Source organism: Symphalangus syndactylus, chromosome X (genome assembly GCF_028878055.3).
Source record: "Symphalangus syndactylus isolate Jambi chromosome X, NHGRI_mSymSyn1-v2.1_pri, whole genome shotgun sequence".
Taxonomy (NCBI): domain Eukaryota; kingdom Metazoa; phylum Chordata; class Mammalia; order Primates; family Hylobatidae; genus Symphalangus; species Symphalangus syndactylus.
The window spans coordinates 15,679,544-15,967,901 of NC_072447.2; the positions used below are offsets into that span (position 1 = coordinate 15,679,544).

Consider the following 288,358-nt stretch of genomic DNA (forward strand, 5'->3'; position numbering starts at 1 on the left):
TACATTATAAATGATCATTTCAGAATTACATTATATATTGTCATTTATTTGATAATTACACTATAGATTATCATTTATTATTTCATAATTACATTATAAATGATCATTTCAGAATTACATTATATATTGTCATTTATTTGATAATTACACTATAGATTATCATTTATTATTTCACAATTACATTATAAATTATTTTATGATTATATTATACAATAGCATTTATTTCATAATTACATTAGATTATCATTTATTTTTAAATTAGATTATATTTATGTCATAATTACATTATAAATTATCTTATAATTAGAAATTATCATTTATTTCATAATTGCAACATAAATTATTAATTTCATATCATTGTAAGTTATCATTTATTATTTCATAATTACATTATGCAATGGTACACATTAATAATTATTAATATAAAATTAATAATGAATATTAATAAATAATAATTAACAATAAATTAATTAATAATAAATATTAAATTACGTAATGGTGCGCATTAATAATTATCAATATACAATTAATAATAAATATTAATTAATAATAAATTAATTAATAATAATTATTAATATACAATTAATAATTATTAACAATTCAATTAATAGTTAATTAACTAGCAATGTGTATAATTCGATAATTATGTCATAGAATATGATATCTAATTTATACATAGATTATCTTATTCAAGTATATTACCCATAATTTGCAAGTATAGTATAGAATCTTATAGGATCCTATTACATTTTAGAATTTTATTATATATATTTGACTCTACAATTGGAATTTAGACCCCACACCGGCCCCCCTCCAGACCCTGGCCGAAGCACGTCCCCTGGTTACCCGCAGGCAGGTGGCACCATGGGGGCAGGGCGGACTCGCGCACGCGCAGTGCAAAAGGCCGGGCTCCCGGAAGTCCCGCCTCCCAGGGGCGGAGCCAGGGCAAGAAGGAGAAACCGGGTGCTGCCGCGCGGCCTCTTCCGCGAGCCCGCGCGCCGGAAGTGGAAATACGTCATAGAGGGCGGGCGGGCGACGGCTGTGGCGGCGTCGGAGGCGCCTCCAGGGGACGGTGGCGGCGCCCGGCGGTGAGGCCGCGCCTGTCCGGGGATCGTCGGGGGACGGCGGGAGCTTGGGCCAGCGGCGGCGGCGGCCTGGGACGCAGGCGGAGCCCCGCGCAGGTGAGTGCCGCCCCCCGTGCCGCCCGGGCCCGGCTGCAACCGGCGAACGCTTCGCTCCTCGGGCCGGGGCTTGGGAGGCGGGGCCTAGGGGTCTCGGAGGTGACGGGGCTGGGGTTGGGGTGCGTGGGGTGCCACCGGGGAGGCCGGGAGCGCCTGGGGCTGTACGGGGGAGCCGGAGGCTGGGGCGGTCTGCGGTCGGGGGTCCAGGGGTCCCTGGAAGCGGGGGTAGGGGCCGGAGCGGTTCCTGGGACTCCACCGAAGGAGCTGAGGCCTGGAGCGGGGTCGGGGGGCTGGGAGCTCGGGGGGATCGGATGGGCGGGAGACTGGGAGGCCTGGGACTCGGGGACGTGGCGCTGCGGTCGCTCCTAGGTCTAGAGTGGGAAGCAAGGGGCTGGCTGCCCGGGGTTTTCGGAGGCTGGGGCAGTGCTGTGTAGGTTGGGGTATTGAGGCTCATCCAGGAGTGCGGTGGACGGGGGGGGAAACTGAGGAGCTGGGGGTACCGAGTGGCCAAGGGCCTGAGAAGGTGTGGGGTCCTGCCAGGGGTGCCAGGGGCAGCCTGAGGCTATACTGGGGGGGCTGTCGTAGGTGGGAATACCAGGGGCTCGGAGGTGGGAATACCAGGGGCTCGGAGGTGGGAATACTAGGGGCTCCGAGGTGGGAATACCAGGGGCAATGCAGCGTATTGGGGATTGGGCAGCCAAGTGTACCCGGGTGGTCGGAGGGCGCTGGACGCCAGACTGGGGAGAGTTCCTCGGTGGAGAAGTTGCTGGGGCCGCCTGCGTGCTGGGGGAGGGTTCACGGGTCTCTGTGCGGGCTGGAGCCCCTCCCTCGTGCCCCACTGACCTTTTCTGGTAGCTTCTCCACCCTCCCTCCCTTCTTTGGCACCTCCCACCTCGGGCTTGGGCGAGGAGGCAGTCTCCTGGGCCTGGCAGGAAGCCTCCAGGTTGGTGTGGTGGGCGGCCGGGCCAGAGGCGGTCACCTGAGATGTTTGGGTTTCTGTGAGTGAAGCTTCCTCTGCGTGGGCTTGGCCGTCAGGAAGTGGCTGTCTGTCAGCTCAGTAGGGAAGAGGTGGGTTAAAGAAGGTGGGTGCAGGAAGAAGGCGCAGATGGGGGGACTCCGGCCCCTGAGTTTTGGAAAGTTCCTTGTACTTTTTGGCTTTGAGTGAGTTAAAGCTGGGATGCGTCTGGCCTTTGTGGAGATTACTAGGGTTCATGGTTCTGGATTGTTTTTGTAGCCCGAGACTTCCTGTTTTATCAGTGCAACTACGGGGCCGCCGCCCCCTCCACAAAACCTTTCCAGATGCCTGCAGCTGTGCTCTCCCTGGCCCCTTCCCTTGCCCAGTGTCTTTCTGCACCTTCCCGTGGAGCTAGGCGTTTGCAGCTTCCCCGCGTTTGTAGCTTCCCCATCCCTACATGACCTGTGTGAGGGGCCTGGTCTTGCTCAGCTTCCTATTCTGCAGGCCTTGGGAGCTGCTGGGTGCCGGATGTAGGGTGTCCGGCAGTGCTGCCCGAGGTTTTGACGCTAACCTGTTCTTCTTTTTTTTTTTTTGAGACGGAGTCTCGCTCTGTCGCCCAGGCTGGAGTGCAGTGGCGCAATCTCGGCTCACTGCAAGCTCCGCCTCCCGGGTTCAAGCCATTCTCCTTCCTCAGCCTCTCCGAGTAGCTGGGACTACAGGTGTCCGCCACCACGCCTGGCTAATTTTTTGTATTTTTAGTAGAGACGGGGTTTCACCGTGGTCTCGATCTCCCGACCTCGTGACCCGCCCGCCTCGGCCTCCCAAAGTGCTGAGATTACAAGCGTGAGCCACCGCGCCCGGCCTGGTGTACTCTTAATGATTTCAAAAAGTAAAAAACTCTGTTGAGATGGCTTTTAACAGAATGGAAACTAGTCTCTGACACGGCACAGAGACGCTGCTGTTTCTCTTCTCCGGGTCCAAAAAGTGCCGGCTGGTGTGGCCCCTCTTCATTGGCAGGGGAGGTGGGGGGGTGCTGGTGTTGACCGTCTACGTCTTATGTTTCAGGCCCGAGGTCCCGGAGGCTATGGCAGCGGCTACCATCGTGCACGACACGTCTGAGGCCGTGGAGCTCTGCCCCGCGTACGGCTTGTACCTGAAGCCCATCACCAAGATGACCATCAGTGTGGCGCTCCCGCAGCTGAAGCAGCCGGGGAAGTCCATCTCCAACTGGGAGGTGATGGAGAGGCTGAAGGGCATGGTGCACAACCACCAGTTCTCCACGCTGCGTATTTCCAAGAGCACCATGGACTTCATCCGCTTCGAGGGGGAGGTGGAGAACAAGAGCCTGGTCAAGTCTTTTCTGGCCTGCCTGGACGGCAAGACCATCAAGCTCAGCGGCTTCTCCGACATCCTGAAGGTGCGCGCGGCCGAGTTCAAGATCGACTTCCCCACCCGCCACGACTGGGACTCCTTCTTCCGCGACGCCAAGGACATGAACGAGACCCTGCCGGGGGAGCGGCCGGACACCATCCACCTGGAGGGGCTGCCCTGCAAGTGGTTCGCCCTGAAGGAGTCGGGCTCCGAGAAGCCCAGCGAGGACGTCCTGGTCAAGGTGTTTGAGAAGTTCGGGGAGATCCGGAACGTGGACATCCCCATGCTGGACCCCTACCGAGAGGAGATGACAGGCCGCAACTTCCACACCTTCAGTTTCGGGGGGCACTTGAACTTCGAGGCCTACGTGCAGTACCGCGAGTACGTGGGCTTCATCCAGGCCATGAGCGCCCTGCGCGGGATGAAGCTTATGTACAAGGGCGAGGACGGCAAGGCGGTGGCCTGCAACATCAAGGTGAGCCCTGGGCGCCGAGACGCACGCGCTTCCTCCCTCTGGCGGCTTCCTTCCAGCAGGGTCGGGAGAACGCTCCCAGCCACGCCCCTCAGGCTGCGGGGATCTCCCCTAAGTAAAATGACAGCAACAGTCCTGTGCCTGTCCAATTTCAGAGGCACAGGCGTGAGGTCGAGTAGGGGTCCCGTGCTGTGGTTTTGGAAATTCGGTATCTTAAGGAAGATGTGCAGCAGCCACACGTCGTGTAGTAGGTGCGGGGTGGACTCTCAGTTACTGTGACAGGGATTTGGACCGTGTCAGAACCAAGAGAACCTGGCCTTCCCAGAATGCACCTCGAAAGCAGGGTTTAACGTTCCCTTTAGCCTCATGTGCTTTTTTTTCTTGTTTTTTTGAGACAGAGTCTCAATCTGTTTCCTAGGCTGGAGTGCAGTGGCGCGATCTCTGCTCACTGCAACCTCTGCCTCCCAGGTTCGAGCGATTCTTCTGCCTCAGCCTCACGAGTAGCTGGGTGTGCAGGTGCACGCCACCACGCCTGGCTAGTTTTTGTATTTTTACTAGAGACAGAGTTTCGCCGTATTGACCAGGCTGGTCTCGAACTCCTGACCTCGTGAACTGCCTGCCTCGCCCTCCCAAAGTGCTGGGATGACAGGTGTGAGCCACTGCACCCAGCCTAACCTCATGTGTTTTGACCAGTGTTGGCTTTGCGGTGACAAATGAGCCAGCCTCCTGGCGGGGGTTTTGTGGCCTTAAGATGTGCCCGTGGGTGTGGGCAGGGGGCCCCAGGGTGGCCTGCTCAGTGACCATGGCCACAGGGAATGGGGGAGCCGTGTCTTGCAGCAGTGGCGTGTCACTTGCGTTCAGTAAGTGGCGAGGGCTAGTTGGTGTTCCTCGTTGACTCGTAACTCTGTGGGATGAGCTAAGTCTTGAACCACTGATGCTGACTTGGAGGGATTGGGTTGGCTTCTGGGCTCCACTGTCTGGCTCTGCACTGGACGTGAGTGGTGAGCGGGCGCTCACTCGGCCCTACGGCCCCGGGAGAGGGCGCCTGGCCATGTGTCTGGGGGGCTTTGGGGGAAGGCCATCTGACAGTGTTTTTGGTTTTAAAGGTTTCTTTTGATTCGACCAAACACCTGAGTGATGCCTCAATTAAGAAGCGGCAGCTGGAGAGGCAGAAGCTTCAGGAACTGGAGCAGCAAAGAGAAGAACAAAAGCGCAGAGAGAAGGAAGCGGAGGAGAGGCAGCGAGCGGAGGAAAGGTACCTTCTGCGGGAACGGGCCCTCAGTGCTGGTGTCCGACACCTGGGAGTGTACACAAAGTTGTGTGCGTGTGTGTGTGCATGCATGCTTGTGAGCTTGTGTGTGTACCTGCGTGCATGGACGCATGTGTGCCTACCGGCGTGCGTGCCTGTGAACCGGTGTGTGTACTTTGTATGTATGTATGTGCGCCCGAGAGTGTGTGCCTGTGTGTGCGTGCATGTGTGTGAGCTCGTGTGTGTACCTGCGTGCGTATGTACGCATGTGTGCCCACGTGTATGTGCCTCTGCATTTATGCACACGTGCCTGGGTGTGTGCGTGCGTGCCTGTGAGCTCGTGTGTGTACCTGTGTGCGTATGTACACGTGTGCCTACGTGTGTGTGCCTGTCTGTGCACACGTGCCTGTGTGTGCATGCATGCATGCCTCTGAGCTCATGTGTACCTGTGTCCATGTGTGTACCTGTGTGCATGTGTGTACCTGTGTGCATATGTACGCATGTGTGTCCACGTGTATGCCTCTGCATCTGTGCACACATGTGCCTGTGAGCTCGTGTACCTGTGTGTGTGTGTACGCATGTGTGTCCACATGTGTGTGCCTCTGCATCTGTGCACACTTGTGCCTGTGTGTGTGCATGCGTGTCTGAGCTTATGTGTGTACTTGTGTATGTGCACATGTGTGCGTCTGTATCTGTGCACCTAGTACACGTGCCTGTGCATGCGAGTGTGCCTGTGAACGCGTGTGTGTACTTCGTGCACATACGGGTGTGTGTGCATGCCTGTGGGTGTGCAGCTGTGCACGTGAGGACCTGCGTGAGTGGCGGTTTGAGACGCAGCAGAATATGCATGTTTCTCTTTCCTGTCCCACGTGGTCTGACATGATCTCTGCCAGCTCCCAGGACCGCGCCTTTCCCAAAGAGCCGCCGCCTCTCCCTCCACGCACTGTTCACAGATCCCGCTGCAACAAGCAGAATGCCCTGGCCGTTTGCAAGTTTGCATTTAGGTTGAGGCTACATTTACAAAATGAAGTAGAGGGTTGATGGTGATGGCCAGATTTTAAAAAAAAAAAAAAAAAAAACCAACGATAGGACAAAAACTCAGTTTCCCATTAAGAGGTCTTTAAAGCAATTGCCTGGGTCGTTCACTGTGGTTGGGGTACCAGAGAGAACCTCAGGTCACTCTTTGTAGCCTTCTTAGCATTGCAGGAGGGACCCAACAACTTTCTGTGAATCCCGTGAGGCAGAATCCTCCTCCTCCTCCTCCTCCTCCTCCTCCTCCATCCCTCCCGCCATGTCCTCTGACGACTTTGGTGCATCCTGCACGTCCGTTGCGCTTCATGTCGCCGATATCAAGTCTGGGATGTGTTGGACTTGGCTGGGGGTCTCCCGAACAACCTGTGGTGGGACCGAGTTGGTCCGTTTTGTTTCCGTTTCTCACTGCTTTACGTGACGCCGGTGCCAGTGTGTGGATGTGTGTGCCTGGTGATGTTTGCACAAGAGTCCCAGCACTGAACTCCTGGGAGCAGGTCCATCCTGCTCGTGGTCTTCTTTACATAGCCCCCCTTGCCTCCCTGGGGAGAGTCGGGCTGTCAGCCTCTGAATCTGAACCCCGAGGGCTCCTTAGATGAGGCAGGCACAGTGTGTAAGCGAGTGGCCATGAATGGGCCGGCGGGGGGCCCATGTCAGCCGTCAGGAGCCCCAGGATGCAAGGCAGGCAGCAGAAAGAGGCAGACGCCCTGGGATGGAGGGACCTGCTGCTGCGTCACCATCCTGGGAGGGGTGGTTCAGATGTGGGGTTGAGTCAGGGTCCCCTGTGGTCAGCCGCTGTCAGGGCGACTAGGACATCTGGGGTGGGAGACAGTCCTGGGACGCTACAGGGCCTCTTCCGGGCTGCAGACACAGCCCAGGCCTGGCTGAAGGTGCCTGTCCACGTTCTGGAAGTGTGGAGTGGGACTCAGAGCCTCAGACCTCTCCGTGTTGCAGGAGCGTCCCCACAGCATTTCAGAAAGCAGCTTCGGGTTGAGGAGGAGAAGTTGCATCCTTGATCTTTCCCTGAGGAGAGATGGACGTTGGAGAAGTGGAGTGTGTCTCTGCAGGGAGGGGGTCCCGTCCTCCTGGCCAGACCACAGAGGGATTGGGGGAAGCGGGGCCGGGCCGTGAGGTTCTCGAGAGCAGGACGGTGTCCAGAGCCGTGGGGAGGGGCAGGCCTGTTGTCTGGGGGAGCTGCCGGGAGGGCTCCAGGTTGGCCCGTGGAGCTGTCCTCCCCCACGCAGGGCCGTACTTGCCCCCGCTGCCACACACTGTGCTTCCTCAGAGGCTGAGCATGCGGGGAGGCCCAGGGCAGCCTCCGGCGTTTCTTTCTGGTGGGTGGAGATGAGGCGTGTTTGCTTGTTTGGCCCTCACGTGTAACTTGGAGCTTGGTGAGAGCTGTCCTCTGAAAGCTGCGCAGCCTCGAGGCATGGGTGTGAGTCCCACCTGAGGGCGTGCTATGGGCTGGGCTGCCCTGAGCTGCCCTCGAAGCTCTGGGGCGGTGACAGCTCACAGGGCAGTTAAACCTTCAGCACATGAAACGGAGGACCTTCATGCCCCGGCCGGAGACCCTGTGGATCACTGCCTGGGCGTCGGCACCTGGCCCGGCTCCCTTCTTGGGGTGGCGGAGAGCGGGATGCCTTTTCTCCCAGCCTGCTCCTCCTCGTGCCCGTGTCTCCTCTCGCCTTGGTGTCTGCGCAGGTCTGTGTCACCCCGGCGGGCTTTGTGGCCTCACCAGGCAGTTGGCGGCGCCCACCCAGGCTTCAGAAGTCTGGGCCTCCGTGTCGTGTTCCACAGAAACAGCTGTGACTTGTTCCCGTGTCTGGTGTTGGTTTAAATGCATTTGAGAGCCTCAGGGCGGGGGAGGGTGAGCTAGAGAATGCCCCACTGTCTCTCGTGGACTCTCTCTGGGGACCGTGCCACTCCCCAGCCGCATTCGTCCTCACTTCCGGGAAGCCCGTGTCCACAGGAAAGTGCGAGGAGCTGAGTGGCGTGGCTGTGGTTGGATTTGTTTGGAGAGAGGTCCCCCTGTGCCAGTGCTGTGCGGTGCCCTCGCAGGATTCCTGCACGACGCGGAGTCACCCAGCGCGGTTCCCGGTGGGCAGAACCGGCCTCCTCCGCGCCGCTGTGCATCCTGGGGGGCCTCGTTGGGCCTGCTGGGGTTCCTCTTTCCCCCGTCCGTCCATCCGTCTGTCCCCTGGCTGGGGGCGTGGCTTTTGATGTGGTCGGTCTATCCCCTGGCTGGGGGCGTGGCTTTTGATGTGGTCGGTCTATCCCCTGGCTGGGGGCGTGGCTTTTGATGTGGTCGGTCTCGTGGTCGTTTCCTTCGTGGTTTCAGGGTTGGTTCACACTTAGCAGGATGGCATGTTGGAAGGTCACGGAGGTCCTCGCCCGGCTCACTCGTTTCACCTCTCGGGCTGCTTTGAGTCAACCGAGGTCCACTTTGGGATAAAGAGTTAAATGCTTAATCGTTCGACTGTGGCCTTTTCCCTCTCGTGTGAAAAGCCACTTGTATGGTGTGTCGTGTGTTGGCTGCAGTGCGCTGTGACGAGCCCCCGGTGTGTTCCACACAGGAAACAGAAGGAGCTGGAAGAGCTGGAGCGAGAAAGGAAGAGAGAAGAGAAGCTTCGCAAGAGGGAGCAGAAGCAGAGGGACCGTGAGCTGCGCCGGAATCAGAAGAAGCTGGAGAAGCTGCAGGCGGAGGAGCAGAAGCAGCTGCAGGAGAAGATCAAGCTGGAGGAGCGCAAGCTGCTGCTGGCGCAGAGGAACCTGCAGTCCATCCGGCTCGTCGCCGAGCTGCTCAGCACGGCCAAGGTACCTGGGGGCTCCCTCTGCAGCCGCCAGCCGCGCCCAGGCTGCCCTCGGTGCCCTCCCCTGAAATGCGGGCGGCATCACGGCGCCGTTTCCCCGCTCGCTGCAGCTGTACCCACAAAACCAGCTTTAAGGCAAAAGATGACGGCTCCTGCCCGGGAGGGTGTAGCCTTGTCTGTTGTTCCCGATGATTTCAGAGCTGTGACAGTTTTCCTTTTGCAAAGCTGGCGCATTCAGGTTCCCCGAGCAGGCTGGCAGCCTCCGGGGGCTGGGGCAGAGGCTCTGTGTTTCCTTTGGGTCGGGGCAGTGGCAGAGAGTGCAGGGGGCCGCTCTGTCTGGCCCGTGCCTCTGTGTGTGGTCAGCTGGCCTGGCTGTGACCTCACCAGTGGCCCAGAGCAGAGGGGCAAGGTGGGCTGGGGGGAGGGCTGAGCACACAGAGGGGGCCTGCCGTGGGCCCGGTTCCGCGTCCCTCCCACAGTGTGAACCTGACAGGTCTCACCAGCGCCGGTACTGACGACCCCCTCAGCACCAAGAGCCTCCTTGCTCCTCCTGCAGGCACGACGGGTAACTCCCATGAGCCGGGGCCAGGGCCCACAGACAGACAGACCTCCCCAGGACAGACGTCCCCGGCACGCTCCTTGTCCTCAGGAGGGCTGCGTCCCCCTAGAGTCCAACGCGGGGCGACCCCATAACCTGTTGTCTGATTACAGTTGTGATAAGTCCCCGGGAAGGAGCATGACAAGAGGCTGAGACATGTGGCAGCCCAGTCCTTACCTCATGGTGAATATTGAAGACACTAACCCAGGCTAGGCCAGGCTCGCCCCGCAGCTACGGCGGCGGCATGTGTCTGCGGCGGCATCTCAGCTCCCTGTTGCTGGCGGTCGCTTGTGACCTAACCGCAGGCGCCTGCGTGCAACGTGGCGGGGCTCCCGGCCAGGCCCGGCTCCGCCCAAGAGGCCCGCCCCGGGGCTGTGCCGAGTCGCTTTGCCAAGGGGTTTCCTTCTCACTCAGACGCATGATGGCCCCGGGTGTGGCCAAGGGAGCCGAGGGATGGACGGGCTGGACCTGGCTCGCCGTAGGAGACGCCCCCCACCCCAGGGCTGGAGTCCAGCCAGGCCGCTGATCCTGCATCCCCAGACCGTGGGGCCTCCAAACACCTTCCCAGCTCCTCTCCACGTGTCCGGCCAGGCTCGGGAATCGGGCTCAGCTGCACTTTTCTCTTCCCTGCAGGCTGCGAAGCTACAGGAACAGGAGCAGAAGGAGGAGAAGCTGCGGCTGCAGCAGCAGGAGGAGCGGCGGCGGCTGCAGGAGGCCGAGCTGCGGCGCGTGGAGGAGGAGAAGGAGCGTGCGCTGGGCCTGCAGCGGAAAGAGCGGGAGCTGCGAGAGCGGCTGCTGAGCATCCTGCTGAGCAAGAAGCCGGACGACAGCCACACGCAGGACGAGCCGGGCGTGCCACACGCCGACCTGCTGCAGCCCGTCCTGGACATCCTGCAGACCGTGTCCTCCGGCTGTGTGAGCGCCACCACGCGGCAGCCCCTCGGGGGCCAGCCCCCGGCCAGCGCCGCCAAGGAGAGCCCGGCCCACCCAGAGGCCGACGGCGCTCCCAAAAGCGTGAACGGGAGCGTGGCCGAGGAGGCCCCGTGCAAGGAGGGCCAGAGCTCCTGTCGCGTGGCCCCCGAGGATGGCTCTCCAGAGAAGAGGTGCCCGGGTGGCGTCCTCTCCTGCATTCCTGACAACACCCAACAGCCCAAGGGCATCCCTGCCTGCGAGCAGAATGTCTCCAAAAAGGACACCCGGTCGGAACAGGACAAGTGCAACCGGGAGCCCAGCAAGGGCCGGGGCCGGGCCACCGGAGACGGGCTTGACGACCGGCACAAGCGGGAGAGGAGCCGGGCCAGGCGGGCCGGCAGCAGGGAGGACGGGAGGCCACGCAAGGAGCGGCGGCCCCACAAGAAGCACGCCCACAAGGACGACAGCCCGCGCCGGCGCAGCACGAGCCCGGACCACACCCGGTCCCGGAGGCCCCACAGCAAAGACAGGCACCGGAGGGAGCGGAGCCGGGAGCGGAGGGGCAGCGCCAGCAGGAAGCACAGCCGCCACCGCCGCCGAAGCGAGCGGTCGCACTCCCGGTCCCCGAGCAGGCACCGCAGTACCTGGAACAGGTAATGACGGGCACGGCCTGTCCAGGAAAGACCAGGACCTGCTCGAGCGTCCTGGCCGCTCCTTGGCCGCTCTCCGTCCACCCCTGCAAAGCCGAGACCCTTCTGCAGCCACGAATGTCCAAGGAGCCCGCGGGGCAGGCAGGAAGATACCATGCTTTAGACATCCATCTTTCTCCACTCACCACAGCATACCTGGCACTTCAGTTTCAAACACGTAGTCCTTTACAGCGTGATCCGATAGCTTTAATGCGGCCAGTCCTCTCTCAATCAGGAAAATTGCACAGACCGGCAGTCGTGAGGGTGGCAGAGCTGCTGCATTCCCCCACACGGGGATTTCTGTGTCTGCTTGGCGACCTCCCCACGTGCACGGCCCAGGAGGTGCACGTCATGCAGCAGGGGAGACTCATCAAAGGTGTGGACCGCCAGTCACACCGGCACTAAAAAGAAAGCGTTGCCCTGGTGATTTTCCCCCCCCATTTGTAATTTTAACTGATCGGGAAATGCAGTTTGGGTGGGATGCCGAATCGTCGTGCTGACATTGAGTCATGGATGAGGAAGGTCCAAGTCCTTTAAGATCAAAACTCAAACGGGCCGTTCTTCTTAAGGTGTCGGTATGTGGGGAGTGCTACAAAATGGTCTGATGCTCCTTCAAAAACGTTCACTTTTTACAACTTCAAGGAATTAAGCATAAAAAAGATTGGGTAAAAGCTTTGGTTTCTAGTAAAGGTTAGTGTGTGTGGTTTTTTTAAGAAGCTGTTTTGCTAAATTATTTTTACTTGGAATGTTTCAAACAGATTTCAGGCTGCAAACTTAAGTTTTATAATCGTTTGCTTCTCCAAGTGAAGCTCAGAAATACTTAAAAATAGCTGTAACGTTTGCGTTAGGAAAGATGGTGTTTATTCCAGTTTGCATTTTTATGGTGAAATAAAATCCTTTTCCAATGAACTAAAATTTTTCACAGTTAGAATTTTTGTGTTTTTATGTTCCTTGGACTGCATTATTCAGCTAAGGCTAGCCAAGTGTGTCTCAAACCAGTAGAAATCGTTTGCTTTTCCTTGAACTGATTCAACGATCATACATCACACAGCTCTCCCGCAGCTGTACGGTAGTAACCTTCTGAGAGGAGAATCCTGGGTCTTAAGAGGCATCTAATTTGTTTGCTGAGAACGTAAACTTCGCCAAATTCCCAAAACCAATCTTTTTTTAAAGCCAAGGAGCTGTGTCTAAAGCAAATTTAAAAGACGGTTGTTCTTTTTTCTTTTGAGATGGAATCTCGCACTGTTACCCAGGCTGGAGTGCAGTGGCGTGATCTCGGCTCACTGCAAGCTCCACCCCCCGGGGTTCACGCCATTCTCCTGCCTCAGCCTCCCAAGTAGCTGGGACTACAGACGCCCGCCACCACGCCCGGCTAATTTTTTTGTATTTTTTAGTAGAGACGGGGTTTCACCGTGTTAGCCAGGATGGTCTCAATCTCCTGACCTCGTGATCCGCCCGCCTCGGCCTCCCTAAGTGCTGGGATTACAGGCGTGAGCCACCGCGCCCGGCCAAAGACGATTCTTTTCCCCACCTAAAGTAGTGGTCACAGGTAGTGTAGGCGTTGCCTGCTTGACCCAGGGTGGAATAGTCCGTTCCTGTTTAATTAAAACACAAACCTTTTTGGGGACTAGAGGGCTGGACACATGCTTGTCCCACCCGCAAGCTCCTATCACTAGCAGACAGATGAGCACGACACACACACCTTTCTCTCAGATGGCTCTGTCTGGCCTGAGACCAGCTGACAAGATGTGCCCACACACAGCGTTTGCAAACATGGGCCCCTCAGAAGTCTGCATCAGGCCGGGCGCGGTGGCTCACGCCTGTAATCCCAGCACTTTGGGAGGCCGAGGCGGGTGGATCACGAGATCAGGAGATCGAGACCATCCTGGCTAACACGGTGAAACCCCGTCTCTACTAAAAATACAAATTAGCCGGGCGTGGTGGCAGGCATCTGTAGTCACAGCTACTTGGGAGGCTGAGGCAGGAGAATGGTGTGAACCCCGGGGAGGTGGAGCTTGCAGCGAGCCGAGATTGCACCACTGCACTCCAGCCTGGGCGACAGAGCGAGACTCCATCTCAAAAAAAAAAAAAAGAAAGAAAGTCTGTGTATCTGTGTTGCACCACTGCACTCCAGCCTGGGCGACAGAGCGAGACTCCATCTCAAAAAAAAAAAAAAAAAAAGAAAGTCTGTGTATCTGTGTCGGTCTGTCCAGCCCAGCACTGAGCTTTTTGCCTGTTCAGTAGTTATAAGAAATGTTGTCAGGGCCGGGTGTGGTGGCTCACACCTACTATCCCAGCACTTTGGGAGGCCAAGGCAGGTGTATCACCTGAGGTCAGGAGTTCAAGACCAGCCTGGCCAACGTGGTGAAACCCCGTCTCTACTAAAAACAAAAAATTAGCCGGGCATGGGGATCCCAGCTACTCAGGAGGCTGAGGCAAGAGAATCGCTTGAATCTGGGAGGTGGAGGTTGCAGTGAGCAGAGGTCGCGCCACTGCACTCCCGCCTGGGCGACAGAGTGAGACTCCATCTCAAAAAAAAAAAAAAACGTTTGTAGGACCAGGTGCTGCTCTGGGCACCTGGGATATGGTACTGGAAAAGACAGCAGTCGCTGCAACCCTGAGGAATCTGTAGATACGGGGATGCGAAGTCCCAGTGATAGCTTCTCGAGCCAGCTGTGTGCGCAAGACAGAAGGGTGGACGTGGTGTCTGAGGTCAAGAAGTGAATGTGGCCGGGGAAAGCAGTAGGCAGAAGAGAAGCAGGGAAGGTGGACATGGAGCTGATGGCACTCAGGAAGCTGACCCACTCCAGACTTGGTACGAGAAGCAAGAGGGCTGTAAGCTGGGAGTGTGAGGAGTGTGGCGGCTTGATGTGCTGGTGGACTGGGCTGGGGGTTGATGGGGGAGGAGAAGGTGGCAGAACTTGAACGCGTGTTGCCTTGTGATACGTTAGATGTGGGTGGTCTAGGAAAGCTGGAGAGCACCACCCCCAGGCCTATAGAATTGGGTATCTATGGAAGACATTTAGGAATCTGAACTCTCTTTCTCTCTTCTCTATCACTCGTGTTCTCTCTCTTTCTCCTTCCTTCCTTCCTTCCCTCCCTCCCTTCCCCCTTCCTTTCTCCCTCCCTTCCTCCCTTTCTTCCTTCCGTCCTTTCTCTTTTCTTTCCTCCCCTTCCTCTCCTTCCTGCCTGCCCTCTTTCCTTCCTTACTCCCATCCTTTCTCTTTCTTTCTCTTTCCTCCCTCTCTTTCCTTCCCTCCCTCCCTCCTTTCTTTTCTTTTCCTTTTCTCTTTTTTCCTCTCTTTCCTTTCTTCCTTCCCTCCTTCCTATTTCTTTCTCCTCTTTTTTTTTTTTTTTTGAGACGAATTCTAAAATTTTTAAATTTTTAGTAGAGACAGGGTTTCTTCATGTTGGCCAGGCTGGTCTTGAACTCCTGACCTTAGCAGATCCACCAGCCTCAGCCTCCCAAAGTGCTGGGATTACAGCCGTGAGCCACCGCGCCTGGCTGAAATTTCTCTTCTTTGCTCTAGGGGTCAGTAGCAGTAAGTAACGGCTGGTAGGTGAGAATGGAGATTAATTGAAGCAAGGCTGTTACTGATTAGATTTTGTCTTTACACTTGAGCCTGGAAGGAAGGAATGGAAGCATTCAACCCGAGGAATATTGCCCCACAGATTTCTGGGGTGAGCATAGGAGACTGGTGTGTGCGCGCCCTACCCTCCCTCTCTCAACTCCTCTCAGTGTCTCCCCTGTTTCTCCCTCCTGTCTCTTCTCCCTCCTGTCTCTTCTCTCGCCCAGCTTCCCCTCTTCTTGTCCTCTCTCCCGATCTCGATCTGTTTTTGTCTCTATCTCTCCTCCGCTCTTTTTTATTTTTATTTTTTTTTTTTTTTGAGACGGTTTCACCATCTTGGCCAGGCTGGTCTTGAACTCCTGACCTCGTGATCCACCCGCCTCGGCCTCCCAAAATGCTGGGATTACAGGCATGAGCCACCACTCCCGGCCTGTCTCTCCCCCTCTCTTAATCCTTCCTTCTCTCCTCTCACCTAGCTTCCCCTCTGCTTGCCCTCCCTCCCTATCTCTATTTTAGTCTCTCTTTGTCTCTTGTTCTTGTGATTTAGGGCCTTTTGTGTTCAGTCCCTTTCTAGTGATTGGGATTATTATCTCATGATGGGTCATTTAAAATATCCACAATAGGCCGAGTGCAGTAGCTCACCCCTGTAGTCCCAGCACTTCGGGAGGCCGAGGCCGGTGGATCTCCTGAGGTCAGGAGTTCAAGACCAGCCTGGCCAACATGGAGAAATCCTGTCTCTACTAAAAATACAAAAATTAGCCAGGCGTGTTGGCACATGCCTGTAGTCGCAGCTACTCAGCAGGCTGAGGCAGGAGAATTACTTGAACCCCGGGGGACGGAGGTTGCAGTGAGCCAAGATCGCACCATTGCACTCCAGCCTGGGCGACAAGAGTGAAATTCTGTCTCAAAAAAAAAAAAAAAAAAAAAAAAAAAAATGCACAATGAATTTCAATTCCACCTGGCAGAACAGAAAAAGAATGGATTTATTCCAAAATAGGAGTGAGAAAGTGTGATTCTCTCGTTCATACCCTTTTATGACACTCAGCTGATGAACTGATTTGCCCCATGCGTTCAGTTGTGATCTCAGGATCTCCTTTAGCCAAAACAATCAAACTTCCCTGTTGAGTATGGCCTGTGTCAGGGTGACCATCCTGGGCTCCTTCCGTTTTTTTTTTTTTTTTTTAAGACAGAGTCTCGCTCCGTCACCCAGGCTGGAGGGCAGTGGCGCAATCTCGGCTCTCTGTAACCTCTGCCTTCTGGGTTCAAGTGATTCTCCTGCCTCAGCCTCCCGAGTAGCTGGGATTACAGGTGTCTGCCACCGCACCTGGCTATTTTTTTAAAATTTTTAGTAGAGATGGGGTTTCACCCTGTTGACCAGGCTGGTCTCGAACTCCTGACCTCAGGTGATACACCTGCCTCCCAAAGTGCTGGGAATATGGGCGTCAACCACCGCACCCAGCCTCACCAGGTAAACTTGCAAGTTCAAAAGTGCAGCTTGGAATTCCAGCGGGAAGGAGGATGGGGATATGGGTACGTGTGAAAAAAGCAGCGGTGTGTCTATGATTCCACTCTCTGTGTCTACTTGGACACATTATTCGGCTCCCACTCAGAAGTGAGAACACGCTGCGTTTGACTTTCTGTGTCTCTGTGATTTCAATTAAAGTAACGGCCTCCAGAGTAACAAAACCGCACTTCTATGCCCTAAATCTATAATAATATATCAAGGTAAAAAAAAAAAAAAAAAAAAAATGGGCCAGGCGCGGTGGCTCACGCCTGTAATCCCAGCACTTTGGGAGGCTGAGGGGCAGGGGTGAGCGGAGCTGCATCACCCAGGTGTCCTGTCTGGGACCTCCTCCCATGCCTCCCTCCTGGGCACCTGCCCCTCCTCAGTGGCCCATCCTCCTTCCCACCTGGTGGAGGACACGCACCCTCCTGGTGGAGGGACACGCACACCCTCCTGGTGGAGGACACACACCCTCCTGATGGAAGACACGCACACCCTCCTGGTGGAGGACACGCACCCTCCTGGTGGAGGGACACGCTCACCCTCTTGGTGGAGGGACACGCACCCTCCTGATGGAGGACACGCACACCCTCCTGCTGGCATCCCCAAGTCCCGTCCACCCACCCAGGAGCTGGGGCATCCCGTGTTTCCCGCCTTGCTCTCCAGCGCATCGTGACTCAGAGCGGGCGCTCGACCCCCTACCCTCCCCTCTGTACGCTGCCCCAGCAAACCTCCCGAGTTTGCACCCGGCCGCTGGATCAGCCTGCACAGGGGCTGCCGCCTCCGTCCCAGATGGCAGGGGCTTTTCCCTGCACCCCACCTAACTCAGCTCATGCCTCTGCTCCTGGTGAAAAACTTCTCCCATCACTCCGTCCTGTCCCCTCTCTGCAGCAAATGACTCTTGTCCAGGCTGCCGGAGACCACTGAGGCACTCAGTCCGGAGGCCCATCAGTGCCAGGGTCATTGGGAGGTAAAGGCAACAGCCTTTACCTCTCCAGGCCACCCCTGCCCCTACTCCAGCCAAGCCTCCAGGTCACCCCTGTCCCTACTCCAGGGGCTGAACGCAGTGCTTCAAGCTTGTAATCCCAGCACTTTGGGACTCCGAGTTGGGCAGATCATGAGGTCAGGAGATCGAGACCATCCTGGCTAACACGGTGAAACCCCGTCCCTACTAAAAATACAAAAATAAAATTATCCAGGCGTGGGGGCAGGTGCCTGTAATCCCAGCTACTCCGGAGGCTGAGGCAGGAGAACGGCGTGAACCCGGGAGGCGGAGCTTGCAGTGAGCCGAGATCGCGCCACTGCACTCCATCATGGGTGACAGAGTGAGACTCTGTCTCAAAAAAAAAAAAAAAAAAAAAAAAAAAAATCAACAGTATATTCCCCTGGGAGAACGGAGGGGGCGGCTGTTTACAGTCTCCCCAGGGCAGGACCTGCACACTGGACCGTCCGTGGCCAGTCACCCCACAGGCATCTCAGACTCTACACATCCCCACCAAACCCCAGCCCCGGGTCTTCTGCATTCTGGGGACATGGGGACAGCACGCTGGCCGGGAGGGTCCCAGGCTCTTCTCAATCTCTCTCGGGCTCCTCCTCTCCCGCTGCCGCTGCCCCTGCCCCGGTGAGCCTCCGAGGCCGCCCCTGTGCCCTACTCCAGCCAAGCCTCCAGACCACCCCTGTCCCCTACTCCAGCCAAAGCTCCAGACCACCCCGTCCCCTACTCCAGCCAAGCCTCCAGGCCACCCCTGTCCCCTACTCCAGCCAAAGCTCCAGACCACCCCGTCCCCTACTCCAGCCAAGCCTCCAGGCCACCCCTGTCCCCTACTCCAGCCAAAGCTCCAGACCACCCCGTCCCCTACTCCAGCCAAGCCTCCAGGCCACCCCTGTCCCCTACTCCAGCCAAAGCTCCAGACCACCCCGTCCCCTACTCCAGCCAAAGCTCCAGACCACCCCGTCCCCTACTCCAGGCAAAGCTCCAGACCACCCCGTCCCCTACTCCAGCCAAGCCTCCAGGCCACCCCTGTCCCCTCCTCCAGCCAAAGCTCCAGACCACCCCGTCCCCTACTCCAGCCAAGCCTCCAGGCCACCCCTGTCCCCTACTCCAGCCAAAGCTCCAGATCACCCCGTCCCCTACTCCAGCCAAGCCTCCAGGCCACCCCTGTCCCCTACTCCAGCCAAAGCTCCAGACCACCCCGTCCCCTACTCCATCCAAACCTCCAGGCCCCTCCTGACCCTACTCCAGCTAAGACTCCAGGCCACCCCTGACCCTACTCCAGCCAAGCCTTCAGGCCGTCCCACTCATCCAACTTATACAAAAGCTCCTGGGCTTTCTGGCCAACTCTGTGTCCCAAATATCCCATCCCCAAAATGGCAGCTTCTGACCGTGTCCAGACCACGTACGCCTCTTCTGAAACCTGTCTCAAGGTGGTGAGGGGTCCGTGCAATGTCCCTGAAGGCTTTTAAAGCCCTCCTGTCTCCTGTCCACCGGCCCCTTCCCCTCCCTCTGTCTTTCCAGATGCTCCGCCCAAGCGGGGTTCTTGTCCCTTCTTTGAAAAGCCTGGACGCACTGCGGCTACCCCACGGCCTCCGCACCTGCTGCTCCCTCTGGCAGAGATGGTCTTTCTTGGGAGCATCCACCCGGTCCCTCCTGCCTCGGATTTCAAAGATTTCCACAACCGCCTTCACCCCAGAATCCAGCTCTCCCTCCCCTCCCCTTCTGTCCACACCCCCAAATCACCTTCTAACATCTTCATCTTTTTTTTTTTTTAAGACAGAGTCTCCCTCTGTCACCCAGGCTGGAGTGCAGCGATGCGATCTCGGCTCACTGCAACCTCCACCTCCCAGGTTCAAGCGATTCTCCTACCTCAGCCTCCGGAGTTGCTAGGATTACATGCACGCACTGCCACACCCAGCTAATTTTTTGTATTTGTAGAAGAGATAGGGTTTCACCATGTTGGCAGGCTGGTCTCAAACTGCTGACCTCAAATGACCTGTCTGCCTTAGCCTCCCAAAGTGCTGGGATGACACATGTGAGCCACTACACCTGGCCGAGATCTGATGGTTTTATAAATGGGAGGTCCCCTGCTGCACACACCCTCTGGCCTGCTGCCAGGGAAGACATGCCTTTGCTTCTCCTTGACTTTCCCGCCATGACCGTGAGGCCTCCCCGAACACGTGGAACTGTGAGTCCATTAAACTTTTTTTTCTTTATAAATTACCCAGTCTCAGGTATGTCTTTATCAGCAGCATGAAAACAGACTAATACAATATGCTTGTCAGCCATGTGTGTGTCTTTTTTTTGAGAAGTGTCTGTTGGCTGGGTGCGGTGGCTCACGCCTGTAATCCCAGCACTTTGGGAGGCCGAGGCGGGCGAATCACGAGGTCAAGAGATCGAGACCATCCTGGCCAACATGGTGAAACCCCGTCTCTACTAAAAATACAAAAAATTAGCCGGGTGTGGTGGCGGGCGCCTGTAGTCCCAGCTACCGGGGAGGCTGAGGCCAGAGAATGGCGTGAACCCGGGAGGCAGAGCTTGCAGTGAACTGAGATCACGCCACTGCACTCCAGCCTGGTGACAGAGCGAGACTCCATCTCAAAAAAAAAAAAAAATTACCCAAAATTACCCCGTCTCAGGTATGTCTTTATCAGCAGCACGAAAATTGACTAATACAATATGTTTGTTGGCCACGTGTGTGTCTTCTTTGGAAAAGTGTCTGTTGGCTGGGCGCGGTGGTTCACGCCTGTTACCCCAGGACTTTGGGAGGCTGAGGCAGGCAGATCACCTGAGGTCAGGAGTTCGAGACCAGCCTGGCCAACATAGTGAAACCCTGTCTCTACTAAAAATACAAAAATCAGCCAGGTGTGGTGGCAGGTGCCTGTAATCCCAGCTACTCGAGAGGCTGAGGCAGGAGAATCGCTTGAACCTGGGAGGCGGAGGTTACAGTGAGCCGAGATCGCGCCACTGCACTCCAGCCTGGTGACAAAGCGAGACTGTCTCAAAAGGAAAAAAAAGAAAAAAGAAAAAGAAAAGTGTCCGTTCATGTCCTTTGCAAGGCTCCACTCTGTAGTAACCGTGTTCCTGCCCTTCTCAATTCCTAAGGTAATCGCCTTAACTCAGATCCCTGAGAAATCCCCACGGCAGGCAGACATTTGGCCTCCTGACAGTGGCTTTGGGGTTCCATTAAGCAAATGTGATTGGGGGTCAGTCCCTTCTGTCTCCTGCTAAGGTGTCCCCAAGGACCCTTCATTGCTCTGAACTTCAAAGGTTTCTCTCTTTTTTTCTTCCTTCCTTCCTTCCTCCCTCCCTTCCGTCTTCCTTTCTATATCTGTTTCTCTCTCTCTTTTCTTTCTTTCTTTCTTTCTTTCTTTCTTTCTTTCTTTCTTTCTTTCTTTCTTTATTTCTTCCTTCCTTTCTTTCTTTCTTTCTTCCTTCCTCCCTTCCTTCTTGCTGTCTTTCTTTCTGTATCTGTCTGTCTCTCTCTTTCTTTTCTTTCTTCCTTTCTTTCTTTCTTCCTTCCTTCCTTCCTCCCTCCCTTCCTTCTTGCTGTCTCTCTCTTTCTTTTCTTTCTTTCTTCCTTCTTTCTTCCTTTCTTTCTTTTCCTTCCTTCCTTCTTTCCTTCCTTCCTCCCTCTCTCCCTTCCTTCCTTCTGTCTTTCTTTCTGTATCTCTCTCTATCTTTCTTTTCTTTCTTTCTTCTTTCTTTCTCTTCCTTCCTTCCTTCTTCCCTCCCTCCCTCCCTACCTTCCTTCCTTCTTTCTGTCTTTCTTTCTGTGTCTATCTCTTTTCTTTCTTTCTTTCTTTCTTTATTTTCTCTTTTCTTTCTTTCTTTCTTTCTTTCTTTCTTTCTTTCTTTCTTTCTTTCTTTCTTTCTCTCCTCTCTCTCTCTCTGTTTCTCTCTTTCTTTCTTTTTGATACAGACCTCACTATTTGCCCAGGCTAGAGTTCAGTGGTGCCATCTCGGCTCACTGTAACCTCTCCCTCCCAAGTTCAAGCGATTCTCCTGCCTCAGCCTCCCAAGTAGCTGGGATTACAGGCATGTGCCACCACGCCCAGCTAATTTTTGTATTTTTAGTAGAGACGGGGTTTTGCCATCTTGACCAGGCTGATCTTGAACTCCTGACCTCAGCCCCCTAAAGTGCTTGGATTACAGACATAAGCCACCTCGCCCGGCTAATTTTTGTATTTTTAGTAGAGTCGGGGTTACACCATGTTAGCCAGGCTGGTCTTGAACTCCTGACCTCATGTGATCTGCCCCACATTGCTGGGATGACAGGCTGTGTTTATATTTTTCCCCTAGAAAACCACTCTGGAGGCTCAGAGTGGTGGCTTACGCCTGCCATCCCAGCACTTTGAGAGGCTGAGGCGGGCGGGTCAGCTGAGATCAGGAGTTCAACCCCAGCCTGACCAACATGGAGAAACCCCGTCTCTACTAAAAATACAAAATTAGCCAGGCGTGGTGGCAGGTGCCTGTAATCCCAGCTACTGGGAGGCTGAGACAGAGGAATCACTTGAACCTGGGAGGCAGAGGTTGCAGCGAGCTGAGATCGCACCACTGCACTCCAGCCTGGGCGATGAGGGAGAGACTGTCTCAAAAAAAAAAAAAAAAAAAATCACTCTGGGTGTATTACATTCCACTTTCTATCCTGAACCTTTCCTTCACCCCCACACATGCCAAGCGTCCTCAGAAATGGGGCAGAGACCTGGCACGGTCACTTTTTTTTTTTTTTTTTGAGACAGAGTCTCGCTCTGTCGCCCAGGCTGGAGTGCAGTGGTGCAATCTCAGCTCACCGCAACCTCCACCTCCCAGGTTCACACCATTCTCCTGCCTCAGCCTCCCAAGTAGCTGTGATTACAGGCACCTGCCACCACGCCCGGCTAATTTTTTGTATTTTTAGTAGAGACGGGGTTTCACTGTGTTAGCCAGGATGGTCTCGATCTCCTGACCTCGTGATCCACCTGCCTCGGCCTCCCAAAGTGCTGGGATGACAGGCTGCCATGCCCAGCCCCAGCACGGTCACATTTTAATTATGTGCAAGCATTGAGATTGTCCAAATAAAGGTTGCAAGATATCTAGGCTGAAGTTGGAGGTTCTTTTGAAGTCAGGAGTTCAAGACCAGCCTGGGCAATATAGTGAGACTCCCCATCTCTACGAAGAATTAAAAAATTAGTCAGGCGCATTGCTTCATGCCTGTCATCCCAGCACTTTGGGAGGCTGAGGTGGGTGGATCAACTGAGGTCAGGAGTTGGAGACCAGCCTGGCCAACATGGTGAAACCCTGTCTCTACTACAAATACAAAAATTAGCCAGGTATGGTGGTGTGCACCTGTAATCCCAGCCACTCAGGAGGCTGAGGCAGGAGAATCGCTTGAACCCAGGAGGCAGAGGTTGCAGTGAGCTGAGATGGTGCCATGGCACTCCAGCCTGACGACAGAGCAAGACTCCATCTCAAAAAAAAAAAAGGGTCTCACTATGTTGCCCAGGCTGGCCTGTTGGCTCAGTCTGGCCTGCTGGTATCTTGATGTCGAACTTCCAGTCTCCAGAAGTGTGAGAGAACTGTTTTTTTGAGCCACCCAATTTGCGGAAATTTGCACGACCCCCGGAAATGAATACAGAACCTGTTCAATCCATAGGACGATTAATTAGTACTAATGATGGGTGAGCATATTGGTTTGGGATCAGTTCTACAGCTGATGAGTCAAGCGCTCAGGGGAGGCCTGATGCAGAGTATTTTAGGGCGCAGAGGAGCGCCCAGAAAGCCAGGGAATTCCCACACGCTTTGTGATCCCCTAATAAGGTTAATGAAAATTTCTAGAGTGATCAGTCTTTGAGAACCGGGCAGGCAGCAGGGATATTCAGGCAGCAGCTGTGAGCAGGTGGCTCATCCCCAGCTTGCCAGCAGGCTCCGTGCTCCTTGAAGCAAGCCCTCCAGAGGCTCTGGAAGCCACGGCTGGATTGGAGAGAAGATGGGATGCTCAGAGGACCACGCCTATCGCCTCCTTAATGACTACGCCAACGGCTTCATGGTGTCCCAGGTAGGATACGCTCTGTGGGACAAGGGGGAATAGATTTCCGTTCATCACACTCACGTTCCATTGTTGGGAGTGTCAATCGAGAAAAATGACGAGTGTCCCTCATATTAGCAGGTGTATTTCGCACCGTGAAAGACGTGCACCCACATCATAGCCTTAGGAGGTCCTGAAGCCATGTGTCCCGGGTGGTTGGGGGACAGCTTGGTTCGATACTTTTTACAGAGACATGAGACATCAATCAATATGTGTAAGTACATTGGGCCGGGCGCGGTGGCTCACGCCTGTGATCCCGGCACTTTGGGAGGCTGAAGCGGGCGGATCACCTGAGGTCGGGAGTTCGAGACCAGCCTGACCCACACAGAGAAACCCCATCTCTACTAAAAATACAAAATTAGCCAGGCGCGGTGGCAGGTGCCTGTCGTTCCAGCTACTCGGGAGGCTGAGGCAGGAGAATTGCTTGAACCCAGGAGGCGGAGCTTGCAGTGAGCCGAGATTGCGCCACTGCACTACAGCCTGGGCGACACAGCAAGACTCTGTCCCAATTAAAAAAAAAAAAGCTTAAATGAAATACATAGGATTACAAACAAGACAATTTTTATTGAACTGCAAGTGTTGAAATTTTTAAAACATCTCATGATAGAGTTGTATATGTGGTTGTTTATTACCCCAGTAAAGAATTACACTGTGCCTTTATAATACAGGTGAGTTTTGAGGGTTCACCCATAGAGGAGCAATGCCTCATTCCTTTTTTTTATTTTTGTGAGTTGGAGTCTTGCTCTGTGACACAGACTGGATTGCAGAGGCACGATCTTGGATCACTGCAACATCCACCTCCAGGGTTCAGGCTATTCTCCTGCCTCAGCCTCCCAAGTATCTGGGATTACAGGCACCCACCACCATGCCCAGCTAATTTTTGTATTTTTAGTAGAGATGGGGTTTCACCATGTTGGCCAGGCTGGTCTCGAACTCCTGATGTCAAGTGATTCACCCGCCTCGGGCTCCCAACACCTCATTTCTTCTTCTCACGGAATAACATCGTGCTCAGTGAAGGAAGGCTGACCTGAAAGGCCCCATATGATATGACTTCATTTATACGAAATGTTCAGAGCAGGCAAATCCTTCGAGGCGGAAAGTGGACTGGTGGTTTGCAGAGGCTAAGGAGGACTCTTGCTCTGTCACCCAGGCTGGAGTGCAGTGGCGCGATCTCGGCTCACTGCAAGCTCCGCCTCACAGGTTCACGCCATTCTCCTGCCTCAGCCTCCCGAGTAGCTGGGACTACAGGTGCCCACCACCACGCCTGGCTAATTTTTTGTATTTTTAGTAGAGATGAGGTTTCACCATGTTAGCCAGGATGGTCTCGATCTCCTGACCTCGTGATCCGCCCGCCTCGGCCTCCCAAAGTGCTGGGATGACAGGCGTGAGCCACTGTGCCTGGCCAAAAATATTTTAAAAATTAGCCAGGTGGGGTGGTGGCAGGCATCTGTAGTCCCAGCTACGTGGGAGGCTGAGGCAGGAGAATTGCTTGAACCCGGGAGGCGGAGCTTGCAGTGAGTCGGGATCGCGCCACTGCACTCCAGACTGGGGGACAGAGCGAGACTCCATCTCAAAAAAAAAAAAAAAAAAAAAAAACAAAAACAAAAACGAGAATGGTTAATGGTGAATTTTATGAATTTTACTTTAATGTAAACATAGAGATAAATCAGAGATTGATTGATTGATTGATTGATTTTTAAATTTTGAGACAGAGTCTTGCTCTGTCACCAGGCTGGAGTGCAGTGGTGTGATCTTGGCTCACTGCAGCCTCTGCCTCCTGGGTTCAAGTGACTCTCCTACCTCAGGCTCCCGGGTACTTGGGATTACAGGTGCCTGCCACCAAGCCTGGCTAATTATTTTATTTTATTTTTTAAATTTATTTATTTTTCTGATATGGAGTTTCACTCTTGTTGCCCAGGCTGGAGTGCAGTGGCACGATCTCGGCTCACTGCAACCTCCACCTCCCGGGTTCAAGCAGTTCTCCTGCCTCAGCCTCCCGAGTAGCTGGGATGACAGGCATCCACCACCAGGCCCGGCTAATCTTTTTGTATTTTTAGTAGAGATGGGGTTTCACCATGTTGGCCAGGCTGATCTCAAACTCCTGACCTCAGGTGATCCACCCGCCTCGGCCTCCTGAAGTTCTGGGATTACAGGCATGCGCCATCATGTCCGGCTAATTTTTCTATTTTTTAGTAGAGACAGGGTTTCACTATGTTGACCAGGCTGGTCTGGAACTCCTGATCTCAAGGGATCCACCCGCCTCGGCCTCCCAAAGTGCTGGGATGACAGGCATGAGCCACTGCACCCGGCCGAGATATAATTATTTTTTAACGCTCCCTCAGTGAATGAGAGTTCAGTGTGTTGGGTAAGGGTATAAAACAGTGCCAGGGTCTTGATGTGGTTGGTGACAGGCACTCTCTGCTATACGGCTGGCCCATTTCTGTTCTGTTTGCTGAGCCCAGCTGTTGAACTGATCTGCAGTTCTGAAAGATCTAAAGAGGCAATTGGAATGAAAGCATCCGTGGCTGACTTGATGGGCTGAGGGAGTGTGCTTCTTGCACGCAATCGCCGTTTATTTCCCAGGCCTTTTTGAGTAAAACTGCAGTTTTGACAACACAAAACTCCACTGTTTGGCAGCTGAACAAGCCCTAGGCTGAGAGACGCCTGCAGGTTAACATCTGTGACAACACCACCAAGATTACGGGTGCAGGTAGCGGCGATACAGGTGCTAAAACCGACTGAACTGGCCGGGCGCGGTGGCTCATGCCTGTCATCGCAGCACTTTGGGGGGCTGAGGCAGGCGGATCACTTGAGGTCGGGAGTTCAAGACCAGCCTGGCCAACATGGTGAAACCCCGTCTCTACTAGAAGCATAAAAATTAGCCGGGCATGGTGGTGGGCATCTGTCATCCCAGTTACTCGGGAGGCTGAGGCAGGAGAATCGCTTGAACCCAGAGGAGGTAGCGGTTGCAGTGAGCTGAGATTATGCCACTGCACTCCAGCCTGGGTGTCACAGTGAGACTCTGTCTCAAAACAAAAAACAAAAAGCACCAGCATTGTGAAAGGGGATCATGTGCTGACGGTATGTTGACACGTCTGCAACAGCTCTCATGTGACATGAAAATATCTGTGGTTTCTCTCTGTCAGCAAGCCACCGGTTTTTTTGTTGTTTTTTTTTTTTTTCCTTTTTTTTTTTTCAGACAGAATTTCCCTCTTGTTGCTCAGGCTGGAGTGCAGTGGCGCTATCTCGGTTCACTGCAACCTCTGCCTGCCAGGTTCAAGCAATTCTCCTGCCTCAGCCTCCCAAGTAGCTGGGACTACAGGCGCATTCCACCACGCCCAGATAATTTTGTGTTTTTAGTAGAGACGGGGTTTCTCCATGTTGGTCAGGCTGGTCTCGAACTCCCAACCTCAGGTGATCCACCTCAGCCTCCAAAGTGCTGGGATGACAGGCGTGAGCCACCAAGCCCGGCCCCCACAGGTTCTTGTATCATGGCTGTGGTTTGCAAGCACGCTCATGGTTGAAGGGAATACCACATTTTAGGAAGGGGTAGTGAAAATTAGAGTGAAGTCTCTTCTCCTTCCTAGTTTGTAGAGCCCCTGAATTTTATCCCTAGGCCCCCAAGAGTTAGAAATACCTATTCCCCAGCCACCAATACACAGAGCAGCCTCCGCCTACCGAGTTCAAGCGATTCTCCTGCCTCAGCCTCCTGAGTACCTGGGATTACAGGTGCCTGCCACCAAGCCCGGCTAATTTTTTTTTATTATTTTTATTTATTTTTCTCATATGAGGTTTCACTGTTGTTACCCAGGCTGGAGTGCGGTGGCACGATCTCAGCTCACTGCAACCTCCGCCTCCCAGGTTCAAGCGATTCTCCTGCCTTAGCCTCCCGAGTAGCTGGGATTTCAGGTGTGCACCACCACGCCCGGCTAAGTTGTTGTATTTTTGGTAGAGACGGGGTTTCATCATGTTGGTCAGGCTGGTCTCGAACTCCTGACCTCAGGTGATCCGCCTGCCTCGGCCTCCCAAAGTGCTGGGATTACAGGTGTGAGCCACCACGCCTGGCTAATTTTTTGTATTTTTGGTAGAGATGCGGTTTCATCATGTTGGCCAGGCTGGTCTTGAACTCCTGACCTCAGGCGATCCTCCTGCCTGGGCCTCCCAAAGTGCTGGGATTACAGGTATACATCACCACATCTGGCTAATTTTTCTATTTTTTAGTAGAGGTGGGAATTCTGTTACTGTCCCAGACAACAGTAACTTGCTACCTTTGCCTCGTTTGACCACAGGCCTCCCGCTGGGGCTACTGACTGCTCATTCAAAGCCTGTCGCTGGTTCACAGTGGTGTTCAGGGAGGTGGTTCTTAGAAGAACAGTCACTTTAGGGCACATGATACCATGTCATGGGTGTTGTCAGAAGTTGAACAGAACCAGAGTTAATGCAGAGTTAATACCACCTTAAGAGGATCAAATGTAGTACACCCTTAACAGAAACAATTAGCTAATGCAGCTTTCATAGACCAAGAGTGAATATCGTCTTAAGAAGACAACATTTAGTATACCCTTAGCCAGGCAGAGTGGCTCACGCCTGTAATCCCAGCACTTTGGGAGGCCGAGGCGGGCGGATCACAAGGTCAGGAGCTTGAGACCAGCCTGGCCAATATGGTGAAACCCCATCTCTACTAAAAATACAAAAATTAGCCGGGCGTGGTGGCAGCCGCCTGTAGTACCAGCTACTCGGGAAGCTGAGGCAGGAGAATGTCGTGAACCCGGGAGGCGGAGCTTGTAGTGAGCCGAGATCGCGCCACTGCACTCCAGCCTGGGGGACAGAGCAGGACCCTCTCTGCAAATAATAAAAAAAAAAAAGTTGGGGGCTAGGGGAGGGATAGCATTAGGAGAAATACCTAATGTAGGTGATGGGTTGATGGGTGCAGCAAACCACCATGGCACATGTATAGCTATGTAACAAACCTGCACGTTCTGCACATGGACCCCAGAGCTTAAAGTATAATAGTAATAATAATAATAATAAAAACTCTTTGGGAGCAAAAAAAAAAAAAAAAGATCAAACTCAGCGCACCCGTAACAGAAACAGTTAATGCACCTTTCATAGACCAAGAGTGAACTCAGCCATAAGAATCCAAGATTTAATATACCGTTAAAAGAATAATTGAGACAGTCCCAAAAGGAATGAATACAACTTTAATGAATGAAACAGAACACAACGCTAATTTTAAAAGGTTAATACGGCCGGGCGCGGTGGCTCATGCTTGTAATCCCAGCACTTTGGGAGGCCGAGGCGGGCGGATCACCAGGTCAGGAGATCAAGACCACGGTGAAACCCCGTCTCTACTAAAAATACAAAAAATTAGCCGGGCGTGGTGGCGGGCGCCTGTAGTCCCAGCTACTCGGAGAGGCTGAGGCAGGAGAATGGCGTGAACCCGGGAGGCGGAGCTTGCAGTGAGCCGAGATCGCGCCACTGCACTCCAGCCTGGGCGACAGAGCAGGACTCCGTCTCAAAAAAAAAAAATAAAATAAAAAATAAAAGGTTAATACAACATTAAAGAACAAGAATTAATATAGCTTTTTTTTTTTCTTTTTTTTTGAGACCGAGTCTCACTCTGTTGCCCAGGCTGGAGTGCAGTGGCGTGATCTCGGCTCACTGCAACCTCTGCCTCCCAGGTTCAGGCGATTCTCCTGCCTCAGCCTCCCAAACAGGTGGGATTACAGGTATGCACCACCACACCTGGCTACTTTTTGTATTTTTAGTAGAGACGGGGTTTCACTATGTTGGCCAGGCTGGTGTTGAACTCTTGACCTCAAGTGATCTGCCTGCCTCGGCCTCCCAAATTGCTGGGATGACAGGCGCGAGCCACTGCACCTGGCCTAATATAGCTTTAATAGAAAAGGAGGTAATACAAGCTTAGAATAATAAACTTTACGCAGACTTACTGAAACAAACAGTCCATGCAACCTTAACCAAACAGGATAACAGCTTAACAAAAAAGCTAATATCACCTGAATAGAATACATCTTAATACAACCTCTATAAGAACAAGAACTAATACACTTTGGGAGGCCGAGGTGGGAGGATCACGAGGTCAGGAGATCGAGACCATAGTGAAACCCCATCTCGACTAAAAATACAAACAATTAGCCATGTGTGGTGGCGGATGCCTGTAGTCCCAGCTACTAGGGAGGCTGAGGCATGAACCCGAGAGGGGAGCTGGCAGTGAGCCGAGAATGGTGTGAATCTGGGAGGTGGAGCTGGCAGCGAGCCGAGATCACGCCATTGCACTCCAGTCTGGGCGACAGAGCGAGACTCCGTCTCAAAAAAAAAAAAAAAAAAAGAACAAGAATGAATAAAACCTTAATAGAATAACCTAACATACGCTTAATAGAGGAATTAATAAATACAATAAAACGAGAGCTAATACAAACTTAATATCATTAACGGAATAACAACTATAAAAACTTAATGAAACAAGTTAACACAATCTTAAGAGAAGCAGTGTTAATACAACCTTCATAAGAAGAAGAATTAATACAACCTTAATAGACTAAAACTTAACATACCCTTAATAGAGCAATTAGTTAATATAAATAATACAAGAGCTAATACATCCTTAATACAATTAGCAGAATGACAACTATGGAAACTTCATACAATCTTATTAAAATTATTAATACAACTTTAATAGAATAAAACTTTCTACACCCTTAACGGAAAAAATTAGTTAATACAAAGTTATTAGAACAAGAGCTGCTGGATGCAGTGGCTCACGGCTGTAATCTCAGCCTTGGGAGGCTGGGGTGGTGGATCACTAGAGGTCAGGAGTTCAAGACCAGCCTGGCCAACACGGATGCTGAGGTGGGTGGATCACTAGAGGCCAGGAGTTCAAGACCAGCCTGGCCAACATGGAGAAACCCCGTCTCTACTAAAAATACAAAAATTAGCTGGGCATGGTGGTGGGTACCTGTAAAACCAGCTACTCAGGAGGCTGAGACAGGAGAATCACTTGAACCCGGGAGGCGGAGGTTGCAGTGAGCCGAGATTGCACCACTGCACTCCAACCTGGGTGACAGACAGAGCAAAACTCTGTCTCAAAACAGAGCAAAACAAAACCAAAAAATAAAGACCAACAGCTAATACAACCTTAATAGAATTAACTGAATAACAGGTATAGAAACTTAACAAGTTAATACAATCTTAATAGAATCAGTATTAATACAACCTTCATAGAATAAAACTTTCTACACCCTTAACAGAAAAATTTAGTTAATACAAACTTATTAGACAAAGAGCTAATACAATCTTTTTTTTTTTTTTTTTTTTTTTGAGACAGAGTCTTGCTGTCGCCCAGGCTGGAGTGCAGTGGCGCGATCTCGGCTCACTGCAGGCTCCGTCCCCCGGGGTTCACGCCATTCTCCTGCCTCAGCCTCCCGAGTAGCTGGGACTGTAGGCGCCCGCCACCTCGCTCGGCTAATTTTTTGTATTTTTAGTAGAGACGGAGTTTCACTGTGTTAGCCAGGATGGTCTCGATCTCCTGACCTCGTGATCCGCCCGCCTCTGCCTCCCAAAGTGCTGGGATTACAGGCGTGAGCCACCGCGCCCGGCCGCTAATACAATCTTAATAGAATTAACAGAATAACAACTACAGAAACTTAACAAGTTAATACAATCTTAATAGAAGCAATGTTCATACAACCTTAGTAGAACACAACTTTACACACTCTTAACAGAGCCATTAGTTAAGACAAACTTAATTGAACAAGAGCTAATGCAACGTTAACAAGACTTAGTATCACCTTAACAGAATCAATGTTAATAGAACTTTATCACAGATGTTTTTAATCAGGGACTCGTCCCAAGGGGAGACTCAGCAACATTTGGAGACAAATCTGGTTGTCACAACTGCTCACTGGGTGCTCCTAGCATCTGCTGGGTGGGGCCCAGGGATGCTGGTCAACACGTCACAATGTGCAAGATACGGTGAAACCCCACCTCTACTAAAAATACAAAAAATTAGCCGGGCGTGGTTGGGGGGCGCCTGTAGTCCCAGCTACTCGGGAGGCTGAGGCAGGAGAATGGTGTGAACCCAGGAGGCGGAGCTTGCAGTGAGCCGAGATTGCACCACTACACTCCAGCCTGGGTGACAGAGCGAGACTCCGTCTCAAAAAAAAAAAAAAAAAAAAAGAATTCTCTGGCACCAAATGTCAGTAATGCCACACAGTTGAGAAACCCCACCTTATTAGAATAAGAATGAATAGAAGCATAATAGCAGAGTAAGAGTTAACACAACATCCACCACCCCTAAATGGTTAGGGCTTCCCAGCGGGAAAGGCAGCAGTAGCTTCTGTTGTTAAGATAGTGACAGGTGGCCAGGTGCGGTGGCTCACACCTGTAATCCCAGCACTTTGGGAGGCTGAGGTGGGAGGATCACGAGGTCAAGAGATCAAGACCATCCTGGCCAACACAGTGAAACCCCGTCTCTACTAAAAATACAAAAATTAGCTGGGTGTGGTGGTGGGCACCTGTAATCCCAGCTATTCAGGAGGCTGAGGCAGGAGAATGGCTTGAACCCAGGAGGCGGAGGTTGCTGTGAGCCGCGATCGTGCCACTGCACTCCAGCCTGGTGACAGAGTGAGACTCTGTCTCAAAAAATAATAATAATAAACAAATACAAAATATACAAAAACAAAAAATTAGCCCGGCATGGTGGCACGTGCCTGTAATCCCAGCTACTCGGGAGGCTGGGGCAGGAGAATCACTTAAACCCGGGAGGCGTAGGTTGCAGTGAGCCAAGCTTGCGCCACTGCACTCCAGCCTGGGTGACAGAGCGAGACTCTGTCTCAAAAAAAGGAACAAACCAAAAGATAGTGGTAGAGGTGAAATCTGTGTTTCCTTCCCCATGCTGTTGAAATAACGCTAACTGTGAGTTTCCTGGAAGACACTTGGTGTCAAGAAACCATCTTTCCCTGTGGTTTATGACTTCCTATCAGTAAGGTTGCTAGAGCCTTGGCACCCATCCAAAACTGTGTGTGCAAGAAAAGAAATGCATGGATGATTTATTCTTTTTTTTTTTTTGGAGACAGAATCTTGCTCTGCTGCCCTGGCTGGAGTGCAATGGCGCAATCTCAGCCCACTGCAACCTCCGCCTCCCGGGTTCAAGCGATTCTCCTGCCTCAGCCTCCCGAGTAGCTGGGATTACAGGCATGCACCACCACACCCGCCTAATTTTGTATTTTTAGTAGAGACGGGGTTTCTCCATGTTGGTCAGGCTGGTCACGAACTCCCAACCTCAGTTGCTCTGCCCGCCTTGGCCTCCCAATATGCTGGGATTACAGGCGTGAGCCACCGCGCCTGGCCTATTTATTTTTTTCGATCCGGAGTCTTGCTCTGTCGCCCAGGCTGGAGTGCTGTGGCGTGATCTCGGCTCACTGCAACCTCCACTTCCTGGGTTCAAGAGATTCTCCTGCCTCAGCCTCCCAAGTAGCTGGCATTATAGGCGCCTGCCACCACGCCTGTTTAATTTTTGTATTTTTAGTTCAGACAGGGTTTCACTATGTTGGCCAAGCTGGTCTTGAACTCGTGACCTCAGCTGATCCACCCATTCAGAGTGCTGGGATGACAGGTGTGAGCCACCATGGCCAGGCTGTTTACTGCTTTAGACAGGGAGATAAAAGAAAAAACCAACCAACCAACTGTGAGTCTCTAATGCCAACATGCCACTGTGTAGGGAATCCCTGACGGCTTTTTTTTAGATGGAGTCTCACTACTTTGCCCAGGCTGGTGTTTCGAACTCCTGGGCTCAAGCGATCCTCCCGCCTCAGCCTCCTGAGTAGCTGGGACTACAGGTGCACGCCTCCATACCTGGCTGTCTCCCGGCACCCTGTTAATAAAAAGCAATGATGTATCCTGTTTAGGAAGTCCAAACAGCTCGCATGTCCTTATATATCCGGTTTAGGAATTATGTATCTTGTTTAGGAATTATGTATCCTGTTTACGAAGTCAAAACAGCTCATCTGGAAATGTTTCAGATGCTGAAAAGTGGTCCCTGCTCCCCAATTTCTGCCCCCAAGGAATCTCTCTGAACAGTGACAAGTGCAGTAGAATTTTGCAGACTCAGAGTGTTTGTGCCCAATGGTGCATGTCTCTTGGTTGTTCAGCTGCCCTCTCTTTGGAGACTGTAGGTTTCTTTGCGAGGACTTTTCTTGCCTAGAACAATTTCTACTATGCGATGTGTCTGTCCCCAGCCCTGTCTTCACCCTCCCTGAGGGCCTCCAGTGTCCATGACATGGTGTCACCTCCAGGCAAGAGGTCAACCCCAAAGGACGGTCATTTATCAGCCCTCAAAGTAGCAGAAAGCATTACGTTCTGAGTGCACGGTGGAAGCATCGTGTTGTAAAAAGTGTTTATCATGGTAAAATATACACTACACTAGTTTACCATGTTAACCTTTTTCTTTTTTTTGAGAAGCAGTTTGCTCCATCACCCAGGCTGGAGTGCAGTGGTGTGATCTTGGCTCACTGCAGCCTACGCCTCTCGGGTTCAAGTGATTCTGCTGCCTCAGCCTCCTGAGTAGCTGGGACTACAGGCGCCCGCCACCACGCCAGGCTAATTTTGTATTTTTAGTAGAGACAGGGTTTCACCATGTCGGCCAGGCTGGTCTCGAACTCCCGACCTTGTGATCCACCCACCTTGGCCTCCTAAAGTGCTGGGATTACAGGTGTGAGCCACCGTGCCCGGCTTTTTTTGTTTTTGTTTGTTTGTTTGTTTGTTTTGAGATAGGGTCTTGTTCTGTTGCCCAGGCTGGAGTGCAGCGGCATGATCACGGCTCACTGCAGCCTCAATCTCTCAGGCCCAAAAGATCCTCACACTTCAGCCTCCCAAGTAGCTGGGACTACAGGCACCTGCCATCATGCCTAGCTAATTTTTTTAAAAATTATTTTTGTAGAGATGGAGTCTTGCTATGTTGCTCAGGCTGGTCTCAAACTCCTGGGGTCAAGTGATCCTCCCTCCTCAGCCTCCCAAAGTGCTGGGATGGAAACTCAGTCCGCATGAAATCTTCACTCCACATTCCCTTCCCCCAGCATCTGGCAACCACCGCTCTGTTTTCTGCCTTTATGAATTTTTCTATTCTGGATATTTCATAGAAACAGAATCATAAGGCCGGGCACGGTGGCTCAAGCCTGTCACCCCAGCACTTTGGGAGGCCGAACCAGGCAGATCATGAGGTCAAGAGATCGAGACCATCCTGGCCAACATGGTGAAACCCTGTCTCTCCTAAAAATACAAAAATTAGCTGGGCGTGGTGGCGGGTGCCTGTAGTCCCAGCTACTCGGGAGGCTGAAGCAGGAGAATGGCGTGAACCCAGGAGGCAGAGCTTGCAGTGAGCCGAGATCGCGCCACTGCCTTCCAGCCTGGGCGACAGAGTGAGACTCCATCTCAAAAAAAAAAAAAAAATTACAAAAATTAGCTGAGTGTGGTGGCAGGTGCCTGTCATCCCAGCTACTCGGGAGGCTAAGACAGGAGAATGGCGTGAACCTGGGAGGTGGAGGTTGCAGTGAGTCACAATCGTACCACTGCACTCCAGCCTGGCGACAGAGTGACTCCATCTCAAAAAAAAAAAAAGAAAAAGAAATAGAATGATAAAATATATGTTCTTTTGTGTGTGACATCTTCCACTGAGCGTAATGCCCTCAACATTCTTCCCTGTTGTAGAATTTCCGTGCTTCATTCCTTTTCATGGCTAAGTAATATTCCATTGTATGGATCGATCACATTTCATTTTACATTCATCTATTTGTTGGGATGTCATAGGGTCCTGCTCTGTTGCCCAGGCTGCAGGGCAGTGGGGACAGTCATAGGGTCCTGCTCTGTGGCCCAGGCTGCAGGGCAGTGGGGACAGTCATAGGGTCCTGCTCTGTGGCCCAGGCTGCAGGGCAGTGGGGACAGTCATAGGGTCCTGCTCTGTGGCCCAGGCTGCAGGGCAGTGGGGACAGTCATAGGGTCCTGCTCTGTGGCCCAGGCTGCAGGGCAGTGGGGACAGTCATAGGGTCCTGCTCTGTGGCCCAGGCTGCAGGGCAGTGGGGACAGTCATAGGGTCCTGCTCTGTGGCCCAGGCTGCAGGGCAGTGGGGACAGTCATAGGGTCCTGCTCTGTGGCCCAGGCTGCAGGGCAGTGGGGACAGTCATAGGGTCCTGCTCTGTGGCCCAGGCTGCAGGGCAGTGGGGACAGTCATAGGGTCCTGCTCTGTGGCCCAGGCTGCAGGGCAGTGGGGACAGTCATGACTCCCTGCGGCCTCCATATTGCCTGGCTCAAGCAATCCTCCTGCCTCAGCCTCGCGAGTAGCTGGAACTACAGGTGTGTGCCATCACGCCCAAGTCAGTTTGTAAATTTTTTTCGTTTTTTGAGACCGAATCTCACTCTGTTGCCCAGGCTGGAGTGCAGTGGTGCGATCTCAGCTCACTGCACCCTCCGCCTCATGAGTTCAAGTGATTCTCCTGCCTTAGCCTCCCAAGTAGCTGGGATTACAGGCGCCCGCCACCATGCCCAGCTAAGTTTTATATGTTTAGTAGAGACAGGGTTTTGCTATGTTGGCCAGGATGGTCTTGAACTCCTGACGTCTGGTGATCCGACTGCTTCAGCCTCCCGAAATGCTGGATTACAGACACGAGCCACTGCACCTGGCCAAAAACTTTTTTGTAGAGATGGGGTCTCGCCATGTTGCCCACGCTGGTCTTGAACTCCTGGGCTCAAGCCATCCTCCCACCTCTGCCTTCTAAGATGCTGGGATGTCAGCATGTGCCACCACACCTGGCCCCATTGATTTATTGTTGGACATCTGGGTTCCTTCCATGTTTTCATTACCGTGAATAATCCGGCTCTGAACATGGGTGTACAAGCATTTCTTCCAGACTCAGGGATTCTGGGTGTAGTCCCAGGAGAGGAATTCCTGGACCACAGGGTGGTTCTCTGTTTGAACTTTTGAGGAACTAACGTCCTGTTTTCTTTTGCTTCTTTTTGTTTTTTTATGAGACGGAGTCTCTGTCTGTCACCCAGGCTGGAGTGCAGTGGCGCGATCTCGGCTCACTGCAAGCTCCGCCTCCTGGGATCACACCATTCTCCTGCCTCAGCCTCCCTAGTAGCTGGGACTACAGGCGCCCGCCACCACACCCGGCTAACTTTTTGTATTTTCAGTAGAGACGGGGTTTCACCATGTTGGCCAGGATGGTCTCGATCTCCTGACCTCGTGATCTGCCCGCCTCGGCCTCCCAAAGTGTTGGGATTACAGCCGTGAGCCACGGCATCCAGCTCTTTTTTTTTTTTTTTTTAACCATCGTGCCCAGCCCCGCCCTGTTTTCCACAGCGGTGCAACCTCATTTAAAAATGCCTCCCAGCTGGGCGCATAAACTCATGCCTATAATCACAGTGCTTTGGGAGGCCAAGGTGGGTGGACCACCTGAGGTCAGGAGTTTGAGACCAGCCTGGCCAACATGGTGAAACCCCATCTGTACTAAAAATACAAAAATCAGCTGGCTGTGGTGGCTGATGCCTGTAATCCCATCCATTCAGGAGGCTGAGGCAGGAGAATCGCTTAAACCTGGGAAGCGGAGGTTGCAGTGAGCCGAGATCACACCACTGCACTCCAGCCTGGGTGACAGAGTGAGACTCTGTCTCAAAAAGAGAGACAGAGGACCGGGAGTGGTGGCTCACGCCTGCAATCCCAGCACTCTGGGAGGCCGAGGAGGGTGGGTCACTTGAGGTCAGGAGTTCCAGACCAGCCTGGCCAGCATGGTGAAACCCCATCTTTACTAAAAATACAAAAATTAGCCAGGCATGGTGGAACAGGCCTGTAATCCCAGCTACTCGGGAGACTGAGGCAGGAGAATGGCGTGAATCCGGGAGGCAGAGGTTGCAGTGAGCCGAGATCGTGCCACTGCACTCCAACCTTGGCGACAGAGACTTCATCTCAAAGAAAGAAAAAAAAATTAATTAATTAATAAAAATAAATAAATAAGCCTGTTTTCCATAGTGATGCAACCTCATTTCACCCTGTCTGAAAAAAAAATAATAAATGAATAAAAATATAAATACAACAATGCTTTTCTCCCCAGTCTGCCATGGTGTGTTTCTAAGACTGTGATTTCCAGGAGGCTGAGCGCTGACCTTTTATTTCCGTTCCTGCTCCAAGGTTCTCTTCACCGCCTGCGAGCTGGGTGTGTTTGACCTTCTGGCCAAGGCTGCAGGGCCCCTGGACGTGGTGGCAGTGGCTGCAGGTGTGGGGGCCAGCTCCCATGGGACAGACCTCCTGTTGGACATCTGTGTGTCCCTGAAGCTGCTGAAAGTGGAGACGAGAGGACGAAAAGGTGAGGACGTGGGCATTCTGAAGGAGGCGTTTGACGTGGGCACCCTCTGCAGCCCACGTGTTCTGTAAAAAGCGAGGCCGTCTCCATCCCGGCTAACACGGTGAAACCCCGTCTCTACTAAAAAAATACAAAAAATTAGCCGGGCGTGGTGGCGGGCACCTGTGGTCCCAGCTACTCAGGAGGCTGAGACAGGAGAATGGCGTGAACCCGGGAGGCAGAGCTTGCAGTGAGCCGAGATGGTGCCACTGCACTCCAGCCTGGGCGACAGAGCGAGACTCTGTCTGTATTTGCAGGTTTGGGCGTCGTGTGGTTACTGCAGCAGCTACCGACCTCTGCCCTGCGGATGTCAAAGCTACCAGAGTGTGAGACCCAGGCTGGGGCATTCCTTGAGTCCAGGAGTTCGAGACCAGCCTGGGCCACGTATTTTTGACAGAGACAGGATTTCGTCATGTTGGCCAGGCTGGTCTTGAACTCCTGACCTCAGGGGATCCACCCGCCTCGGCCTCCCAAAGTGCTGAGATTACAGGCGTGAGCCACCATGCCCAGCCTCAATAAGTTATTTTAGACATTCTGTGGAATGTAACGTACGTTTCCTCTCGTGGCTCATCTGCATTTGTACTTGCTCTTCCCAAACTCCCGATGGGGATTTGTACAAACCGAACCGGACGGGGGTGCCAGCCGCCCCGGGTCACCTTTGTGCCTTCCATAGAAGGCCCCAGCTGTACGGGTGTTGGTGCTTCCAGGCAGGAGGAAGACCCTATCTCTAAAAAACAGATGGCGTTGGCATCATGTTGAAATCACGATGCTGCCGAGGTGGGGAGCGTCCACCGGCAGGAACTCGGAATCTCACTGCTTTTTCCCTGTTTTTTTTTTGTGTGTGTTTCAGCTTTCTATCAAAACACAGAGCTGTCCAGCGCCTACCTGACCACGGTCAGCCCGACGTCACAGTGCAGCATGCTGAAGTACATGGGCAGGACCAGCTACCGGTGCTGGGGCCACCTGGCAGATGCTGTGAGGTGGGGGCTGCACCCAGGTGGTGACCAAGTCTCAGGACTCCCCCCGGGGGCTAGTGAAGGGGGCACTGGAGGAGGCGAAAGGGAAGGTTTCTTTTTCTTTTTTTTTGAGACAGAGTCTCGCTCTGTCACCCAGGCTGGAGTGCAGTGGCACCATCTCAGCTCATTGCAAGCTCTGCCTCCCGGGTTCACGCCATTCTCCTGTCTCAGCCTCCCAAGTAGCTGGGACTACAGGCGCCCGCCACCACGCCTGGCTAATTTTTTGTATTTTTAGTAGAGACGGGGTTTCACCGTGTTAGCCAGGATGGTCTCGATCTCCTGACCTCGTGATCTGCCCCCCTACATGGTGGCAGGCACCTGTAGTCCCAGCTACTCAGGAGGCTAAGGCGGGGGAACTGCTTGAACTCAGAAGGCAGAGGTTGCAATGAGCTGAGATTGTGCCACTGCACTCCAGCCTGGGCAACAGAGCAAAAACTCTGTCTCAGAAAGAAAGAGAGAGAGAGAGACGGGAGGAGGGAGGGAGGGAGGGAGGAAGGAAGGAAGGGAGGGAGGGAGGAAGGGAAGGAGGGAGGGAAAGGGAGAGAGAGAGGGAGGAGGGAGGGAGGGAGGGAGGGAAAGAAGGGAAATAATGGAAAGAAAGAGAAAGACAGAGAAGGAAGGAAGGAAAGAGTGAAAGAGAGAAGACCTGGACTCAATAGAAAGGAGTGTCTGGGTGGCCCGGCGCGGTAGCCCACACCTGTAATCCCAGCACTTTGGGAGGCTGAGGTGGGTGGATCACGGGGTCAGGAGATCGAGACCATCCTGGCTAACACGGTGAAACCCCGCCTCTACTAAAAATACAAAAAATTAGCCGGGCGTGGTGGCGGGCACCTGTAGTCCCAGCTACTTGGGAGGCTGAGGCAGGAGAATGGCGTGAACCCGGGAGGCGGAGCTTGCAGTGAGCCGAGATCGCGCCACTGCACTCCAGCCTGGGCGACAGAATGGGACTCCGTCTCAAAAAAAAAAAAAAATAGAAAGGAGTGTCTGGGTTAAGAGAGGGGGTTGTGGAGACCAAGGTTCTTATTATGTATGTGAAATCTTCAGGTAGCAGGCTTCAGAAAGAATAGACTGTTACTGTTTCTTATCTGACTTTGTTCTTTCCTGGATCCAAAAAAAGGAAGGAAAAGGAAGGCGATTCTCTCCAGAATGTGCATTTTCTCCACAACAGATAGCTTTAGAGGAGTATTTCAAGATACGGCAAAGAGAACATGTTTGGGACTGAAATATTTTTATTTCTTTTTTTTTTTTTGAGACAGAGTTTTGCTTTGTTGCCCAGGCTGGAGTGCAGTGGTACCATCTCGAATCACTGCAACCTCCGCCTCCCAGGTTTAAGCGATTCTCATGCCTTAACCTCCTGAGTAGCTAGGCGTATAGGCACCCACCACACCTGGCTGATTGTGTTTTAGTAGAGACGGGGTTTCACCCTGTTTTTGACGCTGGTCTCCAACTCCCCAGCTCAGGCTGTCTGCCCCCGTCTTGGCCTCCCAAACTGTTAAGATTACAGGTGTGAGCCACCACGCCCAGCCTTTTATTTTCTTCTTTATCTGTGATGTGTTGTTATGCCAGAGTCAGGTTGGAAAGTGAGCCATGTCATATGGAGTTAAATAAAACCCGTCTCACGAGACTTTACAGTTTATAGAGTATGAATCCCCAGGCCCCTTAGATAAGAATTTGGGCAAGGAAGAAAAAGGTCAGGTGTAACCATTAAGTCCTCAGGTTTAAACAATTAAGCAACAGCTGGCCAGGCACGGTGGCTCACGCCTGTAATCCCAGCACTTTGGGAGGCCGAGGCAGGTGGATCACCTGAGGTCAGGAGTTTGAGACCAGCCTGACCAACATGGTGAAACCCCATCTCTACTAAAAAATACAAAAATTAGCCAGGCGTGGTGGCAGGTGCCTCTAATCCAAGCTACTTGGGAGGCTGAGGCAGGAGAATTGCTTGAACCCAGGAGGTGGAGATTGCAGTGAGCCGATATCGTGCCATTGCACTCCAGCCTGGGCGAGAGAGTGAGACTCTGTCTCATAAAATAAAATAAAATAAAATACTTAAACAACAGCCTTCCCTCTCTTTTCTTAGAGAAGGAAAGAACCAGTACCTGGAGACGTTTGGTGTTCCTGCTGAAGAGCTTTTTACGGCAATCTACAGGTAACATCCGTCACTTTGAAACCAACAACTCAGATAAGATTCTGTTTATTTTTCAAGGACTTAGGACTTACTGAAATGGCACAACCCAGGAGAAATTTGCCATTTAATTTAAAATAACATCTCCCACCCCCACGACTACCCCAGATTTGGCTCGTCTGATGTTCAAATTGATCAGATTCCTGAGGAGGTGCAACTTGACGCTTCCTTCCAAAGGACTACCCACAAACTCACTGTTTATGTAGAAACTGGAGGCACGGGAGGGGCGCGGTGGCTCACACCTGTCATCCCAGCACTCTGGGAGGCCGAGGTGGGTGGATCACCTGAGGTCAGGACTTCGAGACCAGCCTGGCCAACAGGGTGAAACCCCGTCTCTACTAAAAATACAAAAATTAGCCGGGCGTGGTGGCGGACACCTGTAATCCCAGCTACTCGGGAGGCTGAGGCAGGAGAACTGCTTGAACCCGGGAGGCGGAGGTTGCAGTGAGCCGAGATCACGCCTCTGCACTCCAGCCTGGGCAACAAGAGTGAAACTCCGTCTCAAAAAAAAAGAAAGAAAGAAAGAAAGAAAAGAAAATAGAGGCCCAGTTTTTGATTTGGTCAGAGGTGAAGGTGAGGCCGGGTGAGACCTCAGCTCTTCACTTTGATCTGCGGACGTGGACACAGCTTTGGCCTTCGCCTGAAGCTCTTACCTAGAATTCCCAGATGGAGGTGAATTGATGGGTCTGTCCAGTGTTCCAGCTGGCTGAGGCATGGAGTAGGGAAGGGTATGAAGGACAAGGAGATGCCTCAGTGGTTTGCCCGCCCCCCCAGCCTCCCCTCTCCTCCCCTCCTCTCCCTTCCCCTCACCTCTCCTCTCCTTCCGTCCTGTTCCACCTCTATTCCTCTTCCATCCTCCTCTCTTTCTCTCCTTTTCCTTCTCTTCTCTCCTCTCTTTTCCTCTCCACCTTCCCCCTCCTCTCTCCCATCTTCCCTCTCTTGTCTCCTCTCTCTTCTTCCCTCTCTCCTTTCCTCTCCTCTCCTTTTCCCTCCCATCCCCTTTCTCCTCTTTTCTTCTTCCTTTCTTCTCTCTTTGCTCCTTTCTTTCTCTTCCCGTCTCTCCTCTCTTTTCATTTCCACCTCTCCCTTCCCCTCCCTTCACCTGCCTCTCTCCTCCTCTCCCATCTTCTCCTTTTTCTCGTCTTCTGTGTTTCCATGCCCCGTAGTTTTCTCTCTTTCTTTCTCCCTTTTTTCTCTCTTTCTTTCTTTCTTTTTTTTCTTTCTTTTCTGTCTTTCTTTCTTTCTTCTTCCTTCCTTCATTCCTTCCTCTTTCTTTCTGCCTTCCTTCTTTCCTTCCTCTCTTTCTTTTTATCTTTCTTGCTTGCTGTCTCTTTTTTTCCTACCTTCCATCCTTTCTTCCTTCCTCCCTCCCTCTCTCCTTCCTTCCTTCCTTCCTTACCTGCCACCCTCTCTCCTTCCCTCCCTCCCTTCCTTCCGTCCCTCTGTCCCTTGGTCCTTCCTTCTGTCCCTCCGACGCACCCTCTCTCCTTTCCTCCCTCCGTCACCCATCCCTTCCTTCCTTCCTTTCTTCCTTCCTTCCTTATTTCTTTCTTCCTTCCTTCCTTCTTTGCTTCCTTCCCTCACACCCTCCTTCCTTTCTTTCTTTCTTTCTTTTCTCTTCCTTCCTTCTTTCTTTCTTTTTCTTTCTTCCTTCCTTCCTTCCCTCACACCCTCCCTCCTTTCTTTCTTTCTTTCTTTCTTTCTTTCTTCTTCCTTCCTTCCTTTCTTTATATATATATATATATATATATATACATGTGTATGTATATGTGAATATGTGTATCTATTTAGTGGGCACAAGTACCCGTCTTTTCCACGCTTACATGTTGCAGCATGGAGCCTGGGCTTTTAGTGTGCCCATCACCTGAATAGTGACCCTGGTACCTAAGAGGCAACTTTTCAGCCCTCGCTACTCTGAGGCAAACCCCTACAGCAGGCTCTGCGGAGGGGATAGGAGGAGAGAGGGAGTCGTGGGGGGGAGGAGGAGGAACTGCTTCCAACACCAGAGCCCTGTCCGCCTCCGTCTCCACCTACCCTTCTTGGCTCCATCTCACCTGCCTCCCTTCCTAGTTCCTGCCTTTTCTCTAGCCTCTTCCCTGGCCACCTGAATTCCCACCTTCTGGGGCCCCTGCCCCAGGACATGTGGACCCCCCACCCCCATTCCTGGATTTGTCCTCTGGAGCTGAGCTCTGTGGGTGGGGGGACATATTATTGACTTTCCTCTTAGAAAACATCTAAACTCCTCTTCGGGTAGAAATCCCTTCCCATCGAGAAGGGAAATCCCTTCCCATCCAAAGAACAATCATCCGTTCTGACTCAACTCCAGGTTTCCCGGAGCTGGGCACACTTTGGTGGCTGACCCACGGTTCCCCCATCCCGAATTACTTCTGTTCCATTTCACAAATGCAACGCTCGCAGGTGCACCTGTGGGGTACAGCTCTGTTCTCAACAGGGGGTTACGTACGCCCTCTCTCTGGACGCTTGCCCGGATCCTCACCATCTTGACAAGTGTGGTTTTGCACGCCAGGTCCGAGGGCGAGCGGCTACAGTTCATGCAAGCTCTGCAGGAGGTCTGGAGCGTCAACGGGAGAAGCGTGCTGACCGCCTTTGACCTGTCAGTGTTCCCGCTAATGTGTGACCTCGGTGGTAAGTACCCCTCACCCCTAATACCTCGGAGGTGTGGCTCCTGTTCTGTGTGGGGAATGCGTTATAAATGCCTTTTACTTTCTCAATTCTGATGCTTGGTAAGTACCCCCTGCCCCCAAAACCTCAGAGCTGTGTCTCCTGTTCTCTATGGAGAGTGTGTTAGCAATGTCTTTTTTTTGAGATGGAGTCTTGCTCTGTCGCCCAGGCTGGAGTGCAGTGGCACGATCTCAGCTCACTGCAACCACCACCTCCTGGGTTCAAGCAATTCTGCTGCCTCAGCCTCCTGAGTAGCCTACAGGTGCAAGCCACACCCGGCTAATTTTTTGTATTTTTAGTAGAGACGGGGTTTCACCATCTTGGCCAGGCTGGTCTCGATCTCTTGACCTTGTGATCCGCCCACCTCGGCCTCCCAAAGTTCTGGGTTGACAGGCATGACCCACCATGACCAGCCCAGCAATATCTTTTATTTTCTGCATTCTGATGCTTGGTAAGTAGCCCCCACCCCCAAAACCTCGGAGCTGCATCTCCTATTCTGTGTGGGGAATGTGTTATTTGTGTCTTTTATTTTCTGCATTCTGATGCTTTGACATGTGCAGCCTTGCTGGTCTTAGAGGAATCACTCCACCCAGCACTGGGCACTTCCTAGAGTCAGCAAACATCTCCTCTGCAAGCACACGTTTCTTTTTCTTTTTTCTTTTTTTATTTAAGATGGAATCTTGCTCCATTGCCCAGGCTGGAGTGCAGTGGTATGATCTCGGCTCACTGCAACCTCCGCCTCCCGGTTTCAAGCAATTCTCCTGCCTCAGCCTCCCGAGTGGCTGGGATTACAGGTGCCTGCCACCACGCCCGGCTAATTTTTTTTTGATACAGAGTCTCACTCTGTCACCCAGACTAGAGTGCAGTGGCGCGATCTCGGCTCACTGCAACCTCTGCCTCCCGGGTTCAAGCGATTCTCCTGCCTCAGCCTCCCGAGTAGGTGGGATTACAGGTGCCCACCACTATGTGAGGCTAATTTTTGTATTTTTTAATAGAGACGAGGTTTTGCCGTGTTGACCAGGCTGGTCTTGATCTCTTGACCTCATGATCCACCGGCCTTGGCCTCCCAAAGTGCCGGGATTACAGGCGTGAGCCACCACGCCTAGCTCATTTTAAAACTTTTTTGTAGAGACTGAGTGTCTCTATGTTGCCCTGGCTGGTCTCAGACTCCTGGGCTCGTGCAGACCACCTGCCTCGGCCTCCCGGAGTGATGGGATTATAGGCGTGAGCCACCACACCTGGCCCTGAGCTTGCTTTTCAAATACAAACCCGCCAACCCTGGGCTCGCCCCTGAAGCACGTGCTCTACCCGATAGGGCTGTCACACTCCAGACTGTGATCCACCCACCCTATCTGCCTCCTGTGACTCAGTGGATCACTCAGAACAGCTCCTGGCTGGTAGAAGGCCCTCTGCAGAGTGAGGAGCGTCTGCAAGTTTATTAGTTTTAGTCACTGTGAGTAGGGATAGAGAGAGTTCAGGATCCCCCCTGCCTGGGGGGCAGCTTGGTAAGAAAATAATGAACAAGTAGACCAGGTGTGGTGGCTCACACCTGTCATCCCAGCACTTTGGGAGGCCTAGGCGGGTGCATCTCCTGAGGTCAGGAGTTCGAGATCAGCCTGGTCAATATGGTGAAACCCCATCTCTACTAAAAATACAAAAAAAGGCCGGGCGCGGTGGCTCACGCCTGTCATCCCAGCACTTTGGGAGGCCGAGGCGGGTGGATCCCAAGGTCAGGATTTGAGACCAGCCTGACCAACATGGTGAAAACCCGTCTCTACTAAAAATACAAAAACTTAGCCAGGCACAGTGGCAGGTGCCTGTCATCCCAGGTACTCAGGAGGCTGAGGCGGGAGAATCGCTTGTACCCGGGAAGCGGAGGTTGCAGTGAGCGGAGATCACACCACTGCCCTACAGCCTGGGTGACAGAGCGAGAGTCTGTCTCAAAATAAATAAATAAATAAAAAGACTGACTTTCTACGGAAATAATGGACAAGGAGCACAGGGCTGGAGGTCTCTGTGGCCCACGATGGATTTTGCGCGCACGACTTACGGGGGCTTCTGAATAGAGCTTGTTACTGTGTCCTTCTCTTAGCTGTTGGCCACCTTTGGCTGGACAGGTGTGCTGGCTTCAAGAGCACACAGTTCCGTGGCCGTGTGGAAGCTGGGAGCTTGGGTCAGCCCAGCCAGGAAGACCACCTGAACTAAGGGGCCTGTAGACAATCGTGTCACCGTGAAGATCAGACATGGTGGATAAAAAAGGATGAGTTTGGCTGGGTGCGGTGTCTCATGCCTGTCATCTCAGCACTTTGGGAGGCCGAGGGGGGCAGATCACGAGGTCAGGAAATCAAGACCATGCTGGCTAACACGGAGAAACCCCGTCTCTACTAAAAATACAAAAAAAAAAAAATTAGCTGGGCGTGGTGGCGGGCGCCTGTAGTCCCAGCTACTCGGGAGGCTGAGGCAGGAGAATGGCGTGAACCCGGGAGGCGGAGCTTGCAGTGAGCCGAGATCGTGCCACTGCACTCCAGCCTGGGCGACAGAGCAAGACTCCCTCTCAAAAAAAAAAAAAAAAAAAAAAAAGGATGCGTTCATGTCCTTTGCAGGGACATGGATGAAGCTGGAATCCATCATTCTCAGCAAACTATCACAAGGACAGAAAACCAAACACTGCATGTTCTCACTCATAGGTGGGAATTGAACAATGAGAGCACATGGACACGGGGAGGGGAACATCACACACTGGGGCCTGTCGGGGGCTGGGGCACTTGGGGAGGGAGAGCATTAGGAGAAATACCTAATGTACGTGACGGGTTGATGGGTGCAGCAAACCACCATGGCACATGAATACTTATGTAACAAACCTGCCTGTTCTGCACATGGACCCCAGAACTTAAAGTATAATAAAAAGAAAAAAAAGACCAGACATGGCAGAAGGACCCAAGTTCCTGGGTTGGACCCTTCATGAGTCCATGTTCTGTGGGGGGTGAGCGACGTCTCCCAGGTTCATCTCTGAGGGTCAAACACGCTGTGTCCCCTTCCAGGTGGCTCTGGAGCTCTGGCTAAGGAATGCGTGTCTCTGTACCCTAGATGTAAGGTCACCATTTTTGACATCCCAGAAGTGGTGCAGACGGCAAAGCAGCACTTCTCATTCCAGGACGAAGAACAGATTGACTTCCAGGAAGGTGTGTTTGTGTCTGTCGGGAAGCAGAGATGTGTCTCACGGCTTCTCCAGGGGGACTGGATGCTTCTGGGAAATGATGAGGGTGTGATGTGGTTTCCTTCTTGCTCCTGACAACGCCCTCAAGTCAACACTGTCTGTTATTCATGATGGATGGAAAGCTGGGTGTAGGTATAGTTTTCTTACAATTATTATTATTATTATTTATACAGAGTCTCGCTCTGTCACCCAGGCTGGAGTGCAGTGGCACGATCTCGGCTCACTGCAACCTCTACCTCCTGGGTTCAAGCGATTCTCCTGCCTCAGCCTCCCGAGTAGCTGAGATTACAGGCGCCCACCACCACGCCCGGCTAATTTTTGTATTTTTAGTAGAGACGGGGTTTCACCATGTTGGCCAGGCTGGTCTCGAACTCCCGACCTCAGGTGATCCACCCACCTCGGCCTCCTGAAGTGCTGGGATTACAGGCTGGAGTGCAATGGTGCAATCTCAGCTCACCGCAACCTCCCCGTCCTGGGTTCAAGCGATTTTCCTGCCTCAGCCTCCCAAGTAGCTGGAATTACAGGCACCCACCACCACGCCCGGCTAGTTTTGTATTTTTAGTAGAGACAGGGTTTCGCCATGTTGGCCAGGCTGGTCTTGAACTCCCAACCTCAGGTGATCTGCCTGCCTCGGCCTCCCAAAGTGCTGGGATTGCAGGCATGAGCCACTGTGCCCGACCAGATAAGTGCTTCAGTGGTGAATTCTGAGAATTGTTACACCTGTCGGCCGAGCAGTGTGCACTGTGTTCAATGTGGAGTCTTTTCAAAAACTTATTTTATTTTATTTATTTATTTTTGAGGCAGAGTTTGCATTGGTCACCCAGGCTGGAGTATAGTGGCACAATCTTGGCTCACTGCACCCTCCACCTTCCCAGTTCAAGCAATTCTTCTGCCTCAGCCTCCTGAGTAGCTGGGATTATGGTGGCTGCTACCACACCTGACTAATTTTTGTGTTTTTTAGTAGAGACGGGATTTTATCATGTTGGGCAGGCTGGTCTCGAACTCCTGACCTAGGAAGATCTGCCTGCCTCAGCCTCCCAAAGTGCCAGGATTACAGGCGTGAGCCACTGTGCCTGGCCTTTCTTTCTCTTTCTCTTTTTCTTTTTCTTTTTCTTTCTTTTTTTTGGGGGGGGGAGTCTTTTATCTCTTACCCACCTCCCACATTTCATTCACCCTGAGTCCCCAAAATTCATTGTATCATTCGTATGTCTTTGCATCTTCATATCTCAGCTCCCACTTATAAGTGAGAATATCCAATATATGGTTTTTCATTCCTGAGTTACTTCACTGAAAACAGAGGCCTCCAACTCCATCCGAGTTGCTGCAAAGGTCATTATTTCGTTCCATTTTATGGCTGAGTTGTATTCCACGGAGAAAACACCAAATATAAGTAGCTTGCTCATGGGAGGCTGAGATGAGACCTGAAGGATGAGAAGAACCTGGTTTGTGTGAAAGAAACAGCCTTGTTGGCCGGGCGCGGTGGCTCACGCCTGTAATCCCAGCACTTTGGGAGGCCGAGGTGGGCAGATCACAAGGTCAAGAGATCGAGACCATCCTGGCCAACACGGTGAAACCCCGTCTCTACTAACAATACAAAAATTAGCTGGGTATGGTGGCGTGTGCCTGTAGTCCCAGCTACTTGAGGCTGAGGTAGGAGAATCGCTTGAACCGGGAGGCGGAGGTTGCAGTGAGCTGAGATCCCACCACTGCACTCCAGCCTGGCAACAGAGTGACACGCCATCTTAAAAAAAAAAATAGAAAAGAAAGAGCCTTGTTTTAGGAACAGTCAGCACATGCCGAGGTCCTGAGTTGGAGAAGGCTTTAAGATCTCCTATTACAGCGTCTATTGTCCTGTTTTCATGCTACTTTCTAAGAGTGTTATGAGTTAAGGTCCAGGCCTGGTGCGGTGGCTCACGCCTGTAATCCCAGCACTTTGGGAGCCTGAGGCAGGCAGATCACGAGGTCAGGAGATCGACACCATCCTGGCTAACACGGTGTAACCCCGTCTCCACTAAAAATAAAAAGAAAAATTAGCCAGGCGTGGTGGTGGGTGCCTGTAATCCCAGCTACTCAGGAGGCTGAGGCAGGAGAATGGCGTGAACCCGGGAGGTGGAGCTTGCAGTGAGCCGAGATGGCACCACTGCACTCCTGCCTGGGTGACAAGAGTGACACTCTGTCTCAAAAATAGAAAGAAAAAAAAAAAGAGTTTGTAGCAGGGCTTGTTGGTTGGATAGGACCTGAGAGAAATTGCTTTTTTGTTCATGGTTTTGCAACCTGAACAACTGTCAGGTTACCTTATGGTTTTATGGGAAACATCCAGACTTGGAATCTGGAAGCCTGTATGTGACTTCCGTTTACCATGAGACTCCAGGCAAACTGCCTAACTTCTGTGACACACAGTCATATCATTTCTTTTTTCTTTCTTTTTTTTTCTTTCTTTTTTCTTTTGAGACTGAGTTTCACTCTTGTTGCCCAGGCTGGAGTGCAATGGCGGGATCTTGGCTCACCGCAACCTCCACCTCCCAGGTTCAAGAGATTCTCCTGCCTCAGCCTCCCGAGTAGCTGGGATTACAGGCATGTGCCACCACATCCAGCTAATTTTTTTTTTTTTTGAGACGGAGTCTAGCTCTGTTGCCCAGGCTGGAGAGCAGTGGCGCAATCTCGGCTCACTTCAAGCTCTGCCTGCTGGGTTCACGCCATTCTCCTGCCTCAGCCTCCCGAGTAGCTGGGACTACAGGTGCCTGCCACCACGCCTGGGTAATTTTTTGTATTTTTAGTAGAGGTGGGGTTTCACTATGTTTGCCAGGATGGTCTCGATCTCCTGACCACGTGATCTGCCCACCTCAGCCTCCCAAAGTGCTGGGATTACAAGTGTGAGCCATCGCGCCCGGCCTTTTTTTGTATTTTTAGTAGAGATGGGGTTTCACCATGTTGGCCAGGCTGGTCTTGAACCCTTGACCTCAGGTGATCCGCCCACCTCAGCCTCCCAAAGTGCTGGGATTACAGGCGTGAGCAGCCACCGTGCCTGGCCTGAGTTAACTCTTTTCTTTTTCTTTTTCTTTTTCTTTTTTTTTTTTTTTTTTTTTTGAGACAGAGTCTCGCTCTGTCGCCAAGGCTGGAGTGCAGTGGCGGGATCTCGGCTCACTGCAACCTCCACCTCCCGGGTTCATGCCATTCTCCTGCCTCAGCCTCCAGAGAAGCTGGGACTACAGGTGCCCGCCACCATGCCTGGCTAATTTTTTTTGTATTTTTAGTAGAGACGGGGTTTCACTGTGTTAGCCAGCATGGTCTCAATCTCCTGACCTCGTGATCTGCTTGCCTCAGGCTCCCAAAGTGCTGGGATTGCAGGTGTGAGCCACTGAGCCTGGCCTTTTTTTTTTTTTTTTTGAGATGGAGTCTCACTCTGTTGCCCAGGCTGGAGTGCAGTGGTGTGATCTTGGCTCATTGCAACCTCCGCCTCCTGGGTTCAAGCCATTCTCTGCCTCAGCCTCCCGAGTAGCTGAGATTACAGGCGTCCACCACCATGCCCGGACAATTTTTGTGTTTTTAGTAGGGATGGGGTTTCACCATCTTGGCCAGGCTGGTCTTGAACTCCTGACGTCGTGATCCACCCACCTTGGCCTCCCAAAGTGCTGGGATTACAGGAATGAGCCACCGCGCCTGGCCTGAGTTAACTCTTTACTGCACAGAGCTTACCAAGATCCCTCCCAAGATTGGCACCTTATAATTTTGAGGGAAAACTATGACGAGACTTGAGTGTTTGACATCGCACACACATAAAGGGTCAGTCTTGCGTATTTACCTTAAATCTGGAGAACAGGTCTTGACTGTAGGTTCAGTTCAACTCATCAGTTAGGAGCTGCTGACTGAATTCCCAGGGACTCCTGGAATCCACAGCTTTGGGTGATATCAGCAGCTGTGCTTTCGCAGGGGACATCAGGGAAAGAAAGAAAGAAAGAAAGAGAAAGAAAAGAAGAAAGAAAGAAAGAAGAAAGAAAGAAAGAAAGAAAGAAAGAAAGAAAGAAAGAAAGAAAGAAAGAAAGAAAGAAGAAAGAAAGAAAGGAAAGAAGAAGAGAAGAAGAGAAGAAGAAGAAGGAAGAAAAGAAAGAAGAAAGAAAGAAAGAAAAAGAAGAAAGAAAGAAAGAAAGAAAGAAAGAAAGAAAGAACGAAAGAAAGAAAGAAAGAAAGAAAGAAAGAAAGAAAGAAAGAAAGAAAGAAAGAAAGAAAGAAGAAAGAAAGAAAATGGGCTGGGCACTGTGGCTCACACCTGTAATCCCAGCACTTTGGGAGGCCAAGGCAGGTGGATCACCTGAGGTTGGGAGTTCGAGACCAGCCTCAATAACATGGAGAAATCCTGTCTGTACTAAAAATACAAAAATTAGTCAGGTGTGGTGGTGGGCGCCTGTAATCCCAGCTACTCAGGAGGCTGAGGCAGGAGAATCACTTGAACCCGGGAGGCAGAGGTTGCGGTGAGCCGAGATCATGCCATTGCACTCCAGCCTGGGCAACAAGAGCAAAACTCCATCTCAAAAAAAAAAAAAAAAAAAGAAAGAAATCATATTATTATTTTTTTTTTTTAAAGGAGAAGGAGAGAAAGAGGCCACACTTATCATTCAGTATCTTCTTATCTTTCTCCTGAGCCTTTTCGTTTTTCAAGGTTAGGTCTGCAGGTCACTAGCCTGGAAGACCTGGGAAAGGCATGACCCATCCACGTGACCTTTTGTGCCTGGAATAGGTTTAGTCAAATGGGATTGGATTGCAGGCTGACCTCATGGTGCCTGCTCTGTGTTCCAGGGGATTTCTTTAAAGACCCCCTTCCGGAAGCAGATCTGTACATCCTGGCCAGGATCCTTCATGACTGGGCAGATGGAAAGTGCTCACACCTGCTGGAAAGCATCTACCACACTTGCAAGCCAGGTAAGCTGTGGGGTTTGCATTTCAGCGTGTGCTTGTGACTCGGGGCAGAATTGCAGGAGTCACATTTAGAGGGCAGGCACCGAAATCATCCCACGGGTGAGTGTAGACATCCTGCCAAATGGCTTTCCTTCTAGATAACGACCTACAATAAATAGGGTCCTAATTTCTATTGATAAAACGACATAAACATGGAAAAAGTGAAAGGTCCTCTGAAACTTCAGTGGCCTCATTTTGATGAAATTCTTTCAGAATTAGGCTAGTATTTGTGTGTGTGATGAGGACAGTGCCCCACTCACTTCTGAGGTCCACCCATCCTGATGGTCCATGAGGATGTGAGCACAGCCTCTGTGTGTGTGTTGGGGACAGTGTCCCAGTTCTCCTGTGAGGTCCACCCATCCTGATGCTTCATGAGGACTTGGGCACAACCTGTGTGTATGTGTTGGGGACAGTGTCCCAATTCTCCTGTGAGGTCCACCCATCCTGATGGTTCATGAGGACATGGGCACAACCTCTGTGTGTGTGTGATGGGGACAGTGTCCCAGTGTCCTATGAGGTCCACCCATCCTGATGGTCCATGAGGACATGGACACAGCCTCTGTGTGTGTGTGATGGGGACAGTGTCCCAGTGTCCTGTGAGGTCCACCCATCCTGATGGTTCATGAGGACGTGGGCACAGCCTCTGTGTGTGTGTGAAGGGGACAGTGTCCCAGTTCTCCTGTGAGGTCCACCCATCCTGGTGGTTCATGAGGACATGGACACAGCCTCTGTGTGTGAGATGGGGACCGCGTCCTAGCCCTCTTGTGAGGTCCACCCATCCTGATGGTTCATGAGGACATGGGCACAGCCTCTGTGTGTGTGTGAAGGGGACAGTGTCCCAGTTCTCCTGTGAGGTCCACCCATCCTGATGGTTCATGAAGACATGGGCACAGCCTCTGTGTGTGAGATGGGGACAGTGTCCCAGTGTCCTGTGAGGTCCACCCATCCTGGTGGTCCATGAGGACGTGGACACAGCCTCTCTGTGTGTGATGGGACAGTGTCCCAGTTCTCCTGTGAGGTCCATCCATCCTGATGGTTCGTGAGGACATGGGCACAGTCTCTGTGTGTGTGTGTGAAGGGGGCAGTGTCCCAGTTCTCCTGTGAGGTCCATCCATCCTGATGGTTCGTGAGGACATGGGCACAGCCTCTGTGTGTGTGATGGGGACAGTGCCCCAGTTCTCCTGTGAGGCCCACCCATCCTGGTGGTTCATGAGGACATGGGCACAGCCTCTGTGTGTGAGATGGGGACCGTGTCCTAGCTCTCCTGTGAGGTCCACCCATCCTGATGGTCCATGAGGACGTGGACACAGCCTCTCTGTGTGTGATGGGGACAGTGTCCCAGTATCCTGTGAGGTCCACCCATCCTGATGGTCCATGAGGACGTGGACACAGCCTCTCTGTGTGTGATGGGGACAGTGTCCCAGTTCTCCTGTGAGGTCCATCCATCCTGATGGTCCATGAAGACATGGGCACAGCCTCTGTGTGTGTGTGATGGGGACAGTGTCCCAGTTCTCCTGTGAGGTCCATCCATCCTGATGGTTCGTGAGGACATGGGCACAGCCTCTGTGTGTGTGTGAAGGGGACAGTGTCCCAGTTCTCCTGTGAGGTCCATCCATTCTGATGGTTCATGAGGACATGGGCACAGCCTCTGAGTGTGTGATGGGGACAGTGCCCCGACTGTCCTCTGAGGTCTGGCTATCCTTATGGTTCACTGGGACTTTGGCACAGCCTGTCTGTGTGTTTGTGTGTGATGTGGACTGTGCCCCTCCCTTTCTAGGTGGTGGCATTCTGGTCATTGAAAGCCTCCTGGATGAAGACAGGCGGGGTCCTCTGCTCACGCAGCTCTACTCTCTGAACATGCTTGTGCAGACAGAAGGCCAGGAGCGGACCCCCACCCACTACCACACGCTCCTCTCTTCTGCTGGCTTCAGAGACTTCCAGTTTAAGAAAACAGGAGCCATTTATGATGCCATTTTAGCCAGGAAATAACTTTTTCTTGTGATCTGGAACTACTGTCAAAGCACACAAGACATAATAATAAAGAGATGTATCTCCAGTGGCTTCTTGTTCTTGGTATTCACACGATAAGTGACTGGAGGCTTCTATGGACAGGGTTGGACTGCCTCTACTTTGTGCCCTGCTGCAAATAGGACCTTTTCCTGGTTATTCAATGATGCACAGGCAACTAATTATAGGGGAACCCTTATTTAATAAGGAATGAAGATTTTATCTTCTTATTTATTTTTCAGAGATGGGGTCTTGCTCTGTTGCCCAGGCTGGAGTACAGTGGTACAGTGATAGCTCACTGCAGCCTCCAACTCCTGGGCTCAAGCGATTCTCCTGCCTCAGCCTCCCTAGTAGCTGGGACTACAGGCTCAGCTAATCAACTTTTTTATTTTTTAGAGACAGGATCTTGCTATGCTGCCCAGGCTGTTCTCAAACTCCTGGCTCAAGTGATTCTCCCGCCTCAGCCTCCCAAAATGCTGGAATTACAGGCATGAGTCACTGCACCTGGCCTATTTGATCTTTCTAATTCTTGCCCCATCAATGTCCTGTCAAATTTTCTTCACCCCAAGTAACAGAACTTTATTTATTACCATAATTATCTGATCTAATGGAGTTCCGAAGCCCCTATCAGCTTTTATTTTTTATTTTTATTTTATTATTATTATTTGTGAGATGGAGTCTCACTCTGTCACCCAGGCTGGAGTGCAGTGGCGCGATCTCGGCTCACTGCAAGCTCCACCTCCCGGGTTCACGCCATTCTCCTGCCTCAGCCTCCCGAGTAGCTGGGACTACAGGTGCCCGCCACCATGCCCAGCTAATTTTTTTCTGTTTTTAGTAGAGACAGGGTTTCACCATGGTCCCAATCTCCTGACCTCATGATCTGCCCACCTTGGCCTCCCAAAGTGCTGGGATTACAGGCGTGAGCCACCATGCCCGGCCCCAAGCCCCTATCAGCTTTAAAGAAAACTTCAGTTTTTAAAACTAACATCCTGACTTTCCTGCATGGTGAGCACTGAGACATTCCTCCCTGATGGCTGCTCCATGGAGGAGGGTGTAGGGTCTGACTTGGGAACTGCCTCCCCTTCTGGGCAGAGAGGAGGACCAGAGCAGGCAGGGTCTTCCATCCCTACTGAAGGGGTTGGAGGTGGGAGATGGTCTCTGTCCAGGCTGACCCTTTTGATGCTAGAGCCTGGCTGGTTTTCCAAGTCCCTCTCCATGTGGTAGACATGGCTATGGCAGGCATTGTTCATTGCCGTCCTGTCTTCCTTTGTATTCAGAGATCCTCTTAGAGACAGCCATGGAGTCTCCATTAGTATTTCTGAAGTGGACATCCCTTGTGCTTGGCTGGGAGCCACCTCATCAGCACCACTGTCCTGCCTCTCCATTCACCATGAGAACCTCAGGGGCTCCTCTTCCAAGTTCAAGAGCCAGGTGGTTCTAGAAGGCACCCATTATACCATCACTCCCCCATTGGACCCTCTTTGCCCCAGGTCAAGTAGGCACAGGGAGTTTTCTTCCTAACCAGAAACTTAGCAGAGAAAGACAGCTCCTCTTGTCTTCTTGCAGGCTCCCCTCAATCTTTATGAGTGGTTTTCTGGGATTCCTTTCTCTTGGCTTGGAAGTGACCCCAGCTTCTCTTTCCCGAGGCAGAGCATTCAGACAGATGTTAATTCCTTCCCACCCACCCAAAGCTCGTTGTTACTTATGCCGCTGGGCTGGGGTTCCTGGGAGTGGGAAGGTGTATTTATTTGGGATTTTTTTCCTTTTGTCCTTAAATCCCAAGTCCTGGTGAGTTAATTGAGGACATAATGTACCAAAATCCATTTTTTCCTCCTATTTCTTCCTCTCCTTCCTTCCTCTCCTTCCTTCCTTCCTTCCTTCCTTCCTTCCTTCCTTCCTTCCTTCCTTCCTTCCTTCCTCCTTCCTTCCTTCCCTCTTTCTCTCTCTCTCTTTCTTTCTTTTTTTCTTTTTTTTGTTTTTTTGAGACGGAGTCTCACTGTCTCCCAGGCTGGAGTGCAGTGGTGCAATCTCAGCTCACTGCAAGCTCTGCCTCCCAGGTTCACTCCATTCTCCTGCCTCAGTCTCCTGAGTAGTTGGGACTACAGGCACCTGCCACCATGCCCGGCTAATTTTTTGCATTTTTAATAGAGACGGGGTTTCATCATGTTAGCCAGGATGGTCTCGATCTCCTGACCTTGTGATCCACCTGCCTCGGCCTCCCAAAGTGCTGGGATTACAGGTGTGAGCCACCATGCCCAGATTCACTCACTCACTCACTCTTCCTTCCTTCCTTCCTTCCTTCCTTCCTTCCTTCCTTCCTTCCTTCCCTTTCTTTCTCTTTTTCTTTCTTTCTTTCTTTCTTTCTTTCTTTCTTTCTTTCTTTCTTTCTTTCTTTCTTTCTTTCTTTTTCTTTCCTTCCTTTCTTCCTTTCTTTTTCCTTTCTTTCTTCCTTTCTTTCTTCCTTCCTTCCTTCCTTTCTTCCTTTTTCCTTTCTTTCTTTCTCTCTCTTTCTTTCTTTCTTTTTCTTTCTTTCATTGTTTCTGTTTCCCCCTTTACCTCTTTCTTCTTTTTCTTCCTTTCTTCCCTTTCTTTTCTTTTCTTTTCTTTCTTTCTTTCTTTCTTTCTTTCTTTCTTTCTTTCTTTCTTTCCTTCTTTCTTTCTCTCTTCCTCCCTCCCTTCCTTCCTTTCCCCTTTCTGATTTTCTATCTATCTAATGCTCTAAGTCATAAAAAGAAGAAAAAACATGAGCATTTGCCACTGCTTTTTCTTCTTGCAGACAGTTTCATTGGGTGGTTGTATTTGGTTGGGTAGTGACCTGTAGCTATTAGTGACCTGTAGCTGCTGTAACAAGTTATCACAAATGTGGTAGCTGAAAACAACACAAATTAACTGTCTTACAGTTACGAAGAACAGAAGGCTGAAGTCAGTTTCTCCAGGCTAACGTGAAAGTGTTGGCAGGGCTGGTTTATTCTAGAGGCTTTGGAGGTGGATGCATTTTCTTGCCTTGCCAGCTTCCAGAAGCTGCCTGCTTTCCTTGGTTCATGGCCCCTTCCTCCACCTGCAAAACCCACACCTACATCACCCTGGGTTCTGCTTCCATTGTGACTTCTTCTATAACTTTGATCCTCTTGCCTCCCTCTCATAAGGAGCCTTCTGATGACAGACAGCCAACCCAGAGAATCCAGGACAGCCCCCCGTCTTAGGATCACTAATTAAACCACAGTTGCAAAGTGTGTTTTTCCAGGTGAGGTCACATATTCACAGGTTCTAGAGATTGGGATGTGGGACAGCTTTGGGGGATATTATTCATCTACCATATGGGGAGTGGGATGTATAAATCTTTGGGGCCATTATTCTGTCTATTACATAGGGATTTGGGTGTTGATAACATTTTTAGGGTCATTATTCTGTCCACCACTTGGGGATTAGGATGTGGACATCTTTGAGGCCATTATTCTGTCTGCCACACGGGGATTAGAATGTGGACATCTGGCCGGGCGTAGTGGCTCATGCCTGTAATCCCAGCACTTTGGGAGGCTGAGGTGGGCGGATCACGAGGTCAGGGGATCGAGACCATCCTGGCTAACATGGTGAACCCCATCTCTACTAAAAATACAAAAAATTGGCCGGGCATGGTGGTGGGCACCTGTAGTCCCAGCTACTAGGGAGGCTGAGGCAGGAGAATGGCGTGAACCCGGGAGGCACAGGTTGCAGTGAGCTGAGATAGCGCCACTGCACTTCAGCCTCAGTGACAGAGCGAGAGTCCGTCTCAAAATAAACAAACAAATAAATAAATACGTAAATACATAAATACATAAAAGCGTGTGTATATGTTCATATATACAGACGGTTTCCAGCATACAATGGTTGGATTTACAACTTTTCAGCGTTACGATCAGTGTATCAAGATACTAAATGCATTTTTAAGTTAGGGTATGCGGACCCACGATGCACTTGTGGGGAGGTGACCCCACTGTAAGTCAAGGGGCATCCCTCTGTGTGTATATAGATTCTCCACCCCCTAAAAAAAGATAAGCACTGTGACCAGCCCTATACAGGCTCAGGCTCACGCATGGTGCCCGCCTGGCCCTGAATGCTCTTTGCAAACATACGTTACATCTGGACAGCCCAGTTCTTCAGGGACGCCCTCCTGTTGCCATGGCAACATGTGGACCATTCCGGAATAGCGTGAACCGGTGCCTGCCAGCAGGTGGCAGCATGGAGCAGACGATGGAACCCGGCTCCGTTAGCTCCGTTAGCTCCAAGACTGCACCTGTCAGAGGCAGTCAGGGCTGGGGTGACCATGAATGGGGAAAAAGCAACCCCCCACCCCAACTTTATTGTTTTGCCACTTTTTTTTTTTTTGAGATGGAGTCTCGCACTGTCGCCTGTGCTGGAGTGCAAAGGCATGATCTCGGCTCACTGCAACCTCCACCTCCTGGGTTCAAGCGATTCTCCTGCCTCGGCCTCCCGAGTAGCTGGGGTTATAGGCACCACCACCACGCCCTGCTAATTTTTTTGTATTTTTAGTAGAGACTGGGTTTCACCATGTTGGCCAGGCTGGTCTCGAACTCCTGACCTCGTGACCCGCCCTCCTCGGCCTCCCAAAGTGTTGGGATTACAGGCGTGAGCCACCGTGCCCAGTCTGCTTTGCTATTTTAAATATTAGGTTTCACTAAAAGCAATCCCACATCCAAAAGGATTTTTTCATTATTTTCCCCCATCAAGAGCAGATACACGAAAACATCAGAGGCTGGCCTGGCACAGTGGCTCATGCCTGTAATCCCCAGCACTTTGGGAGGCCGAAGGGGGTGTATCAGTTGAGGTCAGGAGTTTGAGACCACCCTGGCCAACATGGTGAAACCCTATCTCTACTAAAAAGCACAAAATTAGCTGGGCGTGGTGGTGGGAGCCTGTAATTCCAGCTACTCGGGAGACTGAGGCAGGAGAATCGCTTGAACCCGGGAGGTGGAGGTTGCAGTGAGCCGAGATCGCGCCACTGCCCTGCAGCCTGGGCAACAAGGGCAAAACCCCGTCTCAAAAAAAAAAAAAAAAAAAAAAAAATCAGAGACTTACATTTCCTCTTGTTGAAAAATGAGGGGAGGGATATTTTGCCACTTTCCGCCCCGCCCTCCTCCCCAGCAAACTGGTAGCTGCAAGTTCTTTGTCTGCCTTTTTCAAATGTGTGCAAATCTTTTAAAGAAAGCCGCACCACATCTCAAGAATGTTGCCTGCAGTGTCTGGGAGGAATCTCTTTGAAATGTGATCCCCAAGGGGGAGGGAAAAAAGCCTCACCCCCCGGGGTCCACAGAGGTGAAGAGCTTAATTTAAGCTGTCACCTGACTGCAAATTGCAAAGCCTATACCTCCAATCATAATGAGTCCTTGTTTAGTTTCAGAAAGTGAAACAAAGGGCTGTCTCCACTTTGCTGCGTAAAAGGATGAGATTTCGTTCTTTCTTTTCCTTTTTTTTTTTTTTTTTTTTGAGACAGAGTTCCACTCTTGTTGTCCAGGCTGGAGTGCAATGGCGCGATCTCGGCTCACCGCAACCTCCGCCTCCCGGGTTCAAGCGATTCTCCTGCCTCAGCCTCCCAAGTAGCTGGGATTACAGGCATGCACCACCATGCCTGGCTAATTTTTTGTATTTTTGGTAGAGACAAGATTTCTCCATGTGGGTCAGGCTGGTCTCGAACTCCCAGCCTCAGGTGATCCGCCTGCCTCGGCCTCCCAAACTGCTGGGATGACAGGCATGAGCCACCGCACCCGGCCCATAAAAGGGTAAGATTTCTTTCTGTGTTTCTGATCCCTTTCACGGATGGTCTGGGATGTACCTCACATTTGAATTTAATGCTTGTTCCGTAGAAAAATGGTTTTCTTTTTCTTCTACCCTTGAGGAGAGGGGTTAAGGAAGGAGTTCCTGGATTGGGAGGGAGGAGATATTTTTGCTTTTTTTTTTTTTTTTTTTGAGACAGAGTCCCTGTGACTCAGTCTGGAGTGCCCTGGACGATCTCGGCTCACTGCAACCTCTGCCTCCAGGGTTCAAGCGATTCTCCTGCCTTAGCCTCTAGAGTAGCTGGAATTACACGTGTGCACCATCATCCCTGGCTAATTTTTGTATTTTTTTTTTTTTTTTTGAGACGGAGTTTCGCTCTTGTTGCCCAGGCTGGAGTGCAATGGTGTGATCTCAGCTCACTGCAACCTCCACCTTCCAGTTTCAAGCGATTCTCCTGCCTCAGCCTGCCGAAGAGCTGGGATTACAGGCGTACACCACCATACCCGGCTAATTTTTGTATTTTTAGTAGAGACGGGGTTTCACCATGTTGCCCAGGCTGATTTCCAACTCCTGACCTCGTGATCTGCCCGCTTCAGTCTGCCAAAATGCTGGGACTACAGGCATGTGCCAGCACACCCGGCTAATTTTGTATTTTTAGTAGAGACGGGGTTTCGTCATGTTGCCCAGGCTGGTCTCGAACTCCTGACCTCGTGATCCGCCTGCCTCGGCCTCCCAAAGTGCTGGAACTACAGGCACGTGCCAGCACACCCAGCTAATTTTATATTTTTAGTAGAGACGGGTTTCGTCATGTTGCCCAGGCTGGTCTCGAACTCCTGACTTCATGATCCACCCGCCTCGGCCTCCCAAAGTGCTGGGACTACAGGCCTGTGCCACCACACTCGGCCAGTTTTTGTATTGTTAATAGAGACAGGGTTTCGTCATGTTGCCCAGGCTGGTCTTGAACTCCTGACCTCGTGATCCGCCTGCCTCAGCCTCCCAAAGTGCTGCGATGACAGGTGTGAGCCACCACGCCCGGTCACCATGAACTCCAACGTCAGGAATTACCGAGGCGCTCTTTCTGCATTTTTTTCTAGTACAGATCCTGGTAAGCCACATCCACGAGAGATTTCTCTGGAAGAACTTTGCCTTGAATGGAAGCAATTGTCCTGATGGCCACTAGGGGGAGCAAGCATCCTTTTCTCTCTTCGAATTGTAACTCGAGCAGGATCCCAGGCAGGTGTCCATAATTGAGGAAGTTGACTTTGCCAGGGTTGAGGACGCCATGACATAACCTCAGGAGGTCTTGATGACATGGGCCCAAGGTGATTGGGGTGCAGCTTGCTTTTATACGTTTTAGGAAGACTTGAAGCATCAATCAATACATGTAAGATGTATGCTGGTTGTATCTGGAAGCACAGGATGACTCAAAGTGGGGGTACACTTAAACATATTCTGGGCCGGGCGCGGTGGCTCACATTTGTCATCCGAGCACTTTGGGAGGCTGAGGTGGGTGGGTCACCTGAGGTCAGGAGTTCGAGACCATCCTGGCCAACGTGGTGAAACCCTGTCTCTACTAAAAATACAAAATCAGGCCGGGGGCAGTGGCTCACGCCTGTCATCCCAGTAGTTTGGGAGGCCGAGGCGGTCAGATCACGAGGTCAGGAGATCGAGACCATCCTGGCTAACACGGTGAAACCCCATCTCTACTAAAAATACAAAAAAAATTAGCCGGATGTGGTGGCAGGCGCCTGTAATCCCAGCTACTCAGGAGGCTGAGGCAGGAGAATGGCGTGAACCCAGAAGGTGGAGTTTGCAGTGAGCTGAGATTGTGCCACTGCACTCCAGCCTGGGAGACAGAGAGAGACTCTATCCAAAAACAAATTAGCTGTGTGTGGTGGTGCGAACCTGTAATCTCAGCTACTTGGGAGGCTGAGGCAGGAGAATCACTTGTACACTTGAGGCCAGGAGTTTGAGATCAGCTTGGCCAACATGGTGAAACCCGGTTTCTACTAAAAATACAAAAAATCAGCACAGCGTGGTGGCACACGCTTGTAATCTCAGCTGCTAGGGAGGCTGAGGCATGAGAATTGCTTGAACCTGGGAAGTGGAGGTTGCAGTGAACTGAGATCACCTCACTGCACTCCAGTCTGGACGACAGATGGAGACTCTGTCTCAAAACAAACAAACAAACAAACAAAAACATACTTATTGGCAATTGGTTGAAAGAGTTATCCGTAGTAAGGAATGTCTGGCATGTGATGGTGTTGTGGAGAATGAGGTTTTATCAGGCAGATGAAGCCTCCCAGGTAGCAGGCTTCTGAGAAGAGACTGCAAATGTTTTTTTTTTTTTTTTTTTGAGACGGAGTCTTGCTCTGTCGCCCAGGCTGGAGTGCAGTGGCACGATCTTGGCTCACTGCAAGCTCCGCCTCCCGGGTTCACGCCATTCTCCTGCCTCAGCCTCTCCGAGTAGCTGGGACTACAGGCGCCCGCCACCACGCCCGGCTAATTTTTTTTTTTTGTATTTTTAGTAGAGACGGGGTTTCACCGTGGTCTCGATCTCCTGACCTCGTGATCCACCCGCCTCGGCCTCCCAAAGTGCTGGGATTACAAGCGTGAGCCACCGCGCCCGGCCCGCAAATGTTTTTTTCTTTTTTTTTTTTTGATGGAGTTTCACTCTTGTCATCCAGGCTGGAGTGCAGTGGCGCAATCTTGGTTCATTGCAACCTCCGCCTCCCGGGTTCGAGTGATTCTCCTATCTCAGCCTCCCGAGTAGCTGGGATTGCAGGCAGGCACCACCACGACCAGCTAATTTTTGTATTTTTAGTAGAGACGGGGTTTCACCATGTTGGCCAGGATGGTCTCAATCTCTTGACCTCATGATCCGCCCGCCTCGGCCTCCCAAACTGCTGGGATGACAGGCGTGAGCCACCGCGCCCGGCCAGAGACTCCAGATGTTTCTTACCAGACTTAAGGTCTGTGTTGATGTTCGTGCTGAAAATATCAGAGGTGTTTGAACCAGAGTAACTCCATCTTAAAAAGAGTCTGGGTAAAATGAGGCTGAGACCTACTGGGCTGCATTCCCAGATGGTTAAGGCATTTTAAGTCACAGGATAAGATAGGAGATCGGTACAAGATACAGATCATAAAGACCTTGCTGATAAAACCGGTTGCAGGAAAGAAGCCGGCCAAAACACACCAAAACCAAGAAGGCCACAACAGTGACCTCTGGTGGTCCTCACTGCTACCTTCCCACCAGCACCATGACAGTTTACAAATGCCATGGCAACGTCAGGAAGTTACCCTACATGGTCTAAAAAGGGGAGACATGAATAATCCACCCCTTGTTTAGCATATCATCAAGAAATAACCATAAAGGCCAGGCGTGGTGTCTCATGCCTGTAATCCTAGCACTTTGGGAGGCTGAGGTGGGCGGATCACGAGGTTAGGAGTTCGACACCAGCCTGGCCAACGTGGCAAAAATAATAAATAAATAAAGCAAAAATAAAAATCTGAATGGACTCTCTCCTTGGCCAGGACACTGTAAAATTTAACGTGAAATTATTTCAATTTAAGTTTAAAATTCATGCCATGTTGGGAAGTGGAGGTTGGCCAGGCCTCACTACACCCCTCTGTTACCAGAAAGGGGTCCTCATCCAGATCCCAAGAGAGGGTTCTTGGATCTCACGCAAGAAAGAATTCAGGGCAAGTCCGTAGAGCAAACGGAAAGCGAGTTTATTGGGAAAGTAAAGAAATTAAAGAATGGCTACTCCATAGACAGAGCAGTCTCCAGGGTTGCTGCTTACCCATTTTTATGGTTCTTTCTTTCTTTCTTTCTTTTTAATTTTTATTTTGAGATGGAGTCTTGCTCTGTTGCTCAGGCTAGAGTGCAGTGGCCCCATCCCAGCTCACTGCAACCTCCGCCTCCCACGTTCAAGTGATTCCCCTGCCTCAGCCTCCCGAGTAGCTGGGACTACAGGCGTGCGCCACCATGCCTGGCTAATTTTTGTATTTTTAGTAGAGATGGGGGTTTCACCATATTGGTCAGGCTGGTCTCGAACTCCTGACCTCAAGTGATCCGCCCACCTCTGCCTCCCAAAGTGCTGGGATTACAGGCATGAGCCACCACACCAGGCCCGGGTAATATCTCTTATAGCCAGACTGATTTTAGAGTGACCTTCACATATTGTGACCCGTGAATGAGTTTCCTGGGCATGATGGTTAATACTGAATGTCAACTCGATTCGATTGAAAGATCCAATCAAAGCGTTGTTCCTGGGTGTGTCTGTGAGGGTGTTGCCAAAGGAGAATAACACCAGAGTCAGTGGACTCGGAGAGGCAGACCCACCCTCAATCTGGGTGGGCACCATCTCATCAGCTGCCAGTGTGGCCAGAATAAAAGCAGGCAGAGGAGCGTGAAAAGGCTAGACTGGCTTAGCCTCCCAGCCTCCATCTTCCTCCCTTGCTGGATGCTTCCTGCCCTGGACCACTGGACTCCAAGTTCTTCGGCCTTGGGACACAGACTGGCTTCCTGGTTCCTCAGCTTGCAGATGACCTATGGTGGGACCTCACCTTGTGATGGTGTGAGTTAATACCCCTTAATAAACTCCTATATATATATATATATATACACACATACATACACATATACATACATACATATATGTGTGTGTGTGTGTATCTTCTATTAGTTCTATTCCTCTAAGGAACCCTGACTAATACAATCTAAAAAGAGTACACATGAATAATCCACTCCTAGTTTCGCATATCATCAAGAAATAACCATAAAAATGGGGGCCAGGTGCGGTGGCTCGCGCCTGTTATCCCAGCACTTTGGGCGGCCGAGGCAGGTGGATCGCCTGAGGTCGGGAGTTTGAGATCAGCCTGGCCAACATGGTGAAACCCCATCTCTACTAAAAATACAAAAAAAATTAGCCGGGCGTGGTGGCAGTTACCTGTAATCCCAGCTACTCGGGAGGCTGAGGCAGGAGAATCGCTTGAACCTGGGAGGCGGAGGTTGCAGTGAGCCGAGATCATGCCACTGCACTCCAGCCTGGGCGACAGAGTGAGACTCTGTCTCAAAAAAATAAAAAAAGGTTGTATTCTTTTGAGTCCTTGATAGGCTTTGACGGAATACATCATTTATTAGTTTGGTGTAGAAGTAATGCAGTGAAAACAAAAACACCACAACCACAGAAACAGCAACAACAAAAAACACCCAGGCACAAAAGTGCAAAATGGCACAATCTCATTTGCATGAAGTGTCTAGAATAAGACTGTTTGCAGAGTCAGAGAGCAGATGGGTGATTGCTTAAGGCTGAGAGCAGGGAGATTGGGGAGTGACGGTTTAATGGGTATGGGGTGTTTTTTTGGGGGATTATGAAGGTGTTCTGGAACTAGATAGGGCTGGCGGTTGTGTAAAATGCTCAGTGCACTAAATCGTCTCTTCGTTAAAATGGCAAACTGTGTATAATGTGCATTTCCCACAGTAAGAAGCAACAGCAGCACAAAGGGAGGCGATAACTCAGGTCATATCACACCCTGCAGGCCCCATCACCCTTCCTCCTTCCTCTGTTCACCTCCTCCCTTTCCGGGCTCTGCAGATGAGCCCTGGCAGCCCTCCCCTGGCCGTCTGGACCCAGGCCTGCCTGTCTTGGTGCATTTTAGGACATTAAGTCTGGCTGGAACCTGAGAGCGTCAGCCATGCGGTAAGTCCCCACGTCCCTCCAGCAGTCTGGGAGGGGAGCTCTCTCCTCTGCTTTTGTACACCCTGGAGAAAATTGTCAGGCAGCAGACATGAAGAGCCTCTGGGAGATTCAGTGAGGGCTGGCAGGCAGGTGTCCAGGAGCCTGAGTGACTGGTGAGAGAAAGGACGTATTCCTTAAAGACAAATTCATCAAGGGATTGGTTTAAATAATTCCTGCTCTGCACATCCCAAATTAAGCTTCATCATCAGACACCGCATCTGTTGCCTTTTCTAGAAACATGAGCTCTCAGCTCAGTAATACCGTCTGTTGGGGTTTCAATGTTTCACCCCCCAGGGGAGCAGGTTTCCATACACCAAAGCTCTCCAAGGTCCAGTTCTGAGGACGGGGAACGCTGGCTGTCTGGTGACGGCCTTTCCAAAGCTGCCCTGTCCTCTTGCATTAAGAAAGATTAGTTTGCACTCGGGGAGGAGAGGCGCAGAAGGTTAACAAGATTAGAGAGAGCTCCTGAGACCTGCCGTGAGATTCCCTGAGGGATGTGGCTAATAAAACTGTAAAAACAACGCAGGCGGTGTCTCTCACGGCCGGGTCCTGATTTCAGAGCCGGAAATGTCTACCTCTTCTAGGCAGTTTGCTACCTCAGTAATTTAGGTTGTCAGTTGTGGTATCCAAGCCCCAGCACAGTTGTTTTGTTTGTTTGCTTGTTTTTTGCAGTTTGCAGGTGATACTTAGTTCCTAAAGATGTTTTTCTATTTTTCTTTTTTTTTTCTTTTTGTTTTGTTTTGTTTTTTGAGACGGAGTCTCGCTTTGTCACCCAGGCTGGAGTGCAGTGGCACAATCTCGGCTCACTGCAAGCTCCACCTCCTGGGTTCACACCATTCTCCTGTCTCAGCCTCCCAAATAGCTGGGACTATAGGTGCCTGCCACCATGCCTAGCTAATTTTTTGTATTTTTAGTAGAGACGGGGTTTCACCATGTTAGCCAGGATGGTCTCGATCTTCTGACCTCATGATCCGCCCGCCTCCGCCTCCCAAAGTGCTGGGATTACAGGTGTGAGCCACCGCGCCCGGCTTTTTTTTTTCTTTCCTGAGATGGAGTCTCGCTCTGTCACCCAGGCTGGAGTGCAGTGGCGTGATCTCGGCTCACTGCAAGCTCCGCCTCCCGGGTTCACATTATTCTCCTGCCTCAGCCTCCCAAGTAGCTGGGACTACAGGTGCCCGCCACCACGCCTGGCTAATTTTTTGTATTTTTAGTAGAGATGGGGTTTCACCGTGTTAGCCAGTATGGTCTCGATCTCCTGACCTCGTGATCCGCCCACCTCAGCCTCCCAAAGTGCTGGGATTACAGGCATGAGCCACCACGCCCAGTCTATTTTTCTGAACTAAGAAATGTGTATGTGTGTGCATATGGTTGTCTGACTGGTAGAGGTGGAAAGCTTCATGAATGTGTGTATGCGTGTGTGTTTCTGCGTGTGTCTGTGTGTGTATGTGTTTCTGTGTTATCTGTGCTTGTGGTTATGTTTGTGTCTGTACATATGCATGTGTCTTTGTGGATGTGTGTTTGTATATGTATGGTTGTCTGTGTGTATGTTTGCCTGTTTGTGTATGCATGTGATGTGTGTGTTTATATTTGTGTATTTGTGTCTCTGTGTGTGTGTGTATTATGTATTTGTGTGTGTTTGTGCATGTGTCTATTTGGGTGTGCATGTGTATGTGTGTGTGTGCATGTGTGTGTATATGCATGCTAGTGTGTGTGCAGTTGTTTGTGTATGCACTTGTGCATATGTGCATGTGTGAATATGTGTGTGTAGATATGGATATGTATCAGTGTGTATGCCTGTTAGTATCTGTGCATTTGTGTCTATGTGTATAATTGGGTGTGTGTGTGTATATGCATGCTAGTGTGTATGCAATTGTTTCTGTATGTATTTGTGCATATGTGCATCTGTGCATTTGTGTGTGTAGATATGGATATGTATGAGTGTGTTTGCCTGTTACAGTCTGTATGCATTTGTGTGAATGTGCTTGTTCATGTGTATTTTTTGGTGTGCATGTGTGTGTGTGTGCGTGTGTGTATGCATATGTGCATATATGCATGCTAGTGTGTTTGCAGTTGTTTGTGTATGCATATATGCATGTGTGCATTTGTGTGTGTAGATATGGATATGTATGAGTGTATATGACTGTTAGTGTCTGTATGCATTTGTGTGAGTGTGTTTGTGCATGTGTATATCTGGGTGTGTGTATATACGGATACGGATGAGCATGTATGCCTGTTAGTATCTGTATGCATTTGTGGGTATGTGTTTGTGCATGTGTATATTTGGGTGTGCATGTGTGTATGTGTGTGTATATATATGCATGCTAGTGTATACGCAATTGTTTGTGTATTTGTGCATATGTGCATGTGTGCATTTGTGTGTGTACATATGGATATAGTTGAGCATGTATGTCTATTAGTGTCTGTATGCATTTGTGTGTATGTGTGCATGTGTATACTTGGGTGTGCATGTGTGTGGGGGTGCATGTGTGTGTGCATGTGTGTATATGCATGCTAGTGTGTATGCAGTTGTTTGTATATTCATTTGTGCATATGTGCATGTGTGCCTTTGTGTGTGTGGATACAGATATGGATGAGCATGTATGTCGATTAGTGTCTGTATGCATTTGTGTGTATGCATTTGTGCATATGTGCATGTGTGCATTTGTGTGTGTATGTATGGATACAGATGAGTGTGTATGCCTGTTAGTGTCTGTATGCATTTGTGTGAATGTGTTTGTGCATGTGTATATTTAGGTGTGCATGTGTATGTGTGTATATGCATGCTAGTGTGTAGGCAATTGTGTGTTTGTGCATATGTGCACATGTGCATTTGTGTGTGTAGATATGGATATGTGCAAGCGTGTATGCCTGTTAGTGTCTGTATGCATTTGTGTGTATGTGTTTGTGCATGTGTGCATTTGTGTGTGTAGATATGGATATGTATGAGTGTATATGCCTGTTAGTGTCTGTTTGCATTTGTGGGTATGTGTTTGTGCATATGTGCATGTGTGCATTTGTGTGTGTAGATATGGATATGTACGAGTGTATATGCCTGTTAGTGTCTGTATGTGTTTGTGTGTATGTGTTTGTGCATATGTATATCTGGGTGTGTGTGTATATGGAGATGTATGAGCGTGTATGCCGGTTAGTGTCTGTTTGCATTTGTGGGTATGTGTTTGTGCATATGTGCATGTGTGCATGTGTGTGTGTAGATATGGATATGTATGAGTGTATATGCCTGTTAGTGTCTGTATGTGTTTGTGTGTATGTGTTTGTGCATGTGTGCATGTGTGCATTTGTGTGTGTAGATATGGATATGTACGAGTGTATATGCCTGTTAGTGTCTGTATGCATTTGTGTGTATGTGTTTGTGCATATGTGCATGTGTGCATGTGTGTGTGTAGATATGGATATGTATGAGCGTGTATGCAGGTTAGTGTCTGTTTGCATTTGTGTGTATGTGTTTTTGCATGTGTGCATGTGTGCATTTGTGTGTGTAGATATGGATATGTACGAGTGTATATGCCTGTTAGTGTCTGTATGCGTTTGTGTGTATGTGTTTGTGCATATGTGCATGTGTGCATTTGTGTGTTTAGATATGGATATGTATGAGTGTATATGCCTGTTAGTGTCCGTATGCATTTGTGTGAGTGTGTTTGTGCATGTGTATATCTGGGTGTGTGTATATATGGATATGTATGAGCGTGTATGCCAGTTAGTGTCTGTATGCATTTGTGGGTATGTGTTTGTGCATATGTGCATGTGTGCATTTGTGTGTGTAGATATGGATATGTATGAGTGTATATGCCTGTTAGTGTCTGTATGCGTTTGTGTGAGTGTGTTTGTGCATGTATATATTTGGGTGTATGTATATATGGATATATATGAGCGTGTATGCCTGTTAGTGTCTGTATGCATTTGTTTGTATGTGTTTGTGCATATGTGCATATACGGCATGTGTGCATGTGTATATTTGGGTGTGCATGTGTGTATGTGTGCGTGCGTGTATGCATGCTAGTGTATACACAATTGTGTATGTGTGCAGATGTGCAGGTATGCATTTGTGTGTGTATATATGGATATGGATGAGCGTATATGGCTGTTAGTGTTTGTATGCATTTGCGTGTGTGCATATGTGCATGTATGTGTGTATATATGGATATGGATGAGCGTGTATGCCTGTTAGTGTCTGTATGCATTTGTGTGTGTGTATGTGCATGTGAGCATTTGCATATGTGTGTATATATGTGTGTCTGCATGTGTGCATCTATATGTGTGTGCATGTATGTGCATGTGCGTATGTGTATAGGCACATGCTGATTTGTGTGTGTGAGGGGAGGGGGCACAGGCAGACCCTCTCTGTGTGGTCCCAGGTGGGGCCTGGTGGCAACAAGCCTGGTGCGTTCAGCCCTGGGTGGATGTGGTAGCGGAGGGAACAGCAGGGCAGCGTCCGAGGTGTGACAAAGCACAACTTGCCCCGAGAGAGTCCTGTGCTCTGGGCCATGTTGGCTTCTCGGGCCACAGGTGCATTCCTCACAGGTGACCTGAGGGTGGAGGAAAGGCCGTCTCTGCAGGCCAGGGGGCTCGCTGGTTATTGCTCACACCCAGTGTGCACCTGGACGGCACCAGAGATCTTCCTACCTCCCAGGAGCCGATGCACGATCTCCGGGAATCTGGCCCTCGTCACCCTCGACCTCGTGCACCACGAGACTCCATTTACAGACGGGAAGCGGCCTGGGGCTGACCTTGCTGACCCCTGTCCAGCCTCGATGGGTCTGAGATGCAGGTGCCATTGTCTTCCCAACAGCCGCGTGTGACCCAACACGAGTTCGGGAATGCGAACATTCTCCTCTCGGAGCTTCGCAAGCTGTTTTGGCACAAACTCACTGTTCAGCAGACTTCTTTGAACAAGGAGTCTTCTTAAAAATGACACTTAAGCCTGTAATCCTAGCACTTTGGGAGGCCGAGGCGGGCAGATCGCTTGAGGTCAGGAGTTCAAGATCAGGCTGGCCAACATGGAGAAACCCCATCTCTACTGAAAAATACAAGAATTAGCCAGGGTTGGTGGCGCATGCCTGTAATCCCCGCTACTCAGGAGGCTGAGTCAGGAGAATCGCTTGAACCCGGGAGGTGGGGGTTGCAGTGAGCCGAGATTGCACCATTGCACTCCAGCCTGGGCAACACAGCGAGTCTCTGTCTCCAAATAAAATAAAATAAGATAAAAAAGTAAAATAAAGTAAAATGAAATATAAATATAATAATAATATAATAATAATAAAATCTGCCTACATAGGTCAGCGTGCAGGCGGCGAATTGACTCCTTGCTCTGTGGCATCAGAGCCTTGGAGAAAACGGGGGTCACTGAGAAGGGGGGGCGGGTCAAGTAAGAAGAAAACGCCAGGGAGGCTGATGCAAATCCCAGACCTCAAGGAGCAAGGGAGGGGCTCTTCTATCGAGTCCTGACGCCCAGGGCTAAAGGTAGGGGAGAAGGAATCCGTTCTTTGCCTTCTCTCTCTTCCCGCCCCCCAGCCCCTGCACCTGCTCCCCATTGGCTGAGCCCAGTTGAAGTCACCCAGCCAGGGTGATGTCAATCAGAGCCAGGCTGATGTCAATTACACAGGGCCCTCTCTCTCTCTCTCTCTCTCTCTCTCTTCCCGCCCCCTAGCCCCTGCGCCTGCTCCCATTGGCTGAGCCCAGCTGAAGTCACCCTGCCAGGTTGATGTCAATCAAAGCCAGGCAGATGTCAATTACACAGGGCCTCCTCTCTCTCTCTCTCTTCCCGCCCCGTAGAGCCTGCATCTGCTCCCCATTGGCTGAGCCCTGATGAAGTCACCCAGCCAGGTGACGTCAATCAGAGCCTGGCAGATGTCAATTACATAGGGCCTTCTCTTCCTGCCCCCTAGCCCCGGCACCTGCTCCCCATTGGCTGAGCCCAGCTGAAGTTAACCAGCCAGGGTGATGTCAATCAGAGCCAGGCTGATGTCAATTACACAGGGCCTTCTCTCTCTCTCTCTTCCCGCCCCCTAGCGCCTGCACCTGCTCCCCGTTGGCTGAGCACTGCTGAAGTCACCCAGCCAGGTGATGTCAATCAGAGCCAGTCTGATGTCAATTACACAGGGCCTTCTCTCTCTCTCTTCCCGCCCCCTAGCGCCTGCACCTGCTCCCCATTGGCTGAGCTCTGCTGAAGTCACCCAGCCAGGTGATGTCATCTGTCTGTCTGCCAGGCCTATGTCAATTACACGGGGCCTTCTCTCTCTTCCCGCCCCCTAGCCCCTGCACCTGTTCCCTATTGGCTGAGCCTAGCTGAAGTCACCCCGCTATAGAGCCAGGCAGCTGTCAATCACACAGGGCCCACAACAGCCCAGAGATGGGTTGAGTACGAATCTGGGCGACCCAGTGAATCACGTCAGCGTCTGCACAGTGGGAAGGGGTCCCCTCTGGCACGTTGCTGCTAAGTTTCAACAGCGCTTAGAGGGGAAGCGGCAGAAGCAATTCGGCTTCTCAATGGGCTTGCCCCGGCGTGCACTTGAACGAAGCATTGGCAGGAAGGAAGCTTACAAATTCATCTGGGACCACCAGCTTCCAGGGATCCCGTGAGATGCGGGGCGTGGAGGGTTTGTGAAAACAGCAGAGTGAGTTATGTGTCATTTACTGGTGTTCTCTTCGCTCACATTGTTCTTTTGTTTTTTGTTTAAAAATAGGTGACTTTCAGGCCATACGCAGTGGCTCATGCCTGTAACCCCAGCACTTTGGGAGGCCAAGGCGGGAGGATCACCTGAGGTCAGGAGTTCGAGACCAGCCTGGCCCACATGGTGAAACCCTGTCTATAATACAAATACAAAAATTAGCCTGGCGTGGTGGGGGGTGCCTGTAATCCCAGCTGTTCAGGAGGCTGAGGCAGGAGAATCACTTGAGCCTGGGAGGCGGAGCTTGCACTGAGCCGAGATAGGGCCACTACACTCCAGCTTGGGCAACAGAACAAGACTCCGTATTAAAAAAAAAAAAGAAAAAAAAAAAAAAAAAAAGTGACTTTTAGGCCGTATATAGTGGCTCACGCCTGTAATCCTGGCACTCTGGGAGGCCGAGGTGGGAGAATCACTTGAGCCCAGGAGTTTGAGACCAACCTGGGCAACATAGGAAGACCTCGTATCCATTTATTAGATTAAAAAAAGAACAAGTGACTTTAATTTGTCAGAATGAGTTATACAAATTGTGTGCTTTTTAAAATTTTTATTTTTTTTTTTTAATTTTTTATTTTTTGAGACAGAGTCTCTGCCGCCCAGGCTGGAGCACAGTGGTGTGATCTCGGCTCACTGCAACCTCCACCTCCCGGGTTCAAGCGATTCTCCTGCCTCAGCCTCCTCAGTAGCTGGGATTACAGGCAAGTGCAACCATGCCTGGCTAATTTTTTTGTATATATATATATTTTTTAGTAGAGACGGGGTTTCACCATGTTGGTCAGGCTGATGTCGAACTCCTGATCTCGTGATCCGCCCAGCCTCCCAAAAGTGCTGGGATTACAGGCGTGAGCCACCGCACCCGGCCTTATTTTATTCTTTTTTAATTGAGAAAAATTGCACATATTCACGGGATACATAGTGATGTTTCTATGCATATAGTGTATAATTATCAGATCCTTATAACGTATAATGATCAATGTATAATTAATGATCAGATCCATATAACCTATAATGAGATGATTAATAGCACATCCATCATGTCAAACAGCCCTTCCTTCCTTCCTTCCTTCCTTCCTTCCTTCCTTCCTTCCTTTCTTCTGTTCTCTCTCTCTCCTTTCTTTCTCTCTCTCTGTTTTTCTTTTTCTGTCTCTCTCACTTTCTCTCTTTGGGTCTCTCTCTGTTTCTCTCTTTCTGTCTCTCTTTCTTTCTGTCTTTCTTTCTTTCTTGTCTCGCTCTCTCATCCAGGCTGCAGTGCAATGGCGTGGTCTTGGCTCACTGCAACCTCCACATCCAGGGTTGAAGCAATTCTCCTGCCTCAGCCTACCAAGTAGCTGGGATTACAGGCACATGCTACCATAGCCAGCTGATTTTTGTATTTTTAGTAGAGACAGAGTTTTGCTGTGTTGGCCAGGCTGGTCTGGAACTCCTGACCTCAGGTGATCCACCTGCCTCGGCCTCCCAAAGTGCTGCGATTACAGGCGTGAGCTACCATGCCCATCATTTCTTTGTGTAGGGAACATTTAATATCCTCCTTCCAACTATTTGAAACTGTAGAATGTACTATTGTTAACTATCATCATTCTACAGGGCTTTAGAACACTGGAATTTATTCCACCTGTCTAGCTGTAATTTTATATGCTTTAATAATTGTTTTCATATGGACATAATAGCTCTCCCAGAAGAAAAAATATAAAACAATAAATGTCACTCAGAACAGTAATCAGTAATGCTGTCAAAACTTTATTCAGGCTGTGTGTGGTAGCTCATGCCTGTAATCCCAGCACTTTAGGAGGACGAGGCGGGTGGATCATTTTAGGTCAGGAGTTCGAGACCAGATTGGCCAACATAGTGAAACCCTGTCTCTACTAAAAATATAAAAAAAATTAGCCAGGCCTGGTAGCAAGTGCCTGTCATTCCAGCTACTTGGGAGGCTGAGGCATGAGAATCACTTGAATCTGGAAGGCGGAGGTTGCAGTGAGCTGAGATCGCGCCATTGCACTCCAGCCACTGCACTCCAGAGACAGACTCTCTCTCTCTTTTTTTTTTTAATTTTTAAAAGGCAGGCAGATCACCTGAGGTCAGGAGTTCGAGACTAGCCTGGCCAACATGATGAAACCCCGTGTCTACTAAAAATACAAAAATTAGCCAGGCATGGTGGCAGATGCGTGTAATCTCAGCTACTCAGGAGGCTGAGGCAGGAGAATCGCTGGAACCCAGGAGGCAGAGGTTGCAGTGAGCCGAGAACACGCCACTGCACTCCAGCCTGGGCAACAAGAGCGAAACTCCGTCTCAATAAAACAAACAAACAATCAAAACCCTCCAAAACACAAGGATGTAGGGGTTTGTCAAGACAAGGACCCCTTGTGTCTGTGTGTTTGGACTTGAGGAAATAGTCCCCTGCAACCTCTAAAAGTCAATACATTTGATGTTTTCAAGGGTAGGTGGTAATCTTGCTGTAATCACTGACTTCAGAGCTATCGTTCATTCCTCGGATTGGGGTATGGGGGTAGGGAAAATAGCACCCATGATGACGGCCACATCCTAATTCCTGGATCCCTGCACCTGTGAACATGTGACCTCACATGGCAAAATGAATGTTGCAGGTGCGATGAAGCTAAGGATCTGGAGATGGGACACAATCCTGCATATTGGGTGGGCCCAGTGTCTTCACAGGGTCCTTAGAAGAGGAGGTAGCATGGTCAGAGGCAGAGAGATTGGAAGAGGCTCTGCAGCTGGCTTTCAAGATGCAGAGAGGGACCATGCATGAAGCATTGCCAGGTAGCTTTTGCTGGACTATAGTTCAATCCACTTCAATTGCATCCAGTTCCTTCTGAAAGCCCTAGAGGAAGGTCCATCATGTCTCCCCAGCTCCTGGGGGCTCCAGGCGTCCCTGGGCTTGTGGCTGCATCACTGCAGTCTCTGCTTCCGTCTCCACGTGGCCTTCTCCTCTGTGTCTGTGTCTCCTCTTCTGTCTCTCTCTCTTTTTTTTTTTTTTTTGGAGAGGGAGTCTTGCTTTGTCGCCCAGGCTGGAGTGCAGTGGTGCCATCTCGGCTCATTGCAAGCTCCGCCTCCCGGGTTCATGCCATTCTCCTGCCTCAGCCTCCTAAGTAGCTGGAACTATGGGCGCCCACCACCACGCCCGGCTAATTGTTTTGTATTTTTTGTAGAGACGGGGTTTCACCGTGTTAGCCAGGATGGTCTCCATCTCCTGACCTCGTGATCTGCCCGCCTCGGCCTCCCAAAGTGCTGGGATTAGAGGCATGAGCCACCGCACCCGGCCCCCTCTTCTGTCTCTTGTGAGGACAGTGGTCATTAGATTTACGTCCACTGTCCTACAGGATGATCTCATCTCAAGGTCCTTGAATTAATTATGTGTGCAGACACTCTGTTTCCAAATAAAATGTCACTGACAGGTACCAGGGGCTTAAGGCAACAGAAACTCATTCTCTCTCACTCTTAGAGACCAGAAGTCTCAGATCAACGTGTCTTAGGGCCGTGCTCCCTCCAGAGCTGTAGGGGAGGGTCCTTCCTGCTTCTCCCAGCTCCTGGGGGTTCCAGGTGTCCCTGGGCTTGTGGCCGCATCACTCCAGTCTCTGTGTCCATCTCCACGTGGTTTTCTCCTCTGTGTCTGTGTCTCCTCTTGTGTCTCTTAGAAGGGTGCCTGTCAGTGGATTTAGGACCCAAGTTAAATGCAAGATGATCATGTTTCAAGATCCTTAACTATATCACATGTAGAAAGACCCTACTTACAATTAAGGACACACTCTGAGGTTCTGGGTAGATGTGAATTTTTTTTTTGGTAGGGTGAGTGGGGGCACGTTTTAACCCAGTACAGGGACCTAACCCAAGACAGTGCCTTGATTAGGGAAGACAATGGGGTCATTTCATTCATAGAATCATGAATTGATGATTCCTCCTGTTTATCAAGCATTCTCTAAAATGTTCCCGGGCTGAGTGTGGAGCTCTGAGAACTCTTGAACAAACCTGTCCATGGCGGTTTCTGCCTTCTGTGCTTTATAATTTAGAGAAATTCGGCTGGGGGCGGTGGCTCACACCTGTAATCCCAGGACTTTGGGAGGTTGAGGCGGGCGGATCACCTGAGGTCAGGAGTTCGAGACCAGCCTGACCAACATGGAGAAACCCCATCTCTACTAAAAATACAAGATTAGCCAGGTGTGGTGGTGGGCGCCTGTAATTACAGCTACTCAGGAGGCTGAGGCAGGAGAATCGCTTGAGCCCAGGAGGTAGAGGTTGGGGTGAGCTGAGGTCACGTCATTGCACTCCAGCCTGGGCAGCAAGAGCGAAACTCCGTCTCAAATGATAATAATGATTTAGAGAAATTCATTATTTCTGTGCCTGGTGAATTGGTGTGCTTTCGCGGGCATGGATTACAGGATTTTTATCTTTCTTGGGGCATCTCCAGGGATGAAAGTCAGGTCCTGGACTTTTAAAATCAAAGGCCATGACGTTCGATGACCATTAAAGAGAAAGATAAAAGCTGCCACAAGTTTCCGTTTGTCTAATTGAGCATTTGCAGGCTGAGGAGTGGAAAGGTTGTTTCTGATGTCCGCAGGGGACCGTTTTACACCTGGAAACCTGACATTTCATTCACCGCAGCCCGCGGGGCGTGCCGGCGACTTCGCTTTTCACCCCCTCTGGCTCCTCTGTTTTTGAAGCTGAGAGAGATGATTTTCATTTCCGGCAACATGAATGAGGCTTTCTGGGCACTGGCCTGTGAGCAGGAAAAGGCTAAGACAGGTATAACCTGTCTTTGGGGCAGGCTCTCTTTGGGAGACCGAGGCGGGCGGATCACCTGAGGTCAGGAGTTTGAGACCAGCCTGGCCAACATGGTGAAACTCTGTCTCTACTAAAAATACAAAAATTAGCCGGGCGTGGTGGCGGGCACCTGTAATCCCAGTTACTTGGGAGGCTGAGGCAGGAGAATCATTTGAAATCGGGAGGTGGAGTTTGCAGTGAGCTGAGATCGCACCACTGCACTCCAGCCTGGGCAACAGACTGAGACTCTATCTCAAAAACAAATAAACAGCCGGGTGCAGTGGCTCACTCCTGTTATCCCAGCACTTTGGGAGGCCGAGGCGGGCAGATCATGAGGTCAGGAGTTCGAGACCAGCCTGGCTCACACTGTGAAACCCCATCTCTACTAAAAAAATACAAAAACTTAGCTGGGTGTGGTGGCGGGCGCCTGTAGTCCCAGCTACTCAGGAGGCTGGGGCAGGACAATGGCGTGAACCTGGGAGGTGGAGATTGCAGTGAGCAGAGATCACGCCACTGCACTCCAGCCTGAGCGACAGAGCGAGACTCCATCTCACAAGCAAACAAAGAAGAAAGAAAAACAAAAACAACTCAGACACATATATCATTATGTTTTCTTTTGTTTCTACGGGGAATCAAACATCTTATGACTCTGGCTTACTAGGGGTGGCTATTGTTTAAGTTACTATTTGGTTGTTTACTGTGTTATTCATTCACTCCCCGAATGGCTGGTTGCAGGGCTAGCTAGGTGCCCAGAATCTCTCTTGAAGAAACTCACAATTTTTCTTGTTATTTCCATGCCTCGAGGCGGGGGGTGGCAGGACCTTCGGAGGAGTCTCTGCTCCTTCTCAGCCATTTGTTTATGTTTCTTTTCTGAGACGGAGTCTCGCTCTGTTGCCCAGTGTGGAGTGCAGTGGTGCGATCTCGGCTCACTGCAACCTCTGCCTCCAGGTTCAAGTCATTCTCCTACCTCAGCCTCCCAAGTAGGTGGGACTGCAGGTGCCCGCCACCACGTCCAGCTATATATATTTTTTTTATTTTTAGTAGAGATGGGGTTTCACCACGTTGGCCAGGCTGGTCTCGAACTCCTGACCTCAGGTGATCCGCCTGCCTTGGCCTCCCAAAGTGCTGGGATGACAGGCGTGAGCCACTGTGCCAGGCCTTTGTCACCCAGTTTAAGCTTTCTTCCATCCCTAAACTCCTCTGTGTATCCTCTTCCAACTTCATGTTACTGCTTAGGGTTGCATTTGCCTCTCAAAGGCTTTTTCTTACAAACAGTGCATTTCCAGCCTTTCAGGCGTCCCCAGGTGTCTAGGACAGCTGAAGACCCAACGCTGGTCTGTAAAATCGCCATACGTCTTGTTTTCCACGCCACTGACACAGCCTTGGACAGCTCCTTTGTGGACTGATTGTCAGGCCTCTGAGCCCAAGCTAAGCCATGGTAACCCCTGTGACCTGCACGTACACATCCAGATGGCCTGGAGCAACTGAAGATCCCCAAAAGATGACATTCCACCATCGTGATCTGTTCCTGCTCCACCCTTACTGATCAGTTGACTTTGTGACAACACACGCTCCCCGCCCTTGCGATAATGTACTTTGTGATATTCCCCCGTGCTTGTGAATGTACTTTGTACGATACAGCCTCCTCAGCCTTGGGAAGGTACTTTGTAATATTCTCCCCCGCCCTTAAGAAGGTACTTTATAGGCTGGGTGTGGTGGTTCACACCTGTAATCCCAGGACTTTGGGAGGCCGAGGTGGGAGGATCATGAGGTCAGGAGATTGAGACCATCCTGGCTAACACGGTGAAACCCCGTCTCTACTAAAAATACAAAAAAATTAGCTAGGCGTGGTGGTGGGCGCCTGTAGTCCCAGCTACTCGGGAAGCTGAGGCAGGAGAATGGAGTGAACTCGGGAGGTGGAGCTTGCAGTGAGCTGAGATCGTGCCACTGCACTCCAGCCTGGGGGACAGAGTGAGACTCCATCTCAAAAAATAAAAAAGGAGGTAATTTGTAATATTCTCCCCACCCTTGAGAATGTACTTTGTCGGATCCACCCCCTGCCCACAAAAAATTGCTCCTAACTCCACCGCCTATCCCAAACCCTTAAGAACTAATGACAATCCTGCCACCCTTTGCTGACTCTTTTTTCGGACCCAGCCCACCTGCACCCATGAAATCAACAGCCTTGTTGTTCACACAAAGCCTGTCAGTGGACTCTCTCCACACGGACGCGGGTGACACGGATGTGTGTGAGCAAAAGATTTTGAAATTAAGAGGCAGGAGAGAAGGAAGCTGAGAGCTTGCTATTTCTGTGGACACTGGTTGTTATTGTATTGGGCCCTGTTAGAGTGGACCCTAGCTCAGAGCAGACATTTGATAACTGTGGAAAATGAATGAATGAATGAAGACACTAAATTTCTTGCAAGCACTGATTTCTAACTTTTATTAATTAATTTATTTTAGACACAGGATCTTGCTCTGTTGTCCTGGCTGCAGGGTAGTGGTGTAATCCTAGCTGACTGCAGTCTCAGACTCCTGGGCTCAGGCAATCCTCCTGCCTCAGCCATGTGAGTAGCTAGGATTATAAGCCTGTGCCACCACGCTTGGCTAGGTGTTTTTAAAATGTTTTTGGCTGGGTTCAGTGGCTCATGCCTGTAACCCGAGCACTTTGGGAGGCCAAGGTGGGAGGATCACTTGAGCCCAAGAGTTCGAGACCAGCCTGAGCAACATGGCAAAAACCTATGTCTACAAGAAATACAAATTTAGCTGGGGGTGGTGGCATACACCTGTGGTCCAAGGTACTCAGGGGGCTGAGCTGGGAGGATCACCGGATCCCGGGATGTCGAGGCTGCAGTGAGCCGAGATTGTGCCACTGCACTCCAGACTGGGTGACAGAGCGAGACCCTGTCTGAAATGAAATTTCAATAAAATAAAATAATTTATTTATAGACAATATGTCAATATGTTGCTCAGGCTGGTCTCAAACTTCTGGCCTTCAAGTGAACCTCCCACCTCGGCCTCCCAAAGTGCTGAGATTATAGGTGTGAGCCAGCATGGTGGCCCTGAGTCCTAACTTTCAAAAAAACAATTCTTTTGTGTCTATGTCTGTGTGTGTGTGTGTGTGTGTGTGATGTAGTCTCTCTCTGTCGCCCAGTGTGTGTGTGTGTGTGTCATGGAGTCTCTCTCTGTCGCCCAGTGTGTGTGTGATGGAGTCTTGCTGTATTGCCCAGGCTGGAGTGCAATGGCACTATCTCAGCTCACTGCAACCTCTGCCTCCCGGGTTCAAGTGATTCTCCTGCCTCAGCCTCCTGAGTAGCTGGGGTTACAGGCGTGCACCACCAAGCCCAGCTTATTTTTTGTATTTTTAGTAGAGACAGGGTTTCGCTATGTTGGCCAGGCTGGTCTCAAACTCCTGACCTCAAGTGATCCACCGACTCAGCCTCCCAAAGTGCTGGGATGACAGGTGTGAGCCACCGTGCCCAGCCTTTCATAAGAATAATTCTTAGAAGAATCCTGCCTACCGCAGAATTGCCTCATCTCTCCCCTCACTTTGTGTCCAAAGGGAATTCACAATCTCCATTCCGGGGTTTGAGCGCAGGCTGACATGACATTCAGCTCTTCTGGGGACTTGCAAATGCTTTGCAAAGATATGAAAGGGGTCAGGCGTGGTGGCTCACGCCTTTATTCCCAGCACTTTGGGAGGCCGAGGCAGGCAGATCACGAGGTCAGGAGTTCGAGACCAGCCTGGCTAACCTGATGAAACTCCGTCTCTACTGAAAATGCAAAAATTATCTGGGCGTGGTGGTGCGCACCTGTAATCCCAGCTACTCAGGAGACTGAGGCAGGAGAATCTCTTGAACCCGAGAGGCGGAGGTTGCAGTGAGCTGAGATTGTGCCACTGCACTCCAGCCTGGGCGACAGAGCAAGACTCCTTCTCAGAAAACAAACAAAAAACCAAACCAAAACAACAACAAAAATAAAAACAAAAAAACCCAAAATCCCCACAAAGGTATGAAGGGGAGAGGGGCATTCTTGGGTGTAATATTCTCAATGAGCACCAGGTGGCGCTGGTGAGGCACCAGCCACACAAGGCGTCTTGAAGCGTGAACTGCCCGAAACGGTGACTTTTGTGTCCACAGTACCTGGTATGTGGTCAAACACTGGGCTACATGGTGCTGTGAAGGTGTCTTTCAGATGAGATGCACATTTTGTTCAGAGTTTGAATGAAGCCGGTGACCACGCACAATGAGGGTGGGCCTCGTCCGATCAGTTGAAGGTCTTAAGAGCAAAGACCAGTATTTTCCAAGGACAAAAGGATTCTGCCTCCCGGGATTCAGGTTCCAGCTGCAGCATTAACTCTTCTCGGGGTCTGCAGCCTGCTGGTCTACCTGAAGATTTTAGTGTTTCCCCTTCAGAATCATTGAGCCAATTCCTTAAAATCTTCCTTACTTAGATATCTATATGCACATGCATAAAACCAACATATACCTCCCTCATAGCCAATTCCTTAAAATCTCTCTCTCTCAAATATCTATATGCATGCGTAAAACCAACATATACCTCCTACATGGCCAATCCCTTAAAAATCTCTTTCTTAGATATTTATATTTGTATGTGTAAAACCAACATATACCTGCTACTTAGACAATTCCTTAAAATCTCTCATTCAGATATCTATATATGCATGCATAAAATCAACATAAACCTCCTACTTAGCCAATTTCTTTCTTTATCTTTTTCTTTTTTTTTTTTTTGAGACAGAGTCTTGCTCTGTTGCCCAGGCTGCAGTGCAATGGCGTGATCTCGGCTCACGGAACCTCCACCTCCCAGGTTCAAGCAATTCTCCTGCCTCAGCCTCCCTAGTAGCTGGGATTACAGGCGCCCACCACCACGCCTGGATAATTTTTGTATTTTTAGTAGAGACAGGATTTTACCATGTTGGCCAGGCTGGTCTCAAACTCCTGACCTCAGGCAATCTGCCCGCCTCGGCCTCCCAAAGTGCTGGGATTACAGGCATGAGCCACCACGCCCGGGCTTAGCCAATTTCTTAAAATCTCTCTCAAATATCAATATATGTATATATGAAACCAACATATACCTCCTACTTAGACAATTCCTTAAAATCTCTCTCAAATATCTATATGCACATGCATAAAACCAACATATATCTCCTTCATAGCCAATTCCTTAAAATCTCTCTCTCTGAAATATCTATATATGCACGTATAAAACCAACATATACCTCCTACTTAGCCAATTCCTTAAAAACCCTCTCTCAAATATCAATATATGTTAGTATGAAGCCAACGTATGCCTCCTACTTAGACAATTCCTTAAAATGTCTCTCCCTCAAATATCTATATGTATGTATAAAACCAACATATACTTCCTTCATAATTTCTTGAAATCTCCCTCTCCCTTAAATATCTATATATGCATGAACAAAACCAACATATACTTCCTTCATAGCTAATTTCTTCAAATCTCTCTCTCTGTGTGTATAGATTTATATAGACATAGATACAGAGATATTCTATATCTTCATATAGATATGCATGAATAAAGCAAATATGTACCTACTATATAGACAAATACTTAAAATCTTTCCTTTCTCTCTGTATATGTATATATATAGAGATATTATATATCTATATATAGATCTGTATGGGTAAAGCCAATATGTACCTCCTATATCGACAATTCCTTAACGTCTCTCTCTCTGCGTATGTCCATATATAGATATATAGACATTATATATCTATATGTATGTAAAACCAACATATACCTCCTACATAGACAATTCCTTAAAATCTCTTTGCCTCTCTCTCTGCCTCTCTCTCTCTCTTTTTTTTGAGATGGAGTCTTGCTCTGTTGCCCAGGCTGGAGTGCAATGGTGTGATCTTGGCTCACTGCAACCTCCACCTCCCGGGTTCAAGCGATCCTCCTGCCTCAGCCTTCCAAGTAGCTGGGATTACAGGTGCCCACCACCATGCCTGGCTAACTTTTTGCATTTTTAGTGGAGACGGAGTTTCACCATGTTGGCCAGGCTGGACTTGAACTCCTGACCTTAGGTGATCTGCCCGACTTGGCCTCCCAAAGTGCTGGGATGACAGGTGTGAACCACCACGCCCGGCCTAGAGATATATAGTTATTTATATAGATACGTATGGATAAAGCCAATATGTACCTCCGATATTGATAATTCCTCAACATCTCTCTCTCTGTGTATATTTATATATAGATATATAGACATTGTATATATATATATATGCATGTAAAAAACCGACATATACCTCCTACATAGACAATTCCTTAAAATCTCTTTGTCTCTCTCTCTATATATATATTATCTGTCTATCTATCTACCTGTGTCTATATAAGTGTGATTAAAGCCAAATGTATCTCCTATATAGACAATTCCTTAACATTTCTCTTTGTGTGTGTATGTGTATGTGTGTGTGTATATATATACGTAATATCTATATGTATTTATAAAACCAATAGCCAATTTCTTCAAATCTCTTTCTGTAACCTATCTACATGTGTGTTTACATGTCTGTCTATACATGTGTATAAAACATCTACCTCCAGGCCGGGCACAGTGGCTCACACCTGTAATCTCAGCACTTTGGGAGGCCAAGGAGGGCGGATCACGAGGTCAGGAGTTCAAGGCCAGCCTGGCCAACATGGTGGAAACCCCGTCTCTATTAAAAATTAAAAAAAAAATTAGCCAGGCATGGTGCTGGGCGCCTGTAGTCCCAGCTACTCAGGAGGCTGAGGCAGGAGAATCATTTGAATGTGGGAGGCGGAGGCTGCAGTGAGCCGAGATCGCATCACTGCACTCCAGCCTGGGCCACAAAGTGAGACTCCATCTCAAAAAAACAAAAAGAAACCCTATCTACCTCCTATTGGTTTTCTCCATCTTACTGGTTCTGTTTCGCTGTCTGATACACCACCCAAGGAGAGAGAATAAGGGGTCCCCGTGGGTTTGTGGGGTGACTGGAAGAGTCACAGATGACCTGTGGGTGCCTGGATTCCGGGAGGGGACGGGAGGACTCAGGGAAGAAGGACAGGGTGGAATCATCAGAGTTTCCCTCCAGAGGCCGGGAGCTTCCAACTGCCTCTGTACCCCCGACCCAGCACACAAAAGGACGAGGAGAAGCATATCCTCCTCGCTAAGCATCAGCGCCAGCCACGGCAGGTGCAGCGGTAGCAGTGAGCCTTGGCACTCAGCGTTTTTCTGCACTGTGGGTGAAAGTCCGGAAAGACGTCAGAACCTGTGGGCCCTGAGTGTCAGCCTGGCCCCTGTGGGTGGGGAGTGAAAGGTGCCAGGGCAGTGGTCCTCAGGCTGGGGCTGGGTTAATTCCAGGAGAATCACCCTCTAGCAAGAGAGGTTCCAATGCAGAGTCCCAGGCCTGCCCAGGAGAATCCAGTTCAGGAGCCTGTGGGTGAGTTCCAAAGGGTGTGGCCAGGGATTGCTCAGTGATTCAGGCGACTCGATGATAAAGGGGAGTGAGCTTTTTTTTTTTTTTTGAGATGGAGTCTCACTCTGCCTCCCAGGCTGGAGTGCAATGGGACGATCCCAGCTCACTGCAATCTCTGCCTGCTGGGTTCAACTGATTCTCCTGCCTCAGCCTTCTGAGTAGCTGGGACTACAGGTGCCCACCACCATGCCTGGCTAATTTTTGTATTTTTAGTAGAGACGGGGTTTCCCCATGTTGATCGGGCCGGTCTCGAACTCCTGACCTCGTGATCTGCCCATCTCAGCCTCCCAAAGTGCTGGGATTACAGGCATGAGCCATCGTTCCCCGGCTGATCCTCTTTTTTTTATGGGCTAAACTGTGTCGCCTCTAAAATTCCTAGGTTGAAGCCCTAACCCCACGACCTCAGAATGTGGCTATATTTGGAGACAGGGTATGTAAAGAGGTAATTAAGGTAAAATGAGGTTATTAAGGTAAAATGAGGTTATTAAGGTGCACCCTATCGAGCAAGACTGACATGCTTATAAGAGGACATTGGGAATGGGCGCGGTGGCCCACGCCTGTAATCCTGACGCTTTGAGAGGCCAACGTGGGCGGATCACCTGAGGTCAGGAGTTCAAGACCAGCCTGGCCAACATGGCAAAACCCTGTCTCTACTAAAAATACCAAAATTAGCCCGGCTGGGTGGCAGGCGCCTGCAATTACAGCTACTTGGGAGGCTGAGGCAGAATTGCTTGAACCAGGGAGGCGGAGGTTGCAGTGAGCCGAGATTGTGCCAATGCACTCCAGCCTAACAGAGCGAGACTCTGTCTCGAAAAAAAAAAAAAAAAAACGGCCAGGAGCAGTGGCTTACGCCTGTAATTCCAGCACTTTGGGAGACCGAGGCGCGGATCACGAGGTCAAGAGATAGAGACCATCCTGGCCAACCTGGTAAAACCCCGTCTCTACTAAAAATACAAAAATTAGCCGGGCATGGTGGTGCATGCCTGTAACCCCAGCGACTCGAGAGGCTGAGGCAGGAGACTTGCTTGAACCCAGGAGGTGGAGGTTGCAGTGAGCTGAGATCCTGCCATTGCACTCCAGCCTGGGCAGCAAGAGCAAAACTCTGTCTGAGAAAAAAAAAGCCAGGCGCGGTGGCTCACGCCTGTAATCCCAGCACTTTGAGAGGCCGAGGTGGGCAGATCACGAGGTCAGGAGATCAAGACCATCCTGGCTAACACAGTGAAACCCCGTCTCTACTAAAAATACAAAAAATTAGCTGGGCGTGGTGGTAGGCACCTGTACTCCCAGCTACTTGGGAGGCTGAAGCGGGAGAATCCCTTGAACCCGGGAGGTGGAGCTTGCAGTGAGCCAAGATCGCGCCACTGCACTCCAGCCTGGGCGACAGAGCCAGACTCCGTCTCAAAAAAAAGGTATTGGGACACAGACACACACACAGGGATAATCCTATGAAGATGCAGGGAGAAGGCAGCCATCTACAAACTGTAAATGAAAAACTATGTGAGACAGGTCTCATCAATATTGACATTTATTTTCCAAGCTTAAGGACCCATGACGTGGCCTCAGGAGGTTTGGAGAATTGCCCAAGGTGGTTGGCTTACAGCTTGATTTTACACATTTTAGGGAGACAGACATTGCAACAAACACATACATCCATACATGGAAGGCGTACATTGGTTTGGTCCAGAAAGGTAGGACATCTCTACGTGGGGGCCTCCGGGTCATGTGTGGATTCAAGATTTTCTGATATGCTGTTCAATTTAGCAGAAAGAAATGCCTGAGTTTACATGAGGGGGGTTGTGGAAGACAAGGATTTTGTGATGTAGATGAAGCCTCCAGGTAGCAGGCTTAGAGAGAATGGATGGTAAATGTCTCTCTGTTTTGTTTTGTTTTTGTTTTGAGACAGAGTCTCGCTCTGTCACCAGGCTGGAGTGCAGTGGCACAATCTATACTCACTGCAACCTCGGCCTCCCAGATTCAAGCGATTCTCCTGCCTCAGCCTGCCAAGTAGCTGTAATTACAGGCACCTGCCACCCAGCCGGGCTAATTTTTGTATTTTTAGTAGAGACGGGGTTTCACCATGTTGGCCAGGCTGGGGTAAATGTCTCATATCAGAGATTAAAAGCTGTCGGACCCTCCAGAGAAGACGTGATGAGGGAAGAGGATTGATATGGTTTGGCTGTGTCCCCACACAAATCTTCCCCTGAATTGTAGCTCCCTTAATTCCCAGGTGTCTTGGGAGGGACGTGGTGGGAGGTAATTGAATCCTGGTGCAGGTTTTTTCCATGCTGTTCTAATGAGAGAGAGTAAGTCTCACGAGATCTTATGGTTTTAGAAAGGGGAGTTTCCCTACACAAACCCTGTGTTGCCTGCCACCAGGGAAGGCGTCCCTTTGCTGTGTCTTCATCTTCCACTGTGGTTGCGAGGCCTTCCCCAGCCATGTGAAACCGTGAGTCCGTTAAACCTCTTTCCTTTATAAATTACCCAGTCTCAGGCATGTCTTTATTAGCAGCATGAGAACAGGCTAATAATACAGCGATTCTTTCTTTTCTTTCTTTTTTGTTTTTGAGATGGCGTGTCACTCTGTCGCCCAGGCTGGAGTGCAGTGGCTCGAGCTCGGCTCACTGCAACCTCTGCCACCGGGGTTCAAGTGATTCTCCTGCCTCAGCCTCCCAAGAAGCTGGGATTACAGGCACCTGCCACCGCGCCTGGCTGATTTTTGTATAGGGGTTCTTTACAGAATGCAAATTTCCCCCACAAGAGACGGCTTTGCAGAGATAGTCCAAGATAAGTGAAGGACAATATATTTTGCAGAAAAATATGCTGATTCCTTCAGGGCCTGCTATCTGTCCTGTGATGCTATAGGAGAGTTAGGTGGGAATTTGGTATTCTGTTGCTACAAAGAGTCTGTTTGATCAGTCTTATCTCAAAAAATAAAGAAAGAAATAATTAATATACAAAACTGCTATTTTTAGGCCAGGTTTGTGGCTCATGCCTGTCATCCCAGCACTTTGGGAGGCCGAGGCAGGCGGATCACGAGGTCAAGAGATCGAGACCAGCCTGACCAACATGGTGAAACCCCGTCTCTACTAAAAATGCAAAAAATTAGCCGGGCATGCTTGTGCGCGCCTGTAATTCCAGCTACTTGGGAGGCTGAGGCAGAAGGATCATCCAAACCTGGGAGGCGGAGATTGCAGTGAGCTGAGATCGTGCCACTGCACTCCAGCTTGGTGACAGAGCGAGATTCCATCTCAAAAAACAACAAACAAACAAAAAACAAACCCTGCTCTCTTTAGATAGGGTAGCATGGTACTTTGGCTCCTGGCTGGCATCTGGGAACTTGTATGTAGAAGTTTCACCATCCTAAATGATGAGTGCCTCACTGTGTGTAAAGCGTTTTTCATAAATAATATGATTTATGCCAAACACCTGCTTTCCTTCTGGGTGGGACCCTGGAATTTGGGGAGGTACTTGGCAATGGTTGCCTGTGGGACCAGCCCCTAGTAAACAGCCCGTAATTAAGCTGAGTCTCCGATGAGTTTCTGTGGTTGACAGCATTTGACTGACATGTGTGATCCGGACTTGTTGCTCGGAGAACTGGGTATATCGTGTGTAATTCCACTTGGAGACTCTGAAGCTTGACCCTCAATTTTCCCCAGACTTTTCACAATATGCATTTTCCCTTTCTTCATTTTGTTTTGTGTGCTTTGGCCATAATAAATCATAGCTGGCCGGGCGCCGTGGCTCACGCCTGTCATCCCAGCACTTTAGGAGGCCGAGGAGGGCGGATTATAAGGTCAGGAGATCGAGACCATCCTGGCTAACATGGTGAAACCCCATCTCTACTAAAAATACAAAAAATTAGCCAGGCGTGGTGGCAGGTGCCTGTAGTCCCAGCTACTCCGGAGGCTGAGGCAGGAGAAGGGCATGAATCTGGGAGGCGGAGCTTGCAGTGAGCTGAGATCCGGCCACTGCACTCCGGCCTGGGTGACAGAGTGAGACTCCAGCTCAAAAAAAAAAAAAAAAAAAAAAAAAAAAAAAAAAAAAAATTTACCTGTTTAACCATTTTTAGTTATTTATTTATTTATTTTGAGAAGGAGTCTAGCTGTCACCCAGGCTGGAGTGCAGTGGCATAATCTTGGCTCCCAACAACCTATGCCTCCTGGGTTCAAATGATTCTCCTGCCTCAGCCTCCTGAGTAGCTGGGACCACAGGCACCAACTGCCACGCCTGGCTAAATTTTGCATTTTTAGTAGAGATGGGGTTTCACCATGTTGGCCAGGATGGTCTCGATCTCCTGACCTCGTGATCTGCCTGTCTTGGCCTCCCAAAGTGCTGGGATTACAGGCATCAGCCACCGTGCCCGATCATTTCTTTCTTTCTTTTTTTTTTTTTTTTTGAGAAGGAGTCTGGCTCTGTCACCCAGGCTGGAGTGTAGTGGCGCGATCTCAGCTCACTACAACCTCCACATCCTGGGTTCAAGTGATTCTCCTGCCTCAGCCTCCTAGGTGGTGACTGGGACCACAGGCATGCACTGCCACGCCTGGCTAAATTTTGCATTTTTAGTAGAGATGAGTATTCACCATGTTGGCCAGGTTGGTCTCGAACTCCTGTTTTTAACATTTTTTAAATGTACAGTTCAGTAGCATTAAGGACATTCTCACTTTGTGCAATTTTCACCACCCTCCGTCCCCAAAGCTTGTTTATCTTCCCCAGCTGAAACTCTGTCCTCGTTAAACACTCTTACGGCCGGGCACGGTGGCTCACGCCTGTAATCCCAGCACTGTGGGAGGCTGAGGCGGGCAGATCATGAGGTCAGGAGTTTGAGAGCAGCCTGGCCAACATGGTGAAACCCCATCTCTACTAAAAATACAAAAATTAGCCCAGCATGGTGGCGCATGTCTGTAATCTCAGCTACTCAGGAGGCTGAGGCAGGAGAATGGTCTGAACCCAGGAACAGGAGCTTGCAGTGAGAGGAGATCGTGCTACTGCACTCCAGCCTGGGCGACAGAGTGAGACTCCCTCTCCAGACAAACAAACAAAAACAAAAAAACAGTCTCTCCTCATTCCCCTCCCACAGTCCCTGGCTGTAAGAGTTAAAGAAAGAGGAAAGAAACAGGAAAAGCGGCTTAACAGTTACAGACAGGTTTATTTTGGTGAATAAACCTGAGAGATGATTTGGGCCAATTTTGGTTAGGAGCACTTTTTTTTTAACAGAGTTAAGAGTTCTTAAGGGTTTAGGGCAGGCGAGTTTATTACAGGCTTGGAATGTTTTTATGTTTTTTTTTGTTTTGCTTATTTGAGGGGGAGAGTTTTGTGTTTGTTGGTTTCTTTTTGTTTGTTTGTTTTTTGAGAGGAGTTTCACTCTTGTTGCCAGGGCTGGAGTGCAGTGGCACGATCTCGGCTCACCACAACCTCTGCCTCCGGGGTTCAAGCGATTCTCCTGCCTCAGCCTCCTGAGTAGCTGGAATTACAGGTGCCTGCCACCATGGCTGGCTAGTTTTTGTATTATTAGTAGAGACGGAGTTTCACCATGTTGGCCAGGCTGTTCTCCAACTCCTGACCGCAGGTGATCCACCCGCCTTGGCCTCCCAAAGTGCTGGGATTACAGGCGTGAGCCACCACACCCGGCCCCAAATTTTTTTTTTTTTTTTTTTTTTTTAATAAATTAGCTAGGCGTAGTGGTGCCTGTAGTCCCAGCACTTTGGGAGGCTGAGGCCATAGGCTGGCTTGAGGCCAGGTCTTCGAGATCAGTCCGAGCAACATAGTCTGACCCTATGTCTAAAAATATTGAAGAAGAAAGCATTTTTTTCTGAGAGATTTTGACTCCCCTCCACCATCCTTCACTAAGTGAAGCAAGCAAAAGAATTCTGCAAGAACACATGTTGACTTTCTTTTCTTTTCTTTTTTTTTTTTTTGAGACAGTCTCATTCTGTCGCCCAGGCTGGAGTGCAGTGGCACCATCTGGGCTCACTGCAAGCTCGCTCCCTGGGTTCACGCCATTCACCTGCCTCAGCCTCCCACGTAGCTGGGACTACAGGCGCCCGCCACCACGCCCGGCTAATTTTTTGTATTTTTAGTAGAGATGGGGTTTCACCGTGTTACCCAGGATGGTCTTGATCTGTTGGCCTCCTGATCCATCCGCCTCGGCCTCCCAAAGTGCTGGGATTACAGGCGTGAGCCACTGCATCCGGCCCTTTTTCTTTTTCTTTTAGAGGTGCTGTCTCGCTCTGTGGCTCAGGCTGGAGTGCAGCAGCACGATCATAGCTCACTGCAGTCTCCACCTCCCGGGCTCAAGCGATCCTCCTACCTCAGCCTCTTGAGTAAATGGAGCTGCAGACACACGCCGCCATATCTGGCTTATTTTATAATATTTCTCACCAGCAATCACCTCTCCCTCGAGCGATGTTCTTGAAAGCTGAACTATAGCCACAGTGGAAAAGCCAGGGTGTCAGGCTAGCCACAGTGGAAAAGCCAGGGTGTCGTGTCAGGCTAGCCACAGTGGAAAAGCCAGGGTGTCAGGCCTGCATAATTTTGTCCGTTGCAGTTTTGTAAAAATTAATTGTGAAATACACATAACAAAATTCACTGTAAGTACCATTGAACAAAAGCACAGGTTGGGCACGGTGGTTCACGCCTGTAATCCCAGCACTTTGGGAGGCTGAGGCAGGTGGATCACCTGAGGTCAGGAGTTCGAGACCAGCCTGACCAACATGGAGAAACCCCGTCTCTACTAAAAATCCAAATATTAGCCAGGCACGGTGGCTCACGCCTGTAATCCTAGCACTTTGGGAGGCGGAGGCAGGCGGATGACCTGAGGTCAGGAGTTCGAGACCGGCCTGGCCAATGTGGGTAACCCCGTCTCTACTAACAATACAAAAATTAGCCAGGCATGGTGGTGGGCGCCTGTAATCCCATCTACTCTGGAGGCTGAGACAGGAGAATCACGTGAACCCAGAAGGCGGAGGATACAGTGAGCTGAGATTGTGCCACTGCACTGCAGCCTGGGTGACAGAGAGACTCCATCTCAAAACAAACAAAGAAAATAAACACAGAAATTAGCTGGGCATGGTGGTGGTGCACACCTGTAGTCCCAGGTACTCAAGAGGCTGAGGCAGGAGGATTGCTTGAACCTGGGAGGTAGAGGGTGCAGTGAACTGAGATCACGCCACTGTGCTCCAGTCTGGGCGACAGAGCGAGACTCCATCTCAAAACAAGCAAGTACAGTGTTGTACAACCACTATTACTTTCTACTTTCAAAATATTTTCATCCCCGCAAAGGGAAACTCTTTTATCCATTAATCATTTGCTCCCCATTCTCCTGCCCTCAGCCCAGACGAAGCACGAATCCATTTTCTAGCTCTATGGATTTGTCTTTTCTGGACGTTTCAGAGAAATGGAATCAGACACTCTGTGGCCTTGTGTGTCTGGTTTCTTTCACTGGCCATGGTATCTTCAAGGTTCATTCCCGTTGTTTCCTATATCAGGTCTTTTTTTAATCTTTCTTTAAAATATTGTAAAAGCAGGTATTACTATTTTTATATTGGCTGAACGATCTGGAATATTTTCAAAGATTTATTTCTGATGTATTTATATATATTTATTTTTTTGAGACACAGTCTCAATCTGTCTCCCAGGCTGCAGTGCAGTGACGCAATCTCGGCTCACTGCAACCTCCGCCTCCTGGGTTCAAGCGATTCTCGTGCCTCAGTCTCCCCAGTAGCTGGGACTACAGGCACGCACCACCACATCCGGCTAATTTTTGTATTTTTAGTAGAGGCAGGGTTTCGCCATGTCGGCCAGGCTGGTCTCCAACTCCTGACCTCAGGTGATCTGCCTGCGTTGGCCTCCCAAAATGCTGGGATTACAGGTGTCAGCCACTGCGCCCGGCCTATTTATGATTTAACTTTTTAATTGACAGACAATTGTACAGATGTACCGTATAGAGCATGATGTTTTGAAATATGTATACATCGTGAAGTGGCTAAATTGAGCAAAATAACATTTGCATAACCTCACATACTTACTACTTTTGTGAGAGAACCCTTGAAATGTATTCTATTAGTGATTTTCAGGAATATAATACATGGTGGCTGGGTGTGGCGGCTCATGCCTGTAATCCCGGCACTTTGGGAGGCTGAGGTGGGTGGCTCGATTGAGTCCAAGAGTTTGCCAGCCTGGCTGCTGTGTTGAAACCCCGTCTCTACAAAAAATACAAAACTTAGCCAGGCATGGTGGCATGTGCCTGTAATCCCAGCTACTCGGGAGGCTGAGGCAGGAGAATTGCTTGAACCTGGGAGGTGGAGGTTGCATTGAGCTGAGATGGCACCACTGCACTCCAGCCTGGGTGACAGAGCGAGACTCTGTCTCAAAAAAAAAAAAAACCATAATGCGTCATTATAAACTCTAGTTACCGTGATGTACAATAGAGCTCTTCAATGTATATGTTCTAACTAAACTTTGTATCTTTTTTTTTTTTTTTTTGAGATGGAGTCTTGCACTGTCGCCCAGGCTGGAGTGCAGTGGCACAATCTCCACTCACTGCAAGCTCCACCTTCTGGGTTCAAGCGATTCTCCTGCCTCACCCTCCTGAGTAGCTGGGACTACAGGCGTGTGCCACCATGCCTGGCCTAATTTTTTGTATTTTTAGTAGAGACGGGATTTCACCGTGTTAGCCAAGATGGTCTCGATCTCTTGACCTCATGATCTGCCCGCCTCGGCCTCCCAAAGTGCTGGGATTACAGGTGTGAGCCACTGTGCCCGGCCACGTTCTATCTTTTGACCAACATCTTCCAACCTTCTCCAGCCCCTGGTAACCACCATTCTATGATTCTATGATTTATGGTTCTGTGCTCTGATTCTATAATTTTAATTTTTTTTTATTCTATGTAGAAGTGAGATCATGTGGTATTTGTCTTTCTGTGCCTGGCTTATGTCAGTCAACATAATGTCCTCTAGGTTCATCTCCATGTGGTCAAAAATGACAGGATTGTCTTCGTTTTAAAGCCTGAATAGTGTTCTGCCATGAATATGTATCACATTTTCTTCATCTGTTCATCTGTTGATGGGCACTTGGGTTATCCCATAACTTAGCTATTGTGAATAATGCCAATACTTCATATTCCTTTTCATGGCTGAGTAATATTCCCCTGTATGGGTGGACCACCTTCTGTTCTTCCATTCATCTATTGATAGACACCCATATCTTAGCTATTGTAGCTAATATGGTGAGGACTTCATTCCCTTTTTATAGCTAAGTAATATTCCCCTGTATGGGTGGACCATGATCTATTCCTCCATTCATCTGTTGATGGGCACTTGAGTTATCCCATACCTTAGCTGTTGTGAATAACACAAAGACTTCCTATTCCTTTTCATGGCTGAGTAATATTCCCCTCTATGGGTGGACCATGTTCTGTTCTTCTATTCGTCTGTTGATGGGCACTAGGGTTATCCCATACCTTAGCTGTTGTGAATAACGTAAAGACTTCCTATTCCTTTTCATGGCTAAGTAATATTCCCCTGTATGGGTGGACCATGTTCTATTCTTCTATTTGTCTGTTGATGGGCACTAGGGTTATCCCATACCTTAACTGTTGTGAATAAAACAAAGACTTCATATTCCTTTTCGTAGCTGATTAATATTCCCCTGTATGGGTGGACCATGTTCTATTCCTCCAGTCATCTATTAATAGACACTTAGGTTATTCCTATATCTTAGTTACTGTGAGTAACACAAAGACTTCCTATTCCTTTTCGTAGCTGATTAATATTCCCCTATATGGGTGGACCATGATCTATTTCTCCATTCATCTGTTGATGGTCACTTGGGTTATCCCATAACATAGCTACTGTGAGTAACACAAAGACTTCCTATTCCTTTTCATGGCCGAGTAATAGTCTTCTTTATGGGTGGACCATGTTTTGTTCCTCCATATTCATAGATCCTTGGGTTATCCCATATCTTAGCTATTGTAACTAATACAATGAGGACTTCATTCCCTTTTTATGGCTGAATAATATTCGAGATACAAGATGTCAAGGTACAATGATGAAGTTTATGACTTCCCAGTTTTTTTCTTAGGAAACAGCCAAGAACTAACATGTTTCCTACACTTTCTATTTCCCTTTCCAATGAATAGTCTCTCTGTGATTTCATTAGGAAAATACCCCAATTTCCTTAATGCCAATGTATAGAGAAGAGGTTAGAGATCCAGATGGAAGATTAGAGATCAATTGACCTTTTAGTATATAAGTGTCTTATGTATGTGAACATAAGCATGTTTTAAAGTAGCCATGTGATTTGAAAAATATGCAGATGGAAAGCATTTTTAAAAATTGGAGGCTGGGCACGATGGCTGACACCTGTAATCCCAGTACTTTGGGAGGCCAAGGCAAGTGGATCACGTGAGGTCAGGAGTTTAAGACCAGCCTGGCCAACATGGTGAAACCCCGTCTCTACTAAGAATACAAAAAATTAGCCGGGTATGGTGGGATGCACCTGTAATCCCAGCTACTCGGGAGGCTGAGGCAGAAGAATCTCTTGAACCCAGGTGGCAGGGGATGCAGTGAGCCGAGGTTCTGCCATTGCACTCTAGGTTGGGCAACAAGAGCAAACTCAGTCTCCAAAACAAACAAACAAAAAAACACAACAACATCAACAACAAAAAAACATTGGAAAACCCTTTCTGGGGTTATGCCAGAGGCTCCAGTGCAAAGATGAGTTATTACATGGACTTGTCCTGTTTGAAAACTATAGACCTAGGTGAGCCTTGTATAAGAGCCTCATCCCTAACTGGCGTGCTGTACGAAACATGCTTATGCCCGTATTTGAATCTCTTTTTCTCTTTCCTGTTTGCTTTCTAGGTTGGTAACTAAAAATGAGAATACGATGCCACTGCCTAAAAATTAGAATTCACATGGTGGATAGATAGTGTCCGGATATTTTAAAAGATGGTGTGTTATTAAAAATCCCCAATGAGAGAAACATGAGCCATAAAAAAAGCTGACTTTTTTTTTAAAGAGACTTTAAAAAACACTGGACTCGGCGCGGTGGCTCACGCCTGTAATCCCAGCACTTTGGGAGGCTGACGCGGGCGGATCACGAGGTCAGGAGATCGAGACCATCCTGGCTAACATGGTGAAACCCCATCTCTACTAAAAATACAAAAAATTAGCCAGTCGTGGTGGCGGGAGCCTGTAGTCCCAGCTACTCAGGAGGCTGAGGCAGGAGAATGGCATGAACCCGGGAGGCAGAGCTTGCAGTGAGCCGAGATCACCCCACTGCACTCCAGCCTGGGTGACAGTGCGAGACTCTGTCTCAAAACAAAACAAGACAAAACAAAAACAACATACTTGGAGCTAAGTGTCTATATCATGGTGAACTTTGTTTTCTTTGATTGACACAGGGTCTAGCTCTGTCGCCCAGGCTAGAGTGCAGTGGCGTGATCATAGCTCACTGCAGCCTCAACCTCCCTGGTTCAAGTGATCCTCCCACCTCAGCCTCCCTAGTGTCTGGGAATACAGGCGTGTACCAACACACCTGGCTAATTTTTGTACTTTTTATAGAGACGAGGTCTTGCCACGTTGCCCGCGCTGGTCTCGAACTCCTGGACTGACTCAAGCAATCCTCCTGCCTCAGCCTCCCAAAGTGCTGGGATTAAAAGTGAGTTACCACGTCCAGCTGTGGTGAACTTTGAAAATCATGTTGGTTTTTTTTTTTTTCTGTTTGCTCACTGTTTTCTTTTTATTCTTTAACTGACATATAATAATAGTCCATATTCATGAGGTCCACAGTGATGTTTTAACACATACAATGTACAATGATTAGAGCAAGGGAATTATCATATCCATCATCTCAAACGATTCTCATTTCTTTGTGTTGGGTACATTCAATATTCTCCTGCTGAAAGCTATTTGAAACTATATATTATTATTATTATTATTGTTTTTTTGAGATGGAGTCTCTCTCTGTCCCCCAGGCTGGAGTGCAGTGGTGTGATCTCAGCTCACTGCAACCTCCGCCTCCCGGGTTCACGCCATTCTCCAGCCTCAGCCTCCCAAGTAGCTGGGACTACAGGTGCCCGCCACCACTCCCGGCTAATTTTTTTTGTATTTTTAGTAGAGACGGGGTTTCACCATGTTAGCTAGGATGGTCTCGATCTCCTGACCTCATGATCTGCCCCCCTCAGCCTCCCAAAGTACTGGGATTACAGGCATGAGCCACCGCGCCTGGCCCACAGTGAAATTTTAATACATACCACGTACAAAGATCACATCAAGGTAATTATCATATCCATCATCTCAAATGATTCTCATTTGTTTGTGTTGGGTACATTCAATATTTTGCTGAAAGCTATTTGAAACTACATATTATTTTTAACTATAGCCATCCTACAGGGCTATAGAACATTAGATCTTAACTATTCCTCATGTTACCAAAGTCAACATTATCGGAATTACATGACTTATATCAACATCTCTTGCTTCTGGGCCCAGCGCGGTGGCTCATGCCTGTAATTCCAGCACGTTGGGAGGCCAAGACGGGCGGATCACCTGAGGTCGGGAGTTCGAGACCAGCCTGCCCAACATGGAGAAACTTATACTAAAAATTCAAAATTAGCCAGGCGTGGTGTTGCATGCCTGTAATCCCAGCTACTTGGGAGGCTGAGGCAGGAGAATTGCTTGAACCCAGGAGGTGGAGGTTGCAGTGAGCCGAGATCACACCATTGCACTCCAGCCTGGGCAACAAGCACGGAACTCTGTCTCAAAAAAAAAAAAAAAAAAAATCTAAAGATCTCTTGCTTTCTTCCGGGTTCCTATATTTGCATAATTCATTACTAGGGAAATTCAGGTCTCTCATAATGAATTCCTAATAGCTTTTATGAAGTAAAATCAAGCTTGACTTTTTTTCTCTTTTGCTGTCAAAATTCTCATTATTAACTGAATATTGGTGGGAAAATGGCAGATAACGTCAAGCCAGTCATCCACTTTGGCTTTGCGTTTTTAAAATTGATAAGTTAACCTTCTAAACTGTCTTTTAAAAATTTTATTTTATTTTACTTTAAGTTCTGGGATACATGTGCAGGACGTGCGTGTTTGTTACATAGGTATACATGTGCCATGGTGGTTTGCTGCACCTGTCAACCTGTCATCTAGGTTTTAAGCCCCGCATGCATTAGGTATTTGTCCTAATGCTATCCCTCCCCTTGCTCCCCAGCCCCCGACAGGCCCCGGTGTAATGTTCCCCTCCCTGTGTCCATGTGTTCTCAATGTTCAACTCCCACTTTTGAGTGAGAACATGTGGTGTTTGGTTTTCTGTTCCTGTGTGTGTTGGCTGAGCACGATGGCTTCCAGCTTCATCCATGTCCCTGCAAAGGACATGATCTCATTCATTCTCATAGCTGCACCTTCTACACTTTTAAATTTTGGAATAACTGCAGACCTTCAGGAGGATTACAAAAACAGTACAGAAAGTCCTTCGCACCCCTCTCAGTCAGCTTCCTCTCCTATCTTACATAACCTGGGTGCATTTATCAAAATGAGACGTCAACGGCGATGCAACACGATTAGCAAGTCTGCAGAGTGTGTTTGCATTTCACCAGATTTTCCGGTCCTGTCTTTTATTTAGATTCAAGATCCCATCCAGGGTGCCATATTGCACTTAGTCACTGCGTCGTCTTGGCTTTCTGCGGTCTCTGCAGGGCTCCTCAAATGCCCCTTGTATTTTTTTTTTTTTTTTTTTTTTTTGAGACGCCGTCTTGCTCTATCACCCAGGCTGGAGGGCAGTGTGGCACTCTTGGCTCACTGCAACCTCCACCTCCCGGGCTCACGCCATTCTCCTGCCTCAGCCTCCTGAGTAGCTGGGACTACAGGCTCCCGCCACCACACCCGGCTTATTTTTTGTATTTTTAGTAGGGATGGGGTTTCACCGTGTTAGCCAGGATAGTCTCGATCTCTTGATGTCGTGATCCGCCCAACTTGGCCTCCCAAAGTGCTGGGATTACAGGCGTGAGCCACTGCGCCCGGCCAATTCCCTTGTTTTTAAGAGCTTGACGATTTTGAAGAGTCGTGGTACAGGTGTGTTGAGAAATGTCCATCACGTTTTTCCAGGTTCAGGCTGGGGGCTGAGGAGGGTGGGAAGCGGACCACAGAGGGAACTGGAGTCATCAGTGCTGGCATCGCTGAAGACATCCCGTTGACATCTTGTACCTGCCCATGCGATGTGGAGGTGGCCTCTGCCAGGTGTCTCCAGCGTTGATGACTCAGCAGAGGTGGCCTCTGCCTGGTGTCTCCGCAGAGAAATTGCCATGTTTCTCGTTCGATCATTTGCTCCTTAGAAGCCAGGACAGACTATCCAAGCAACTCTCTCTTATGGGGGATTGTATTATGCTTGACTTCTCCTGCTTGGGGTGGGTGCGGAAGGGTCTGGTGGAATAATAGGAATTCTTTGGTAAGGAAGGTTGGGCTCTTCTCCCATGTTTGTTTGAGTCAATCCTTTTATAGACATAATATATGTTTATAAAGGTATATATTATGTATATACATATGTAATACATATAAACTATGCCATCATATACATAGGAAATATAAACATATATCTATATATAATATTAGTATGATCTCATTACTGCAAACTCATATATACACTAGTATAAACTCATTAGTATAAGTATAAAATATATTAGTATAATAAATATATATTACTGTAAACTCATTAGTGTATTATATATTAGCATAATAAATATATGAACTCATTAGTATAAACTCATATATAGTAGAATAAACTCATTAGTATTGGTACAATATATTAGTATAAACTCATTACTATTGAGTCATATATATACTAGTATAAACTCAGTATTTAAATAGTATAAATATAATATATATTAGTATAAATTCATTAGTATAAACAGATATATACTAGTATAAACTCATTAGTTTAAGAGTAATATATAAGTATAATCTATATATATATATATATATATATATATTTTTTTTTTTTTTTTTTTTTTTTTTTGAGACGGAGTCTCGCTCTGTCGCCCAGGCTGGAGTGCAGTGGCGCAATCTCAGCTCACTGCAAGCTCCGCCTCCCGGGTTCACGCCATTCTCCTGCCTCAGCCTCTCCGAGTAGCTGGGACTACAGGCGCCCGCCACCACGCCCGGCTAATTTTTTTGTATTTTTAGTAGAGACGGGGTTTCACCGTGGTCTCGATCTCCTGACCTCGTGATCCGCCCGCCTCGGCCTCCCAAAGTGCTGGGATTACAAGCGTGAGCCACCGCGCCCGGCCAAGTATAATCTATATTAACGTGAACTCTAGTATAAACTGATTAGTATTTGTATAATATATATTAATATAATAAATACACATTACTGTAAACTCATTAGTATAAACTCATATATAGTAGAATAAACCCATTACTATTTGTATAATATATAAGTATAATAAATATATAGGTATAAACTCATAGTATAAACTCATTAGTATAAACATATATGCTAATATAAACTCATTAGTATAACTAACATATATTAGGATTATAAATATATATCAACATAAACTAGTAGAAACTAATATATATACTAGTATAAACCCATTAGTATTTATATAATATATATTAGTATAATAAACATATATTAGTGTAAACTCATTAGTATAAACTCATGTATATAGTAGAATAAACCAGTAGTATTTGTATAATATATATTAGTGTAATATACATTGATATAAATGCATTAGTATAAACATATACACTAGTATAAACTCATTAGTATTTGTATAATAGTATAATAAATATACACGGTTATAAACTAGTATAAACATACACTAGTATAAACTCATTAGTATTTGTATAATATATAAAGATAAATACACTTTGGCATAAATTCATTAGTATAAACTCGTATATACTAGTATAAACTCAGTGTCTGTATATTAGTATAATAAATATATATTATAAACTCATTAGTATAAACATGTATACTAGTATAAACTCATTAGAATTTGTATTCTATATTAATAGTATAAACTCATATATGCTAATATAAACTCAGTATTTTTATAACAGATATTAATGTAATATGCTAGTATAAACTCATGAGTATAAAGTCATCTATGTTAGTATAGTAAACATATACTTGTGTAAACTCATGGCTATCTGTTAATAACCAGGAAGGTACAGAGTTGATGTCTTGAGCCAGCTGGAGATTGCCTTCCATGGCGGGGTATAACCCAGTACTATCCTTAGTTAGTTTTTATTTTTATTTTACTCTGTGGCCCAGAGGGTTTAAGTCTTGCCATTGGTGGGCCTTGGGAAGATCTTCCAGGCTGGCTACAGCGTTGTGACCTGTGGAGTGTCCCTCATTTTGAGTTTTTCTGATGTTTTCTCCTGGTTAGAGGGAAGCTTTGCATTTTTGAAAGTCCTCCGTAAGGCGATGTTACCATGATGTCTAAACATCCTTTTTTTTTATTTTGAGACGGAGTCTCACTCTGTCGCCCAGGCTGGAGTTCAGTGGCACAATCTTGGCTCACTGCAAGCTCTGCCTCCCGGGTTCATGCCATTCTCCTGCCTCAGCCTCCCGAGTAGCTGGGACTACAGGCGCCCGCCACCATGCCCGGCTAATTTTTTGTATTTTTAGTAGAGATGGGGTTTTACGTGTTAGCCAGGATGGTCTCGATCTCCTGACCTCGTGATCCGCCTGCCTCAGCCTCCCAAAGTGCTGCGATTACAGGCGTGAGCCGCCGCACCTGGCCCTGTCTACACATCTTGACACCTTGCTTCTAGTGATGTTAATCTTGATGGTGAAGGTGGTATGTGCTGGAAATAATCAATGGGTTGAGGGGTATAGACTTGAAGACTGTATGCAAATGTCCTGTTTCTTTTTCTTTTCTTTTCTTTTTTTTTTTTTTTGAAAACAAGTCTTGCTCTGTCGCCCAGGCTGGAGTGCTGTGGCATGGTCTCAGCTCACTGCAACCTCCACCTCCTGGGTTCAAGGAATTCTCTTGCCTCAGCCTCCCAAGTAGCTGGGAATACAGGTGCCCACCACTACGCCCGGCTAATTTTTGTATTTTTAGTAGAGATGAGGTTTCACCATGTTGGCCAGGCTGGTCTCGATCTCCTGATGTCAAGTGATCCACCCACCTTGGCCTTCCAAAGAGCTGGGATTACAAGTGTCAGCCACTGCGCCTGGCCGTATTTCTGTTCAAGGAGTATTGAGTTTCTTATTTCCTTGCCAGAATGTGGAAATGAGATGAAGACCCCCACAAAAGAGAACAAGCAAAGGCTACTTATTCAGAGCTTGCTCTAGCAGGGGTCCGCCACCATCACAAAACTCAAAGACAGAGGAGGGGAAAAGCTTTATCGTGGAAAAGGGAGGGCTCAGGTGTGTTCTGAAGAAAGGCTTTGTCCTCCAGGGGAGCTGGAGGCAGCTCCCAGGAAGCATGGTGGTGTCCTGGGTGAGGGGTTAGGGGGCATATTTGACTTCCTCTCCTCCTTGGACTTAAATTGGAAATGGGAAGAAGAATTAGGAAAGCTTGCAGGTATTAACGAAGCCTTGGCCACTGGCGGCCAATTGCTGCAGAGGGAATGGATCAGAGTTCTCTCTTTTTTCACATTACAGCCTGTGTGTGATGTGCTATTACATACGGCCCACCACTTGTTTTTTTGTAAATAAAGTTTTATTGAAACTCAGCCAACCCCATCATTTGCATAATGCCTCTGGCTGCTGGTTTTGTTGTTGATGTTGTTGTTTGTGTTTTGAGACAGGGTCTCCCTCTCTTGCCCAGGCTGGAGTGCAGTGGCACAATCATAGCTCACTGCATCCTCTACCTCCCAGGCTCAAGCCATCCTCCTGCTTCAGCCTCCTGAGTAGCTGAGACTACAGGCACATGTCTACAAGGCCTGCTAGTTATTTTATTTTTTGATTTTTAGTAGAGATGGGGTCTCGCTTTGTTGCCCACGCTGGTAGAATTCTCTTTTTATATATGGTCCTAGTAGTGGAATGCTGGCTATGAATATATCAAGATTCATGCCTCCCATCTCTCAAACTAGGAGAAGCAACTGCTGATGAAACATTAAGACAATTCCAAGGCACAGGGCAATGTTTTCTCGATGGGGAGTTTTGCTGCGTTTTGTCATGGCTCATGTCCTACATATTGGAATTATTCCATCTGCAGAGGAGGAGGAGGAACCTCAATCTTCAGCTTCAATGGTGCCTTTGGCAGCAAAGACCTGGAGATTGTTCACTTGTGAAGGATGCAGGGGACAGATTCAGGGCCAGGTGAGCACCTCCGTTTAGGGTTTAGGAGCTGGACGGCAGCTCTAATTTTTCAGCGTTCCCATCGTTGTTGCAGAAGAAGCCATCTCCTTGGGGGATTCTCTTGTCAGGGAGACATGTGTTCACCAACCTCCCCACACCCTGCATACTTCATCCTGTATCTTGTCTTCAGAGCTGTGTCTTCCTTATCAGCCCTCACTGATGGGGTGGCTGGGAGGATCCAGCCTTTTCCACCTGTATTTGGGCATCCGGGGAAAGACAATAGAGATGGGAACTGGGTGTGGCTGTTTCTTCACCACCAAAAAGGTTCATCAAACGTTTATATACTTGGCCGGGCACAGTGGCTCACACCTGTAATCCTAGCACTTTGGGAGGCCGAGGCGGGCAGATTACGAGGTCAGGTGATCAAGACCATCCTGGCCAACATGGTGAAACCCCGTCTCTACTAAAAATACAAAAATTAGTCGGGCGTGGCGGCACGTGCCTGTAGTCCCAGCTACTCAGGAGGCTGAGGCAGGAGAATCGCTTGAACCCGGGAGGCAGAGGTTGCAGCGAGCCGAGATTGCACCACTGCACTCCAGCCTGGGTGACAGAGCGAGACTCCATCTCAAAAAAAGAAAAAAAGAAAAAAAAAAAGTTTATATATTTAATCCCAGCACTTTGGGAGGCCAAGGCAAGCAGATCACCTGAGGTTGGGAGTTCGAGACCAGCCTGACCAACATGGAGAAACCCCATCTCTATTGAAAATATAAAATTAGCTGGGCATAGTGGCCAATGCCTGTAACCCCAGCTACTTGAGAGGCTGAGGCAGGAGAATCGCTTCAACCTGGGAGGCAGAGGTTGTGGTGAGCCAAGATCGTGCCATTGCACTCCAGCCTGGGCGACAGAGGGAGACTCCATCTCAAAACAACAACAACATAAAGCTTATATACTTAATCCAGTCTATTACTGATGGGCATTTGGGTTGGTTCCAAGTCTTTGCTATTGTAAATAGTGCTGCAATAAACATCTATGTACATGTGTCTATAAAGAAAATGTGGCACATAGACACCATGGAATACTACGCAGCCATGAAAAAGAACGGGATCAGCCGGGTGCAGTGGCTCACACTTGTAATCCCAGCACTTTGGGAGGCTGAGGCAGGCGGATCACCTTAGGTCAGGAGTTCAAGACCAGCCTGGCCAACATGATGAAACCCTGTTTCTACTAAAAATACAAAAAACAATTAGCTGGATGTGGTGGCGGGCACCAGTAATCCAAGCTACTCAGGAGGCTGAGGCAGGAGAATCGCTTGAATCCGGGAGGCAGAGATTGCAGTGAGTGGAGGTCTCACCATTGCACTCCAGCCTGGGCAACAACAGCAAAACTCCGTCTCCAAAAAAAAAAAGGATGAGTTCATGTCCTTTGCAGGGACATGGATGAAACTGGAAACCATCATTCTTGGCAAACTAACACAGGAACAGAAAACCAAACACCGCACGTTCTCACTCATAAGTGGGAGTTGAACAATGAGAACACATGGATACAGGGAGGGGAACATCACACACCAGGGCCTGTTGGGGCTTGGGGGCAAGGGAGGGAGAGCATTAGAACAAATACCTAATGTATCTGGGACTTACAATCTAGATGATGGGTTGACAGGTGCAGCACACCATCATGGCACATGTATACCTATGTAACAAACCTGCACGTTCTGCACATGTATTCCAGAACTTATCCCAGCACTTGGGGTGGTTGAGGCGGGCAGATCACGAGGTCAGGAGATCGAGACCCTCCTGACCAACATGGTGAAACCCTGTCTCTACTAAAATAAAAAAAAAAAATACAAAAATTAGTCGGGCGTGGTGGCGCATGCCTGTAGTCCCGGCTACTTGAGGCTGAGTCAGGAGAATCGCTTGAACCTGGGAGGTGGAGTTGCAGTGAGCTGAGATTGCGCTACTGCACTCCAGCCTGGTGACAGAGCAAGACTCCATCTCAAAAAACAAAAAAAGTTTATATACTTAACCATGTGGAGTTTGCCTTATACTTTGAACCCTTCCAAGAGCCGGGTGCCCCAAAGATCTTTAACTGAATCCCAGACTCATCTATTAGAAGTTCTCTGCATCTTACATGAATTTCAAGGTCACTTCATTTATTTTCTATAATTCCCTTCTTTGGGGATTTGTGTGTAGTGTCCAAGTCAGCCACTTTCTTCTTAGCAAAAGCTGTGATTGCTTTGTAAGATGTTGTAATTCAGGAATATTTATCATCTATTTATATAGATCTTCATAATTATCTATCTTCATTTATATCTACCTATTATCTAATCTATCATCTATCCATTATCTGTGTATCTCTGTCTACCTATTTATCTATCTACCTATCTAATCTATCATCTATCCATCTATCATCTGTGTATCTCTACCTATTTATCTACCTATCACGTATCATTGTCTGTTCATATATTATCTATCATTTACCTCTTCTATCTACCTACCTACCTACCTACCTACCTATCATCTATCCATCTATCATCTGTGTATCTCTATGTATTTATGTATCTATCTACCTATCACCTATCATTATCTATTAATATATTATCTATCATTTACCTCATCTATCCATCCACCCATTTATTTATAGATCTATTTACCCATCACTTATCACCTATCCATATTCATCTATCATCTGTTCATGTATTCTTTCTACTTATCTTGCCATTTACCTATCATCTATCTTATGTACCTATCATTCTATCATCTATTGATCAGTTATGTAGCAATCTATCATCTCTATCATCTGTCATCTCTTCCCATCATCTGTCTGTGTCTACCCTATTTATCTACCTACCTACCTACCTATGTCTCTATCTATCTATCTATGTCTCTATCTACATATCTAGGTCTCTATCTATTCTCTATCAATTTCTCTCCCTTTTCTCCTCCCTTTCTTTTTGCTCCACCCTCTGCACTGGGCTTCAAAGGAATCCAGTTGGAATGTGAATTTCAGGGATAGCATGAAATGATGCCTGGGATCTCAGCACCGATATCCTACATCTGACCTCAAAGCTTCTAGAAAGAGTGTTACTCAACCATGTGCTCCCTAACAGATGGGTGTCAATAAAAGAGGAAAAGCCAAGTTTTGTAAGGTTTCAAGGCATCAGGCTGTTCTCAGCCACTGCTCCGTTCACCTCCTAGAACAGAATCGGGCTCAAAGAAGGTGCGTGATGACTATATGCGGAAGCAATAAATGCTCAACCACCAATAAATGCTCAGCATCTCCTTGACTTTTCTTCAAGATGCCCCAGACATGGGAGTGCTTCCTTCCTGGGGAAGTCGCTTGTGTCATCAAATCTAAAATCTCCTCTTGCATCTCCTGTTCTCTGGGATATAATTACATCGTTTGCCAGAGATTTTCTTCAAGCGTGGCAGCCAGTGTTGTTACCTTGTGACTTGACTTTCTCCCCTCAGTCCTGGTTCGGTGCTAGAGGTAAGGTAGCGGCCGTGTCAGAATTCTGAACACGTTTGGTTCAGAATAACATCAGTACTCACCATGATCCTTATGAGTCTGACCGATGTTTGTGTCTGCACTTTGGCCTCTTGGCTCTTTAAGTGAAAGTTGTAAATTTTCTGTTGTAAACAGCACAGAAATGTCAAATCCTTGACCCAGGGAGAAAGAGAATAAATCAAGCCTCTAATGTGTTTCATATTCAGAGAAGCATTCAAAGGTTGATGAGAAATAAATGTTTATTTAAAAGATGATTTTTCTTTTACTTTTTTTTTTTTTTTTTTGAGATGGAGTCTCACTGACGCCCAGGCTGGAGTGCAGTGGCACAATCTCAGCTCACTGCAACCTCCACCTCCTGGGTTCACGCCATTCTCCTGCCTCAGCCTCCTGAGTAGCTGGGTTTACAGGCATCCGCCACCACACCTGGCTAATTTTTTTGTATTTTTAGTAGAGGCAGGGTTTCACCGTATTAGCCAGGATGGTCTCAATCTCTTGACCTCACGATGTGCCCGCCTCAGCCTCCCAAAGTGCTGGGATTACAGGCGTGAGCCACGGTGCCCAGCCAAAAGATGATTTTTCTTTAACTGTTCTCTGTCGAGTTGTTAAATCAATTGTGTATATTGTTTCTGTATTTCTCCTTAAATAATTTTCAAAAAAAGCAGAACTTGGAAAGATCATGAAGAATGTCAATGGTGTGTATTTTGAGCCTCTAGCATTCATCAATTCTGAGACCTTTTCTACACTGATTGATTGATTGATAGGAGATCAAACTGTACAAATGGTCATTATTAGTCCTTAAAATATATCTTAGCTGGGTGCGGTGGCTCACTCCTGTAATCCCAGCACTTTGGGGGACTGAGGCAGGTGGATCACAAGGTCAGGAGATCGAGACCATCTTGGCTAACACGGTGAAACCCCGTCTCTACTAAAAATACAAAAAATTAGCCAGGTGTGGTGGCAGATGCCTGTAATCTCAGCTACTTGGGAGGATGAGGCAAGAGAATGGCTTGAACCTGGAAGGCAGAGCTTGCAGTGAGCCAAGATTGTGCCACTGCACTCCAGCCTGGGTAACACAAGACTGTCTCAAAAAAATATATAGAGAGATATAGATATAGATATATATCTTGTATTCCTACTGATGTGGCCATGAGCAGGTTGAATAGTTACTGCATGGTTTTCCTTTTAATGTGGGATTTTCTGTTCATGGCCATAAGCTGAACATCTTGTCCAGGTTGTGGTTAAGCCTAAGGAACATATAACTCAAGAGCAGGCATTTTCCTTAGCTGAGGGTGGCAGTTGCAGGCTGAGTCTGAAGGCCCGAGACCCAGGAGAGCTGAGGGTGTCAGCTCCAGTCTGAGTCTGAAGACTTGAGACCCAGGAGAGCTGGGGGTGTGAGTTCCTGTGTGAGTCTGAAGGCCTGAGACCCAGGAGAGCTGGGGGTGTGAGTTCTAGTGTGAGGCAGAAGGTCTGAGACCCAGGAGAGCCAATGGTATGAGTTCCTGTGTGAGTCTGAAGGCCCGAGACCCAGGAGAGATGAGGGTGTGACTTCTAGTGTGAGTCTGAAGGCCTGAGACCCAAGAGAGCCAGTGGTGTGAGCTCCAGTCTGAGTCTGAAGACTTGAGGCCCAAGAGGGCTGAGGGGGTGTGAGTTCCAGTCTGAGTCTGAAGGCCTGATCTTTCAGCTCAATGGGAGAGCTTTTTCAGTGCTTTTAAAATCCATTTGTCCATATTGAGATTATTGTTCTCAGCTGTAATTTCAATGTCGTCAGACTTCTGAGTTTATCAAGCCTGGTACATTTGCATGTGATTGTGTGAATTTGTGTTTATTTCTGGGCCAAGGTAGAAAGAATAATGAAATCATTAATTTTTATTGAAAGATGAATCAAGTCTATTCCCTAATTATTTCCTGCTTCACTCTGGTGGCCTTGGGTTTCAGAGATGAGACTGGAGCAAGAGGAGGTATCTCAGAAGCTATCAGGAGACTGCATTCCAGCTGGGCGTCTCCTAAGTTGGGCAGGGGATTTTTAAAACACCAGTATCTTCCTCCCCTTTGCCTGCTTGGACTTTGGTCTACAATCAGAGAATGGTCCTTCTCACGGCCATGCAGGGTACCAGGAGGGGTCCAGGAGGAGGTGGGGCTTGGCCATCCTGATGCCATTCTTGCCTCAGTAGCCTCTGAAGGACAAAGAACAAGCAAGTGGGCTGTTAGGTTGCATTGCTGAAAAATGTCACAGGCATCCCCTCTACAGCACATCATCGGACCTCAAAAGCAGCCTCCTTGGTGGGGCATCTTGGTCCCAAAAGTTAGGAGAGACTAGAGTTGCTTTCATTCCTGTTCACCTGGAATCATGCATTGCAAGTGTTCATTCCCTTGTGGAGTCCTTCTTTCCCTCCCTCCGTCCCTCCCTCCATCCCTCCCTCCGTCCCTCCCTCCGTCCCTCCCTTCCCTTCCTTCCTTCCTTCTTTCCCTCCCTCCCTCCTTCATTCTTTCCTTCCTCTTGTCTTGATCTGTCGCCCAGGCTGGACTGCAGTGGTGCAATCTCAGCTCACTGCAACCTCAGCCTCCTAGGTACAAGCGATTCTCCTGCCTCAGACTCCTGAGTGGCTGGGATTACAGGTGTCCGCCACCACAGCCAGCTATTTTTTTTTTTTTTTTGTATTTTTAGTAGAGATGCAGTTTCACCATGTTGGTCAGGCTGGTCTCAAACTCCTGACCTCAGGTGATCCACCTGCCTTGGCCTCCCAAAGTGCTGGGATGACAGGCATGAGCCCCTGCACCCAGCCAGTGGCTGTCTTTCCTTGGCCAGGGTGTCTATGCAATTGAGCTTGGGTTAGGGGCAACTATGCATTTAATGCAGGTCGGTCAATTATATGGTTTACTCTTTAGGGCTTTCCTTTGCAAAGAGTGTACAGTAATGGATGCCGTGTGGGTGGCTGGAACGTGGCAGACATTCTCTGGAATAATGCTGGCAAAATGCTCTTTCCTCCTAAGAGAAAAAGACACCCATAAGTCCAGGAGGATGCCTAAGAAAACAGTCATCAATCGGGAAAGAAAAACATAGCCGTCTCCATTGCATGCCACGGTTGAGCCAGCACTATATTTCTCTCTTTAGTTGTGTGTGTCTATGTGTGTGTCTATGCCTGGTGTATGTAGTATAAGATCCAGACTGAAGGCCTGAGACCCAGGAGAGCCGAGGGTGTGAGTTCCAGTGTGAATCTGAAGGCCTGAGACCCAGGAGAGCCGAGGGTGTGAGTTCCAGTCTGAGTCTGAAGACCTGAGACCAAGGAGAGCTGAGTGTGATGATTTCTGGTCTGAGTTTAAAGGCCTGCGTCTGGGACTCACACTGTCTGCTTTGCGTGAGAATGTACAAGGATTGTCAACGCTGCTGAGGTCGTTAAACATTTCATACTCTCTCTCTCTCTTTTTTAATCATACTGCAGCCATTCTTTTTTCCCTAAGGGATTTGTTTCTAACCCACTGAGAAGCAGTAAAGTGTCATCAACCACAGATTGTGCCTATTGCAAAGTGAAGTCTTATGTTGCTTTAGCCTGCAAAAAGCATGAGGATTCTGAAGTAAAATATCAACAGTGCATTCATTATAATGATTCTGTGGTTCAATTGAAGCTTATATGTCAGAGAACCCATGCTTATTTTTATTTACTTTGTTTTTTGAAAGTCAAAATTTACGTTTATTTAAAAGTTTTTCATTTTTTAAGTTTTTATTTGAGGTACAAGGGACCATGTGAAACTTTATCATGGGGGTTTGTTGTACAGATAATTCATCACCCAGGTATTAGCCACCAGTACCCAATAGTTATCTCTTCTGCTCATCTCCCTTCTCCCACCCTCCACCTTCAAGTAGACCCTACTTTCATTCTGTGTGTGAAGAAGTTTTCATCATTTACCTCCCACTTATAAGTGAGAACATGTGGTATTTGGTTTTCTGCTCTTAACATTAGTTTGCTTAGGATAATGGCCTCCAGCTCCAACCATGTTCCTGCAAAGGACATGATCTCATCCTTTTTTATGGCTGCATAGTATTCCATGGTGTCTATGTGCTATGTTTTCTTTTTTTTAATGTTTTTTATTTTTTTTTATGATTATACGTTAAGTTCTAGGGTACACGTGCACAACATGCAGGTTTGTTACATATGTATGATGTGCCATGTTGGTGTGCTGCACCCATTAACTCGTCATTTACATTAAGTATTTCTCCTAATGCTATCCCTCCCCCCTCCTCCCACCCCACGACAGGCCCTGGTGTGTGATGTTCCCCATCCTGTGTCCAAGTGTTCTCATTGTTCAAGTCCTACCTATGAGTGAGAACATGCAGTGTTTGGTTTTTTTGTCCTTGTGATAGTTTGCTGAGAATGATGGTTTCCAGCTTCATCCGTGTTCCTGCAAAGGACATGATCTCATCCTTTTTTATGGCTGCATAGTATTCCAAGGTGTATATGTGCCACATTTTCTTTATCCATTCTCTCATTGATGGGCATTTAGGTGTATTCCATGTCTTTGCTATTGTGAATAGTGCTGCAGTGAACCTATGCATGCACGTGCCTTTTTTTTTTTTTTTTTTTTTTTTTTTTTTTTTTTTTAACACAGAGTCTCACTCTGTCACCAGGCTGGAGTGCAGTGGCATGATCTCAGCTCACTGTAACCTCTGCCTCCCAGGTTCAAGCAATTCTTCTGCCTCTGCCTCCTGAGTAGCTGGGATTACAGGCGCCCAACACCATGCCTGGCTAATTTTTGTATTTTTAGTAGAAACAGGGTTTTACCATGTTGTCTAGATGGTCTTGATCTCCTCACCTCGTGATCTGCTGGCTCAGCCTTCCAAAACTGTGCCCGGCCTCGCACGTGTCTTTATAATAGAGCAATTTATATTCCTCTGGTTATAGACCCAGTCATGGGATGGCTGGGTCAAATGGTCGTTCTTTCTTCAAAATGCTTAAGTTTAAAAAATTTGACTCTCACCATTCATTGCGATGAAACATGCAAATGTGTCCTTAAAATAAATAATAAATAGGCCGGGCGCGGTGGCTCACGCCTGTATTCCCAGCAGTTTGGGAGGCCGAGGTGGGTGGATCATGAGGTCAGGAGATCGAAACCAGCCTGGTTAACACGGTGAAACCCTGTCTGCACTAAAAATACAAAAACTAGCCAGGCATGGTAGCATGAGCCTGTAATCCTAGCTACATGGGGGGCTGAGGCAGGAGAATCGCTTGAATCCGGGAGGCGGAGGTTGCGGTGGGCTGAGACTGCGCCCCTGCACTCCAGCCTGGGGAGAGAGCAAGACTGCATCTCAAAAAGTAATGATAATAAAAATAAAATAAGTAAATAAGTAAAACCTGCCTCCAGACAATGGAATAATTTCGAGGACTAACGTGAAATGAGCTATCAAGCCATGAATAAGCATGCAGGAACTGTGAGTGCATATTGCTCAGTGAAAGAAGTCAATCTGAAAGGCCACCTACTGTAGCATTCCAACTCCATGACATTCTGGAAAATGCAGAACGATGGGGACAGTCAAAAGATCCCTGGTTTCCAGGGACTGCGAGTTTTTTATTGACTTCTCTGCAATCGGGCTATAGAGTTCTAACATTTGTAGAGATAGTTTCTTCAGTAAATTGGTTATATGGCAGCCAGATGTTAGCTACTGGTTGACTTGGGCAATCATTAATCAATAACCTTCATCTATTTTATTTATGTATATATGCACACATATACAAACCCATATAGTGGATGGAGTATGTGGTAGATTTGTTAGATGGTGTCTCCCTGTCCATCTCTCTCTCTCCCTGTATGTCTATGTGTGTGTGTATAGACAGATGATAGGTAGATAGATAGAGAGATGATAGATATGGGTGGGTAGATGATAGGTAGATAATAGATGGATGAATAGATAGATACATACATGGATGTATAGATGGATGATAGATACATACATAGATGAATGGATAGATGATAGATGGATAGATGATGATAGGTAGGTAGATAGATATGCGTAGGTAGATGATATGTAGATAATAGATGGATGACTAGATACATACATAGATGGACTTATAGATGAATAATAGATAGATAGATGAGTAGACGATAGATGGATAGATAATGATAGGTAGGTAGATATATAGATAGATAAATAGATATGGGTGGATAGATGATAGGTAGCTAATAGATGGATGAATAGATACATACATACATAGATGGACTTATAGATGGGTGATAGATACATACATAGATGAATAGATAGATGATAGATGGATACATAGATGATGATAGGTAGGTAGATAGATATGGGTGGGTAGAAGATAGGTAGATAATAGATGGATGAATAGATACATAGATAGATGGACTTATAGGATGATAGATACATACATAGATGAATAGATAGATGATAGATGGATACATAGATGATGATAGATGATAGATATTGGTGGGTAGATGATAGGTAGATAATAGATGAATGAATAGATAGATACATACATAGATAGATGGACTTATAGATGGATAATAGATACATACATAGATGAATAGATAAATAGATAGATGATGATAGGTAGATAGATGATAGATATGGGTGGGTAGATGATAGGTAGATAATAGATGGATGAATAGATAAATACATAGATGTACTTATAGATGGATGATAGATACATACATAGATGAATAGATGATAGATGGATACATAGATGATGATGATAGGTAGATACATACATAGACAGCTATAGATAGATGATAGATGACATGTCTATCTATGTTTCTATGTATCTATGTACTCATCCATCCATCCGTCCATCCATCCATCTGCACACATACGTAGTCATGCACGACATAATAACATTTCAGTCCATGATGGACCACATATACAATGATAGTCCCGTAACATTACAATATTATAGTTTTCCTGTACCCTGTTCTATGTCTAGGTATGTTTAGATACATAATTACTTAGTGTTACAATTGCCTACAGTATTCAATACAGTCGCATGCTGCCCAGGTTTGTAACCTAGGAGCAATAGGCCATATTGTGTAGCCTAGGTGTAGAGTAGGCTGTACTATCTAGGCTCGTGTAAGTGCACTCTCTGATGTGCATACAAGAATGAAATCATGTCATCATGCATTTTGTAGAATCTATCCATGTTTTAAGTGACCCATGACATGTCTGTAATAACTGTATATGGTAGATGAGGTATCTATCTATCTGTCATCATCATCTATCCCATCCATCTATTCATCCATCTTTCCATCCATCCATCGATCCATCCATTCATGTATCCATCCATCCATCCATTTATTCATCTAACCACCTTGTCTGTCTATGCAATCTCATCCATCTATCTACCCATCTATCTACCTACCTTGACTATCCATCCAACCATCCATTTATCCATCTTCTCACCCTGCTATCTATCGATGTATCTATGTATCTATCATCTATCTATCATCTATCATCTATCTATCATCTATCTATCTATCATCTATCATCTATCTATCATCTATCTATCTATCTATCTATCTATCTATCTATCTATCTATCTATCTAATCTATCCATCTGCCCACCCATCCAATCAACCATCCATCCGTCTGTCCATCCATCCATTTATCCACTCACTCTATCTCTCCATCTCTATCTGTTCCATCTCATCAATCTATCTATCCATTCATCTACCCACCCTACCTGCCTATGTATCTATCTATATATCTATGTATCTCTGTATGTATGTAAGTATGTATGTGCCTATCTGTCCGTCCATCCATCCATCCATCCACTTACCCTGCCTGCCTCTCTCTTTCTCTCTCTAGTAGATAAAAGTTACAATTAATTAATGATTTTCAAAGTAATCAGTAGCTGAAATCTGGCTGCTATATGACTGGCTCACTGAAGAAAGTGTCTCTAAGTCAGAATATTAGAACTCTATTGCTCCAGAGCATTTAATGAAAGAAGATATATTTATGAAGTGAATTTATTTTTCACCAGAGGTGATTTTTTGAGGACTTTTAAATGGAAGAGGGTTTGAATATATTGCAGAGATCAATACATTCTTGAATGCCTTTCCATAAATTAGACGAGAATAAAGTTACTGATTGTGGGGTGCAGAACAGTGCTCCCCCATACCCTCTCAAAACAGTCTGCATCTTCATCCCTGGAACCTGCAAGTACATGACGTGGAAAAGACGAATGAAGGTGGCAGGTGGAATTAAGATTTCTAATTAGGCAATCTTAAAATAGATTATCCTGATTCTCTGGGTAATGTCATCACAGGCATCATTATCAGTGGAAGAGGGAGGCAGGGAAGACAGAACATGAGGGACTGCAGAGTGAGAAAGAGCAGACAGGTCGTGGCTGGCTTTGCTGATGGAGGAAGGGGCCATAAGCCACTGGATACAGGTGGCTTCTAGAGATGGAGTTGGCAAGGTTCTCCCCTAGGGTCTTCAGGGCAGCATAGCCCTGCTGACACCTCAATTTCAGTCCACTGCACTTTTGATCTCCCAAACTATCAGATACTACGTTTGAGTGTGTGTGTGTTTGTTTGTTTAAGACAGAGTCTCACTATGATTCCCAGGCTGGAGTGCAGTGGCGAGATCTCGGCTCTTTGCAACCTCTGCCTCCCGGGTTCAAGCGATTCTCCTGCCCCAGCTTCTCGAGTTGCTAGGACTACAGGCACCCACCGCCACGTCTGGCTAATTTTTGTACTTTTTTTTTTTTTTAACAGTGACGGGATTTCACCATGTTGGCTGGTGTTGAACTCCTGACCTCAAGTGATCCACCCACCTCGGCCTCCTAAAGTGCTGGGATTACAGGTATGAAACACTGTGCCTGGCTGTAAAATGTTTCTTATTGGACCTAAAAGGGTGCCTGGCTCTTAGTTGATATCTGCTGGTTCTGGAAAGGAAGGAAGGAGAAAAAATAAAAAAAGGCAGGGGAAAGAGGATTCTCTATAGAATGTGGATTTTTCCTGCAAGGGGCGGCTTTGCAGGGCCATTTCAAGATATGGCAGAGATACGTGTGCATGTGTCTTTATAGCAGCATGATTTATAATCCTTTGGGTATATACCCAGTAATGGGATGGCTGGGTCAAATGGTATTTCTAGTTCTAGATCCCTGAGGAATCGCCACACTGGCTTCCACAATGGTTGAACTAGTTTACAGTCCCACCAACAGTGTAAAAGTGTTCCTATTTCTCCACATCCTCTCCAGCACCTGTTGTTTCCTGACTTTTTAATGATCGCCATTCTAACTGGTGTGAGATGGTATCTCATTGTGGTTTTGATTTGCATTTCTCTGATGGCCAGTGATGAGCATTTTTTCATGTGTCTGTTGGCTGCATAAATGTCTTGTTTTGAGAAGTGTCTGTTCATATCCTTCATATGTTTATTGTGGCACTATTCACAATAGTAAAGACTTGGAACCAACCCAAATGTCCAACAATGATAGACTGGATTAAGAAAATGTGGCACATAGACACCATGGAATACTATACAGCCATAAAAAAGGATGAGTTCATATCCTTTGTAGGGACATGGATGAAACTGGAAACCATCATTCTCAGCAAACTATTGCAAGGACGAAAAACCAAACACTGCATGTTCTCACTCATAGGTGAGAATTGAACAATGAGAACACATGGACACAGGAAGGGGAACATCACACACCGGGGCCTGTTGTGGGGTGGGAGGGGGGAGGGACAGCATTAGGAGATATACCTAATGTAAATGACCAGTTAATGGGTGCAGCGCAACAACATGGCACATGTATACAATATGTAACAAACCTGCATGTTGTGCACATGTACCCTAAAACTTGAAGTATATAAAAAAAATATGGCAGGGAAATGTGTTTTGGGGGTAAAATATTTTGATTTTCTTCCTTGTCATGCCAGAGTCAGATGGGAAAGTAAGTCATGATCTACAGGGTTAAATAAAACCCATCTGATGAGAATATATTATGGTTTGTATGGCATGACTCCCCCGCCAGACCCCTTAGATAGGAATTTAGGCAAGATAAAAAAAAAAAAAAAATCAGAGCCTCGTCCTCACACACAAGGCTTCAGTGGGATGTGTTGGTGCCCCGGCCGCATGATGGACGCATAGCAAGTCCCAGCTGCTGTGAGTCCTGGCTGCTAGTGGCTCCCGGCTGTCCCCTCCTCATCAGAATTTCCCTGGGCTGGTGGATGCCGCTTCAGCAGAGAAGCCTGGATGGTGAACTGATTTCTCATTAGAGCAGACAGCCCGTGACTAATAGGACAGAGCCATAACTCAACCTTCTTCCCCAAACTGGGGCAGCCTGGGGAGGAGGGGCTGTTCTTTCTCCAGGTTTCCCCGGGAGATCAGGCAGGTGCACGTGGGATATCGCTTCTAGGGAAGTTGAGCTAAGACAGGTCATTTAGGGATCCTGGAGGCTCCGAAAGAGAGGGTGTCTTCCTTCCAGGCAGCTCAGTCTGAGGGATCAGACACTTCCATTGTCTTCCAAGCATATGAATATCACAGGCGTGTGGGAAATGCATGCATGTTTTTTTTTTTTTTTTTTTTTTTTGAGATGGAGTCATGCTCTGTCACCCAGGCTGCAGTGCAGTGGCAAGACCTGGGCTCACTGCAACCTCTGCCTCCCAGGTTCAAACGATTCTCCCGCTTCAGCCTCCCAAGTAGCTGGGACTACAGGCGCCCACTACCACACCTGGCTAATTTTTTTGTATTTTTAGTACAGACAGGTTTTCACTGTAATGGCCAGGCTGGTCTCAAACTCCTGACCTCAGGTGATCCACCCACCTCGGCCTCCCAAAGTGCTGGGATTACAGGCGTGAGCCACCGCGCCTGGCCAACGCACACATACTCTTTGCAGAGTCTTCTTGAGGGTGTGGAAAATGATATTAGGCATATTATCTTCAAGCAAAGGGAACTCTTAAAAGCAGGCATGGGGGAAATCAAACATTGCAGGCCAGCTGAGGTGGCTCACGCCTGTAATATAAACAAGGAAATCCACGTTACATACAGAGGAACAAGAATACGAATTCCAGGCCAGGCACAGTGGCTCACGCCTGTAATCCCAGCACTTTGGGAGGCGGAGGTGGGCGGATCACCTGAGGTCCGGAGTTCGAGACCAGCCTAGCCAATATGGTGAAACCCTGTCTCTACTAAAAATACAAAAATTACCGGGCATGGTGGTGACACCTGTAGTCCCAGTTACTCGAGAGGCTGAGGTAGGGAATTGCTTGAACCTGGTAGGCACAGGTTGCAGTCAGCCGAGATGGCATCACTGTACTCCAGCCTGGGCAACAGAGTGAGGCTCTGTCTCAAAAAAAAAAAAAAATACAAATGCCAACAGTCTTCTTGTCGAGAAGTCATGCAAACCAGAATTCAGAGAGTGATCTGTTTTAAGTGCTGAAAGGTAAACCAACAATCCACAAACAAAATCTGTCTGTCTGGAATAATATACCAGTGAAAATGCCTTTTAAAGTGAAGCAGAAACAAAGGCTGACATCAGAGATGGAGAGAATTTAGACAGCCAGATGTGAACCCAGAAAATCTGAGACAGGGCTCAGTTAATTTTTATTTTATTTTAAAGACTGAGTCTTGCTCTGTTGCCCAGGCTGGAGTGCAGTGGTGCGATCTCGGCTCACTGCAACCTCCGCCTCCCTGTTTCAAGCGATTCTCCTGCCTCAGCCTCCTGAGTAGTTGGGATTACAGGGGCGCGCCACCACTCCCGGCTAATTTTTTTGTATTTTCAGTAGAGACGGGGTTTCACCATGTTAGCCAGGATGGTATCAATCTCCTGACCTCATGATCCACCCACCTTGGCCTCCCAAAGTGCTGGGAGTACAGGCGTGAGTCACCGTGCCTGGCCAAGCAACTCCTAATCTTAATAACGGAGAAAGAGGGAGGCTTATGGCTCCGTGCAACTCTCGAAAAAAATATGGAAACATCAGTCCCTCAAGTGACAGAAACAAAAGAATGACATCTGGCCGGGCGCAGTGGCTCACGCCTGTATTCCCCGCACTTGGGGAGGCTGAGTCAGACGGATCATGAGGTCAAGAGATCGAGACCAGCCTGGCCAACATGGTGAAACCCTGTCTCTACTAAAAATACAAAAATTTAGCTGGGCATGGCCAGGCGTGGTGGTTCACGCCTGTAATCCTAGTACTTTGGGAGGCTGAAGCAGATGGATCATGAGGTCAAGAGATCGAGACCAGCCTGGCCAACATGGTGAAACCGTCTCTACTAAAATTACAAAAATTAGCTGGGTGTGGTGGCATGCTCCTATAGTCCTAGCAACTTGGGAGGCTGAGGCAGGAGAATCGCTTCAACCTGGGAGGTGGAGGTTGCACTGAGCCGACATTGCGCCGTTGCACTCCAGCCTGGGTAACAGAGTGAGACTCCGTCTCAAAAAAAAAAAAAAAAAAGAATATCTTCATAGACCGTATTCCAAAAGCTGTCTTGTTCCTACTTTGCAGGGGTAAGAACACAGACATTGCTTTCAACACACTATCCCTCCCTAAACTAATTTCTGCAGACAATGACATTTCCACACGTATTTTAGACTGATCTGCTTTCACTTTTGGGGGCTGTTTAAAGCACCCAGGACTGGGTGAACACCCCCAGAATTCAGAACTTTGCCAGCGTGGGGAAGGAGAGGGCTGGGAGAGTCAAATCTTGCTTCAGTGTTTCTATGGGGAGATCTTGCACATTCAAGAGAGGAGCAGGTACACTGGCTGTGCTGGCTGCAGCCCCAGGCTGTCTTCTCTGTCTCCAGGGTAGGCACTTTGGGGCAGAAGTGGTCAACAGCGCCGGAACCTACTGGTCAGCATCAGGCTTTAAAAGACCCCCTTGCAGCATTATTCACAATAGCAAAGACTTGGAACCAACCCAAATGCCCATCAATGAGACTGGATAAAGAAAATGTGGCACATAGACACTGTGGAATACTATGCAGCCATAAAAAAGGATGAGTTCATGTCCTTTGCAGGGACATGGATGAAGCTGGCAACCATCATTCTCAGCAAAGAAAGACAAGAACAGAAAAGCAAACACTGCATGTTCTCACTCATAGGTGGGAGCTGAACAATGAGAACACATGGACACAGGGAGGGGAACATCACACATCGGGGCCTGTCGGCGGGTGAAGGGCTAGGGAAGGAGAGCATTAGGAGAAATACCTAATGTAGATGACGGGTTGATGGGTGCAGCAAACCACCATGGCACGTGTATACCTATGTAACAAACCTGCATGTTCTGCACATGTACCCCAGAACTTAAAGTATAATAGTAATAATAATAAAAATAACCAACTCCCTGGAGGCCAGGCACAGTGGCTCACACCTGTCATCCCAGCACTTTGGGAGGCCCAGGTGGGCAGATTGAGGTCAGGAGTTCGAGACCAGCCTGGGCAACATAGTGGAACCCTGTCTCTACTAAAACAATAAAAAATTAGCCTGGTGCTGTGACGCATGCCTGTAGTCCCACCTACTTGGGAAGCTGAGGCAGGAGAATTGTTTGAATCTGGAAGACGGAGGTTGCAGTGAGCTGATATCACGCCATTGCACTCCAGCCTGGGCGACAAAGCAAGACTGTCTTGCAAACAAAACGGTCTGGAAGCATGTAGCCTGGTTTTTTAGAGCAGTCTTGGGGGCTGGCTGGGGTAGATATGTCTGTGCTTCCTTTCCGCTGGAGCCTGCTAACTTCCTGTTACTCTTTTGATATCAGGCCCCTAGCTTCTTTGGGGCATGGGAATATCCAGTTTCTTCTGCCCCCCTAGAGAACCAGCCCGATACAACCATAGTGGTTTAAATGGTATCTCCCAAAAGATAAGTCCATGCCCTTCTCCCTAAAACCTGGGAAGGTGGTCTTATTTAAAAAAAAAAAGTTGGCTGGGTGCGCTGACTCATGCCTGTAATCCCAGCACTTTGGGAGGCTGAGGCGGGTGGACTGCTTGAGGTCAGGATTTCAAGACCAGCCTGGCCTACATGGTGAAACCGTCTCTACTAAAAATACAAAAATTAGCTGGGCATGGTGGTACATGCCTGTTACCCCAGCTACTCGGGAGGCTGAGGCAAGAGAATCGCTTGAACACAGGAGGCAGAGGTTGCAGTGAGCCGAGATCAGGCCACTGCACTCCAGCCTGGTGACAGAGCCAGACTCCACCTCAAAAAAAAAAAAAAAAAAAAAAGAAACAAAAGGGTCTTTGCTGTTACAATTAAGCTTCTCAACATGACATCATCCTGGATTATTTAGATGGGCCCTAAATGTCACAGCTAGAGTTTTGTTGTTGTTGTTGGTTTGTTTCTTGGTTTCTTTTTTTTTTTTTTTTTTAGACAGAATCTTGCTCTGTCCCCCAGGCTGGAGTGCAGTGGCTGGATCTCGGCTCACTGCAAGCTCTGCCTCCCGGGTTTACGCCATTCTCCTGCCTCAGCCTCCCGAGTAGCTGGGACTACAGGCGCCCACCACCACGCCTGGCTAATTTTTTGTATTTTTAGTAGAGACGGGGTTTCACCGTGTTAGCCAGGATGGTTTTGATCTCCTGACCTTGTGATCCACCTGCCTCGGACTCCCAAAGTGCTGGGATTACAGGCGTGAGCCACCGCGCCTGGCCTGTTTCTTTGTTTTTGAGATGGAGTCTCACTCTATCGCCCAGGCTGGAGTGCAGTGGTGTGATCTTGGCTCACTGCAACCTCTGCCTCCTGGGTCCAAGCGATTCTCCTGCCTCACCATCCTGAGTAGCTGGGATGACAGGCACCCCCACCATGCCCAGCGTAATTTTTGTATTTTTAGTAGAGACGGGGTTTCACCATGTTGGCCAGGCTGGTCTCGAACTCCTGACCTCAAGTGAACAACTAGGTTTTTTTTATAAACGACAGAAGACAGTGGCTATTCATCTGCCCCCTCTCTCCTGGATATTTCCGTGTCAGGTGCAGAGGTGGAGTCTTCTGAGTATGCACGTCGCTGCGTAGACAGAAAGTTGAGGTTGTACATGCTGCAGGTTCCAGATGACAATCACTAGTGCCGCCTCTTCTCTCAACTCTTATCGGCACACTAGACACAGCAGGTGCATTTTGGAGGTGGGATGAGGTCCGACAGTCACCTTTATTTTTTTTTTTATTCCTTAGTATTATTTTTTGAGACTGAGTCTCACGCTGTCACCCAGGCTGGAGTGCAGTGGCGCCATCTTGGCTCAGTGCAACCTCCACCTCCTGGGTTCAAGTGATTCTCCTGCCTCAGCCTCCCGAGTAGCTGGGATTATAGGCACCCGCCACCATGCCCGGCTAATTTTTGTATTTTTAGTAGGGATGGAGTTCACCATGTTGGTCTTGACCTCAATCAAGTGATCTGCCCACCTTGGCCTCCCAAAGTGCTGGGATTACAGGTGTGTGCCACAATGCCCGGCTAAGTTTTTGTATTTTTAGTAGAGATGGGGTTTCACCATGTTGGCCAGGCTGGTCTCCAACTCCTGACCTCATGATCTGCTCACCTCAGCCTCCCAAAGTGCTGGGATGACAGACGTGAGCCACCATGCCTGGCCCACAGTCACCTTTAGAATGTGAACAGTGGACACTATGATGAGGTCTCCTACCTCTGCCTGTGATGTGGACTGGCCCATCTCGATATGGACAAGGTGGGGAACCTTGACTCTGACCCCTGATTTTGGATGTTTCCTCGTGGATAATAAATATAAACCCAGGGTACAGTGTGTGAGACAAGCTGGATGCATCCTGTCTTTTTTTTTCTTTATTTTTTTTTAAGATGGAGTCTCGCCCTGTCACCCAGGCTGGAGTGCAGTGGCGCAATCTCTGCTCACTGCAACCTCCATCTCCCGGGTTCAAGAGATTCTCCTGCCTCAGACTGCTGAGTAGCTGGGATTACAGGTGCCTGCCACCATGCCCGCCTAATTTTTGTACTTTTAGTAGAGACGGGGTTCCCCATGTTGGCGCTGGTCTCAAACACCTGACCTCAGGTAATCTGCCTGCCTCAGCCTCCCAAAGTGCTGGGATTACAGGCGTGAGCCACCGCGCCCGGCCAGATGCATCCGGTTTTTAAGCCCACCCAGCAGAGGTCTGTGCCTCACCCATCTACTAAGCTGCTGCTCTCTGCATTGAAGAAAGAAAGGAGAGAGCCAGGCGTGGTGGCTCACTCCTGTAATCCCAGCAGTTTGGGAGGCCAAGGCAGGCCGATCACCTGAGGTCACGAGTTTGAGACCAGTCTGGCCAACATGGTGAAACCCCATCTCTACTAAAATTAAAAAACTTTGCCGGGCGTGGTGGCGGGTGCCTGCAGTCCCAGCTACGTGGGAGGCTGAGGCGGGAGAATTACTTGAACCTGGGAGGTGGAGGTTGCAATGAGTCGAGATGGCGCCACTGCACTGCAGCCTGGGTGAGAGAGTGAGACTCTAACTCAAAAAAAAAAAGGAGGGGGGAGATTCTCTGTCATGCCCTTCGAGCCAAGAGAGGGCATTGAGCCTCCTGGGCTGAAGGAAGGAGGAGTCTGCCCACTCATGTGTAAGTCAAGTGACAGAGATGACATGGTTCTGAAGGACAGGTGAAGTAGATGGGTCTGGACTGTTAAACTGTCAGTGTTGATAGCAGAGAAACCAGAGAGGCTGAAATGCCAGCTCCTCTTCTATTCCATCGACTTGCTGAAATGCCTTCCTACGCTCACCTTTGCAACTCCACCGTTTCTTGTAAAAGTCTTCAGGCTGCGGCCCCCTGGGGGTCGCGTCTGTCTGGGAGCCTCCGAGAGGCAGATTTGAGACGGCTTTCGAAGGCTGCAGAAATGAAGTGTGCAGTAGCATATCGTCTTTGCCTGGTTTGCACATGATCCAGCAAACAACCCAGCAACCCGTTGCCTCCTCTAAGACAGCCTCAGGGGACAGCAAGGTGAGCGTGCTGCAGTTATGAGTCTCTGCTTGTGGCAAATGCGTCTTTTGTGAAAGCCAAACCTGGCCTTCTTTTTGCACCAAATGCTCAGAAAGTAGAATTGAAGAGAAGCGGGTGCTTCAAGATCTGAAGCACATTCTCCAGGATGGGTATTCGAAGTCGGGGACAGGGACCTTGCTGCAGCCAGACCATTTCTTGCGATGTTTTCTTCTCAGTCCTCGGCCTGGAGACTTAAATCTTGAGCTTCTCAGGCTGAAGATGAGCGGTGAATACGATGAGGCTTGGCGACTTCTCTGCAGGGTCTGCGTGTTATCACCACTCGGGAAGTTTGTGATCCTGATAACACTAGTTTTTCACGTCTTTTTTTCTTTTCCTTTCTTTTTTTTTTTTTTGAGATGGACTTTTGCTCTTGCTGCCCAGGCTGGAGTGCAATGGTGCGATCTCGGCTTACTGCAACCTCTGCCTCCTGGGTTCCAGCGATTCTCCTGCCTCAGCCTCCTGAGTAGCGGGATGACAGGCATGTGCCACCACGCCCAGCTAATTTTTGTATTTTTAGTAGAGACAGGGTTTCACCATGTTGGTCAGGCTGGTCTTCAACTCCTGACCTCAGGTGATCCACCTGCCTTGGTCTCCCAAACTGCTGGGAATATAGGGGTGAGCCACTGCCCGTGGCCTAATTCTTCACATCTGAATAAGGTCACACTTAAATTTCCCCGAGCTCTGTCTTTCCTGACTGAGTTAATGGTGGAGCGATTAAAACCGAGAGAGCACATCCGTTCTCAGGCAGCATTTGCTCACCTCTTCGGAGCTTCATGGAATGTTCTGCCTTCTCAGGGCGTGCTGTGGTTTTTCTCCTCTTTCTTCTCCTCCTTCTTCTTTCCCCCTCCCCCTTCTCCCCCTTCTCCCCCTTCTCTTCTCCCTCCACTTCTCCTCCTTCTCCCCCTGCTTCCCTTCCCTTCTCCTTCCTCCTCCTCTTCCTTCTTCCTCCTCCCTCCTCTTCCTCCTCCTCCTCCTTCTCCCTCCTCCTCCTTCTCCCTCCTCCTCCTTCTCCCTCCTCCTCCTTCTCCCTCCTCCTCCTTCTCCCTCCTCCTTCTCCCCCTCCTCTTCTTTCTCCTCCCCCTCTTCTTTCTCCTCCCCGTCCTCTTCTCCCTCCTCCTTCCTCTCCCCCTCCTCTTCTCCCCCTCCTCTTCTCCCCCTCCTCTTCTCCCTCCACTTCTCCCCCTCCTCTTCTCCCTCCACTTCTCCCTCCACTTCTCCCCCTCCTCTTCTCCCTCCACTTCCCCCTCCTCCCTCCACTTCCCCCTCCTCCTCTTCCTTCCCCCTCCTCCCTCCTCTTCTCCCTCCACTTCCCCCTCCTCCCTCCTCTTCTCCCTCCACTTCCCCCTCCTCCCTCCTCTTCTCCCTCCACTTCCTCCTCCTCCCCCCTTCCCCTTCCCCCTTCCCCTCCCCCTTCCCCCTCCCCCTCCCTCCCCCTTCCCCCTCCCCCTCCCTCCCCCTTCCCCTCCCTCCCCCTTCCCCCTCCCCCCTCCCCCTCCCCCTCTCCCCCTCCCCCTCTCCCCCTCCCCCTCCCTCCCCCTTCCCCCTCCCCCTCCCTCCCCCTTCCCCCCTCCCCCTCTCTCCCCCTTCCCCTTCCCCCTTCCCCCCTCCCCCTCTCTCCCCCTTCCCCTTCCCCCTTCCCCCCTCCCCCTCCCTCCCCCTTCCCCCTCCCCCTCCCTCCCCCTTCCCCCCTCCCCCTCTCTCCCCCTTCCCCTTCCCCCTTCCCCCCTCCCCCTCCCTCCCCCTTCCCCCCCTTCCCCCTTCCCCCCTCCCCCCTCCCCCTCCCTCCCCCTTCCCCCCATCCCCCTCCCCCTCCCCCTCCCTCCCCCTTCCCCCTCCCCCTCCCTCCCCCTTCCCCCTCCCCCTCCCCCTCCCTCCCCCTTCCCCCATCCCCCCTCCCCCCTCCCCCTTCCCTGTCCCCCTTCCCCCTCCCTCTTCCCCCTCCTCCTTCCCCCTTCCCCCTCCTCCATCCCCCTCCTCCGTCCCCCACCTCCCTTCCCCCACCTCCCTTCCCCCACCTCCCTTCCCCCACCTCCCTTCCCCCTCCTCCCTTCCCCCTCCTCCTTCCCCCTCCTCCTTCCCCCTCCTCTCTTTCCTCCTCCTCCTTTTTCTCCTCCTTCTCCCTCCTCCTTCTTCCTCCTCCTTCTTCTCCCCCTCCTCTTCTCCTTCCACTTCCTCCTCCTTCTCCTCTGTCCTCTTTCTCCCTCCTCCTCTTTCTCCTCCTTCTCCCTCCTCTTTTTCAGAGAAGGTCTTGCTCTGTCACCCAGGCTGGAGTACAGTGGTACAATCATAGCTAACTGCAGCCTCAAACTCCTGGGCTCAAGCAATCCTCCCATCTCAGCCTCTCAAGTAGCTGGGACTGTAGGCATGAGCCACCATGCCCGGCTAAATTTTTAAAATTTTTGTACAGACAGTTTCCCTATGTTGCCCAGGCTGGTCTCAAACTCCTGGCCTCCAGTGATCCTCCCATCTCAACCTCCCAAAGTGCTGGGATTACAGGCATGAGCCACCATGCCTGGCCTATTACCTTGTTGTTTATCAAGTTACTTCTTTATAGCTGGGGCTAGCTAGATACCTGGAATTTTCCATGTAGAAACTCAAGATTTTCCTTTATTTTCACACGTGGGTTCTGCAGGCCCCTAAAAAGAAGGGTCTCTGCTCCATCTCCGAGCCATGGTTTATAGGAAGATTGAGGACAAAACTTGGTGACGAGGACCTGGGCTGAACCTCCAGGCTCTGTGTCTGGGTCTACAGTTTCTCCTACAGCAGAAGGTTGAAGCATCCCTCATAAACCTGACTCTGAAGTTGGGGCCCCCACGGAGCTGGGAAAAACAGGCACAAGAATTGGGGGTGGCACCGGCACTTAGAGCCAAGATAAGGGAGGTGGGAACTCTGAGCTTTGGCCATCATGCTTTGTTCTAAATTTCTTCCTGAGGCCAGGTGTGGTGGCTCACGCCTGTCATCCCAGCACTTTGGGAGGCCGAGGTGGGCGGATCACGAGGTCAGGAGATCGAGACCATCCTGGCTAACATGGTGAAACCCCATCTCCACTAAAAATACAAAAAAAATTAGCCAGGCGTGGTGGCAGGTGCCTGTAGTCCCAGCTACGTTGGAGGTTGAGGTAGGAGAATGGCGTGAACCAGGAAGGTGGAGGTTGCAGTGAGCCGAGGTCACGCCACTCCACTCCAGCCTGGGCAACAGAGCGAGACTCCGTCTCAAAAAATAAATAATTTAAAGCCTACATCACCCAAATTTTCCCAACTTGTCTCCCATCCAAATACTAATGAGACTTGACTCTGCTTAGTTTCTAAGACCTGATCAGACCAAGTGCATTAAGAGTGGTAGAAAAAGAAAAAGAAAAAAAAAGGCCAGGCATGGTGGCTCACGCCTGTAATCCCAGCACTTTGGGAGGCCGAGGCGGGCGGATCACGAGGTCAGGAGATCAAGACCATCCTGGCTAACATGGTGAAATCCTGTCTCTACTAAAAATACAAAAAAATTAGCCAGGCGTGGTGGCGGGCACCTGTAGTCCCAGCTACTCGGGAGGCTGAGGCAGGAGAATGGTGTGAACCCAGGAGGCGGAGCTTGCAGTGAGCTGAGATTGTGCCACTGCACTCCAGCCTGGGCAACAGAGCGAGACTCCATCTCAAAAAAAATAAAAATAAAAAAATAAATTTCTTCCTGAGGGTCCTGCAGAGAGTCACCCCACAAGCCAGTTAACATTTTAGTTCTGCTGACCCCAGATTTCTAAATAAGTCTTCCCTTCCTTAACCAATTACAAATCAGAAACATCTTTGAATCTACCTATGACCCATAAACCCTCACTTCAAGACATCTCACCATTTTAGATCTAAACGGATGTATAACTTGCATGTATTTGCAAACCAAAAGGCCTCTGAGACAGGTCTTAATCAATGTAGAGGTTTATTTTGCTGAGGTTAAGGACCGTGGTCCATGACACAGCCTTAGAAGGTTCTGAGAACATGGGTCCAGCGTGGTTGGGTTACAGCTTAGTTTTTTTTTCTTTTTGTTTTTTCTGTTTGTTTTTTTTTTTTTTTTTGAGACAGAATCTTGCTCTGTCGCCCAGGCTGGAGTGCAGTGGTGCAATCTCAGCTCACTGCAACCTTCACCTTCCGGATTCACACCATTCTCCTGCCTCGGCCTCCCAAGTAGCTGGGACTACAGGTGCCCACCACCACACCTGGATAATTTTTGTATTTTTAGTAGAGATGGGGTTTCACCGTGTTAGCCAGGATGGTCTCGATCTCTTGACCTCATGATTCGCCCACCTCGGCCCCCCAAAGTGCTGGGATTACAGGCGTGAGCCACTGTGCCCAGCCTATAGCTTAGTTTTATACCTTTTAGGGAGACAGAAGTTACAGGAAAACACATAAATCAGCACATGGAAGGGACACATTGGTTTAGCCCCAAAAGAGGGGGTAGGCTTCCAGGTCATAGGTGAATTTAAAGACTTCTTTGGCCAGGAATGGTGGTTCACACCTGTAATGCCAGCACTTTGGGAGGCCAAGTCAGGCGGATCAATTAAGGCCAGGAGTTTGAGACCAGCCTGGACAACATAGCAAAACCCTGTCTCCACTAAAAATGCAAAAAAAAAATTAGCTGGATATGGTGGTACATGCTTGTAATCCCAGTTACTTGGGAGGCTGAGGCTTGAGAATCCCTTGAACCTGGGAGGTGAGGGTTGCAGTGAGCCAATATTGTACCACTGCACTCCAGCCTGGGTGACAGAGCTAGACTCCTTTTTTTTTTTTTTTTTTGGAGACAGACTTCTTGACTGGCAATTGGTTGAAAGGGTCAAGCTCTCCCTGAAGAGTTTGAAATCAGTGGAGAGAAATGCTTGGGTTTAAATAAAGGGGGCTGCAGAAGCCAAGGTTTTTGTTATGTAGACAAAGCCTCCAGATAGCAGGCTACAGAGGGAATGGATGGTGAACACGTCCCATTGGGCGTTAACAGGTGTCAGAATCTCCAGAAAGGACCTCGTACATCTCTACACAAGAGATGGCTTCGCAGGGCCATTCTAAAATATGTCTAAGAAGTCTATTTTGGGGTCAAATACTTTGATTCCTCCAGGGCCTGCTATCTGTCATGTAACACTCTACCAGAGTCAAGTTGTAGTTTGCGATCTCATTGCACAAAAAGTCTGGTCCATCTTAAACTCTCTGTTTTAATGTTAATGCTGGTCACTGGTACCTAAGCTTCCAAGGGAGGCAGGTCCAACCCCCAGTTCCTGTCATGGCCTGAACTAGCTTCTCAGGTTGCTTTGAGAACCCCTTGGCCAACAGGGGATCCGTTCAATCTGTTGGAAATGTTAGAAGTGTATTTTTTTTTTTTTTCGAGATGGAGTCTCCCTTTATTGTCCAGGCTGGAGTGCAGTGGCATGATCTCGGCTCACTGCAACCTCCGTGTCCCGGGTTCAAGTGATTCTTTTGCCTCAGCCTCCTGAGTAGCTGGGATTACAGGCACGTGCCACCTTGCCTGGCTAATTTCTGTGTTTTTAGTAGAGACCGGGTTTCACCATATTGGCCAAGCTGGTCTCGAACTCCTGACCTTGTGATCCGCCCCCTGCAAAGTGATCGGCCTCCCAAAGTGCTGGGATTACAGGTGTGAGCCACCGTGGCCGGCCACTGGGGTTACAGGCACATGGCACCTCATCCAGCTAATTTTTGTGTTTTTAGTAGAGACGGGGTTTCACCATCTTGGCCAGGCTGGTCTCAAACTCCTGACCTCAGGTAATCCGCCCACCTCAGCCTCCCAAAGTGCTGGGATTACAGGCGTGAGCCCCTGTGCCTGGCTAGAATTGTATTTTTTAATTTGGGTTGTGTGAGTGTGTGTGTGAGACAGGATCCCTCTGTAGCCCAGGCTGAAATGCAGTGGCGTGATCTTGGCTCACTGCCGTTTCCACCTCCTGGGCCCAAGTGATTATCCTGCCTCAGCCTCCCAAGTAGCTGGGACCACAAGTGTACACCACCATGCCTAGGTAATTTTTATATTTTTTGTAGAGACAGGGGTCTCGCTATGTTGCCCAGGCTGGTCTCCGACTCCTGGGCTCAAGTCATTCACCCTCTGTGGCCTCTGAAACTGCTGGGATTATAGGCATGAGCCACTGCACCTGGCCTATTCTTTAAATTTTGTGTGTGTGTGTGTGTGTGTGTGTGTGTGTGTGTGTGTGTGAGTTGGAGTCTTGCTCTGTCGCCCAGGCTGGAATAGTGCAGTGGCACGATCTTGGCTCACTGCAACCTCTGCCTCCTGGGTTCAAGTGATTCTCCTGCCTCAGCCTCCTGATTAGCTGGGATTACAGGCGTGTGCCACCATGCTCGGCTAATTTTTTTTTTTTTTTTTTTTTTTTTTGAGACGGAGTCTTTGCTCTTTCACCCAGGCTGGAGTGCAGTGGCGCAATCTCGGCTCACTGCAAGCTCCGCCTCCCGGGTTCACGCCATTCTCCTGCCTCAGCCTCTCCGAGTAGCTGGGACTACAGGGACCCGCCACCACGCCCGGCTAATTTTTTGTATTTTTTTTTTTAGTAGAGACGGGGTTTCACCGTGGTCTCGATCTCCTGACCTTGTGATCCGCCCGCCTCGGCCTCCCAAAGTGCTGGGATTACAAGCGTGAGCCACCGCGCCCGGCCGCTCGGCTAATTTTTGTATTTTTATTAAAGACCGAGTTTCACCATGTTGGCCAGGCTCGTCTTGAACTCCGGGCTGTTCTTGAACTCCTGACCTCAGATGATCTGCCCACCTCGGCCTCCCAAAGTACTGGGATTACAGGCGTCAGCCCCTGCACCCAGCCTGTTCTTTAAATTGTGTGTGTGTGTGTATGTGATTTTGGAGTCTTGCTCTGTTGCCCAGGCTGGAATAGTGCAGTGGCACGATCTCGGCTCACTGCGACCTCTGCCTCCTGGGTTCAAGTGATTCTCCTGCCTCAGCCTCCTGATTAGCTGGAAGTACAGGCGTGCGTCACCATGCCCGGCTAATTTTTGTCTTTTTAGTAAAGACAGAGTTTCACCATGTTGGCCAGGCTGGTCTCGAACCTCGGACCTCAGGTGATCTGCCTGCCTCGGCCTCCCAAAGTGCTGGGATTACAGGCGTGAGCCACTGCACCGGGCCGACCTGTGCATTTTTTTTTTTTTCTGACCACATATCCTTGACCCCCTAGGGACACAGTTAATGCTGTACAGTTAACTTTCCTTCTCCAAAGCTCTTGGCAGAATTCAGGTAACTTATTTTATCCTAATGAAATAGAAAACAAAGGGCCCTTTGATGTTTATATTGACTCCTGTCTCCCAGCGGAGACAAATCACAAGGAAAACAAAAAGCAAAAATACTTACCCTTTAGGGTTCCCTTCATGTATCACAGTGAGCTGCAGGGAAGCTCACATGAATGTAATTTAGAAAAGCTTTCTGTGGCCGGGCGCGGTGGCTCATGCCTGTAGTCCCAGCATTTTGGGAGGCCGAGGGAGGCGGATCACGAGATAGGAGTTCGAGACTAGCCTGACCAACATGGTGAAACCCCGTCTCTACTAAAAATACAAAAAAATTAGCCAGGCGTGGTGGCGGGGGCCTGTAGTCCCAGCTACTTGGGAGGCTGAGGCAGGAGAATGGCGTGAACCTGGGAGGCGGAGCTTGCAGTGAGCCGAGAACGCACCACTGCACTCCAGTCTGGGCAACAGAGCAAGACTCCATCTCAAAAAAAAAAAAAAAAAAAAAAAAAAAAGGGTCCCTCTCCAGACCCCAAGAGAGGGTTCTTGGACCTCAGGCAAGAAAGAATTTGGGGCAAGTCCACAGAGTAGAGTGAAAGCAAGTTTATTAAGAAAGTAAAGGAATAGGCTGGGTGCAATGGCTTATGCCTGTAATCCCAAAATTTTGGGAGGCCAAGGCGGGTAGATCACTTGAGGCCAAGAGTTCGAGGCCAGCCTGACCAACATGGTGAAACCCTGTATCTATTAAAAATATACAATCAGCCAGGTGTGGTGGCACATGCCTGCAATCCCAGCTACTTGGGAGGCTAAGGCAGGAGAATTGCTCGAATCCGGGACTTGGAGGTTGCAGTGAGCCACGATGGTGCCACTGCACTCCAGCCTGGGCAACAAGAGTGAATCTCCATCTCAAAAAAAAAAAAAAGTAAAGAAATAAAGAATAGCTACTCCATCGCAGAGCAGCCCTGAGGGCTGCTGGTTGGTTATTTTTGTGGTTGTTTCTTGATGATATGCTAAACGAGGTGGATTATTGATGAGTTTTTCTGCACAGTGGAGGAGATTTCCCAGAGTGAAGGGTTCCTCCTCCTTTTAGACCATATAGGGTAACTTTGAGTCATGGCCATGGCATTTGTAAACTGTCCTGGCGCTGGTGGGAGTGTCTTTGAGCATGCTAACACATTATAATTAGCGTATAAAGAGCAGTGAGGATGACCAGAGGTTGCTCTCTTTGCCATCTTGGATTTGGTGGGATTTGGCCGGCTTCTTTACTGCAAACTGTTTTATCAGCAGGGTCTTTATGACCTGTATCTTGTGCCGACCTCCTGTCTCATCCTGTGACTTAAAATGCCTAACCTCCTGGGAAATGCAGCCCAGTCCGTCTCAGTCTCATTTTACCCAGCTCCCTATTCAAGGTACATTCACTCTGGTTCCAGGGATTAGGGCATGAACATATTGTTTTCGTGACCCTATCTAGCCCACCATAGTAAGGAAACGCCCAACAAACATCGTGCTTATTAAGTTTCCAGGCAGGTGCCTCTATATCCCAGCTTCATTCTTGTGTTCTTTTCTTCACAAGTATTTTCAGAGCTGCCCTTGGCCATCTGCAAGATGCACGGTGAAAGAAACGGATGCTTGCTCTCAACACACCCTTCCTTCCCTGAGAATTTCTCACCTAGCAGTAATTTTCGTGTCCCAAGGGAAATCTTGTCCTTTGCCCTTGTGAGCTTACTGAAAATCAGCTCATCATGAGGAAGATTAATCAAAGACATACAATTTTTTTTAACTGCAAGCATGAGGAGAATCACAGAGGGTGGACTCAATATCCCAATGGGGGCAAAATTCTTCTGTAACCTCCTTTCAGATGGCAAGAGGGGACATGGGGAGTGTAGGTAATTCTGTTGAGTGGTAATAAGTGATGGCTAGGAAGATTGAATGGATACTTGGGAGAATGAATAGGGGAAGAAACAGATTGACTTATTAGTGGTTCTCTTTGGAAATTAAATACTCCTTGGAGACCAGTCATTACCTTGTAAAAAGGTCTCCTCGAGCAGGCTTACATCTTAGCATTCTTCCATGTAATCAAGAAGAAGAGCCCAGGAAGGGAGTGAAAGTGAATTGTAATAATCCCTACATGTTAAGGGAGGGACCCTGTGGGAGGTCATTGAATGATGGGGGCAGGTGCTTCCTGTGTTGTTTTTATGATAGTGATTATCTCACAGGATCTGATGGTTTTATAAAGGCAGGTTCTGCTGCACATGCCCTCTTGCCTGCTGCCATGGAAGATGGGCTTTTTCTCCTCCTTTGCCTTCCACCATGATTGTGAGGCCTCCCCAGCCATGTGGAACTGTGAGTCCATTAAACCTGTTTCCTTTATACATTACCTAGTCTTGGCTATGTCTTCATTAGCAGTGTGAGAACAGACTAATACAGAAAGGAAAAAAAAAGTGTTTAACTTGGTGGATGTTTCTGGTTTTTATGTCAATAGGGGAAAAGTCCCTTCTAAGGTCTTTTAATCTCTAAGGGTTTTTAATTTAAAATATTCGTTTTACAAAGGAGCCATATTTTGGGGTGAAATTTTCTGTACAGAGCCGGTAATTCATCACAGAAGAGATAATTCTGTTTTATCAGAGACTGACCAAGAGCTATGTTGATCTTGTGTATTTGGGGGATTACTCTTTGCTCAGCTGATGTTCAAGGAAGGCAATGGCTTTGGGAAAAAGTTCAATATGTATCCGTGAAACTGCTAACCTTTGGGAGTTACCGTAGTTTGGATATGGGTTATTTGCTCCCACCAAATGTCATGTTGAAATTTGATCTCCAGTGTTAGAGGTGGGGGTAGTGGGAGATGTTCAGGTCCTGAGGGTGATGCCCTCCCTCAGGGCTGAGTAAGTTCTCACGTTATTGATTCCCTCAAGAGATGCTTGTCAGAAGAGTCTGGCACCTCCAACCCATCTCTCTTTCTTCCTGTGTCTCTGTGTGATCTCTACACACTGGCTCCCCTCTGCCTTCCATCATGAGTGGAAGCTCCTTGAGGTCCTCAAGGTCCTTCTTGAGAAGAAGATGCTGGTGCCATGCTTCTTGTACAGCCTACAGAACTGAGAGCCAAATGAACTACTTTTCTTTATAAAATACCAGCCTCAGGTGTTCCTTTCTAGCAACATAAAACAGACTAAGACAGGGCCCCATACTCATAGCTACCTTTTCATGTATGACTGAAATGAGACGAGGAGGACACAGACACACACAGATGGATGACCCTGTGAGTTCTCAGGGAGAAGATGGCATCTACAAGCCAAGGAGAGAGGCTGCAGGAGGAAGCAGCCCTGCAATGCCTTGGTCTCAGACTTCCAGCCTCCAGGACTCTGGGAAATAAATATCTATTGTTTAAACCACCTGGTCTGTGGTCCTTTGTAATGGCAGCCTTAGCCAACTAATATACTCCTCAAAAGCCTGACACATATGCTCATTTGGAAATTTGGGAGGTGTGCTTGGAAATGACATGATTGAAAGTCTACCAGGCATTTCACATCAAGCCTCCCGTCATCCTCTCCAAACCTCCGGGATGGCTTGCCTTTCTCTCTTGTAAAAATCACTTCTCCCTTCTGACCACATAAATATTCCAGACAACAGACTCTTCAGAAACAAGTGCTCACACTTGGTTCTCTGTTAACTCTTCCTAAAGACACCAGATACTGGGGGAGAGATTGGGGCTGGAGGGGCGACTGACCGACAAAACCCAGACTGCAGGGTAGGGAGAGGGGAGCAGAGACATGTCGGATGAGTTTCACAGGTTTTCTGAAGCCACAGCTCTTACTGTGGGCTCCTGGGGTTGCTAACTGCCTGTTATGGGCCAAATTGTGTCCCTCTCCAATTTCATACATGGAAGTCTTGATCCTCAGGACTTCAGACTGTGACTGTGTTTGGAGATGGGGTCTTTAAAGAGGTGACTAAGGCACAATGAGGTTATTAGGGTGAGCCCTGCTCCTATAGGAATGGTGTCTTTTCAAGAAATGGAGATGAGGACACAGACACAGAGGGATGACCCTGTGAGGACACAGGGAGAAGACGGCGTCTCCAAGCCCAGGAGAGACGCCTCAGGAGGAACCAGCCCTGCCCACACCTGGATCTCAGACTTCCAGCTTCCAGGACTGTGGGAGAATCAATGTTGTTTATAAGCCACCCAGTCTCTGGTATTCTGCGATAGCAGCCTGAGATGAACTAAGACATCTCATAAGAAGAGGAGATGAGGACACAGACACACACAGAGGGACGACCCTGTGAGGACACAGGGAGAAAACGGCATCTCCAAGCCCGGGAGAGAGGCATCAGGAGGAACCAGCCCTGCCCACACCTTGATCTCAGATTTCCAGCCTCCAAGACTTTGGGAAATAAATATATATTGTTTAAGCCACCCAGTCTGTGGCCATTTGTCATGGCGGCCTTAGCCAAGTAATATACTCTTCAAATCCTGGCAAATATGCTGAACTGGAGGTTTGGGGGGTGTGGTTGGAAACTCGGACCCCGAAAAATTTCGATTTCTATTGGAAGGATGATTGAGACTGCAGATGTGTAGTATATATACCTGCTGATCTATCTCCTAAAGGAAACACATCATTCCCAAGCAGTTGTCTTTGTGTGAAGATGCATTTTGCAACCATCCATATATAATGTGTGAGGCCTTTTTACGAGGCTGGTTTAATTAAAAATTCACATCCTTCTGACATCTTAAATATAAGAGCATTAGGATATGCGGCTTTAACAGTTTGTAGTGGCTGGGATTTTGAGGAGGGATGTTTTGTCCTTAGCTTGGGAAAACAGGTTCTATTGGACATCTGTTCAGCTTAGCTATTATTTTTTGTTACAGAAGTATAATGGGGAATTTTTTAGAAACACATCTATTACATTTGATGTTGTGTCATATACGTAACGGAATGTTTTTATTCCTGCAAACCCCATAAAAGCCAGTGATGCATTTTCACAGCCCTCTCCTGGCAGAAAACTGCCGTTGAAATTTCTGGATCAAGAACATATTATTTTCTGATGGCTTTTTTTATTTCTGGTGATTTCTCTCAAAAGCTTCAACTTTTCCCCTCCTGTTAGAATACAGGTGAGTAGTAAAGTACTAACCGTTTTTAATTTTCTTCTTACAGTAGATTTTTTTTTTATCACTTACAAATATAGGTGCCCCTGGCTTCAGAGAATCACACTTCTCCGTGCCACTAAATTCAGACACCACCATGGACTGCAAATTTGAGCAGAAGTGAGGTGTGTCACTTGCTATCAGAAGCCTGGGTCATGGTTGCACTTGGAGAACAAAATTTTTTGAAAATATTTAAGTTCTGGGATACATCTGCAGAACGTGCAGGTTTGTTACACAGGTATACATGTGCCATGATGGTTTGCTGCACCCATCAACCTATCATCTAGCTTTTAAGCCCCACATGCGTTAGGTATTTGTCCTAATGTTCTCCCTCCCTCACCCTCAACCCCCTGACAGGCCCCAGTGTGTGATGTTCCCCTCCCTGTGTCCATGTGTTCTCATTGTTCAACTCCCACTTATGAGTGAGAACATGCGGTGTTTGGTTTTCTGCTCCTGTGTTAGTTTACTGAGAATGATGGCTTCCAGCTTCATCCATGTCCCTGCAAAGGACATGAACTAATTCTTTTTTATAGCTGCATAGTAATTCATGGTATATATGTGCCACATTTTCTTTATCCAATCTATCACTGATGGGCATTTGGATTGGTTCCATGTCTTTGCTATTGTAAATAGGGCTGCAATAAATATATGTGTGCATGTGTCTTTAGGGTAGAATGATTTACAATACTTTGGGTATATGCCCAGTAATGGGATTGCTGGGTCAAATGGCATTTCTGGTTCTAGATCCTTGAAGAATTGCCCCACTGTCTTCCACAATGTTTGAACTAATTTACACTCAACAGTGTAAAAGCGTTTCTATTTGGAGAACATCTTTTGTTCTCTCTCTCCCTCCCTGAGACTGGAATTATTCCAGAACAGGGCTGCTTTATCGCCCTGGGTCCTTGTCTTAAGATGACAAATAGTGAAGCCCCCATTGGTGAGCAGGTAGTATGGGTGAGAAACAGACTTTGGTGATGTTAGCTGCTGAGACTCTGGGGTTGTTTGTTATGGCAGCATCACCTGGTCTGTCCTGACTAATACACATATCAATGATTTACTTTTCATCGAATTACTTTGTTCAGCTGTGTGCTAATAGAATGAAAATGCTTCTTTGTGCAAAAAACACTAGCTAATAATATAGACCCTTAGTTCCACCAGCATTTTCTACCTTGTATTCCTTGGTGCAAGGACTTAACAAATTATTTGGCACTTGCACAAGGGTGTTCATGTGAAGAGGCAGCAGCTTAATTTTGCTTGTTTCCTAAACCATCTGTTCAGGGTGGTCTAGACACAGAGTGGACAGATGAAGGATAATGACCCAATGAAGACATTTTCCAGGACACATTCCCTGGCTGTGCTGTGGAGGTGACCACATTTAAGTCTAGTAAGGTTAAAGATCAGAGCTGAATACTGCTGAAACTTGAGCGTCCTAAAAATTCCTTGTTAAAGGTATCCTGTGGAGAGATCCGAGGTCTCACTACACGATTTGAAAATGGTCTTATTTGGAGGGATCAGATTAATCAGCTCACAACAAGATGCTTGTATACTTGTGGTATTGAGATCTCAGTGACAGATACCTTTTTGTTTTTTCTTTGAGACACAGTCTTGCTCTGCTACCCATGCTGGAGTGCGGTGGCAATCCCATAGCTCACAGCCCCCTTGAACTCCTGGGCTCAAGATATCCCTTCAACTCAGCTTTCTGAGTAGCTAGAACCACAGGCCTGTGCCACCACAGTTGGCTAATATTGTAATGGTGAGACTTTCACCTGTACAAAAAATAAAAAATAGCCAGGTGTGATGGTGCACACTTGTAGTCCCAGCTCTTTGCAACCTCTGCCTCCTGGGTTCAAGCGATTCTCCTGCCCCAGTCTCTCGAGTTGCTAGGACTACAGGCACCCACCACCACGTCTTAATTTTTGTATTTATTTATTTATTTTTTTAACAGTGACGGGATTTCACCATGTTGGCTGGTGTTGAACTCCTGACCTCAAGTGATCCACCCACCTCGGCCTCCTAAAGTGCTGGGATTACAGGTATGAAACACTGTGCCTGGCTGTAAAATGTTTCTTATTGGACCTAAAAGGGTGCCTGGCTCTTAGTTGATTATCTGCTGGTTCTGGAAAGGAAGGAAGGAGAAAAAAAAAAAGGCAGGGGAAAGAGGATTCTCTATAGAATGTGGATTTTTCCTGCAAGGGACGGCTTTGCAGGGCCATTTCAAGGTATGGCAGAGACACGTGTGCATGTGTCTTTATAGCAGCATGATTTATAATCCTTTGGGTATATACCCAGCAATGAGATGGCTGGGTCAAACGTTATTTCTAGTTCTAGATCCCTGAGGAATCGCCACAAGGTGGGAGGATTGCTTGAGCCTAGGAATTTGAGGCTACAGGAAGCCATGATTGCACCACTGCACTCCAGCGTGAGCAACACAGTGATGTTGCCCAGGCTGGCCTTGAACTCCTGACCTCAAGCACTCCTCCCACCTTGGCCTCCCAAATTGCTGGTATTACAGGTGCGGGCCACCGCACTCAGCCGGTGTTGAATACTTTCTGATGGCAGGTTGTGAAGACACGACGGGTAGGAGAAATAAGTTCCTAGGGCCAACCACATGGGGTCAGACTTTGTTGGGGCACCATGGCAACAGTTCCCAGTGGCAGGACCTGACGTTTCAGGAGCTAGGGAAAAGGGAGGCCATGGAATACAGGTTGAGGCGTGGTAAGGACAGTCCCAAATGTTGCCTATCCAGGTTTTGTTCAGCAGAAGTCTCAGTTGTTGATTCCTTTTGTGGGCTGAAGGTATAATTTGGCTTTTTCTGCCCAGTATGATGTTTGTGAGATTCATCCATATCATCCAGATGCAGGAACCTCCTGGATTTTACAACTCAGGGTACCTTGGGGAACTGGAGGCAGAGCTTACTCCTGTTAATAACTAAAATAATAACAGTGATAGTTGACATTTACCCAGCTCTTGCAGTGTCTAAGGGGCTATCCCAAGAGCTTCCTTTATGTGCGTTGCCTCGTTTAATTTTACAGCCTTCTCATCATGGTTACACCATTATTATCTGAAGTTGCAAGTGCACAAACTGAGACCTAGAGGGTTTCAGGACTAGCTGTGCATGCCTGGAAAAGTTTATGACAGTGCTGGGTTTCCAGCTTCATTCAGTGTGGCTGAGAGCTTGTAACCACCAGGCTTCTGCCCACAGGAAGCAAGCAGGATGAGGATGGACTGGGTTCCTGGTAATCTTGATTCTGACTCTTTTATAGTAATTAGACACACATCTAGCTGAGGTGCCATCAGCCCTGTTGTTTCCTGAGGTAGCTTTGAAGCTGATGGTAGGGTCGGCTTTTCAACTGTGCCTTTGCAGCCCTTGGAATAAATTGCATTGTAGGAAGCACTGAGTCACCATCTTCAAAGCAGGCAGCAAAGACCTTCAGAGCTGCTCCAGGGAACACAGACAGCTCAGCTAAGTTTGTTTACCTTCTGGAAATGTCAGATTTGGGGGTTCATTGCATTTGTCAGGGGAGCAACGCGCCTCTGTTTGACATCGCCTCACCCTGCCGTGAGGCTATGCTTCCCTTCTCTGCTCCTGAAGGTCTCAGAAAGCCAGGCTGCAGTCCAAGTGTCACCCCTTAATTTCAGCAGGCAGGCTGTTCTCCCGTGTCAGGGAACAACCTGAGTTTCAGAAAAGTGTCAATTTTGTGCTGCCAAGGAAGAATTTGGGCTTAGGCAAATTGTAAGGTCATAGCAGATGCAAGCCCCAAATTTAGTTCCGAATCGTGTTTTAATTATGATTTCAGGCAAATGCAACACATTGAAATATGTGACAAGCATAAATGTAGTCACACTACCTACATTGGGGAATGACTTGTCCTGCAGCATTTTGGGGTGGGGAAGAGGGAAATTCCCAACATTGTGTTAAAATATCCTACATAAGAATATAGAATTAATCAACTGAAATACTAGATTTGTTTTTACTCCAAAGACTAGTTAAACATACTCATGACACAAGAGTCACATAGTCTACTTTTGAGACTTAAAGAGAGAAACTAGGAGCTCAGAAAGCAGACTTTGATTGGCGTTAAGCACTGGGTAAGTGGGAAGAACAGGGAGAAGAATGAGTTTCTATCCTTCATCCGTCTTTGTTCTGCTGCCTGTAAGCCCAGTTCATCTGTTGTCGTTTTTTTCCCAAGTGGATCCGGTACAGAATGCAGCATCTACCAACCACAGGCACTGGATGTAACTATGCTTTGGTGAGCTTTCTTTTTGGGAAAACATGAAGAAATCACAGGCATTATTACTGTGTCTGCGAGTGTTGCTGGCAGGCCTGGCAGTGAGACCCTTCACTCTCTCGGGAGATCACACTGGTCTCTGTTTTAATTCGCTTAATTGTGCACTAAGGCTTATCTTTTCCTTGCTGGTGCTTGCCCTTAGTTTATCATGAGAGGCAATTAAGATTCATTGGTTGGCCGGGTGCAGTGGCTCACGCCTGTAATCACAGTACTTTGGGAGGCCGAGGCAGGCGGATCACGAGATCAGGAGATCGAGACCATCCTGGCTAACATGGTGAAACCTCATCTCTACTAAAAATACAAAAGTTACCTGGGCGTGGTGGCAGGAGCCTGTAGTCCCAGCGACTCCGGAGACTGAGGCAGGAGAATGGCGTGAACCAGGGAGGCAGAGCTTGCAGTGAGCTAAGATCACGCCACTGCACTCCAGCCTGGGCAACAGAGCAAGACTCCATCTCGAAAAAAAAAAAAAATTCATAGGTAAGGAATGTGTGGAGGGCTCTTTTATAACATATCAATGCACAGCATAGATGGAAAGCATTCTTAGATCAAAAGAGCATGCCCAGGTTATTTCCCCAAATGAAACTAGCCATAAACAGACTGAGGTCCAGATGGCAACTCACCACTAGCAGCTCCCTGGAAAGCTCCACACACGCCTGCTGACAGACAGTCACCATCCCCCTGCTGCCATCACGGTCTTCCGACGCTGCTGGTAGTTTTGACCATTTTCATACTTCATGCAAATACATCATAGAGTGGGTGATTTTGGGAATTGAGGGTATAATTCAGCCTTTTCTGCCTAATACGATGTTTGCGAGATTCATCCATGTCATGGTGTGTCAATATAGCTGTTTCATTGTCAGTGATGTTTAGCATTTTTTCTTGGGTCAACACATCGCAACTTATTTATCCACTCTGCTGCTGATGGGCATTTCAGAAGTTTCCCATTCGCAGATACTGTCAATCAGGTACCTGGGAGCACTCTCGTCCATAGCATTTTTGACATATGTGTGGCTGTTGCTAGGGAGTTTCTACCCAGGGGTGGACTTAGCGCACCATGGTCTGGAGGGCTATTTTGAAAAGAATGCTGTAAATTCGGTGAAAAGAGGGAATGACTGATGACAAAAATCCTCCTACAGCAAAGAAGGTGGTAGTGGGCAGAATATTCTACAGAGATCATCTCACACTTCGTGCACATCCCCACTAAACTTAGGAGAAACTTAAAGGGAAGAAATCTTTGCCCAAGGTCACCCTGTAAACACCTAAGATCCTTCCTCCTTCCCTGGATGGCTTGTATTCTGACAGAAGCTTGGAGAAATTCTGAAGTAAAGGGTTGGTATTTGATTGAAACTGATTTTGACATGATTTGTGAGTTTTTAAACCTTCCCAGGGGCATTCATTGCCTTAAAATTCTAAAAAAAATTCAGGGCCATCTTAAAAGAGCTGATGGTTATAGACAAATCAGGCCATCTAGCAGAAGCATGACAGAGTGGATGTAAAATGAAACTCACCCTATAGACAAATCAGACCATCTAGTAGAAGCATGAAAGAGTGGATGTAAAATGAAACTCACCTATAGACAAATCAGGCCATCTAGCAGAAGCATGAAAGAATGGATGTAAAATGAAACTCACCTATAGACACATCAGGCCATCTAGCAGAAGCATGAAAGAATGGATGTAAAATGAAACTCACCTATAGACACATCAGGCCATCTAGCAGAAGCATGAAAGAATGGATGTAAAATGAAACTCACCTATAGACAAATCAGGCCATCTAGCAGAAGCATGAAAGAGTGGATGTAAAATGAAACTCACCTATAGACAAATCAGGCCATCTAGCAGAAGCATGACACAGTGGATGTAAAATGAAACTCATTGTGGCATATTGGAACACTCACTATCTTAGTCTGTTTTTTGTTGCTACGACTGAATACGTAAGACTCCATAATTTATAACGAAAAGAAAGATATTTATGACAGTTCTGGAGGCTGGGAAGTGCAAGGATGAGGAACTGCATCTGGTGAGGACCTTCTTGCTAGTGGGGACTCTCTCTGGAGAGTTTTGAGATGGGGCAGGCCTCCTGTAGCACAGAGGCTCATGAGAGAAAAACAACCTGGCTTTTGATTGCAGACCTGCTTTTTTGATAACTAACCAACACCTTTGATAATTCATTAATTGATTAATTCATGAAGGGATTAATCCATTCATGAGGGCAGAGCCTCATCTAAACACTCTTACCTTGGGGACCCAGCCTCAACACGACTTTTGGTAAGGGCAAACCATATTCTAACCATAGCACTTATAAACCGTCTGCTTATGTTGAATTAAATTGAGGTGGTTGAATACACACTCAGAGCTGTGACTGGTTTGATTTATGTCAAAAAGCTCTCAAAGTCCTCATGCTCTACTGAGCCCTCTCTCTCAGTATAGGTGGCATTTGCTACATAGCTGGACACTGAAGTTGGCAGCTGAACTTGGCTAGCAATAGGAGAGAGACTGATGGGTTAGAGTCATTATAAATTAGTACTACTTTATATTTGTTAGAAAAAAATTGCAAAACTCAACTATTATTATTAATCTTATCATTATTTTGAGATAGGGTCCTGCTCTATCGCTCAGGCTGGAGTACAGTGGTGCAATCATAGCTCACTGCAGCCTCAAACTCCATACCGTAGCTCTGACAATACTGTAGCTCTGACCATAGCACAGCTCTGACTATACAACAGCTCTGACTTTACTGCAGATCTGAACATACTGCAGCTCTAGCCGTACTGAAGCTCTGATCATACTACAGCTCTGACCATAGCACAGCTCTGACTATACCACAGATCGGGCCATAGCACAGCTCTGACTGTACTGTAGCTCTGACTATGCTATAGATCTTACTATCCTGCAGCTCTAATCATACTGCAACTCTGACTATATCTCAGCTCTGACCATACCACAGACTGACCATACCGCAGCTCTTACCATACTGCAGGTCTGACCATGCCACAGCTCTGACCCTACTGTAGATCTGACTACACTTCAGCTGTCACCATATTGCAGCTCTGACCATACCCTAGATCTGACCATGCTTCAGCTTTGACCATCCTGCAGCTCTGACCAGACCGCACGCAGTGCTGACCATACTGTAGATCTGACTATGCGGCAGGTCTAGCCATACTGCAACTGTTACCACACGGCAGGTGTGACCATACTGCAGCTGTCGTCACACTGCAGGTGTGACCATACTGCAGCTCTGACCTCACTGCAGATCTGACTATGCTGCAGCTCTGACACTAGCACAGCTCTGATCATGCCACAGGAAGTGAAGGAGACGAGAGAGAGAGAACTAAGGCTATAATGCTGTTTGCATAGCTTGTTGGCACGGCTGCCAGGGATCTTGGACCCAAAGTTAGGAGTGCTGCTGCTGCTGCTTCTCCCAGGGATGGGTCTGCCTCTTTTTTCATCCTTTACTAAGAAATAACCTTTCCCTATACACCTGTCCTCAGCAACATACACAGTACCCAATAATTACAAATGGTCAGTGCATCTGTGAAAAGATTATCAACATGCCAGATAATGAAAGAAATACAACATTAGAAAAAAGAGGCCATAATTGCCCATACGTTTGGCAAACATACAAAGAAAATTGACAATACTGACAGGTTTCAGGGTATGGGGCAAGAGGATTATCTGTTAAGGATGGAAACTGGTAACATCAACTCTAGATGGCCCATTTACACATTACTTGGAGAGATTAAAAAAGTACCCATCCATTGAACCAGCAATTCAATGTGTAGGAGTGTAGCCTACAGGTCGCAGGTGCACAAAGACAGTGTAAAGGGAATTGGCTGCAAAATGGTATTGATTTGCAAACCACTGGGAATGAATTGGAATCAATTTATACGTTTATGGTTAAGGGTTATGTACAGTTGTTGGTTGCCAGCAACAGAAATAGACTCTAGTTGATTGAAGAAAGTTAATAGATATTGGGCAGGTCAGATAAAGGATGAGAAGATTAGGGAATTATAGGTAGAACCCCACGAAGGCTGGTGGATAAGAAGTCCTTGTGTATACACCATGTGTATACCCCGCCATGCCCCACTTATACACAGCCTGCTTAGGACACAGCTTTGTTGAATTACCTGTAGACCCCAGAGTCCTCTGTTGAAGTGCTCTTGCTTCCATCGTGAATAATTACTGAACTTTTTTTGTTTTCTTACATCCTTCCCTCAGAATTCAAGGTCCCTGATAAGACATCTTTGAGGTCAGGCATAAATCATCACTTCACATCTTCACGGCAATGCAATGAAGACAAGTATCTGCCTCCTCGGGTCTGTCTAACAAGGAGCAAAGCCTGGCCTCCCACCAGCATCCAGGCAATAGTGGATTCCCTTTCCTTAGATGTCAGAAAAGAAACAGATGCTCCTGCAGGTGAAATGAGCTTTGGTCCACGGTGTAACACAGGCTGTGCAGAAAATCAAAGAGGAATCGACCCAGAAGTTTCCCCAGGACAAATCCTTCAGGGGGAAAAGGCAAGTGGTACAACTCTTTATTTTATGATTCTACTAGAAAAAAAAATAGCGGCATTCATTAAAATATTGAGATAATTGGCAGGTAGAATGAACCAAAAACAATTAACAGAGGTTCCCAGGAGAATGGAGGACAATTGAGACGGGGTGTGAGGTGGAGAGGCATAGTTTGTTCTAGTGATCCTGTCATTCCAGCCTTTCCAATGATAATGTATTGATGAATGCATTGCCCAGATAACATTTAGAAAGGTTTTAAGTGGCTGGGCATGGTGGCTCACGCCTGTAATCCCAGCATTTTGGGTGGCCGAGGCAGGTGGATCACCTGAGGTCAGGAGTTTAAGACCAGCCTGGCCAACATGGAGAAACCCCGTCTCTACTAAAAATACAAAAAATTAGCCGGGCGTGGTGGCACATGCCTGTAATCCCAGCTACTCGGAAGGCTGAGGCACGAGAATCACTCGAACCCGGGCGGGGGCGGAGGTTGCAGTGAGCCAAGATCATGCAATTGCAGTCCAGCCTAGACAACAAGAGCAAAACTGTGTCTCAAAACAAAACAAACAAACAAAAAGGTTTAAAGTGGACGGGTGCATGACTCCATCTCAAAAAAAAAGTTTGCATGCATTTCCCACATGCCTGTGATATTCACATACTTGGAAGACAATGGAAGTGTCTGATCCCTCAGACTGAGCTGCCTGGAAGGAAGACACCCTCTCTTTCGGAGCCTCCAGGATCCCTAAATGACCTGTCTTAGCTCAACTTCCCTAGAAGCGATATCCGAGGTGCACCCGCCAGATCTCCCGGGGAAACCTGGAGAAAGAACGGCCCCTCCTCCCCAGGCTGCCCCAGTTTGGGGAAGAAGGTTGAGTTACGGCTCTGTCCTATTAGTCACGGGCTGTCTGCTCTAATGAGAAATCAGTTCACCATCCAGGCTTCTCTGCTGAATTGGCATCCACCAGCCCAGGGAAATTCCGATGAGGAGGGGACAGCCAGGAGCCATTAGCAGCCAGGACTCACAGCAGCTGGGACTTGCTATGCGTCCATCATGTGGCCGGGGCACCAACACATCCTACTGAAGCCTTGTGTGTGAGGACGAAGCTCTGATTATTTTTTTTTTATCTTGCCTAAATTCCTATCTAAGGGGTCTGGCGGGGGAGTCATGCCATACAAACCATAATATATTCTCATCAGATGGGTTTTATTTAACCCTGTAGATCGTGACTTACTTTCCCATCTGACTCTGGCATGACAAGGAAGAAAATCAAAATATTTTACCCCCAAAACACATTTCTCTGCCATATTTTTTTATTATACTTTAAGTTTTAGGGTACATGTGCACAACCTGCAGGTTAGTTGCATATTGTATACATGTGCCATGTTGGTGTGCTGCACCCATTAACTGGTCATTTAACATTAGGTATATCTCCTAATGCTATCCCTCCCCACTCCCCCCATCCCACAACAGGCCCCAGTGTGTGATGTTCTCCTTCCTGTGTCCATGTGTTCTCACTGTTCAATTTCCACCTATGAGTGAGAACATGTGGTGTTTGGTGTTTTGTCCTTGCCATAGTTTGCTGAGAATGATGGTTTCCAGCTTCATCCATGTCCCTACAAAGGACATGAACTCATCATTTTTTATGGCTGTATAGTATTCCATGGTGTCTATGTGCCACATTTTCTTAATCCAGTCTATCATTGTTGGACATTTGGGTTGGTTCCAAGTCTTTGCTATTGTGAATAGTGCCACAATAAACATATGAAGGATATGAACAGACACTTCTCAAAACAAGACATTTATGCAGCCAACAGACACATGAAAAAATGCTCATCACTGGCCATCAGAGAAATGCAAATCAAAACCACAATGAGATACCATCTCTCACCAGTTAGAATGGCGATCATTAAAAAGTCAGGAAACAACAGGTGCTGGAGAGGATGTGGAGAAATAGGAACACTTTTACACTGTTGGTGAGACTGTCAACTAGTTCAACCATTGTGGAAGCCAGTGTGGCGATTCCTCAGGGATCTAGAACTAGAAATACCATTTGACCCAGCCATCTCATTGCTGGGTATATACCCAAAGGATTATAAATCATGCTGCTATAAAGACACGTGCACACGTGTCTCTGCCATATCTTGAAATGGCCCTGCAAAGCCGTCCCTTGCAGGAAAAATCCACATTCTATAAAGAATCCTCTTTCCCCTGCCTTTTTTTTTCTCCTTCCTTTCCAGAACCAGCAGATAATCAACTAAGAGCCAGGCACCCTTTTAGGTCTAATAAGAAACATTTTACAGCCAAGCACAGTGTTTCACACCTGTAATCCCAGCATTTTAGGAGGCCGAGGTGGGTGGATCACTTGAGGTCAGGAGTTCAACACCAGCCAACATGGTGAAATCCCATCACTGTTAAAAAAAAAAAAAAAAAAAATACAAAAATTAGCCAGACGTGGTGGTGGGTGCCTGTAGTCCTAGCAACTCGAGAAGCTGGGGCAGGAGAATCTCTTGAACCTGGGAGGCAGAGGTTGCAAAGAGCCGAGATCTTGCCACTGCACTCCAGCCTGGGAATCATAGTGAGACTCTGTCTTAAATAAACAAACAAACACGCACACACTCAAACGTAGTATCTGATAGTTTGGGAGATCAAAAGTGCAGTGGACTGAAATTGAGGTGTCAGCAGGGCTATGCTGCCCTCAAGACTTGAGGGGAGAACCTTGCCAACTCCATCTCTAGAAGCCACCTGTATCCAGTGGCTTATGGCCCCTTCCTCCATCAGCAAAGCCAGCCACGACCCGTCTGCTCTTTCTCACTCTGCAGTCCCTCCCATTCTGTCTCCCCTGCCTCCTCTTCCACTGATAATGATGCCTGTGATGACATTAGGCTCACCCCAGAGAACCAGGATAATCTATTTTAAGATTGCCTAATTAGAAATCTTAATTCCATCTGCCACCTTCATTCGTCTTTGCCACGTCATGTACTTGCAGGTTCCAGGGATGAAGATGCAGACTGTTTTGAGAGGGTATGGGGGAGCACTATTCTGCACCCCACAATCAGTAACTTTCTTCTAATTTATGGAAAGGCATACAAGAATGTATTGATCTCTGCAATATATTCAAACCCTCTTCCATTTAAAAGTCCTCAAAAAATCACCTCTGGTGAAAAATAAATTCACTTCAGAAATATATCTTCTTTCATTAAATGCCCTGGAGTAATAGACTTCTAATATTCTGACTTAGAGACACTTTCTTCAGTGAGCCAGTCATATAGCAGCCAGATTTCAGCTACTGGTTACTTTGAAAATCATTAATTAATTGTAACTTTTATCTACCAGAGAGAGAAAGAGAGAGGCAGGCAGGGTAAGTGGATGGATGGATGGACGGACAGATAGGCACATACATACTTACATACATACAGAGATACATAGATATATAGATAGATACATAGGCAGGTAGGGTGGGTAGATGAATGGATTGATGAGATTGAACAGATAGAGATGGAGAGATAGACACAGTGATTGGATAGATGATGGATGGATGGATTAGATAGATAGATGATGACATAGATATATAGATAGACACCTCATCTACCATATACAGTCATTACAGACATGTCATGGGTCATTTAAAACATGGATAGATTCTGCAAAATGCATGATGACACGATTTCATTCTTGTATGCACATCAGAGAGTGCACTTACACAAACCTAGATAGTACAGCCTACTCTACACCTAGGCTACACACTATGGCCTATTGCTCCTAGGTTACAAACCTGGGCAGCATGCGACTGTATTGAATACTGTAGGCAATTGTAATACAACAATAAGTAATTATGTATCTAAACATACGTAGACATAGAACAGGGTACAGGAAAACTACAATATTGTAATGTATCATTGTATATGTGGTCCATCATGGACTGAAATATTATGTGGTGCATGACTACGTATGTGTGCGGATGGATGGATGGATGAGTACATAGATACATAGAAACATAGACATGTCATCTATCATCTATAGCTGTCTGTATGTATGTATGCATGTATGTATCTACCTATCATCATCTATGTATCCATCTATCATCTATTCATCTATGTATGTATCATCCATCTATACATCCATCTATGTATTTATCTATTCATCTATTATCTACCTATCCTCTACCCACCCGTATCTATCTACCTATCATCATCTATGTGTCCATCTACATCTATTCATCTATGTATGTATCTATCATCCATCTATAAGTCCATCTATGTATGTATCTATTCATCCATTAGCTACCTATCATCTATCCACCCATATCTATTTATCTATCTATATATCTACCTACCTATCATTATCTATCCATCTATCGTCTACTCATCTATCTATCTATCTATTATTCATCTATAAGTCCATCTATGTATGTATCTAGTCATCCATCTATTATCTACATATCATCTACCTACGCATATCTATCTACCTACCTATCATCATCTATCCATCTATCATCTATCCATTCATCTATGTATGTATCTATCATCCATCTATACATCCATGTATGTATCTATCTATTCATCCATCTATTATCTACCTATCATCTACCCACCCATATCTATCATCTCTCTATCTACCTATCATCTGTCTATACACACACACATAGACATACAGGGAGAGAGAGAGATGGACAGGGAGACACCATCTAACAAATCTACCACATACTCCATCCACTATATGGGTTTGTATATGTGTGCATATATACATAAATAAAATAGATGAAGGTTATTGATTAATGATTGCCCAAGTCAACCAGTAGCTAACATCTGGCTGCCATATAACCAATTTACTGAAGAAACTATCTCTACAAATGTTAGAACTCTATAGCCCGATTGCAGAGAAGTCAATAAAAAACTCGCAGTCCCTGGAAACCAGGGATCTTTTGACTGTCCCCATCGTTCTGCATTTTCCAGAATGTCATGGAGTTGAAATACTACAAGAGGTGACCTTTTCAGATTGACTTCTTTCACTGAGCAATATGCACTCACAGTTCCTGCATGCTTATTCATGGCTTGATAGCTCATTTCACGTTAGTTCTCGAAATTATTCCATTGTCTGGAGGCAGGTTTTACTTATTTACTTATTTTATTTTTATTATCATTACTTTTTGAGATGCAGTCTTGCTCTCTCCCCAGGCTGGAGTGTAGGGGCGCAATCTCAGCCCACCGCAACCTCCGCCTCCCGGATTCAAGCGATTCTCCTGCCTCAGCCCCCCATGTAGCTAGGATTACAGGCTCATGCTACTACGACTGGCGAGTTTTTGTATTTTTAGTGCAGACAGGGTTTCACCGTGTTAACCAGGCTGGTTTCGATCTCCTGACCTCATGATCCACCCACCTCGGCCTCCCAAACTGCTGGGAATACAGGCGTGAGCCACCGCGCCCGGCCTATTTATTATTTATTTTAAGGACACATTTGCATGTTTCATCGCAATGAATGGTGAGAGTCAAATTTTTTAAACTTAAGCATTTTGAAGAAAGAACGACCATTTGACCCAGCCATCCCATGACTGGGTCTATAACCAGAGGAATATAAATTGCTCTATTATAAAGACACGTGCGAGGCCGGGCACACTTTTGGAAGGCCGAGCCAGGCAGATCACGAGGTCAGGAGATCAAGACCATCTAGACAACATGGTAAAACCCTGTTTCTACTAAAAATACAAAAATTAGCCAGGCGTGGTGTTGGGTGCCTGTAATCCCAGCTACTCAGGAGGCAGAGGCAGAAGAATTGCTTGAACCTGGGAGGCAGAGGTTACAGTGAGCTGAGATCATGCCACTGCACTCCAGCCTGGTGACAGAGTGAGACTCTGTGTTTAAAAAAAAAAAAAAAAAAAAGGCACGTGCATGCATAGATTCACTGCAGCACTATTCACAATAGCAAAGACATGGAATACACCTAAATGCCCATCAATGAGAGAATGGATAAAGAAAATGTGGCACATATACACCTTGGAATACTATGCAGCCATAAAAAAGGATGAGATCATGTCCTTTGCAGGAACATGGATGAAGCTGGAAACCATCATTCTCAGCAAACTATCACAAGGACAAAAAAACCAAACACTGCATGTTCTCACTCATAGGTAGGACTTGAACAATGAGAACACTTGGACACAGGATGGGGAACATCACACACCAGGGCCTGTCGTGGGGTGGGAGGAGGGGGGAGGGATAGCATTAGGAGATATACTTAATGTAAATGACGAGTTAATGGGTGCAGCACACCAACATGGCACATCATACATATGTAACAAACCTGCATATTGTGCACGTGTACCCTAGAACTTAACGTATAATCATAAAAAAAATAAAAAACATTAAAAAAAAGAAAACATAGCACATAGACACCATGGAATACTATGCAGCCATAAAAAAGGATGAGATCATGTCCTTTGCAGGAACATGGTTGGAGCTGGAGGCCATTATCCTAAGCAAACTAATGTTAAGAGCAGAAAACCAAATACCACATGTTCTCACTTATAAGTGGGAGGTAAATGATGAGAACTTCTTCACACAGAGAATGAAAGTAGGGTCTACTTGAAGGTGGAGGGTGGGAGAAGGGAGATGAGCAGAAGAGATAACTATTGGGTACTGGTGGCTAATACCTGGGTGATGAAATATCTGTACAACAAACCCCCATGATAAAGTTTCACATGGTCCCTTGTACCTCAAATAAAAACTTAAAAAATGAAAAACTTTTAAATAAACGTAAATTTTGACTTTCAAAAAACAAAGTAAATAAAAATAAGCATGGGTTCTCTGACATATAAGCTTCAATTGAACCACAAAATCATTATAATGAATGCACTGTTGATATTTTACTTCAGAATCCTCATGCTTTTTGCAGGCTAAAGCAACATAAGACTTCACTTTGCAATAGGCACAATCTGTGGTTGATGACACTTTACTGCTTCTCAGTGGGTTAGAAACAAATCCCTTAGGGAAAAAAGAATGGCTGCAGTATGATTAAAAAAGAGAGAGAGAGAGTATGAAATGTTTAACGACCTCAGCAGCGTTGACAATCCTTGTACATTCTCACGCAAAGCAGACAGTGTGAGTCCCAGACGCAGGCCTTTAAACTCAGACCAGAAATCATCACACTCTCAGCTCTGCTTGGTCTCAGGTCTTCAGACTCAGACTGGAACTCACACCCTCGGCTCTCCTGGGCCTCAGGCCTTCAGATTCACACTGGAACTCACACCCTCGGCTCTCCTGGGTCTCAGGCCTTCAGTCTGGATCTTATACTACATACACCAGGCATAGACACACACAACTAAAGAGAGAAATATAGTGCTGGCTCAACCGTGGCATGCAATGGAGACGGCTATGTTTTTCTTTCCCGATTGATGACTTTTCTTAGGCATCCTCCTGGACTTATGGGTGTCTTTTTCTCTTAGGAGGAAAGAGCATTTTGCCAGCATTATTCCAGAGAATGTCTGCCACGTTCCAGCCACCCACACGGCATCCATTACTGTACACTCTTTGCAAAGGAAAGCCCTAAAGAGTAAACCATATAATCGACCAACCTGCATTAAATGCATAGTTGCCCCTAACCCAAGCTCAATTGCATAGACACCCTGGCCAAGGAAAGACAGCCACTGGCTGGGTGCAGGGGCTCATGCCTGTCATCCCAGCACTTTGGGAGGCCAAGGCAGGTGGATCACCTGAGGTCAGGAGTTTGAGACCAGCCTGACCAACATGGTGAAACTGCATCTCTACTAAAAATACAAAAAAAAAAAAAAATAGCTGGTTGTGGTGGCAGACGCCTGTAATCCCAGCCACTCAGGAGGCTGAGGCAGGAGAATCGCTTGAACCTAGGAGGCAGAGGTTGCAGTGAGCTGAGATTGCACCACTGCAGTCCAGCCTGGGCGACACATCAAGACAAGAGGAAGGAAAGAATGAAGGAGGGAGGGAGGGAAAGAAGGAAGGAAGGAAGGGAAGGGAGGGACGGAGGGAGGGACGGAGGGAGGGAGGGACGGAGGGAGGGACGGAGGGAGGGAAAGAAGGACTCCACAAGGGAATGAACACTTGCAATGCATGATTCCAGGTGAACAGGAATGAAAGCAACTCTAGTCTCTCCTAACTTTTGGGACCAAGATGCCCCACCAAGGAGGCTGCTTTTGAGGTCCGATGATGTGCTGTAGAGGGGATGCCTGTGACATTTTTCAGCAATGCAACCTAACAGCCCACTTGCTTGTTCTTTGTCCTTCAGAGGCTACTGAGGCAAGAATGGCATCAGGATGGCCAAGCCCCACCTCCTCCTGGACCCCTCCTGGTACCCTGCATGGCCGTGAGAAGGACCATTCTCTGATTGTAGACCAAAGTCCAAGCAGTCAAAGGGGAGGAAGATACTGGTGTTTTAAAAATCCCCTGCCCAACTTAGGAGACGCCCAGCTGGAATGCAGTCTCCTGATAGCTTCTGAGATACCTCCTCTTGCTCCAGTCTCATCTCTGAAACCCAAGGCCACCAGAGTGAAGCAGGAAATAATTAGGGAACAGACTTGATTCATCTTTCAATAAGAATTAATGATTTCATTATTCTTTCTACCTTGGCCCAGAAATAAACACAAATTCACACAATCACATGCAAATGTACCAGGCTTGATAAACTCAGAAGTCTGACGACATTGAAATTACAGCTGAGAACAATAATCTCAATATGGACAAATGGATTTTAAAAGCACTGAAAAAGCTCTCCCATTGAGCTGAAAGATCAGGCCTTCAGACTCAGACTGGAACTCACACCCTCAGCCCTCTTGGGCCTCAAGTCTTCAGACTCAGACTGGAGCTGACACCCTCAGCTCTCCTGGGTCTCAGGCCTTCAAACTCAGACAGGAGCTCACACCACTGGCTCTCCTGGGTCTCAGGTCTTTGGACTCACACTAGAAGTCACACCCTCATCTCTCCTGGGTCTCAGGCCTTCAGATTCAGACTGGAACTCACACCACTGGCTCTCCTGGGTCTCAGACCTTCTGACTCACACAGGAACTCACACCCCCAGCTCTCCTGGGTCTCAAGTCTTCAGACTCAGACTGGAGCTGACACCCTCAGCTCTCCTGGGTCTCGGGCCTTCAGACTCAGCCTTGAACTCACACCCTCAGCTAAGGAAAATGCCTGCTCTTGAGTTATATGTTCCTTAGCCTTAACCACAACCTGGACAAGACGTTCAGCTTATGGCCATGAACAGAAAATCCCACATTAAAAGGAAAACCATGCAGTAACTATTCAACCTGCTCATGGCCACATCAGTAAGAATACATATATATATATGTATTTTTTTTTTGAGACAGTCTTGCTGTGTTGCCCAGGCTGGAGTGCAGTGGCACAATCTTGGCTCACTGCAACCTCTGCCTTCCAGGTTCAAGCCATTCTCTTGCCTCATCCTCCCAAGTAGCTGAGATTACAGGCATCTGCCACCACACCTGGCTAATTTTTTGTATTTTTAGTAGAGATGGGGTTTCACCGTGTTAGCCAAGATGGTCTTGATCTCCTGACCTCGTGATCCACCCGCCTCAGCCTCCCAAAGTGCTGGGATTACAGGTGTGAGCCACTGTGCCCGGCCAAGTATATAAACTTTTGATGAACCTTTTTGGTGGTGAAGAAACAGCCATACCCAGTTCCCATCTCTATTGTCTTTCCCCAGATGCCCTAATACAGGTGGAAAAGGCTGGATCCTCCCAGCCACCCCATCAGTGAGGGCTGATGAGGAAGACACAGCTCTGAAGGCAAGATACAGGACGAAGTATGCAGGGTGTGGGGAGGTTGCTGAACACATGTCTCCCTGACAAGAGAATCCCCCAAGGAGATGGCTCTTTCTGTAACAACGATGGGAGCACTGAAAAATTACAGAGCTGCCGTCGAGCTCCTAAACCCTAAACAGAGGTGCTCACCCGGCCCTGAATCTGTCCCCTGCATCCTTCACAAGTGAACAATCTCCAGGTCTTTGCTGCCAAAGGCACCATTGATGGTGAAGATTCAGGTTCCTCCTCCTCCTCTGCAGATGGAATAATTCCAATATGTAGGACATGAGCCGTGACAAAACGCAGCAAATCTCTCCATCGAGAAAACATTGCCCTGTGCCTTGGAATTGTCTTAATGTTTCATCAGCAGTTGCTTCTCCTAGTTTGAGAGATGGGAGGCGTGAATCTTGATATATTCATAGCCAGCATTCCACTACTAGGACCATATATAAAAAGAGAACTCTACCAGCCTGGGCAACAAAGCGAGACCCCATCTCTACTAAAAATCAAAAAATAAAATAACTAGCAGGCCTTGTAGACATGTGCCTGTAGTCTCAGCTACTCAGGAGGCTGAAGCAGGAGGATGGCTTGAGCCTGGGAGGTAGAGGATGCAGTGAGCTATGATTGTGCCACTGCACTCCAGCCTGAGAAACAGAGGGAGACCCTGTCTTAAAACACAAACAAACAACAACAACAACAAAACCAGCAGCCAGAGACATTATGCAAATGATGAGGTTGGCTGAGTTTCAATAAAACTTTATTTACAAAAAAAACAAGTGGTGGGCCGTATGTAATAGCACATCACACACAGGCTGTAATGTGAAAAAAGAGAGAACTCTGATCCATTCCCTCTGCAGCAATTGGCCCCCAGTGGCCAAGGCTTCATTAATACCTGCAAGCTTTCCTAATTCTTCTTCCCATTTCCAATTTAAGTCCAACAAGAGGAAGTCAAATATGCCCCCTAACCCCTCACCCAGGACACCACCATGCTTCCAGGGAGCTGCCTCCAGCTCCCCTGGAGGACAAAGCCTTTCTTCAGGACACACCTGAGCCCTCCCTTTTCCACGATAAAGCTTTTCCCCTCCTCTGTCTTTGAGTTTTGTGATGGCGGCGGACCCCCGCTAGAGCAAGCTCTGAATAAGTAGCCTTTGCTTGTTCTCTTTTGTGGGGGTCTTCATCTCATTTCCACATTCTGGCAAGGAAATAAGAAACTCAATACTCCCTGAACAGAAATACGGCCAGGTGCAGTGGCTGACACTTGTAATCCCACCACTTTGGGAGGCCAAGGCTGGTGGATCACTTGAGGTCAGGAGATCGAGACCAGCCTGGCCAACATGGTGAAACCTCATCTCTACTAAAAATACAAAAATTAGCCTGGTGTAGTGGTGGGCACCTGTATTCCCAGCTACTTGGGAGGCTGAGGCAAGAGAATCCCTTGAACCCAGGAGGTGGAGGTTGCAGTGAGCTGAGACCACACCACTGCACTCCAGCCTGGGTGATAGAGCGAGACTCTGTCTGAAAAGAAAAAGAAAAAGAGAGAGAGATGAAAGAAAGAAAGAAAGAAAGAAAGAAAGAAAGAAAGAAAGAAAGAAAGAGAAAGAAAAGAAAAGAAAGGAAAGAAAAGAAAAGAAAGAGAGAGAGAGAGAAAGAGAAAGAGAGAGACAGAGAGAGAGAGACAGAAAGAAAAGAAAAGGACTGGTGTGTTATGTATGTATTTATAATCCAACCACATCTGCCGATTCATCTTCCTGCCCCTTCTACACTCTGAATAAATATCAAAAATCCCTTATTCACTGTGAATTTTAACGTTACTGATGAAGAGGTTTAAGAAGAAATAGGGCTGGGTACGGTGGTTCACACCATAATCCCATCACTTTGGGAGGCTGAGACTGGAGGATCGCTTGAGATCAGGAGTTTAAGACCAGCTTAGGCAGCATAGCAAGACCCTGTCTCTACAAAAAAAAAAAAAAAAAAAAAAAAATTAGCTGGGCATGGTGGCATGCACCTGTGGTCCCAGCGACCTGAGAGGCTGAGGGGGGAGGATTGCTTGAGCCTGGGAGGTCAAGGCTGCAGTGAGCCAAGACTGTGCCACTGCACTACAGCCTGGGTGGGGAGAGAGTGAGCCCTATCTCAAAAAAAATAAGAAGAGATGGGGGGGGCGGAGAAAGAGAAAGAGAGAAAAGAGAACAAGAGAAAGAAAAGCAGAGAAAGAGAGAAAAAGGAGAAAGAGAGAAAGAGAGGGAAAGAGAGAGAGAAAGAAAGAGAGAGAGAAAAAGAGAGAGAAAGAGAAAGACAAAGAGAAAGAAAGAAAGAGAAAGAGAGAAAGGGAGGGAGGGGAAGGCCAGGCACAGTGGCTCATACCTGTAATCCCAGCATTTTGGGAGGCCGAGGTGGGTGGATCACCTGAGGTGAGGAGTTTAAGACCAGCCTGGCCAACATTGTGAAACCCTGTCTCTACCAAAAATACAAAAATTAGCCAGGTGTGGTGGCACAGTCCTGTAATCCCGGCTACTTGGGAGGCTGAGGTAGGAGAATCACTTGAACGAGGGAGACAGAGGTTTGCAGTGAGCCAAGATCGTCCCATTGCACTCCAGCCTGGGCGACAGAGCAAGACTCGTTTTCCAAAAAAAAAAAAAAAAAAGAAAAAGAAACAGGACACTTGCATACAGTCTTCAAGTCTATACCCCCCAACCCATTGATTATTTCCAGCACATACCACCTTCACCATCAAGATTAACATCACTAGATACAAGATGTCAAGATGTGTAGACAGGGCCAGGTGCAGTGGCTCACGCCTGTAATCCCAGCACTTTGGGAGGCTGAGGCGGGCGGATCACGAGGTCAGGAGATCGAGACCATCCTGGCTAACACGTAAAACCCCGTCTCTACTAAAAATACAAAAAATTAGCCGGGCATGGTGGTGGGCGCCTGTAGTCCCAGCTACTCGGGAGGCTGAGGCAGGAGAATGGCGTGAACCCGGGAGGCAGAGCTTGCAGTGAGCCGAGATTGTGCCACTGAACTCCAGCCTGAGCGACAGAGTGAGACTCCGTCTCAAAATAAAATAAAAAAAAAAAAAAAAAAAAAGATGTTTAGACATCATGGTAACATCGCCTTACGCAGGACTTCCAAAAATGCAAAGCCTCCCTCTAACCAGGAGAAAACATCAAAAAAACTCAAAATGAGGGACACTCCACAGGTCACAACGCTGTAGCCATCCTGGAAGATCTTCCCAAGGCCCACCAATGGCAAGACTTAAACCCTCTGGGCCACAGAGTAAAATAAAAATAAAAACTAACTAAGGATAGTACTGGGTTATACCCCGCCATGGAAGGCAATCTCCAGCTGGCTCAAGACATCAACTTTGTACCTTCCTGGTTATTAACAGATAGCCATGAGTTTACACAAGTATATGTTTACTATACTAACATAGATGACTTTATACTCATGAGTTTATACTAGCATATTATATTAATATATGTTATAAAAATACTAATGAGTTTATATTAGCATATATGAGTTTATACTATTAATATAGAATACAAATTCTAATGAGTTTATACTAGTATATATGTTTATACTGAGTTTATAATATATATTTATTATACTAATATACAGACACTGAGTTTATACTAGTATATATGAGTTTATACTAATGAATTTATGCCAAAGTATATTTATATTTATATATTATACAAGTACTGAGTTTATACTAGTATATGTTTATACTAGTTTATAACCATGTATATTTATTATACTAATATATTATACAAATACTAATGAGTTTATACTAGTGTATATGTTTATACTAATGCGTTTATATCAATGTATATTACACTAATATATATTATACAAATACTACTGGGTTTATTCTACTATATACATGAGTTTATACTAATGAGTTTACACTAATATATGTTCATTATACTAATATATATAATACTAATGAGTTTATACTAGTATATATTAGTTTCTACTAGTTTATGTTGATATATATTTATAATCCTAATACATGTTACGCTTATACTAATGAGTTGATATTAGTGTATATGTTTATACTAATGAGTTTATACTATGAGTTTATACCTATATATTTATTATACTAATATATATTATACAAATAGTAATGGGTTTATTCTACTATATATGAGTTTATACTAATGAGTTTACAGTAATGTGTATTTATTATACTAATATATATTATACAAATACTAATGAGTTTATACTAGTATATATATTAGTTTCTACTAGTTTATGTTGATATAAATTTATAATCCTAATCTATGTTACACTTATACTGAGTTGATATTAGCATATATATTTATACTAATGAGGTTATACTAATGAGTTTATACCTATATATTTATTATCCTTATACAAATAGCAATGGGCTTATTCTACTATATATGAGCTTATACTAATGAGTTTACACTAATGTGTATTTATTATACAAATATATATTATACAAATAATGAGTTTATACTAGAGTTTATGTTAATATAGATTTATTATACTTATATATTACACTTAAACTAATGAGTTTATACTAGTATATATGTGTTTATACTAATGAATTTATACTAATACATATTATATTTATACCATTTAAATACGAATGAGTTTATACTAGTATATATATGACTCAATAGTAATGAGTTTATACTAGTGTATATATGAGTTTATACTAATGAGATCATACTAATATTATATATAGATATATGTTTATATTTCCTATGTATATGATGGCGTATTTTACATGTATTACATATGTATATACATAATATATACCTTTATAGACACATATGTCTATAAAAGGATTGAATCAAACATAAACATGGGAGAAGAGCCCAACCTTCCTTACAAAAGAATTCCTATTATTGCACCAGACCCTTCCACACCCACCTGGAGCAGGAGAAGTCAAGCATAATACAATCCCCCGTAAGACAGAGTTGCTTGGATAGTCTGTCCTGGCTTCCGAGGAGCAAATGATCGAACGAGAAACATGTCAAGTTCTCTGCAGAGACACCAGGCAGAGGCCACCTGCGCCGAGTCTTCAACGCTGGAGACACCCGGCAGAGGCCACCTCTGCTGAGTCATCAACGCTGGAGACACCTGGCAGAGGCCACCTCCGCCGAGTCATCAACGCTGGAGACACCCGGCAGAGGCCACCTCCGCTGAGTCATCAACGCTGGAGACACCCGGCAGAGGCCACCTCCGCTAAGTCATCAACGCTGGAGACACCTGGCAGAGGCCACCTCCACCGAGTCATCAACGCTGGAGACACCCGGCAGAGGCCACCTCCGCTGAGTCATCAACGCTGCAGACACCTGGCAGAGGCCACCTCCACCGAGTCATCAACGCTGGAGACACCTGGCAGAGGCCACCTCCGCTGAGTCATCAACGCTGCAGACACCTGGCAGAGGCCACCTCCACCGAGTCATCAACGCTGGAGACACCTGGCAGAGGCCACCTCCGCTGAGTCATCAACGCTGGAGACACCTGGCAGAGGCCACCTCCGCTGAGTCATCAACGCTGGAGACACCTGGCAGAGGCCACCTCCGCTGAGTCATCAACGCTGGAGACACCAGGCAGAGGCCACCTCCACTGAGTCATCAACGTGGAGACACCTGGCAGAGGCCACCTCCGCTGAGTCATCAACGCTGGAGACACCTGGCAGAGGCCACTTCCACCAAGTCATCAATGCTGGAGACACCTGGTGGAGGCCACCTCCACATCACCTGGGCAGGTACAAGATGTCAACGGGATGTCTTCAGCGATGCCAGCATTGATGACTTCAGTTCCCCCTGTGGTCCGCTTCCCACCCTCCTCAGCCCCCAGCCTGAACCTGGAAAAACGTGATGGACATTTTTCAACACACCTGTACCACGACTCTTCAAAATCATCAAGCTCTTAAAAACAAGGGAACTGGCCGGGTGCGGTGGCTCACGCCTGTAATCCCAGCACTTTGGGAGGCCAAGTTGGGCGGATCACGACATCAAGAGATCGAGACCATCCTGGCTAACACGGTGAAACCCTGTCCGTACTAAAAATACAAGAAATTAGCAGGTTGTGGTGGCGGGAGCCTGTAGTCCCAGCTACTCAGGAGGCTGAGGCAGGAGAATGGCGTGAGCCCGGGAGGTGGAGGTTGCAGTGAGCCAAGAGTGCCACACTGCCCTCCAGCCTGGGTGATAGAGCAAGATGGCGTCTCAAAAAAATAAATAAATAAAATACAAGGGGCATTTGAGGAGCTCTGCAGAGACTGCAGAAAGCCAAGACGACGCAGTGACTAAGTGCAATATGGCACCCTGGATGGGATCTTGAATCTAAATAAAAGACAGGACCGGAAAATCTGGTGAAATGCAAACACACTCTGCAGACTTGCTAATCGTGTTGCATCGCCGTTGACGTCTCATTTTGACAAATGCACCCAGGTTATGTAAGATAGGAGAGGAAGCTGACTGAGAGGGGTGCGTGAGAAGGACTTTCTGTACTGTTTTTGTAATCCTCCTGAAGGTCTGCAGTTATTCCAAAATTTAAAAGTGTAGAAGGTGCAGCTATGAGAATGAATGAGATCATGTCCTTTGCAGGGACATGGATGAAGCTGGAAGCCATCGTGCTCAGCCAACACACACAGGAACAGAAAACCAAACACCACATGTTCTCACTCAAAAGTGGGAGTTGAACATTGAGAACACATGGACACAGGGAGGGGAACATTACACCGGGGCCTGTCGGGGGCTGGGGAGCAAGGGGAGGGATAGCATTAGGACAAATACCTAATGCATGCGGGGCTTAAAACCTAGATGACAGGTTGACAGGTGCAGCAAACCACCATGGCACATGTATACCTATGTAACAAACACGCACGTCCTGCACATGTATCCCAGAACTTAAAGTAAAATCAAATAAAATTTTTAAAAGACAGTTTAGAAGGTTAACTTATCAATTTTAAAAACGCAAAGCCAAAGTGGATGACTGGCTTGACGTTATCTGCCATTTTCCCACCAATATTCAGTTAATAATGAGAATTTTGACAGCAAAAGAGAAAAAAAGTCAAGCTTGATTTTACTTCATAAAAGCTATTAGGAATTCTTTATGAGAGACCTGAATTTCTCTAGTAATGAATTATGCAAATATAGGAACCCGGAAGAAAGCAAGAGATCTTTAGATTTTTTTTTTTTTTTTGAGACAGAGTTTCGCTCTTGTTGCCCAGGCTGGAGTGCAATGGTGTGATCTCGGCTCACTGCAACTTCCACCTCCTGGGTTCAAGCGATTCTCCTGCCTCAGCCTCCCAAGTAGCTGGGATTACAGGCATGCAACACCACACCTGGCTAATTTTGTATTTTTAGTATAAGTTTCTCCATGTTGGGCAGGCTGGTCTCGAACCCCCGACCTCAGGTGATTCGCCCGTCTTGGCCTCCCAAAGTGCTGGAATTACGGGCATGAGCCACCGCGCTGGGCCCAGAAGCAAGAGATGTTGATATAAGTCATGTAATTCCGATAATGTTGACTTTGGTAACATGAGGAATAGTTAAGATCTAATGTTCTATAGCCCTGTAGGATGGCTATAGTTAAAAATAATATGTAGTTTCAAATAGCTTTCAGCAAAATATTGAATGTACCCAACACAAACAAATGAGAATCATTTGAGATGACGGATATGATAATTACCTTGATGTGATCTTTGTACGTTGTATGTATTAAAATTTCACTGTGGGCCAGGCGCGGTGGCTCACGCCTGTAATCCCAGTACTTTGGGAGGCTGAGGCGGGCAGATCATGAGGTCAGGAGATCGAGACCATCCTAGCTAACATGGTGAAACCCCGTCTCTACTAAAAATACAAAAAAAATTATCTGGGAGTGGTGGCGGGCACCTGTAGTCCCAGCTACTTGGGAGGCTGAGGCAGGAGAATGGCGTGAACCCGGGAGGCTGAGGTTGCAGTGAGCCGAGATCACACCACTGCACTCCAGCCTGGGGGACAGAGAGAGACTCCATCTCAAAAAAACAATAATAATAAGAAGAATATATAGTTTCAAATAGCTTTCAGCAGGAGAATATTGAATGTACCCAACACAAAGAAATGAGAATCGTTTGAGATGATGGATATGATAATTCCCTTGCTCTAATCATTGTACATTGTATGTGTTAAAACATCACTGTGGACCTCATGAATATGGACTATTATTATATGTCAGTTAAAGAATAAAAAGAAAACAGTGAGCAAACAGAAAAAAAAAAAAACCAACATGATTTTCAAAGTTCACCACAGCTGGACGTGGTAACTCACTTTTAATCCCAGCACTTTGGGAGGCTGAGGCAGGAGGATTGCTTGAGTCCAGGAGTTCGAGACCAGCGCGGGCAACGTGGCAAGACCTCGTCCCTATAAAAAGTACAAAAATTAGCCAGGTGTGGTGGTACACGCCTGTATTCCCAGACACTAGGGAGGCTGAGGTGGGAGGATCACTTGAACCAGGGAGGTTGAGGCTGCAGTGAGCTATGATCACGCCACTGCACTCTAGCCTGGGCGACAGAGCTAGACCCTGTGTCAATCAAAGAAAACAAAGTTCACCATGATATAGACACTTAGCTCCAAGTATGTTGTTTTTTTTGTTTTGTCTTGTTTTGTTTTGAGACAGAGTCTCGCTCTGTCACCCAGGCTGGAGTGCAGTGGGGTGATCTCGGCTCACTGCAAGCTCTGCCTCCCAGTTCACGCCATTCTCCTGCCTCAGCCTCCTGAGTAGCTGGCACTAAAGGCTCCCACCACCACGCCCGGCTCATTTTTTGTATTCTTAGTAGAGACGGGGTTTCACCATGTTGGCCAGGCTGGTCTTAAACTCCTGACCTCACGTGATCCACTTGCCTTGGCCTCCCAAAGTGCTGGGATTACAGGTGTCAGCCATCGTGCCCAGCCTCCAATTTTTAAAAATGCTTTCCATCTGCATATTTTTCAAATCACATGGCTACTTTAAAACATGCTTATGTTCACATACATAAGACACTTACATACTAAAAGGTCAGTTGATCTCTAATCTTCCATCTGGATCTCTAACCTGTTCTCTATACATTAGCATTAAGGAAATTGGGGTATTTTCCTAATGAAATCACAGAGAGACTATTCATTGGAAAGGGAAATAGAAAGTGTAGGAAACATGTTAGTTCTTGGCTGTTTCCTAAGAAAACAATGGGGAAGTCATAAACTTCATCATTGTACCTTGACATCTTGTATCTCGAATATTATTCAGCCATAAAAAGGGAATGAAGTCCTCATCGTATTAGTTACAATAGCTAAGATATGGGATAACCCAAGGATCTATGAATATGGAGGAACAGAACATGGTCCACCCATAAAGAAGACTATTACTCGGCCATGAAAAGGAATAGGAAGTCTTTGTGTTACTCACAATAGCTACGTTATGGGATAACCCAAGTGCCCATCAACAGATGAATGGAGAAATAGATCATGGTCCACCCGTGTAGGGGAATATTACTCAGCCATGAAAAGAAATAGGAAGTCTTTGTGTTACTCACAGTAGCTAAGTTATGGGATAACCCAAGTGCCCATCAACAGATGAATGGAGAAATAGATCATGGTCCACCCATATAGGGTAATATTAATCAGCTACGAAAAGGAATAGGAAGTCTTTGTGTTACTCACAGTAACTAAGATATAGGAATAACCTAAGTGTCTATTAATAGATGACTGGAGGAATAGAACATGGTCCACCCATACAGGGGAATAGTAATCAGCTACGAAAAGGAATATGAAGTCTTTGTTTTATTCACAACAGTTAAGGTATGGGATAACCCTAGTGCCCATCAACAGACGAATAGAAGAATAGAATATGGTCCACCCATACAGGGGAATATTACTTAGCCATGAAAAGGAATAGGAAGTCTTTGTGTTATTCACAACAGCTAAGGTATAGGATAACTCAAGTGCCCATCAACAGATGAATGGAGGAATAGATCATGGTCCACCCATACAGGGGAATATTACTTAGCCATAAAAAGGGAATGAAGTCCTCACCATATTAGCTACAATAGCTAAGATATGGGTGTCTATCAATAGATGAATGGAAGAACAGAACATGGTCCACCCATACAGGGGAATATTACTCAGCCATGAAAAAGAATAGGAAGTCTTTGTGTTATTCACAATAGCTAAGTTATGGGATAACCCAAGTGCCCATCAACAGATGAACAGATGAAGAAAATGTGATACATATTCATGGCAGAACACTATTCAGGCTTTAAAACGAAGACAATCCTGTCATTTTTGACCACATGGAGATGAACCTGGAGGACATTATGTTGACTGACATAAGCCAGTCACAGAAAGACAAATACCACATGATCTCACTTCTACATAGAATTAAAAAAAATTGAAATTACAGTATCAGAGCATAGAACCATAAATCATAGAATCATAGAATGGTGGTTACCAGGGACTGGAGAAGGTTGGAAGATGTTGGTCAAAAGATAGAACGTGGCCGGGCACAGTGGCTCACACCTGTAATCCCAGCACTTTGGGAGGCCGAGGCGGGCAGATCATGAGGTCAAGAGATCGAGACCATCTTGGCTAACACAGTGAAATCCCGTCTCTACTAAAAACACAAAAAATTAGGCCAGGCGTGGTGGCACACACCTGTAGTCCCAGCTACTCATGAGGGTGAGGCAGGAGAATCGCTTGAACCCAGAAGCTGGAGCTTGCAGTGAGCAGAGATTGTGCCACTGCACTCCAGCCTGGGCGACAGTGCGAGACTCCATCTCAAAAAAAAAAAAAAAAAAAAAAAAAAAAAGGATACAAAGTTTAGTTAGAACATATACATTGAAGTGCTCTATTGTACATCACGGTAACTAGAGTTTATAATGACGCATTTTTTTTGTTTGTTTTGTTTTGTTGTGAGACAGAGTCTCACTCTGTCACCCAGGCTGGAGTGCAGTGGTGCGATCTCGGCTCAATGCAACCTCCACCTCCCAGGTTCAAGCAATTCTCCTGCCTCAGCCTCCCAAGTAGCTGGGATTACAGGCACATGCCACCACGTCTGGCTAAGTTTTGTATTTTTTGTAGAGACGGGGTTTCAACACAGCAGCCAGGCTGGTGAACTCTTGGACTCAATCGAGCCACCCACCTCAGCCTCCCAGAGTGCCGGGATTATAGGCATGAACCGCCACACCCAGCCACCATGTATTATATTCCTGAAAATCACTAATAGAATACATTTCAAGGGTTCTCTCACAAAAGTAGTAAGTATGTGAGGTTATGCAAATGTTATTTTGCTCAATTTAGCCACTTCACGATGTATACATATTTCAAAACATCATGCTGTATATGGTACATCTGTACAATTGTCTGTCAATTAAAAAGTTAAATCATAAATAGGCCGGGCGCAGTGGCTGACACCTGTAATCCCAGCATTTTGGGAGGCCACTGCAGGCGGATCACCTGAGGTCAGGAGTTGGAGACCAGCCTGGCCGACATGGCAAAACCCTGCCTCTACTCAAAATACAAAAATTAGCCAGATGTGGTGGTGCGTGCCTGTAGTCCCAGCTACTGGGGAGACTGAGGCACGAGAATCGCTTGATCCCAGAAGCCGGAGGTTGCAGTGAGCCGAGATTGCGTCACTGCGCTGCAGCCTGGGAGACAGACTGAGACTGTGTTTCAAAAAAATAAATATATATAAATACATCAGAAATAAATCTTTGAAAATATTCCAGATCGTTCAGCCAATATAAAAATAGTAATACCTGCTTTTAAAATATTTTAAAGAAAGATTAAAAAAAGACCTGATATAGGAAACAACGGGAATGAACCTTGAAGATACCATGGCCAGTGAAAGAAACCAGACACACAAGGCCACAGAGTGTCTGATTCCATTTCTCTGAAACGTCCAGAAAAGACAAATCCATAGAGCTAGAAAATGGATTCGTGCTTCGTCTGGGCTGAGGGCAGGAGAATGGGGAGCAAATGATTAATGGATAAAAGAGTTTCCCTTTGCGGGGATGAAAATATTTTGAAAGTAGAAAGTAATAGTGGTTGTACAACACTGTACTTGCTTGTTTTGAGATGGAGTCTCGCTCTGTCGCCCAGACTGGAGCACAGTGGCGTGATCTCAGTTCACTGCACCCTCTACCTCCCAGGTTCAAGCAATCCTCCTGCCTCAGCCTCTTGAGTACCTGGGACTACAGGTGTGCACCACCACCATGCCCAGCTAATTTCTGTGTTTATTTTCTTTGTTTGTTTTGAGATGGAGTCTCTCTGTCACCCAGGCTGCAGTGCAGTGGCACAATCTCAGCTCACTGTAACCTCCGCCTTCTGGGTTCACGTGATTCTCCTGTCTCAGCCTCCAGAGTAGATGGGATCACAGGCGCCCACCACCATGCCTGGCTAATTTTTGTATTGTTAGTAGAGACGGGGTTACCCACATTGGCCAGGCCGGTCTCGAACTCCTGACCTCAGGTCATCCGCCTGCCTCCGCCTCCCAAAGTGCTAGGATTACAGGCATGAGCCACCGTGCCTGGCTAATATTTGGATTTTTAGTAGAGACGGGGTTTCTCCATGTTGGTCAGGCTGGTCTCGAACTCCTGACCTCAGGTGATCCACCTGCCTCAGCCTCCCAAAGTGCTGGGATTACAGGCGTGAGCCACCACGCCCAGCCTGTGCTTTTGTTCAATGGTACTTACAGTGAATTTTGTTATGTGTATTTCACAATTAATTTTTACAAAACTGCAACGGACAAAATTATGCAGGCCTGACACCCTGGCTTTTCCACTGTGGCTAGCCTGACACGACACCCTGGCTTTTCCACTGTGGCTAGCCTGACACCCTGGCTTTTCCACTGTGGCTATAGTTCAGCTTTCAAGAACATCGCTCGAGGGAGAGGTGATTGCTGGTGAGAAATATTATAAAATAAGCCAGATATGGCGGTGTGTGCCTGCAGCTCCATTTACTCAAGAGGCTGAGGTAGGAGGATCGCTTGAGCCTGGGAGGTGGAGACTGCAGTGAGCTATGATCGTGCTGCTGCACTCCAGCCTGAGCCACAGAGCGAGACACCACCTCTAAAAGAAAAAGAAAAAGGGCCGGATGCAGTGGCTCACGCCTGTAATCCCAGCACTTTGGGAGGCCGAGGCGGATGGATCAGGAGGCCAACAGATCAAGACCATCCTGGGTAACACGGTGAAACCCCATCTCTACTAAAAATACAAAAAATTAGCCGGGCGTGGTGGCGGGCGCCTGTAGTCCCAGCTACGTGGGAGGCTGAGGCAGGTGAATGGCGTGAACCCAGGGAGCGAGCTTGCAGTGAGCCCAGATGGTGCCACTGCACTCCAGCCTGGGCGACAGAATGAGATTGTCTCAAAAAAAAAAAAAAAAAAAAAAAAAAGAAAAGAAAGTCAACATGTGTTCTTGCAGAATTCTTTTGCTTGCTTCACTTAGTGAAGGATGGTAGAGGGGAGTCAAAATCTCTCAGAAAAAAATGCTTTCTTTTTCAATATTTTTACAGATGGGGTCAGACTATGTTGCTCGGACTGATCTCGAAGACCTGGCCTCAAGCCAGCCTATGGCCTCAGCCTCCCAAAGTGCTGGGACTACAGGCACCACCACGCCTAGCTAATTTATTAAAAAAAAAAAATTGGGGGCCGGGTGTGGTGGCTCACGCCTGTAATCCCAGCACTTTGGGAGGCCAAGGTGGGTGGATCACCTGAGGTCAGGAGTTGGAGAACAGCCTGGCCAACATGGTGAAACTCCGTCTCTACTAATAATACAAAAACTAGCCAGCCATGGTGGCAGGCACCTGTAATTCCAGCTACTCAGGAGGCTGACGCAGGAGAATTGCTTGAACCCCGGAGGCGGAGGTTGTGGTGAGCCGAGATCGTGCCACTGCACTCCAGCCCTGGCAACAAGAGTGAAACTCCTCTCAAAAAACAAACAAACCAACAAACACAAAACTCTCCCCCTCAAATAAGCAAAACAAAAAAAAACATAAAAACATTCCAAGCCTGTAATAAACTCGCCTGCCCTAAACCCTTAAGAACTCTTAACTCTGTTAAAAAAAAAGTGCTCCTAACCAAAATTGGCCCAAATCATCTCTCAGGTTTATTCACCAAAATAAACCTATCTGTAACTGTTAAGCCGCTTTTCCTGTTTCTTTCCTCTTTCTTTAACTCTTACAGCCAGGGACTGTGGGATGGGAATGAGGAGAGACTGTTTTTTTGTTTTTGTTTGTTTGTCTGGAGAGGGAGTCTCACTCTGTCACCCAGGCTGGAGTGCAGTAGCACGATCTCCTCTCACTGCAAGCTCCTGTTCCTGGGTTCAGACCATTCTCCTGCCTCAGCCTCCTGAGTAGCTGAGATTACAGACATGCGCCACCATGCTGGGCTAATTTTTGTATTTTTAGTAGAGATGGGGTTTCACCATGTTGGCCAGGCTGCTCTCAAACTCCGGACCTCATGATCTGCCCGCCTCAGCCTCCCAAAGTGCTGGGATTACAGGCGTGAGCCACCGTGCCCGGCCCTAAGAGTGTTTAACGAGGACAGAGTTTCAGCTGGGGAAGATAAACAAGCTTTGGGGGTGGAGGGTGGTGACAATTGCACAAAATGAGAATGTCCTTAATGCTACTGAACTGTACATTTAAAAAATGTTAAAAACAGGAGTTCGAGACCAACCTGGCCAACGTGGTGAATACTCATCTCTACTAAAAATGCAAAATTTAGCCAGGCGTGGCAGTGCATGCCTGTGGTCCCAGTCACCACCTAGGAGGCTGAGGCAGGAGAATCACTTGAACCCAGGATGTGGAGGTTGTAGTGAGCTGAGATCGCGCCACTACACTCCAGCCTGGGTGACAGAGCCAGACTCCTTCTCAAAAAAAAAAAAAAAAAGAAAGAAAGAAATGATCCGGCACGGTGGCTGATGCCTGTAATCCCAGCACTTTGGGAGGCCAAGACAGGCAGATCACGAGGTCAGGAGATCGAGACCATCCTGGCCAACATGGTGAAACCCCATCTCTACTAAAAATGCAAAATTTAGCCAGGCGTGGCAGTTGGTGCCTGTGGTCCCAGCTACTCAGGAGGCTGAGGCAGGAGAATCATTTGAACCCAGGAGGCATACGTTGTAGGGAGCCGAGATTATGCCACTGCACTCCAGCCTGGGTGACAGCTAGACTCCTTCTCAAAATAAATAAATAAATAACTAAAAATGGTTAAACAGGTAAATTTTTTTTTTTTTTGATGGTGAAACTTCTACATACAAGTTCCCAGATGCCAGCCAGGAGCCAAAGTACCATGCTACCCTATCTAAAGAGAGCAGGGTTTGTTTTTTGTTTGTTTGTTGTTTTTTGAGATGGAATCTCGCTCTGTCGCCAAGCTGGAGTGCAGTGGCACGATCTCAGCTCACTGCAATCTTCGCCTCCCAGGTTTGGATGATCCTTCTGCCTCAGCCTCCCAAGTAGCTGGAATTACAGGCGCGCACGAGCATGCCCGGCTAATTTTTTGCATTTTTAGTAGAGACGGGGTTTCACCATGTTGGTCAGGCTGGTCTCGATCTCTTGACCTCGTGATCCGCCCGCCTCGGCCTCCCAAAGTGCTGTGATGACAGGCATGAGCCACAAACCTGGCCTAAAAATAGCAGTTTTGTATATTAATTATTTCTTTCTTTACTTTTTGAGATAAGACTGATCCAACAGACTCTTTGTAGCAACAGAATACCAAATTCCCACCTAACTCTGGTATAGCATCACAGGACAGATAGCAGGCCCTGAAGGAATCAGCATATTTTTCTGCAAAATATATTGTCCTTCACTTATCTTGGACTATCTCTGCAAAGCTGTCTCTTGTGGGGGAAATTTGCATTCTGTAAAGAACCCCTATACAAAAATTAGCCGGGCGCGGTGGCAGGTGCCTGCAATCCCAGCTACTTGGGAGGCTGAGGCAGGAGAATCGCTTGAACCCCGGTGGCAGAGGTTGCAGTGAGCCGAGCTCGAGCCACTGCACTCCAGCCTGGGCGACAGAGTGACACGCCATCTCAAAAACAAAAAAGAAACAAAAGAAAGAATCGCTGTATTATTAGCCTGTTCTCATGCTGCTAATAAAGACATGCCTGAGACTGGGTAATTTATAAAGGAAAGAGGTTTAACGGACTCACGGTTTCACATGGCTGGGGAAGGCCTCGCAACCACAGTGGAAGATGAAGACACAGCAAAGGGACGCCTTCCCTGGTGGCAGGCAACACAGGGTTCCTGTAGGGAAACTCCCCTTTATAAAACCATAAGATCTCGTGAGACTTACTCTCTCTCATTAGAACAGCATGGAAAAAACCTGCACCAGGATTCAATTACCTCCCACCACGTCCCTCCCAAGACACCTGGGAATTAAGGGAGCTACAATTCAGGGGAAGATTTGTGTGGGGACACAGCCAAACCATATCAATCCTCTTCCCTCATCACGTCTTCTCTGGAGAGTCCGACAGCTTTTAACCTCTGATATGAGACATTTACCCCAGCCTGGCCAACATGGTGAAACCCCGTCTCTACTAAAAATACAAAAATTAGCCCGGCTGGGTGGCAGGTGCCTGTAATTACAGCTACTTGGCAGGCTGAGGCAGGAGAATCGCTTGAATCTGGGAGGCCGAGGTTGCAGTGAGTATAGATTGTGCCACTGCACTCCAGCCTGGTGACAGAGCGAGACTCTGTCTCAAAACAAAAACAAAACAAAACAGAGAGACATTTACCATCCATTCTCTCTAAGCCTGCTACCTGGAGGCTTCATCTACATCACAAAATCCTTGTCTTCCACAACCCCCCTCATGTAAACTCAGGCATTTCTTTCTGCTAAATTGAACAGCATATCAGAAAATCCTTGAATCCACACATGACCCGGAGGCCCCCACGTAGAGATGTCCTACCTTTCTGGACCAAACCAATGTACGCCTTCCATGTATGGATGTATGTGTTTGTTGCAATGTCTGTCTCCCTAAAATGTGTAAAATCAAGCTGTAAGCCAACCACCTTGGGCAATTCTCCAAACCTCCTGAGGCCACGTCAGAGGTCCTTAAGCTTGGAAAATAAATGTCAATATTGATGAGACCTGTCTCACATAGTTTTTCATTTACAGTTTGTAGATGGCTGCCTTCTCCCTGCATCTTCATAGGATTATCCCTGTGTGTGTGTCTGTGTCCCAATACCTTTTTTTTGAGACGGAGTCTGGCTCTGTCGCCCAGGCTGGAGTGCAGTGGCGCGATCTTGGCTCACTGCAAGCTCCACCTCCCGGGTTCAAGGGATTCTCCCGCTTCAGCCTCCCAAGTAGCTGGGAGTACAGGTGCCCACCACCACGCCCAGCTAATTTTTTGTATTTTTAGTAGAGACGGGGTTTCACTGTGTTAGCCAGGATGGTCTTGATCTCCTGACCTCGTGATCTTGCCCACCTCGGCCTCTCAAAGTGCTGGGATTACAGGCGTGAGCCACCGCGCCTGGCTTTTTTTTTCTGAGACAGAGTTTTGCTCTTGCTGCCCAGGCTGGAGTGCAATGGCAGGATCTCAGCTCACTGCAACCTCCACCTCCTGGGTTCAAGCAAGTCTCCTGCCTCAGCCTCTCGAGTCGCTGGGGTTACAGGCATGCACCACCATGCCCGGCTAATTTTTGTATTTTTAGTAGAGACGGGGTTTTACCAGGTTGGCCAGGATGGTCTCTATCTCTTGACCTCGTGATCCGCGCCTCGGTCTCCCAAAGTGCTGGAATTACAGGCGTAAGCCACTGCTCCTGGCCGTTTTTTTTTTTTTTTTTTCGAGACAGAGTCTCGCTCTGTTAGGCTGGAGTGCATTGGCACAATCTCGGCTCACTGCAACCTCCGCCTCCCTGGTTCAAGCAATTCTGCCTCAGCCTCCCAAGTAGCTGTAATTGCAGGCACCTGCCACCCAGCCGGGCTAATTTTGGTATTTTTAGTAGAGACAGGGTTTTGCCATGTTGGCCAGGCTGGTCTTGAACTCCTGACCTCAGGTGATCCGCCCACGTTGGCCTCTCAAAGCGTCAGGATTACAGGCGTGAGCCACCGCGCCCATTCCCAATGTCCTCTTATAAGCATGTCAGTCTTACTCGATCAGGGTGCACCTTAATAACCTCATTTTACCTTAATAACCTCATTTTACCTTAATTACCTCTTTACATACCCTGTCTCCAAATATAGCCACATTCTGAGGTCGTGGGGTTAGGGCTTCAACCTAGGAATTTTAGAGGCGACACAGTTTAGCCCATAAAAAAAGAGGATCAGCCGGGGAACGATGGCTCATGCCTGTAATCCCAGCACTTTGGGAGGCTGAGATGGGCAGATCACGAGGTCAGGAGTTCGAGACCGGCCTGATCAACATGGGGAAACCCCGTCTCTACTAAAAATACAAAAATTAGCCAGGCATGGTGGTGGGCACCTGTAGTCCCAGCTACTCAGGAGGCTGAGGCAGGAGAATCAGTTGAACCCGGCAGGCAGAGATTGCAGTGAGCTGGGATCGTCCCATTGCACTCCAGCCTGGGAGGCAGAGTGAGACTCCATCTCAAAAAAAAAAAAAAAGCTCACTCCCCTTTATCATCGAGTCGCCTGAATCACTGAGCAATCCCTGGCCACACCCTTTGGAACTCACCCACAGGCTCCTGAACTGGATTCTCCTGGGCAGGCCTGGGATTCTGCATTGGAACCTCTCTTGCTAGAGGGTGATTCTCCTGGAATTAACCCAGCCCCAGCCTGAGGACCACTGCCCTGGCACCTTTCACTCCCCACCCACAGGGGCCAGGCTGACACTCAGGGCCCACAGGTTCTGACGTCTTTCCGGACTTTCACCCACAGTGCAGAAAAACGCTGAGTGCCAAGGCTCACTGCTACCGCTGCACCTGCCGTGGCTGGCGCTGATGCTTAGCGAGGAGGATATGCTTCTCCTCGTCCTTTTGTGTGCTGGGTCGGGGGTACAGAGGCAGTTGGAAGCTCCCGGCCTCTGGAGGGAAACTCTGATGATTCCACCCTGTCCTTCTTCCCTGAGTCCTCCCGTCCCCTCCCGGAATCCAGGCACCCACAGGTCATCTGTGACTCTTCCAGTCACCCCACAAACCCACGGGGACCCCTTATTCTCTCTCCTTGGGTGGTGTATCAGACAGCGAAACAGAACCAGTAAGATGGAGAAAACCAATAGGAGGTAGATAGGGTTTCTTTTTGTTTTTTTGAGATGGAGTCTCACTTTGTGGCCCAGGCTGGAGTGCAGTGATGCGATCTCGGCTTACTGCAGCCTCCGCCTCCCACATTCAAATGATTCTCCTGCCTCAGCCTCCTGAGTAGCTGGGACTACAGGCGCCCAGCACCATGCCTGGCTAATTTTTTTTTTAATTTTTAATAGAGACGGGGTTTCCACCATGTTGGCCAGGCTGGTCTTGATCTCCTGACCTCGTGATCTGCCCTCCTTGGCCTCCCAAAGTGCTGCAATTACAGGTGTGAGCCACCGTGCCCAGCCTGGAGGTAGATGTTTTATACACATGTATAGACAGACATGTAAACACACATGTAGATAGGTTACAGAAAGAGATTGCAAGAAATTGGCTACTGGTTTTATAAATACATATAGATATTACATATATATACACACACACACATACACATACACACACAAAGAGAAATGTTAAGGAATTGTCTATATAGGAGATACATATTGGCTTTAATCACACTTATATAGACACAGGTAGATAGATAGATAGATAGATAGATAGATAGATAGATAGATAGAAAGATAGATAATATATACAGAGAGAGAGAGATTTTAAGGAATTGTCTATGTAGGAGATATATGTTGGTTTTTTACATGCATATATATATATATACAATGTCTATATATCTATATATAAATATACACAGAGAGACATATGTATAATATCTATATATCTATATATAAATATACACAGAGAGATGTTAAGGAATTATCAATATCGGAGGTCCATATTGGCTTTATGCATACATATCTATATATAGCTATACAATAGCTATATAACTCTAGGCCGGGCGTGGTGGTTCACACCTGTCATCCCAGCACTTTGGGAGGCTGAGGCGGGCAGATCACCTGAGGTGAGGAGTTTGAGACCAGCCTGGCCAACATGGTGAAACCCCGTCTCTACTAAAAATACAAAAAATTAGCTGGGCATGGTAGTGGGTGCCTGTAGTCCCAGCTACTCAGGAGGCAGAGGCAAGAGAATTGCTTGAACCCAGCAGGTGGAGGTTGCAGTGAGCCAAGATCACACCATTGCACTCCAGCCTGGGCAACTGAGCAAGACTCCATCTCAAAAAAGAGAGAGAGAGACAGAGAGAGAGGCAAAGAGATTTTAAGGAATTGTCTATGTAGGAGGTATATGTTGGTTTTACATACATATAGATATATAATGTCTATATATCTATATATGGACATACGCAGAGAAAGAGACGTTAAGGAATTGTCGATATAGGAAGTACATATTGGCTTTACCCATGCAGATCTATATATAGAAATATAATATCTATATATATATATACACATACAGAGAGAAAGGAAAGATTTTAAGTATTTGTCTATACAGTAGGTACATATTTGCTTTATTCATGCATATCTATATGAAGATATAGAATATCTCTATATCTATGTCTATATAAATCTATATACACAGAGAGAGAGATTTGAAGAAATTAGCTATGAAGGAAGTATATGTTGGTTTTGTTCATGCATATATAGATATTTAAGGGAGAGGAAGATTTTAAGAAAATATGAAGGAAGTATATGTTGGTTTTATACATACATATAGATATTTGAGGGAGAGACATTTTAAGGAATTGTCTAAGTAGGAGGCATACGTTGGCTTCATACAAACATATATTGATATTTGAGAGAGAGAATTTTTAAGGAATTGGCTAAGTAGGAGGTTTATGTTGGTTTTATACGTGCATATATAGATATTTCAGAGAGAGAGATTTTAAGGAATTGGCTATGAAGGAGATATATGTTGGTTTTATGCATGCATATAGATATTTGAGAGAGATTTTAAGGAATTGTCTAAGTAGGAGGTAGATGTTGGTTTCGTATATACATATATTGATATTTGAGTGAGATTTTAAGAAATTGGCTAAGCCCGGGCGTGGTGGCTCACGCCTATAATCCCAGCACTTTGGGAGGCCGAGGCGGGCAGATCGCCTGAGGTCAGGAGTTCCAGACCAGCCTGGCCAACATGGTGAAACCCTGTCTCTACTAAAAATACAAAAATTATCCAGGCGTGGTGGTGGGCGCCTGTAATCCCAGATACTAGGGAGGCTGAGGCAGGAGAATTGCTTGAACCCAGGAGGCGGAGGTTGCAGTGAGCTGAGATCGCACCATTGCTCTCCAGCCTGGGCAACAGAGCAAGACTCTGTCTCAAAAAAAAAAAAAAAAAAAGAAAAAGAAAGAAATTGGCTAAGTAGGAGGTTTATGTTGATTTTATGCATGCATATATAGATATCTGAATGAGAGATTTTAAGGAATTGTCTAAGTAGGAGGTATATGTTGGTTTTACACATACAAATATAAATATCTAAGAAAGAGAGATTTTAAGGGATTGGCCATGTGGGAGGTATATGTTGGTTTTATGCATGCATATAGATATTTGAGGGAGAGAGATTTTAAGGAATTGGCTATGAGGGAGGTATATGTTGGTTTTATGCATGTGCATATAGATATCTAAGTAAGGAAGATTTTAAGGAATTGGCTCAATGATTCTGAAGGGGAAACACTAAATTCTTCAGGTAGACCAGCAGGCTGCAGACCCCGGGAAGAGTTAATGCTGCAGCTGGAACCTGAATCCCGGGAGGCAGAATCCTTTTGTCCTTGGAAAATACTGGTCTTTGCTCTTAAGACCTTCAACTGATCGGACGAGGCCCACCCTCATTGTGCGTGGTCACCGGCTTCATTCAAACTCTGAACAAAATGTGCATCTCATCTGAAAGACACCTTCACAGCACCATGTAGCCCAGTGTTTGACCACATACCAGGTACTGTGGACACAAAAGTCACCGTTTCGGGCAGTTCACGCTTCAAGACGCCTTGTGTGGCTGGTGCCTCACCACCACCACCTGGTGTTCATTGAGAATATTACACCCAAGAATGCACCTCTCCCCTTCATATCTTTGTGGGGATTTGGGGGTTTTTTTGTTTTGGTTTTGGTTTTGGTTTGGTTTTTTGTTTGTTTTCTGAGAAGGAGTCTTGCTCTGTCGCCCAGGTTGGAGTGCAGTGGCGCAATCTCAGCTCACTGCAACCTCCGCCTCTCAGGTTCAAGAGATTCTCCTGCCTCAGTCTCCTGAGTAGCTGGGATTACAGGTGCGCACCACCACGCCCAGATAATTTTTGCATTTTTAGTAGAGACAGGGTTTCATCAGGTTAGCCAGGCTGGTCTCAAACTCCTGACCTCGTGATCTGCCTGCCTCGGCCTCCCAAAGTGCTGGGATGACAGGCGTGAGCCACCACGCCTGACCCCTTTCATATCTTTTCAAAGCATTTGCAAGTCCCCAGAAGAGCTGAATGTCATCTCAGCCTGCGCTCAAACCCCGGAATGGAGATTGTGAATTCCCTTTGGACACAAAGTGAGGGGAGAGATGAGGCAATTCTGCAGTAGGCAGGATTCTTCTAAGAATTATTCTTATGAAAGGCTGGGCACGGTGGCTCACACCTGTCATCCAGCACTTTGGGAGGCTGAGTCGGTGGATCACTTGAGGTCAGGAGTTTGAAACCAGCCTGGCCAACATAGCGAAGCCCTGTCTCTACTAAAAATACAAAACATAAGCTGGGCGTGATGGTGCACACCTGTAACCCCAGCTACTCAGGAGGCTGAGGCAGGAGAATCACTTGAACCCGGGAGGCAGAGGTTGCAGTGAGCTGAGATAGTGCCATTGCACTCCAGCCTGGACAACACAACAAGACTCCATCTCACACACACACACACACACACACACACACAGGGTGACAGAGAGAGACTCCATCACACACACACACACACACACACAGACACAGACAGAAAAGAATTGTTTTTATGAAAGTTAGGACTCAGGCCGGGCGCGGTGGCTCACGCTTGTAATCCCAGCACTTTGGGAGGCCGAGGCGGGCGGATCACGAGGTCAGGAGATCGAGACCACGGTGAAACCCCGTCTCTACTAAAAATACAAAAAATTAGCCAGGCGTGGTGGCGGGCGCCTGTAGTCCCAGCTACTTGGAGAGGCTGAGGCTGAGACAGGAGAATGGCGTGAACCCAGAAGGCGGAGCTTGCAGTGAGCCGAGATCGCGCCACTGCACTCCAGCCTGGGTGACAGACCGAGACTCTGTCTCAAAATAAAAAAAAATAATAAAAAAATAAAAAGAAAGTTAGGACTCAGTGCCAGCATGCTGGCTCACACCTATAATAGCACTTTGGGAGGCCGAGGTTGGAGGCTCACTTGAAGGCCAGAAGTTTGAGACCAGCCTGAGCAACATATTGACATCCTGTCTATAAAGAAATTATTTTATTTATTTTATTGAAATTTCATTTCAGACAGGGTCTCACTCTGTCACCCAGGCTGGAGTGCAGTGGCGCAATCTCGGCTCACTGCAGCCTCGACATCCCGGGATCCGGTGATCCTCCCAGCTCAGCCCCCTGTGTAGCTTGGACCACAGGTGTATGCCACCACCCCCAGCTAACTTTGTATTTCTTGTAGACATAGGTTTTTGCCATGTTGCCCAGGCTGGTCTCGAACTCTTGGGCTCAAGTGATCCTCCCACCTCGGCCTCCAAAAGTGCTGGGATTACAGGCATGAGCCACTGCACCCAGCCAAAAACATTTTAAAAACACCTAGCCAAGCGTGGTGGCACAGGCCTATAATCCTAGCTGCTCACATGGCTGAGGCAGGAGGATTGCCTGAGCCCAGGAGTCTGAGACTGCAGTCAGCTAGGATTACACCACTACCCTGCAGCCAGGACAACAGAGCAAGATCCTGTGTCTAAAATAAATTAATTAATAAAAGTTAGAAATCAGTGCTTGCAAGAAATTTAGCGTCTTCATTCATTCATTCATTTTCCACAGTTATCAAATGTCTGCTCTGAGCTAGGGTCCACTCTAACAGGGCCCAATACAATAACAACCAGTGTCCACAGAAATAGCAAGCGCTCAGCTTCCTTCTCTCCTGCCTCTTAATTTCAAAATCTTTTGCTCACACACATCCGTGTCACACGCGTCCGTGTGGAGAGAGTCCACTGACAGGCTTTGTGTGAACAACAAGGCTGTTGATTTGACCTGGGTGCAGGTGGGCTGGGTCCGAAAAAAGAGTTAGCAAAGGGTGGCGGGATTGTCATTAGTTCTTATGGGTTTGGGATAGGCGGTGGAGTTAGGAGCAATTTTTTGTGGGCAGGGGGTGGATCCGACAAAGGACATTATCAAGGGTGGGGAGAATATTACAAATTACCTCCTTTTTTTTTTTTTTTTTTTTTTTTTTTTTTTTTTTTTTTTTTAGAGACGGAGTCTCACTCTGTCCCCCCAGGCTGGAGTGCAGTGGCTCGATCTCGGCTCACTGCAAGCTCCACCTCCCGAGTTCACTCCATTCTCCTGCCTCAGCCTCCCGAGTAGCTGGGACTACAGGCGCCCACCACCACGCCTAGCTAATTTTTTTGTATTTTTAGTAGAGACGGGGTTTCACCATGTTAGCCAGGATGGTCTCGATCTCCTGACCTCGTGATCCACCCACCTCGGCCTCCCAAAGTGCTGGGATTACAGGTGTGAACCACCACACCCAGCCTACAAAGTACCTTCTTAAGGGCGGGGGAGAATATTACAAAGTACCTTCCCAAGGCTGAGGAGGCTGTATCGTACAAAGTACATTCACAAGCACGGGGGAATATCACAAAGTACATTATCGCAAGGGCGGGGAGCGTGTGTTGTCACAAAGTCAACTGATCAGTAAGGGTGGAGCAGGAACAGATCACGATGGTGGAATGCCATTTTTTGGGGATCTTCAGTTGCTCCAGGCCATCTGGATGTGTACGTGCAGGTCACAGGGGTTACCATGGCTTAGCTTGGGCTCAGAAGCCTGACAATCAGTCCACAAAGGAGCTGTCCAAGGCTGTGTCAGTGGCGTGGAAAACAAGATGTATGGAGATTTTACAGACCAGCATTGGGTCTTCAGCTGTCCTAGACACCTGGGGACGCCTGAAAGGCTGGAAATGCACTGTTTGTAAGAAAAAGCCTTTGAGAGGCAAATGCATCCCTAAGCAGTAACATGAAGTTGGAAGAGGATACACAGAGGAGTTTAGGGATGGAAGAAAGTTTAAAGTGGGTGACAAAGGCCTGGCGCAGTGGCTCACGCCTGTCATCCCAGCACTTTGGGAGGCCGAGGCAGGCAGATCACCTGAGGTCAGGAGTTCGAGACCAGCCTGGCCAACGTGGTGAAACCCCATCTCTACTAAAAATAAAAAAAATATATATAGCTGGACGTGGTGGCGGGCACCTGCAGTCCCACCTACTTGGGAGGCTGAGGTAGGAGAATGACTTGAACCTGGAGGCAGAGGTTGCAGTGAGCCGAGATCGCACCACTGCACTCCACACTGGGCAACAGAGCGAGACTCCATCTCAGAAAAGAAACATAAACAAATGGCTGAGAAGGAGCAGAGACTCCTCCGAAGGTCCTGCCACCCCCCGCCTCGAGGCATGGAAATAACAAGAAAAATTGTGAGTTTCTTCAAGAGAGATTCTGGGCACCTAGCTAGCCCTGCAACCAGCCATTCGGGGAGTGAATGAATAACACAGTAAACAACCAAATAGTAACTTAAACAATAGCCACCCCTAGTAAGCCAGAGTCATAAGATGTTTGATTCCCCGTAGAAACAAAAGAAAACATAATGATATATGTGTCTGAGTTGTTTTTGTTTTTCTTTCTTCTTTGTTTGCTTGTGAGATGGAGTCTCGCTCTGTCGCTCAGGCTGGAGTGCAGTGGCGTGATCTCTGCTCACTGCAATCTCCACCTCCCAGGTTCACGCCATTGTCCTGCCCCAGCCTCCTGAGTAGCTGGGACTACAGGCGCCCGCCACCACACCCAGCTAAGTTTTTGTATTTTTTTAGTAGAGACGGGGTTTCACAGTGTTAGCCAGGCTGGTCTCGAACTCCTGACCTCATGATCTGCCTGCCTCGGCCTCCCAAAGTGCTGGGACAACAGGAGTGAGCCACTGCACCCGGCTGTTTATTTGTTTTTGAGATAGAGTCTCAGTCTGTTGCCCAGGCTGGAGTGCAGTGGTGCGATCTCAGCTCACTGCAAACTCCACCTCCCGATTTCAAATGATTCTCCTGCCTCAGCCTCCCAAGTAACTGGGATTACAGGTGCCCGCCACCACGCCCGGCTAATTTTTGTATTTTTAGTAGAGACAGAGTTTCACCATGTTGGCCAGGCTGGTCTCAAACTCCTGACCTCAGGTGATCCGCCCGCCTCGGTCTCCCAAAGAGAGCCTGCCCCAAAGACAGGTTATACCTGTCTTAGCCTTTTCCTGCTCACAGGCCAGTGCCCAGAAAGCCTCATTCATGTTGCCGGAAATGAAAATCATCTCTCTCAGCTTCAAAAACAGAGGAGCCAGAGGGGGTGAAAAGCGAAGTCGCCGGCACGCCCCGCGGGCTGCGGTGAATGAAATGTCAGGTTTCCAGGTGTAAAACGGTCCCCTGCGGACATCAGAAACAACCTTTCCACTCCTCAGCCTGCAAATGCTCAATTAGACAAACGGAAACTTGTGGCAGCTTTTATCTTTCTCTTTAATGGTCATCGAACGTCATGGCCTTTGATTTTAAAAGTCCAGGACCTGACTTTCATCCCTGGAGATGCCCCAAGAAAGATAAAAATCCTGTAATCCATGCCCGCGAAAGCACGCCAATTCACCAGGCACAGAAATAATGAATTTCTCTAAATTATTATTATCATTTGAGACGGAGTTTCGCTCTTGCTGCCCAGGCTGGAGTGCAATGACGTGACCTCAGCTCACCCCAACCTCTACCTCCTGGGCTCAAGCGATTCTCCTGCCTCAGCCTCCTGAGTAGCTGTAATTACAGGCGCCCACCACCACACCTGGCTAATTTTGTATTTTCAGTAGAGATGGGGTTTCTCCATGTTGGTCAGGCTGGTCTCGAACTCCTGACCTCAGGTGATCCGCCCGCCTCAACCTCCCAAAGTCCTGGGATTACAGGTGTGAGCCACCACCCCCAGCCGAATTTCTCTAAATTATAAAGCACAGAAGGCAGAAACCGCCATGGACAGGTTTGTTCAAGAGTTCTCAGAGCTCCACACTCAGCCCGGGAACATTTTAGAGAATGCTTGATAAACAGGAGGAATCATCAATTCATGACCCTATGAATGAAATGACCCCATTGTCTTCCCTAATCAAGGCACTGTCTTGGGTTAGGTCCCTGTACTGGGTTAAAACGTGCCCCCACTCACCCTACCAAAAAAAAAATTCACATCTACCCAGAACCTCAGAGTGTGTCCTTAATTGTAAGTAGGGTCTTTCTACATGTGATATAGTGAAGGATCTTGAAACATGATCATCTTGCATTTAACTTGGGTCCTAAATCCACTGACAGGCATCCTTCTAAGAGACACAAGAGGAGACACAGACACAGAGGAGAAAACCACGTGGAGATGGACACAGAGACTGGAGTGATGCGGCCACAAGCCCAGGGACACCTGGAACCCCCAGGAGCTGGGAGAAGCAGGAAGGACCCTCCCCAGACCCTCTGGAGGGAGCTGCATAGAGTTGAAGTGGACTGTAGTTCAATCCACTTTCTAGGACTTGTGGTCCCAGAAAGATCTGTCCACATCCCATTATCCACAAGCTGCAATGGGACATTATTTGGAAATAGTGTCTTTGTAGATGTGATTACTTAAGTATCTAGAGATGAGGTCATATGGAGTTAGGGTGGACGCTAAATGCAATGACAGGTGTCCTCCTAAGAGACAGAAGAAGGGACACAGACACAGAGGAGAAGGCCACGTGGAGACGGAAGCAGAGACTGCAGTGATGCAGCCACAAGCCCAGGGACACCTGGAACCCCCAGGAGCTGGGAGAGGCACGATGGACCTTCCTCTAGGGCTTTCAAAAGGAACTGGATGCAATTGAAGTGGATTGAACTACAATCCAGCAAAAGCTACCTGGCAATGCTTCATGCATGGTCCCTCTCTGCATCTTGAAAGCCAGCTGCAGAGCCTCTTCCAATCTCTCTGCCTCTGACCATGCTACCTCCTCTTCTAAGGACCCTGTGAAGACACTGGGCCCACCCAATCATGCAGGATCATGTCCCGTCTCCAGATCCTTAGCTTCATTGCACCTGCAACATTCATTTTGCCATGTGAGGTCACATGTTCACAGGTGCAGGGATCCAGGAATTAGGATGTGGCCATCGTCATGGGTGTTATTTTCCCTACCCCCATACCCCAATCCGAGGAAGGAAGGATAGCTCTGAAGTCAGTGATTACAGCAAGATTACCACCTACCCTTGAAAACATCAAATGTATTGACTTTAGAGGTTGCGGGGGACTATTTCCTCAAGTCCAAAGACACAGACACAAGGGGTCCTTGACAAACCCCATCATCCTTGTGTTTTGGAGGGTTTTGTTTGTTTTATTGAGACGGGGTTTCGCTCTTGTTGCCCAGGCTGGAGTGCAGTGGCATGATCTCGGCTCACTGCAACCTCTGCCTCCTGGGTTCCAGGGATTCTCTTGCCTCAGCCTCCCGAGTAGCTGGGATTACAGGCACCTGCCATCATGCCCAGTTAATTTTTGGATTTTTAGTAGAGACAGGGTTTCACCATGTTGACCAGGCTGGTCTTGAATTCCTGACCTCAAGCAATCCACCCACATTGTCCTCCGAAAGTGCTGAGATTGCAGGTGTGAACCACCATGCCCTGCCAGCTTTAATGTTAATAGCTGCATTTGTGGTATTTGAATATGTGTTTTTGTTAACCTGACCTGCAATTCCCTAGAGCATTTTTTAAAAGCCTGCTTTATCAAATCTGAAGTTGTACAGAAAACAGCGATCTTTCTGGTACTTGCTGGAGGTGTTGTATTTTTTTTGTTGCTGTTAATGTCTCTCAAACTGCCACATGAATGCACCACTTTAAAAGGATTGAATAGTCAAATGTTCATCAAAGCAAAATACAAATACTCCTTGACCTAAAATGGCTTACGTCCTGATAAACCCATTGTAAGTTGAAAAGATCCTTACTTGAAAAGGCATTTAATACAGCTAGCCTTCCAAACATCATCGCTTAGCCTGCCTTAAAATACAGTACTCACATTTGTCTACAGTTGGGCAAAACCACCTAACACAAAGACTATTTTAGAATACAGTATTGACTCTCTCATGTAATTTATTAAATACTGTGCATAATATCAATTTTTTGTGTGTTTGTTTTGAGATGAAGTCTCTGTCTGTTGCCCAGGCTACACTGCAGTAGCGTGATCTCGGCTCACTGCAACCTCCACCTCCCAGGTTCAAGCGATTCTCCTGCCTCAGCCTCCCAAGTAGCTGGGATTATAGGCGCCCGCCACCAGGCCTGGCTAATTTTTGTATTTTTAGTAGACACGGGGTTTCACCATGTTGGCCAGGCTGGTCTCAAACTCCTGACCTCAGGTGGTCTGCCTACCTTTTAAAAATTGAAAAAAAAAAAAAAAAAAAGAGAGAGAGTCTGTCTCTGGAGTGCAGTGGCTGGAGTGCAATGGCACGATCTCAGCTCACTGCAACCTCTGCCTCCCGGATTCAAGTGATTCTCATGCCTCAGCCTCCTGAGTAGCTGGGATGACAGGCACTTGCTACCAGGCCTGGCTAATTTTTTTAAATATTTTTAGTAGAGACAGGGTTTCACTATGTTGGTCAAGCTGGTCTCGAACTCCTGACCTCAAGTGATCCACCTGCCTCATCCTCCTAAAGTGCTGGGATTACAGGCATGAGCCACCACACAAAGCCTGAATAAAGAAGAGATGCACCTCTGACATCCAGCCTGATTCAGGCTAGGCTGGAGATCAAAGACTCAGAAAAAGAGCCCGATGTTCTCAGAGGACCCCATCCAGGTCTCCAGAATGGAAAAATCCTCGCTGGGGGGTTTAAAGTGGAAACCCAGGTGGGATGGAGGTGATTCTGCCCAGAGGGTCCCCACTGCCCAACCAGGTTTGAGAGCCTGTACTTGCAACAAGCAAGGGGTCCACAGTTGGGATTTGGAGGTCCCTGCCAAATATATTCCTGTTGCAAAAGAGAGAAAGTGAGAGAGACAGAGAGAAAGAAAGAAAGGAGAGAGAGAGAGAGAGAACAGAAGGAAGGAAGGAAGGAAGGAAGGAAGGAAGGAAGGAAGGAAGGAAGGAAGGAAGGGCTGTTTGACATGATGGATGTGCTATTAATCATCTCATTATAGGTTATATGGATCTGATCATTAATTATACATTGATCATTATACGTTATAAGGATCTGATAATTATACACTATATGCATAGAAACATCACTATGTATCCCATGAATATGTGCAATTTTTCTCAATTAAAAGAATAAAATAAGGCCGGGTGTGGTGGCTCACGTCTGTAATCCCAGCACTTTTGGGAGGCCGGGCAGATCACGAGGTCAGGAGTTTGAGATCAGCCTGACCAACATGGTGAAACCCCATCTCTACTAAAAAAAAAAAAAAAAAAAAAAATATATATATATATATATATATATATATATATATACAAAAAAAAATTAGCTGGGCGTGGTTGCGCTTGCCTGTAATCCCAGCTACTCAGGGGGCTGAGGCAGGAGAATCGCTTGAACCCGGGAGGTGGAGGTTGCAGTGAGCCGAGATCGCACCACTGCAGTCAAGCCTGGGCAACAGAGCAAGACTCTGTCTCAAACAAATAGATAAATAAATAAATAAAAGAATAAAATAAAATAAATTTTTTTAAAAGCACAGAATTTGTATAACTCATTCTGACAAATAAAAGTCACCTTTTTTTAAATTTAATAAATGGAGATGGGGTCTTGCTATGTTGCCCAGGCTGGTCTCAAACTCCTGGGCTCAAGTAATTCTCCCACCTCGGCATCCCAGAGTGCTGGGATTACAGGCATGAGCCACTGTATACGGCTTAAAAGTCACTTTTTTTTTTTTTTTTTTTAATACAGAGTCTCGCTCTGTTGCCCAAGCTGGAGTGTAGTGGCCCTATCTCGGCTCACTGCAACCTCCGCCTCCCAGGCTCAAGCAATGCTCCTGCCTCAGCCTCCCGAGTAGCTGGGACTACAGGCACCCGCCACTATGCCCAGCTAATTTTTGTATTTTTATTATAGACAGGGTTTCACCATGTTGGCCAGGCTGGTCTCGAACTCCTGACCTCAGGTGATCCTCCCGCCTTGGCCTCCCAAAGTGCTGGGGTTACAGGCGTGAGCCACTGCGTATGGCCTGAAAGTCACCCATTTTTAAACAAAAAACAAAAGAACAATGTGACCGAAGAGAACAGCAGTAAATGGCACAGAACTCACTCTGCTGTTTTCACAAACCCTCCACGCCCCGCATCTCACGGGATCCCTGGAAGCTGGTGGTCCCAGATGAATTTGTAAGCTTCCTTCCTGCCTATGCTTCGTTCAAGTGCACGCCGGGGCAAGCCCATTGAGAAGCCAAATTGCTTCTGCCGCTTCCCCTCTAAGCGCTGTTGAAACTTGGCAGCAACGTGCCAGGGGGTACCCCTTTCCACTGTGCAGGCGCTGAGGTGATTCACAGGGTCCGTCACATTCGCACTCAACCCATCTCTGGGCTGTTGTGGGCCCTGTGTGATTGACAGCAGCCTGGCTCTATAGCGGGGTGACTTCAGCTAGACTCAGCCAATAGGGAACAGGAGCAGGGGCGAGGGGGCGGGAAGAGAGAGAAGGCCCTGTGTAATTGACATCCGCCTGGCAGAGAGACAGATGACCTCACCTGGCTAGGTGACTTCAGCTGGGCTCAGTCAATGGGGAGCAGGTGCAGGGGCTAGGGGACTGGAAGAGAAGGCCCTGTGTAATTGACATCTGCCCGGCTCTGATTGACATCACCTGGCTGGGTGACTTCAGCACGGATCAGCCAATGGGGAGCAGGTGCAGGCGCTAGGGGGCGGGAAGAGAGAGAAGGCCCTGTGTAATTGACATCAGCCTGGCTCTGATTGACATCACCCTGGCTGGTTAACTTCAGCTGGGCTCAGCCAATGGGGAGCAGGTGCAGGGGCTAGGGGGCGGGAAGAGAAGGCCCTGTGTAATTGACATCTGCCAGGCTCTGATTGACGTCACCTGGCTGGGTGACTTCATCAGAGCTCAGCCAATGGGGAGCAGATGCAGGCTCTAGGGGGCGGGAAGAGAGAGAGCGAGAGAAGGCCCTGTGTAATTGACATCTGCCTGGCTTTGATTGACATCAACCTGGCAGGGTGACTTCAGCTGGGCTCAGCCAATGGGGAGCAGGCGCAGGGGCTAGGGGGCGGGAAGAGAGAGAGAGAAGGCCCTGTGTAATTGATATCTGCGTGACTCTGACTGACATCACCCTGGCTGGGTGACTTCAGCTGGGCTCAGCCAATGGGGAGCAGGTGCAGGCGCTAGGGGACGGGAAGAGAGAGAAGGCCCTGTGTAATTGACATCAGCCTGGCTCTGATTGACATCACCCTGGCTGGGTGACTTCAACTGGGCCCAGCCAGTGGGGAGCAGGTGCAGGGGCTGGGGGGCGGGAAGAGAGAGAAGGCAAAGAATGGATTCCTTCTCCCCTACCTTTAGCCCTGGGCGTCAGGACTCGATAGAAGAGCCCCTCCCTTGCTCCTTGAGGTCTGGGATTTGCATCAGCCTCCCTGGCGTTTTCTTCTTACTTGATCCGCCCCCCCCTTCTCAGTGACCCCCGTTTTCTCCAAGGCTCTGATGCCACAGAGCAAGGAGTCAATTCGCCGCCTGCACACTGACCTATGTAGGCAGATATTATTATTATATCATTATAATATTTTTATTATTATATTTTTATTTTTATTATTATATTTATATTTCATTTTACTTTATTTTATTTTACTTTATTTTACTTTTTTATCTTATTTTATTTTATTTGGAGACAGAGCCTCGCTGTGTTGCCCAGGCTGGAGTGCAGTGGTGCAATCTCGGCTCACTGCAACCCCCACCTCCCGGGTTCAAGCGATTCTCCTGACTCAGCTTCCTGAGTAGCGGGGATTACAGGCATGCGCCACCAACCCTGGCTAATTCTTGTATTTTTCAGTAGAGATGGGGTTTCTCCATGTTGGCCAGCCTGATCTCGAACTCCTGACCTCAAGCGATCTGCCCGCCTCGGCCTCCCAAAGTGCTAGGATTACAGGCTTAAGTGTCATTTTTTAAGAAGACTCCTTGTTCAAAGAAGTCTGCTGAGCAGTGAGTTTGTGCCAAAACAGCTTGCGAAGCTCCGAGAGGAGAATGTTCGCATTCCCGAACTCGTGTTGGGTCACACGCGGCTGTTGAGAAGACAATGGCACCTGCATCTCAGACCCATCGAGGCTGGACAGGGGTCAGCAAGGTCAGCCCCAGGCCGCTTCCCGTCTGTAAATGGAGTCTTGTGGTGCCCGAGGTCGAGGGTGACGAGGGCCAGATTCCCGGAGATCGTTCATCGGCTCCTGGGAGGTAGGAAGACCTCTGGTGCCGTCCAGGTGCACGCTGGGTGTGAGCACTAATCAGCGAGCCCCCTGGCCTGCAGAGACGGCCTTTCCTCCACCCTCAGGTCACCTGTGAGGAATGCACCTGTGGCCCGAGAAGCCAACATGGCCCAGAGCGCAGGACTCTCTCGGGGCAGGTTGTGCTTTGTCACACCTCAGACGCTTCCCTGCTGTTCCCTCCGCTACCACATCCACCCAGGGCTGAACGCACCAGGCTCCTTGCCACCAGGCCCCACCTGGGACCACACAGAGAGGATCTGCCTGTGCCCCCTCCCCTCACACACACAAATCAGCATGTGCCTATACACATACGCACATGCACATACATGCACACACATATAGATGCACACATGCAGACACACATATACACATACATATGCAAATGCTCACATGCACATACACACACACAAATGCATACAGACACTAACAGGCATACACGCTCATCCATATCTACACACACAAATGCATACATGCACATATGCACAAACACACACAAATGCGTCCAGACACAGGCATACACGTTCACCATATATATACACACATATATGCACATATGCACAAACACTCACACACACAAATGCATACAGTCACTAACAGGCATACACACTCATCCATATCCATATATACACACACAAATGCATACATGCACATGTGCACACATAAACAATTGCATACACACTAGCATGCACACACACGCACACATACACACCCAAATATACACATGCACACATACCCACAAGTGCATACAAACACTAACAGGCATACACACTCATACATATCCATATCTACACACACCCAAATATACACATGCACAAACACACACACAAATGCATACAGGCACTAACAGGCATACATGCTCATCCATCTCCATATATACACACACAAATGCACACATACAGATATGCACAAACACATACACACAAATGCATACTGACACTAATAGGCATACACGCTCATCCATATCCATGTATACACACAGAAATGCACACATGCCCATATGCACACATACACAAACAATTGCATACACACTAGCATGCATACACACACACGCACACATACACACATGCACACCCAAATATACATATGCACAAACACATACCCACAAATGCATACAGACACCAACAGGCATACACACTCATACATATCCATATCTACACACACCAAATATACACATGCACAAACACATACACACAAATGCATACAGACACTAACAGGCATACATGCTCATCCGTATCCATATATACACACACAAATGCAAACATGCACATATGCACAAATACATACACACAAATGCGTACAGACACTAACAGGCATACATGCTCATCTGTATCCACAAATACACACACAAATGCATACATGCACATATGCACAAATGCATACACAACTGCACACACACTAGCATGCATATACACACACGCACACACACACACATACACATGCCACCCAAATATACACATGCACAAACACACTCATGTACAAATACACAATACACATACACACACAGACACAAATACACAAATATAAACACACACATTCACATGCATACACAAACAGGCAAACACACAACAGCCATACATATACAAACGCATATCCACAAAGACACATGCATATGTACAGACACAAACATAACCACAAGCACAGATAACACAGAAACACATACACACACAGACACACGCAGAAACACACACGCATACACACATTCATGAAGCTTTCCACCTCTACCAGTCAGACAACCATATGCACACACATACACATTTCTTAGTTCAGAAAAATAGACCGGGCGTGGTGGCTCATGCCTGTAATCCCAGCACTTTGGGAGGCTGAGGTGGGCGGATCACGAGGTCAGGAGATCGAGACCATACTGGCTAACACGGTGAAACCCCATCTCTACTAAAAATACAAAAAATTAGCCAGGTGTGGTGGCGGGCACCTGTAGTCCCAGCTACTTGGGAGGCTGAGGCAGGAGAATAATGTGAACCCGGGAGGCGGAGCTTGCAGTGAGCAGAGATCACGCCACTGCACTCCAGCCTGGGTGACAGAGCGAGACTCCATCTCAGGAAAAAAAAAAAAAAGCCGGGCGCGGTGGCTCACGCCTGTAATCCCAGCACTTTGGGAGGCGGAGGCGGGCGGATCATGAGGTCAGAAGATCGAGACCATCCTGGCTAACATGGTGAAACCCCGTCTCTACTAAAAATACAAAAAATTAGCTAGGCATGGTGGCAGGCACCTATAGTCCCAGCTATTTGGGAGGCTGAGACAGGAGAATGGTGTGAACCCAGGAGGTGGAGCTTGCAGTGAGCCGAGATTGTGCCACTGCACTCCAGCCTGGGTGACAAAGCGAGACTCCGTCTCAAAAAACAAAACAAAACAAAAAGAAAAAAAAAAGAAAAATAGAAAAACATCTTTAGGAACTAAGTATCACTTGCAAACTGCAAAAAACAAGCAAACAAACAAAACAACTGTGCTGGGGCTTGGATACCACAACTGACAACCTAAATTACTGAGGTAGCAAACTGCCTAGAAGAGGTAGACATTTCCGGCTCTGAAATCAGGACCCGGCCGTGAGAGACACCGCCTGCGTTGTTTTTACAGTTTTATTAGCCACATCCCTCAGGGAATCTCACGGCAGGTCTCAGGAGCTCTCTCTAATCTTCTTAACTTTCTGCGCCTCTCCTCCCCGAGTGCAAACTAATCTTTCTTAATGCAAGAGGACAGGGCAGCTTTGGAAAGGCCGTCACCAGACAGCCAGCGTCCTCATCCTCAGAAGTGGACCTTGGAGAGCTTTGGTGTATGGAAACCTGCTCCCCTGGGGGGTGAAACATTGAAACCCCAACAGACGGTATTACTGAGCTGAGAGCTCATGTTTCTAGAAAAGGCAACAGATGCGGTGTCTGATGATGAAGCTTAATTTGGGATGTGCAGAGCAGGAATTATTTAAACCAGTCCCTTGATGAATTTGTCTTTAAGGAATACGTCCTTTCTCTCACGAGTCACTCAGGCTCCTGGACACCTGCCTGCCAGCCCTCACTGAATCTCCCAGAGGCTCTTCATGTCTGCTGCCTGACAATTTTCTCCAGGGTGTACAAAAGCAGAGGAGAGAGCTCCCCTCCCAGACTGCTGGAGGGACGTGGGGACTTACCGCATGGCTGACGCTCTCAGGTTCCAGCCAGACTTAATGTCCTAAAATGCACCAAGACAGGCAGGCCTGGGTCCAGACGGCCAGGGGAGGGCTGCCAGGGCTCATCTGCAGAGCCCGGAAAGGGAGGAGGTGAACAGAGGAAGGAGGAAGGGTGATGGGGCCTGCAGGGTGTGATATGACCTGAGTTATCGCCTCCCTTTGTGCTGCTGTTGCTTCTTACTGTGGGAAATGCACATTATACACAGTTTGCCATTTTAACGAAGAGACAATTTAGTGCACTGAGCATTTTACACAACCGCCAGCCCTATCTAGTTCCAGAACACCTTCATAACCCCGCAAAAAAACACCCCATACCCATTAAACCATCACTCCCCAATCTCCCTGCTCTCAGCCTTAAGCAATCACCCATCTGCTCTCTGACTCTGCAAACAGTCTTATTCTAGACACTTCATGCAAATGAGATTGTGCCATTTTGCACTTTTGTGCCTGGCTGTTTTTTGTTGTTGCTGTTTCTGTGGTTGTGGTGTTTTTGTTTTCACTGCATTACTTCTACACCAAAGTAATAAATGATGTATTCCGTCAAAGCCTATCAAGGACTCAAAAGAATACAACCTTTTTTTATTTTTTTGAGACGGAGTCTCACTCTGTCGCCCAGGCTGGAGTGCAGTGGCATGATCTCGGCTCACTGCAACCTCCGCCTCCCGGGTTCAAGCGATTCTCCTGCCTCAGCCTCCCGAGTAGCTGGGATTACAGGTAACTGCCACCATGCCCGGCTAAGTTTTTTTGTATTTTTAGTAGAGATGGGGTTTCACCATGTTGGCCAGGCTGATCTCAAACTCCCGACCTCAGGCGATCCACCTGCCTCGGCCGCCCAAAGTGCTGGGATGACAGGCGCGAGCCACCGCACCTGGCCCCCATTTTTATGGTTATTTCTTGATGATATGCGAAACTAGGAGTGGATTATTCATGTGTACTCTTTTTAGATTGTATTAGTCAGGGTTCCTTAGAGGAATAGAACTAATAGAAGATACACACACACACACATATATATATGTATGTATATGTGTATGTATGTGTGTATATATATATATATATATATATAGGAGTTTATTAAGGGGTATTAACTCACACCATCACAAGGTGAGGTCCCACCATAGGTCATCTGCAAGCTGAGGAACCAGGAAGCCAGTCTGAGTCCCAAGGCCGAAGAACTTGGAGTCCAGTGGTCCAGGGCAGGAAGCATCCAGCAAGGGAGGAAGATGGAGGCTGGGAGGCTAAGCCAGTCTAGCCTTTTCACGCTCCTCTGCCTGCTTTTATTCTGGCCACACTGGCAGCTGATGAGATGGTGCCCACCCAGATTGAGGGTGGGTCTGCCTCTCCGAGTCCACTGACTCTGGTGTTATTCTCCTTTGGCAACACCCTCACAGACACACCCAGGAGCAACGCTTTGATTGGATCTTTCAATCGAATCGAGTTGACATTCAGTATTAACCATCACGCCCAGGAAACTCATTCACGGGTCACAATATGTGAAGGTCACTCTAAAATCAGTCTGGCTATAAGAGATATTACCCGGGCCTGGTGTGGTGGCTCATGCCTGTAATCCCAGCACTTTGGGAGGCAGAGGTGGGCAGACCACTTAAGGTCAGGAGTTCGAGACCAGCCTGACCAATATGGTGAAACCCCCATCTCTACTAAAAATACAAAAATAAAGCCAGGCATGGTGGCGCACGCCTGTAGTCCCAGCTACTCGGGAGGCTGAGGCAGGGGAATCGCTTGAACGTGGGAGGCGGAGGTTGCAGTGAGCTGAGATGGGGCCACTGCACTCCAGCCTGAGCAACAGAGCAAGACTCCATCTCAAAATAAAAATAAAAAAAAGAAAGAAAGAACCATAAAAATGGGTAAGCAGCAACCCTGGAGACTGCTCTGTCTACCGAGTAGCCATTCTTTAATTTCTTTACTTTCCCAATAAACTCGCTTTCCGTTTGCTCTACAGACTTGCCCTGAATTCTTTCTTGCGTGAGGTCCAAGAACCCTCTCTTGGGATCTGGATGAGGACCCCTTTCTGGTAACAGAGGGGTGTAGTGAGGCCTGGCCAACCTCCACTTCCCAACATGGCACGAACTTTAAATTTTTTTTTTTTTTTTTTTTTTTTTGAGATGGAGTCTCGGTCTGTCGCTCAGGCTGGAGTGCAGTGGCACAATCTCTGCTCACTGCAACCTCTGCCTCCTGGGTTCAAGCCATTCTCCTGCCTCAGCCTCCTGAGTAGCTGGGATTACAGGTGCCCGCCACCACGCCCAGCTAATTTTTTGTATTTTTAGTAGAGACGGAGTTTCACCGTGTTAGCCAGGATGGTCTCGATCTCCTGACCTCATGATCTGCCCACCTCGGCCTCCCAAAGTGCTAGGATGACAGGTGTGAGCCACCGTGCCCAGCCAACTTTAAATTTAAATTGAAATAATTTCACGTTAAATTTTAGAGTGTCCTGGCCAAGGAGGGAGTCCATTCAGATTTTTATTTTTGCTTTATTTATTTATTATTTTTGCCATGTTGGCCAGGCTGGTGTTGAACTCCTGACCTCGTGATCTGCCCACCTCGGCCTCCCAAAGTGCTAGGATTACAGGCATGAGACACCACGCCTGGCCTTTATGGTTATTTCTTGATGATATGCTAAACAAGGGGTGGATTATCCATGCCTCCCCTTTTTAGACCATATAAGGTAACTTCCTGACGTTGCCATGGCATTTGTAAACTGTCATGGTGCTGGTGGGAGTGTAGCAGTGAGGACCACCAGAGGTCACTGTTGTGGCCATCTTGGTTTTGGTGTGTTTTGGCCGGCTTCTTTCCTGCAACCAGTTTTATCAGCAAGGTCTTTATGATCTGTATCTTGTACCTACCTCCTATCTCATCCTGTGACTTAAAATGACTTAACTATCTGGCAATGCAGCCCAGTAGGTCTTAGCCTCATTTACCTTATATGGTCTAAAAAGGGGAGGCATGAATAATCCACCCCTTGTTTAGCATATCATCAAGAAATAACCATAAAGTCCAGGCGCGATGGCTCACACCTGTAATCCCAGCACTTTGGGAGGCCGAGGCGGGCGGATCACGAAGTCAGGAATTCAACACCAGCCTGGCCAACGTGGTGAAACCCCGTCTCTACTAAAAATACAAAAATTAGCTGGTCGTGGTGGCGGATGCCTGTAATCCCAGCTACTCAGGAAGCTGAGGTAGGAGAATCACTTGAACCCAGGAGGCGGAGGTTGCAGTGAGCTGAGATTGCGCCACTGCACTCCAGCCCGGATGACAAGAGTGAAACTCCATCCAAAAAAAAAAGAAAAGGAAAAAGAGAAAAACATTTGCAGTCTCTTTTCTCAGAAGCCTGCTACCTGGGAGGCTTCATCTGCCTGATAAAACCTTGGTCTCTACAACACCAGCACAAGCCAGACATTCCTTACTAGGGATAATAACTCTTTCAACCAATTGCCAATAAGTATGTTTTTGTTTGTTTGTTTGTTTGTTTGTTTTGAGACAGAGTCTCCACCTGTCGCCCAGGCAGGAGTGCAGTGACGTGATCTCGGTTCACTGCAACCTCCACCTCCCGGGTTCAAGCAATTCTCATGCCTCAGCCTCCCTAGCAGCTGAGATTACAAGTGTGTGCCACCACGCCGTGCTGATTTTTTGTATTTTTAGTAGAAATTGGGTTTCACCATGTTGGCCAAGCTGATCTCAAACTCCTGGCCTCAAGTGTACAAGTGATTCTCCTGCCTCAGCCTCCCAAGTAGCTGAGATTACAGGTTCGCACCACCACACCCAGCTAATTTTTTTTTTGGATAGAGTCTCGCTCTGTCTCCCATGCTGGAGTGCAGTGGCACAATCTCGGCTCACTGCAAACTCCACCTTCTGGGTTCACGCCATTCTCCTGCCTCAGCCTCCTGAGTAGCTGGGATTACAGGCGCCTGCCAGCACATCCGGCTAATTTTTTTTGTATTTTTAGTAGAGACGGGGTTTCACCGTGTTAGCCAGGATGGTCTCGATCTCCTGACCTCGTGATCTGCCCGCCTCGGCCTCCCAAAGTACTGGGATGACAGGCGTGAGCCACTGCGCCCGGCCTGATTTTGTATTTTTAGTAGAGACAGGGTTTCACCACGTTGGCCAGGATGGTCTCGAACTCCTGACCTCAGGTGACCCACCCACCTCGGCCTCCCAAAGTGCTCGGATGACAAATGTGAGCCACCGCGCCCGGCCCAGAATATGTTTAAGTGTACCCCCACTTTGAGTCATCCTGTGCTTCCAGATACAACCAGCATACATCTTACATGTATTGATTGATGCTTCAAGTCTTCCTAAAACATATAAAAGCAAGCTGCACCCCAACCACCTTGGGCCCATGTCATCAAGACCTCCTGAGGTTATGTCATGGCGTCCTCAACCCTGGCAAAGTCAACTTCCTCAATTATGGACACCTGCCTGGGATCCTTCTCGAGTTACAATTCGAAGAGAGAAAAGGATGCTTGCTCCCCCTAGTGGCCATCAGGACAATTGCTTCCATTCAAGGCAAAGTTCTTCCAGAGAAATCTCTCGTGGATGTGGCTTACCAGGATCTGTACTAGAAAAAAATGCAGAAAGAGCGCCTCGGTAATTCCTGACGTTGGAGTTCATGGTGACCGGGCGTGGTGGCTCACACCTGTCATCGCAGCACTTTGGGAGGCCGAGGCAGGAAGATCATGAGGTCAGGAGTTCAAGACCAGCCTGGGCAACATGACGAAACCCTGTCTCTATTAACAATACAAAAACTGGCCGAGTGTGGTGGCACAGGCCTGTAGTCCCAGCACTTTGGGAGGCCGAGGCGGGTGGATCACGAAGTCAGGAGTTCGAGACCAGCCTGGGCAACATGAGGAAACCCCGTCTCTACTAAAAATATAAAATTAGCTGGGTGTGCTGGCACATGCCTGTAGTCCCAGCACTTTGGGAGGCCGAGGCAGGCGGATCACGAGGTCAGGAGTTCGAGACCAGCCTGGGCAACATGGTGAAACCCTGTCTCCACTAAAAATACAAAATTAGCCGGCTGTGCTGGCACATGCCTGTAGTCCCAGCACTTTGGCAGACTGAAGCGGGCAGATCACGAGGTCAGGAGTTGGAGACCAGCCTGGGCAATATGGTGAAACCCCGTCTCTACTAAAAATACAAAAATTAGCTGAGTATAGTGGTGTACGCCTGTAATCCCAGCTCTTCGGCAGGTTGAGGCAGGAGAATCACTTGAAACCGGAAGGTGGAGGTTACAGTGAGCTGAGATCACACCATTGCACTCCAGCCTGGGCAACAAGAGCGAAACTCTCTCAATAATAATAATAATAATAGGGTTCATGGCCCAACAGTGAAGTGTGATAGAAAAGGAAACGGTACAGTCCCATCTTGAAGTCCACTTTTAAATAATAAGGTGCTCATTGGAAGGCAATCGAATCAAAACATAAGGCTGAGATGAGGAACAGCCCAAGCAATACATGTTCAAGGTGTTAAGGAAATAGAATTAAAAAGCAAAATCTCTACCAGGAGTGGTGGCTCATGCCTGTCACCCCAGCACTTTGGGAGGCCGAGGCGGGTGGACCACTTGAGGTCAGGAGTTCGAGACCAGCCTGAGCAACATGGTCAAACCCCATCTCCACTAAAAAAAAGAAAATTAGCCGGGCGTGGTGGCAGGCGCTTGTAATCTCAGCTACTCAGGAGGCTGAGGCAGGAGAATCGCTTGACTCCTGGAGGCAGAGGTTACAGTGAGCCGAGATCAGCCACGGCACCCCAGACTGAGTGACAGGGACTCTGTCTCCAAAAAAAAAGAAAACAAGCAAAGGCCAGGTGCAGTGGCTCACGCCTCTCATCCGGGCACTTCGGGAGGCCAAGGCGGGCAGATCACTTCAGGTTAGGAGTTCGAGACCAGCCTGACCAACATGGAGAAACCTTGTCTCTACCAAAAAAATACAAAAATTGGCCGGGTAAGGTGGTTCACGCCTGTAATCGCCATTGCACTCCAGTCTGGGCAACAAGACAGAAACTTATTTCAAAAAAAAAATACAAAAATTAGCCAGAGATGTTGGTGCACAACTGTAATTCCAGCTACTAGAGAGGCTGAGGCAGGAGAATCGCTTGAACCCTGGAGGCAGAGGTTGCAGTGAGCTGAGATGGTCCCACACACCCAGTGTGTGGAGGATGCAACCATGTTGAGTGTAACTTGTGTTTTTCACACGCAAGGGGGAGTGTTAAGCGGGTAGACTACCACGCAATAATAAAAAGTGTTCCATATACTCCGATGTGTGTATGCACGGGTGTGGTGGCTCCGATGTCTTCTCAATGAGTGCTACCATCCTATCAACCTTAGGCAGTAGACACTTTCTTTTTCTTCTTTGAGATGGAGTTTCACTCCTGTTGCCCAGGCTGCAGTGCAATGGCACGATCTCAGCTCACCATAACCTCCACCTCCTGGGTTCAAGCGATTCTCCTGCCTCAGCCTCCCGAGTATCTGGGATTACAGGCATGCACCACCACAGCCGGCTAATTTTGTATTTTTAGTAGAGATGGCGTTTCTCCATGTTGGTCAGGCTGGTCTCGAACTCCTGACCTCAGGTGATCCGCCCGCCTTGGCCTCCCAGAGTGCTGGGATTACAGGCGTGAGCCACCGCGCCCGGCCAGTAGGCATTATTAACCCTGTTCCACAGCTGAGAACAGAGACACACAGAAAGGGCACAGAGCCAGGATAAGGCAGACGTTGGTTTTAAGCCCAGCCGATACCTATGATCAGGTTCTAACACCTTCCAAGTGAGCAGCAGAGTCAGGATGAGGAACTCAGTTTGGTAACATTCAATCTCACTTTTTTATTTTTATATTTTTTATTTATTTTATTTTATTTTTTATTTTACTTTATTTTTTATTATACTTTGAGTTCTGCACATGCCCAACGTGCAGGTTTGTTATGTAGGTATACACACGCCACGGTGGTTTGCTGCACCTATCAACCCATCATCTGCATTAGATATTTCTCCTAATGCTCTCCATGCCCTGTCCCTGCACCCCCCGACAGGCCCCGGTGTGTGATGTTCCCCTCCCTGTGTCCATGTGTTCTCATTGTTCAATTCCCTTTGGAGGGACATGGATGGAGCTGGAAATCATCATTCTCAGGAAACTAACACAAGAGCAGAAAACTCACTTTATTTTTTACTTTAAATTAAAAAAATCAATTTAAGGGGTACAAGCATAGTCTTGTTTCACGGATATGCTGTGTAATGGTGAAGTTTGGACTTTTGTATAGCCATTACCTGAAGAGGAAATATTGTACACAAGAGATAATTTTTCGGCCTGGCGCAGTGGCTCATGCCTGTAATCCCACCACTTTGGGAGGCTGAGGCAGGTGGATCACAAGGTCAGGAGTTCAAGACCCACCTGGCCAACATGGTGAAATCCTGCATCTACTAAAAATACAAAAACTAGCCGGGCATGGTGGCGGGCACTTGTAATCCCAGCTACTTGGGAGGCTGAGGCAGGAGGATCACTTGAACTCAGGAGGTGGAGGTTGCAGTGAGCCGAGATCTTCCCAATGCATTCCAGCCTGGGCAACAGAGTGAGACTCCACCTCAAAAAAAAAAAAAAAGAGAGACCAAAAAAAGGAGATAAATTTTCAACTTTCACCCCCACACCCCAACACTCTCCCCTTTGGACTCCCCAATATCTGTGAACTCCATCTCTTATGTTTTTGGGTACCTATTATTTAGCTCCTATTTATAGGTAAGAACATACAGTATTTGATTTTCTGAGTTATTTATCTTAGGATAATGGCCTCCAGCTCCATCTATGTCTCTTTGGAAGACATGATTTCATTCTTTTTATGCCTGCGTAATATTCCATGGTGTATAAATACCACAGTTTTTTTTAATCTAATTCTCCAATGGCAGATACCTAGACTGATTCGATATCTTTGTTGTTGTGAATATGCTGTGATAAACATATGACTACAGGTGTATTTTTGATGGGATGATTTCTTTCTTTCTTTTTTTTTTTTTTTTTTTTTTTTTTGAGATGGAGTCTCATTCTGTCACCCAGGCTGGAGTCCAGTGGTGCGATCTCAGCTCACTGCAACCTCCACCTCCTGGGTTCAAGCAATTCTCCTGCCTCAGCCTCCTGAGTAGCTGGGATTACAGGCACCTGCCACCACACCCAGCTAATTTTGTATTTTTAGTAGAGACAGGGTTTCATCATGTTGGCCAGGGTGGTCTCGAACTGCTGACCTCAGGTATGCCTTGAAAGAATGATTTCTTACCCTTTGGGTATATGCCCAGGAGCGGGATTCCTTGATCAAATTGTAGCTTTATTTTTAGTCTTTTGAGAAATCTTCATACTCTTTCCCATTCAAGCTTGATTTATAGCAGTCATTGCCAACCTTTTTGGTATGAGGGACCAGTTTCATGGAAGATGATTGTTTTCCATGGATGATGACCTGGAGATGGTTTTGCGATGATTTGAGTACATTACATTGATTGTGCTCTGTATTTCTATTATTATTACATTGTAATATAGAATGAAATAATTCTACAACTCACCATTGTGTAGAATCAGTGGGAGCCCTGAGCTTGCTTTCCTGCAACTAGATGGTCCTATCTAGGGGTGATGGGAGACAGTGACAGATCATCAGGCATTAGATTTTCATAAGGAGCATGTAACCTAGATCCCTCACGTGTGTGGTTCACAATAGGGTTCGCACTCCTATGAGACTCTAATGCCACTGCTGATCTGACAAGAGGTGGAGCTCAGGTGGTAACACAAGTGATGGGCAGCAGCTGTTAATACAGATGAAGCAGCCAGGTATGGTGGCTCATGCCTGTCATCCCAGCACTTTGCGAGGCCGAGGTGGACAGATCACCTGAGGTCCGGAGTTCAAGATCAGCCTGGCCAACATGGCGAAACACTGTCTCTACTAAAGATACAAAAATTAGCTGGGTGTGGGGGTGAACACCTGTAATTCCAGCTACTCAGGAGGCTGAGGCAGGAGAATCGCTTGAACCTAGGTGGCGGAGGTTGCAGTGAGCTGAGATTTTACCACTGGACTCTAGCTGGGGTGACAGAATGAGACTCCATCTCAAAAAATAAAAAATAAAAAAATGCAGATGAAGCTTTGCTGCTCACCTGTTGCCCACCTCCTGCCGTATGGCCCGGTTCCTAACAGGCTATGGACCGGTGCTGTTCTGTGCCCTGAGGATTCAGGACCCTTGAGTTACAGCACCAGTTTACAATATCCCTTTTTCTGGGGTCAGACGTTGAATGCATACCTAGCTTAGCTCTGTACCTGGTGCTATGCCCCGATCTTGTTGTTTGATCTTGATCTTGCTTATTGATCCTGTTTTCTGGGTATCATGGATGAGTGAAGATCCATGCATTGCTGTTGGGTTGTAGCATTGTGGTCACTTACAGCCCCCATCACACTGCAGCCTTCTCTGTGTCTCTGCATCCACACACTTGGAGCTAGCCGTCTCATTCAGGGCTTTCTTGGAAGCCTTGGGAGCTGCTCTGTGCTGCAGAGTGGATTCCATCTGTGTGGTGGGAGAACAGGAATTGATAGATAAATGTTCCAACCTTTCCATCCTTCAGAGTGTCCTCAGCAGGATACAGACCCCCTTGCCCATGGCAGTAACAAGCGCCATAGCAACACCAGCTGTTGGATCTTCTCCCATATGGCAGCACTCCTCTCCCCATCCCTTATTTTTGCTTTATGCAATCACCCTTTTTTTTTTTTTTTTTTTTTGAGACGGAGTCTTGCTCTGTCACCCAGGCTGGAGTGCAGTGGCACGATCTCGGCTCACTGCAACCTCCACCTCCTGGGTTCACACCATTCTCCTCCCTCAGCCTCCCGAGTAGCTGGGACTACAGGCACACACCACCATGCCCGGCTAAGTTTTTTATTTGTTTGTTTGTTTGTTTGTTTTTATATTTTTAGTAGAGATGGGGTTTTAACCTGTTAGCCAGGCTGGTCTCAATCTCTTGACCTCGTGATCCACCCGCCTTGGCCTCCCAAAGTGCTGGGATTACAGGCGTGAGCCACCACGCCCAGCTGCAATCACCTTTTAAATAATCTATCAGTACCCAAATACTACTTTTCTTTTCTTTTTCTTTTCTTTCTTTTTTTTTTTTTGAGACAGAATTTTGCTCTTTTTGCCCAGGCTAGAGTTCAATGGCGTGATCTTGGCTCACTGCAACCTCCGCCTCCCAGGTTTAAGTGATTCTCCTGCCTCAACCTCCTGAGTAGCTGGGATTACAGGTGCCTACCACCACGCCCGCCTAATTTTTTTGTGTTTTTAAGAGAGACAGGGTTTCACTGTGTTAGCCAGGATGGTCTTGATCTCCTGACCTCGTGAACTGCCTGCCTCGGCCTCTCAAAGTGCTGGGATTATAGGCGTGAGCCGTTGTGCCCAGCTGCAATCACCTTTTAAATAATCTATCAGTACCCAGATACTGCTTTTCTTTTCTTTTTCTTTTTTTTTTTTTTTTTTTTTTTGAGGTGGAGTTTTGCTCTTGTTACACAGACTGGAGTGCAATGGTGTGATCTTGGCTCACTGCAACCTCTGCCTCCTGGGTTTAAGTGATTCTCCTGCCTCAACCTCCTGAGTAGCTGGGATTACAGGCGCCCACCACCACGCCCGCCTATTTCTTTATTTATTTATTTTTGTATTTTTAGTAGAGACCGGGTTTCACCATGTTGGCCAGGCTGCTCTCAAACCCCTGACCTCAGGTGATCTGCCTGCCTCGGCCTCACAAAGTGCTGAGATTACAGGCGTGAGCCACTGCGCCTGGCCAGATGCTGGTTTTCATCTCTACTTTTGAGGAATGCTGATCTAGGACATGTAGAGAAGACACATGTACTGTCACAACAACCATGAAAGCAAAGGACAGAATCTGGGTGTCAGGAAGTGACATGGGTAGAATTGTGTCCCCTACGATGTTAGCTTCAAGTCCCAATGCCCGGTACCTGTGAAGGTGACCTTCTTTGGAAATCAGGTCTCTGCAAATATAATGAGTCCAGACACCAAGGGAAACGGAGAAGATAAGAAGCAGAGATTGAGGTGATGTGTCCACCAGCCGAGGAGCACCAAGACTTGCTGGCGACCACCAGATGCCAGTGGGGAGACCTGGAACAGATTTCTCCCTCAAAGCCTCCAGAAGTAAACCAGCCCTGTAGCCACCTTCATTTCAGACTTCTGGTCTCCAGAGCTGTGACAGAATCTATTTCTGTTCATTGGAGCCACTTCTTTTCTTTTCTTTTTTCTTTTCTTTTCTTTTCTTTCTTTCCTTCCTTCTTTCTTCCTTTCTCTTTCTTTCTTTCCTTCTTTCTTTCTTTCTCTCTCTTTCTTTCTTTCCTTCTTCCTTTCTTTCTTTCCTTCTTTCTTTTTCTTTCTTTCCTTCTCTTTCTTTCTTTCTTCCTTCCTTCCTTCCTTCCTTCCTTCCCTTCCTTCCCTTCCTTCCCTTCTTTCTTTCTTCTTTCTGAGATGGAGTTTCGCTCCGTCACCCAGGCTGGAGTGCAGTGGCACAATCTCAGTTCACTGCAACCTCCGCCTCCTGGTTTCAAGTGATTCTCCTGCCTCAGCCTCCTGAGTAGCTGGGATTACAGGCACATGCCACCACGCCCAGATAATTTCTTTACATTTTTGGTACAGACGAGGTGTCACCATGTTGGCCAGTCTGGGTTCAAACTCTTGACCTCAAGTCATCCGCCTGACTTGGCCTCCCAAAATGCTGGGATAGCAGGTGTGAGCCACTGCGTCTGGCCAGAGAGCCATTTCTTTTGCAGTGATTTTTTTTTTTAATGGCTGCCCTAGCTAAGGAATACCATTACAATGAATGCTGAGCTGCTTAAGCTACAATTTTTTTATTACTTATTTATTTACTTTTGTTTCAGTCATTTTTGGAGAACAGGTGGTTTTAGGTTACATGGATAACTTCTTTAGTGGTGATTTCTGAGATGTTGGTGAACCCGTCACTCAGGGAGTGTACACTGTACCCAATGTGTAGTCTTTTATCCCTCACTCCCCACCCACCCTTTCCCCCAAAGTCCATTGTATCATTCTTATGCCTTTGCATCCTCGTAGCTTAGCTCCCACTTATGAATGAGAACATATGATATTTGGTTTTTATACCCAAGTTACTTCACTTGGAATAATGGCCTCCAGTTCCATCCAGGTTACTGCAAAATACATTATTTTACTCTATTTGATGCAAAATACATTATTTTATTCCATTTTATGGGTGAGTAGTATTCCATGGTGTATATACACCACATTTTCTTTATCCACTCATTGGTTGATGGGGATTTAGGCTGGTGTCATATTTTTGCAATTGCGAATTGTGCTGCTATCAGTCACCACTGAAGAACTCATCCATGTAACCTAAAACCACCTGTCCTCCAAAAACTACTGAAACAAAAGTCAATCAATCAATAAATAATAATAAAAGGCAAGTGTTGTTTTCCATATAATGACTTCTTTTCCACTGTGTAGATGCCCAGTTCTGAGATTGCTGGATCAAATTGTCGATCTACTTTTAGTTCTTCAAGGAACCTCCATACCTGGATCAAATGGTAGTTCTATTATTAGTTCTTCAAGGAGTCTCCATACCTGGATCAAATGGTAGTTCTAGTATTAGTACTTCAAGGGGTCTCCATACCTGGATCAGATGGTAGTTCTAGTATTAGTACTTCAAGGGGTCTCCATACCTGGATCAGATGGTAGTTCTAGTATTAGTACTTCAAGGGGTCTCCATACCTGGATCAGATGGTGGTTCTACTATCAGTTCTTTAAGGAATCTCCATACCTGGATCAAATGGTAGTTCTAGTTTTATTTCTTCAAGGGGTCTCCAAACCTGGATCAAATGGTAGTTCTAGTATTAGTTCTTTAAGGAGTCTCCATACCTGGATCAAGTGGTAGTTCTAGTATCAGTTCTTTAAGGAGTCTCCATACCTGGATCAAATGGTAGTTCTAGTATCAGTTCTTTAAGGAGTCTCCATACCTGGATCAAATGGTAGTTCTAGTATCAGTTCTTTAAGGAGTCTCCATACCTGGATCAAATAGTAGTTCTAGTTTTAGTTCTTTAAGGAGTCTCCATACCTGGATCAAATAGTAGTTCTAGTTTTAGTTCTTTAAGGAGTCTCCATACCTGGATCAAATGGTAGTTCTAGTATTAGTTCTTTAAGGAGTCTCCATACCTGGATCAAATGGTAGTTCTAGTTTTAGTTCTTTAAGGAGTCTCCATACCTGGATCAAGTGGTAGTTCTAGTGTTAGTTCTTTAAGGAGTCTCTATACCTGGATCAAATGGTAGTTCTAGTATTAGTTCTTTAAGGAATCTTCACAGTGGTTTCCATAGTGGTTGAACTAGTTTACATTCCCACCAGTAGTGTTCCCTTTTCACCACATCCACACCAACATCTGTTATTCTTTGATTTTTGAATTATGGCCATTGTTGCAGGAGTAAGATGGTATCTCACTGTGGTTTCAATTTTCATTTCCCTGATCATTAGTGATGTTGAGCATTTTTTCACAGGCTTGTTGGCCATTTGTATATCTTCTTTTGAGAGTTGTCTATTCATGCCCTTTGCCCATGTTTTGATGGGATTTTTTGTTTTTTTTTTCTTGCCGATTTGTTTGATTTCCTTGTAGATTCTGGATGTTAGTCCTTTGTCGCATTCATAGTTTGGAAAATTTTTCTCCCATTCTGTGTGTTGTGCATTTACTCTGCTGATTCTTTGCTTTGCTGTACAGATTAAGCTACAATTTTAAGGAACAAGATTTGTGGCAACTTATGTAGCTCAGTAAAGAGAGTGAGTAGGACCTCAGAGTGTTCTTTAAAGAAGAGAAAGGACATGATCCACCTTAGACGAAGAGAATGTTCTGGCCACAGAGGCGATTGGCCAGAAACTAGATAACAGGGAAGTCAAACTAGATAACAAGGAAGTCTACCTTAATTCAATGGCATAAGAGCTTGAAATCATAAATGAGTCTTTCTGAATACTACGCTAAAGCAACTGCTTTTAATGAATATATTCAGACTTTCCAAGGCTTTAAAAGCCAGCTTTGATTAAAATGTGAGTTAAGCTGGAAAGCTCAGTGAAATCCATCCACTGGTGTATATTAACAACTGTAACCTGCCACTGTGCGTAACACCCGTTATATAAACTCATGTAAAGATTTCAGTCACGCCGCCAGACGTGGTGACTCACGCCTGTAATCCCAGCACTTTGGGAGGCTGAAGCAGGTCAGTCACCTGAGGTCAGGAGTTTGAGAACAGCATGACCAACATGGTGAAACCCTGTCTCTACCAAATACAAAAAATTAGCTGGGTGTGGTGGCTCATGCCTGTAATCCCAGCTACTTGGGAGGCTGAGGCAGGAGAATCGCTTGAATCTGGGAGGCGGAGGTTGCAGCGAGCTGAGATTGTGCCATTGCACTCCAGCCTGAGCAACAAGAGCGAAACTCCATCTGAAAAAAAAAAAAAAATGGATTTCAGCCACACAACACATTTGGGTAACTACCAAGTATGTCTCCACTGGAAATCCTTGAAAATCAATAGAAGTTATTTCAAAATATAAGCTGGTGTAGTGATAAGCCTGGTGAAAAACACCATGTTTTATAATGTAATGTCTACGCCCACAGTGGTACCTGTGTTATTGATGGAAACAATTTCCAAGTATGGCAGGGTGGGCTGCAGCTGTTCCACAGAAGATCGTAACGTATATGGAATGGTAAATGCATGACACGTTTTGTAAAATAATTAAATGAAGCCCAATGCTGCCATCCCTCAGGTCATATTTACATAGATGATTGAGCTGTCTGATTCACTGAGGGTTCTCTCTGTGTGTCTCTTTGGTGAAGCAATTTATTCTGCTTTTACAGATTAGATATTTTCTAAGTGATGAAATACAATTCTTCCAGTGGCACCATATAAAATCGTATTAAAGAGCATTAAAGCATATAAGCGAACAGCATGCATACTTATCTACAAACTGGTTTCTAAAAATGGAGAAGCATTTTTTGCTTTCAGATGGAGATTGTGTACTGAGATCTCGAATTCTGTTTCCTTAAAAAATAGTTTAATGAACCCTAATGCATCTGTCACCCAGGTTTTAACGACTACAAACAGTTGTCAATGCGTTTTATTTTTCCATCGTAATTTTTTTGGCCAGGATATTTGAAAGAAAATCTTAGACATCATTATCATTCTACCTTTCAATTCCACAGAATTTTTTTTTTTTTTCTGTTCTTCAACACAGTCTCACTCTGTCGCCCAGGCTGGAGTGCAGTGGCGTGATCGTAGCCCACTGCAACCTCTGCCTCCTGGGTTCAAGTGATTCTCCTGCCTCAGTCTCCCAAGTATCTGGGATTACAGGTGCCCGCAACTATGCCCGGCTGATTTTTTTGTATTTTTAGTTGACACTGAGTTTCACCATGTTGGCCAGGCTGCTCTCAAACTCTTGACCGTGTGATTCTCCGCCTTGGCCTCCCAAAGTGCTGGGATTACAGGTGTGAGCCACTGCACCCAGCCCAACAATACTTTTAATATTATTTACTCATCAGTATGTATTCAAATTTCCCTTAGTCTTAGAAATGACTTTCTGTGGTTGGTTTCTTTAAACAAAAACACACTTTAGATGGCTGATTTGTCTCATAAAATTTTTTGATTTGTAATAATTCACCATCTTCCTTTTATTTTGTCCTGATTATATAGTTCATCTCCCTGGTGAGTTTTGCCATAGAAGGACTTTATCCCTGTCTTCAAAAGTCAGAAAAATAGTCCCCACTGCTAACTAACAACATTGATGCTTTTGTGACCTAGCAAAGCTTCCAAGTGTAGATTTGATCTCCTTTGTTGAGACAGAAATGAGCTGAACAGGGACCACCCTGAGCCAAATTCTCCAGCAAGTCACTCCTGGGCCCCTTCTCTTTCTTTTTCTTTTCTTTTCTTTTTTTTTTTTTTTCTTTGAGACGGAGTCTTGCTCTGTTGCCCAGGCTGGAGTACAGTGGCACGATCTCAGCTCGCTGCAACCTCCGCCTCCTGGGTTGAAGTGATTCTCCTGCCTCAGCCTCCTGAGTAGCTGGGATTACAGGTGTGCACCATCATGCCCAGCTAATTTTTGTATTTTTAGTAGAGACAGGATTTTACCATGTTGGCCAGGCTGGAAGGAAGGAGAGAGAGAGAAAGAGAGAGAGAGGGAGAGAGAGAGGAAAGAAAGAAAGAAAAAGAAAGAAAGAGAGAAAGAGAAAGAAAAAGGAAGAGAGAAAGAAAGAAAAAGAGAGAGAAAGAGAAAGAAAAAGAGAAAGAAGAAGGAGGGAAAGAGAAAAAAGGAAAGAGAAAGAAAGAAAGAAAAAGAAAGAAAGGAAGAACGAAAGAAAGAAAGATGGAGGGAGAGAGAAACAGGGAGACAGAAACAGGGAGGGAGGAAGGAAAGAAGGAAGGAAGGAAGGAAGGAAGGAAGGAAGGAAGGAAGGAAGGAAGGAAAAAGCAAAGCAAAGTTGAGTGACCAGAGTTTCTGTACATTGGACCAATTTGGCACGTTTTTGTATACAGGACAATCCATGTCCATTTACTTGTGTTCTGTGAGACAGAGGGAGGCTGGACTGCTGCTATCCTGCCCTTGCTGGGAATGAGCGGCGCTGCACCTGCACTCATCATGGAATAAGCATTAAAGAAGCAAAGCTACAACAGAAGATGCCCTCTACTGCAGGGCACCTTACATTCTAATCCTCCAGTGCGGCAGTGAGTCCAAATCTCAAAAGATCTGAGTGCCTTCTGCATAACTCCCCATAGGCTTCTAGTATTCATTTTACAACTATACTGATGCTCTCAGTTGATGCTGAGTGAGTGGCTATTCACGCAGATGATGGAATTGGCTTTGGTAGAGGTCTCTCTTTGACCATCTAGAGGCACTGTTGCTTATCTATTAGGAAACGGAGGGAGGCACTGGGAATTTGAATTTGAGCTCTGGAGTTCTTCCATGCAGCTGTGTTTATGTGTCATGAAGCGCCGATTCGTTGCCCGCTGGGACAGAGGAGAATCAGGCCTGGCCTGGCATCATTGCAGGGTGGGTGTGAAATGCCACTTCTATCGAGACCAACTGGAAATGAAAGATTGTCAACAGTCAAAAAGGTCACTGCATAAATGCCTGTGAAGTCCAAATAACTGTCAGTGGCAGAATACGCTTTAGAGCGGAGATTTTTCCAGGAAAGAAAAATGGTCTTTGTGACTGTTCTTTGGGAGGCCATGGATGGCATGTTCTGAAGTGAATGGAACTGCTTTGCAGAAGACCCATAGCCAGGCTGAGTTCAGGAGGTCTCTTTTTTTTTTTTTTTTTTTTTTTGAGACAGAGTCTCGCTCTGTCACCCAGGCTAGAGTGCAGTGGCGCAATCTCAGCTCACTGCAAACTCCGCTTCCCGGGTTCAAGCAATTCTCCTGTCTCTGCCTCCCGAGTAGCTGGAATTACAGGCACCACCACTACGCCTGGCTAATTTTTGTATTTTTAGTAGAGATGGGGTTTCACCATGGGGCCAGGCTGGTCTCGAACTCCTGACCTCAAGTGATCCACCGACCTTGGCCTCCCAAAGTGCTGGGATGACAGATGTGAGCCACCGTGCCCGGCCCAGAAAGTGTCTTAATCTGTTTGCTGTTGGTACAACAGACTAACACTGTCTGGATAATTCACAAAAGAAGTTTATTTTGTAAAGTCCTGGAGGCTGTGGCAAGTCCAAAAGCCATGGTGCCTGCATCTGATGAGGGCGTCTTGCTACGTTACAACATAGCGGAGGACTTATAATGCCACCAGCTCTGTCCATGTGGGCCTCGCTTTGATGATCTTATCTAATTCTAATTCTCTCCTAAGGGTGCCACTCCAAATACTACAACATACTAATTTGAGAGAGAAGTTTCCAACACATGAAACTTGGAAGACACAAACCATACAAGGTGGAGTGAAGACGGCTTCTTTAATTCTGGCAAATTGAGCAAAGAGGCATAATAGTTATTGCCTCTCTGGGTTCACTAAGCACATAAACATGCCCACACTAATAATTCATGTTGACCGCAGTACTCTCTGCTTTTCCTGAATAGCATATTGTGTTGAACGGGTTATACGACCTCGGGTAGAGACTTGGCTCCCTTTAAGCCTACATTTCTCATCTGTAAAATGAGAATGAAAGATGGTTTCTCCATATTTGTGGAAGGGTTCCAACAAGGTAAAGCATGTAGCGTACTTTGTCAATTCTAAAGCACTCTTCTGATATAAATTATAACATCCCCGGATTGATCGTTTGAGTTGGTTTCTTTTTTTAAATTAATTTCTTTTGTATGTATTTAAGATGTGCAACATGATCTTTTGATATAGTGCCACAGTGAAATGATTATAATTGTTAAGAAAATGAACACATCTATCATCTCATATATTTACCTTTTTCTGCAACAAGAGCACCTTATCTACCCTTTTAACAAAAATCCTAAATATAAAATATATTATAGTCCTTTTATTTTGCATTTGATTTCTAGACTTATTCTACATCATCTATAGCAACCACCATTTTTTCTATTTCTATATATTTGCTTCCATCCTTCCTTCCTTTCTTTCTTTCTTTCTTTTTTTTTTGTGTTTGTTTTTTTTTTTTTTTTTGAGATGGAGTCTCGCTCTTTCATCCAGGCTGGAGTGCAGTGGTGCGACCTCGGCTCACTGCAAGCTCCGCCTCCCGGGTTCACGCCATTCTCCTGCCTCAGCCTCCCAAGTAGCTGGGACTACAGGTGCCCACCACCATACCTGGCTACTTTTTTTGTATTTTTAGTAGAGACGGGATTTCACTGTGTTGGCCAGGCTGGTGTCGATCTCCTGACCTCGTGTTCTGCCTGCCTCGGCCTCCCAAAGTGCTGGGATCACAGGTGTGAGCCACTGCACCCGGCTCCTTTCTTTCTCTTTCTTTTTTCTTTCCTTCGTTCTCTCTTCATTTTTCATTTTTTCTTTCCTTCTTTCTTTCTCTCCTTTCCTCTCTCCTTTGCTCCCTCTCTTCTTCCTTCCTTCGTAGATTCTTTCCTCCCTCCCTTGCTCCCTCCCTTCTTCCTTCCTTTCTACCTCCTTTCCTCCCTCCCTTCCTTCCTGCCTTCCTTTCTTTTTCATTTCCTTCTTTCTGCCTTCCTTTCATTCTCTTTTTATTTTTGTAGATTCTTTACGTAAGTGAGATCCAATACTTTTAACTGAATGTCAAGATTTCTTTTACAAAATGAAACGTATGTTCAGGCTTTTACTTAATCCATGCTAGTAAGAGCCTGGTTCAAAAATGAGCTGCAGGTTTTTTCAGAGTGAATCACAATAATTTCTGTGGAATAGGTGAAGTGAAAGACATTTTTAGAAAGTTTGCATCTTTTTGCACAGACTTTTAATGAAGGGGTTTATGTTTTCTGCTCTGTTTGTTTACTGAAAGCAAAAGAAGAAAAGTGAGAAAGGGATTATAAAAAGAAAGTGACTGAAAAATGCTGAAAATACCTCTTTTCATAAGATAAGAGCTTTATTCTAGTTCTGAATGCATAGTCATAGTCATCGTTATCCTCATTTAAATAAAAACAGCTAACTCAGCAAGTTAGTCTCATTGAAATTCCTGAGATCTTCATTCTTTCTTGGTATTTAGCTGAAAAAAGAATAAGTGTATCGCATTCTTTTCCCAAAGTATAGCACAAGGTTGAGAGAGCCTGGATTCGTGGCAGGCATACCTGTTGAGAGCGTTGTATTACTTGGGGTGAAACGCCTTCCATTTGACTTGAGGTAGTTATTTTCTTTTTCTTGCAAGGGAAGCAAACTTTGGTTCTACCAGGTAAAGGAACTTGGGTCTTCCTTAAGCACCAGGTGTGTTTCAAATGGATAGATTTAATAATAATTGATCCACTGGGCAATTATTTTGTGTTTGTTTTCAAATTTAAAACAAGGCCTCAAGTTTAGAAATGCCTCTCCTTGGCCAGGCGCGGTGGCTCATGCCTGTAATCCCAGCACTTTGGGAGGCCAAGGCGGGTAGATCACCTGAGGTCAGGAGTTCGAGACCAGCCTGGCCAACATGGTGAATCCCCATCTCTACTAAATTTAAAAATTTAGCTGAGCGTGGTGGCTCATGCCTTTAATCCCAGCTACTTGGGAGACTGAGGCAGGAGAATCACTTGAACCTGAGAGGTGGAGGTTGCAGTGAGCTGAGACTGTGCCATTGCACTCCAGCCTGGGCAACAAAAGGGAAAACTCCGTCTCAAAAAAAAAAAAAAGCCTCTCCTCTTCTAATCACCTCCCATCACTCTCCCACTTCAAAGATGCTCATTCTAATTTTTCAAGACGGAGTTCTGGGTTGGCAGGACAGTCTTGAATGAGGATCTGAATGTCGGTGTATTCCTGCAATTAGTCCCCATTGCCACTAGGAGGTGGTGTGTAGCAGGGTGTCCTTTTGAGTTGAGTCACGAAGACCAGGTCTAGGGTTAAGCATGATTTTCCAAATGGAAGCTTCAGGAAAGCTGCAAAAGATACATTCTGCACTGTATGTACAGCGTTTGATACTAAAACAGCATCTTAAACAATACATACCAAGTGAAGTTTCTCTCATGCTTCCCTCAGAAAGAGCAAGCCTTGCTTATGGTGTCCCTGTTCTGTCCCATACCTTATCTCAGGCACTGTGAGCTGGGAATTAAAATTTTCTTTCGCTTTTTTTTTTTTTTTTTTTTTTTTGAGACAGAATCTCGCTCTGTTGCCCAGAGTGTAGTGCAATGATGCAATCTCGGCTCACTGCAACCTCCGCCTCCTGGGTTCAAGCGATTCTCCTGCCTCAGGCTCCCAAGTAGCTGGGACTACAGGCACCCACCACCATACCGTGCTCATTTGGTATTTTAGTAGAGATGTCGGTTTCACCATGTTGGTCTGGCTGGTCTCAAACTCCTGACCTCAGGTGATCCACCTACCTCCACCTCCCAAAGTGCTGGGATTACAGGTGTGAGCCACCACACCCAGCTATCTTTACAGTTTAATTATGGCAAAACACATATAACACAACATTTACTACTAGTGACATTCAGAACATTCCCCATGCTGTATAGCCATTACCTCCATCTCCTTCCAGAACATTCAACATTCCCCATGCTGTATAGCCATTACCTCTATCTCCTTCCGGAACATTTTCATCACCCTAAATGGAGACCTTATACGTATCAAGCCCTCACTCCTCATTCCTCCTTTCCCCAGCCCATGGAAACCCCTAATCTACTTTCTGTCTCTAGGGATTCGTTCCTTCTGGACATTTCACATAAATGGAATAACACAAGGTGTGACTTATTTATATCTGGCTTCATTTACTGAACGTAATGTTCTCAAGATATACTCACATGACAGTGTGTGCCATTGCGTTTGATGGCTGTATCATATTCCACCATATGGATACATGCCATTTTGTTTCTCCATTCACCTATGGATGAACATTTGGGTTGTATTTACCTGTTGGTGACTGGGAAGAAAGCTGCTATGAATAATTGGGTGCGTATTTTTGTTTGAACATTTGTGCTATGCTCTGAAGGTTTCTGTGTCCCTAAAGTTCATATGAGGAAACCTAATACTCAAGGTGATAGTATTAAGAGGTGGAACCCTTGGAAAGTGATGAGGTCAAGAGAATGGAGGCTCCGTGGATGGGATGAGTGCTCTTATCAAAGGGATCCCAGAGAGCTCCTTTTGTTCCTTCTACCATGCAAGGACACAGCAAGAAGGTGCCATCTATGAACCAGGAACTGGGTTCTTACCAGACACTGAATCTTCTATGTCTTGATGTTGGACGTCCAGCTTCCAGAACTATGAGCAATAAACATCTGGTGTTCAAAAGCCACCCAGTCTAAAGTATTTTGTTACAGCAACACACAAAAAGACAGTGGCCCCTGAAATCTCCTCTCATCACAAGGAGCCTCCTTCACTTCACCCACAAAGGAGGCAAGATCTGAGGTCATCAGGCTCCCAATCAAGGGATTGAGTGTTCTGATCTATGTTTTAATTTTTCAATCAAGCACATCATTTCCAGCTGGGACTCTGGGTGTAGCACAGGGACAAATAAAGCATGAACCATCATTACAAGCTTAGGGAGGGAGGGAGATCTCGCAAATCGAAGAGCTGGAAAATCATCGAGCCAGCCCAACTGTTGGGAGATTGGGGGTTCTCTGTGCATGGAGCAGAAAGAATTTCCTGCACGGGGTGGCGGCTTGGGCCAGGACTTCTCGGCATTGAGGATTTACAGAGCTGTTCTGTAGCTAAACCGACTTTCATTCCAAGCACTTCTACAGAGAATGAAATCAAACAGCGGTGATGATAGGATCCCCAGGCCCGGCCAGTGATCTGCTTAATTACTGACCAGGGAAGCTTCAGTAGCTTAATTGGATAGATGGGCGCAGTGCCTAGTCCTCCACCCCCTGTTCCCAGAGACTTTTAAGGATGGCATGCTGATCTTCCATGCCCTGAGGCTTGGGGTCCTGTGTCCAGTATTCCCCACCAGCTGGGCAGATGCTGCTGGATTTATGTCAACAGCGAGTTCTGCAGGCATACCTCTAAAACACAGTCTCATAGTGTCTTCTGCTTTCAGGAACAAATACAAATTTTCTTCTCACATAAGTTATATAATGAACATGAACATTTAACAAGGGACGGTGTGTGTGTGTGTGTGTGTGTGAGCACGTACATGTTGTATGTTGTGTGTTTTGTGTGTGTATGAGAGAGACACCACAGACACACTGGCCCCATGAAAGGCCAGGGCAGTGAGGCCTGGGCCATGGTCTGCTAAGGACCTGGTGTGGCCCACTAATGGTTATCACAAGTGGCCTGGGAGGTGTTCTGTTGGCCCCAGGGATTCACTGACCATCATCACAGGTGGCCTGTTGTGTGTTGACTTGGTGGGGCCCACTGACCACCATTGCTGGTGGCCTTAGAGGTGATCTGTTGACACCAGGGGCTCACTGGTTACCATTGCCGGTAGCCTGGGAGGTGGTCTGTTGACCTTGGGGACTCATTGATGACCATTACAGGTGGCCTGGGAGGTGGTGTGTTGACCCCAGGGACTCACTGATGACCACCGCAGGTGACTTGGTAGGTGGTGTGTTGACCTTGAGGACTCATTGATGACCATTACAGATGGCCTGGGAGATGTTCTGTTGACCCTGGGGACTCACTGATGACCATTGCAGGTCGCCTGGGAGGTGGTGTGTTGACCTTGGGGGCTCACTGGTGACCATTGCAGGTGGCCTGGGAGGTGGTGTGTTGACCTTGGGGACTCACTGACCACCATTGTTGGTGGCCTTAGAGATGGTTTGTTGACCCTGGGGGCTCACTGATGGCCATTGCAGGTGGCCTGGGGGGTGGTCTGCTCAACCTGAGGGCTCACTGATGACAATTGTAGGTGGCCTGGTTGATGGTCTATTGACTGAGCAGGTCCTACTGATTCACTGCAGAGGACGGGCGATTTGCTGAGCACCTAGATGGGCCTGACTGTCAGAGCCAGGGTTAGTGGGTCCAACCTCAAGGTCCTGCACCTAGAGGACCTAATACAGACAATCTTCTGCTGGCTGCTAAGCACTTGGACCTAACCCTGACCATCTTCTGCACATTGCCCGGGACTAGTTGGCCCCACTTATTCTCTTCTCAGAGCCCACGATAGGCCCTGTGGTCACTCCCTCTGCAGAGGTGGAACTGAAGTTCCCTCAGGTCACATTCCTGGTTATGCAGGAAGCTGGGAATGAGACAGGAATTCCAAACCCAGGTCAGTGGCCTAAATACGGTCCTGTAGGTCTGACCACAGGCAGTTAAAAGGCCGGACCCCAGTGGGGAATCTGCCTTCCCACATCATGCTGGGTGCACACCTGGAGCATTGCACAGCTTGGGGGGGATGAAGGGCAAGACCTCAGGCCCCTGGGCAGCCATGCTCTTATGAGTATCTATATCCTGGAGCAGGTCCTGCCACTTCAGGTCTCCTTACCAGTGGTAGAAGAGGCGGGTGCCTGAACCCCTCTTCCCCATTCTGATTTGTACTTTTTGAGTCCTAGCGCTTTCCCCTCTCCCTCCCAAGGCCTCCTAGTTCAGAACACGCCTGAACGCCTCCGGTAACCTTCCCATGTGTAGTTTCCAGTATACCAAGAGGAGCTTTTGCGGTGGTTGAGCTTTAAGCAGCAGAAAGCTTTCTCAGCAATTTGCCTCGTATATATTGGTAATGGGCAGGAGAATGGAGTGAACCCAGGAGGTGGAGGTTGCAGTGAGCCGAGATCACGCCACTGCACTCCAGCCTGGGCGACAGAACAAGACCCCGTCTAAAAAAAAAGAATAGTGAGTTTCAGCCAGGTGCAGTGGCTCATGCCTATGATTCCAGCACTTTGGGAGGCCGGAGAATTACTTGAGCACCGGAAGTCGAGGCTGCAGTGAGCCAAGATCACGTCAATGCACTCCAGCCTGGGTGATGGAGCGACATTCTGTCTTGAATTTTTAAAACGAGAAGGGTGAGTTTAAAACCTTGTGTACCTGCGCACAACTTCAAGAAAATATTGCAATGTTATCTTCTTCACTTTCAGCCAGAAACTTAGCCAGGTGTGGTGGCAGGTGCCACCTGGACACCTGGATGGGGGTCCTCTGAGAACATCAGTTTCTTTTTCTGAGCCTCTGGTCTCCAGCCTAGCCTGTAGGCACTGCTTCCTCCGATGGGCAGTTTGTGCCTCTAGAATTCACCCTTCTACCTCCCATACCCCCTGTCCCAATATCTCTGTGTGCTTGGCACACAGGAGGTGGGACATTTGGTAGAGGAAATACGTGCTGAAGCAAATGGAGTGAAATTGGGGAATTTGATAGAAGCAAATGGAGTCAAATCAGGGAATTTGATAAGCTTCCCATTCACACTGGGGATACTGGGACAAGATCCAAAACCAGCAGCATTGAAACAGCTGTTGAAGCGGCGTTAAGCAGTATTGAAACAGATTTGTGGACACCGAAGTCGTGCACGCATTCCTCATGAGGAAAGGCCGTCACTATTTAAATTTCTCCCTGACTTGGGTGTCTGCAAATATCCATGAGTCTTATTCTCTATGTGGACACACAGATGTCCACCTGGATATGTCAGCCATAGAATAACCACCAAGCATCTATGAGCCACATTGTTTATCTATTTATCTTCTCAGTTGTTTTGTGGGGAGGAAGGGGGCTTGCTTTGTTTAAAAAATTATTTAAGGCCAGGCACGGTGGCTCACACCTGTAACCCCAGCACTTTGGGAGGCCGAGGCTGGCGGATCACCTGAGGTCAGAAGTTCGAGACCAGCCTGGCCAACATGGCGAAACCCTATCTCTACTAAAAATACAAAAATTAGCTGGGCATGGTGGTGGGCACCTGTAATTCCAGTTACTCAGGAGGCCAAGGCAGGATAATTGCTGGAACCCGGGAGGCGGAGGTTGCAGCGAGCCGAGATTGTGCCATTGCACTCCAGCCTGAGTGACAGAGCAAGACTGGCTCAAAAACAAAAAAAATTATTTGAAGTAGTTTACAAGAATGTAGGAGAGAAGAGTCATCTTCTCTGGGAAGATGCCAAGAGTTGGAAAGGCCCTGAGTTACGACTGGAAGGGAGGCTTCGGGTACTTGGAGGAAACATGGGGATTAAAGGCACAAGAAAACAGTCATTTTGCATGAGGAGTATATTTGGCAGAGACCTCCAAATCCCAACTGTGGACCCGTTGCTGGTTGCAAGTACAGGCTCTCAAACCTGGTTGGGCAGTGGGGACCCTCTGGGTAGAATCACCTCCATCCCACCTGGGTTTCCACTTTAAACCCCCCAGTGTGGATTTTCCCATTCTAGAGACCTGGATGGGGTCCTCTGAGAACATCGGGCTCTTTTTCTGAGTCTTTGATCTCCAGCCTAGCCTGAATCAGGCTGGATGTCAGAGGTGCGTCCTCCTTAGAATGAAGGAAGAAGGGACTTGGTAATGTTCTGTGTACACACGACAGGGTGATGCTTTGGGGTGTTTGTAAATGAGGCTTCTCCCTCTCATTCAGTTGCTCATCTTCCCTTTCACCCGCTGCCCTGCCAACTAATTCGAGTATCCTGATGGTTCTCGCTTCATCTCCCCAGGGGAGGGATGGGTTAGACCAGAGAGATGGAGAAAAATCAGCCTCTCCCTGGCTTGACTTCAACGTCTGTTTTCAACAGGGAGGCGTGCATGGGTTTGGGTTAGACCTAAAGTGGTTGATTCTTAGAGGGAGGGATTTCTTTGCTCTCAGACTGGGGGGCAGAGATGAGGTAGTGAGGATGGAATATAGAGGCAATTGTAGGTATTTGGAAAGATATGCATGGGTAATATGCAAAAACTACACCATTTTATATAAGGGACATCTATGAATTTTACTAGTATCTGCTGAGTGTCCTGAAATCAATCCTTCATAGATAACAAGGGATGACTGTGTATAGATGACTTAGAGATAGAGAAAGATATATAGAGTGAGATAGGGCGATACAGAGATGAAAGATTGGTTGATGATAGATGTCTGGATGGATAGATAGGAGATAGATAGATAGATAGATAGATAGATAGATAGATAGATTCATAGATAGATAGGTAAATAGAAACATACATAGATACATAGATAGAAGACACATAGATAGGTAGATAGATAGATAGATAGATAGATAGATAGATAGACAGATACATAGATAGATACATAGATGGATAGATGATAGAAGATAGAAAGATAGATGATGGTAGATAGATAATAGATAGATAAGTAAATAGATAGTAGACAGAGATAGAAGATAGATAGTAGACAAGTAGCTGGTAGGTAGGTACACAGATAGTAGAAAAGTAATGGTAGATAGATAGATGATAGATAGATAGATGATAGATAGATAGAAGACAAGTAGCTGGTAGGTAGGTAGGTAGATAGACAGTAGACAGGTAGCTGTGTAGATAGATGATAGATAGATGATATATAGATAGATAAATAGATAGATGATAGATAGATAGATGATAGATAGATAGATAGTTAGATAGATAGATGATAGATAGATGATAGATAGATAGATGATAGATGACAAGTAGCTGATAGGTAGGTAGGTAGATAGTAGACAGGTAGCTGTGTAGACAGATGATAGATGATAGATACATAGATAGATGATAGATAGATGATGATAGATAGATAGATAGATAGATAGATAGATAGATAGACAGACAGATAGATAGAAGACAAGTAGCTGGTAGGTAGGTAGGTAGATAGACAGTAGATAGGTAGCTGTGTAGACAGATGATAGATAGATAGACGATAGATAGATAGATAGATAGATAGATAGATAGATAGATAGATAGATAGATATAGATGATAGATGATAGATAGATAGATAGATGATACATACATAGATACATACATAGATGACAGGTACATAGATTGATGTCATGTTGATTGACAGATGATAGAGCCATATACACTGAGGTGTGTACACACACATGTATAAACACACATTGGATATACAGATGTATACATACAGAGAGAACCATATGCACAGAATCATGTACTCACATGCCTCCCATTGCTGTGTCACTGTGTACATTTTCAGAAATCCACCCATTTCTGAGTCGAGGAAGAACCTGCTCTCCCAGGGGTAAAGGGGTGTGCTGTTCCAGGATGACATGCCACGCTGGTGTTGGCTCTTTCAGCCCCACCCACAAACAATGGAGATTCCTACCCCACCCGCTGGGTCGGGGTCCACACCCTCTTCAGTGAGTGTCCTGGATTTCCTGGAGAGGCTCAGCCAGGCAGGAGGGGACCAGGAGAGGCGCTGGCCATTCCTCCGGGGTGGTCACCAAGAGGTGGGTGGTTTCAGCCTGAAAGATGCACCTGCAGGACCTGTGGGTTGAGTAGATGGTGTCACCTGAGGGGCAGGGGATGACCAGCGTCCCTGGGTGGAGAGGGCTGTGTGGACAGTGCGCTCACCCCACCTTGCTGCCCCTCAGTCACGTGGTCACAGAGACTCTGGGTCCACCACATTGAACCCCCACTGCCACGATGCCCTTCACCCTTGACATGAAAGTCCCTTCCTCACCTGAGCCCGCCAACTTCTCTCCATCCTCACTTCCTCATCTCTGCCCCCAGTCTGTCTATCTACGTATCTATTTATCTACTATCTATCTATCCATCTATCTATCTATCTATCTTTCTATATATCTATCTATATCTACGTATCTATTATCTTTTTATCTATACCTATGTATGTATCTATCTCTATCTATCATCTATGTATCTATTTATCTATCTAGCTATCTATGTATGTATCTATGTACCTATCTATCTACTTATCTATCTAGCTATGTATGTATGTATCTATCTATCTAATCTATCTATCTATCTATCTCCTATCTATCTATCTATATCTATGTATCTATTATCTATCTTTTTATCTATACCTATCTATGTATCTATCTCTATCTATCATCTATGTATCTATTTATCTATCTAGCTATCTATGTATGTATCTATGCATCTATGTATCTATCTACTTATCTATCTAGCTATGTATGTATGTATGTGTGTATCTATCTATCTATCTTCCATCTATCTTCTATCTATCCATCCATATATCTATCATCAGTCAATCAATCCTTTCATCACTGTATCGCTCTATCCACATATCTTATCTATTTATTTTTCTCTTTCTATCCTTCTCTATCTGTAAGTCATCTATATACAGTCATCCCTTGTTATCTGTGAGGGATTGGTTCCAGGACACACGACAGATAATAGTAAAATTCATGGATATGCCTGATATAAAATGGTGTAGTATTTGCATATTAGCTATGCACATCCTTCCAAATACCTTCAATTGCCTCTATATTACTTATAATACTTAATACAATGTAAGTGCTATGTAAATAGTTACTATACCATATTGTTCAGGGAATAATGTTTTAAAAAGTCTGTACATGTTCAGTACAGATGCATTTTTTTCCAAATATTTTTCATCTGTGGTTGGTTGAATCCATGGATTTGGAAGCCACAGATACAAACGGCCAACTCTGTTTGTGAGTGTGTGTGTGTATATACATAGGTATGTATGTATACATGTATATGTATATATGTGTGTATATATGTATGTGTGCATGTATGTAAATGTATATATGTATGTGTGTATATGTGTGTTTATATGTATGTGTATATATGTATATTTATATATTTATGTGTGTATATATGTATATATGTGCTTATAGATGTATGTGTGTATATATGTACATGTATATATGTAGGAGTGTATATATGTATGTGTGTATATATGTATATGTGCATATTTATATTATATATGTATATGTGCATATATGTATGTGTGTACATATGTACATGTATATATGTGAGTATATATGTATGTGTGTATATGTATATGTATATATTTATGTGTGTGTATATATGTATGTGTGTATATATGTATGTGTGTATATATGTGCATATATGCATATATGTATGTGTGTATATGTGTATGTGTGTACATATATGTATGTGTGTATATATGTATATGTATATATGTCTCTGATTGTATATATGTGTATATATGTATATGTATATATGTATGTGTGTATATGTGTACATGTATATATGTGTATATGTGTGTATATATGTATGTGTGTATGTGTGTACATATATGTGTATGTATATGTGTATATATGTATATGTACGTGTGTATATATGTGTGAATATGTATGTGTGTATATATGTATATGTGTATCCGTGTATGGATACACTACATTTATTCTATTTATCTCGTAATTATGTATAAAACATGTAAGACAGATGCTAATTGTTGCCGCTCACCTACCTACATTTTGTCTTTAAGAAACATACTGTTTCAGATTTTAAAATGAAACAGATTTGAAGCCATGTGGAAATTTTTGAGTGAAGTTCTCCAGTGGCCAATTTCTGTTTAAAAAATGTAAAAAGAGCAAGGATTTCACACACTCCATCAGGCACCTAATAAAGAGACTCACGCATCTGTCACTAACAGCAGCCCAGCAACCCTGCATTGCGCAGTTAGAATATCTACTAGGAAGTGAAAAATAAATAACGCTTGTATCTGAATCTTTACAGGGTCTCAAACACCTGCCTGATTCACAACGGTGCATAATTCCAGTGATTTTCCATTTATGAAGGTTCTTGCTCAGAGCACCTGGTCTCTCTTCCCTATGATCATGCAAAACCGGCTTTCAAATCCTTTTCATCGGCAGATTAAACAGATTCTGATTTCCCCTCTCCCTTAATACTTCCAAGGTGTTTGAAAGAGTCGTGGATACATTTTAATTTTCTTAATCATAGTTTTGCGGTGAATTGTCACGTCGCCGGGTTCATTTATTTGGAAGTGTATTGAAGCTTCCTCTTCTGTAACGTTATGAGATAATTGCTTTCTATCCAGATCCCATTCTGTGAACCCATGTGTCCAGTGGAGGGTGCCTATACCCAAGCTAAGTTACTCTTTCAGCCCGGGAGGCTCTAAAATCCAAACAATGCTTTCTTGTCTAAAATGTCCAGTTCAATATCTGGACCATTGCTTTTTCTTTTCTTTTTTCTTTTTAACCAATAGCCTAGTTAGAAGGTACCTTTCTCTTTATTTTTATTTTACTTTAAGTTCTGGGATACATGTGCAGAATGTGCAGGTTTGCTACATAAGTATACGTGTGCCATGGTGGTTTGCTGCACCTGTCAACCCTCATGCATTAGGTATTTGTCCTAATGCTCTCCCTCCCCTTGCCCTCCACCCCGCGACAGGCCCCGGTGTGTGATGTTCCCCTCCCTGTGTCCATGTGTTCTCATTGTTCAACTCCCACTGACGAGTGAGAACATGCGGTGTTTGGTTTTCTGTTCTTGTGTCAGTTTGCTGAGAATGATGGTTTCCAGCTTTATCCATGTCCCTGCAAAGGACATGAACTCATCCTTTTTCATGGCTGCATAGTATTCCATGGTGTATATGCAACACATTTTCTTCATCCAGTCTATCATTGATGGGCATTTGGGTTGGTTCCAAGTCTTTGCTATTGTGAATAGTGCTGCAGTAAACATACGTGTGCATGTGTCTTTATAGTAAACTGATTTATAATCCTTTGGGTATATACCCAGTAATGGGATTCCTGGGTCAAATGATATTTCTGGTTCTAAATCCTTGAGGAGTTGCCACACTGTCTTCTACAATGGTTGAACTATTTTTCATATCGTTTCTATCGCATAAGCACTTTCTTAAATAAAAAAAGTTTTAGTTCCTCCTTTCCAATAAGTAGGCATTTTCTTAGCTTTTCTTTTTCAATTGCACTAGTGGGTCCTACAGTTTGATTTTGTGTGAGACAGGACACTTTGCTGTGCTCCTGATCTTACCAGGGAGGCATTTAGCCCTTCCCTGCTAAGTATAATCAATAGCTGTCAGTTTGTAATGCGCTTTATAAGGTGGAAGAAATTGTCTCTATTCCTGCTTTAAGAAATATATATATATATTTTTTAACATAAATGAATGTGTACATTTGTCAAGTGTCTTTTTGGCATTTAGTGCAATCATATGCTTTTAATTCTTTATTCTGTTGTCATGGTGAGTTACCTTGATCTGTTTCAAAGGCTGAGCCAACCCACATTTCTGGGATAGATTCTTTCCTTCCCCAACCCTTGGTCATGAAATATTTCCCTTCCCTCCCCTCCCTTCCCCTCCCCGCCCCTCCTCTCCCCTCCTCTTCCCTCCCCTTCCTTTCCTTTCCTTCTTGGTGTGTCCATGTGTTCTCATTGTTCAACTCCCACTTATGAGTGAGATTCTCTTTTCTTTTCATTTATGTTTTTGAGACTGAGTCTCACTCTTGTCGTCCAGGCTGGAGTGCAGTGGCACCATCTCAGCTCACTGTAACCTCTGCCTCCCAGATTCAAGCGATTCTCCTGCCTCAGCCTCCTGAGTAGCTGGAATTACAGGCACCCACCAGCACATATGGCTAATTTTTGTATTTTTAGTAGAGACGGGGTTTCACCATGTTGACCAGGATGGTTTCAATCTCTTGACCTGGCGATCCGCCCGTCTCGGCCTCCCAAAGTGCTGGGATGGCAGGTGTGAGCCACTGCACCCGGCCAATACTATTATTTTAGTACTTGTGGTTTTGATCTGTTAACGTCTTGCGAAGCCAGCATTACCTGGATACTAACACCAGACTAGGACGTTGTTAGACTCTAAAATGAATAGCAAAGATTCCTCATGAGCAAATATACAAAAAGTCTTTAATATAATGTGCTGAGAAGTATATGCTTCTATTTTCTGGAAGCATTTGTATAGCATTGAGGTTTTTTTTTTCTTGAATAATTGGTAGAATTTACCTGTACAGCTGTTTGGGGTTGGAGTTTTCTTTGGGAGTATTTAACGACAAATTCATTTACCTTATTCGATGTATAACAGAGCAGTGAGTGAGCTGAGCCGATTTTAAACCCAGAACCCCCTCGGGATCCCAAGACCTTCCACTGAGCCAGATGCTGGAATCCAGCTCAGTACCCCACGGAACTCAAAGAACAGAGGCTTAAACAGTGAGAAAAACACCCTTTCGAGTCAGATAAAAACTGGGACGTTTCCACGTTTCTGTTTGACGCCATTTGGTGTGTGTATAAATATAATCTGGAGGGATAACTTCCAGTTCCAGGCAGAGCAAAGGACTGTGACGTCTCAGCCCAGAGAGAAAGGCTTTGAATGTCTGTCATCCTCCCAGGAAAAAATAAAGGCATTTGTCCATGGTTCCCTTCCGAGTTATCTTCCCCTTGACATATTGCATCAAATGCTTTAATATTTTATTTTTGGTGTTGGCTCATGACTTACATCCATGCCCCAATGTCTGAAATCTAATTAATATTCTCTGAGTACCCCCTGTTGATTTAGCCTCACGTCCAAGCCCTTCAGCAGGGTTCAGACGTTACAGGAAGAAGAAAGTAATCATCACTTAGTGAGTTTGAGACACTTTTGAAAGTGCCTTTGCGTTTAGAGACCCTACTAGTTCTCATCTCTTTCCAGTTCCAAAGTGTAACACGTTCTTGCTTCCCTGAGCTAATAAAAATCAATTTCTGCTGCTCACAGTTTGTCTTTCTCGGAAAGACGTTTCTCAGGGTATTTGTCTTGGCGGAGTGCCACAGAAATAACTACCGGGAGAAACTGGTCTTGGATGTTCTGTCCGTAAGATTAGTCATCTTGGCTGGGCACGGTGGCCCATGCCTGTAATTCCAGCACTTTGGGAGGCCGAGGCAGGTGGATCAGCTGTGGTCAGGAGTTCGAGACCAGCCCGGCCAACATGGTGAAACCCCGTCTCTACTAAAAATACAAAAAAATTAGCCGGGCGTGGTGGCGGGTGCCTGTAATCCCAGCTACTCAGGAGGCTGAGACGAGAGAATCGCTTGAACCCGAGAGGCGGAGGTTGCAGTGAGCCGAGAATGCGTCATTGCACTCTAGCCTGGGTGACAAGAGTATAACTCCGTCTCAAAAAAAAATTAATCATCTCCTGGGGTTTTTGTTTATTTTTATTTTTATTTTTTGAGACGGAGTCTCACTCTGTCACCCAGGCTGGAGTGCAGTGGCGTGATCTCAGCTCACTGCAACCTCCGCCTCCCGGGTTCAAGTGATTCTCCTGACTCAGCTGCCCAAGTAGCTGGGACTACAGGCGTGTGCCACCACACCTGGCTAATTTTTGTATTTTTAGTAGAGATGGAGTTTCACCATGTTGGCCAGGCTGGTCTCCAACTGCTGACCTCGTGATCCGCCCGCGTCAGCCTCCCATAGTGCTGGGATTACAAGCGTGAGCCACCGTGCCCAGCCAGAATGATCTGATTTTAAACATCAATACTGCTGAGGTTGAGATAATCTTCTTTAGCATGAGACACTCAGTCTATAATTCTGTCTCTTTCATCTGTCGTTATTCTTATTATTCTATCTGTTCACCTATTATTATCTATGTATCTTCTATGTATCATCTATTATCTAACATCCACCTATATCTATATATCATGTATTATCATGTATCTATCTATTTCTATCATTTATCATTCTGTGTATCCATCATCTTTTTTTCTATCATCTGTGTATCTCATCTATTGTCTATCTATCATGTCTTTCATCTATTTTTCTATCATCTGTGCGTTGATTGATCTAGCATCTAGCATCCCTCTCTATCATCTATTGATCTATCTACATATCTATCTGTCTACCTACTTAGCATCTATCTATCATCTATCGCTCTTCCTACATATCTACCTACCTACATACCTACTCTGTATGTATCTGTCTGTCTATCTATCTGTCATCTATTGATCTCTCTACATATCTACCTACCTACCTACTCAGCATCTGTGTATCTATTGATCTCTCTACATATCTACCTATCTACTCAGCATCTATGTATCTATATATCCACCATCTATTGATCTCTCTACATATCTACCTACTTACCTACTCAGCATCTATGTATCTATATATCCACCATCTATTGATCTCTCTACATATCTACCTACTTACCTACTCAGCATCTATGTATCTGTGTATCTATCTATCATCTATTGATCTCTCTACATATCTACCTGCCTACCTACTCAGCATCTATGTATCTATGTATCTATCATCTATTGATCTCTCTATATATCTACCTACCTACCTACTCAGCATCTGTGTATCTATTGATCTCTCTACATATCTACCTACCTACTCAGCATCTATGTATCTATATATCCACCATCTATTGATCTCTCTACATATCTACCTACTTACCTACTCAGTATCTATGTATCTATGTATCATCTATTGATCTCTCTACATATCTACCTACCTACCTACTCAGCATCTATGTATCTATCATCTATTGATCTATCTACATATCTACCTACTTAGCATCTATCATCTGTTGACCTATCTATATATCTATCTAGCTACCTACTCAGCATCTATCTATCATCTATCTATCTAACCTATCTATCATCTATTGATCTATCTACACATCTATCTACCTACCTAGTTAGCATCTATCATCTGTTATCTCTCTACATATGTATCTACCTATCTACTTAGCATCTGTCTATCTATCATCTATTGATCTATTTATATATCTATCTATCTACCTACTCAGCATCTATGTATCATCTATTGATCTATCTACATATCTACCTATCTACTTAGCATCTATCACCTATTGATCTATCTACATGTCTATATACCTACCTCCTTAGCTTCTATCTATCTATCTATCTATCTATCTATCTATCTATCTATCTATCATCTATCTATCTATCATCATCTATTGATCTATCTACTTGTCTATATACCTACCTCCTTAGCCTCTATCTAATCATCTATCATCTGTCTATCTATCTCTCTCCCTTGCTCTCTCCCTACTACCTATCTATTATATATCTATCTATGGCTGTTGCTAGAAACCAGGTATGATGTTTTGCCCTGGGGCACATTTGGCAACGTCTGAACATATTCTTGGTATCACAAGGCTCTTCGGCACATCTTGTATAATTATGAATTTCCCAGAAGATAGCCTTTTATCAGGAAATCCTCATGGTTCTGCCCTCAGCATGTATCCCAGAGGTGAGTACATTATGACCTCCATGGTGCCCAGTGAGGTCTCTACCCCCCACCACACACCCTCTGCTTGACTTTTGAAGCCATCTCTTCCTGGTCTTTCTGCCTCTTATCTGACCCTTGGTCTATCAACTCTAGATAATCCTGGGGAATAATCCTGCTGTCACCTGAGTGGGCTGCTTTGAAGAATGTGTCCGAAATCCATCCGACGGGAACCTCAGAATGTGATCTTATACGGAAATAAGATTTTTGCAAAAGTGATGAGTTAACACAAGATCATATTGGAGTTGCATGGGCCTTAAGTCCAATGACAGGTGTCCTCACAAGAGACAGAAGAGGAGACACAGACACAGACGAGGAGACCACATGGACATGGTGGCAGAGACTGGAGTGATGTGGCCACAAGCCCATGGATGACTGCCACCCCCAGGAGCTGGGAGACACAGGAAGGATTCTCCCCTAGAACCTCCAGAGGGAGCTCAGCCCTGAGACACATTCAGTTCAGACTTGTGGTCTGCAGGACTGGGAGAGGATAAATTTCTGTTCTACCTATCTAACTATCATCTATCTATCATTTCTATTTATCTATCATCTCTATCTATCTATCATCTGTCTCTCATCTCCATCTATTATCCATCCACATATCATCGATCTATCATCTATTATCTGTCTATGTATCTATCTATCCTTTCCATCTATCATCTCTATTTATCCTATCTATCTATTATCTATGTATCTCTCACCTCCATCTATTATCTATCGATCTATCATCTATCTATCATGTATTATCTATCTCTCATCTTCATCTATTATCTATCGATTTACCATTGATCTATCATCTATTATGTGTCTATCTATCATCTATCTATCTATCTATCTATCTATCTATCTATCTATCTATCTATCTATTCTTTCCATCTATCATCTTTATTTATCTATCCTATCTATCCTATGTATCTATTATCTATGTATCTCTCATCTCCATCTATTAGCTATTGATCTATCATCTATCTATGATCTATGTATCTCTCACCTCCATCTATTATCTATTATCTATTGATCTATCATCTATCATGTATTATCTGCCTATCTATCATCTATTATCTATCTCTCATCTCCATCTATTATCTATCGATTTATCATTGATCTATCATCTATTATGTGTCTATCTTTCTTTCCATCTATCATCTTTATTTATCTATCCTATCTATCCTATGTATCTATTATCTATGTATCTCTCAACTCCATCTATTATCTATCGATCTATCATCTATTTATCTATGATCTATGTATCTCTCATCTCCATCTGTCTATTATCTATTACCTATTGATCCATCACCTATTATCTGCCTATCTATCATCTATTATGTATGTATCTCTCATCTCCATCTATCTATTATCTATAGATCTATCATGTATCTATCATCTATTATCTATCTATTATCTATGTATCTCTTATCTCCATCTGTCCATTATCTTTGTATTTTCTATTGATCTATCATCTATCATCTATTATGTATGTATCTCTTATCTCCATCTATTATCTATAGATCTATCATGTATCTATCATCTATTATCTATCTGTCTATCTATCTACCCTTTCCATCTATCTATCATCTATCATTTACTGTGGTGTCCCCAGGATCACCCCCTGGGCTCTCATCAACAATGAGAATGAAGCCCAGTGGACATCCTTTCGTTCAGGGTCTCTGGACACCATCTCTGGACATCCTCCTCTTTTCTAACTCAAACTGCCACAGACCGAGATAAACATTTCAGCTGGAATTTCCACTCTGTTACCCTGGAGGAAGAATTTCCTATCCTTCAGGTCCCAGTCTTGATTTAGTCATTTCTGCTGGCTGATTGCTCTGTGATTTGTTAATTACCCGCTTGTTCTTCAGTGACCACAATTTAATCTCGACTTAACAGGGTCGCACTCCATACTCAGACCTTGGCGGATGTTTTCTTACCGGCCAAAGACTGGATTTCTCAGGCATGTGTTTTCAGACACTGCTCAGAATCTACAGGCAGGAATGTCAGAGCTAATTTCAGGTCTTAGGAGCTCAGCACAAAATTAGGTAGTGAGTTTTCTTTCCATGCACACCTTGCTGTTCAATTGTTTTTTCCTTTTTTTTAGACAGCCTCTTGCTCTGTCCCCCAGGCTGGAGCGCAGTGGCACAATCTTGGCTCCCTGCAACCTCCGCTTCCCAGGTTCAAACGATTCTCCTGTCTCAGCCTTCTGAGTAGCTGGGATTACAGGTGGGTGCCACCACACCCGACTAATTTTTTGTATTCTCAGCAGAGACGGGGTTTCACCATGTTGGCCAGCTTGGTCTCGAACTCCTGACCTCAGGTGATCCACCCCCCTCGGCTTCCCAAAGTGCTGGGATTACAGGTGTGAGCCACATGCCCAGCCCCAGGGTCGATTTTGATGATTCAGCGTGTAGAACAGTTCAGGAGCCGCGGATCTGGCTTGGTGTTTGCAGCCACTGGGTGCACCGGGTGCTTTCTCTAAAGGCTGGGCCCCTTCCCATCTCTTCTTATGGACTGGATTCGACCCCCTGCCACCGCTCAGAGACACAGGTGGAAGCTCTGAGTCCACCATTGTGACTGTATTTGGAGACAGGGTCTGTAAGGAGGTAACTGAGGTCAAATGTGATCATACGTGTTGGGCTGTAACCTGATAGAATTGTGTCTTTACAAGAAGAGTACTGGCCGGGCGCAGTGGCTCACGCCTGTAATCTTAGCACTTTGGGAGGCCGAGGTGTGTGGATTGCTTGAGGTCAGGAGTTCAAGACCAGCCTGACCAATATGGTGAAACCCCATCTCTACTACAAATACAAAAATTAGCCAGGCTTCGTGGCTCATGCCTGTAGTCCCAGCTACTTGGGAGGCTGATGCTGGAGTATCGCTTGAACCCGGGAGGCAGGGGTTGCAGTGAGCTGAGATCTTGCCACTGCACCCCAGCCTAGGTGACATAGTGAGACTTGGTTTTAATAATAATAATAATAATAATAATAATAATAATAATAATAATAAATAAATTGTTCTAGCATAAAGACACATGCACACAAATGTTCACTGCAGCACTAACTTTTGGCTTTCTTTTCTGGTAGAATGCAAATGTTTTCATGGGTTGGTCCCATTTTATTCTGTTTTATTTGGAGTTGTTCGGTGTCAATGGCTGTCGTTACCAAGCATCTGTGGCTTGTGGTGACTTACTCCTAAGCAGTGGCTCTGAACTCTGGCTGCACAAAGGCATTTTATGGGAGCTTTTAGAAAATATTGAGGCTAGGACCCACGCCCAGAGACCCACGTTTATTTGATGGGAGGTGTCGGCTGGGTAACAGGAGTCCTAAGGTATCAGCAAGGGGTGGTGAAATGCAGAGAGTTTGAGAAACGGCTGAGCTAGGCAGGTGTTCTGCATCTTAACTCCCCCATCCCCAGTGGGTTGGGGGTGCCCTCAGGAGTCAGTGAGGAACCTCCAGTTTGGACGAGGCTTCAGCAGCTTGGCTGCAAGCGAGACGGCCCAGGTCTACTTTCTAAATAGATCAATACAGGCCAGCCGAGAGGAATCGATTTTCAGTTGTGTGTGGCCTGCTGCCCTGCAAAGCCAATTTGTAATCTGATCCCGTCCCTATCCGGGGGAGCTTTCAAATCTCCCTTTGACACCCTGAAGCCTGTGGAGACAGACAGGCTGTTTCTGCAGGGTTACCCGGTGGCCGCGCCAAAATGCTCAGCTCTGCGTTTCGGGCTCTGGCATCCCCTGAGACTCAGTGACAAAGAAAACGAGGGCTAGAAGGAGGGTTAGCAGGACGGGTGAGAGGCTGTTTCAGACGCGGCATTCTGCAGTGTGCTGTTATACAAAATGCAGCATATTGTCATGCTTTGTGTTATAGGTACTTTATACCACCTATAAGATGCAGAATATATAACCGTGCAATTGTTTAAAAAGATATATATTATATATAAGATATAGAAAATATATTATATATAAAATACATATAAAAGATATATAAAGATATATATAAAAGATATATATATAAAGATATATATTTATATATAAGAGATATATTATATACAAAAGATATGTATTTTATATATAAGATATATATTTATATATAAAAGATATATATATCAAAATATATATATAAATATATATAAAAGATATATATTTATATATAAAAGATATATATATCAAAATATATATATAAATATATATAAAAGATATATATATATGTATTTTTTTTTTTTTTTTTGCAGGAGTCTCGCTCTGTCACCCAGGCTGCAGTGCGGTGGCGCAATCTTCGCTGACTGCAACCTCCGCCTCCCAGGTTTAAGCAATTCTCCTGCCTCAGCCTCCCAAGTACCTGGGACTACAGGCACCCCCCACCATGCCTGGCTAATTTTTGTATTTTTAGTAGAGACGGGCTTTCACCGTGTTAGCCAGGATGGTCTTGATCTCCTGACCTCGTGATCCACCCGCCTCGGCCTCCCAAAGTGCTGGGATGACAGGCGTGAGCCACCTCGCCCGACCTATATGTGTTTTATTATATATATTATACACAGAATAGTTCAACTTTGTAAAAAAAAATCAGAGTTTCCCACCTTGCATATAGATATACATATATTCTATCCTCCAGGATAGTTACTGTATTATACATTATAATATATCATGTGTTATGTATAAACTATGATATGCTATATGTTTGCATATCCCATAGTGCAATTTATAGAAAAATATAAGGTTTTCCCAGCTTGCAATATAGATGTATGTATATCTTATTATATATTATATTGTCTACAATAGTTATATATGCATAATAGTAAATATAATATATAATACAGATAATGCATTATAAATATATATATTTGACTATATGATAGAATATATAATAGTGGGCCTGGCACGGTGGCTCACGCCTGTAATCCCAGCACTTTGGGAGGCTGAGGCAGGTGGATCATGAGGTCAGGAATTCCAGACCAGCCTGGCCAACATGGTGAAACACTGTCTCTACCAAAAATACAAAAATTAGCTGGGCGTGATCACAGGCTCTTGTAATCCCAGCTACTCCAGAGGCTGAGGCAGGAGAATCACTTGACCCCAGGAGGTGGAGGTTGCAGTGAGCCAAGATTGCGCCACTGCACTCCAGCCTGGGTGACACAGCAAGACTCTGTATGAAAAAAAATTATATAATAGTGCAATTTCATAGGAAACATAGAAGTTTCCCACTTTACATACAGATATAGTCTATTTCAAATTCCATTATCTGCAATAGAAATAATATTATGTATGTATAACACTGTATAACATATATAGTTACATGTATAATGGATAATGTTGTATAATACGTAGTTATATAATATATAGTTATGTCTATATAACACTCGTGTGTACATATAACACCCGTACATGTAAGTATATAACACACATATGTGTATATGACACACACATACGTGTATATGACACACACATATGTGTATATGATGCATATACATATGTGTATATATTATATATGATATATGATATATAGTATATTATATTATATGATATAATATATTATATATTATAATATATTATATCATGTATCATATAATATATTATATATCATATATTATATAATATATTATATATCATATATCATATATATTCTTTATCATATATCATATATATCATATATATTATATATTATAATTATATATTATATATAATTTATATTATATATATTATATATTATATAATTTATATATTATAATTATATATAATATATATAATATATTATATTATATATTATATATTATGTAATTTATATATTATATATATTATATACACATATGTATATAAGACATATATATCTATGGGTTCACATAGAGGGTTTTGGCTTGGAGCTGGGCTATTCAGCGGGCAGCTTACAGCAGTGAATGGGACATGCACCCTGCACCACAGGCTCATGTGTATTACAAACATTACTCAGTGCCCAGGACAGCACATCCCTGGGCTGGGGTGAGTTAATGGTGGGAGCTGCAGGCAGGGTGCACAGTGAGAGAGACCCAATCCGGACCACTCAGCAAGGGCAAGGTACAATGGTTTGCATGTCTGTGTTCACCCAAGTTCATGTTGAATCCTTACTCTCGAGAGATGGCGTTAGGAGGTGGTGCTTTTGGGAGTTGATGAGGTATTCATGTTGAATCTTCATCTTGAGTGATGGCCTTCGGAGGTGGTGCTTTTGGGAGTTGATGAGGTATTCATGTTGAATTCTGTCTTGAGAGATGGTCTTCGGAGGTGGTGCTTTTGGGAGTTGATGAGGTATTCATGTTGAATTCTGTCTTGAGTGATGGCCTTCGGAGGTGGTGCTTTTGGGAGTTGATGAGGTATTCATGTTCAATCCTCACTCTTGAGAGATGGTGTTAGGAGGTGGTGCTTTTGGGAGTTGATGAGGTATTCATGTTGAATCTTCATCTTGAGTGATGGCCTTCGGAGGTGGTGCTTTTGGGAGTTGATGAGGTATTCATGTTCAATTCTGTCTTGAGAGATGGTCTTCGGAGGTGGTGCTTTTGGGAGTTGATGAGGTATTCATGTTGAATTCTGTCTTGAGTGATGGCCTTCGGAGGTGGTGCTTTTGGGAGTTGATGAGGTATTCATGTTGAATTCTGTCTTGAGTGATGGCCTTCGGAGGTGGTGCTTTTGGGAGTTGATGAGGTATTCATGTTCAATCCTCACTCTTGAGAGATGGCGTTAGGAGGTGGTGCTTTTGGGAGTTGATGAGGTATTCATGTTGAATCTTCATCTTGAGTGATGGCCTTCGGAGGTGGTGCTTTTGGGAGTTGATGAGGTATTCATGTTCAATCCTCACTCTTGAGAGATGGTGTTAGGAGGTGGTGCTTTTGGGAGATGATAAGGTCGTGAGGTTGGAGCCTCATTCAGGGGATTCCTGTCCTATAAAAGGGACCCCAGAGAGCTCCATCTTCCCTTCCAGCATGTGATGATACAGACTGAAGGTGCTGTCTAGGATCCAGAAAGTGGGGTTTCCACCAGATACTGAATCTCATGTCTTGATCCAGAACACTCAACCTCCAGAACTGTGAGATGTAAAGGTTGACTGCTTATAAGCTGCCCAAGACCCCCTCCTGAAACATGAAGATTCCAGTCCCAGCAAAAGCAGAGAAAATGTTTATGGACAGAATAGTCACCTCCCACTATCACTCCTGTGTTGAAATCTTCAACCCCAAGAGGATGGTGTTGGGAGGTGGGGCCACTGGAAGGTGATGAGGTGGTGAGGGTGGGGCCCCATGAATGCAATTAGTGCCCTTAGAAAAGGGACCCCAGAGAGCTCCTTCACCCCTTCCACCAGGTGAGGACACAGCCAGAAGGCACCACCTATGAACCAGGAAGTGGGACCTCACCAGACACAGAATCTGCCACACCTTGATCTTGCACTTCCAGCCTCCTGAACTGTGAGCAAACAATATCAGTTGTTTATAAGCCACCCAGCCTATGGTACTGTTTTTTTGTTTTTTGTTTTTTGTTTTGTTTTGTTTTGAGATGGAGTCTCACTCTGTCACCAGGCTGGAGTGCAGTGGCACGCTGTCAGCTCACCACAACCTCTGCCTCCTGGGTTCAAGCAATTCTCCTGCCTCAGCCTCCAGAATAGCTGAGATTACAGGCACCTGCCACCATGCCCGGCTAATTTATTTGTATTTTTAGTAGAGATGGGGTTTCACCGTGTTGGCCAGGCTGGTCTCAAACTCCTGAGCTCAGGCAATCCACCCACCTCGGCCTCCCAAAGTGCTGGGATTGGGTAATTTTTATAGCAGCCTGAAATGGACAAACACACAAACATGAAAAAAATAACTCTAGTCATGTTCTCCAGGGTTAGAACAGCAACAGAACAGGCAAGCTCATGCCTTGCAAATGGTGAGACCCTTTTTGACAAGCCGTTGGACAGCAATTCCTTTCCCATGGGTTGTTTTTTTTTTTTTCTTCTAAGAATAAAAATGGAAAATGGGCCGGGCGCGGCAGCTCACACCTGTAATTCCAGCACTTTGGGAGGCCGAGGTGGGAGGATCACGAGGTCAGGAGTTCAACACTAGCCTGGCCAATATGGTGAAACCCCATCTCTACTAAAAATACAAAAATTAGCTGGGCGTCTTGGTGTGCACCTGTAATCCCAGCTACTCAGGAGGCTGAGGCAGGAGAATCCCTTGAACCCGGGAGGAGGAGGTTGCGGTGAGCCAAGATCGAGCCACTGCACTCCAGCCTGGGTGACAGAGCGAGACTCCGTCTCAAAAAAAAAAGAAAAGGCAAATGAAGCATTAAGGTTCAGACTGTGTTGCTGTGCCATTTACACATGGAGAAAACTTCAGAGGGATCTCGTGTCTGAGGACCAGGACACGAACAGGTAACAGCAAAGCTTCCATGCAAGTGACAGGGTGAAAAAAATAGCGTGGGTGGTCCCTACCGAGAGCAAAACCCAACACATTTTCCAGTGGAGAAAATGGGACTGCTGGGAGAACATCACGACGATGGTGGTGCTATCTGTGAGGGAAAGGGTTTGCACCGCCGTGAAAAGCCCTGGAAAGCAGCAAGTCAATCTACACACAGAGGTTACCTGGATGCAGCAGAAAAGGAAGGTGGCAGGTGTGTCCGGTTTGCATTTCATAAATATTTGCAATGCTTTTTAATTAATTAATTAATTTATTATTTTTGAGACGGAGTTTCACTCTTGTCACCCAAGCTGGAGTGCAGTGGCCCTATCTCGGCTCACTGCAACCTCTGCCTCCGGGGTTCAAGCAATTCTCCTGCCTCAGCCTCCTGAGTAGCTGGGATTACAAGCGCCCGCCAGCATGCCTGGCTAATTTTTGAATTTTTAGTACAGACGAGGTTTCTCCAAATTGGCCAGGCTTGTCTCAAACTCTTGACCTCAGGTGATCTGCCCGCCTCGGCCTCCCGAAGCGCTGGGATTACAGGTGTGAACCACTGCACCCGGCCACATTTTTCCCCTCTTATAATGACAGTATCGTGTTGGATCAGCGGCCAACTCCGCGTCATTCTGACCAAATCTTTACGAATCACATCTGCAAAGGCTCTATTTCCAAATGAGGTCACACTTGAGCTTCTGAGCGGACGTGAATTTGGGGGGTACATGTTTCAACCCCATTCACATCAATGTCTTTTTCCTCTTTCGCAATCAGTGAAGATAATGAGGTCATTGTTATTCTGAGAGGAAATGTGAGTTCGTCTTGTCTCAGAGGATTGCTCAAGAGTCCAATTGAGCAAGGCTGGGGTGCTAGGCTGCACCGTCCTTCCTCTAAGCCAGAGGGATAACTAATTTCCGTTCTTTTGTTCTTGCCACGTCATAATTTGTCTACGTGGGGATGAGGAGAGTGAATGTCATGTTACAGGAAGCTGTTGCGGGTGGACTATTTAAAGGGATTTCAGGCCAGGTGCGGTGGCCGATGCCTGTCATCCCAGCACTTTGGGAGGCCGAGGCAGGTGGATCGTAAGGTCAGGAGTTTGAGACCAGCCTGGCCAATATGGTGAAACCCCATCTCTCCTAAAATACAAAAATTAGCCAGGTGTGGTGTTGGGTGCTTGTAATCCCAGCTACTCAGGAGGCTGAGGCAGGAGAATCTCTTAGAACCCGGGAGGCGGAGGTTGCGGTGAGCCGAGATCAGGCCACTGCACTCCAGCCTGGGTGACAAGAGGGAGACTCTGTCTCAAAAAAAATAATAAAATAAAAAATAAACTACTTAAAAAGTCTGGGTGTGGTGGTTCACGCCTGTAATCCCAGCACTTTGGGAGGCCGAGGTGGGCAGATCACCTGAGGTTGGGGGTTGGAGACCATCCTGGCCAACATGGTGGAACCCCTTCTCTACTAAAAATACAAAAATTAGTTGGGTGTGGTGTTGGGAGCCTGTAATCCCAGCTTCTCAGGGGGCTGAAGCAGGAGAATCTCTTAGAATCCGGGAGGCGGAGGTTGCAGTGAGCTGAGATTGGGCCACTGCACTCCAGCTTGGGCAACAAGAGAGAGACTCTGTCTCAAAAAATATATATATATAAAATTAATAAATAATAAAATAGGCCGGGTGCAGTAGCTCACACCTGTCATCCCAGCACTTTGGGAGGCCAAGGCGGGTGGATCACCTGATGTCAGGCGTTCGAGACCAGCCTGGCCAACATGGTGAAACCTCGTCTCTACTAAAAATACAAAAATTAGCCATGTGTGGTGTCAGGCGCCTGTAATCCCAGCTACTCAGGAGACTGAGACAGGAGAATCTCTTAGAACCCGGGAGGCGGAGCTTGCAGTGAGCTGAGATTGTATCACTGCACTCCAGCCTGGGCAACAAGAGAGGGACTCCGTCTTAAAAAAAAAAATGATAAAAAATAAATAATATAAAAAGTAAAATAAATGAAAGGATTTCAGAGGCATCTAACCGAGTAAGGACCTGGCCAAGCATATATGTTGAAGACAAACTGAGAAGGCTTTATAGCAATTAACAGAAAAAAAGAGCTGGTAACAACAGCCACTCTGGGGGTGTAAAAATGGAACTGCCATTCCATTGCATTTCTATGTAAATTCCATTGCCACTCCTGTGTAAAAACAGGAACTACCTGTTACCGAAGGTAACAGGACCTTCATTTCCTTCTAATGACATCTTGGAAGGTACGAGTGATTTACACTGCATCATAATGCTCTTGGCCCCTGGGGCCTCATCTCAGCATCTGTTCCATAAGCAGGAGGCATGGTTCTCGGTGTCCCCGGAGGCCAACCCTGTTTTGTTTCTTTGGTAAAGCATAAAGCATGGTGCTATTGACGTCGGGAGAATACCACAGCTTTGAAAACATAATTCTCAGTGAACAGAAGCCTGTCGCTGAAGACCACGTATTCTGTGATTTCATTCAGATGAAAGGTTCAGAATAGACAAATCCAGACACAAAGCAGATTAGTGGTTTCACAGGGGCTGGGGTGGGGGTGGGAAGGGAGTGGGGTCATGGGTAAAGAGTATGGGGTTTCTTTGTCTTATGCAAGGGATGAACATGTTGTAAACTACCCACAGTCATGCTTCTCTGCATCTGTGAATATCCTAAAAGCCATTGAATTGTAAATTGAATTGTGCATGACTAGATGGGCCAGTGCACATCACAGGCAGAGGTAGGAGACCCCATCCTAGCATCCACTGTTGACATTCTAAAAGTGACTGCTGGCCAGGCATGGTGGCTCACGCCTGTCATCCCAGCAGTTTGGGAGGCCAAGGTGGGCGGATCACCTGAGGTCGGGAGTTCGAGACCAGCCTGGCCAACATGGTGAAACCTTGTCTCTACTTGAAAAATGAGTGAATTGTACGGGATGTGAATTATATCTGAATAGAACAATCTTTTTTCTTTTTCTTTTGGTTTCCTTTGATCTGATGGTTTTATAAATGGGAGTTCCCCTCACAATGTCTCACTCTGTCACCCAGGCTGAAGTGCAGTGGCATGATCATAGCTTGCTGCAGCCTCGATCTCCTGGGCTCAGGTAACCCTCCCACCTCAGTGTCAGCGTAGCTGGGACCACAGGTGTGCACCACCATGCCCAGTTAACTTATTTCTTCTAATTTGTAGAGACTTAAACTATATATATAATTCTATATGTGTGTGTATATATATATAAATATATATATAAAATATATATAGAATATATAGGAATATATACAAATATATATAGAATATATATGAATATATATAAATATATATGAATATATATGAATATATATAAATATATATAGAATATATATAGAATAAATATATATAGAATATATAAATATATAGAATATATATAGAATATATAAATATATAGAATATATATAGAATATATAAATATATATGGAATATATAAATATATAGAATATATATAAATATATAGAATATATAAATATATGTAGAATATATATAAATATATAGAATATATATAGAATATATATAAATATATAGAATATATATAGAATATATATAAATATATAGAATATATATAGAATATATAAATATATAGAATATATATAGAATATATATAAATATATATAGAATATGTATATAAATATATATATAGAATATGTATATAAATATATATATAGAATATATATAAATATATATATAGAATATATGTATAAAATATATATAGAATATATATAAAAATATAGAGAATATATAAAAAATATATATAGAATATATAAATATATATAGAATATATATAGAATACATATAAATATATATAGAATATATATAGAATATATAAATATATATAAAATATATATGAATATATAAATATATATATAAAATATATATCGAATATATAAATATATATAAAATACATAGAATATATAAATATATATATATAATATATATAGAATATATAAATATATATATAAAATATATATAGAATATATAAATATATATATAAAATATATATAGAATATATAAATATATATATAAAATATATATAGAATATATAAATATATATATAAAATATATATAGAATATATAAATATATATATAAAATATATATAGAATATATAAATATATATATATAAAATATATATAGAATATATAAATATATATATATAAAATATATATAGAATATATAAATATATATATAAAATATATATAGAATATATAAATATATATATAAAATATATATAGAATATATAAATATATATATAAAATATATATAGAATATATAAATATATATATAAAATATATATAGAATATATAAATATATATATAAAATATATATAGAATATATAAATATATATATAAAATATATATAGAATATATAAATATATATATAAAATATATATAGAATATATAAATATATATATAAAATATATATAGAATATGTAAATATATATAAAATATATATAGAATATATAAATATATATATAAAATATATATAGAATATATAAATATATATATAAAATATATATAGAATATATAAATATATATATAAAATATATATAGAATATATAAATATATATATAAAATATATATAGAATATATAAATATATATAAAATATATATAGAATATATAAATATATATATAATATATATAGAATATATAAATATATAGAGAATATATAAATATATATAAAATATATATCAAATATATATAAATATATATAAAATATATATAGAATATATATATAAAATATATATAGAATATATATAAATATATAAATATATATAGAATATATATAGAATATATATATAAATATATAAATATATAGAATACATAAATATATAGAATATATATAAAAATATATAGAATATATAAATATATATAGAGAATATATATATAAATATATATAAAATATATATAAATATATAAAATATATATAGAATATATATAAAATGTATATAAATATATATAAAAAATATATAGAATATATATAAAAAATATATATAAAATATATATATAATATATGTATATATATAAAGTACATATAAAATATATATAGAATATATATATAAAATATATATAGAATATATAAATATATGTAATATATACAAAATATATATAAAATATATATAAAATATACATTAAAACTATATATATAATATATAATATATAAATATATATAAATATATATAAATAATATATAAAATATATATATATATGGAGGCTGATGTGGGTAGATCACCTGAGGTCAGGAGTTCGAGACCAGCCTGACCAGCATAGCGAAACCCCATCTACAGTAAAAGTACAAAATTACCTGGGCATGGTGGCACACACCGGTAATCCCAGCTACTAAAGAGGCTGAAGCAGGAGAATGGCTTGAACCAGGGAGTGGAGGTTGCAGTGAGCCCAGATCATGGCACTCCAGTCTAGCCTAGATGACTCTGTCTAAAATATATATACATATATATATATGTTCTTAGAATTTTTGCTTTAACTTTTTAACCTTTAACTTTAGCCTTTAACCTTTTAACCTTTAACCTTTTAACCTTTTAATATATTGAATATATATCTTAGCATTTTTGCTTTAACTTTAACGTTCAACGAAAACCCTCAGAGCATACTTTGGAGATCCTGCAGGATCAGCTGCAGACCACTGCAAGAAAATGAATATCATGGTAAAGCAAGTCACACAATTATTTTTGTGCATATAAAAGTGCATATAGGGCCGGGTGTGGCGGCTCACGCCTGTAATCCCAGCACTTTCGGAGGCCGAGGCGGGTGGATCATGAGGTCAGGAGGTAAGGACCATCCTGGCCAACAAGGTCAAACCCCGTCTCTACTAAAATACAAAAGTTAGCCGGGCATGGTGGTGCGTGCCTGTAGTGCCAGCTACTCAGGAGGCTGAGGCAAGAGAATTGCTTGAAGCCTGTAGGCGGAGGTTGCAGTGAGCGGAGACCTCACCACTGCACTCCAGCTTGGGCGACAGAGCAATACTCCATCTCAAAAATAAATAAAATAAAATAAAATAAAAGTGCACATAAAAGGTATGTTTATAACCATATTGTAGCCTATTAACCGTGTAATAGCATTATGTCTTAAAAATATGCACGCTTTAATTTAAATCTACTTTTTTTTCTTTTTTTTTAAATTATACTTGAAGTTCTAGGGTATATGTGCACAACATGCAGGTTTGTTACATACATATACATGTGCCATGTTGGTGTGCTGCACCTGTTAACTCGTCATTTACATTAGGTATATCTCCTAATGCTATCCCTCCCCCTCCACCCACCGCAATTTTAAATCAACTTTATTGCTAAAAGCTGCTAAGGCAGTGAGCGCCTGCTATGGGAAAAGTGGTGCTAATAGATTTTCTTCATGGGTGGGGTTATGACATTCCTGCAATTTGTAAACAGCAACAACAACAACAACAAATAGTGCCTGACAGTGCCATAAAGCAAACTGCAATCAAATGAGGCATGCCTGTATAGACACACTTTGGCATCCATTCAGTTCTTTCCTTTATCCAACCAGAATATACATGTAATTTTCATTATTTATTTATTTTATTTTAATTTTTAATTTTTTATTCTTTGATTTTATTTTATTTTATTTTATTTTATTTTATTTTGAGACAGAGTCTCACTCTGTCTCCCAGGCTGGAGTGCAATGGCCTGATTTTGGCTCACTGCAACCTCCGCCTCTGGGGTTCAAGCGATTCTCCCGCCTCAGCCTCCTGAGTAGCTGGGATTACAGGCATTCACCAGCACGCCTGGCTAATTTCGTATATTTAATAGAGACGGGGTTTCGTCATGTTGCCCAGGCTCGTCTCAAACTCCTGGCCGAGGTGATCTGCTCGCTTCAGGCTCCGAAAGTGCTGGGATGACAGGTGGGAGCCACCGTGCCCGGCCCAAATCTTTCAAGCCGGCTGTCAGCAGGCTTCCATGTCAGGTCCCCCTGTCCGTCCAGCTGCAAGCTGATTGTCAGCCACTGCACAGGCTGAAAAAAATGGACTTAAACTTTGAAAACCTCGTTGGCTCACAGAAACCTGCAGAAATTTCTTTTATTTTAATTTTATTTTTTTAACTCAAAGAGTGGAGTTTGGGTCGACCTTGTGATGGCACGCTGCTCTTTTGTTTCGGTGAAAATCCTCTAGCGGGCACTTTCCAAAAGCAATTTTAGAGCAAAGGTGGCGGCATGGAGTTGTGTGAGGTTGCCGAAAAGTAGTAAATGGAAGAAAGGTTAATGGAGCTGGATTTCTACAAAGGACGTCCTTCGAGGAGATCCACAGCAGTGAGAATCACAGAGCAGCTTGCATTTCCTATTCTGGGGACTTGGAGCAATTGATTGTAGGGAAGAAAGTGTGAGTGGGCACAGGGCTGGTGGTCACAATAAAAAGAACAACAGTAATAATATGATACTTCCACCACATGAGAGCAGTAATAATCACAACAGTAATATGATACTACCGCTGCATGAGAGAAGTAATAATCACAACAGTAATATGATACTACCACTGCGTGAGAGAAGTAATAATCACAACGGTAATATCATACTACCACTGCATGAGAGCAGTAATCACAACAGTAATATGATACTACCGCCGTGTGAGAGCAGTAATAATCACAACAGTAATATGATAGTACCACCGCATGAGAGCAGTAGTAATCACAACAGTAATATGATACTACCGCCGTGTGAGAGCAGTAATAATCTCAAGAGTAATATGATACTACCGCCGCATGAGAGCAGTAATAATCACAACAGTAATATGATAGTACCGCCGTGTGAGAGCAGTAATAATCACAACAGTAATATGATAGTACCACTGCATGAGAGCAGTAGTAATCACAACAGTAATATGATACTACCGCCGCATGAGAGCAGTAATAATCACAACAGTAATATGATACTACTGCCACATGAGAGCAGTAATAATCTCAACAGTAATATGATACTACCGCCGCATGAGAGCAGTAATAATCTCAACAGTAATATGATACTACGACCGCATGAGAGAATAATCACAACAGTAATATGATACTACCGCTGCATGAGAGAAGTAATAATCACAACAGTAATATGATACTACCACTGCGTGAGAGAAGTAATAATCACAATGGTAATATCATACTACCGCTGCATGAGAGCAGTAATCACAACAGTAATATGATACTACCGCCGTGTGAGAGCAGTAATAATCACAACAGTAATATGATAGTACCACCACATGAGAGCAGTAGTAATCACAACAGTAATATGATACTACCGCCGTGTGAGAGCAGTAATAATCACAACAGTAATATGATACTACTGCCACATGAGAGCAGTAATAATCTCAACAGTAATATGATACTACCACCGCATGAGAGCAGTAATAATCACAACAGTAATATGATACTACCGCCGCATGAGAGAATAATCACAACAGTAATATGATACTACCACCGCATAAGAGAAGTAATAGTCACAACACTAATATGACAGTATTGCCACATGAGAGCAGTAATAATCACAACAGCAATATGATAGTATTGCCGCATGAGAGCAGTAATAATCACAACCGTAATATGATACTACCACTGCATGAGAGAAGTAATAATCACAACAGTAATATCATACTACCGCTGCATGAGAGCAGTAATCACAACAGTAATATGATACTACCGCCGTGTGAGAGCAGTAATAATCACAACAGTAATATGATAGTACCACCGCATGAGAGCAGTAGTAATCACAACAGTAATATGATAGTACCGCCGTGTGAGAGCAGTAATAATCACAACAGTAATATGATACTACCGCCGCATGAGAGCAGTAATAATCACAACAGTAATATGATAGTACCGCCGTGTGAGAGCAGTAATAATCACAACAGTAATATGATACTACTGCCACATGAGAGCAGTAACAATCTCAACAGTAATATGATACTACCACCGCATGAGAGCAGTAATAATCACAACAGTAATATGATACTACCGCCGCATGAGAGAAGTAATAATCACAACAGCAATATGATAGTATTGCCGCATGAGAGCAGTAATAATCACAACCGTAATATGATACTACCACCACATGAGAGAAGTAATAATCACAACAGCAATATGATAGTATTGCCGCATGAGAGCAGTAATAATCACAACCGTAATATGATACTACCGCCGTGTGAGAGCAGTAATAATCACAACCGTAATATGACACTACCACCGCATGAGAGCAGTAATAATCACAACAGTGATATGGTACTACCACCGTGTGAGAGCAGCAATAATCACAACAGTAATATGATAGTACCACCGCATGAGAGCAGTAATAATCACAACAGTAATATGATACTACCACCACATCAGAGCAGTAATAATCACAACAGTAATATGATAGTACCACTGCATGAGAGCAGTAATCACAACAGTAATATGATAGTACCACTGCATGAGAGCAGTAATAATCACAACAGTAATATGACACTACCGCCGCATGAGAGAAGTAATAATCACAACAGCAATATGATAGTACCACCGCATGAGAGCAGTAATAATCACAACAGTAATATGATACTACCGCCACATGAGAGAATAATCACAACAGTAATATGATACTACCACCACATGAGAGCAGTAATAATCACAACAGTAATATGATAGTACCACCACATGAGAGAAGTAATAATCACAACAGCAATATGATACTGCCGCCGTGTGAGAGCAGTAATAATCACAACAGTAATATGATATGACCGCCACATGAGAGCAGTAATAATCACAACAGTAATATGATACTACCACCACATGAGAGAATAATCACAACAGTAATATGATACTACTGCCACATGAGAGAAGTAATAATCACAACAGTAATATGATAGTACCACCGCATGAGAGAAGTAATAATCACAACAGTAATATGATACTACCGCCGTGTGAGAGCAGTAATAATCACAAGAGTAATATGATCCTACCACCGCATGAGAGCAGTAATAATCACAACAGTAATATGATACTACCGCCATGTGAGAGCAGTAATAATCACAACAGTAATATGATACTACCACCGTGTCAGAGCAGTAATAATCACAACAGTAATATGATACTAATGCCGCATGAGAGAAGTAATAATCACAACAGCAATATGATAGTACCACCACATGAGAGCAGTAATAATCACAACAGTAATATGATACTACTGCCACATGAGAGAATAATCACAACAGTAATATCATACTACCGCCGCATGAGAGCAGTAATAATCACAACAGTAATATGATAGTACCGCCACATGAGAGCAGTAATCACAACAGTGATATGATACTACCGCCGCATGAGAGCAGTAATAATCACAACAGTAATATGATACTACCACCACATGAGAGCAGTAATAATCACAACAGTAATATGATACTACCGCCGCATGAGAGAAGTAATAATCACAACAGTAATATGATACTACCGCCGCATGAGAGCAGTAATAATCACAACAGTAATATGATACTACCACCGCATGAGAGCAGTAATAATCACAACAGTAATATGATACTACCGCCACGTGAGAGCAGTAATAATCACAACAGTAATATGATACTACCACTGCATGAGAGCAGTAATAATCACAACAGTAATATGATACTACTGCCACGTGAGAGCAGTAATAATCACAACAGTAATATGATACTACCACCACATAAGAGAAGTAATAATCACAACAGTAATAAGATAGTACCGCCGTGTGAGAGAAGTAATAATCACAAGAGTAATATGATAGTACCACCGCGTGAGAGAAGTAATAATCACAACAGTAATATGATAGTACCGCCGCGTGAGAGAAGTAATAATCACAACAGTAATATCATACTACCACTGCATGAGAGCAGTAATCACAACAGTAATATGATAGTACCACTGCATGAGAGCAGTAATCACAACAGTAATATGATAGTACCACTGCATGAGAGCAGTAATAATCACAACAGGAATATGATACTACCGCCGTGTGAGAGCAGTAATAATCTCAACAGTAACATGATACTACCGCCGTGTGAGAGCAGTAATAATCACAACAGTAATATGATCCTACTACCGCATGAGAGCAGTAATAATCACAACAGTAATATGATCCTACCGCCGCATGAGAGAAGTAATAACAACAACAGTAATATGATACTACCGCCGCATGAGAGAAGTAATAACAACAACAGTAATATGATACTACCGCCGTGTGAGAGCAGTAATAATCTCAACAGTAATATGATCCTACCGTCGTGTGAGAGCAGTAATAATCACAACAGTAACATGATACTACTGCCGCATGAGAGCAGTAATAATCACAACAGTAACAAGATACTACCGCCGCATGAGAGCAGTAATAATCACAACAGTAATATGATACTACCACTACATGAGAGCAGTAATAATCACAACAGTAATATGATACTACCACCATGTGAGAGCAGTAATAATCTCAAGAGTAATATGATACTACCGCCACGTGAGAGCAGTAAATAGTGTGAAAGCGTGGCACATAGACACCATGGAATACTATGCAGCCATAAAAAAGGATGAGTTCATGTCCTTTGTAGGGACATGGATGAAGCTGGAAACCCTCATTCTCAGCGAACTAACACAAGAACAGAAAACTGAACACTGCATGTTCTCACTCATAAGTGGGAGCTGAACAATGAGAACACATGGACACAGGGAGGAGAACATCACACACCAGGGCCTGTCAGGAGGTGGGGGCCAAGGGGAGGGATAGCATTACGGGAAATGCCTTATGTAGATAATAGGTTGATGGGTGCAGCAAACCACCATGGCACTTGTATACCTATGTAACAAAACTGCCCATTCTGCACATGTACCCCAGAACGTAAAGTATAATTTAAAAAAAAACAAGAAAAAAATTGTGCAATACTCACAAGATGATGTTCCAACTTGTTTAGCTGCCATAATGCCAGGGTTAATGCATCAGTTTGCCCCCCTTTTTCCTTATTATTTTGTTATCCCGTAAAACCTTTCCTAGAGGGGCTAAAAATATATGGGAAATTCCAATATACCATTTCTTGGGAAACCCAAGCAAATAACAGACAGGGGCTATGGCCGCAGTGTTCTTTCTGGATATTCATACTGTTACGAGTAGAAATGTGTCCTACGCCAAATTAATAGATTGACGTCCTAAACCTCAGTTCCTCAGACTGTGATCTTGTTTGGAAGTATATCACTGTGGATGTAATTAATCAGTTCTGTTAGGATGAGGTCAGGCTGGAGTCAAATGCACCCCTAATCTAATATAACTATTGTCTTCGTCCATCTGAGCTTCTATCACAAGATGTCATAAATTGGGTTGGTTTGAAATAACAGGGGTTTATTGCTCACAGCTCTGGAGGTTGGAATTCCAGGATCAAGGGGTGGAAGATTCAGTGTGTGGGGAGGGCTTCCTGGTTCACAGACGGCGCCTTCTCTCTGTGCCCTTACATGGTCCCACCTCCGCCACCAGGGACCAGATTTCAGCATGAGACCCAAACACCTCCACCAAGACCCACCTCCACCACTGGGGACCAGATTTCAGCATGAGACCCAAACACCTCCATCTAGTCCCACCTCCAACACTGGGGACCAGATTTCAGCATGAGACCCAAACACCTCCACCAAGACCCACCTGCAACACTGGGGACGAGATTTCAGCATGAGACCCAGACACCTCCACCCAGTCCCGCCTCCAACACTGGGAACCAGATTTCAGCATGAGACCCAAACACCTCCACCCAGACCCACCTCCACCACTGGGGACCAGATTTCAGCATGAGACCCAGACACCTCCACCCAGTCCCACCTCCAACACTGGGGACCAGATTTCAGCATGACACCCAGACACCTCCACCCAGTCCCGCCTCCAACACTGGGAACCAGATTTCAGCATGAGGTCCAAACACCCTCACCCAGACCCACCTGCAACACTGGGGACCAAATTTCAGCATGACACTCAGACACCTCCACCCAGTCCCACCTCCAACACTGGGGACCAGATTTCAGCATGACACCCAGACACCTCCACCCAGTCCCGCCTCCAACACTGGGAACCAGATTTCAGCATGAGACCCAAACACCTCCACCCAGACCCACCTCCAACACTGGGAACCAGATTTCAGCATGAGGTCCAAACACCCTCACCCAGACCCACCTCCAACACTGGGAACCAGATTTCAGCATAGACCCAAACACTCCCACCGAGTCCCACCTCCAACACTGGGGACCAGATTTCAGCATAGACCCAAACACCTCCACCCAGACCCACCTCCAACACTGGGGACCAGATTTCAGCATGACACCCAAACACCTCCATCCAGACCCACCTCCAACACTGGGGACCAGATTTCAGCATGACACCCAGACACCTCCATCCAGACCCACCTCCAACACTTGGGACCAGATTTCAGCATGACACCCAGACACCTCCATCCAGACCCACCTCCAACACTGGGGACCAGATTTCAGCATGACACCCAAACACCTCCATCCAGACCCACCTCCAACACTGGGGACCAGATTTCAGCATAGATCCGAACACCCGCACCCAGTCCCACCTCCAACACTGGGGACCAGATTTCAGCATGAGGTCCAAACACCTCCACCCGGACCCACCTCCAACACTGGGGACCAGATTTCAGCATGAGGTCCAAACACCCTCACGCAGACCCACCTCCAACACTGGGGACCAGATTTCAGCATGAGGTCCAAACACCCTCACCCAGACCCACCTCCAACACTGGGGACCAGATTTCAGCATAGACGCAAACAGCCTCACCCAGACCCACATCCAACACTTGGGACCAGATTTCAGCATGAGATGCAAACATCTCGACCCAGCCCCACCTCCAACATTGGGGACCAGATTTCAGCATGAGACCCAAACACCTCCCCCAGACCCACTTCCAACACTGGGAACCAGATTTCAGCGTGAGACCCAGACACCTCCACCTGGCCTCACCTCTAACACTGGAGACCAGATTTCAGCGTGAGACCCAGACACCTCCACCTGGCCTCACCTCTAACACTGGAGACCAGATTTCAGCGTGAGACCCAGACACCCCCACCCAGCCCCACCTCCAACACTGGGGACCAGATTTCAGCATGAGATTTGGAGAAGACAAATATGCCAAATATATCAGCCACTGTGCCTGGCCACAGATATTTAGTCCGTAGCAACTGGTGTCCTTATGAAAAGGGGGAAATGGGATGTGAATGGGGAGAAACTATGGGAACTTTGCAGTGATGCTGCTCTAAGTCAAGGAACTAATGGATGCGAGAAAAGGCAAGGAAGGGTTCCTCCCTGGAGCCCTCAGAGGAGATGCAGGTTTACAGACACCTTAATCTCAGACGACTGGACTCCAGAACTGGGAGCGTCTACACTTCTGCTATTTAAGCCACTCTGTTTTCTGTACTTTGTTAGATCTGCTCCGGCAAACTAACATTTTATTCCTGCACCTGAAAATTGAAACGCAACTATGAATGAGTCGGTTCATGCTGGACAGTGTTTTTTGTTGTTGTTTTTTGAGACAGCGTCTCACTGTTGCCTAGGCTGGAGTACAGTGGTGCGATCTTGGCTCACTGCAACCTCTACCTCCCGGGTTCAAGCGATTCTCCTGCCTCAGCCTCTCAAATAGCTGGGACTACAGGTGCATGCCACCACACCCAGCTAATTTTTTGCATTTTTAGTAGAAACAGGGTTTCACCATGTTGGCCAGGATGGTCTCGATCTCTTGACCTTGTGATCCGACTGCCTCAGCCTCCCAAAGTGCTGGGATTACAGGCGTGAGTCACCACGCCCGGCCTGCAATGGACTACGTTTTTCTAACGTCATCCTCACGGACTCAAAGGCATCGCTCTCTCTTCAGTGCACCTGGGTGGCTCATCACAACTTTACAGCCCTGCTGTCCCATCTGGGTAGAATTCCACCTGCATTCATTCCACCAGCACGATTTTACAACCCGGCTGTCCAAAAGCATATGTACAATAGCTTGATTTACCTGTTCCACAATGTGTGTATATATCGCAAAAGAACATAGTGTGCCATGGTAAATAAATGCAATTTAAATGTACTAACGTTAAAAGTAAAAATGTTTAAAATAATAGGGCAAATGTATCCTTCCAATTTTAGTATATGTGCTGCCAAAGCGAGCACAGCAAATTTATCAGCTGTGACAAATGAACCAACTGCAAATTGCAATAGTGTCCTCGAGAGAGGGAAAAAAGGACCCTTGGCCCTTCACTGGGAACGCAGTTCTGTGGACCCCTTAATCTCAGACGTCTGGACTCTAGAACAGTGAGTCTAAACTTGTGTTGTTTAAGCCACTCAGTCTGTGGTATTTTGTTAGAGTTTACCTAGCAAACCAATAGGCATGGAACAAAAACAAAGCTCATCCCAGCACTTTGGGAGGCCGAGTAGGGTGGATAACTTGAGGTGAGGAGTTTGAGACCAGCCTGGCCAACATGGTGAAACCCCGTCTCTACTAAAAATACAAAAATTAGCCAAGCATGGTGGCGGGCACCTGTAATCCCAACTACTCAGGAGGCTGAGGCAGGAGAATTGCTTAAACCTGGGAGGTGGAGGGGCCAGGTGCGGTGCCTCATACCTGTAATCCCAGCACTTTGGGAGGCCAACGCAGGCGGATTCACGAGGTTAGGAGTTTGAGGCCAGTTTGACCAACATAGTGAAGCCCCGTCTCTACTAAAAATACAAAAATTAGCGGGTGTGGTGGTACGCACCTGTAGTCCCAGCTACTCAGGAGGCTGAGGCAGGAGAACCACTTGAACCTGGGAGGCAGAGGTTGTAGTGAGCCGAGATCACACCACTGCACTCCAGTCTGGGAGAGAAAGTAAGAGTCTGTTTCAAAAAAAAAAACAAAAAAGTGAAAAAACAATGGACTATCAGTGACATTCATATCTTGAATTCCCACCCACGTCATGAAACTGGCTGCTTTCAGCTTTACGGAAAACCCAGGGAGGATGATTTCAATGTTTAGCAAATACTGGATCAATACTGAAAATAGGGTCTATTATTTTTCCACTCACTCAAGAGAGCGGGTGAGACCCGGTCATTCTCCATAAGTTGGAGGCATCTGCTCTTGTTTAAACTCATATCCAAACATGGAAATATGGACTAACTTGGAAAAATGATCTTTTGGAATAAAGATTATTATTATTATTTTGAGACAGAGTTTCTCTCTTGTTGCCCAAGCTGGAGTGCAGTGGCATGATCTCAGCTCATTGCAACCTCCCCCTTCCGGGTTCAAGCGATTCTCCTGCCTCAGCGTCCTGAGAAGCTGGCACTACAGGCACCTGCCACCATGCCCAGCTAATTTTGTATTTTTAGTGGAGACAGGGTTTTGCCATGTTGGCCAGGCTGGTCTTGAACTCCCAACCTCAGATGATCTGCCCGCCTTGGCCTCCTCAAGTGCTAGGATTACAGGCGTGAGCCACCGTGCCCAGCTTGGAATAAAGATTATTTCCACGTGTAAATATTCAGAATTTTATGTAATCTTTACTCATTAGATAAGTGAACTTACTTGCTTTCGACCACGCAGTAGCAGAAAAGGCTCACTTACTGGGCTAGCCCATGGACTTGGGTCCCATTCAGATTTCCAGATGGGGGTGGGTGTGTGGTGCCCGCCAGGTGTAGGGTGGGTGGAATAACACGGGACTGCTTTGAAAGGTCTCCAGAGTATAACCTATTGTTAGTTCATTCACACTTCCCAGCTCATAATGATAAACTAATTAGCTTCAATGAGGCTGAAACGATGATATCCATCTTATCTGATGGGGTCACCATGTTGAAAGTCATGCATGGGCAGGGTGCGGTGTGGCTCACGCCTGTCATCCCAGCACTTTGGGAGGCTGAAGCGGGTGGATCACCTGAGGTCAGGAGTTCAAGACCAGCCTGGCCAACATGCAGAAACCCTGTCTCTACTAAAAATACAAAAAGGCCAGGTGTGGTGGTTCACCCTTGTCATCCCAGCACTTTGGGAGGTCAAGGCGGGCAGATCACTTGAGGTCAGAAGTTCGAGAGCAGCCTGGCCAACACGGGGAAACCCTGTCTCTGCTAAAAATACAAAAATTAGCCAGGCATGGTGATGGGCGCCTGTAATCCCAGCTACTCAGGAGGCTGAGGCAGGAGAATCACTGGAACCTGGGAGGCGGAGGTGGCGGTGAGGCCAGATGACGCTACTGCACTGCAGCCTGGGCAACAGAGCGAGACTCCGTCTCCAAAAAAATAAAAAGGAAAGTCATGCATGGTACTTAGATGGAGATGGAGTAAGGTCACGTAACAGGAACCACCTCGTTGTGACCCCTTGCAGTTCACGTTGGTGAAAGAGCCAGCCCTGGGACTCAAGGAGTTGGCTGGGAGACAGGGAGTGAGGGATTAGGTGAGCTGATGTCTGGTCATACCCAAGGACTATGAGGAAGACAGTGGAACAGTGGCAGCTCTTGTCTCCAATATAATCTTTTTTCTTTGTTTCTTTCTTTTTGAGACAGAGTCTTGCTCTGTCACCCAGGCTGGAAGGCAGTGGTGCAATCTTGGCTCACTGCAACCTCTGCCTCCCAGTTTCAAGCGATTCTCCTGCCTCAGCCTCCCGAGTAGCTGGGACTACAGGTGTCCGCCAACACGCCCAGCTCATTTTTATATTTTAGTAGAGAAGGGGTTTCACCATGTTGGCCAGAATGGTCTTGAACTCCTGAGCTCAAGTGATCCGCCCACCTCGGCCTCCCAAAGTGCTGGGATTACAGGCGTGAGCCACTGTGCCCAGCCTCCAATGTAATTTTCTTACGTATGACCTTTGCTATGGTCTGCATGGATAGAATCCAGGCTGCGACCTGGCCAGGAGGCTCTAAATGCATTCCCAGATCCAGGGAAGTCAGAGAAACTCAAGGCAGCACGGGCCATCTTGGCCACGTCGTCCATTGGAGAAGGTTTTGGGCTGTAACGTGTTGGAATGAATTTTAGAAGGCACCTTCAAGAATATTGCTGAGCTGTGTTGAATGCTGATGGAAAGTTATGCATTGTCACGTATGGGGTTCGCCAGAAATGACAGCTCTCCGAGGAGTTGGCTTCTGTGTCCTCCAATTTAATTTTAATTTGCCCTCAGGGAGGTACTGGGAATCTTGTTCCCTGGAGGCTGTGAGCGATGGGAGAGAAGCCATCTGTCTGCCTCGCTTGGGTGCTAATAACACAATGCAGCTCATCTTCCAGCTTCCAAAGCAGGATGATACACGCGTCATTCCTCATGATGTACACATTGAAGGCAAGAAAAAGAAATCCACCAAAACACCCACTTTTACATCTTCTTCTTATGCTTTCAAACCCAGGCATGAAATGTCTTCACAAACACAATGATTGTTATTCTTTTTTAATTACAACCATTCCTATGGGCGCCTGCACAGCACAGATAAAGCCACCGGAGAGAAACACATTCATGAAAATGAAACGTCGTGTTTGGAAATAATAATGGAAGAAATCAATATGTACGTTGCCGGCTCAGGGGAGATTTACCTTGTTAATTCGACACGAAGGCCGTGAGGCAGAAATGCATTCTTAATTTAACTGTACTGTGTTTACAGATTTATGAAGGTTATAGTAGTAAATGCAAATAGGCATTGGCATGAATATGGAAAGGAGGATGTAAAATGTGATTAAAAATTACAAATGGAGAAGAAAAGGAAAGAATAATCATGAAAGAAAGAAAAAGGAAAGAAAGAGAGAAGGAGAGGAAGGGAAGGGAAAGGAAGGGAAGAAAGAGACAGAGAAAGAAGGAAGGAAGGAAGGAAGGAAGGAAGGAAGGAAGGAAGGAAGGAAGGAAGGAAAGAAAGAAAGAAAGAAAGAAAGAAAGAAAGAAAGAAGAAAGGGAGAGAAGGATAGGAAAGGAAGGGAAAGGAAGGGGAGAAAGAAAGAGAAAGAATGAAAGAGGAAAAGAAAGGAAGGAAAGAAAGAAAGAGAGAGAGAAGGAGAGAAGGGAAGGGAGAGAGAAAGAAAGAAAGAAAGAAAGGAAAGAAAGAAAGAAAGAAAGAGAGAGAGAGAAGGATAGGAAGGGAAGGGAAAGGAAGGGGAGAAAGAAAGAAAGAGGAAAAGAAAAGAAGGAAGGAAAGAAAGAGAGAGAGAAGGAGAGAAGGGAAGGGAAGGGAGAGAGAGAGAAAGAAAGAAAGAAAACAAAGAGAAAGAAAGAAAGAAGAAAGAAGAAAGAAAGAAAGAAAGAAAGAAAGAAAGAAAGAAAGAAAGAAAGAAAGAAAAAAAGAAAGAAAGAAAGGAAGGAAGGAAGGAAGGAAGGAAGGAAGGAAGGAAGGAAGGAAGGAAGAAAGAAATGAAGGAAGGGGAAAGGAAAAGAGAAAAAGAAAAGAAAGAAATAGGAGAAATACAAGGATATAGGATTGGAGAGAGCCAACATAGGAGGGAGGCAGACGAAATTCCAAAGATTTTCATAAAAGAAGATCTCAGGAAAAGAGATCTGAACAGCAATCCATTCAGAATGCAGTAGGAGAGTATAAGACATTAATCGATCCATGAAATTGATTGATTTTCAGAAACTCTACAAAGAGACACTATTTCTTTTTGCGAATCTACTGCCAGGTTGATTAATCCGCTGGTTTCTCACTCTCTCTACATGTTGGTGACACCCAAATCCACACTCTTTCCCAATTAAGGAGGCATGGATTGCATCAGTCTGGTTTTTAGCAGAAAATGGCTAGCTTGCTCATTTAGGATTTTTAAAAGCCTGCACAGATAAATGGAAAGGGTTAAGAAAACTCCCAGTGGCTTCTGATCCTTCCAGAGCCTACTAACATAGCAGAGAAGCTTTATCACCCCTGGGCTTCCAGGTCAAAAGACAATGAGGTCAAGATACCGTTAAGGCTCAGTTAACAGCAAGGGCTGCCTGCAGCAGAGAGGCTGCCCAGCAAAAGACGTAGTTGATGAAGGACACAGATAAATCCATATATGTCCAAACATGGAAGACCCAGAGAATAAACATCCAACCCTCTTTTTCCTCCCCTGCCTTCCATTACTTGTTAGAGTCTTTTTCTTTTTTTTTTTTTTTTTGAGATGGAGTCTCCCTCCATCACCCAGGCTGGATTGCAGTGGTACAATCTCAGCTCACTGCAACCTCCACCTCCCGGGTTCAAGAGATTCTCCTGCCTCAGCCTCCCCAGTAGCTGGGACTACAGGCGCCCGCCACCGCCCCCAGCTAATTTTTTTGTATTTTTTTTAGTAGAGACAGAGAGTTTCACCATGTTGGCCAGGCTGGTCTCGAACTCCTGACCTCAAATGATCCACCCCCCTCAGCCTCCCAAAATGCTGGGATGACAGGCATGAGCCACCACACCCAGCCTGGTCAGTGTCTCTCTTTCCCCGAGTTCACATAGAAAAGCTCCAGAAACCTTGGGTGATGAAATCCAAATTCATCAGCCTCTTGGAGATGTAAATTTGATCAAACGGAGGGAAATGTAGTGTGTCTGGTATACGTATCGAGTGCTGAGGGTCGGTCATCTGAAGTCTGCTCTTAACAGGCTAAAAGTGAGGTGTGGGAGAGTCTATTAGTTCTTCACAATTCTTTCTTCTCTCTACTTGGTCTCTGGCTCATGCCCCATGGGAGAAGCACTGCCTCCTGTCCCCGCTAACTTTAGACTGTCATCTGATCTGTTTTTGCTTACAGAACGTCCATCAGTGGTGTTGTGGTAAACTGAGGAACGGAGAGACCAATATGGAGTACAGGAGGATTTATTTTTAGGTACACACCGGCTCAGCAGACTCACATTTAAAAAGCTCAGCATTGAACAAAGACAGAGCGGGGGTTTCATAAGCGGACTTACAGAAGCAAAACAAAAGCAGTTCATCATACGGTGACAGGTCATGTAATCTATAGCATAACATAACTCGTGACGTTGCACAGCCAGTGGCCTTGTAGATGCATTGAAAGAAAAACAAGAACTGGCTAAATACAGACATTTGTAAAACATAATCATGCTTAAGAAGACTGGGAAAAGAGTGACAGTAAAATAATCTTTCTCTTTCTTCCTTCAACCTTGCTCTGGAAGGGCGGTGGGGTGTCTGGAGCCCATTCCTTTGGCCTTGGCTACTGGGACAGCATTACCTTATAATTATCCATGGCATGTGGGCATTATGGGAACTACAGTTCAAGATGACATTTGGGTGGGGACACAGCCAAACCCTATCACATGGTTGGACTTTTCCTCTGCACGTCTGTATTCCAACATTAGAAAAATGTGCCCAGGATAACCACTGGCCCCAAAATGATGACAGCATGTGGCATAGACATAAATCCAACCTTCAGCTTAGCCTGGGGTAGCCCAGCCTAGATCTGCACCAACCTAGCTGACTGGTAGACTCACACATTTAAAAAAGAAATAAATATTTATTATGGTAGAGAATTGAGATTTAGGACTATTTGTTATCCAGCATAACTTCAGGTGTAGCTGACTGATACAGAAAGCAGGCATCTTCTAGGGTGGGAAAAGGCTGTTAGCACAAAACTTCTCTAAAAAAAAGATTTCCCAACCAATCGTTTGCATGTTTTCATAGTTTTTAAATGTGGAGCAACGGTAAAGAGTTAGGGAATGGTTTCATATTTTTTTCTTCTTGTTTGTAAATGTATGTATGATGATGTGTATCTCACCTTGAAATTTCAAATGTATTTTATCTTGGTGTCTATTGGAGACTGCATTTTAACATTCTCTTTCAAAAGGTATTTGTATGGGGGAGAAATGGGTGTGTGTATATGTGCAAGATATTTGAAGACCCCAAATCATTCCTTACCCCTCCTCTCTTCGGAGGTAATTACTACTCTGAAGGGGAAATGTATTCTTCACATTCATCCTTGTTTTTTTTATCTTTATATTTGTACTTATCTGTAACACTATAATCTAAAATATATTTCACAAGGAATCTACAGAGATGGCAAAACATTCTTTTATATATTGACTTGATGTCACAAGTCATAATTCAAAATCCTTTTACCTCTCCTGAAACTGTCGCTGTGATTCCAACACTTTCCAAATGCCTCTTTGATAAATTGTGTTTTTATCTGCTGAAAGAAAAAATAGACTAAATTTACCATAACATCCATTTTCATGTGGCAAATTTGAGGCATTTATTTCTCCTTAACTGATGACAATTTTCTGACTCCAGATGAAGTTATTTCCCCAAACGATGTTTTTATTTTTTTTCCCTACAAAAGCCAAATTTCCACTAATTTAAAACCAAACAAGTGTCTTGATTTAGATGCTGACATAATCAAAGCTACGCACACAGCTCTCTGTTTTTCACTTTCTGGATATTTGGATGAAGAAATGAAATGTGTCAGAAATAAATCCTGTGGGGTAAATTTGTAATTAAGCTCTGAAGAAACGCTTTTGTACATCGGATTTAAATCTCCATGCCTATAAAAACTCCAATTTGATGCACATTTGGAAACATTCGTCTCGTAAATGCAGAGGTCTCTGTTTCTGAGATCCCTCTACGAGGGCGCAGAAACTTAACAACTGTAGCAATATTGCTGCCAAGCAGGTGGGCATTAAAGATAACAAAGCTAGTGGTCTCCGTAGAGTGGGCATTGCCTGTGAATTGCATCCTCCTCTTCCAAACAGATCTCTGATTTGTTCATCTTTTCTCTGTCCCTCCTATTTTTTTTTTTTGTTGTTGTTCTTGTTGTTTATCGAGACGGAGTTTTGTTCTTGTTGCCCAGGCTGGAGTGCAGTGGTGCAATCTCAGCTCACTGTAGCCTTCGCCTCCCGGGTTCAAGCGATTCTCCTGCCTCAGCCTCCCAAGTAGCTGGGATTACAGGCATGTGCCACCACGTCTGGCTAGTTTTTTTTGTATTTTTAGTAGAGACGGGGTTTCACCATGTTGGCCAGGCTAGTCTCGAACTCCTGACCTCAGGAGCTCCACCTGTCTCAGCCTCCCAAAGTGCTGGGATTACAGGCATGAGCCACTGCGCCCGGCCTCCTCCTTTCTGAGTCTGTGCCGCAAGGAGACTGCTTCTACCTGCCCTCCAAGGCTGATCCTTCAGCAATGGTTGATTTAGAAAGGCACATGCAACCAAACCCTGTCCAGTAATATAGGAGAGACCTTCTCCTGTGGGTACAGCTTTGGGGGAAAGTTTTCTCCCTCTTAAGAAGACTAAAAGATGGATTCTGTTTTTTCTCTCCACGTCGTGGCATGTGGATAAGTTGACTGTGAAATTCTGGCTTAGCCAATCTGACTTCCTAACACAAGGATTCCTGGAGATGATCAACTTTGGACATTCTCTGGTTTGGATATAGTTTGTCTGGCCTCACCAACTCTCATGTGGAAATCTGATCTCCACTGTTGAAGGCGGGGCCTGGCGGGAAGTGTTTGAGTCACGGGGTTAAATCCCTCATGAATGGCATGGTGCCATTCTCAAGAAAGTGAGTGGGTTCTTACTTATTTTTATTTTTTATTATACTTTAAGTTCAGGGGATACATGTGCAGAACGTGCAGGTTTGTTACATAGGTATACATGTGCCATGGTGGTTTGCGCACCCATCAACATGTCATCTACATTAGGTATTTCTCCTAATGCTCTCCCTCCCCTTGCCCCTCACCCCCTGACAGGCCCCGGTGTGTGATGTTCCCCTCCCTGTGTCCCTGTGTTCTCATTGTTCAGCTCCCACTTATGAGTGTGAACATGCGGTGTTTGGTTTTCTGTTCCTGAGTCGGTTTGCTGAGAATGATGGTTTCCAGCTTCATCCATGTCTCTGCAAAGGACATGACCTCATCCTTTTTTATGGCTGCATAGTATTCCACGGTGTCTATGTGCCACGTTTGCTTTATCCGGTCTATCATTGATGGGCATTTCTTACTTTTAGTTTAGAGCTGCCTTTTGAAAACAGCCTGGCACCTCAGCCGTGACTCTTGTACTGTGTGTTCTGTGTACACGCCAGTTCTCTGTCCCCTTCCACCAGGAGTGGAAGTTTCCTGAGGTTTTCATCAGAAGCAGATGTGGGCGCCATGCTTCCTGTGTACCCTATAGAACTGGGAGCCAATAAACCTTTATTTATTTATTTATTTATTTATTCATTTATTGAGATGAAGTTTCGCTCTCATTGCCCAGGCTGGAGTGCAGTGGTGCAATCTCAGCTCACTGCAACCTCTGCTTTCCAGGTTCAAGCGATTCTCCTGCCTCAGCCTCCCGAGTAGCTGGGATTACAGGCACCCGCCACCATGCCCAGCATCTTTTTTTTTTTTTTTGTATTTTTAGTAGAGATGGGGTTTCACCATGTTGGCCAGGCTGGTCTCGAACTCCCAACCTCAGGCGATCCACCCATGTCAGCCTCCCAAAGTGCTGGGATGACAGGTGTGAGCCACTGCGCCCGGCCTTCTTTTCTTTCTAAATTACCCAGCTTGAGGTACTTATGTATAGCCCTGCAAACAGACAGAGACACGGAGGATAGTCTAGGGGGTTGTTTTAGACATACCTGGGACTCATTCAAGGTTCGCTGTTGAGAAAGCAATGAGATTTGCAGAGGTAGAGCCAGCTGGGCAGAGATACTCGTTTGAGAGTCATTGGCGGATTGTGTTGTCAGTGAAGGCAAAATTGCTTCCAGCAGCACGCAGTGAGGAAGGTCTAGGACTCACCTTAAGGAAATTAAGATGGTGGCTCACGCCTGTCATCCCAGCACTTTGGGAGGCCAAGGCAGGCGGATCACGAGGTCAAGAGATCGAGACCAGCCTGGCCAACATGGAGAAACCCTGTCTCTAGTAAAAATACAAAAATTAGCCAGATGTGGTGGCACATGCCTGTAATCCCAGCTACATGGGAGGCTGAGGCAGGAGAATCACCTGAACCCAGGAGGCAGAGGTTGCCGTGAGCCTAGATCACGCCATTGCACTCCAGCCTGGTGACAGAGAAAGACTCTGTCTCAAAAAAAAAAAAAAAAAAAGATGGTTAAAAGTCAGACGGAGGAGACTGAGTTCTCAAGAAAGAAGAATAAGGAGTGAGCACAGAAAGAGTGATGGGGCTGGACACAGCGGCTCACACCTGTAATCCCAGCACTTTGGGAAGCTGAGGCAGGCGGATCACCTGAGGTCAGGAGTTCAAGACCAGCCTGACCAATATGGTGAAACCCTGTCCCTACTAAAAATACAAAAATTAGCCAGGCAGGTGGAGGGCACCTGTAATCTCAGCTACTTGGGAAGCTGAGACAAGAGAATCACTTCAACCCAGGAGGCGGAGGTTGCCGTGAGATAAGATCGCGCCACTGCACTCCAGTCTGGGCGACAGAGCGAGACTCAGTCTCAAAAAAAAAAGTAAAGAAAAAGAGTGATGAAAAACTAGGAAAGACAGTGCCCCAACAAGAAAGTCATGAGTCCTCCCAGATTCCGCTGACCAGTCCATCCCAAGATGGCAGGAAAGGCAGCAAAATGTTCACAGAGCCAGGGCAAGGGCAGGTTTAGTGGACAGAGAAGAGTGCATGCATCTCCTATGCTGTACCAAAGTGCTGGGATTACAGGTGTGAGCTACCACGCCAGGCCTGCAAAAAATTTTTGGAACTTAGCTGGACGTGGTGGTGCATGCCTGTAGTCTCAGCTACTCAGGAGGCTGAGGCAGGAGGATTGTTTGAGCTTATGAAGTAGAGGCTACAGGGAGCCCTGATCATGCTACTCCACTCCAGCCTGGACTACATACAGAGCATGACACTATCTCTTAAAAAATTTATAGTGCTGGTAATCCCAGCACTTGGGGAGTCCAAGGCTGGCGGATCACTTGAGGTCAGGAGTTCAAGACCAGCCTGGGCAACATGGTGAAACCCCGTCCCTACTAAAAATGCCAAAAATTAGCCAGGTGTGGTGGCGCATGCTTATAATCCCAGCTAGTTGGGAGGCTGAGGCAGGAGAACTGCTTGAACCCAGGAGGCGGAGGTTGCAGTGAGCCGAGATCGTGCTACTTCACTCCAGCCTGGGAGACAAAGTGAGATTCTGTCTTTAAAAAAAGAAAAAAAAAAAATGGAGAAGATACAAAATGCAAAGGCCTGGGATCTGTGTTTGAGATGGAAAGTCAAAACTTGAAAAATGATTACACTGGGTTGAGCAAGTTCCTTCCGTAAAATCCACATTCACGCAGAATCTTGAATGTAGAGCTTATTGAAAAGTAGGGTCATTGCAACGGTATTTGGTTAAGAGGAGGTCATGCTGGATTCAGGAGGGCCCTAATCCAAGGGCTGGTGCCTTATAAGAAGGGGAAAAGTTGGATACAAAGAGGAGGAGGCCACGTGGACACTGAGTCAGAGACTGGAGTGATGTAACCACAAACTCGGGGATACTTGGAACCCCCAGGAGCTGGGAGAGGCAGGAAGGATTTAGTTTAGCTTGATTTAGTTATTCCACAATGTGTGTTTGTATCAAAACATCATGTTGCATGCCATAAACATATGCAATTTTTATTTGTATTATGAACACAAAGTGCATTCTTTTAAAATGTTAAGAGATTTCACTGCATTATTTAAAAACAATGAAAACAGGCCAGGCATGGTGGCTCACGCCTGTAATCCCAGCACTTTGGGAGGCTGAGGCGGGCAGATCCCCTGAGGTCAGGAGTTCGAGACTAGCCTGGCCAACATGGCGAAACCTCATCTCTACTAAAAATACAAACATTAGCCAGGCGTGGTGGTGCACTCTTGTAGTCTCAGCTACTCAAGAGGCTGAGGCAGGAGAATCGCTTAAACCCAGGAGGAGAAGGTTGCAGTGAGTCGAGATCGCACCACTGCACTCCAGCCTGGGCAACAAAAATGAAACTCTGTCTCTAAATAAATAAATATCAATAAAAATAAAACAATGAAAACATCAAAAAATTAAAATTGATTTTTAAATTGGCAGCTGTAAAATATACAGCCCAAGCTTTGTTCCTGGCCTCATTCTTTTATTTCCTACTTTTTTTTTTTTTTTTTTTTACTTCAAAATTGGACCTAATAATAAGAAGCATTCTCTGAGGGTTTTCTGCCAGAAAGAACAATGAAGGTAACTTCTAAATACAAATCAAAACCTCATACCAAGGAACTGCTTTTTAAGTATGTAGTTTTATTAATTTTTTTTTTTATAGTTTTGAGACAGAGTCTCACTCTGTCACCCAGGCTGGAGTGCAGTAATGCAGTCTCGGCTCATTGCAACCTCTGCCTTTTGGGTTCAAGAGATTCTCCTGCCTCAGCCTCCCAAGGAGCTGGGATTACAGGCACCCACCACCATCCCAGGCTAATTTTTGTATTTTTAGTAGAGATGGGGTTTTGCCATGTTGGCCAGGCTGGTCTCGAACTCCTGGCCTCAGGTGATCCACTCGCCTTGGCCTCCCAAAGTGCTGGGATTACAGGCGTGAGCCACTGCGCCCGGTCTTAATAACTGGTTTTAAATAGTCATAAGAAAGGAAAGGACTTTGGGAGGCTGAGGCGGGCAGATCACGAGATCAGGAGATCAAGACCATCCCGGCTAACATGGTGAAACCCTGTCTCGAGTAAAAATACAAAAAAAAAGTTAGCCGGGCATGGTGGCGGGTGCCTGTAGTCCTAGCTACTGAGTAGGCTGAGGCAGGAGAATGGCTTGAACCTGGGAGGTGGAGATTGCAGTGAGCGGAGATCGCACCATTGCACTCCAGCCTGGGCAACAGAGAGACTACATCTCAAAAAAAAAATGTAAAATAATAAAATAAAATAAAGGAAACTTCTGAGATGATTCCAAAAATTCAACTGGACATCAAACTCCTGTTGGCAAGCAGCTGGTCTTGCATCTGCTGTTGGTTTGATAACTAGGAAGAATAAACTGTTTCGAAAATCTGCAGCAATGTTGCAGTGTTACATCAACCCCATTTGATGGCATTCACCTTAACAGGAAAATTTAAGCACGTTTAGGGACGGGAGCTTTTTTGCCTTTCGAGAGGGTGGTGGCATTTTGGAGGTGAGTGGCTTTTTTTGTTGTTGTTTTCTGGATGAGACAGACTCCAAAAGAACAATCACGCTAGAAAACCAACATAGCGATTTTCCTTCCCAAAGAGAACAGATGGCCTGTACCATTCCCAGATCAGCAATCAGCCTGGCTTTCCTGCATGCCTGCCAAAAAACAATGCAGCTTTTGACAAAGTCGTCATGAATGGATTCTGGAAGCAAGATGAGCTACTGGTCCCAGGCATGATAGAGGGGAAAAGTCGGTAAGGGCAATATTAAGGATTTATTAAAAAAAAAAAAAAATCTGGCCAGGTGTGCTCGCTCATGCCTGTAATCCCAACACTTTGGGAGACCGAGGTGGGTGGATCACCTGAAGTCGGGAGTTCAAGACCAGCCTTGCCAACATAGTGAAACCCCATCTCTACTAAAAATACAAAAATTAGCCAGGCGTGGTGGTGGGTGCATGTAGTCCCAGCTACTCGGGAAGCTGAGGCAGGAGAATTGCTTTAATCTGGGAGGCAGAGATTGCAGTGAGCCGAGACCACGCCACTGCACTCCAGCCTGGGCAACAGAGTGAGACTCTGTCTCAAAAAAAAAAAAAAAAAAAAAAAAAAAAAAAAAAAAAAAAAAATTCCACACATTTTCTTGGGGCCATATTATTAAACATTCTGGTTTAATTCCTTTCTTTTCTTTCTTTACATTTTTTTTTTTTTTTTTTTTTTTTGGTTCTAGGCTGTTTTGTTCTGTGCTGACAATTGCAATTGCTAGAATGTGAAGATGCACCAGGACAGCCCTTTCAGAACCCTTCGGAGCAAATGAGGAAGAGAAAGGAAGGGAGACGCAGAGAAATTAGCCAGGGGGTAATGGCCTGCCCAGGCAACATGCGAGCACGTGGCTTAGAGAGGCAGCTATTATACAAGGGACTGAACCCCAGAATTAGACAGACTGCACCACAGTGCTAGTTGGGAGATGGCACAGAGGTGGGGGGAGGGATTAGACGAGGTGTCACTGCGAAGGTCCTCTTCCTGAACCGCTCCAAGAGACAGGGCCCCCCGGTTCCATGACCAGGGAGTGGCTTTTGGAAGTGGCGGAGAAGAGCTGTTATACATTAATTTATGGGGTTGTCCCCATCTCCTCCTTCCTACACGGCCTAGAGGACTGTGACTATCACAAGGACATAGGGAAAAATTTTTTTAAAAGCACAGATATTTACATTTCTTTTCTTTTTTTTTTTTTTGAGGCGGAGTCTCGCTCTGTCACCCAGGCTGGAGTTCAGTGGTGCCATCTCGGCTCACTGCAAGCTCCGCCTCCCAGGTTCACGCCATTCTCCTGCCTCAGCCTCCCGAGTAGCTGGGATGACAGGCGCCCACCACCACACCCGGCTAATTTTTTTGTATTTTTAGTAGAAACGGGGTTTTACCGTGTTAGCCAGGATGGTCTCGATCTCCTGACCTCGTGATCCGCCCGCCTCGGCCTCCCAAAGTGCTGGGATTACACGTGTGAGTCACCACACCTGGCCACATATTTATATTTCAACACACTGTCTCACAAACATCAGAGCAGTGGGGACCAGCACGTAACATAGCTTTGATAATGAGGGTACACACTCAACCTAAGAAAGAAATAAGATTCCTTTTTGTTGTTGTTATTGTTTTTGTTTGTTGTTTGTTTTTTGAAACGGAGTCTCGCTCTGTCGCACCCACGCTGGAGTGCAGTGGGGCGATCTCGGCTCACTGCAACCTCCGCCTCCTGGGTTCAAGCAATTCTCCTACCTCACTCTCCTGAGTAGCTGGGATTGCAAACACACACCACCACACCCAGCTAATTTATTTTTATTTTTAGTAGAGACGCAGTTTCACCATATTGGCCAGGCTGGTTTTGAACTCCCGACCTCAGGTGACCTGCACTCCCCTCTGCCTCCCAAAGTGCTGGGATTAGAGGTGTGAGCCACTGCACCCGGCAAAGATTCCTTTCTTCTTTTTTTTTTTCTTTTTTGAGACAGGGTCTTGCTCTGTTGCCTTGGCTGGAGTATAGTGGCACAGTCATAGCTCACTGCAGCCTGAAACTCCCTGGCTCAAGCAACCCTCCTGCCTCAGCCTAGTAGCTAGGCTAGTAGTAGCTAGGACTACAGGTATGCGCCACCGTGCCTGGTTAATTTTATCATTTTTTTGTAGAGCTGAGGTCACACTATGTTGCCCAGGCTGGTCTCGAACTACTAGGTTCAAGTGATCCTTGCACCTCAGCCTCCCAAAGTTACTGCGATTATAAGCATGTGCCCAGAAAATCAGATTCTTGGTTGAAGATGGAGGTGAATGCAAGCTAGTATTGTTTGCCCAAAGATGTGATTCTCCACCTTTGCCAATTTGTTTTTATTATTATACTTTAAGTTCTAGGGTACATGTGCACAACGTGCAGGTTTGTTACATATGTATACATGTGCCATGTTGGTGTGCTGCACCCATTAACTCATCATTTACATTAGGTGTATCTCCTAATGCTGTCCCTCCCCGCTCCCCCACCCCACAACAGGCCCTCGTGTGTGATGTTCCCCTTCCTGTGTCCAAGTGTTCTCATTGTTCAGTTCCCACCTATGAGTGAGAAGATGCAGTGTTTGGTTTTCTGTCCTTGTTTGCTGAGAATGATGGTTTCCAGCTTCATCCATGTCCCTGCAAAGGACATGAACTCATCCTTTTTTATGGCTGCATAATATTCCATGGTGTCTATGTGCCACATTTCTTAATCCAGTCTATCATTGATGGACATTTGAGTTGGTTCCAAGTCTTTACTATTGTGAATAGTGCTGCAATAAACATATGTGTGCATGTGTCTTTATAGTAGCATAATTTATAATCCTTTGGGTATATACCCAGTAATGTGATGGCTGGGTCAAATGGTATTTCTGGTTCTAGTTCCTTGAGGAATCACCTCACTATCTTCCACGATGGTTGAACTAGTTTACAGTCCCACCAACAGTGTAAAAGTGTTCCTATTTCTCCACATCCTCTCCAGCATCTGTTGTTTCCTGACTTTTTAATAATCGCCATTCTAACTGGTGTGAGGTGGTATCTCATTGTGATTTTGATTTGCATTTCTCTGATGGCCAGTGATGATGAGTGTTTTTTCATGCGTCTGTTGGCTGCATAAATGTCTTCTTTTGAGAAGTGTCTGTTCACATCATTTGCCCACTTTTTGATGGGGTTGTTTGTTTTTTCTTATAAATTTGTTTATGTTCTTTGTAGATTCTGGATATTAGCCCTTTGTCAGATGGGTAGATTGCAAAAATTTTATAATCCTTTGGGTATATACCCAGTAATGGGATGGCTGGGTCAAATGGTATTTCTAGTTCTAGAACCTTGAGGAATCGCCACACTGTCTTCCACAGTGGTTGAACTAGTTGACAGTCCCACCAACAGCGTAAAAGCTTTCCTATTTCTCCACATCCTCTCCCGCCTTTGTCAATTTTAAGCAGCCAGCAGCCCTGTTACAGCTCCCATCGATCACACTCTGTTCTGTGGCTTTTGTGTAAGCCAGAAGCATATCTTTAGAGTCTTATAAATACAGAAAAATAACTGGGTTTGTGTTTTTCTTTAAGGAGTGTTTGATGATTGTAGAAATAGTGGACTGTTCTCATGATCCGTGCACGTGCGTTCATATCAATAACAGTCCAGGAAATGTTGGCAAAAAAAAAATCCATTGATCTTCAATTTGCTGTTTGAATCATTATGCCTTCTTCTGTGTGCTTTTTGCATTTTCTGAGAAGAGGAAATCCAGTAGCAGAATGCACTACAATACATTGATCCAAAAATCTACTGCCATAGCAAATCCCATGTATACATAATGAGTGCACTGCCTGCATTTTTCTCCTTAAGTTTTTTTCTTTTCATGACAACTTGATTAATACAAAGCAGACCCTGTAGATGCCCTAGATTATTTGTTATTTATTTATTTTTTTTTTTTTGAGAAGGAGTCTCTCTGTGTCGCCCAGGCTGGAGTGCAGTGGTGTGGTCTCGGCTCACTGCAACCTCTGCCTCCTGGGTTCAAGTGATTCTCCTGCCTCAGCCTCCTGAGCAGCTGGGATTACAGGTGCACATCACCACATCTGGCCAATTTTTGTGTTTTTTTGTTTTCTTTTTTAGTAGAGACAGGGTTTCACCATGTTGGCCAGGCTGGTTTCAAACTCCTGACCTCAGGTGATCCACCCACCTCTGCCTCCCAAAGTGCTGGGATTACAGGCATGAGCCACCGCACCTGGAGACCTAGATTTCTGTGTTTTTGTTTGTATTTGTTTTCTTTAGCAGAAAATTCTTTCTGTACTCATTGTACGGGATTCCTGTCAACATCATTTCTGGCTGTTTTTACATTTGTAGTTAATGTGCACACTACAACATACCTTTTTTTCTTTGAAATGGAGTCTCATTCTGTTGCCCAGGCTGGAGTGCAGTGGTGTGATCTTGGCTCGCTGCAACCTCTGCCTCCCGGGTTCGAGCGATTCTCGTGCCACAATCTCCGAAGTAGCTGGGATTACAGACATGTGCCACCATGCCTGGCTAGTTTTTTGTATTTTTAGTAGGGATGAGGTTTCACCATATTGGTCAGGCTGGTCTGGAATTCCTGACCTCAAGTAACCCACGCACCTCGGCCTCCCAAAGTGCTGGGATTACAGGCATTGAGGCAACGTGCCAGGCCTCTGCAACATCATTTTTAAGGGCGATTTCCTCAACACCAGAAGATGGTACCACGGACAGTTTCTTTTCTTTTATTTGTTTTTTGTTTCTGTTTTTTGAGATGGACTCTCGCTCTGCCACCCAGGCTGGAGTGCAGGGGCACGATCTTGGCTCACTGTTACTTCTGCCTCCCAGGTTCAAGCGATTCTCCTGCCTCAGCCTCCCGAGTAGCTGGGGCTATAGGCGCACACCACCGTGCCCAACTAAATTTTGTATTTTTAGCAGAGATGGGGTTTCACCATGTTGGTCCGGCTGGTCTCGAACTCTGGATCAGGCTGGTCTCGAACTCCTGACCTCGTGATCCGCCCGGCTCGGCCTCCCAAAGTGCTGGGATGACAGGCGTAAGCCACCGCGCCCGGCCTACCAGGGACAGTTTCAAGGCAGAAATAGGATATGTGTGGGCGATTGTTTTGCATTAATGGAAGGTTTCTTTGCTGGAGGTCGGCAGGCGGATGGCAATGTGGAAAGCTATAGATTGGAATGAAACAGCATGGCGCTCTTCCCTGCCTTAAATTCCTGCATAGCTTCGTTCACTCACTTGGAGAAAACCCCTCAGAGGACGCGACCAATAGTATAAACAACTACCGTGTTAACTCTGGCACCTGGTCGAAATTCAACCCTTGTATAATACACACTGAAAAGCACAAAATGGGCTGGGCGTGGTGGCGTATGTGTGTAATCCCAGCCCTTTGAGAGGCTGAGGCTGGTGGATCACGAGGTCAGGAGTTCAAGATCAACCTGATCAACATGGTGAAACCCCGTCTCTACTAAAAATACAACAATTAGTCGGGTGTGGTGGCAGATGCCTGTAGTCCCAGCTACTCAGGAGGCTGAGGCAGGAGAATGGCTTGAATCCGGGAGGCAGAGGTTGCAGTGAGCTGAGATCATGCCACTGCACTCCAGCCTGGGTGACAGAGCCAGACTCCATCTCAAAAACATAAATAAATACAAAAACAAAAAGTACAAAAAATTAGCCAGGCGTGGTGGCGGGTGCCTGTACTCCCAGCTACTCGGGAGGCTGAGGTGGGAGAATGGTGTGAACCCACGAGGCAGAGCTTGCAGTGAGCCGAGATTGAAGCATTGCACTCCAGCCTGGGCGACAGAGCGAGACTCCATCAGAAAGAAAGAAAGAAAGAAAGAGAGAAAGAGAGAAAGAAAGGGAAAGAAAGAAAGAGAAAGAAAGAAAAGAAAGAAAGAAAGAAACAAAGAAAGAAAGAAAGAAAGAAAGAAAGAAAGAAAGAAAGAAAGAAAAGAAAGAGAGAGAGAGAGAAAGAAAGAAAGAAAGAAAGAAAGGAAAGAAAGAAAGAAAGAAAGAAAGAAAGAAAGAAAGAAAGAAAGAAAAAGGAGGGAGGGAGGGAAAGAGAGAAAGAAAGAAAGAGAAAGAAAGAAAGAAAAAGAAGCAAAGAGAGAGAAAGAAAGAAAAAGAAGGAAAGAAAGAGACGAAAGAAAGAAAGAAAGAAAGAAAGAAAGAAAGAAAGAAAGAAAGAAAGAAAGAAAGGAAGGAAAAGAAAGAAGAGCAAAAAATCTCTCCCAACCGAAAATACCTGCTTGGCCTTTCTGTCTGAGGCTTGACTTGCACACTAGAGGGTTTTGTAAACGCAGTGTGTGCATTTATTTATTTATTTTATTATTATTATTATTTTTGAGAGAGAGTCTTACTCTCTTGCCCAGGCTGGAGTGCAGTGGCATGATCTGGGCTCTCCGCAACCTCTGCCTCCCAGGTTCAAAAGATTCTCCTGCCTCAGACTCCACGCCCGGTTAATTTGTGTATTTTTTAATAGTGATGGGGTTTCACCATGTTGGCCAGGCTGGTCTCAAACTCCTGACCTCAAGGGATCCGCCCCCCTCGGCCTCCCAAAGTTCTGGGATGACAGGCGTGAGCCACCGCACCCGGCCAGCATGTGCATTTAATAGAGTGAGGGAATTCTGTTAGGAGAGCAAGAAACAGGTTACACAACTAACCACCATCTCAGATTCCTTGATAGGATTAAACAGCTGTCTCCCACCACGGGCAGGATGCCCATGGCAGCTCTCAAACCTTCCTTGTGCGTGTAGCTTGTGAAACTGGAATTCTGACTCAGAGGATCTAGGGAAGCCTGAGATGCTGAATGTCTAGTAAGGTACCCAGTGATGCGAATACCACTGGTCCATAGACTACACTTTGATTAGGGAACGTCTTGGGGGAACTGAGCGTTGCTATGGGGTGGCCAGAGGTATGGAGAGCTAGCTGAGCTGGAGGAACCGTGACAGAGGCTCAGAGAGCCAGGAGAACATCAGCGTGTCTCAGGATGGTGCTGGGAGCTTTGTCTATCTACCGGGCAAGCTTCATCACTCCAAACCCACGGCTATAGACCTAGAGGCGTCTACCTGGGGCCCAAATGATTGGTCCAAGCTGGGAGGTGACCTCCGTGGGAAAGGAGAAAGAACCATATTATTGTCTGAGCGTGGTGGCTCACGCCTGTAATCCCAACACTTTGCGAGGCTGAGGCGGGAGGATCAGGAGGTCAAGAGATCGAGACCGTCTTGGCCAACATGGCGAAACCCCGTCTCTACTAAAAATACAAAAATTGGCCAGGCATGGTGGTAAGTGCCTGTTGTCCAGCTACTCGGGAGGCTGAGGCAGGAGAATCACTTGAACTCAGGAAGCAGAGGTTGCAGTGAGCCGAGATAATGCCACTGCACTCCAGCCTGGGCAACAGAGTGAGACTCCGTCCAAAAAAAAAAAGAACCATATTATTGTCTGAGCAATGTGTCAGAAGGTGTCCAAAGCAGAGATGAGCAAATGGCAGTGAGAAACATAGGTCAAAAGGAGGCAGGAAAAAAAAATGAGATGCTTGAGAAAGAGCACCTGCCCATCACAGTCTCATGGGTGGCCTGGTCCATGCACCCTGTGGCCTCGGCCATTTTGGTTGGCCCAGGACTTGGTGAGTCACGGGACTCAGCAGAAGGAAAAAATGCAAGGTCAGTGGAATGTTCCTGGATTCCACCAGAAGGCTGTAAAATGACATAGTGGAGGGATTCCTCAAGCCAAGCTCAAGACAAGAGGTGGAATGGAACTTGGATGGATGGTTTACTATCTGCCAGTCCTTCACAGCCTGAGAAGCAAAAATAAATAAATAATAAATAAATAAATAAATAAATAAATTTAATTTAATTAAATAATTTAAAAAAAAATGTGGCCTGGTCAACTGTAGGGGAGCCTGAATGAGAACCGCTTCTCAGATGCCAGGGAAATTCACCAGGCCACCCCCTGAGACCTTTCAGAGCTTCCTAAGTGGCAAAGCAGGAGCCTCACCCTCTTGGAAAAACACTGCCATTTGAAGTTCCCCTTGATTAAAAAATCGCCTAAATCCAGCCCCCAAACAACAGCCTGATGGCTAATGTCAGCATAACCAGAAACATTCCAACCCTAAGATAAACCCACCTCCAAGCAGAAACACGCCAACCCTGAAATAGCCTCCCCTCTGACCAGAGACATTCCCACCCCAAAATAAACTTTCCCTCACGCACAAACATTCTGAAGTCGTGTAACCTCCCCCCTTCCTAAACCCTTAACTACACTTGATCTATTAAGAAAGAACGCTCCTGACTGAAATCAGCCAGAAGCCCATCTCAGATTTATGCTCCAAAATAAACCTGCCTTTGACTGTTGAGTTGCTTTCCACGTTTCTTTCCTCTTTCTTTAACTCATTTTTTTTTTTTTTTTTGAGACAGTCTCACTCTGTGGCCAGGCTGGAGTGCAGTGGCATCATCTCAGCTCACTGCAAGCTCCCCCTTCCAGGTTCACGCCATTCTCCTGCCTCAGCCTCCTAGTAGCTGGGACTACAGGCGCCTGCCACCATGCCAGGCTGATTTTTTTGTATTTTTAGTAGAGACACGCTTTCACCATGTTAGCCAGGATGGTCTCGATCTCCTGACCTCGTGATCCACCCACCTCGGCCTCCCAAAGTTTCGGATAACAGACTCCCAAAGTTTCTTATGACTGAAATTTATAAGGCATGTCTTATAACTGAAAGTTATAAGGCACGTAAGTCACTCCATCACATCCCTACAGCTCTGGACTCCTTTCAGCCTGACAGAGAGTTGATCTGTTGGTTGGAAATATCAACAAATACAGGTTGGTACTTCATCATGCAGGTCAACGTGAGTGTTGTCTGGATGGTGGGATTTTCCAATAAGTCTTGAAAGGTGAACACTCCTTAAAAATGTCTTAGGGAGGCCAGGCGCAGTGGCTCACACCTGTTATCCCAGCCCTTTAGGAGGCTGAGGTGGGGGGATTACCTGAGGTCGGGAGTTCGAGACCAGCCTGGCCAACGTGGCGAAATCCCATCTCTAATAAAAATACAAAAATTAGCCAGGTGTGGTGACACAAGCCTGTAATCCCAGCTACTCAGGAGGCTGAGGCAGAAGAATCACTTGAACCTGGGAGGCAGACACTGCAGTGAGCCAAGTTGCACCACTGTACTCCAGCCTGGGTGACAGAGCAAGACTGTGAGAGAGAGAGAGAGAGAGAGAGAGAGAGAGAGAGAGAGAGAAAGAAAGAAAGAAAGAAAGAGAAAGAGAGAGAGGAAGATAGAAATAGAGAGAAAGAGAGAGAGAAAGGAAAGAAAGGGAAGGAAGGAAGGAAGGAAGGAAGGAAGGAAGGAAGGGAGGGAGGGAGGGAGGGAGGGAGGGAGGGAGGGAAGGGAAGGGAAGGGAAGGAAGGAAGGAAGGAAGCAAGGAAGGAAAGAAAGAGAGAGAGAGAAAGATAGAAAGAAATAGAGAGAAAGAGAGAGAAAGGAAAGAAAGGAAAAGAAGGAAGGAAGGAAGGAAGGAAGGAAGGGAGGAAGGGAGGGAGGGAGGGAAGAGAAGGGGGGAATGAAGGAAGGAAGGAGAGAAAGAGAGAAAGAGAAAGAGAAAGAAATAGAGAGAAAGAGAGAGAAATGAAAGAAAAGAAAAGAAGGAAGGAAAGGAAGGAAGGAAGAAGGAAGAAGGAAGGAAGGGAGGGAGGGAAGGGAAGGAAGGGAAGGAAGGAATGAAGGAAGGAAGGAGAGAAAGAAAGAAAGAAAGAAAGAAAGAAAGAAAGAAAGAAAGAAAAAGAGAAAGAGAGAAATAAAGAGGAAGGAAGGAAAGAAGGGAAAGAAAATGAAAGCAAGAAAGCAAGCAAGCAAGAAAGAGATCTTAGGGTACAAGTGCCCGGGTCATTTTTGGTTCACTCAACTTCATTTTTCAAGAATGCCTGAGAATCCATCCACTTGTCTGAATACATAACGATGTGAGTGTGAAGATCAGCTGGAAAATGCAAGAGGAAAACCAGGAACCTCCCATTGGCACCAAGCTGAGTAATCAACTTGTCAGGCACAGTCCTTGCCCCAAGCAAATGCTTTGAAAATGATGAGTTTTGATCTTGGATTTGATTGGCTCCTGTGCTTTCTGCGAGATACAGGAAGTTATGTGTTCCTTGTATTAACAGCAGACCAAGCCACTTCCTATGTTATCATTGAAACTATTGATCAAGGACATGAATCTTTCTCTTTGGTTATTAGCCCAGGAATGGAGTTAATTTATTTTATGAACATCACATAAAGTAACCAATGCTTTGGGCAGCTTCATTAGGACTTTTGAAAAGTCTTAGAAGGCAAATTGAATGATTCAAGAGGCAACCTAAGAGAAGGGATAACGGTTTGATGATAGCTATATCATAATATCTCACTGAAGATGGTCAGCTTTGCTAACTGTACATCTCCTGGACCTTAATGTGAGAAGATCAGCTTTTTTTTTTTTTTTTTGAGGCAGAGTCTCGCTCTGTTGCCCAGGCTGGAGTGCAGTGGCGTGATCTCAGCTCACTGCAACCTCTGTCTCCTGGGTTCAAGCGATTCTCCTGCCTCAACCTCCCAAGTAGCTGGGATTACAGGCATGCGCCACCACGCCTGGCTAATTTTTGTGTTTTTAGTAGAGATGGGGTTTCACTGTGTGAGCCAGGATGGTCTTGATCTTTTGACCTCGTGATCTGCCCACCTTGGCCTCCCAAACTGCTGGGATGACAGGCATGAGCCACCGCACTCAGCCATGGATCAGCATCTTTATGTGAAGAGGAGAAGAGACACACATACCCATGCACTGAGGAAAGACAATTTGAAGATGGAGAAAAGACCACCTCCAAGTCAAGGAATCACTGGGGCTACCAGAAGCTAGCAGAGAGGCATGGTACCAGTTCTACTGCAGACTACAGAAGAAACCACCCCCACCCCCGCTAACACCCTAATTTAAAACTTCTGAGGCCAGGTGCGGTGGCTCATGCCTGTAACCCCAGCACTTTGGGAGGCCGAGGTAGGTGGATCACAAGGTCAGGAGATGGAGACTATCCTAGCTAACACGGTGAAACTCCACTGCCACTAAATATACAAAAAATTAGCCAGGTTTGGTGGCAGGTGCCTGTAGTCCTAGCTAATCGGGAGGCTGAGGCAGAAGAATTGCTTGAACCTGGGAGGCGAAGGCTGCAGTGAGCCGATACCGTGCCATTGCACTCCAGCCTGGGCCACAGAGCAAAGACTCCATCTCAAAACAAACAAACAGTCAAACAAACAAAAAAACTTCTGGCCTCTGGAAGCATCCATTTCTACTGTGTAAGTTACTCTGGTGTGAAGTACTTGACAGTCGCTATAGTTCGTCAGCCTTTTCAGTTTGCTGTAACAAAATATAACATTGCTTATAAACAACAGACGTTTATTGCTCACTGTTCTGCAGGCCGAATATCCAAGATCAAGGCTTGGCAGATTTCTGGTGAGAATCCGCTTCCTGGTTCATAGACGGCACCTTCCCACTGGGTCCTCACATGGTGGAAGAGGCGAGGGAGGTCTGTGGGGTCTCTTTTACAAGGACGCTGATAATCGTGTGCATAGCTGTTGCCTCCAAATCTCGCGCTGAAATCTGATTCCCGATGTTGGAGGTGGGGCTAGCTGGAGGCGTGTGGGTCACGGAAGTGGATTCCTCAGGCACGGCCTGGAGGCGTCCCCATGGTAATGGATGATTTCTTTTTTCAGAGTTTTTTAAAACTTTTTTATTATACTTTAAGTTCTAGGGTACATGTGCACAACGTGCAGGTTTGTTACATATGTATACATGTGCCATGCTTGTGTGCTGCACCCATTAACTCGTCATTTACCATTAGGTATATCTCCTAATGCTGTCCCTCCTCCCTCCCCCCGCCCCACAACAGTCCCCGGTGTGTGATGTTCCCCTTCCTGTGTCCATGTGTTCTCATTGTTCAATTCCCACCTATGAGTGAGAACATGCGGTGTTTGGTTTTTTGTCCTTGCCATAGTTTGCTGAGAATGATGGTTTCCAGTTTCATCCATGTCCCTACAAAGGACATGAACTCATCATTTTTTATGGCTGCATAGTATTCCATGGTGTATATGTGCCACATTTTCTTAATCCAGTCTACCGTTGTTGGACATTTGGCTACTTGAGATCTGGTTGCTAAAACAAGCCTGACACCTCCCTGCCTTCTCCCTCCTGTCTCCCCTCTCACCCTGTGACGTGCCAGCTGCTCTTCACCTTCCACCACCGTTGAAATCGTCCTGAGAGCCTCACTAGCAGTCAGTGTTGCTATTCCTTGTGCAGTCTGCAAAACCATGAGCCAAATAAATCTCTTTACTTTATAAATTACCCAGCCTCAGGCATTCCTTTTTTTTTTTTTTTTTTTTTTTTTTGAATGCAGTCTCCTCTGTTGCCCAGGCTGGAGTGCAATGGCATGGTCTCGCCTCACTGCAACCTTGCCTCCCGGGTTCAAGCCATTCTCCTGCCTCAGCCTCCCAAGTACCTGAGTTTACAGGTACCCACCATCATGCCTTGCTAATTATTTGTATTTTTAGTAGAGACATGGTTTCACGGTGTTGACCAGGCTGGTCTCGAACTCCTGACCTCAGGTGATCCACTCACCTTGTCACCTTGGCCTCCCAAAGTGCTGGGATTACAGGCGTGAGCCACCGCGCCCAGCTGGCTTTCCTTTATAGCAACATAAAATGGACTCACCCAGGCACTCATCCCATTCATGAGGTTCCTCCCTCACAACCTCATCACCTCCGAAGGGCCCCACCTGCTCATATCATCACCTGGAGGATTACGATTTCAACATAGGAATTTGAGGGGGCAGAAACATTCAGACCACAGCACCTATACTCCTGGAAAACATCCTGACCAAGAAATACCCTGACCTTTGTCTTCCAGAAAATACCTTATTCCAAAGAGTTCCCTTCCCCATAGGCCTTATGTATAAGACTTGTGGATGTCTCTTTTTCTACTTAAGACAAAGCCAGATCCAAAACCTCCAAATTCCCCACCTTTGTCTAGTAAATGATGAGCTGAATTTCTTCAGACTGCCAGTCTAGACAAAATTCCCTAGTCTGAGATCAAGGATTCTTCCTGCCTCTCCCAGCTCCTCGGAGCTCCAGGCATCCCCGGGCTTATGGCCACGGCCACATCCGTCCAGTCTCTGCCTCTGTCTTCCTGTGACCTCCTCCTCTATGTCTGTGTCTCCTCCTCTTTTTTTTTTTTTTTTTTTTTTTTTTTGAGAGGAGTTTTGCTCTTGTTGCCCAGGCTGGAGTGCAATGGCACGGCCTCGGCTCACTGCCACCTCCACCTCCCAGGTTCAAGTGATTCTCCTGCCTCAGCCTCCCAAATAGCTGGGATTACAGGCGTGCGCCACGACGCCCGGCATATTTTGTATTTTTAGTAGAGATGGGGTTTCTCCATGTTGGCCAGGCTGGTCTCGAACTCCTGACCTCAGGCGATCTGCCCGCCTCGGCCTCCCAAAGTGCTGGGATTACAGGTGTGATCCCTAACTAATTATATCTACAACCTGAATTGATCAAACTTTTCTTCAGATTCTCTCTCCATCCCCCCAGATCCGTACACTTTGGCCTGGCCTCAGCCCGAGCCGACACACACAGCTTCTCCTTACTAGAGAAGGGGCCAAACACTGGGAAAGACTCGTATCGTGTGCAAAGTGTATGAAGTTAGGAAGACCCACATGGTTCTCCCTGGACCCTGAGAGCTTACAAGGATCAATATGTGAATACTAGTTAAGTCTGGAGCTCAGAGCCTTTACAGACAGGAATGTAGCTGGTGACTTCAATTGAGCCAAAAGCCGTGCTCTCAGGCGGCACTAAGAAACTGTGGGTCGGGAGCAGTGGCTCACGCCTGTCATCCCAGCACTTTGAGAGGCCGAGGTGGGCAGATCATGAGGTCAGGAGATGGAGACCATCCTGGCTAACACCGTGAAACCCCATCTCTACTAAAAATACAAAAAAAAGTTAGCCAGGCGTGGTGGCGGGCGCCTGCAGTACCAGCTACTCAGGAGGCTGAGACAGGAGAATGGCGTGAAACAGGGAGGCGGAGGTTGCAGTGAGCCGAGATCACGCCACTGCACTCCAGCCTGGGTGACAGAGCAAGACTCCATCTCAAAAATAATAATAATAAAAAAAAATTAGCTGGGCATGGTGGCGGGCACTTGTAATCGCAGCTACTCGGGAGGCTGAAGCAGAGAGTCGTTTGAACCTCGGAGGTGGAGGCTGCAGTGAGCTGAGATCGCGCCACTGCACTAGAGGCTGGGCAACAGAGTGAGACTCCGTCTCAAAAAAATAATAATAAATAAAACCTGTGGAGTGGATGATTGAACAGACAGGTGTCTGTAGCCAATAAAAGTGTGCATTTGCATGAGACCCCTGGATGATGTAATACTTTTTCTCCTAAGTCTGTAACACTCTATGCTAGTTTCCTGGGGCTGCTATGAAAACGTAACACCAACTGCGGGGCTGAACACAAGTTTATTCTCTCCCACTTCTGGAGACCAGAAGTCTGAGATCAAGTCATCTCAGGGCTGGCTCCCTCCGGAGGCTCTGGGGAGGATCCTTCCTGCCTCTCCCAGCTCCTGGGGGCTCCAGGCGTCCCTGGGCTTGTGGCTGCATCACTCCAGTCTCTGCCTCCATCTCCACGTGGTCTTCTCCTCTGTGTCTGAGTCGCCTCTTCTGTCTCTTAGAAGGACACCTGTCATTGGACTTAGGGCCCACCTTACTCCAGGATGACCTCATCTCAAGATCCTTCTCGTAATCACATCTGCAAAGACCCTATTTCCAAATAAGTTCTCATTGACAGGTTCTGGGCTTTAGGATGTGGACAGATCTTTCTAGGGGCCAATGTTCAATCCAATGTAATTATATCCAGTTCTCCCCAGAAGCTGTAGAGGACGATCCTCCCTGCCTTTCCCAGCTCCTGGGGGTTCCACAGATGTCCCTGGGACTGTGGCCACATGACTCCAGTCTCTGCCTCCATGTCCGCATGGCTTTCTCTGTGTCTCTGCCTCCTTTTCTGTCTCTTTGTTTTTGTTTGTTTGTTTTTTTCTTTGAGACAGAGTCTCCATCACCAGGCTGGAGCGCAGTGGCACGATCTCGGCTCACTGCAACCTCTGCCTCCCGGGTTCAAGCAATTCTCCTGCCTCAGCCTCTCGAGTAGCTGGGACTACAGGTGCACGACACCACGCCTGGCTAATTTTTGTATTTTTGGTACAGATGGGGTTTCACCACATTGGCCAGGCTGGTCTGGAACTCCTGACCTCGTGATCCATCCGCCTCAGCCTCCCAAAGTGCTGGGATTACAGGCGTGAGCCACCACGCCCGGCCCGTTTTCTGCCTCTTAAAAGGACGCTGCTCACTGGATTTAGGGTCCACCTGAATCTAAGATGATTTCATCTGGAGCACTTTAACTAAAGACATCTGCAAAGTTCTTATTTCCAAATAAGGTCCTATTTGCAGGTACCAGGGCTTGGCACACGGACCTATCTTTTTGGAAGCTGCCCTTCCACTCCCTTCAAAGGGTGTCATGTTCCTTCCTGACTTGAGTCCTCATTCTCCTCTGTCTCGAGTCTGCCTTGCTTCCGTTTGATCGCCTACACATCTCTGTCATTGGACTGCAGATGTGAGAGCACCCCCTTCCATTTCGTCAGCGCCCCATCCTTACAGCAGAGACGCTGGCAGCTTGTCCCATCTGCTGCCCGAAATCCTCTTTGCAGAACAGACAGGGTGCAACATGGAGCATCCTGCTTCTTGAGCGATGGGTGTGTCTCTGTTTCTGCAGAGGCTGCACAAATGCTGTCCTTCTACCACTCCTGTTTGCTTCCTTTTGCCCTCTGCCTCCAGCCTCTTTCTGTGGGGCTGGATTTTCTCCCTGGATGAGCATGCAAGAGAGAGTTGTGAGGCTGCGTATGCCCTAAAAACCCTGCCCTTGTACTTGGCTCCTGACCTTGGTGCCAGTGGAGATGCACTCACTGAGTCCTCCTGGGCAGCCTGGCCATTTGCCACAAGATGACGGCTCATATCCAGGCAGCGTCATCCCCACGGCGACCCCTCAGCCTCCTCCCATTCCCTGCTCTGTCTTTCCCCTTGGACTCAGTGTGGAATCATTTCTGCATCAGCGATGCCCAGCTGCAGCCCCCAGAGCTGTTCCTCCCTGCCTGGTCTGTCAAGTATCTTTTTGACCCTTGCTGGTTTGGGGGAAGAGAACTGGCTCAGGGTTGGATTCTGCTGCTAACAGTGAGCCTCCAGAGAGGACGCTCAGACCCAGCGGCGGGCGCCTTCCTGCTGCATTTTTTAAAAAACGGTTACTGATTTGAACTGGCGTCCACTAGCCGGGCACAGTGAGGCCAAACATCCACGCCGAGGTTTTGCAGTGGGAGTAAACAGGACGTTTATTTGCAGGGCGCCAAGCAAGGAGAATCGAGCAGTTCATGCTTAAGCCCTGACTCCTCTGATGGCTTTTAATTTTAATTTTTTTTTTTTTTTTTGAGACAGAGTCTCACTGTGTTGCCAGGTAGGGGTGCAGTGGTATAATCTCGGCTCACTGCAACCTCCGCCTCCCGAGTTCAAGCGATTCTCCTGCCTCAGCCTCACCAGTAGCTGGCATTACAGGCACCCACCACCACACCCAGCTAATTTTTGTATTTTTAGTTGAGACGGAGTTTCACCATGTTGCCCAGGCTGGTCTCGAACTCCGGACCTTGTGATCCACCCACCTCGGCCTCCCAAAGTGCTGGGATGACAGGCTTGAGCCACTGCACCTGGCTGCTTTTAATTTTTTAAAAAGTATTCATTTCTTTTTAGAGATACGGTCTCTGTCTGTTGCCCAGGCTGGAGTGCAGTGGTGCAATCACGGCTCACTGTACCCTTGACCACCCAGGCTCAACCATTCTCCCATCGCTCGCTGCCTCTCAGATATCTGGGACTACAGGTGTGCACCACCATGCCTGGCTAATTCTTTCATTTTCCTGTAGAGATGGGGTCTCACTAGATTGCCCAGGCTGGCCTCAAACTCCCAACCTCAGGCAATCCTCGTGCCTCAGTCCTGCAAAGTGCTAGGATTACAGGTGTGAGCCATCACACCTGACCCCAAGCAGGGATACATTTCAGGAAAGCAGAAGTTACAGGTAAAATCATAAATCAGTATAAGAAGGTTATACGTTGGTTTTGGCCTAAAAGGGTGGGATATTTGGAAGAGGGCGCCCACAGGTCATTGGTGGATTCGGAGACTTTCTGATTTGAGGCCGGGCATGGTGGCTTACACCTGTAATCCCAGCATGTTGGGAGGCCGAGGCAAGCAGATCACTTGAGGTCAGGAGTTCGAGAGCAGCCTGGCCACATGACAGGGAGGGAGGGAGGAAGGGAGGAGGGAGAGAGACAGAGAGAGAGAGAGAGAGAAAGGAAGGAAGGAAGGAGGGAGGGGAAAGAAAGAAAGAGAGAGAGAAAGAAAGAATGAACGAAAGAAAAGGAAGGAAGGGAAAATCTGCTGTGGGAGAAATGGAGAAAGAAGGAAGAAAGAAAGAAAGAGAGAGAAAGAAAGAAAGAAAGATCTGCTGAGGGAGAAAGAGAAAGGAAAGAAAGAAAATCTGAGGGGGAAAGAAAGAAAGGAAAAAGAAAGAAAGAAAAAAGAAAGAAAGAGAGAAAGAAAGAAAAGAAAGAAAGAAAAGAAAAGAAGAAAGGAAGGAGGGAAGGAAGGAAGGAAGGAAGGAAGGAAGGAAGGAAGGAAGGAAGGGAAGGAAGGAAGGAGGGAGGGAAGGGAAGGAAGGAAGGAGGGAAGGAAGGAAGGAAGGAAGGGAAGGAAGGAAGGAGGGAAGGAAGGAAGGAAGGGAAGGAAGGAAGGAAGGAAGGAAGGAAGGAAGGAAGGAAGGAAGGAAGGGGAAATCTGCTGGGGGATAGAACATAATTACCTGGTGTTTTCCCAGACAGGGCACGTCCTCATTTCACGGAATGGGGGGTCTATTCCCTTTCATCCTTCCCATTTTAAGTGTCATCCTTTCCTCTTGGCTCACATGAGATACGACTCTGGGTTTCAGAACGACTCTGCCCGTGGATGATATGGGAACTCTTATCAGCATTGTCAAACCTCCCCGGGTGGAGGGGAGTAGGAGAAAACCCCATTTCTCTTTGTCCTCTGGGGAACTCACTCCATTTCTCTCGCAGAGATGCTGTATCTGATATTGGATGTTGGCTACTCGGACATTGCTAGTGCGAAATGTTGACACATCATTTTTCTAGTAAGTCGTTACGTCCACAGAGCAGGTCGTGTGTTTGTGTCTTGGAACCCAGGTTCTCAGGGACTTTCACATCTGTTTTGTCGCTGAATTCTCTCCGGACGCCGGGCACTAGGCAGGCCCCATGAACATCCTATTTCATCAAACGTCTGAAACTCCAGGGCTCATAAGTGGATGCATAAAGGAGTTGAGTTTTACATGTGTGTCTTCTGACGTCTTTCATGAAGTGTCCTCTGAGCCTGACTGTGCATCAAATTCACTCCAGATGCACCATAAAAATACATACTCCTGGTTTCTATCTCCAACAAGTATAACTCGGTTAGACACCAGGTCTATCGTATGTTTTCTTTGTTGTTTGTTTGTTTACTTTAAGTTCTGGGATACATGTGCAGAATGTGCAGGTGTGTTACACAGGTATACATGTGCCGTGGTGGTTTGCTGCACCCATCAACCCATCATCTAGGCTTTAGGCCCTGCATGCATTAGGTATTTGTCCTAATGCTCTCCCTCCCCTTGCCCCTCACCTCCTGACAGGCCCCACTGTGTGATATTCCCCTCCCTGTGTCCATGTGTTCTCATTGTTCAGCTGCCACTTATGAGTGAGAACATGTGGTGTTTGGTTTTCTGTCCTTGTGATAGTTTGCTGAGAATGATGGTTTCCAGCTTCATCCATGTCCCTGCAAAGGACATGAACTCATCCTTTTTTATGGCTGCATAGTATTCCGTGGTGTCTATGTGCCACATTTTCTTTATCCAGTCTATTATTGATGGACATTTAGGTTGGTTCCAAGTCTTTGCTAGTGTGCACAGTGCCGCAATAAACATACGTGTGCCTGTGTCTTTATAGTAGAAGGATTTATTAATTTTTAATTGTTTAGAAACAAGTTCTTGCTCTGTCACCCAGGCTGGAGTGCAGTGGTGTGATCATGGCTCACTGCAGTAATCAAATTCCTGGGCTCAAGTGGTTCCCCCCCACCTCAGCCTCCTGAGTAGTTGGAACTGCAGGTGCGCACCAGCACACCTAGCTGATTTTTTTTATTTTTATTTTTGTAGTGACAGGCGTCTCACTATGTTGCCTAGGCTGTCCTTCAATTCCTGGGCTCAGGCAGTCCTCCCATCAAGGCGTCCTGAGTAGCTGGGACTACAGGTGTGCACCCAAACACCAGCTCATTTATTTATTTACTTATTTATTTATTTATTTGCAGAGAGGGGCTTGTTCTTACATAGCCCAGGCTGGTCTTGAACCTCTAGCCTCAAGCGATCCTCCCACCTTGGCCTCCCAACGTGCAGAGATTACAGGCATGAGCCACCATGCCTGGCCTCATAGTACTTTTAACCAACTCCTTCGATGATTCTAACACTTGCCCCACAGACAGGCATTCAGGGAAAACAGCACTCAAATTCTGCACAGGGACTCTTTGTCATTTTGCTATTATCTAATCTGGTTAATGAGCGTCTCTCAGCCCGGCTCATATTCTTCAACTAAAGAAAATATTTGAGAATCATGTTTTGTTTTGCATTTGCGCCATGTCAAATAACTTGGCTGTTTGCTGTGTATTTATGGATTGTTTGCGTGTGTGTCCTGTACCAGCCACATCAGCAGTGATTTCAAGTGTCAGACCGCCAGGTCTCTCTCTCTCTGTCTCTCTCTCTCTCTCTTTTTTCTGAGACAAAGTTTTGCTCTGTCACTCAGGCTGGAGTGCAGTGGCATGATCTCGGCTCACTGCAAGCTCCGCCTCCCGGGTTCAAGCGATTCTCCTGCCTCAGCCTTCCGAGTAGCTGGGATTACAGGAATGTGCCATCATGCCCAGCTAATCTTGGTGTTTTTAGTAGAGACGGGGTTTCACCATATTGGCCAGGCTGCTCTCAAACTCCTGACCTGGTATTCCGCCCGCCTCGGCCTCCCAAAGTGCTGGGATAACAGGCATGAGCCACCGCGCCCGTCCGAGGCCTCCAGGTCTCCTGTTACGTAGGAGTCAGTGAAGGACAAATATCCACATCACAATCCCCACTGGGACTGAACTGTCACCTGCATTTCTGCAGAACCACATTTAATCCTATTCCGCCTTCTGGAGATGAACAAGGTATACCTCTTCCCTCTTCCCAGTCAAGTCAGCTGGGGAACAAGAATCAGCGGCTGAGACTGCAACCGCCATCTCCTTTGAGTGCTGGCTAAACTGTGCACGGTGTGGTACGGGGGAGAACGTGAAGGCCAAACTGGTTCCTCAACCCACGCTGCCCCATATTTTTTGCAAGCCCAAGCTCTGCCATCCCCTCGTGGACTCAGCAATAAAGTCCTTGATGAAATGATGTGGTTTCTCAATTGCTTGGACAATCCTCCAAGCGAGGAGGAAAATTCAAGCTACCTGTCATCTGGATATTAAAATAGACCTTGTAATTACTGGAATCATATTGTGTTCAGACATCTCAATTGCAGGGAAAAATTAAGACATCGTAGCCCAGTTACTTTGCAATTTCTGTGATAATTTTATGGAAATAGATTCATTTTTAAAAAATGAATGCATAGGCTGGGTGCAGTGGCTCACGCCTGTAATCCCAGCACTTTGGGAGGCCAAAGCCAGCGGATCACGAGGTCAGGAGTTCGACACCAGCCTGGCCAATATGGTGAAACTCCGTCTCTACTAAAAAATACAAAAAGTAGCCGGGCATGGTGGCAGGCACCTGTAATCCCAGCTACTTGGGAGGCTGAGGCAGGAGAATTGCTTGAACCCAGGAGGCAGAGGTTGCAGTGAGCCAAGATCGCACCACTGCACTCCAGCCTGGGCAACAGAGTGAAACTCCACCTCAAAAAAAAAAATGCATCTTCCCTGCAGAGTAGCTAGAATTAATATTTTTCTTGTACAAATGCTGTAATCTACATGGCCCTTTCGCTAAACACGTTACTGGGTTCCTTTGTTTGCAGGCAAGGAAGAAAAACCCTGGTCTTTTTTTTTTTTTTTTAATCCTTCCATTTTTACTTTTATTAGACAGTATGAAGCTGGAGCCTCCAAGATACTATTTACCTCAGCAGTCCACTGGGGTTTTCCACTGCAACTGTGGGTTTTCTATTTGCAAAACAGCCAGGGAGGCTTAGTGCATATTTTCCATATTTTGTCCTTGTAGCAAAGGCAAACATACGGGAATAGATACATACTGAGGCAGAAAGTTAAAATAATCATAATAAGGGCTGGACGCGGTGGCTCACGCGTGTAATCTCAGCACTTTGGGAGGCCGAGGCAGGCGGATCATGAGGTCAGGAGATCCAGACCATCCTGGCTAACACAGTGAAACCCCGTCTCTACTAAAAACACAAAAAATTAGCCAGGCGTGGTGGCGGTGGGCGCCTGTATTCCCAGCTACTTGGGAGGCTGAGGCAGGAGAATGGTGTGAACCTGGGAGGCGGAGCTTGCAGTGAGCCAAGATCGCGCCACTGCACTCCAGCCTGGGCGACAGAGCCAGACTCTGTCTCAAAATAATAATACTAATAATAAGTACTGCATTTATTCACTCCAAGAAAAGGAAAAGCTAAGGCCCAGAATGTGGCAAGGCAAGGGTTAAAAAGAAAAGCAGTTTTCCTCTCCTAGCAGCTCACTTCAAGGACAGTTAGAAGGCAACGCTGTCTGAATAGCCAAGGCCAAAGGAATGGGCTCCAGACACCCCACTCCCTTCTAGCGCAAGGTTGAAGGAAAAAGGAGAAAGGCAGGTTCTTTTACTGTTACTGTTTTCCCAGGCTTCTTAAGCATAATTACCATGATCATGCTTTGCAAATGTCTGTATTTAGCCAGTTCTTGTTTTTCTTTTAATGCAGCTACAAGGCCACCAGCTACGCAGTCACAACTTATGTGATGCTATAGATTACGTGACCTGTCACTGTAGGATTAACTGCTTTTATTCTGCTTCTCTAAAGCCGCTTATAAAAACCCCGGTCTGTCTTTGTTCAGGGCCCAGCTTTTGGATGTGAGTCCTGTGAGCGGGTGCTTATCTAAAATAAACAAATCCTGCTATACTCTGTATTGGTCTCTCCATTCCTCAGTTTACCACAACAATGCGAAAATATGGGGCTAGGTGCGGTGGCTCATGCCTGTAATCCCAGCACTTTGGGAGGCTGAGGCGGGCAGATCACAAGATTAGGAGATCGAGACCATCCTGGCCAACATGGTAAAACCCCATCTCTACTAAAAATACAAAAGTTAGCCAGGTATGGTGGCATGAGCCTGTAATCCCAGCTACTCAGGAGGCTGAGGCAGGAGAATCGCTTGAACCCAGGAGGTGGAGGTTGCAGTGAGCCAAGATCATGCCTCTGCACTCCAGCCTGGGTGACAGAGCAAGACTCCGTCTCAAAAACAGAAAAAAGAAAAACAAAAGACAGAAATGCAATGGAGAGATCCTGTTAACGTTAGACAAAGTACAGTTCAGAACAATAACAATTACCACCCGTAAAATGGGACATTATCTAATGACAAAGGGGGCAATTCGCCAACAAGACAAAGTAATTTTGATGATGTATTCAACGCAAAACAAATCCTCGAAATACATAAAGCAAAAGAAGATATAGAATTGAGAGGAGAAATAGGTGAATGCATAATTAGACTTGGGAACACAAACATTCCTCTTTCAATAATTGATACATCACGTGGAGACTTTTTAATAACACAGTCAATCATTAGGCTGAGTATGGTGGCTCATGCCTGTAATCCCAGCACTCTGGAAGGTCGAGGCAAGTGGATGGCTTGAGTCCAGGAGTTTGAGACCAGCCTGAGCAATATGGCGAAACTCCATCTCTACAAAAAATACAAGAATTAGGTGGCTATGGCGGTGCACACCTGTAGTTCCAGCTACTCGGGAGACTGAGGCGCAAGAATCGCTTGAACCTGGGAGGTGGAAGTTGTGGTGGGCTGAGGTCGTGCCATTGGACTCCAGCCTGGGGGACAGAGAGAGACTCTGTCTCAAAATAATAATAATAATAATACTATCAATCAACCAATCAATGACTCAATTGACATTTCTAGAACATTCCGCCAAGCGACAGCAGAAGATGCACGAAGTTTAAGTACCCAGCGAATGCCACAGAGATACAACATATTCTAAGCTATAAAACAAACCTTAACGAATTTAAAACAATTAAGATAATACTTGCTACAATCCTATAATGAAACCATTAATCAACAGCAGGAAGGTATGAACACTAAAAAGTTATCAGCTAAATGACGCATGGGTCAGAGGTGAAGCAAGAAGGGAAATTCGGAAATACTTTTAATTGAATGAAAATGAAATTATCAATGCATCAAAAATCGAGAAACACGGGGCCTGGCGCGGTGGCTCATACCTGTCATCCCAGCACTATGGGAGGCCAAAGAGGTGGGTGGATCATTTGAGGTGAGGAGCTTGAGACCAGCCTGGCCAACATGGTGAAACCCCATCTCTATTAAAAATACAAAAATTAGCTGGGCGTGGTGCTGGATGCCTGTAGTCCCAGCTACTTGGGAAGCTGAGGCAGGAGAATCGCTTGAACCCGGGAGGTGGAGTTTGCAGTGAGTCAAGAGGCAGAGGTTGCAGTGAGTTGAGATCACGCCACTGCACTCCAGCCTGGGCAACAGAGCACGACTCCATCTCAAAAAAAAAAAAAAAAAAAAAAAAAAAAAACAGGTACAGGAGTACTTTGAAAAAATTTATTGCACATACATAATAGAATGTTTATATTTTATAATATATTCTAATACTTATTAGATAATATAATGCTTACTTTTTTTTTTAGAAAAATGTCTGCAATCAATTATCTGATGTCCTATCCTTAAAAAAATTATTAAAAGAAAATTTTAGCCAAGTCAGGCAGAAGAAAAGAAATAATAAAGATATAATTAGAAACAGAAATAACAACATGAAAAAATGAATAAATCTAAAATCAGATTCATGGAAGGGATCAAACATATGGATGGAGCTTTCACCAGAAAGAAAAAAATAAAAATAAAACATAAACATCACTAGTATCAGGGATGCAAGAAGGGACATCCCTGTAGTCCCTACTGATACTCAAAGGATAATAGAAGGATACTACAGATGATTTTAGGCACATAAAATTGGTAGCATTGATGCAAAGGCAAATTCCTTGAAAGACACACACTACCAAACCTAACTCAAGAAGAAACTGATAACCTGAATAGTTCTATATCTACCAAAAAAAAATAATTTTTTTTTGAGACTGAATCTCTCACCCTGTTGCCAGGCTGGAGTGCAGTGGTGCCATCTCAGCTCACTGCCACCTCTGCCTCTCTGGTTCAAGCGATTCTCTTGCCTCAGCCTCCCGAGTAGCTGAAACTACAGGCACACACCACCACACCCAATTAATTTTTGTATTTTAGTAAAGACAGGGTTTCACCATGTTGGCCAGGATGGTTTCGATCTCTTGACCTCGTGATCCACACGCCTCAGCCTCCCAAAGTGCTGGGATGACAGGCGTGAGCCACCACGCCAGCCCAAATAAATGAATTCTTAGTTAGCACCTTCCAACACAGAAAACTCTGCAGAGGTCTTCACTGGCCAATTCTATTAAACAGTTATGGGAGGAAGATTACCTAATTCTACCCAAACACTTCCTAAAATAGAAGAACACAGCATTTTCCAACCCATTGTATAAAGCCAACGTTATTACCACAATACCAACATAAAGAGGAAAAATGTCAGACAAGGAGACCATAGATAGATATTCGTCATTCACCCAGAAGCAGAAACTCTCAACAACGTTTCAACAAATCAAGGAAAACATTGTCTGGATATACGACACCATCACCCTGTGAGGTTTATTTTGTGAACACAAGAAGGACTGTTTCTTAACATCAAAAAATCAATGTAATTATCTCAATCAAGCCACTGAAGAGAAAAATGTGTACGATCTTTTCAAAACACGCAGCAGAAGTACTTGACAAAAATCAAAATCAACTTGTAAATAAAAATGCTGAGCCAAGTCTGTTAACCCTATAGTGGGATCGACAGAAAACCCACAGCTAACCGTAACTCAGAAGCTGAAAGACTGACCAATTTTCCTCTAAGATCAGGAACAAAGAAGGGAGCCCCTCTCTGCTGCAAACAAATCATGTTTCTGTCACCCACAAAAACGGATGGTAGATTAAAAACCAATATACCTTTCTTTTTGCTTTTTTTTTGAGACAGAGTCTTGCTCTGCCTCCAGGCTGGAGTGCAGTGGTACCATCTCGGCTCACTGCAACCTCCGCCTCCTGGGTTCAAGCGATTCCCCTGCCTCTGTCTCCCTAATAGCAAGAACTATAGGCACGAGCCACCACGCCTGGATCATTTTTTGTGTTTTAGTAAAGACCGGGT

The 288,358-nt window shown here is 46.6% G+C and overlaps 2 protein-coding genes and 2 long non-coding RNA genes across 7 annotated transcripts; 3 read left to right on the forward strand and 1 right to left on the reverse strand.

The window, feature by feature from the left end:
• The first annotated feature begins 1,032 nt into the window (after window positions 1–1,032).
• AKAP17A (A-kinase anchoring protein 17A) lies at window positions 1,033–12,181 on the forward strand. The gene is made up of 5 exons (XM_055268369.2): window positions 1,033–1,181; window positions 3,202–3,982; window positions 5,086–5,234; window positions 8,831–9,071; window positions 10,299–12,181. The coding sequence occupies exons 2-5, from the start codon at window positions 3,221–3,223 to the stop codon at window positions 11,232–11,234; spliced, it is 2,088 nt and encodes a 695-aa protein (XP_055124344.1). The 5' UTR covers window positions 1,033–1,181; window positions 3,202–3,220; the 3' UTR covers window positions 11,235–12,181.
• Window positions 12,182–23,161: 10,980 nt separating this feature from the next.
• Window positions 23,162–53,914, forward strand: ASMT (acetylserotonin O-methyltransferase). Of its 3 annotated transcripts, XM_055268389.1 has the most exons (9): window positions 23,162–23,370; window positions 37,598–37,772; window positions 38,659–38,788; window positions 40,902–40,970; window positions 43,534–43,652; window positions 46,292–46,375; window positions 46,730–46,870; window positions 51,700–51,822; window positions 53,636–53,914. In XM_055268389.1, exons 1-9 carry the CDS (start codon window positions 23,302–23,304, stop codon window positions 53,845–53,847), a joined length of 1,122 nt encoding a protein of 373 aa, XP_055124364.1. In that variant the 5' UTR covers window positions 23,162–23,301; the 3' UTR covers window positions 53,848–53,914. The 3 variants fall into 3 exon arrangements, with proteins under 3 accessions (XP_055124364.1, XP_055124365.1, XP_055124366.1); XM_055268390.1 differs by lacking the exon at window positions 46,292–46,375; XM_055268391.2 differs by lacking the exons at window positions 46,292–46,375; window positions 46,730–46,870 and having other exon boundaries at window positions 23,233–23,370.
• Window positions 53,915–65,218: 11,304 nt separating this feature from the next.
• Window positions 65,219–144,144, forward strand: LOC134736040 (uncharacterized). Of its 2 annotated transcripts, none has more exons than XR_010119740.1 (5): window positions 65,219–65,342; window positions 114,800–114,887; window positions 135,378–135,561; window positions 137,282–137,369; window positions 143,846–144,138. It is a non-coding gene; the product is annotated as an uncharacterized lncRNA (long non-coding RNA). The 2 variants fall into 2 exon arrangements; XR_010119739.1 differs by lacking the exon at window positions 65,219–65,342 and adding an exon at window positions 86,102–86,767 and having other exon boundaries at window positions 143,846–144,144.
• On the reverse strand, window positions 143,322–190,847 carry LOC134736042 (uncharacterized). Its single transcript, XR_010119743.1, has 4 exons — window positions 190,724–190,847; window positions 170,051–170,160; window positions 162,200–162,292; window positions 143,322–146,541 (listed from the first exon to the last, which is right to left on the reverse strand). It is a non-coding gene; the product is annotated as an uncharacterized lncRNA (long non-coding RNA).
• Window positions 190,848–288,358: the final 97,511 nt, after the last annotated feature.

Excerpts from the sequence above, each read along its gene's own strand:
- AKAP17A (XM_055268369.2), top strand. The coding sequence starts at position 3,221 with ATGGCAGCGGCTACCATCGTGCACGACACGTCTGAGGCCGTGGAGCTC. Across the intron at positions 3,983-5,085 it reads CGGTGGCCTGCAACATCAAG|GTTTCTTTTGATTCGACCAA; the intron begins GTGAGCCCTGGG and ends TTGGTTTTAAAG. Across the intron at positions 5,235-8,830 it reads AGGCAGCGAGCGGAGGAAAG|GAAACAGAAGGAGCTGGAAG; the intron begins GTACCTTCTGCG and ends TGTTCCACACAG.
- ASMT (XM_055268389.1), top strand. The coding sequence starts at position 23,302 with ATGGGATGCTCAGAGGACCACGCCTATCGCCTCCTTAATGACTACGCC. Across the intron at positions 37,773-38,658 it reads GGAGACGAGAGGACGAAAAG|CTTTCTATCAAAACACAGAG; the intron begins GTGAGGACGTGG and ends TGTGTGTTTCAG. Across the intron at positions 43,653-46,291 it reads GCTAATGTGTGACCTCGGTG|GGACATGGATGAAGCTGGAA; the intron begins GTAAGTACCCCT and ends TGTCCTTTGCAG.